The following is a 288,358-nucleotide window of genomic DNA, read 5'->3' as shown; positions in this document are numbered from 1 at the left end:
TATTACGCTCGGTCCTGATCAACAACACACTGCGGCAGGTTCAGTCCGAGGTCCGGGCGCAGGTGGAATCTCTCTCCGCTGTAAAAATTCCCACTAAATCGCACTCCGGGTTGGAGCCCGATTGTCCCAGCGGGTCCCCTTCGACAGAGCATAATGCTCCTCTGTTCTCGCTGAATGATGAAAATATGGAGGAGGATGTCATGGCCTGGACTTCAGAGGAGGATTTCTCTTTATCTTCAGCCATCTCTGTGATTCTCAAAGATCTAGATACGGTCATAGATGCCGGTCAAGGGCCTTGTGCGCCTCCTCGTGCTCCGCTCGGCTCTGTGGAGAATCTAACAGGAGATGGCAGGCTCACACAGTCGAGTTCGAGGACTGAAAGAACGTCCAACGTGGTGCCGTCCATCAAATCAGAGGCGGCGTGTCTAGGTGGTCCTCAGGACGTAGCTTTAGATAAACTTCTCCTGGACATCGACGCGTCTGTGTTTGAACCGGAGGTGAATCTTCTGCAAGGTTTCTCCGTCACGGCCGACGATCTAGTGAAGTATCTACCATCCCTGTCCAAATCTCCATCTGCATCCTCTTCCTCATCTTTAGACTCTCATGGTCAGGCCACGTGGGAAATCCAGGAGATCGAGCATGTTATGGACATCCTAATGCGAACGTACCCGCAAAGCTGATTATGATGTTGAAGTAATAGCTGGTGTTATTTGATAAAAACAGTTTTTAGAAGACATTTCCATTGAAATAGCACAAGGGATTGAATAAGACTGTTCTCTACCGGATTATGATTTGCTACCTCATGTTTGCCAGCTTGTCGTAGTTGATTTCAATGTCAGCTGATAGTTCATAGCAGTCATTAGTCCTCTTGATGAAATATAGATATGCATATCTCTAGTTCTGTTGCGAGAAATGAAAAGATTCATTCCTGAACGAAGTGCAGAAAAAGTCCAGATGACTTTTAAACCGTTGTTTAAAATGTCTCTCTCTAGATATATTTGTTACTTTTAGAAATGATATTGTTCACAAAGAGATGCACTTTTCCATCAAAGTCAAATCCCTGAATTTTAGAACGGATGCTTTGATATGTCGTTCTGTCCTGAAGATTGGATTTAGATGGACTAAGGTCATTAAAATATGAGATTGTGTATATTTTTTACTTTAAAGATATTATAATATGCAGTAATTTTGTCTTACATGAGCATTATGAATATACTGGTGCTGTTTCAGCAGACAAAACATGTAGTTGCCTATGCAAAATATTTACTATTGACAGTATGAAATTATAATGCAAACGTTATCTCTCTTTGTATTCTATTGTTATACGTCAAATAAAGTGGAACTTGGTGACATCAAGTGGCTAAACGAGAAAGTATGTTCATGAACGTGGATCACAAGAGTGAAATGCCCTTTTGAACCAAATGCCATGCATATGACTTAATATTTTAATGAGGATAATGATTTCATGTATGAAAGGCGTTTAGACGAACTTGCTTAAGAAGTTACAAAACAAGACATCCATACCATTTTACAGCCATAAGTCTACAGGAAAAGGATAAGCCTTTAAAGTTTATGAAATATAGTAGTGGTGGAAAAATTACACATTTAAAAAAATCTTGAAAATACATTTTGATAAAAAAAACACATTTTTGCTTTATTTCATATATCACTATTAGAATTGCTATTATAAGTCTTAAGCAAAAACATGAACAAGAACTACATGTGTGAGAGGAAGGAAACTTGTTTATTCTGTTTATAGGAGAGATAAGGGTTTTTTTTTTAGATTGCGCAAACATATCTACTAACTGTCATGTTTATTACAGCTGCTCTCGAACCCTACAGGGGATGGACAATACAACTCAAACTTTCAGACCACATTAGTTTATTAGTATGTAGGGGTGTAACGATACCCTCATGTCACGATTCGATACATATCACGATACTGAACTTACGATACGATATTATAGCGATATTTCAAGACTTATGATAAAAATATACTGTTTATTAAACTGATAAATTTGATATTGTGTGTATAAATGAATATTCTTGGACTTGGTGCTGGAAACCCAAAGCACAGGACAATAGAGACACCAGAATAAAAATATTCATGATTCTGAAGCTGAAAATACAGAGTTATTTTAGACGAATATGTTTCTCTGTCACTGATTAGATACATTTAAAATAATGTAGGCCACTTTTTTTACACAGATATTGCATTATTATACATTATATTCAACATTATATATAATATTTTAATGTAGTACTGACACTAAAACTCTGAAAACGTAATTTTTTTCTCACATAGTAATTTTTATTTTGGGTGAACTATTCACGATACATATTGTTGCATTTTTGTATTGCGATATATTGTTACACCCCTATTAGTGTGGTGTAGGGCCTCCTTTTGCGGCCAATTCAGAATCAATTCGTCTTGGGAATGACAGATAGAAGTCCTTCACAGTGGCTAGAAGGATTTTGAGCCATGCCTCTTCCAGAACAGTGGTACTATATGATGCTTGTGGAGGAAAACACTTCCTGACTCACTCCTCCAAAAATATCCCAAAGTGTCTCGATAATATTCAGATCTGGTGACTGTGAAGGCCATGGGAGATGTGCAACTTCACTTTCATGTTCATCAAATCATTGTCACAAGTCTTGCTGTGTGTATTGGTGCATTATCATGCTGATACACGGCTCCAGCTTCAGGCTGTTCAGTGTTTGAACCATTAGGTGCACATGGTCCTCCAGAATGGTTTGGTAGTCCTTGGCAGTGGCCATTAAGCACAGTAGGGAATGCCATGATATTGCAGCTCAAACCATCACTGATCCAGCCCCGTTCTTCATTCTGGGCACGCAACAGTCTGGGTGTTAAGATTCTTTGGTGTTTCTCCATACTGTAACTCCCATGGATGTGGGAAAGACAGTGAAGGTGGACTCATCAGAGAGCAATTCATAGATTTGCACTGTTGGCAAAAATGAAACCAACTGTTGGCATTGGCACGAGTGACCAGTTGTTGACAGCTGAAAACCCATCTCTTCCATGAGCACTTAACCTCATAAAAAATAAAAAATAAACTTTCCTTTTCCTTTAATCCTCCCTTATCGGGCTTATGCTACTCAGACCAATGCCTGAAATTCGTATTTTGAGCACTTCTTGTGTTGTTTTTGTCTCTTCACGATGACTCGCTTAATTTAGAATAGAATAGAATAGAATAGAATTCAACTTTATTGTCATTGCACGTCACAAGTACAAGCAACGAAATGCAGTTTGCATCCATCCAGAAGTGCTTTAGCAAGAATATAGATATATTACAAAATATAGATATATTTTAGATATGTTACAATGTACACGGTATGAAGGAATGTTATGAGTGCTATAACTATAAGTATATACAGGCTATAACTGTAGTAAGTGTACAAGCTATGTACAGGCTATGAACAGGTTATACGTATGGATATAAATAAAAGACTATAACAGACTATAAATATACAATATGCAAGTATTAATAACAGCTGTAGAACTATAATTATTGTATTGTATTGTACAGCATGGTTGTCTATACAGTATTTACAGTAAGATATATATGAATAATTTATACAGTAGTAATATTAAAGTGCATGTGGCTGTAAGTGGTGGTCCAGCCACTGTGTATGAGTGTGTATGAGGATACTGGGTTTTTTTTGTCTATTGTGTGTATGTTCAGTTATGGGTTGTTGTCAGTGGTTGTGAGAGTGCGTGTATGTTCAGTCTATGAGTTTTAATGTGGGTGAGATGTCAGGAGGCAGAATTCCGGAGTCTGACAGCTGTAGGATAGAAGCTGTTCCGGTACCTGGTGGTCTTAGTCCGGAGGCTCCTGTAGCGCCTCCCAGAGGGCAGGAGGGTGAAGAGTCTGTGTGCTGGGTGACTGGGGTCTTTGATGATTTTCCCGGCCCTTCTCAGACACCGCTTCCTGTAGATGTCCTCTATGGAAGGAAGTGGTGCTCCAGCGATGCGCTGGGCGGCTTTCACCACCCTCTGCAACGCCTTCCGGTCCGAGGCAGAGCAGCTCCCGTACCAGACTGTTATACAGTTGGTCAGGATGCTCTCGATGGTGCAGCGGTGGAAGTTCACCAGGATGTCTGAGGACAGGTTGTTCTTCCTCAGAGTCCTCAAGAAGAAGAGGCGCTGGTGAGCCTTCTTGACCAGCTTGGAGCAGCTGGTCGTCCAGGTGAGATCCTCTGAGATGTGGACTCCCAGGAACTTGAAGCTGTTCACACGCTCCACAGCCGTCCCCTTGATGTGGATGGGTGGATGTGGGTCAGCATTCCTCCTGAAGTCCACAATGAGCTCTTTGGTCTTCTCGGTGTTGAGCAGCAGGTTGTTGGTGTCGCACCACTCAGCCAGACGATCCACCTCCTCCCTGTAGGCGGCCTCATTGCTGTCTTTAATGAGGCCGATCACCGTGGTGTCATCTGCAAACTTAATGATGGTGTTGGAACCATCGACAGGTCTGCAGTCATGGGTGAGGAGGGAGTAGAGGAAGGGACTCATCACACAGCCTTGTGGTACACCGGTGTTCATTGTGATGATGGATGAACAGTGGTTATCCAGCCGGACATGTTGGGGCCGGCAGGTCAGGAAGTCCAGTAACCAGTTGCACATGAGGGAACTGATGCCTAGGTCTGTGAGTTTCCTGATGAGTTGTGAGGGGATGATTGTGTTGAACGCTGAACTGAAGTCTATAAACAGCATTCTGGCGTAGGTGTTTTTATTGTCCAGGTGTGAGAGGACAGTGTGCAGCGCTATGGAGACTGCATCCTCTGTGCTCCTGTTCTGACGGAATGCAAATTGGTGGGGGTCCAGGGTGGGGGGGAGACAGGATTTGAGGTGTGCTAGGACCAGCCACTCTAAGCACTTTGTGATGATTGGGGTGAGGGCTACCGGGCGGTAGTCGTTGAGGCTTGATGGGTTGGAGTTTTTGGGTATCGGAACGATGGAGGTGGATTTGAAGCAGGCCGGTACCACAGCATGGGCCAAGGACAGATTGAATATGTCCGTCAGCACTCCGGCCAGCTCCACTGAACACGCTCTGAGAACACGGCCAGGGATGCCATCAGGACCTGCAGCCTTGTGGACATTAATCCTGCTCAGCACCGCTCCTACATCAGTGGGGGAGAGAGTCAGTGGTTGGTGGTCTGGAGTCACCTCTGCCTTAGTTGCAGTTGTTGTGTTCCCCCGCTCAAAACGAGCATAGAAGTTGTTGAGCTCGTTGAGGAAGGGGACATCAGAGGATGCGGGGGAGGGTTTTTAGTCCTAAATTGTAAGTCGCTTTGGACAAAAGCGTCTGCTAAATGACTAAATGTAAATGTTATTTGGCTATAGCAACCTGACCATGAATATAGACTCTGTGGAGCTCCCGGCGAACAGTTTTGGTGAGTGTGTGTTTTTTGGATACAATCCAGGTTAGTCTCTGGACATCCATTTCAGACAGCTTCCTCTTGCATTGACAGTTACTCCTGTTGGATGTGGTTCGTCCTACATAATGGTATGACAACATTATCCTAGAAACCATAGCTCTCAATACACCACAAAGACTTGCTGTCCTGGGGCCAGTTCTTCGTACGTCGCTAACTCAGTTAGCATGATCTTGGATTGTTTGGTTCTTCGACGCTCATCCTGGACTTGCTGTCATAGCAACAGGTGCGCAAGCTTAAACCTGCTCGGGAGCAGGCTTATTTCATGTTAACAGGATAGTTCACTTTCTGAGATATATATTTTTTTCTCGTGACTCGTGAGACTGTCGTTTACATTATTAATTTTTTGGAAACGCACATTTATTTTCGACTTGTCGGAGTCGGGCTTTAACTACAGCACAAACTGTTTGCATTGCCCTAAGATTATTTGCGAGTGGCTCTTTCCTTTACACTACTGGAGATGCGGAGAACTTCACTGTAAAAAATGTCTAACCTTCCCAACTCAAAATTTTCTAGTGACTGATCACATCTACATTTTTCAATTGGCCCAAGTGAAATTCTGTAAATTTAATTTGATCATTTACAGAATTTCACTTGCGCCAATTGAAAAATTTAGATGTGACCAGTCACTAGAAAATTTTGAGTTGGGGAGGTTAGAAATTTTACAGTGTTGATGGAAAGTGCTGTCTGTCGTGTCATTCGGAGTTTACCTGGTGCTTTTAGGTTTAAAAAACAGTTTTAGGGGTTTTTTTGTGGCATTTCCAAGCCACTTAAGACCCAATGTTGTAAAGCAGTTTTTTTTTAAGCAGTTTTTTTTTAGGCTATCATATTTTTTTATGAAGATCATGCAATCATGACTATGCCGATTACAGTATGTCACTCAGGCTTATAGGCTAGACCATAGACTGCCATCAAGGCCTCAATGAAGGGGATTATGTGAACAGAAAGAGGGTTCACAATGTAAATGTGCAGCCCAGTTACTATTGTGATTCTTAATATTCCAGATTAATAATATTATATCAAATAAAAAAAGGCAGTTGACAAATCTTCCATATCACAAATGTGAAAGCAAAATGGCCAGGATCTGTGCATGACTTAAGAATTCACAGAGAGATTCACATTTATGCACATTATTTGAAAGTGGTAAGGAAAGTTCCACAATTAAATATCAAGCTCCCTGTATTACATACACTTATGCTGATCCTAACAGAACTGCATTTTGATTATGACATGTTCCTGCCTGCAGACAGGTGTTTTATGACCCCATTCCCTGACCCAAACCAGTTACAATGCAGCTCTAGCCAGGACAAGGGCACACAATGAAATGAACTTTGGCTAACTAAAGGGAAGATTTCAGTGTCTGAAAAGTCTGAGGGTTGCACACCTGACAGGGCCTGTGACATTGTTGCATGTGCCATATTACACAACACTGCCAAAAAAGAAAACACTTTTCATTAAATGTTTAATAAAAGACAAATATGCTTAGTTTCTTGAGTTTTATTTCAATTGTTCTTTGTAAAGAAAAGCCAGTGGTCAAGTGCCTGCAACAAGAGATATTAGACACATGCCTCATGCAACAAATAAAAAGGAAAAGTTGGCTATACACTGCCCACCTGTAGGCCTATGTGTCCTCTGTCTGTGCAGACTCTTCTGTAGGCCTTTCTGTAGATGTGGAATCCTGCAACTTATATTGCAGCCATAAAGCATACAAGTATAAATTAAGTAAAGTTATTTATGCACTTGCAGGTAGGCTAGTTCCTCCTGAAGGGAGTGGATTGGAATCCACTGCTGCTTCAATGTATATGTAATGAGTGATTACAATCAAGGTATTAATCAATATGTTTCCTTCTAAATATCAAATGAGTTGAATGACTTCTCTGGAGATTTTACTTTGTTATAGAAGTTACCAGTGTGATTACTGAAATGTTCTTTTCATGTATTCATTAATGTCAGTATTTGATATTTGAATGCAGTAACATTGCTTGCCTATTTATCCCAGCTTCCAGAAATTAAATAGGGACTGGTTTTGTGTTTGAGAAAGGTCTTCAACATGTTAAAACACATAGGGGTCATTTAAGTCTTTAAGGTACCATTTGTCAGTTAAAGCCTATAGTTTCCATTTAGACTAAAGTGTCCTATTCTGAGAGAAAGAACTTATCTTGATGTTTTGAGACGAGACTCCTGTTTATATTTAGAGCCTGGCCAAATCCAACCTTGGAAAAGATGTGTGCCGGGTGTGTGTGTTAGTCTTCTTGCTTACAGGTTAAGGAACCACTGGCATTGTTGGAGATTGACTGAGTTGTTGTTCGAGACATGCTGGCACCCAGCAACCCAAATTTGCGACCTGGAAGGTCATGACGTGCCTAACTTCAGGGTCCGAGTGTCAGCAGCATAATCTATGGAGATATGCTTCTGTCTATCTGTATATGTGTGGAAAATTACTATGTTTATCAATTTCTTGGCCAATAAGAATCATTCAGCCTGTAAGCAATGACGTAGCTTAGACCTTGGAAATGGTATAACTGCTGTGATCTTTGTAACTGTAAGCGGGGCGGCCTACGAACTCCTGTGTGAGTCTTGAAGCTGACTTCTGCTGATGAAACTGCAAACTATCTTCAGTAAAACTTTTCTTCAATTTTTTCTAATTCTGACTCCGGGTCTTCTTTTCAAACATCTGGTCCTTGGGTCCTAAACTGTTAACCCCTAACACTCCATATGACAGTTATCTGACTGAGAGGGTTTATTCACTGTCCAGTGCAATGGAAACAAATGGACATTACAAAGTCTTATACTTTCTTTCTTTTGGAAAGTTAGAAAATGTCCACTTACTGCACATATTTCAGCCACCACTTTCTTGGGAACAGATACAAGTGTTGGTGTACTATGTAAAAGTGCACAAAAGAGGAAAACACAATGTCATTACAATGAACTACACTCTTACATTTACATAAGTTTATCAGTTTTCACTTTCACAAGTCAAAGCAATTCATCATTACTCAAGATTTAACAGTTGAAATGACTATACAGCCTTAATTTAATGCAGCAAAAATTATTTTACAGTGTAGGAGAGTAAGATCTTTTCTATTTTTTTTCTCAGCCTTTTTCTTGGTTGCTTTTATAAACAGACAACCATTTATTTAACAGTGCCTTTTATAAAAGAGACTATAATATAACTAAAAATTACCATTATGTAGAATATTTTTGTACTTCACTTTTATTTGTTCCCATGTTCTAGTGTGGTGACAAAAATACAGGCTAATAAGTGATAAAAACATCTAACATGGCCACTTCTAACGGATTTAAATTGTCTGATACTTTTTGCCAGCCCTCTCTCCTGGCTTTTGCAGACTTTGAGGTGTTCCCTGGCGTTTTGATTAAACATTAAAATTCCGAATAAACTTCGACTATATTTGTTCTTGCTCTGCTGAGGAGAAAAACTGTGCGCGCTCTTTGGCCACGCTGAGCAGCCAATAGCAGCGTTGCTGATCAATGTTTCTACTATCGATACATATCCCCTTTTCAACCAGCGCATGAACGCGCAATTAAATAACTCAATCCAGCGATACTAATCATATCCGGCAAGTGTGTTCGAAGAACCGAGTTAGCCAGATCATGATTAACACGATGATATCATCTTGGATGTGTCATTTGATCTCGGATGTAATAAGCAACGTACGAAGAACGAGATGACAAAAATAATTTGTCCTCTTTTTATTAACTCTGATATGTTTCCCATTATGTTGTGTGGATTGCAATAGTTCATGTACAGTTGTGCGATTGCAACCTCCAACACCATATTGGCCATTGTTTCAGTTTCATTGTCCAACCCCTGTATTTAAAGCGCTTAAGAAATAATACAGGATGTGTGAAGTGTGTGTGAAACTCCACAGCTACACAGACTCATGATACATTTAATCACACAAAGTACCAAAACAGTTTTTATTTTTTTTCTGTGCATGCATTTCTTAAAACACCTTTAGTTCTGACATGAATATCAGGCACCCTTTTTGTTCCCTACCATCCAACATTTACTATACAATGATACAAAGAATAATGAATGTATGTACAGTACTACAATAAAGACAAAGAGACTGCGTACAGCGTAACAGTCATCGGCTGTCAATTATAAAGTGTAAAAAGCCAGTTATAAAGTGCATCTGAAGTTCTCCACACCTCTGGACATCAAAAACCACCATCAACTAGCCCTGAAAACAATGATTCACTTCATTTCAAACTCATCGATGAACAATACAATACTGGACGGCTGGCGGGATTGTCTTCCTGTGTCTATTGTCCAGACTGAGAGGTCTTGGTCCAAGCAACAAAAACAAAACATTTAATAGTCTGGAAATATATCTGAATATGAAAATAGCAATCAGTTACAAATCCTAAACAAAACACCGCTAGAGAAGATTCACACGTAGGACACAATGAGCAAGTTTTCAATTTCCTAAAAGAATGGCAACATTACTAAAGTCTTGAAGATCAAATTTCGACATAATTTGGTTCATGAAAATGTTACAATCCACCCAGATAACATCAGAAGCTGTTCTGCCCAACAGTGAGGTGTGTTGTGTTGCACGTGTTCACACTCGACTGTCTTGACCCCGGAGGTTCTGCAGAGGCAAGCTGCTGCTAAAGACAATTTACAAGTGCAGGACACTGCGACAATAAGTGATCTTATGTGAATGAGGAAAGATCTAGTATTTTATCCATTTATGGAGTTGTAGGACACTTGAGAGCTGGGATCCCGCTGCTTTATTGAGGCCTTCTCAGCCTCGGGCGATTCCTCATCAGGTTTGCGATCTATTATTGGCTCTTTATCCTCATCTTCCTCCTCGCAGCTTGGCAGCTGGAAGAAAGCGGTCCACCCGTACACATCTGCAAGCTTGTGGAATGTGCGAAGGACCAGGAACATGACCATCAAGCCCACAAACAGGTACACTGGAAGAGAAAAGAACGAAAACTCATTTTAGATAACCATTTCAAGTACTTACAAAGGGAAGCTGAAATATTTCAGAGCTTTGTAGAAAGGAAAAATGATTCATATTTATAATATAATATATATTGAACGCCAGCCCACTGGCACTTGGTATGATATGTATACGTTTCCAATGGCAATAATAACATTGACAAGCACATGGATAAAATTTTAGGGGTAAAAGGTCAATTTCACAATTGCATCCAAGTTTCCTTGGATAGATTATATTATATTAGCAAGTGTGTGGATTGTACGAAGGACCAAAAACAGATACTTTTAGAATTTTAGCAATCTATAGGCAAAAACTATATAGTAAATTGTTACAATATCGTTTAAAGGGTTAGTTCACCCAAAAATGAAAATTCTTTCAGTAATTACTCTCCCTCATGTTGTTCCAACCCCGTAAGACCTTAGTTCATCTTCGGAACACAAATTAAGATATTTTTGATGAAATCTGAGCGCTGGCTCACTCCTCCATAGGCTTCTAAGGCACTATAACTTGCTGGCCCAGAAAATGTATTAAAGACATCATTAATATAGTCCAAGTGACTCCAGTGGCTCAATCTTAAGTTTATAAAGCGACCAGAATACTTTTTGTGCGCAAAAACAAACAAAAATAACGACTTTATTCCACTTTTCATTTCCTTCTCTCTGAGCCTCGAGTGAGTTCACGTAGTGTTTAAGCCACAACACTGTCTGTGTTGCACGTCACCATGTATCACACACATGACCAGCATCGCCCAATAGTGAGCCTACGTGGTGACGTGCAACACAGATGCGCTACGCTTAAACACTACGTGAACTCACTCGAGGCCCAGAGAGAAGGAAATGAAAAGTGGAATAAAGTCGTTATTTTTGTTTGTTTTTGCGATGTCTTTAATACATTTTCTGGGCCAGCAAGTTATAGTGTCTTAGAAGCCTATGGAGGAGTGAGACAGCACTCAGAAATAATAAGTGTATAATCAGAAATATCTTAATTTGTGTTCCGAAGATGAACTAAGGTCTTACGGGGTTGGAACAACATGAGGGTGAGTAATTACTGACAGAATTTTCATTTTTGGGTGAACTAACCCTTTAAGACCTTTGCCGAAGAGAGAAACACACACACAGTAAATGCATGAGATCGCAATCTAAATACAGACATTTATATGAAGTTGGTTCCTCTTTGCCGCTATAACAGCTTTCCACAAGATTTTGGAGTGTTTCTGTGGGACTATTTGCCCAGTCATCCAGCAGAGCATTTGTGAGGTCAGGCACTAACCATAAAACCCAAACATTAAATAAGCAAAGCATAAAATTTAATTGTGCAGCTGAATTAGTATGAATGTATCATATTTAATAATCATTCAGAGGAGACTTGCTTGGATACAATGGGGAAATTTACTTTTTACACCTAATATTTTTCCTTCTACCTAGTCATTTTTTATAGCCATGAGCCGCTTATACGAACCATATACTAAAAGCCTGCAGCCCTGGGTGGACATCGGACGTGTATGTGTATATATATATATATATATATAAAAAAAAACATATACAACTTATATATAACTTAAATATAGTACATTTTAGTGTTTATATTTGATGTTTTGTTAAATGAGGGAACTTTTGCCTTGTCTGTTGAAAACTTTAAAAGCCCTATCGTGGTTAAAGCCTTTCACACCCCTCACCTGTCTTTGAGCTCAACCAAAAGGTCTCTGAAAGGAAACTCGAGGAGATTCGAGTCTCTTACCCATGACTGATATCTTGTACAAAGCTCTGAGTCTCTGTCCTGGCTTTTCCGCTGGCACAAAGTCCCCCAGTCCTATAGTGCAGAGGGAGATGAAGCAGAAGTAGAAGGCGTCCAAGAAAGACCACGATTCTTCTATGGCGCTGAACACCAGCGCAGGAATCACGAAGAAGCCGAGCACCACCAGGACCATCAGTACGATGAAGTGCACGACACCGGCTGCGCGGGGGTGCAGGCCGGCCCGCTGCTGGCACATGGAGATCGGCCCGTAGGTCAGGGGGTGCATGAGGCGCTGGACGCAGGCTGTGAGCACCAGCATGGTGAAGGGCACCCCGATCAAAGCGTACACGATGGAGAACGCTTTACCCGCATCAGAGAGCGGCGTAGTGTGGCCGTATCCTGGAAGAGAGGGAAATGCAGGGGAATGTTTCCAACAGGCACGACACTTCAGGTCAAGTCAAATGTATTTGTATAATGCTTTTCACAATACACAGCTTTACAGAAAGTCATAATAGTATATAATGCCATAGCGCTTTACCATATATAGCAAGTTATATGACGATATGATACGAGTGATTTAGATCTAGCTATATTGTATTTATAGGGTTGTCTAGCACACGTTTGAGCGCATTGAAGGCAATTAAGATATTTACATATTGGCCAGTATTTTTGAGGATAAGTGATGTTAATGAAGAATAACGAACATGATCGGATGTTGCAGGTGAAAAGGCTGACGTTATCAGGAGATTTTAGATAATGGTCAGTCAGATTCATTGTCAGAGTAAACAACTCTCAAAAAGCATCAATGAATATACAATCAGTTGTCTGGTTGTCAAAGAGTCTGATATGAGTTTTTTGACAAGAATCTGATAATAACATTTCCCAAATTAAATTAGCAGTCATTTAAGTGATGATGTAGACAAATCTAGGGTTTGGCTTTCATTTTAATTAGTAACATCTCTGATATCTGATATTCCTTATTGTATTTGAAAATTACTTATATCATGGTAAAGATTGTGCATTTTTTAATGAGAGATGCTCTGACTTGAATCTGGGGTAGGCTAGTTCATCCAAAATTTAAGATTCTTACATCATTTACTCACTTTCATGATGTTCCAAACCTGTATGAATTTTTCCTTCAGTGGAACAAAAAAGACGATATACTGAACTGTGTATGTCCATACAAAAACAACTTTGGACCCCACTGACATTGTATGGATAAAAAAAAAAAATCTATTTTCTGTGTTCTACAGAAGAAAAAGTCATACCGGTTTGAAATGACATTAGGGTGAGTAAACGATGACAGAATCTTTATTTTTGGCTGAAATATCCCCTCTATCTTGCTAATTCTGCAACGCATGTGATTTCCTGACTGCATAAAGCTGTTAGTGTAATCTAATACAGAGCCGGGTCAGCTACACAGGTTAACATGCTCGATGAAAGGAAAGCTTTATACAGACAAACAGGTCAAAGGATTGATTTCCCATGATACTATTTGCAGGACATAAACCGAGAAGCCCAGTAAAAGCAAACTGCACTATGCCTAAACTCATGTGGGTTTGACAAAAACAAATATCATGAAATAACCTTAAAATCACTTTTATGGAGAACACGTATACATTAAAAGGTGGAATTATGGTCTGTCAGAGCTGTAATAGATTCTCCTGCACACTACAATTTCATATTTGCTTCCCATGCAAATTTTTTTACTTCCTTTATCAACAGCAGCACTTCTGGGTGCAGGAGACAGCTAAAGTTAAAACGGATGAAAAACATGTGTAAGTTAATGTAATTAAACTCCCCTCACAAGTACATGAAAAAGATTTAAGTTATGTACACACTGCACGCTAAATTCCACACTAGCCTAATTTCCATTACCAGACCAATCACGTGCATTGATCTAAACACAAACCATATGTCATTAAACCAGTAATAGCCTAAAAAAAAAACTGTATATGAAAATACCCTTTTGATGATGTGTCGTGTCATCACATCAGTATCTTTTATTTTTATGAAACACTGACATTTTAAGGCATGGATACAATATATCAATTCCATACACATCCATCACATGTATCTATTTGACAAATGGAAATGAGGTTGTGTACCAAGCAAGACATTTGATTTACAATCTGATTCCAGCTTGTATATATATATATATATATATATATATATATATATATATATGTGTGTGTGTGTGTGTGTGTGTGTGTGTGTGTATATATATATATATATATATATAAAAAATCCATATTTGGGTTTGCATATATTTTCAATACTAAGATGGAAAAACTGCCTATTTATATGAAATATTACTTTAATTAACTGCTTTAAAAAAAGCATGCTCCATTTTCATCCTGTTAGGCTATGAGGTTTTATTCTGCAGTCTAAACAATGGTCAGAAATCATGGGATTAATCCATTTTATTTACTTTTTTTTTTTTAGGTCAAATTAAATAAAAATATATTTCTGCATTTATATTTTTGAAAGAGGATACACAAAACGGGGCCTGAAAACGTTTGCCAACATTTCCATCCTGTTGAACATCCTGTTTATCTTGCCAGTGCGTAAGAAACGTTATGTGTCATAAAGTACCTAAGAAGTCTGCTACACCTTTATATAGGTAATAGGATATTAAGTAACAGATTTCAAAAGCACTACATAATAGGAATGACTCTGAAGAAACCGTCTCTTAATGAAAATGTTACTCCACTCTATTGTTTACACAGTTACAGTAGACTCTAGGATGTTCAGTTCTGGCGAACTTTGGAACGTTGTTTTGCAGAACTTCGAATGTTTGTGGTGTTCTACACAGTATTCTACACTCGAGTCAGATATAAGGGGCTGCTAAACGTATACACATCCAATATGATGTATCAAAGAAGCGCAACATCAATTAATTAAACTTTTAAAATGAAACATTCCTGTGAAACTCACCCACTGTCGTGACCATCGTGTTGGCAAAGAACAGAGAAGACGCCAAATCCCAGTTTGAACGGAGCGAGGCATTTTCGAGGATCGACACGCCGTATTTATTCGCTTTTAAAACTCTTTCTAAGAAACCTTCAAGGGCCGTAGCGTTGATGCAGCTCAGGTTGAGGAACTCAGCTTTCAGAGAGTTCAGGTCTGATTTCAGGGTCTCTTCGACGGGCCGCTCGATGGCAGAGAAAACAAGCGCTCCCAGTATCAAGTAAGTGATGTACGCTAGGATGAAGCCGGTGAGCACAAAGCAGGACCTGAACGCCGTGGACATGGTGGGATTTGAGAGTAACCCGGTGAAAGTGATTCTTAATTTGTTGCAGTGATGTGTTCGACTGATTAAACTCCACCCTATCACAATCCTCCACCCTCTGACAAAAGTTGGCCACGGTGGCCAGGAAATAAGTGTACTCACTCAGTCACATGGGTTCATGCTTTGAATTTTGTGGGTATTGTAAAGTGCAGCACAAACTTCACACGAGCTCTTTCATTTACACCCAGCAGAGAAATCCATTATACACATGGTGTGATTACTATCAAGTGTTCCCAAGTGCCAAGAATCTTAAAGGTGTACTCAGTACTTTAAAAAGTATTACAACCTACTACAAATGAATAGTATTTCTCATTAAAATTGTGAGATGAAATGATGAAGTCTTCAGTCATGTCAGTCTTCTAGGAAAAAGCTGTTTTGTTCTACATGGAGTTGGTCGCCCCTTCTTGGGCTCCACCATGTTTAGATCACTGACTTTTCTCTCTCTTGCAATTGCTAGTTTATTTCTTGCAACTCAAAAATTTTCTCACAATCCTGACTTTATATCTCTCAATTGTACGAAAAAAAGTCAGAATTGTGAGATAAAAAGTTGCAATTACCCTTTCTTTGCTTTATTCAGTGTGGCGGAAACAAGCTTCCAAAATAAAATCCAATTCTGAGGAAAAAAAGAATGACTATTACCTTTTTTATTTATTTTTTCTGTGACGGGAACAAGCTTCCAGAGATTTTGAGAATTTTGGGCTTTTTAGCTTTTCAGAAAGTTTTTTTTTTTTTTTTTTTTTTGACTAGTGGAAAGAAAACATCCAAAATACAATTTTAAGTATGTTTTATAGCACTTTATCTATTTGAGTCTGTGATTTCGATTACACTGCATATCTTTAAAGGCCATTTTCTCAAAATTAGTTTTGTTTTTTAGAAATCTCCACTTCAGCAGCACTTTTACATACACCAACATTTACAGTATTATTCCTACCTATATTCTGAAGGTTTTTACAGAGGGGTTTGTTCATAATTTGCCATATTTTATACAACTTTGTTTTTTTCTGGCTGTTGACAGTATTTTCTGATTTATGAAGTAATAAAAAGAGATATCCAAAACCCTATAAACATCTTGAAAACCTGGCTTTACCCAAAGTTCAGATTTTTGTTCTAGAAATGTATGCAAATTGGTGGATATTTAATTAGATAATGCCTCATTTGCATATTTAAACATTTCAGAAAACTTTTAATACAAAACCCCTTTGCAATTCTTAATGTAATCAATGGGGAAGTAAGGTGTTATCTATTAGTTACCCATTTACCCTGTTCATCTGGGGTGTCTTGCCTTAAGAAGACATTGGTTTTACAGATAGGCTGTAAAAGTTTATTCATAAGTTACTGATGCAGGGGTTTGGATTAATTTGCATAGGGTGTATTACAGCAATATGGGACATGTTTTGCACTGTGATTGCGCCCGTCACAACGACACTTAGTTCAGACCAATAAATGAGACGTCAATGAGACCTTGAAATACAAAATAACACGGAAAGAAAAACAAACCCGTGATGAAGTCTGTTGTGAAGATGAAGTGAGGGAGAGAGTCACATGTCACTGAGGGGACAGAAATAGCTGCAGTCTCAGTCAAAACAGTTTAGTGCATTTCTGTTCATATCCACACTTAAATAAACAGACCTCATATAAACTCATGAGGACAGCAGTGTGAACAGTTGGAGACAGTGAACTATTATCATGGTAAACAACCAGCCAAGTCATTCTGATTAGTCAAAGTTAACCAATTCATTTCCAAAGTTTCCTCTTGTTACATCTCTGTCCAAAGGAGATGTCCTCAAGTGTTTTGATGGCATAACTGGAACTAAATGATATGTGCATATAATCAAAATGACCTGAAGTTATTTTGTGTTCATAGGTCGATGCAGTTCACATCTGCTCAGGCCGCTTATGAAACATTGCATGGTTGAACCCTCAGTTATCCGCTTCATTCAGTCCTCAAAGGTGTTTTAATTACATCAATCAACAAACAAGCTTACAGGTTCAATTTAAAATGTTAACATTCATTTGAAAACACTTCTGAAAATATGGTCTCTATTCTTCAGGAGTTAAAAATGGTACACTACAGTGTCATATTTAGTACTTCAATCACAGGGAGAAAAGACATGGAAACAAGAAAATGGATTTCTCTGTGAGGTGGTGTATGAAAATACATTTTGTGGAAATTTGCTAGCTTTTGACAATTTTCAGGTGAAGGAGAGCCTTTTGGGGGCAGAAAGTACTTGTAATCTTTCTCTCTCCCCCCATCAAAATATATATATTTAAATTTTTTTCATTTTTTTTTTTTGCCGACATGAAAGGCCATATTTTAATCTACATGTTCGCCATGGCTCCAGCAAAATAATCTTATTCTAGCAAATGTAATCCATAGATTGAAAGCAATACAAAAACAGCATACTGTAATATTTGATAAAAATAGGTCCAATAACCAGACTCAATGCTGCACAAGTCTCCTTACACCTGAACTAAACAATTAGACAAAGTTTTTTTTTTTAACTTGACATTTTAGTATATTTGTCCTAATTTAACCCTAATATGCTGACATACTGAAAAACATGTATTTGGTTGAACGCAAGTCTTGTGTTTCTGGATACACAGCTGAATGAGAAACAGAATCTACCAGACACTGAGTGAGAACAGACATTGAAAGAAGAAATACGCTTTAAATAAACCTAGAATAGAATTCAATCCAGGGAAATTCAGTATTTCAACACGTATTATTATTCCTCTCCGCTGAATTTCCTTTATTTCAAGGAAGCATAGGTCAAAGATGTTTCAGCAGATATAGAGACTAAGTCTTGATATTTCTGTTGAAGTCGTATGACAGTCTTCTCTTAGCATTTGCAGCTAACTGCTGGTTGGATGTTGGGAGATTTGGAGAAAACCTGGAACTGGTCTTCAGTCGAACTGCCACACATTCCTGAGGTAGAAAAGGATGATTATGTGGTTAGAATATTGAAAACATACAAATATACAGAGTAAATATACTATACTATACTGCAAATACACCAATACCAAGCCCTGTTTATGGTAAATACACTGTATATAAATATAATATGTTCTACTTTGAATAACATTACAAGGGATTGATGTGGCAGAAGCTCAACAGGGCTCAAAAGTTTTTGCAATATATTATTACAGTGTTTTCATCATTCATTACAGCAAACTCACAGAGCTGGGACGTTCCAAATGCAGTGACTGGAGGAGAAGTTTACAGGACATTGACTCCGCCCTCTTATATTTCACACCAATCATCCGGTCCAGATCCTGGAGGCCATCAAGTAAGCTCTGTTCCCTTTGGGCCAAAGCAAAATGATTAACCCGGAGTTTTAAAGCATGTAACAAGAAAAACAAATACCATTATTATACGTGAAATCATCAAAGAAAGATTTGGTTTTACGTTTTCCGTCATCTCAAGAGGATGAAATGCAGAATTTCATGCAAAACAGTCAGGCCTTTGTTTTTTAACTGATGCAATGCAGTAGTATCTAGTATTACCACAAGGTGGCAATAGATGATTATTATATATGACAGGGGTTTTCAAACTGTTCCCGGCGCCTCCCAAGCACTGCACATTATGCATGTTTTTCTTACCAGCTGATGAGCTGAAAAATCCCTAATAGTAACTATTATAACTTTATAAATAATAATGCCATAATTAGCGCAGCCCAACTACAAATAATGCAACATACTTGTGCTCTCCTATATTGCTGTTTTCAGCTGGTCCTCGCAGAAGCTGCTTTAGTGTAGGAATGTATTCAGGATCTTCACAGCGAGACTCGTCAGAGGGAAAGGCCTCTAGAAAGACATTTGACTACACACACACACACACACACACACACACACACACACACACACACAGTGAGGATCATTGGTCATCAAAGCTCAACAGTGATGAGTTTTGAATGAGTTTTAGCTAACATTTATAGGCTTACAACAACATTCTTGAGTTTAAAGATATATTAGTATGATACTTAAATCTTAAAACAAGCCTTTGATTAATGTTTGTAGAGGATGAGAAATAGTTATTGTATCATGGCTCTTTGGAATATTTCGAACATACTGCATATTTCTGGTAAAATCTTTATGTATAATGACTGCTAAACTGTACAATTTCTTTCATATATCACATGGTATCACATGGTTATAATAATAAGTAATGTTAAGTAGTCTAATAAGTGGGATAATGAACATTCATTAGGTCAGGATGTTTGGGACCCCAACACAAAGGGGTTGGTGCAGTCATGACGTCAAAACTCATAATTCACCAGTGGTTCCCTCGACATTTTACTATAGGGTTCTTCAATTTATGTGTACAATGAGGTCTGTGTGGTAAACATAACTTGACGATACTTGAACGTTTTGCTGTACAATGTAAACTGTGCACCCCCCCAAACGTTCTTATCTAGTTACTTATTAGAAACATGTTTTTTAAAATAAAAATTACAGCTTCAGAAATCGTGTTTTCGATATGGATGTGTGTAATTTAGAGTTGTGGAGTAAAATGTTCAAGTGTCATCAAGTTATGTTTACTACAGACCTTATTTTATCCATAAATTAAAAAAAAAAACATTATAAACCATTGGCGAATCAGTCTTCGTGGTTCTGACATCATCCCTGCACCACTACATACTTATGCTACCTTCACGTGCTATGGGAATTATCGTAAATATGGATTTCCTAGTTAAAAAGTGGACATGAACACCCTCTCAAGTCGTATCTACCACTGGGAACCTCAGGGATCATTTTGATACCCAAGTTCCTGAGTTGGGTGGGGCATAACCTTTAAAGGCCCACTGAAGTGCCTTAAAACACGCAGCATTATTCAATGTGTTGATGTAATTACCACAGAAACAGGAAGACAGGGCGGGACATATCGAACAGCTCCTCCCTTTTTAAAAATAGCCAGTAGCGTTTAATTTATATCACAGCTCGGCCAGAGCCGTTGAGCTTGGTAAAGTTTCCTCCTAATCTCAAACCGTTTATCCTCCTAATCTCCTCTATATCGCTTTAAAATACAGCATTCTGTGCAGAATTCAAATGGGTCCGATACATTTTCTGGTCTGCGTCGACTTGCACATACGATCCGCTCTGTGCTCTCGTGTCTCTGGACCGGAGCAGACTGTGTGCACTGTGGCGGTTCAGTGACACTAACGTGAAACCAGTCTTCATTCACCCCAATGGAAAGCATTTTACTGTATGAAATACACTGTCCCTATCCCCTATATAGTGCACTATGTGCCATTCACCATGTGGAAAATAGTGAACGTGACTGATTTTAGCCGCAGCTTCAGCTTCTGTTTATAATGTAGGGGGCGGAGCTTCAGATTCTAGAGAGCATTTGATTGGACAGAAAATCTGATGAGAAGCTGAAGTGCAGCGTGATGTCATCATCCAAATTGGTGGAAGTGAGAGACTGTAAGTTTTGAACTCAAAATGCGCATTTTGTCTTAACAGTAAGGCTGACGTATTCATATTAAAAGCCAAAATACTTCAATTTTGATTTCATGGGGACTTGAACTGTGGACTTCATGCTGTGACTGGTATTCTTCATTCGTTTTATAATAATTTAAAGCATATTGTATGTTTTATACACAGTGAAATAGCCTGTATTTGACCGAAATTCCAGAATTGTCAGTAAGCTGACGATGTAGATAGTGCGGTGAATTTTTATATGGTTGCCAATGAATGGGACGCTAAATATCATTTTGGCTCTAATAAGATATTCCCAATAAACAGGCAAGAATAAACCTGGTGTCCTCCATGATTCCTGTTCTTTCCGACAACAAATACATTTGAATGCGACGAGCTCATAATCTTCAAAAGTGGGAAGTAGGACGTTTCTGATTACACGTGAGGGCAGCATTAGTCACAATTTTTGTCACAAATGTTTTTATAGTGTCTTAATCTGAAAACAGAATTATTATAACTCTTTACCACATAAATATAAATATAAATCTTTACCACATTATGGAGAGGAGAGAGGGAAAGGTTTGGCTTTTCGGTAGAAGGCCACCACTGGCCACCAGGCACTATCTTCTGCTCCACAGTCTCCTGGCTGAAGGCAATCCATGTGCTCTCTGACTGCTGGAATGACTGGTCTGCCGTCCAATCAGATGCCCAGGATGCGGGTTCATTTGCATCAGTGGAACTTGCGCATCCCTCTGAGAGGAGATGAGGATTCATGTAAGTCTTTACAGTTTCATTTTCTTGGACCTCATGCAAAAACTCCTAACAAGACCAGTAGGTGTAATGTTAATGCAAAGAGCTTCCGCTAACTGCGGTGGAAAGGTTTCACAATCTCTAGCATCATAGACATGTGCAATAACTGACAGGACGTGAAAGTGTTCAACCATTCTTCAGTTCTCTGTTTTTGTACACTCTGTGAACAAAGTGAATAATTAGTTATTTTTAGACCATTGTTGAAAGGTACAACAAAAGCTCATTTGGGAAAATGCGCCTCTAGTACCAACATACACTGAAACACCAACAAATTTTAATTATTATATTTACAGGGGCAGATCATTGATTAATAAAGACATTTCACACGGTTCTAGCATGTTATGAACTCAAAACACTTACCATAGAGAGCATGATTTGTAAACTAATACATTGTGATGTTTGCATCACATAACTGGCTCCATATGTTTGGCTTTTCTGTATAGTAAACTTTCTTGGTTGCTCACATGGCATTGCACTTGAGCGTTCGGGTATAGTCCAGATAAGAGCTCAAAAACTTCTATAAGCAATCTAGATGGCATGGTTGCTTCAGAAACTGTGTTTTTATCTAACGCTTGCTTGTGTTAACACAATAGGTTAGGTTAAAGGTTTAGGGTTTAATTCTGGTGGTTTTTGAAATGGTACTGTAGATGTTATTTTCAAATGCAATTAACCTTAAGCATTAACCTTTTAGCGGCACTCACTGCAGCGAAACGTACTGCAGCGAATGTAAAAAACTTTACCAGATTCATGTTCATCAGTTTCAGTTAAAACTGAACATGCTTTTAGCACCACTCACTGGACATTTAACTTGAAAGTATAGCAAAATGTGCAAGTAGTCACATCATTTTGCTAAAATGTCACGGCAGGCACATTATTCCAATGTAAAGATATGGTAATGCCTTCCACAAATAACTTATTTGTCATATAAAAGATTTCCTTGCATGACCTAAAAAATAAAAAGTAGGTTAAACCTGTTTATGTTACCTGAATCATCTGGTTTTCACCTTTTTAGAGAGCAGGATTAATCCTGCGGATTATGATTACACAGTGGCTGCCAAAAATGAATTTAAGCCTGTAAGATTATTAAGGGGAAAAGTATTTGGTTTTGACCAAAAATTATGGGCAGAAGACATAGTATATGAATAAATAATGCTGTGTTTGTCCTCTATTTTGATCAAGCCATTCCCTCTAGACACACTGCCTTTGGCATTATGGAGGTTGGCCTCTACTCTTGTCCCATTGGCCTTGTGTTTGCATGCCATTTTAATGCTGCCTCCTGCCTTAGGCTGGTACACGGCAACAGGGGTAGTGAAGGGATGAGGGGGTAGGAATTCCAAGCAGTGCTTTAAATAATTAATATCTTCACATGAGGTCGGGGGAAGCGAGGGGGTCTGCAGGAATCCAGGTCAATCCAGACAGACTATTTAGTACTGGAACACTGGAACTGCATGTTTATCTGCTCACACAAACCCAAACTAAGCCGTGTTCCTGCTCTAGAAGAGAACTTACTGTACTTTCCGTCTTAAGTGACTTAATGTAATCATACTTTCAAGACAGTTTACTTACCACAGTTGTAATCCTCTCCCGCAGCCAACTGTTGGACGTCACTGAACCCGTCCATCCCACCTGCCTGCATGAAAGCCCCAAACTCATCCTCATCCTCCTCGCCCACATCAAGAGACCCCTCGTCAGTGGCCACCTTGTCCCTGTCGTCAACTCTTGCCAGCTCTGATAGCGACTCTGAGTTCACCAGAGGCAGCAAGTCTCCACCTCTAGCCCCCACCTCCCCATTGCTTAATGCTGGGATGGCTGTTGCTATGGCTGCAGTGGTGGTAGGGGCAGGATTAGGCTGGGAGTGAATAGTGGTTACAGTTATATTGGTTGTTGGTGTGCTAAAGCCTCGTGAAGAGGATTTGTCAGACTGCTGAACTTCAAGTTCCCCATGCTCTGTGATTAATTCCTCCCAATGCTGAGGTGAGCACATGGGCGGCCTCCACTTCTTCTGCGTAGTGCTACATTCAACACCCACTGGAGTGCGGCCCTCCGGCATGACTGTACTCTTTGTTTCTGGAGGTCCGTCTCTCTGAGTTGTGAGATCGCGATTCTCCACCGAATGTAGATTCTCACGCTCCATTAGGCGCTCATCTGGCCTGGATTCTTGATTCTTCTCAATGCTGACAGGGACTTCAGAGGGAGTTTTAATGGAAGAATGGTCTATGCGTGGCTCATTATTACAGTTTGTTGTGGCTGATTTTATTTCTAGACTTTCGAAGTTAGTATGAGCAGCCTCAGATGCTACAGGTGATCCTAGGTTTGGCACATCAGCAACAAAGTTATGATTGTTCTGGTGATCATTTGATTCAAGGTCACATTTACTAACCTTAGTGTCTCCTTGTGCATCACCATTGGCACAACTGGATCCTTCATCTATTTCAGAACAGTTATCGGATTGATTAATACTCATATCAGCTTCAACCTGCTCACCTGGTTTGGCACATGGTTTGGCAGCAGAGCAGCAGGTTTGTGGGTCCATGCTCTCGGGTGCAACAGTTTTCATCGATACGGGGGAATGAGCCCTTTTGTCTTTGCCCAACTCATTGATATCTTCCTGACTTGGATAGCTAGCACTGGTACCTTTCTGGCATTGTGTTATTGTTGTACCTGGTGCTACGTTAAGTGGCTGCGTGTCTGTAATAACTGAATTTTTTTGGTCACCATGTTCCGGCTCACAGTGCTGATTGGCGATTTCCTTTTTGCCGTGAGCTGTTGTCCTTCTCTCCGCTGAGCCTGTCGTTTTACTGCACTTCCTCCATTTTCTAATGGCCCTGGGCTTGGCCTTGAATAATCCTCCATCGTCTGTCCCATCATGGCTCACCCTCTGCCCCCTAGAGGAACATATAAGCTCTTCTTTTGTCCCCTCCAGAATGACAGTGTGAGTCCGTGGACCTGTGACTCTCGCTCCAGCCCCTCGGTTTCCAACAGCACAGATGTAGCTGCCTCGTCCCTGGGCCTTGAGAAAGAGGCAGCGAGTCTGAGTCTGCCTGCCCCCCTCAGTGCCTTTCAAAGTGGCCACAGTTACAAGAGCGCCAAGACCGCCTTGCCTGACCCCTGGAGTTCTCGCTGCACTATTTGTACTGTCCAATGTGTGCCCATAGCCACTGCTAACCTGACCTGACCAGCTTCTCTGCCCCACCCTGTCTTCAGGAGGCTGTTGGCATGTGCTCTGTGCCCGAGATCCATTAGCAGCCTTTCTCCTGGCTTTAGAGTAGCCACCACTCACAGCCCACGCTCTCAGGCCTTTAATCAGGGGTATGGCTCCAAACTCAAGGGCACTGGTCAATGAGACATTGGTTCTTCGGCATTCATGCAGTAGCTCCCGATGGGCCATTTCCAAGCAGTTATTGTTGTTGTTCTGTTGCAGCATTCTTCTTGGGGCAATAATATCAGATGCTGTGGTGGGTAAGAATGGCATTTAGGATGTCAAAATCTTAAAATGTTTCTGTTACAGCACATCTTTTATTATTTATCCATGGAATACAAATGGCATATATCTTCATTTAAGTTTGATATCTGATAATTAAAGGTAAATAAAAAACAAGTACCGGCTCAAATATTTATTTAGTTCATGGCAAATTGTCTTCATATAAAATGTAACTTTACTATGCCTTTTTAATTTGAAATGAATTTGCCTTTTGTTCACATCAGGCCTCAATGTCCGAGTATGTATGTGTGTATATATATATATATATATATATATATATATATATATATATATATTAAAATCGAAAATAGATCATTTGCTTGCATTCATTATAACTGTAATATGTATTTTAATTATTAATCTGTTATTGTATATACTACAATTTTGTAGTTTATATTTCTATTATAGTTTACTGTTTCATAGTTATATACACACTGTAATTGTAGAATATTGTAATATTCAATAAAATACACATACAATATGTATAATGTTTTTATTTTTATACTTACAACTATTATAAAAGATATTGTCATATCAAACCACGAAAAGATTGTTCTTTCTTCGTTCTATTTGAATTTTATTATATATTAGTGGTCAAATCGATGAATCATGATTAATCGCATCTAACATTATGTGTTTATATAATATATGTGTATATATATTATTATATTTATATATGTGTGTGTATGTGAGTGTGTACACACACATTTACAGTATGTATGCATATATAAATATACACATACATACACACAGATGTCTCATTGTATACATATATATAGGCCTATATAATAATTATGTTGTAATTATAATTGTATTTTATACAGACTGTTTTATCTGATTATGTTTTTTATTAGTACATTTAATACTTTAATCTTATATTTTATACTGTTACTGTCTTGTACATTTTTCTTACATTTTATTTCGCATGTCCCAAACTATGTCACGATGATCGGAGGACGCTGCGTTACGTAGTCTACACACACAATACGTGATCGCATCACTTGCACCAAATCGGGAGTCTGTCATTAACTAATACTTGCCCACACAGATGTAACCTCGGGGAGGGGGGATTATGTGCATCGATTCTTTTTGTGGTTTGATATGCTAATATTTATCTTCTAAAATCATAAACAACCAATCTTTTGTTTCTTTGTATCACCTTACCTTTACAGCGTGCCAGTCATTTCCCTCATGCTGATGCGATGTCACGAATCACACAATTCCAGCTGTCGTAGGTTGAGAAGATGCTGCTGGGCTGAAGGATTTTAGCTTTAACCTTCATGAGGATTTTGGACTGTTTAGAAATTATGATATCCATGTCACCACGTCGTTTACAGACAGCATATCCGAATACAGAGCATCGTAGATTTGCAGCGTAAGCTATTAATCCCATGTATGTTTCATGTGCTCCGTTAAAGTGAGCGTCACGCTACACCTCCGTGTCTCCTCATAGCGCAGGCTGCGTTGTGCGTTCACTGGCAAAGCAACGCAGAGCCTCCGCAATCTAGTGCGTGCCACCAGCTGACCAATAGCCGAGCGTGCATAACGTCAGTGCTTTTATGCTTACGCACGAAGAGGACACGCACACGCGCCAACACATAATTCATTAGAGCTTTCTCAGGTAACACTTTAGAATAATGTTCCGTCATTAGGCTACAAAGTAACTAGTAATGCAGGACTAATGAGTAGTACAACATTAACACTTCAGCTACTACTATTAACTAATATAGAAACAAGCTTAACCAGTAAGTAATATCGAATTTAGGAGATAGTTCCTTATTAGGTAATCAGTAATTACTTTATGAGATTAGCCTCATAACTATTAACTAACTGACACATTATAAAGAACATTATCGTGTGTCTGAGAGGTAATCAGTCATTATTTTTACTCTGAATACAGTCATAAAATGCATAATCACTCAGGTGTTATAGTCACTAGCAGTAGCCTAACTACTAGTGATCTGGACCATTATTTTAAAGTGAAAAAGATGTTTTTCACTTTAAAATAATGGTCCAGATCACTTGCAGTTCCTGCATAGTGCCTAGGTAACACCTGAGTGATTAGTGATGCATTTTATGACCACATTGAGAGTAAAAAAAGACAATTGCTAACATCTCAGACACGCTAATGTTGTGATTAGTCATTAATAAGTAATTCTTTATAATTTGTCATAATTACCTATTAGTTCTTAATGATGCCAATCTCATTAAGTAATTATTGATTACCTAATAAGTAACTATATCTTAGTCCTAAATTTGATATTACTTACTGAGCTTGTTTCCATATTAGTTCATAGTAGCCTAGCTGAAGTGTTAATGTAGAACTACTCATTAGTCCTGCATAGTTACTTATTAATGATGGACCATTATTCTTACCCTTTTTCATTTAAATCTGTCAGTTCTGGTAAGTATTTCTTATGTCGTCAGCTTCTGAAACCCTCTTGCACTCTCTCTTTTGCTTTCTTTTAGTTAAGTAATTGAAATTCAACAGAACTCAAAACATAACAAAGACAAATAACGTGGTCACCTATGTTTATACATTAGGCACTTGAAATATAATTAGAATCATTCAAATGTCCCCTATATTTTAGTGTGATTTGTTGCTACAATACACAACTTTAGTTTTAAAGGGATAGTGCACTCAAAAGTGGAAATTGTCATAATTTACTCATCTTCATGTTGTTCCAAATCTGTATGACTATATTTCCTCGATGGAACATAAATATGGAAATTATCTTCATTTTTCACAAGACTTATAGGGCCTATAACACAGAAGTCGAATGGGCTATTTTTCATGAGACATTTATGGTGTTTAGTTGTATAACTTAAAAACTTTCAAAGTAATTGCATGAACATTTTCAAACAATACATTCTTCAAAATGTCTGCTTTTGCGTTTTCATGGAAGAGAGTAAGTAATAGGCTATGAGTTTTGAACGACACAAGGGTTAGTAAATGACCGTAATTACATTTTTGAGTAAATTGTTCCTTTAATGCTTTCACTATCTGGAATTTCATCATTCATAAAACATTTGTACATGTGTCCTGTGATACGGTATATTGCAATCTTGAGGAAAGCTCAATGTTATGTCTGCTTTTTGTATTGGCTGTAATTTTGCTTGCCATGTCAGTTTCATAATTGGACCACTACTTGTCGCTGCTGTAATTATGTGAAAATTCAAAATGAAAAGATCAGGAAATAATTAGGTAAAACTAATTAAAATGTTAATATTTTATTTGAGTATTCTATTTTTGCATTAGATGGAGATAAGCATCATCTAAATGACTTTCAGAAAATCAACACATTACAAACATGCAGTTCAGTACTGAAACCTGCCTTAAATATAATATGCATATACATATTCCTAGCATGTAGGCTAAATCCATCAACACAAGAGTTAATTTTAAAAAGGAAATGCTTTTTTTTTTTTTTTCACACTCAGTGTTTTCAAACAGAGAAAGGCAATCTGGTACAGCATATCACAATCCTTAGAAATTCTGATGGAAAAAAACTTTATATTGTTTGAATTTATGACAAAAATATGTATCACAAAAATACTCAACATCACAGGCTTCCTTTTTTTAGAGTCCTATCTGTACAGATCATGCATATAAATATGTAAAAATAGTACATATATTTCTAATAGTATCTAAAATAAACAGAATTCCATAACAACAACCAAAAAAAACCACATAGACAAACCAGGCATCAAAAAAGCAAAGCAATTTTTCCCAAAATGCTGAAAAATTCTATAATTTAAATGGCATACTGTGATAAGAGTGCACAATAAAAGCATAAGCAAAAACAAAAATAAAAGTAATATGTCTAAATGTCTGTATCTGTCTGTTTTGCACAGATTTGTGCCTATGTTGTATGTTTCTTATCTACAACAAAATGTGATTAATCAGAGAAAAATCTTTACAGATATATCAATTCAAAGTGTCATACAGAGGGGCAAGTTACAAAACATGAAAAAAAGGTCTACAGTAATTTAATAATACTCTTTTTGTAGCAACATTTTCATTATGCATAAGTTGTGTTTTTCTTCTTATTATTTAAGCAAACTAAGAAAATATATAAAAATAATAAATTATACTGAAGTAATTGCCACATATAAAAATATTTATATGGCCTATATATTATTCCACTTCCAACTGTATGTCTTGTTCTGTAACTGAGATGCTTACTGTTTCGGACTGCTACTTTTTGTTTCTGTATACTTTGTTGTCTTAGTCACTACAGTAAGAGTTCCCTCTGTTTTAGTAATCAGATGCTCTGAGGACATTTCATGGGTCAAATATTCAACGCTAGGCATCTTCACATAGAAACCTCCAGAGGCTTCCTCACTAGAGCAATGAAGAGAGGACTTGCTTCCTTTCGGAGAGCTTTCTGGTGTGATGTGAAGGATGCCAGTAGAATGGGGACTAAGGGTAAACTTGGGTACTTTGAAACATGTTGTTGCCTGTCTTTCTTCACTCTTCTTTACGGAGACAAACGCAGATGATACTGTAGCTGTTGGGGACTCGGATCCCTCCCGTTCTGCTAGCATTTCAGTCCTTGCTTTTGAATATACTAAAGTATCAGTCTCTCTCACTGTGCCTGAAATTGTCTTTGTCTCCTTGCTCTCTTTGCTTTCCCCCGAGGTCTCCTTCCTGAGACGTGTCATGCTTGTTTTCATTTCCTCTTCCTGAACTGTCTCTTTTGAGTAGGGTGAGAAAAACTCCAATTTGGGCAATTTAAGCTTTCCAAACATTGCTTTTTCATCTTTGTCACCATTTAGACTTGTTCCATCATCAGACCCACTTGGTGTTACATCAAATGATCCTCTCTGCCCAGATGAAAATGTGACTTTGGGCAATTTAAGCTTACCAGTTTTTGACTTTCCTTCAGTTTCAACCTCCTGTTCCAAATTTACTGCATTCCCCTTTTCATTTGATCGAGACTTGCCAGAACTCGACTTCATTTTTATCTTTGGCAGCTTGAGCTTCTCATCTCCAATTTCTGCACTTGCTTCACCACCTACACTAGCAGCGCTCTCTGTTTGTGGATTCACCATAACAAATACAGCTTTTGTTACCTTTGGCATACGTGGGCCCTCATACTCTACCTCAGAGTCTACGTTTATAGAGTGACCTTTTACTTGAGATGGTGTGATGTTAACTTCAGGTGAACTTAAAGATGGCAGAGGGATCCCAAACTTTGGAATTTTGACTTTACCCGTCTGCTTTTTATCTTCTTCAGAGTGATTAGTGTCAACTTGGGCAGTCTCAATGTCAAAGTCAAGGTCGGGAATCTTTGGTGCTGGTAAATCAGCTGTCAAGTCTGCATCAGTTCCTCCTTTTATAAATGTAGAGTCCTTTTTCCCAGGCTTGGTTATGTCAGTTTCTAATCCAGATACTTTTACTTTTGGCATTCCAATATTAAATTTTGAACCTTTAACTTTTGTCCCTTTTATTTTTTCTTTTGGTGCAGTGGGGCTAAGATCAATTTCTGGAAGTTCAGTCTTCTTTTTATTCTTTTTATTCTTTTTTCCTTTTTTCGATAAGCCAAGATCCAACTCTAGATCCACATTAAGTCCCTCTACATGTGTAGTTGGCATCCTCATCTTTTTACCCTCTTTATGTGCATCTTTAAGGCCTGCATCAGTAGAAGGAACTGACATGTCTGCATCACTTGACATTACTATATCTACTTTGGGGATTTGAACATTTGACACAGTGAATTTTCCACCCCCTCCTCCAGAATCAAACTCTCCAGTTTTACCTTTTGGTAATGATATGTCTACCTGTGGTATCTTAATATCAGGCATTTTATGTTGTCCACCTTTTACTTCCACAGATCCTGAAGCCTCAGTGTCGCCTGTTTTGCCATAGGGTAATGATATATCCACTTTAGGCACTGTTATTTTTGGTAATTGAAAGTTGCCACCTTGTTTTCTGACCTCTGTTTTTTCTGTATTCTCTTGTTGTCCTTCTAATGATATATCGACCTTTGGAATTTTGATATTAGGCGATTTGAATTTCCCTTCTTTGCCACACGCTCCCAGTTCAAGAGTATCAATGTCTTCTATTCTACCATGAGGTAATGAGATATCAACAGTTGGTAGTTTAATTCCAGGGATCGTGACTTTACCTTTTCCTTCACCAGGCTGAAGTTCTGGAGCAATGTCTTTAGATTTTATTTTAGGAAGGGATATATCAACTGTTGGCATCTTTAATTTTCCACCTTCTAGTTCTGAATCTGGTGCATGACTTTCTCCTTTGCTTCCACGAGGTAGCGATAAATCTATCTTAGGCACTGTGATGTCTGGCATTTTTAATTTACTTCCTTTAGCTCCAAATTCTGAATCAAGATAATCAGTTTCTTTTGTTTTTCCATGAGGCAAAGATATATCAACATTAGGCACTGAAATTGTTTCACCTTTAATTTCAATGTCAGCGTTAGATGTGTCATTTTTCACATGAGGTAATGATATTTCCACTTCTGGCATTCTTAATTTACCCCTCTTTCCAATCTCCACCTCATGGATACCTGTGTCACCTGTTTTTCCATGTGGAAGTGAAAGGTCTACTTTGGGGATTTTAACATGGGGGAAATTTACCATACCTCTATTACTATCGATGTTTAAGTCAGAAGATTTTGAGTCTTCTGGTTTATGTTTTACTCGAGGCAAGGAAACCTCTAAATCAACTTTTGGAACTGAGATGCCAATAGTTGGCATCTTGGGAATTTTTAAATTGCCCTCATAACCTCTGATATCTGCTTCAGATACATCAACCTCAGTTTTTGGAAGCAATACCTCACATTCTGGAATATTTGCTGTTGGCAATGATATCTCAACTGCTGGTATTTTGACCTTTCCTTTGTTATCCATTGCAGGCATATCCATTTCTACATCTTTGAGCTTTGCTTTTGGAGTAGTTGTCTTGAATTTGGGGAATTTGAGCTTGTATCTGACCTTGTCATCAGGACCCTCCACTCTGATGTCTGGTTTTGTAATTTCTCCAGCGTCTGCCTTTATCTTCATTTCAGCTTCAGGGCCAATTATTTCAATATCCTGTTTAGATGTTCCAATGGATGGCATTTTGATTTTGGACTTATTCATTTTGGCTCCAGTTTCCACTGATGGTGATGTTTTTTCTATGTCCAAGCCTATAGATAAGCCAGTACTCTCTAGTTCTAGTTTGTCGCCACTTTTCAATTTTCTGCCAAATTTAGGGAGTGAAATTTTGGGCATTTTTACAGTGACATCTGGAATATCAAAACTTGCCCCGGATGATGGTCTTCCACTCTCCGCCTTGAGAAGTTCAATATTGTCTCTATCACGGCCCTTTGCCTTTGGAAGAGTAAAGTCCAGGTCAACTTTAGGAGCAGATATGTCGACAGTTGGTATTTTCACAGTTGGCAGCTTGATGTTACCACTTAAAGTGGCCTCAGGTACATTTGAGTCACTAATTTTGGCACCAGTAGATGCTTTGGTCTTAGCATTAGAATCTGCGGTTCCTGGAAGAGAGATATCTATAGAGGGCATGTGAAACTTTCCACCTTTGACATCAGGCCCTTCAACATTGATTTCACCTCCTGATGGTTTTAATTTAGGCAAGGAAACATCAACTTTAGGCATTTCAAATTTTATTCCCTTTCCTTTATGTCCTTCAACATCTACATCTCCTCCTGCTCCTCCTCTTGGTAGAGAGATATCTATAGAGGGCATGTGAACCTTTCCACCTTTGATATCAGGACCCTCAATGTCGATTTCACCTCTTGATGGTTTAAATTTAGGCAAAGACACATCAAATTTAGGCATTTCAAATTTTCCTCCTTTTCCTGGACGTCCTTCAACATCTACATCTCCTTCTGCTTCTCCTCCTGGCAGAGAGATATCTATAGAGGGCATGTGAAACTTTCCACCTTTGATATCGGGACCTTCAACTTTGATTTCACCTCCTGATGGTTTTAATTTAGGCAAGGACACATCAAATTTAGGCATTTCAAATGTTCCTCCTTTTCCTGCGTGTCCTTTAACATCTACATCTCCTCCTACTCCTCCTCCTGGCAGAGAGATATCTATAGAGGGCATGTGAACCTTTCCACCTTTGATATCAGGACCCTCAATGTCGATTTCACCTCTTGATGGTTTAAATTTAGGCAAAGACACGTCGAATTTAGGCATTTCAAATGTTCCTCCTTTTGCTGCGTGTCCTTTAACATCTACATCTCCTCCTACTCCTCCTCCTGGCAGAGAGATATCTATAGAGGGCATGTGAACCTTTCCACCTTTGATATCAGGACCCTCAATGTCGATTTCACCTCCTGATGGTTTAAATTTAGGCAAGGACACATCAATTTTAGGCATTTCAAATTTTCCTCCTTTTCCTGCGTGTCCTTTAACATCTACATCTCCTCCTGCTCCTCCTCTTGGTAGAGAGATATCTATAGAGGGCATGTGAACCTTTCCACCTTTGATATCAGGACCCTCAATGTCGATTTCACCTCTTGATGGTTTAAATTTAGGCAAAGACACGTCGAATTTAGGCATTTCAAATTTTCCTCCTTTTCCTGCATGTCCTTTAACATCTACGTCTCCTCCTACTCCTCCTTCTGGCAGAGAGATATCTATAGAGGGCATGTGAACCTTTCCACCTTTGACATCAGGACCTTCAACATTGATTTCACCTCCTGATGGTTTAAATTTAGGCAAGGACACGTCGAATTTAGGCATTTCAAATTGTCCTCCTTTTCCTGCATGTCCTTTAACATCTACATCTCCTCCTGCTCCTCCTCTTGGTAGAGAGATATCTATAGAGGGCATGTGAACCTTTCCACCTTTGATATCAGGACCCTCAATGTCGATTTCACCTCTTGATGGTTTAAATTTAGGCAAAGACACGTCGAATTTAGGCATTTCAAATTTTCCTCCTTTTCCTGCATGTCCTTTAACATCTACGTCTCCTCCTACTCCTCCTTCTGGCAGAGAGATATCTATAGAGGGCATGTGAACCTTTCCACCTTTGACATCAGGACCTTCAACATTGATTTCACCTCCTGATGGTTTAAATTTAGGCAAGGACACGTCGAATTTAGGCATTTCAAATGTTCCTCCTTTTCCTGCATGTCCTTTAACATCTACATCTCCTCCTACTCCTTCTGGCAGAGAGATATCTATAGAGGGCATGTGAACCTTTCCACCTTTGATATCAGGACCTTCAACATTGATTTCACCTCCTGATGGTTTAAATTTAGGCAAGGACACATCAAATTTAGGCATTTCAAATTTTCCTCCTTTTCCTGCACGTCCTTCAACATCTACATCTCCTCCTGCTCCTCCTCCTGGCAGAGAGATATCTATAGAGGGCATGTGAAACTTTCCACCTTTGATATCGGGACCTTCAACTTTGATTTCACCTCCTGATGGTTTTAATTTAGGCAAGGACACATCAAATTTAGGCATTTCAAATTTTCCTCCTTTTCCTGCGTGTCCTTTAACATCTACATCTCCTCCTGCTCCTCCTCTTGGTAGAGAGATATCTATAGAGGGCATGTGAACCTTTCCACCTTTGATATCAGGACCCTCAATGTCGATTTCACCTCCTGATGGTTTAAATTTAGGCAAAGACACGTCAAATTTAGGCATTTCAAATTTTCCTCCTTTTCCTGCGTGTCCTTTAACATCTACATCTCCTCCTGCTCCTCCTCTTGGTAGAGAGATATCTATAGAGGGCATGTGAACCTTTCCACCTTTGATATCAGGACCCTCAATGTCGATTTCACCTCTTGATGGTTTAAATTTAGGCAAAGACACGTCGAATTTAGGCATTTCAAATTTTCCTCCTTTTCCTGCATGTCCTTTAACATCTACATCTCCTCCTACTGGCAGAGAGATATCTATAGAGGGCATGTGAACCTTTCCACCTTTGACATCAGGACCTTCAACATTGATTTCACCTCCTGATGGTTTAAATTTAGGCAAGGAAAAATCAACTTTAGGCATTTCAAATTTTCCTCCTTTTCCTGCATGTCCTTTAACATCTACATCTCCTTTTGCTCCTCCTCCTGGCAGAGAGATATCTATAGAGGGCATGTGAACCTTTCCACCTTTGACATCAGGACCTTCAACATTGATTTCACCTCCTGATGGTTTAAATTTAGGCAAGGACACATCAAATTTAGGCATTTCAAATTTTCCTCCTTTTCCTGCATGTCCTTTAACATCTACATCTCCTTCTGCTCCTCCTCTTGGTAGAGAGATATCTATAGAGGGCATGTGAACCTTTCCACCTTTGACATCAGGACCTTCAACATTGATTTCACCTCCTGATGGTTTAAATTTAGGCAAGGACACGTCGAATTTAGGCATTTCAAATTTTCCTCCTTTTCCTGCATGTCCTTTAACATCTACATCTCCTCCTACTCCTCCTTCTGGCAGAGAGATATCTATAGAGGGCATGTGAACCTTTCCACCTTTGATATCAGGACCTTCAACATTGATTTCACCTCCTGATGGTTTAAATTTAGGCAAGGACACATCAAATTTAGGCATTTCAAATTTTCCTCCTTTTCCTGCACGTCCTTCAACATCTACATCTCCTCCTACTCCTCCTCCTGGCAGAGAGATATCTATAGAGGGCATGTGAAACTTTCCACCTTTGATATCGGGACCTTCAACTTTGATTTCACCTCCTGATGGTTTTAATTTAGGCAAGGACACATCAAATTTAGGCATTTCAAATTTTCCTCCTTTTCCTGCGTGTCCTTTAACATCTACATCTCCTCCTGCTCCTCCTCTTGGTAGAGAGATATCTATAGAGGGCATGTGAACCTTTCCACCTTTGATATCAGGACCCTCAATGTCGATTTCACCTCTTGATGGTTTAAATTTAGGCAAAGACACGTCGAATTTAGGCATTTCAAATTTTCCTCCTTTTCCTGCATGTCCTTTAACATCTACATCTCCTCCTGCTCCTCCTCTTGGTAGAGAGATATCTATAGAGGGCATGTGAACCTTACCACCTTTGATATCAGGACCCTCAATGTCGATTTCACCTCTTGATGGTTTAAATTTAGGCAAAGACACGTCGAATTTAGGCATTTCAAATTTTCCTCCTTTTCCTGCATGTCCTTTAACATCTACATCTCCTCCTACTGGCAGAGAGATATCTATAGAGGGCATGTGAACCTTTCCACCTTTGACATCAGGACCTTCAACATTGATTTCACCTCCTGATGGTTTAAATTTAGGCAAGGAAAAATCAACTTTAGGCATTTCAAATTTTCCTCCTTTTCCTGCATGTCCTTTAACATCTACATCTCCTTTTGCTCCTCCTCCTGGCAGAGAGATATCTATAGAGGGCATGTGAACCTTTCCACCTTTGACATCAGGACCTTCAACATTGATTTCACCTCCTGATGGTTTAAATTTAGGCAAGGACACATCAAATTTAGGCATTTCAAATTTTCCTCCTTTTCCTGCGTGTCCTTTAACATCTACATCTCCTCCTGCTCCTCCTCTTGGTAGAGAGATATCTATAGAGGGCATGTGAACCTTTCCACCTTTGATATCAGGACCCTCAATGTCGATTTCACCTCTTGATGGTTTAAATTTAGGCAAAGACACGTCGAATTTAGGCATTTCAAATTTTCCTCCTTTTCCTGCATGTCCTTTAACATCTACGTCTCCTCCTACTCCTCCTTCTGGCAGAGAGATATCTATAGAGGGCATGTGAACCTTTCCACCTTTGACATCAGGACCTTCAACATTGATTTCACCTCCTGATGGTTTAAATTTAGGCAAGGACACATCAAATTTAGGCATTTCAAATTTTCCTCCTTTTCCTGCGTGTCCTTTAACATCTACATCTCCTCCTGCTCCTCCTCTTGGTAGAGAGATATCTATAGAGGGCATGTGAACCTTTCCACCTTTGATATCAGGACCCTCAATGTCGATTTCACCTCTTGATGGTTTAAATTTAGGCAAAGACACGTCAAATTTAGGCATTTCAAATTTTCCTCCTTTTCCTGCATGTCCTTTAACATCTACATCTCCTCCTACTCCTCCTTCTGGCAGAGAGATATCTATAGAGGGCATGTGAACCTTTCCACCTTTGACATCAGGACCTTCAACATTGATTTCACCTCCTGATGGTTTAAATTTAGGCAAGGAAAAATCAACTTTAGGCATTTCAAATTTTCCTCCTTTTCCTGCATGTCCTTTAACATCTACATCTCCTTTTGCTCCTCCTCCTGGCAGAGAGATATCTATAGAGGGCATGTGAACCTTTCCGCCTTTGATATTGGGACCCTCAATGTCGATTTCACCTCTTGATGGTTTAAATTTAGGCAAAGACACGTCGCATTTAGGCATTTCAAATTTTCCTCCTTTTCCTGCATGTCCTTCAACATCTACATCTCCTCTTGCTCCTCCTCCTGGCAGAGAGATATCTATAGAGGGCATGTGAAACTTTCCACCTTTGACATCAGGACCTTCAACATTGATTTCACCTCCTGATGGTTTAAATTTAGGCAAGGACACATCAAATTTAGGCATTTCAAATGTTCCTCCTTTTCCTGCATGTCCTTCCACATCTACATCTCCTTCTGGTCCTCCTCTTGGTAGAGAGATATCTATTGAGGGCATGTGAAACTTTCCCCCTTTGATATCAGGACCTTCAACATTGATTTCACATCCTGATGGTTTTAATGTAGGCAAGGAAACATCAACTTTAGGCATTTCAAATTTTCTTCCCTTTCCTTTATGTCCTTCAACATCTACATCTCCTCCTGCTCCTCCTCTTGGTAGCGAGATATCTATAGAGGGCATGTGAAACTTTCCACCTTTGATATCAGGACCCTCAATGTCGATTTCACCTCCTGATGGTTTTAATTTAGGCAAGGAAACATCAAGTTTAGGCATTTCAAATGTTCTTCCCTTTCCTTTATGTCCTTCAACATCTACATCTCCTTCTGCTCCTCCTCTTGGTAGAGAGATATCTATAGAGGGCATGTGAACCTTTCCCCCTTTGACATCAGGACCTTCAACATTGATTTCACCTCCTGATGGTTTTAATTTAGGCAAGGAAACATCAATTTTAGGCATTTCAAATTTTCTTCCCTTTCCTTTATGTCTTTCAACATCTACATCTCCTCCTGCTCCTCCTCCTGGCAGAGAGATATCTATAGAGGGCATGTGAACCTTTCCACCTTTAATATCGGGACCTTCAACATTGATTTCACCTCCTGATGGTTTTATTTTAGGCAAGGACACATCAAATTTAGGCATTTCAAATTTTCCTCCTATTCCTGCATGTCCTTCAACATCTACATCTCCTCCTGCTCCTCCTCCTGGTAGAGAGATATCTATAGAGGGCATGTGAAACTTTCCACCTTTGATATCAGGACCCTCAATGTCGATTTCACCTCCTGATGGTTTTAATTTAGGCAAAGAAACGTCAAATTTAGGCATTTCAAATTTTCCTCCTTTTCCTGCATGTCCTTCAACATCTTCATCTCCTCCTGCTCCTCCTCTTGGTAGAGAGATATCTATAGAGGGCATCTGAACCTTTCCACCTTTGATATCAGGACCCTCAATGTCGATTTCACCTCCTGATGGTTTAAATTTAGGCAAAGACACGTCAAATTTAGGCATTTCAAATTTTCTTCCCTTTCCTTTATGTCCTTCAACATCTACATCTCCTTCTGCTCCTCCTCCTGGCAGAGAGATATCTATAGAGGGCATGTGAACCTTTCCACCTTTGATATCAGGACCCTCAATGTCGATTTCACCTCCTGATGGTTTAAATTTAGGCAAGGACACATCAAATTTAGGCATTTCAAATTTTCTTCCCTTTCCTTTATGTCCTTCAACATCTACATCTCCTTCTGCTCCTCCTCTTGGTAGAGATATATCTATAGAGGGCATGTGAACCTTTCCACCTTTGATATCAGGACCCTCAATGTCGATTTCACCTCCTGATGGTTTAAATTTAGGCAAGGACACATCAAATTTAGGCATTTCAAATTTTCTTCCCTTTCCTTTATGTCCTTCAACATCTACATCTCCTTCTGCTCCTCCTCTTGGTAGAGAGATATCTATAGAGGGCATGTGAACCTTTCCACCTTTGATATCAGGACCCTCAATGTCGATTTCACCTCCTGATGGTTTAAATTTAGGCAAAGACACGTCGAATTTAGGCATTTCAAATTTTCTTCCCTTTCCTTTATGTCCTTCAACATCTACATCTCCTTCTGCTCCTCCTCCTGGCAGAGAGATATCTATAGAGGGCATGTGAACCTTTCCACCTTTGATATCAGGACCCTCAATGTCAATTTCACCTCCTGATGGTTTAAATTTAGGCAAAGACACGTCAAATTTAGGCATTTCAAATTTTCTTCCCTTTCCTTTATGTCCTTCAACATCTACATCTCCTTCTGCTCCTCCTCTTGGTAGAGAGATATCTATAGAGGGCATGTGAACCTTTCCACCCTTGATATCAGGACCCTCAATGTCGATTTCACCTCCTGATGGTTTAAATTTAGGCAAAGACACGTCGAATTTAGGCATTTCAAATTTTCTTTCCTTTCCTTTATGTCCTTCAACATCTACATCTCCTTCTGCTCCTCCTCTTGGTAGAGAGATATCTATAGAGGGCATCTGAACCTTTCCACCTTTGATATCAGGACCCTCAATGTCGATTTCACCTCCTGATGGTTTAAATTTAGGCAAAGACACGTCAAATTTAGGCATTTCAAATTTTCTTCCCTTTCCTTTATGTCCTTCAACATCTACATCTCCTTCTGCTCCTCCTCCTGGCGGAGAGATATCTATAGAGGGCATGTGAACCTTTCCACCTTTGATATCAGGACCCTCAATGTCAATTTCACCTCCTGATGGTTTAAATTTAGGCAAAGACACGTCAAATTTAGGCATTTCAAATTTTCTTCCCTTTCCTTTATGTCCTTCAACATCTACATCTCCTTCTGCTCCTCCTCTTGGTAGAGAGATATCTATAGAGGGCATGTGAACCTTTCCACCCTTGATATCAGGACCCTCAATGTCGATTTCACCTCCTGATGGTTTAAATTTAGGCAAAGACACGTCAAATTTAGGCATTTCAAATTTTCTTCCCTTTCCTTTATGTCCTTCAACATCTACATCTCCTTCTGCTCCTCCTCCTGGCAGAGAGATATCTATAGAGGGCATCTGAACCTTTCCACCTTTGATATCAGGACCCTCAATGTCGATTTCACCTCCTGATGGTTTAAATTTAGGCAAGGACACATCAAATTTAGGCATTTCAAATTTTCTTCCCTTTCCTTTATGTCCTTCAACATCTACATCTCCTTCTGCTCCTCCTCCTGGCAGAGAGATATCTATAGAGGGCATCTGAACCTTTCCACCTTTGATATCAGGACCCTCAATGTCGATTTCACCTCCTGATGGTTTAAATTTAGGCAAGGACACATCAAATGTAGGCATTTCAAATTTTCTTCCCTTTCCTTTATGTCCTTCAACATCTACATCTCCTTCTGCTCCTCCTCTTGGCAGAGAGATATCTATAGAGGGCATGTGAACCTTTCCGCCTTTGATATTGGGACCCTCAATGTCGATTTCACCTCCTGATGGTTTTAATTTAGGCAAAGACACATCAAATGTAGGCATTTCAAATTTTCCTCCTTTTCCTGCATGTCCTTCAACATCTACATCTCCTCCTGCTCCTCCTCTTGGTAGAGAGATATCTATAGAGGGCATGTGAAACTTTCCACCTTTGATATCAGGACCTTCAATGTCGATTTCACCTCCTGGTACTTTTAATTTAGGCAAGGAAACATCAACTGTAGCCTTCTCAAATTTTCCTCCTTTTTCTGTTTGTCCTTCAACATCTACATCTCCTCCTACTCCTCCTCCTGGCAGAGAGATATCTATAGAGGGCATATGAACCTTTCCACCTTTACTTGCCCCTGTCGTTTTGCCTTCAAGGTCAGTGTGTCCTTTTACCTTCCCTTTTGGAAAGGACATTTCAATTGATGGGATATTTAACTTTCCTCCTGGGATCTGAGGAGCTTCAGCTCTCATTTTTCCTTCTGGAACTTTTACTTTTGGCAGTGAATTATCAATTTTTGGCATTTCAAATTTGATATCTGTTCCAGAATGACCTTTAATATCAATGTCTGTCTCAGCTTTACCTTTAGGCAAAGAAATGTCAATGGAAGGTGTGTGAACTGTGCTTCCTTTTGACTTAGGTCCTTCAACATTGACTTGTACTGGTTTGGATTTTATCCTCGGAAGTGAAAGATCTATTTTGGGCATGTGAAACTTTCCTCCCTTTTTGATGGTGCCATCTCCCTTTACTTTTCCTTGTGGAAGAGAAATGTCAACATCTGGCAAATCTCCACCTTTCACTTCAGGTGCTTCCATATTGATTTTAGTGTCTGTTGATTTCATTTGTGGTAAGTTAATACGTTTTGGCATATCGAACTTCCCTATTTTCCCAGAATGTCTCTTGACATCAACATCACCAGTGCCAGTTACTTTTGGAAATGATACATCAACGGATGGCATGTTGAATCTTTTGCTGTCAGGCCCTTCAAAACTAATGTCACCCTGGGATGACTTCATTTTTGGCAAGGAAATCTCCCCAGAAGCTTTCACTGCAGGCAGAGAGATATCAACCCTTCCACATTTACCAGAGGGTTCCACATTAATATCACTTTCATCTTTTTTTTGTGGCAATGAAATATCGATTTCTGGCACGTGAAACTTCCCAACTTTGGTATTGGGTCTTTTAACATCAAGGTCACTTTCTCCTGATTTAAGTTTGGGTAGACTTATATCAAATTTAGGAATTTGAAACTTATCTCCATGCTCAACCTCAAGATTAATGTGTTCATGTGTTTTTCCTTTTGGTAATGAAATATCAACTCCAGAAATGCTTACTTCATGACTTTCAGAAATGATTTTACCCTCTAGTAATGGCATTTTCTGATCAATTTTGGGCATTTCCGCTTTACCAGAATGACCCTCGACCTCAACACCAGCCTTTACTTTTCCTTTTGGTAATGATATATCAACGGATGGCATTTGGAATTTCTCACCTTTGACCTCTGGATCCTCAGTATTGATTTTATCTGTGGATAATTTCATTTTTGGAAGTGAAGCATCTAGATGTGGCATTTTGAATTTGCCTCCTTTCCCAGATGGTTCTCCAACCTCAACATTTCCCTCTGTTTTGCCTTTAGGAAGTGAAATTTCAATTGATGGCTCACTCAATTTTCCTGCTTTTATTTCAGGCCCCTCAGTAATGGTGTGCTCGGGTAATTTCACATTAGGTAGGGAGACGCCTGCGCTAGGCATTTTAAACTTTCCCCCTTGTTCAAACTGGCCCTCAATATCAGCACCCCCCTCTAATGTTTCTTTTGGTACAGAAATGTCGACCTTTGCTCCTTTCTTAGTATGACCTTCAACTTTTCCTTCTGTTTTACCTTTTGGTAATGAAATAATGATATTTGGCTTGTGAAATTTTCCAGTTTTTGCTTCAGGTTCTACAACTATCATTTCACCCTCAGGGGATGTTATTTTTGGAAGAGAGATGTCTAATTTTGTCACTTCATATTTTACCCCAGTACTTGCATGCCTCTCAGTATCAATGTTTTTTGCAGCCATCTTTGGTAATGTCACATCTAATGTAGGAAGATCCATGTCCACGTCTGATGTCTCTATCTTGGGCACTGCAATGTCAGGTTTGGGGAGAGAAATCATATGCTTTTTGACCATGGATCCATCAATGTCATCTCCAAGTTTTGCATCAAGGTTAAGCTTTGGTAATGATGTGTCAAGTTTGGCCGTGTTGATTTTTTCAGCATCTTTGAATTCAGCCATGCCCTTAGTTTTTGAGAGATTCAAGTCTAAATCCACATTTGGTGCTTTGATGTCAATCTGGGGCGTTTTCAGTTTACTCTCATATGTATCAATTTGTTTACTTGCCTCTCCATCCATTTCATCAGAATGACAAGAAAGTCTTACCTTTGGCAGTTTAAACTTTGGGATTGTCATCTTTGTATCTGAGACATCTAAATTCATCTTTGGCATTTTTATCTCAGGACCCTGTCCTTTTCCTTTAACACTAACCTCAAGATTAGGAACATTAGTTTCTGCTTTGCCCTGAGGCATGTTCAAATCGCACTCTACTGACGGAGGCTTAATTTTGGCCTCTAGGCCCTTCACCTCAAAGCTGTCATTTGAAGATTGTACATCTAATTTGGTCTTTTTCAGTTTGGGGAAATTCATTCCAAATTTTGGACCTTTCGCCTTGACCTTCATCTTTGTTCCAGAGGCCTCTCCCTCATGTGTTGCAACATCTACATTGACATTCCCTTCACCGACAGCAGCATCCGTGGCTTTTATTTTTGGAAGTATAATCTTCTTCTTCTTCTTGCTACTAGCGATCCCGCCCTCCAGATGTCCTGATACATCTGCAGTGGCCCTCCCACCTTTCCTCATCTTGAACTTTGGGAATACAAACTCAACATCAACTGGACTGAGGTCAGATTTGGCTGGTGAGCCCTCAATGTCCAGCTCTGCCCGTGCTTTTGCTTTTTTGTTCTCTTTCAGTCTTTTCAATCCAAATCTTCCTCCTCTCCTTTTCTTGGCTTTGAACGGTTTCACGCTTTTGACGCTCTGCAAGAGAAAGGTTATCATTCCTTCTAATTTCTACTGGTGTAATTACTTTGGTTTAATAACATGAATTCACTTTGGGCAATACTGTGGATGTATTGTATAGCAATATTTCAGCATGTACCATTCTTTGCATCTTGGCCTTAGGTCCTCTGAGCTCAAGACTTTGTGCACCTGGACGTATGCTGACTTCACTTCCTGGCACAGTCCTCTTCAAAAAGAAGGACACTTTGTAGGGTTCTGCACACTGAAGAATTTTTAATGCGTCCTCATATTTCACGTTATCAAAATACACCCTGGCACTTAGCAGCTGATCTCCTGCAATAACACATCATCAAAAATTATTTATACCTTACATGATTTCTCTTAGTACATCAGGAAACAAAATTAATTCAGTACACCCGTATTCAGCATGGAAATGTTGCACATTAAAGATTGTGAGGTTAAAGTTGGTTCTCCCATGTGTCTCGTCTTTATAGTGTATTTGACATAGCACTTTGTAATGTAAAATACAGTCCCTGGGTACCTTTCTGTAGGCTGAGGTGCTTCGCTGCCGGGGAGTCTCTCAAGACCTCTTGGATAAAGATGCCACGCTCCCCTCCACCCACCACACTGTACCCACTCGCTCCAACTTCAGCCTGTGTTTCAACAACCACTTCCACGAGCTGGTTATCCTTTTCCGCCTGCTCATAACATTTACAAAGTTAAAAATGGTGAAGGGTGAGGGTCAAATGAGTAATTTCATTTCAAAAACAGGTTTCTAAGGGTTTCTAAAAGCTATTAGTCTCACATTACACTAATTATGCTTTGAGTGGTATACTTTCATATTTTCATATGGGCTTAAGATGTTCACATTGTATTCCACAACAGTGTTTTTTTTTCTTACCCCATTCTTATTGTCTGTGTTGGGGGGTTCCTCCATGTCTCTGAGGGTGGATTGAGTGTCTCTAAGCTGGCTTCTCTTCCGACTCAAAACTTGTTTAAGTTCTGCATGAAGTTTTTCCTTCTGAACCTGGGAAATGAATGTGGAATTAAGATCGAGAGAGGTTAGAAATCCACATCTCCACATGGTTGGCTCACATAGAGCTTGGAATTAAATTTGTTGTACTCACAATTCGCTCTGGGCTGTCCTGTTCATCAGCAGAGATGCCCTGGTGTGTACTTAGATGAGGGCCAAAAGGAGGTCTATCTGAGGGGGGAGAGCGTCTTTTGTTCTTTACCTAATTGTAAAGTGGCAAACAAGGCAGAGATAAGATCAATAAAATAAAACAACCACTTCTTTCACTTTAAAGTGGTTATGGTTTGGCAAGTGGCTACCTACGGGAGAATCTCTGGCTTCTGGATTCCCATGACTGTCCTCTCTGTCAGAGTCTGAAATTAGAGCAGGTTTATGTCAGCAGCTGTCAGTCAAAATGACTTGTTTGTAATAACTGTATTATAGTTATTGTAATAATGCATTTCGGCTGATTTACACTAGTGTTAATTTCATTAACGTTATCTATGACTTTTTGTCCATGCCTAAGACGAGACTACAACACCAACGTCATTAAATGATAACTGTGACCATATCAACATGCAATATCATTGACGAAAAAATATGAATTGTAATTAATATTACGGACTGTTTTTAGCAAGCCTCTCTTAGAGGTTTCATGTTTGCAGTTGCCAGATGTCAAGATTTTAAATCCTCCAATTAGAGCTGAACTGTAATAAATCCAAACATCTCTCGACTATAATTGCGATTGTGGTTGCTCAATAAACGCACTTACGCAACTCTGTGTGACAATAGAAAGTCTTTTCGCTGTTGTTTTAATAGAAAAACATTATTGTAATTTGGAATTATTGGAATTAATCTACTATTAGTCTTTTTTACTGTTTTGAGAGAAGTTTGTTAACGTAGAGAGAGTTCAAATAAACAACGCATACGAGTTTACATTCTCTTGATTTGTGCTTATAGGTGAAAGTACAATAATTCTGATAAAATGTAGAAATTAATTTCTCGCATGACAACAATTTGGTGATTTGATTGTAATTTTGAGAAAAATAATTGTGATTGTCAATTGAACCATTATGCAGCATGACGAACATGTGACTACTTTTTCATTGACAAAAACTAGACTAAAATTCCCAGACACTAAGGTCCGGTTTCACATACAGGGCTTAGATTAAGCCAGGATTAGGCCTTAGTTCAATTAGTGGCTTTTATAACCATGCATTAGAAAAAAACATTACTGATGTGCATCTTGAGACAATGACACTGACATATTTTAAGATTGAGACTAGCTTAAAGGTACAATATGTAAGACTTTTTTTAATCAAAATATCCCAAAACCACTTGCACAGTGTTATATATTTCTTTCAATTGTGTGCTTACATTATCCTAAATGTTTCAAAGGATTTGTAAATTCAGAGAAATTCACAATTTTAAATAGTGCCCGTCCCTTATAACTTGTCGCCTGTCAATGACGTAAGATCCGCGTTATCCCTGGTTTCCGCTCGTACTGCCATAGTAACCATGGCGACAGACGTGGACAACTGCATTACGTCTAGCGGCACGCTCACGCTGTTGTTTCGTTCAAACATCATGGACCATGGCAAGCAGACTTTCGGACAAAAGGAGAAATAAAACAAGGATCAATATCGGCGTGGCATTTTCGAGATGCCGAGAGCTAGCGTCCGTGACAAACTTGGACTTGACAGAGCTTCACGACTTGACAGGGGTCAAGTCGCTCTTGCATGTACTTTATTAGACAGGTGAGCAAATGTACATAAAACGAATCAATGTTATATAGCTCAACATAATGAAATGTTAGAATATGATCAGTATGTTATTCTAATGTTGATCTAGCTTGCTGCTAGTCTCATATAGCCAACAAACTAACACATAGAATAACATTATAACTTTCAACACACTCAAATGCAGTTTACTGTGATAGTGTAGACCAAGTGAAACAGCGCTGCGTTACCTCACAAGTTTAATTCGTCAAATAAACTGACCCATATGAGTAGTAATTCAGCACTTGCGCGTAGTTCGGTAGAATGAAATGTCCTCATTCCTTTAGAATAAGGGACTCGCGTGTGGCGCTGATATCTGTCTCTTATTAACAATCGTGCCCTGCTTCACACCACAGTCATGTTAAAAAACATGAATGTATTCACTCATCCATAAACATTATTAGATCCATCGGCATGACGACAAGTTCCATGATTCTGCTTATTCACTGCGTCATCAACCTACACCTTTGTTATTGTAAGAGGTTAGCGACCCCTAGCGGCGAAAAAAATTACATATTGTAGCTTTAAGCCTTGTCTATGAAACCGGGGTTAGTTGACTAAAACTTGACTAAACAACAACAAAACAAGCTGACTAAATGTGATAAAAACTAAAAAGTACATTTGAAACCGGACTAAGACTAAATTTAAAAATAGCTGACAAAATGAACATTAATTTATACCATGCACCATTGTGAAAAACAGGTACTTTATCATACTTTTAAATAGACTATTTATTTAGAATTTATTTATCTGTGATCAGCTTGAACAATTTTCAAACTCTTTCGATGATATTACAAGACCTTAATGCATAATGTCTCCTGCGTTGGCTAGCATAACCCTCACTATATCAACTGTGTTGTTATCTCTGAGACTAAAAAAAGATCATCAGGTTAGTAGGCCTGGTGTCCTCTCTCAATCTGCATGGTTCTCATTCCTCATTCGGCAGCGGTGTCTGGTATCTGTCTCTGTCGTAAGAGTGCATACCTTAAGAGATCTGTACACCAGCGAGTGGGTAATTTCTAATGTGCTCAGACACCCACATTGAATAACCTGTTACACAAGACAGGCACACATAACATGGCGCTAGCAGGTGTTCTTTTATCATGCTGTACCAGCTGTGTGCTTCCCAATGTTTTTTGTCTTATTTAGTCCCACAACCCCATTAATGTAACTCATGTTATACTGCTCATGTTGTTTTTTAAATACATTATTACAGTCATTTTTATAAAATAAAAACAGTAGGTGTCCTTTAAAAGGAACTGCATAAATCAGGCAAATTAATATTTGTTTATGCATGTCTGTGTGACTGCGATGGACTGGCCATCATTCCAGAGTGTTTCCCTGCCAACGTCCTAACACCCCACTACCCTACATAGGACAAGCAGTTTTAAAAATCGATGGATGTGTATGTGTGTGTGTGTGTGTGTGTGTGTGTGTATTTGTGCGTGTTTCTGTTTGTGAGTGAAAATGGCAGCTGTTCCCTAGTGATGCTATGTGTCCAGAGGAGGGGACAGAGGACTGGGATGGTGCTGCACATATCTGATCTTTATATAAACACGCGGGCCTGACCTACATGTGCTTCTTATACAGAGCTGTTAACACTAGAAATCCTACAAATGCTGATGTACAAGTAATAATCAAGCTAGGTATACCTCAGCCAAACATAACGGCACTTATGCACAGCTATCGAATGCTCCCGTTTTATAATTAATACTTAGTACTTGAGAAAGAAGCTGAGAAAGTTAAAAGTTTGTCTGGAAGTAAGAAAAGCTCATTAACACATAGATTAATGGCACCAACTGTTCTCTAGTCTAGGGAACTGATGTGTAACGTTGAGAACAGTGATACAGAGGGAAATTAAAATGTGACTTTCCAGTTCAGAACACACCAAATTTAATTTGTTTATCATGATTTTTTTTTTTTTTTTTTTAAGAAAATGTTTTGTTCTACAGTAGTGGCCAAAAATTATACCCAGTGTAAGACTGGAAAAACTGGAAGAGAGGGCAACTCTCTGAGAGAACAAAGGAAATTAACATTTGAACTCACTCTTGTGCACCATTCGAGACGCAAGTCTCACCTCAGAATCATCCTAATCTACATCTCTTTCCCTCTTCCCCCATTCCTTCTCTCTCATGATCACCAAAATTCACCCAAGAATCTATATGGTTTAATGTGAATAATTATCATACAGTATTGCACATGTTTGGTATCATTTGAATTGCCTCAGGTCTCATTCCCAAAGAAGTAAACCAAAAGGTAATAAGGTATTTAAGAGTTTAGAGATAACTCGCACACAGAGGGAGGGGGTGTCTTCCAGGCAAATGGCATCCTGCCAAAAAGGTGTAAACTATGAATGCAAATTCCCACTGTTATCAAATGTTTCCATGTGAAAGAAGTTTCTGTCTATATAAAGAAATGCAACAAAAGGCTCAGGGCGATTTATAACTGAAATTAGCCCGTGATGCTGAGTGTATGCAAAACACTTCGCATCATGTATTTTAATATGTCAGGTTCGCCTCTTCTCTCTTTATTCCAGAGCATTTGATGTTTTGTATTTATTATCTTTGAACTGATTATGAAATTGGCATGATACATTTACCTGACATAATAAATTGTTACATTTGATTTTATTCCGACTGACTCTGAAATTGTTTCCCCAAGTAGATTAAACGGATTCGTATGTTACCGCAAGTTTTGCGTCAGATTAGTGACGACTAATATTTGGCACTAATTCAAGTGTACGTGTTTTGCAAAGACAAGAAGTGAATTTCCGTTTAGGGCAGCAAAAATACTGCTTGACCAACCTAAATCTGGGTGTGTCTTACCTCTGTTTTAATTTAATATTACTTTAGATAAGTGTACGTGAGAAACCACGGCATGGCCAATACAAAGCTATTATAAGACAAGTAAAGTTGGTTGACTTATATCTGTAGTAGTGGCCATACCTCTACTGAAGTAAACATTACTTTAATTTCAAGTGTATGCAATCACGGGGGCTATACCAAAGTATCTTTGATTGTGTAAGTGTGAATGGGACCGATCTCAGGTATATAGCAATTACCTCTGTTTAGTGACTGAAGCTGGTGAGCTTGTGATCGTGAGACCCGTGTTAAACAAGGCGTGAGGACCTCTGAGCGACATAGCTTCCTAATATGAACGGATAAAATATAGGAGTTAAATAGAACGATCAAATGTATTGCTAAACTATTATATAACTGACCAATAACCAAGTGGCAATCTAACTTAAATTTGAGGTCGTGATAAAATGGAGTCAGATAAAATCTTAAATGGAATTAAATTACTTTGCCACGCGGAAAGACAGTAACACGCAGAGACCTTCACCCGTTCTGGCGGAAACCCCCATTTGGACCGATAAACGGGCTTACACCAGCCTAGGAAATCTTAGCCTTTATTCAAATATTTCGTGAGCGTATTATGTATATTATTTGAGCTTGGAGTCAATTGTTGGTCGCACTTTAGATTAGGGTCCAATTCTCACTATTAACTAACTATTAACTACAACCTCAGTAAACTCCTAATGACTGCGTATTAATAGATAGTAAGGTAGTTGTTACGTTTAGATATTGGGTAGGGTTAGGGATGTAGAATATGGTCATGCAGAATAAGGCATTAATATGTGCTTTACAAGTAGGCTACTAATAAAAAAACAATATCTCAGTAATATGCTAATAAGCAATTTAATAGTGAGAATTGGACACTAAACTAAAGTTTTACCCAACTGTTTTATTTACATGCCAAATGTGGACATAAGTTTTGCCCAGGCTATCAGACAAAGACATTATGAAGAGAGAACTTATGTATGGTTTTTCCCTTGAGCATTTTGTTTTTCCTATACATTTTATTTTTGCATAGTAAAATAAAACTTGTTGCTGTAGTTTGTCAGATAAATACCAATGATGAGTAAACAATAAGAGTGTCCAAACTTTTGACTGATAGTGTATATAATTGTACCCTTTTTTTTATCTACATTAATGAAATTAATACAAATTGAGTTAACTTCTGATTCAAACCAACTGCCTCAACCTCCTCTGTTCTATTATGTCCTATTGAACACACATGCCTGCCACTTACAGGGACAGCAGAGGACAGGGGTGTAATTCTGTCGCTGTTGATTCAATACAGTCACAAGATCATTTGGTATGAGAATAGGCACTTGATAATGGCACAAGAACAACAACTGGACCAATGCCATTAGCCAACAGTTGCCAACATGTGTATTTGTCCATCTCTAATCCAAACAAAGACACAAGGATAAGTATGTGTCCTGAGATACAATGCTCTAAAATAAACAAACACTGTGTGAAACTTTGAGAAGGGTCACAAAGATATCTTAATTTATAGATCTGAATAGCTTTGTGTGTTTCTGAGAAACAAGGTTAGCTACTCGGTTTAAGTCACCGATGGTTGCGGTTGTTTCTGCATTGCTGACATTCTCAGAAAAGATCCGAGACTGAATTTGGATGCTCAGAAAACGAGTTTGGTACTATACGGTTATCCGGACCACACCTGACCACACGTGACCACAACCGCTCTTGGTTTGTCGTAACCCCGGTGACGGGTAGGTTTAGGGGCGGGGTTGGGGTAGGTCATCACATGTGGTCCTGATAACCGTATAGTACCACGAGTTTTGATTATGATTGATAATTTGATACATGAGAAAAAAGGTTCACCTCTAAAAATTGTCTTTTGGTGGTTTAATTTTGCATTTTGCAAAACTGAGAGTCCGTTATAAAAGCAAATGTGAGAAACAAACATTATTCCTAATGCAGACACAAAATTTAAATGAATCAAAATTAGAGTTTTGAAACTTTTAATATGCATTAGCGTGGAGGTCATGTTTGTGTCCACCAAATTCATTGCATATATGCACTCATATAAAAATTAAAATATGGCAACAATATTGGTGACTTGTCCTCTATTTTTGTCCAGTCAGATTCAAGGAAATGAGAAACTGACATTTATAAAATATAAATTTATCTTTCGTTATCTGTGTGGATAAAAGTAGCTTCTAAAAGGGGAAAAATATGAAGCGGAAAATATCCCATTCTCAATTAGTCAGAATTGAGAGTCTTTTCACTCGGCACGTACGTCCAGCCTCAGGGGAGGCACACACATGGACTGGACTCTCCTGAGGGTGTGTAAAGCCAAGGAGGAAATGCCTCCCTTTAAACAGGAAACTATTTCTTGAGATAAAATAACACCCAACACCAAATCTGAGAGAAAAACAAGTTAATTAGTAGTTAGTGCAGGGGTGCGTTTCCTGCACAACGACGTAACTCGCTGCTGAACTACCATAGTACGATGCATCGTTGAGGAAATCAATCACGACTGTTTCCCGAAACCGTATTTTCGCAGATTTGTCGTTCAACCACGCTGGTTAATGATATCTTATGTGGTGCAGTGATAACTTATTTTAATGAATCTATGTGAGATCGAATTAATGCCAGATTTTTTTTTTTACATGGCATCTGAGGACTAATTCTCAAATTATTTTTCTCAGTTATTTTGCTTTATTTCCAGATTCAGTCATAGGCTAGCCTACTAGAGCACTTTCGCACTCTTCAAAAACGGCACTTTAAATCTCTTGACAAACTAAAATACATAATTGACATTTGTATATTCGAAATAAAATATATAGATTGTACTGAATGTCAGCTTGCTTATTAAGTTCACATGTTATAAAAACAAGGAACTCTGCTTCTAACCACAGGTTAAGAGCTGTAGTTCCACACACAACTTGATGCTGTTTGTGAACGAACGATGGTTTCGGGAAACACCGACTCATTGAACTGCTGATAACGACGGAGCTTGCGTTGCGACCATAGTTAGGTAACGATGCTTTCGGGAAACACACCCCAGAGTGACATCAGTACTATTACAGAAATGCATGAATACATTCCCTTTGGGCTTTCATTTCAGAACAAATAATAAAAGAAAAACTAATTTTCTTTATAAAGTATGTAATTAAAAATTTAAATTAAAATCTGAATATTGCTAATATTTTGCTATTTGTAACATTAAGATGGTGCATTATTATTTTACTTTCTAGAAAACACTATACCTACAAAGTCCAATGTTCCCAGGAACTTTTTGATATAGCATTATAGAGTATTTCATCCACTTTCATGCTAATTTTTTGTATTAACTTACAGCATCTCCAAAAAGTATTTGGACACTTGAATATTTAAAATGTCATTGCATTGGAAAATAAAATATCAGTCCAAGTGGTGGGTGGCACATTTTTCAAGCAAAATATTTCTCTCTCTCTCTCTCTCTCTCTCTCTCTCTCTCTCTGAATGCTGATAATGATTTTAAACTGCAGTTAGATGAAGCTGACCTGAGTGTCTTAATGTTCCTCATACTTGCTGAAGGCACTAAAATGTTGAGTTGCATTGAAGTGTGTGTGTGTGTGTGTGTGTGTGTGTGTGTGTGTGTGTCTCTCTCTCTCTCTCTCTCTCTCACACACACACAGACACACACACACACACACACACACACACACACACACACACACACACACACACACACACACACACACACACACACACACACACACACACACACACACACACACACACACACACACACACACACAGTTGTTAGTTTTTAAAAGGTAAAGCTATATATACAAGATTTGAAGAAATAAAAAGTGTGTGGACACTTTCTGCAATGACACCATACCTTTTGGCAGTGCGGTAGCCTATATAATAATGGACAAAATTAGTGAAGGTTACATCATCTCATCCACAACAGCAGCATCAGCCTGAACAACAGCACAGTAGGGGTTCAATCTTCAGCTGGCTGGCAGGAGCCGCCACTGGCATGTCACGTGACCTGTCAGTGTTCGGGTGGCAGTCTGCCTTGGCAAGTTTCAGAAACCATTAATTTTTTTAAAACACAGTTTTTGTGTTTTGTGTTCCTCCCTCTCTAGCTCATTTAAAATGCATCTGTTGATATGATTATGTTCTTTTGTATGGTCACGTGACACGCCAGTGGCGGCTCCTGCCAGCCAGCTGAAGATCGAACCCCCCACTCCAACAGCATGTGGTTGTTCCTCTTCCAAACAGAATCTGACTTGCGTGAAAGAGTCTGCATATTTCAGCGGCATCACAGCCTATCTATAGCGACATCGCCAAACCCCCCCGTACCCCGACTCGCTCCTCAGTGCTCCGGTGTCCCATTAACACATCTGACTCCTGAAACGTGCCAGGAATGGCACTGGTATCACACACACAGACATTATTCCCGTACTTGTGTTGGGAGGAGCTGGATATGTGCTCTCTGTTCCAGTGATGCGCATGAAGCATCAAAACATATCAAACATCGCTGACAGAGTCTGCAAGTCATTCAGCACAGAGATTCCCCTGAAACAGAAGTGTGCTTAATTGTACTGATAAAATCCCGCCTAATATAATATAAATGAAGTAAGACGTCAAGGTAATGAGAGTACACTTTCATGACGTTTCTCAACACTTAGTACACTTTAAAAAAAAAAAATGTATATATGTTTACACTATTTTATGGCGTCCTTGTTAAGTGTCATTGTTCAATTAAGTACTGAGTAATACCAATTGATGCACTTAAAGGTTAGAATTAAGGTTTGGTTTAGAGTTACTGTTATTACTATACATGTATGTAACAAGGACAGTAAAATAAAGTTACTAAATGCACTTTGTAATAATGTCAAATTAAAAGTTTTAAATGTATGAATTTACAATATCATCATAACAAATGTTTAATTACATAGTAATATTTAAAAAAAAAACATGACAGAAATGACATTAAAGTAGGCTATATTTTGGTTTACCACAGATGCTTGTCAGTACGTTCGGAATATTTCAATAGACAATAGAAGTGATTATGAAATTACTGCCTGCATTTTAAAATCTTGGTTCTTGATGAATATGATCCTGTAGGAAGGGTCTTGTCCTTAACTCTCACTGTATTTCATGACATGCTGCAATCTTAACTATGGCATGTATGTTGGGCCGTGAACTCCACACACTACCGTGAGACCGATCTTATGACCAGAGCCACAGCTGTCGCAACCGTGTAAGACTAATACAGGAGGCACACACACACACACACACACACACACACACACACACACACACACACACACACACACACACACACACACACACACACACACACACACACACACACACACACACACACACACACACACACACACACACACACACACACACAACTCAACATTTCAGTGCCTTCAGCAAGTATGAGGAACATTAAGACACTCAAGTTAGCTTCATCTAATCTGCAGTTTAAAATCATTATCAGCATTCAGAGTTTCTTCTATTATGAACGTCTAATAACTTGATTTGCACACATGAAAGAAATGTACAGCAGCCAAAATCAATGAAAGCACCAAAAACAAAAACAAATTTTTCCCCCCCCAGATTTGTGCAAATACTCCAATCACCAAGTCAATCCTACCCATATTCATATTTAGCTGTACTAAAGTTTCCATGTCAATCTGAGAGTCTTGTCCACGCAGCAATGCCACCCAACACAACACAACCCACCACAACCCAACACAACCCAACCCAACACAAGTCATATTACCTTTATTGAGTGTTTCCTTGTGCAGAATCAATTATTCCCTCAGTAACAAACTCTCTCTGTCTCCCCCTTCTCTCAGCCAGCGTATTCTCTGACTGACACGCACTGACCGCGACATTACCAGTATTATTATGGACTCTGACAGGGGAGGCGGTCAGCAAGCCAATTGGATAAAGCCAGTGGGATGCCCCATACACAGAGGGTGAGAGAGTGGGCTTGAGGAGCGTCGCAATACGGACACAAACAGTTTACTATCACAACACGAAAAGAATATGGCCTGAGATTTACAGTGAAACCAATAATTCTCTACTCAAACAAACAATATCTGAACATATGGTAAAGTGAAGTTGTGATGAGGTATTTATTGGACCTCTAAAGCCAAAAGGAAGACGGAATGATATGTTTTTGAGTTTAAGGAAATTGACAGTTCACTCTTTTGGTCTGGCAGCTGTTAACACCCGAGTATACACAAGTACAGCGTTCTGTCCAACAGTGAGGTGTGTCTGCTTGTTTTTTAGGCATCCTTCCCATGTCGAAACCGAGCCGGGGTGATGCCCAAAACAACTCAAACAGGTCACAAGACGCTGCCAAAATTCATTAGCCCCTCAGCGTGACATGCAGGTGAATCGACAGGGTCAAAATAGCACTTGAAACCTCTAGCCGGGGGCCCGGCGGTCCGGGGGTTCACATTGTTGTAATGCTGTTATTGTTTAGTAGGATAAGCGGTATAATGAGTCAGGTTGAGGTGGGGAGGCGTCTCTGGCACAAGGTGAGGTGTTCGGTTTATTAGTCAGTGCTACTCTCAGCAGAATAGCAGCCAAGAATCTCGAGCAGACAGCTGGCCGTCGACGTCATGTGACACTGATGGACTAACAGGCAGGCAGTGTGATCACATGACAAAGCAAGCCAGAGGAAAGAAACATGTATGTTTGTGGATACTGTCACACCATTTCATATGCCAAGGCTTTGGCATTGATTCATCGCTGAAATCACGTTCAAGATATTAGCAAATACAGATCTCACACTTTCTTTTTTTTCTCAGATAAACCATTATAAATATTTGAAAGAAACCGTTGCCATGTCAACAGCGTCCTTCTTGAACTTCACCTCCCTTTTTAAAATAATCTATAGCTGACAAACTGGAGAGCAGATTATTAGATCAGTTATTTAATCACAATTAAGTGAAAATAGAGGTGCATATTAAATCATTTAAATAGCTGAATAATGTCAAAACTCTATGCAGATGTGGCAATTTGTGATGTGCTGACACGAAAAACTGGTAATTAATAAATCATTATTTATTATTTATTATTCATTATGGTTTTCATGTGTCCTCAGTTTCACTTTTCATTCTGTTGGTCAGTTTTTTAATATTCCCTTAGCTAAAAAAAGCTCAGTCCTTAATGACATCATCATACACCAGGAAGTGACATCATTTTCAGCAGGAAAACAACACTAGCATCAGTAACTATTAGCTTGAGGAATTCTGAGGAATTTATGAAAACATCATTCTGTTTAATATAATTACAATACTCTTCATTTAAATTTCTTTATTTAAAATTAAGATGAACTAGTGTGTTCAACAGAAGAAAGAAATTCATACTGGTTTGGAACAACATGAGGGCGACTAAATGATGACAACATTTTTAATTTTTGGGTGAACTATCCCTTTAAGTGTGAACTGAATGTAATGTTTCAGACACTTAATTGCCTGCTTACAATTTAATAAAAATCTAAGTGTAAAGTAAAAGTGTAAATTTATTTTAAATGCAATTAGTTGAATTTAAGAGATGCAAGTACATCTATATATGTAATTTCATAGTTACTTCTATTGTCTTTGAAATATGCCTGACAAGCATTTTCTGTAAACTAAAATATACTTTAATGTCATTTCTATTGAAACGTGTATGCCATGTATTTGCAAATATATGTAATTAAACATTTGTATTGATGAAGTTTCAATTTATAACATTTAAAATATATTAACTTTAAATGTAATAAGAAACTACGCGTAAAATTATATACTTTACATGTATGTTAGTCAACACATCAAAGTAAGTGTACTTCTTTAAAGCATGACAAAAGATTATTAAAACATAATGATTTAAAATGTAACACTTTTACAATGTCCTTGTTGCACATTACATGTATTAATAACTATAATTTATGCATGATTACATGCAACTAACCCTAAACCACACCCTAACCCTATAGTAAGTATATGTAGTTTATTACTCAGTACTTAAATGTATAATAACACTGTAACTAGGACACCTTAAAATAAAGTCTAACCAAAAACCTTTTAAAACTGTACTTAAGCATCTTAAGTGGTCTTTTATTTCATTAATATATTATTTTAAAGTACTTTCATGATTTGAAGTATACACTACGAGTGCACATTCAACACAATTAAGCGCACTTGTTTTTCTCAAGGGTTATTATTTGAGCAAACCCACCTGCATCTGAAGAGGGTGTCCAGGTGATACGGAAGATCCCTCGCAGACACTCACACATGGCTCACACACACTGAACATGCATCACACGCAGCGCTACTACGGGTCAGGCCTCGGGCCGGGTCTCTGTGAGCAGATCTCCTCCAGCGAGCGTGAAGGGGAGACGGGCACTGACTCGGGAAGAGAGGGCAAACACATACAGGAGGAGGTCAGGGATCCAAACAGAGAGTGTGGATTCGGCTTTCTTTGTTGGGGGGGGGCATGTTGGTGTCAAAAGTGAACGAGAAAAAAAAAGAGATTGGATGGACAGAGGCCGACAACAGGGAGACGGGACAGAATGCTGCATTAGCTGGCACTGAGAGTCAGCAGTTTGCGGGCCCTGACTAAAGCTCCTGCCTTTTGTTCATCCGTGCGGCGGCTTTAGTCCCGGCCTTGTTATCGGGCTTAGTGAGAAACAGCTATCAGGGCTTCTGTCAGACAGAGCTCAACTGCTCCCACAATATAATTAAAAGAAAAACACATTCCCTCACACGCAGTCACAAACAGGCCCAAACAGGCCCGAACAGGCACAGGCCTCTGCCAGCACCCCTCAGCACAAGTTGAAAATGACTAAAAACGCTGGCAATTTTCGCATAGTAAATGCTATGGAAGTTAATGGCTTCCGTCAGCTGTCCGGTTACCAACATTCTTTAAAATATCTTAATTTGTGTTCAACAGAAGAAAGAAACTCATACAGGTTTGGAACAACTTGAGGGTGAGTAAATGATGATAAACATTTTTCATTTTTTGGGTGAACCATCGCTTTTTAGTATGTGCAATTTCATGTTTACTTTAAAATATGGTTCAGGTCTACTGCAGAATGTACTGACAAGCATTTATTGTAAACTGGAAAATGTCATTTCTATTGAACTTGTATGTCATATATTTAAATATATTTGTACTTGCCCATTTGGTTGTAAGTTGCAATTTAGTACATTTAAAATATAAAATGTAACATCAAATAACACACTATAATTACAATTCCACAAGTACTTCACAAGTACGTTAGTTAACATATCAAATGTAGGCCTACTTCTTTAACAGCCTACCTGACTAAAGATCATTAAAACACAATGTACTTTATATTAAAACTATTAATGACCTTATTACGAAGTGCACTTTTTAAAAGTCTCAAAAACATGGCTGACATCACAAACTACCTGGTAACCAATCAGGTCAACGTGTGATCGTCAAGGAGTGGATCTCTGAGCTGGAGGGAGTGAGTGAGTGAGTGGAGGCGGGGCTAATTTGCATATACTAAATGAGGCAAGGGTGTAGAGCTACATTCAAGGCATGAATACTTTTTTTTTTTCAAGGAGAAAACGTTTAAATATGTAATTTTGCTGATCAAAGATGAGTTATGAGGGATAAAATTATTGACTACAGAGGGACTTTAAGATTTTAAGTACACTGCAAGTGCACATTCAATACAATTATAATATATATGAATACATAATAATACAAAAATGCACATCTGGCACATTATGAACAAACAGCCTCCCAATAAAACATGTTCTGAACTGAAGCAGCTTGAATCATCTTAATTTTTCACGCATTAGAACCACAGAATCCAGTAAACATATTTATAATTCATGCTCATGCTCTTAAAAATGCATGATTACCTCGTACAACAACTAAAGCTACATTTCTGGAGTACAGGCCTTTCAATAAGACCTTTGTACATCAGCCTTATACAAAATTAAATTGCCACAAAACGTTATCATTATATTATGCTGAACTCATCCTCCTAATTAATCTAAAAATACTTGATGTACACTGCTGTGCGGGCCTTGAAAACAGGATCCCTTCTGAGTTTTGACCAGAATGCATGCTGTGTATTAATCCTTTGACAAGTACGATCACAGCTAACATTCAGATGTGTTTGTGCCGCCGCTGAGCCAGAGAGGGCTGTCATGTACAGGTATGAAACAGCTTCAGTCTTTTCACCAACACAGTGTCATTATTTTTGTCACAGCAATTCATAATATCACAGAAGTTATGGGATATAAGTGTATAGTTTGTATATAAACGCTGATGTCTATGGTAGATATTAAAATAGAGTAAATCATCTTTTGTAAGTAACTTGATGCTTCAAATAAAGATTGCATCGTTGCACCAGTGGCGACAAGTGACTGTTAAAAAATGTATGTCAGTGAATCATTCATTCAAGAGATTGGTTCAAAAACGCTGATTCATCCAGGAATGAAACAAGCAAAGTCTTTATGAGTGAGTCATTGAAAAAAGCATTCATTCAAATGAATTAAACATTTTGCAGCAATAAACATTTTGTCAAAACAGACAAAGCAATAATTTATTTAACAGGACAAGGTATTTACAGTGACAATGGCACAGAGAGATACAAAAAGTGACGTGTTCTTTACAAAACCCTATGCACAACAGCTGTTTTGAATTACAATATGATAAAAGATCATTCTCTCATAGATGAAATGTCATGTTCTTCTTTTATGCACAATCAAATGTTTATCCCTAATACATATTTACTATAAACAACAACTTCCATATCTTCATATCAACGTCCATTCTCACTGGGTGTCCTGAAATGAAAGATTAGAGAGGAGATTGATTAATTATGAATAAGAAATAAATGAAAAATTATGAAGAAATATATCAAAACGCATCTGACAAAAGTGTACATGTCAATTAGACCACCAATTTAGATTAGAATCTCATGTAGCGTCATTTTGAGGGTGTACAACCACATCGCACCTCCACCCATCTTCCCATGGGTGCTACACACACACACACACACACACACACACACACACACACACTCTCTCTCTCTCCACTCAAACACACACTAGTTCTGTCGAAGCGACCCCGGCAGCAGAGGTTACTCTGCGAGGTTTGGGGAGATGCTCGCGTTTGCTGTCTGCACCCTCGTCACCGCACCGGCCCACTGACAGGACCGGGTGGTAATTAAAGTGCAAGAGGTTTCACGTTCACACACACACACACACACACACACACACACACACACACACACACACACACACACACACACACACACACACACAAGAAAATACTGGAGATGTTGAAATACTTGAGAACCCAAAAGCTGTAGATTGATTTGTTAGCATTGAGGCGCTGCGTCATATCACTACGCCTGCTGCACCCATGGTACGGCCGCACAGTTCCTTGATTATTACGCCGGAATGAGAGTAGTTCCTAGCCATATAGGCTTTGAAAATCGCAACTTTTCATTTTCCGTCGATCTTAGTACACGGTTTAACTACAGAAGAGTCAAGTTTTAAATAGGAAAAATATTGAAACTCTTTGGTCATTTTGAAAGAAATGCTACTGGACTCGTCTGAATCAATGATCTATGCTAAGCTATGCTAAAAGTGGTACCGTCAGACCCGGAGTTCGGCTGAATGGATTCTAAAACGGTAAAACTCAACTGTTTAACTCTGGGGGAGTTGTAAAATGAGCATATTTCCGAAAAAAGTGGAGTATCCCTTTAAGGAAGACACATTGGGCCCTATCTTGCACCCAGCGCAATTGACTTTGTACAGCGACGCATGTTTCATTCCTAGTTTGCACCCGACGCACAGCGGACTTTTCCCTCCACAGACGCACGTCGGTAAATTAGGGAATGAACTTGCGCTCCCGGGGGCGGTTCAGCGAAAAGAGGAGGCGTGTTCCGGCGCAAACGTTCCCTGGTGCTATTTTGCAGTTTCAGAAAACAATTCCGCCACAGACCAGGAAAAACCTAGTCTAAAGTCAGTGGCGCATGTTATTCAGATGCTATTTTGAGGGCGCATGCTTGGCCATAATGTAGCGTGTGCACAACGCACATACACTTTGATTCTCTCATCTACACACAGATGCAGCAGTTTTCATTTTTTCAAACCATAGGCTACATTATTACAAGGAAAAATATTAACACACGAGGGAAATCATTGTGGTGTCCATGAAAATGTGAAAAAATAGGCATAAATCTAGCTTACACATTTACCCAAATTATTATACGCCTGTTTAACCGAAGCTAATTTGGGTGTGTTTCTCCATCCCGATACAATGTCACTTCTCTGTGTTTTACGGCCCTGACGAGAACGTCGGTCTCCTCGGCTGTGAACCGTTCCTGGCGTGCGTCTGGCAAATCCGCCATGGAACAAGCGCGCCTGCTCTTAAAGGGAATGTGAGATGTCGCTCTAATTGGTTTATTTCACACACCTATGAGTAATGAAGCTACTACCAACCCATTTTAGATTTGCGTCGAGCGCAAGAGTCATTTATCCCGCCGGTATAATAGCAACAGCGCCCAAGATCCGCCCACAAAGTTACTTGCGTTTCACGTTTGATACTTGCGTTTCAGATCGTTAAAATAGGGCCCTTAAACTGTTTACTCTAAAAGAATGGTTCCTGTAGTCAAATGTACTGTTAGTCACTTAAAAATAATGTGTCAGCTAAATGAATAATGTCAGCATGAAGCACATGCACACATTAAATCATAATCATAAACATGTCCATATTTATACACTACTCGTCAAAAGATATTTTGAAAGAACTCTCTTTGTGGAAACGGTGATATTTCCCCCCCCAGGATTCTTTGATGAATAAAAAAAGGTTTAAAGAACAGCATTTATTTAAAATAAAAAATCTTTTGTAACATTATGTGTCTTTATGCTCACTTTTGACCAATTTAATGCATCGTAAAATTTCTTAAATTAATACTTTTGAGCGGTAGTGTATCACAGTTTCCACAAAAATATGAAGCAGCACAACTGTTTCCAACTTTCATAATAATCAGAAATGTTTCTTAATCAGCAAATCATTATATCAGAACGATTTCTGAAGGATCATGTGACACTGAAGACTGGAGTAATGATGCTGAAAATTCATGTTAATTACTCCAAACTTTTGACTGGTAGTGTATGTGTAAATATATAGATCCACAATGGTCTGGACCTTGAGTGGGAATTTATTTCCCAAATAATCCCATAGAAGTCACTTGTTGTTTTATTGAAGTGGACCATGGGCACAGCAAAATAAAGACCTCATGGAGGTCCAAAAGTGTCTATGATTAAATGTAGACAGACCCAAGATCAAAACAGATTTTAACGAGGATTTAAAGAGGAGGGTGGTGAGTATAAACACAGGACGTCCTTGCAGTGACCCTCAGCGTCCATGATAGTGTCCAGTCAAAGACACACCCTGACAGACCACGTACATCAGCTGGGCTGGCTAGTGATCGGCACAAAAATAAACAGGTTGGGTCCGGTTACTGTCTGGATTTATATATTCTGTAGCTTTAATATGGACAGTTTATAATGATGGCCGATTGAACAATATGCCTTATGCTTACATGTTCAAATAACTTACATTTTAGGTACCCTTGTGAAAAATAATTATACTTTAGCATCAAATTTTACAAAAAGTGTAGTGTTTAAATAGTGGCCTTTTATTTAATTAACATTATTTTATCTGCAAGTAGTTTTTTATTTATTTATTTGAACCCCATACATGCACATTTAATACAATTAAGTGCTCTTTTTCCACAAGGGTACTCTGAAAAGAGTTTGGTCACATTAAATGGGAAGTAGAACATTAAAATAACCTACATTCAACAAAACAGTAAATATGTAAAAAAAAAAAAAAAAAAAAAAAGAGAGAGAAATTAATTTTAATATTTATTGTTTTTGTTAATCGACCTTTTAACCATACAGTTATCAAGTACTAAAATCTCATTTAGAATTCCTTGTATTGTTAATGTAATCTTTAAGCAATCAGAACCCTAGAGAACAGAACCCACTTCAGCATGAAATGGAAGTTGCGATAGCTATTTCTTCTCTATTGTGACGTATATTCCAATAAAATGGATAAAAATTAGGGCGGGACTTGATGTTTATCCGTTAGGAATTGGTTGGATCGTTGTGGTTTCCTATTGGTCGATCTCATGTGAGTGACAGGTTGCCCCGCCCTCGCGCGAGTAAACGCCATCAGAAACGGAGGAGGAGAACATTTTTTTGATTAAAGATTATGAGACATGAATTGTGATGATGTGCATAGATGAATCATCGTCGATAATAAGTACTGCAATATTCAATAAAAAACAAGAATGGTCTATTTTGATTTAACGCCATTTATAACAGGACTGAAGCCGCCAGATTTGCGGATTATACACTGCCCTCTGGTGTAAACTGAAGTTATATGTCAATGCCAGACAAAAGAAGATTTTTAAACTCGAATGAACTGTATTTTTTCAAACATTAGTAAAAGAGGCAGAACTTTCAAGCGTTAATAACATAATTGCCAATATAAATACGCAAAATGAATTATGCATTTTATATTATAGCTTGTGAATAACAATTTTAGAGCGAAAACCAACAAGTGTCTAAAGGCCAAAAAAAGGCATTCACTTCGGCGTCAGCGTGATTAATAATGGTAACAATGGTCAGTGTAATAATCGTTTAATCATCTCACATCACGTATAACTTATGTTAGCTAGAACAAACGCGACTTTACATTCAATTTTCATTGTGAATGGATAAAAAAAAAAAAAACTGAAATAATGAGCAACACCCACCCACTGCTCTCAGATTAAATAAGATGAGCCATAACACTCATATAGTGTGTCATATATTATATAGACGTGTGAACCATTGTGTAATTTACATTATTCCCAATGTTTTAAGTTTGCATTTCTTTAAAATAATTCAAACTTTCCAGTTTCTCGGTGAAATCGACCGGGTTGGACATATGATAGTCAAACATACCAATATATTTGACCTTGGAGACTTTGTTACCCAGTGTAAAAAAAAGCTTATATAAATGATCTCTTATTGTGTATTCATAAGAGAAAACTCACCGCCATCTTCAGCTCCGTCTTGCGCTCCACCTCCACAGACGATCACATCTTTTCCAAAGGGATTCTGACAAGTCCCGCCCTTGATTCATCACTCTTTGCTATGGTTGGTAAGGCTCTGTGAACGACATCTTTACGGTCCAATCGCAAACTACACATAACTCATATTAACCAATCGTAAACAAGGAGGCGTGGTTTGCTAAATACTGGTGGCAGAAAATAACGGACAGAACACTGGCCACGAGAAATGTCCATTTATGGAAATGCAGCCAATTTTAAAAATAGACATAAAAACATGCTTGGAACTAGTTGTGTTGACAAATAAAGTACCTGACTTTCTGTACAAAACTAAAACTAAAAAAGCTGTTGAAATTTAATAGAATGGAGGAGAATGGATCATGCAAGCACATGAATACTTCAACAGATCTTAAATATATGATTATAATTACCTTGTCAAAATATGAAACGGCATCACATTTGTGAGTTATGAAGGCACAAAGTTGCTATCAGAATAATGAACATACCACGCACATTTTACATCGCAAATGGGACCACAATGGTTTTCTTTATTCTAATATGTAGAGAAAAAACAAACAAAAAGATGGTGTACTTATGATTTGACTTATTTCATGGCATTCATGTTAAACCTGTCATAAACCTGTCAACCTGTTATTGTTCATTGCATTATCCCAATCAGTTTCCAGCAGTATCCATACTCATTTTCAGCATCAGACAAAAGAATTGCATACATGTTCTTGCAAAGGCCATATGCTACTACAAGAATGATGCAATATTAATCAAATTCCACATTTGAACAATGTCAAATGACTAGAAAATAGAGTTGCATTGTGTCAAGAGTTATACTTGTTTTTATGTTTATTTAAAAACCAGTTTACAACTCAAAACATTCCTCTCAAAGAAAAAGAAAGATCTTAAATGTAAAATGAACTGAATTTAAAAAATAAAAAACCCAAATGTCTGCAGATTAACAGCCAATAAAGTGTTCAAACAAGCTCACACATCCCTCATTATTGCTCTCTATATAACGATGAACATGTCTGATAATGAATCATCTACATGGGCACTCTGTGGCATTTTCACTTCCAGATTCAAGACCTAATAAAAAAAAAAAAGAAAACATCATCACAATTTCTAACCCAACAAGTCCTGAAGAAAAAAACTCATGTGTGATGTGCAGTGGTGACATAACATGGCATCACATTTTTTTAAATAAAGACAGCAATTATGAAATCACTTTAGAAAGAGAAAGCAGCTATGAACAATATTTTAAATCAATGATAAAACGATTCTACCCGAGACACTACAGGTTGAATACATGTTAAAATGATCGATCAACAGGAAGGCATTTCTGTTAAGAGGTATTGCATGCCATTTAAAAGACATTTTGTGCAAAACATATGCAAAAAGAATTTATAATGCTATTTTTATTATTGAAAAATATGTTCTTTAACTCCCACCTCTTGTTTAGTGCACTTTTATGAGTGCAAAAGTAGCTCATGGCAAGATGATCAGGGGAGGAGGTATTTTAGAGCCCAAAAATGGAGCATAGATCAATGCTGTACATGCCCTGAATACCATACTTCAAATGCCATCAGCAGTGTGTGTGGCACAGCACTCAACAGCGCCACCTGCAGTGTGAAGGCCACAGCACAGACACAGCCTGGACTAGCAGACCACTTTACGGTTGGTCCTGTGGTTAATGTCAGTGCTGTACTGAGAGTCCCAGTCCCTCTCAAACACTTCCTGTAACTGCTCCTGGACAGTAGGAGCTGTGGACTGAGCTGAAGTCTGGTTCACCACTAATGCAGAACCAGCTGTGTTCACAAAGTAGTCACCTGACCAGTTAGAGGTACCTGGAAAGTATGGAGACAGAATATCAGTACAGCAACAAGAAAATATTCGGTCCCAATTTATATTGAATATCTTCAATAAAGGGATATTTCACCGCTGGAAAGATGAATGTGTATTTAAATTGGGTCATTTATGTAGTAGAAATGTGAAATCATTTTAGAAGTTGGTGCCTTCTAGACTCAGAAAAGCCAGAAAATGAATTTTTGGCTCATGTGGATGAAAGACAACAACTCCCAGAATGCACTAGCTTCGCTGCCCTACAAGGCCACGCCTACCGGTTACAGAGGGCAGTATCGGAAGAAATTATAAAACTAGGCTACTAGTTGGCTCGAAACTGAAAAGACGCCGTTTTATCGCGAGATCCCCCTATGGGCGGGTTGAACACATGCAGAACGAGCTCCTCCTACTGTCTGGAGTCTCTCGCCTCTGGACAAAAGAACCTCTGATGAGCTAAATGAAGATTTTTGTGTCATCTGAGGTTTTTTTCCAGACACACAATACAGAAATCTCTCGTCTCCGGGGGACATGAGGGAGGGAAGCACGGTCATTCCAAAATACTACCGGGTTTCTACTGATACAAAGCTTAATGCTTAGTCGGTGAAGTATCCCTTTAACTACTATAGAGACAGAGCGCATTTAGGCCACGCCCACAACCAGGGGGAAAACAAACCAACCGTCCCCATTGACTTTGCATTGCGAGAGGCTGCCTCCTTGTCATTTCTTGCTTCTAACAAAAGACAGAAAAATGCCTAAAAGCTGCTATGTGACAAGGTGTACAGAAAACAAGCTAAAAAACCCAGAAAAAAGTTTTTATAGCTCTCGACCCCAAAAAACGAGTGTTTAGGACATAAAAGTGGATACAGGCAGTTGAGACAGAGCGTCACGTGTCTCATTACTCTGAGAACTAACGTACGCCCGCTGGAGGAGACCGTAATCGGCGACACAGGATAGTTTATCTTACAGAAATATAATATATAAAACTGACATTTGGATATTTGACTCACCAGTGACCAAATGTTTAACTTACTGCAGATGTAGTGTATTTTTAGTGCATACTGAGTGTCAGGATCCCACAATTTACCCATTCGTTCCAGCCTGTATCCACTTTTATGTCCACAAACGCTCGTTTTTTGGGGTCGACAGCTTATGAAAACTTATTTCTGGGTTTCTTAGCTTGTTTTCTGTACACCTTGTCACATAGCAGCTTTTAGGCATTTTTCTGTCTTTTGTTAGAAGCAAGAAATGACAAGGAGGCAGCCTCTCGCAATGCAAAGTCAATGGGGACGGTTGGTTTGTTTTCCCCCTGGGTGGGCGTGGTCTTCAGATTATGACGCGTTGCGCTCTGTCTCTATGTACTAACATTTAAATTCGTCATTTGATACAATGCACTTGTTGTGTACATACATTTATTTTTTTACATTGTATTTCTATTTAAAAATACCTGCATGTAATTACAGCTGTAATTATTTTCTGTAATTACATCTAAAATTAGGGATGCACAATATATCAGCCACCATATCGGTATCATATATCAGCCGATATATGGTCATTATTAATGTTATCAATGTATCGTTATCGGCCTGATAAGAAAATGTGGCCGATATATTAAAGCCGTTAAATAATGGATTATTTCCTTTAGCCGAGTCACTTCAGATGCGCACTGTTCGCCAAGATGGTTTTGAAATGCATGAAATATGATTGGAATCACTTTAAAAAAGGAAAATACAGTTAAGTGCAACATGTGCAGGGCAAGTCTAATGGTGAAAGTCTGAAGTTTAATGGTGAGAATTTTGTTTTTGTAATCAGGCTCTCAAAAATTATACAAAAATTTGGATTTAGATTTAATCGGCCAATATATCGGTTATCGGCTTTTAAAGGGTTAGTTCACCCAAAAAAGAAAATTCTGTCAGTAATTACTCACCCTCATATTGTTCCAACCCCGTAAGACCTTCGTTCATCTTCGGAACACAGATTAAGATATTTTTTATTAAATCTGAGCGCTGGCTCACTCCTCCGTAGGCTTCTAAGGGAATGAAACTTGCTGGCCCAGAAAAGTTATTAAAGAGATCGTTAATATAGTCCAAGTGACTCCAGTGGCTCAATCTTAAGTATATCAAGCGACGAGAATACTTTTTGTGCGCAAAAACAAACAAAAATAACGACTTTATTCCACTATTCATTTCCTTCTATCTGGGCCTCGAGTGAGTTCACGTAGTGTTTTAGCGCAGCGCGTCTGTGTTACACGTCACCACGTAGGCTCACTATTGGCCGACGCTTGTCATGTGTGTGATACGTGACGTGCAACACAGACGCGCAGCGCAAAAACACTACGTGAACTAACTCGAGGCCCAGAGAGAAGGAAATGAATAGTGGAATAAAGTTGTTATTTTTGTTTTTTTTGCGCACAAAAAGTATTCTCGTCGCTTGATAAACTTAAGACTGAGCCACTGGAGTCACTTGGACTATATTAACAATCTCTTTAATAACTTTCCTGGGCCAGCAAGTTTCATTCCCTTAGAAGCCTATGGAGGAGTGAGCCAGCACTCAGATTTCATCAAAAATATCTTAATTTGTGTTCCGAAGATGAACGAAAGTCTTACGGGGTTGGAACAAGATGAGGGTGAGATTTTCATTTTTGGGTGAACTAACCCTTTAAATATAAAAATGATTGTTATCTGCCAAAATATCACTGCCTCCCTATCTAAAATAACCCACCCTTAGACCTAACTATCCCACCAACCCTGCCCTAGCCGTACCCGTTTCTCTCCTCTATAGCAGTAAAAGCGTTTTGCAATACAACGTGAACACAATAAGTACATTGTACCTACAACTTGTAAAAGTTGCAAGTAGGCTACATAGTAGTTGCAAACTAACAGATCATACAGGAAAATGAATTAAGATAATTTTGAATCTAAAAATGTAAAAAGTAAGTAAAAAACAAGTCATACCTATATAAGCAACCTTATCTGTGACCATGTACTTGTTATGGTTGACTCTGGCAAAGGGAATTTTCTTCTGTCGAGGGTCAGAAGGCACGGTAAAGATTTTCTGTGAGGGGGAAAAATAGGTTGTATTAGCTTATTGCAGTCATACACAACTGTACTACTACAAATCAGCATATTAGAATGATTTCTGATGGATCATGTGACACTGAAGACTGGAGTAATGATGCTGAAAATTCAGCTTTGATCACAGGAATAAATTACATTGTAAAATAAAAATATTTTACTGTATTTTTGATCAAATAAATGCAGCTTTGGTGAGATTCAAAATCTTACTGACCCCAAACTTTTGAACAGTAGTGTGTATGCAACACAAGGTATGGCTGTAACATTCAGACCACACAGCCTGTCAAACACTTAAAGAGCAGTCCTGACGGCACTCACCACTTGAACGTCCAGCTTGTTCTTGTCCTGTAATGAAGCGAGCGAGCGGAGGAAAGGGAACATGATTGGGTTGGTGCTTTCCCAACAACTGATCAGCAGACGCACACGAACCCTGCGCTCGTAAGCCACGCGCCGCAGCTCGCCATCAATATCAGTCCAGTACCTGCGGGAAAATCAGCGAGAGCAGGGTTACGTTTGATCTGTTACAGAGGTTTACTTTGAAAGTTAGGAACATTTAACAGTCATACAACTCCATGCAGACTGAGACCATTGCACTGCTGTTCCTTTAAGACTTCTATGTGAATTACTGAGTCCTTAAAGCTTCACTCTGACTGGGAGAACTGAGATGCGAAACATCGAGAAAGCGTTGTTGCAGGAGGGTTATTATCATTCACTAAAACTAAAGCGAAAACCCTAAGAAAACTATTTTCATTACTTGAAATATAATAAACATTAACTGAGATGAAAAAAAACGTAAACGGCTAGTGGTCAAGGCAACATTTCTTATTTTCATTTAGTTGAAGTCAGTGCTATTTTAGTGTCATTTAGATGATTTTTTTGAATTTTGAATGAGATTTTATGTTTATTTTTTCCATTTTCATTTTAATTCCAGTCTAAGCTTTGAAATTTTGTTTACTTTTTGTGTACTTTAATATATATATATATATATATATATATATATATATATATATATATATATGTCTATATAGTTTTTATTAATTTTATTTCTGTTTTAGTTGTATTTTAACATGTTGTTGTACTAAATGACATGAGGTTAATGAAAATGGGAAACTGGCTGAAATAAAATAAGTATGTTTTTTTTATTGCATTTTATTTTAAGTTTTTTTTTTATTTCAAGTAAAGAAAATGTCTCTTTATGGTTTTAGTTTCAGTTATAATAATAACAACCCTAGTTTTAAGTTGAAGTACTAAAATAAATAAACTAGCATATGTAAAAACTATATAAACTATAAATGTATATATGTATATTTAAACAAAAACCAATAAAAATGCGAAACAATAACAACAAAATGACTAAAACTTCACCTAATTAAAATGAAAACTGAAAAAATAAAATTAAAAATATGAACAAAATCTATAATGGTATATCAATGACACTGGAATAACACTGTTGCAGTTTGTGTGTTTTTTAGATGCAAGAAACCATGGAATTTGGACTAGGGAGGAAGATTTGAGTTCCCTCACAACAAGAATTACTGATTCAAAAAGCGTATGATAAGCACATTTCAAAATGAAGATAGGTGCTGGCTGGTTATGAAACACGTGCAAAGAGGAAGTGGAGAATATTTTATAGACCTCTTGTGGCTGGAGAACTCCATAGTGGGAAGATAGTTCATCACAGCGATGTAGACAAACTGCTGGGCATCAGCGATCACACTGAGGATAGACTGCAGGTCTGAAGTCCGGCCGTCAGCGCACAATGAAGGAGGAGAGCTCTGTGTGACAGAGAACAACAGACGGTCCTTTAACTTCCTCTATCTTGACTCAAATAATGCCAAAGCGAACTGCAACCAGCAGAGTAAACAACACCAGAACGAGGAACAATACAAGCCACAAAAATTCCAGTGACAGTGTTACATTCATATTTGACTTTGCTTTATTCCCTTTCATGGCAGAGCTGATTTTTTTTCTGTGTGACGGTTCTCTCTTACTGATAGATAGACACTGGCATCGGTCCCATTGAGTGTGAGCTGCATCGGTGTGTCCTTATTGTACAGGGTGGAGTATTTGCTGGGCCAGTGTGCAGGAACGGTCTTGGTCTGATTCAGGTACCAATAAGCCTCGAAGATCTTCCCAAGGTCCTCAGCAAGACAGCTGCAGTCATACACAACTGCACCCAGCTCCTTCACCTGAACATATACAATATATACAACATATAAGATCACGCAGATGTGAAATATATATATATATAAAGTCTTAACAAAATGTACTAGAACATCTTTCCTCCTGTAGAATTTTGTTATTCATTACCATTCAAAAGTTTAATGTTTTTAAAGACATCTTATTCTCACCAAGGCCACATTTATTTAATCAAAAATACTGTAAAAACAGTAATATTGTGAAATTTTATTACAATTTTAAAATAGCTGTTTTCTATTTTAATATATATTATAAAATGTGATTTATTCCTGTGATGCAAAACTTAATTTTTAGCATCATTTTTCCAGTCTTCAGTGTCACATGATCCTTCAGAAATCAATTTTAATATGCTGATTTGCTGCTCAATAAACACTTCTTTATATAAATAAAAAAAAATTTTTTTTGCTGCTTAACGTTTCTGTGGATTTTTTTTTTTTTTTAGGATTCTTTGATGAATAGAAAGTTCAAAAGAACAATTGTTTGAAATAGAAATATTTTGTAACATTATAAATGTTTTTACTATCACTTTTGATCAATTTAATGCATTCTTGCTGAATAAAAATGTACATTTTACTGATCCCAAAGTTTTGAACAGTAGTGTAACTTTATGTACATGTATCTATTACAATAGATGTGTAATATCTAGTGTACGGGGGGGGCGATATGACCAAAATCTTATACCATGATATGAGTAATTTTATTCCACGATAACGATATACACCGCCCGGCCAAAAAAAAACTTGCTGTTTGGATTTAAATAGACAAATGATTAAGAGTCAATGATTGAATCATTATTGCACTGATTATTATGTTTCGACCATGTTATATGTTTGGCAACAGTTCTTTTAACCATAACTGATGAAGTGTGTAGCTTGTAATTTCTTAAACAACCATGTAGGAAGACACATCATGGCTATATTCCAGGATGACAATCAAGATTCATCAGGCTCAAATTGTGAAAGAACGGTTGGGAGAATGAAGAATCATTTTCACACATGAATTGGTTCCTCTCAGTCCAGATCTTAAATACATTGAAAGTCTTTGGGATGTGCAGGAGAGGTGCATAAATCTTGGGTCAAGATCTAACATAACATGCTAGAAACATAATAATCATTAAGCATTTGCCTATTTAAATGCAAACGGCGACTTTTTTTGGCAGTGTAGCCTATATCACAATATAGTTATTTTTGCTTTAAATAGGTTATATACCTATTGCTTTATAATAAGGTTATGACATAAAAACATTTTTACACCATTCAAATTTCATAATTCTCGTCACCATTTTCAATATGAGTATATTGAACGAGTATATCCTCCACCCCTATTACTGTGTACGGGGCATGTATGAGTAGGCGGGGAAGCAAACATTCCCAAACACTGATCTCAAACCATGTTGCATTTAAAGGTTATATGAAAAACTGACCAAAAATATGACTGACCTGTGTTAGTGACCTCCAGTCCATATTTGCGCTCCCTATGTAAACATGCTTTTTATCCACGATCCAGAATTTAGTATGCAGGACACCTGTCGTCAGCTCTCGCATATTCACCAACCGCACATCAGCTCCTGTGGAAAACAAGACATTTATACAACACAGCATTCTGAGGTTTCTTCTAACGTTTACACCTCTGCGCTGATGTATTTGATGTTATTTTTGCGTGGCTGTTGAATACCTCAATGTTACGCTGACTTACCGGAAGCGATCAGGAAATTAACGTCATCCAGAGGTTTTGTCTCTGACGGTTTATCGACTGCTATTCGGACAGACACTTTCCCCGAGAGCTGCCCCAATTCCTGCAGAATCTGCTCACCCTAAGACCAACAGATCACTTGGGTAAAGACAATGTCACGCCAAGCCAACGTAAAAGAACTAGCGGCGATGAAAGCTGAGTGTTTTATCGCCTCATCTCGGGTAAAAAGCTGCGCTTGAACACACCAAAAGGACTACTGTCAGCTAGCACGTGTGTTCTGCGTGTAAGGAAATAACTGTCTATATCAGCAGGTATCAATAGCCGCGTTTCCATTACCCTACAAATTGCGCAAATTGAAATTGCAAATTGAAAATACGCCCAATGGAAACACGTCAATTTCGCAAAAACTCACATTTATCCCCAAAAAGTTTTTACGCTCGCATGAGGTGGTTTTTCAGGTTTTAGTCGTATAACATCGGTTAATGGAAACGGCGTCATTTCGCAATAGTTTTTTGCCGACATTTAGGCAAAAAAGAGTTTTGCGCAAATCTGTAATGGAAACGCGCCTATTATATATTCATCATTCAAAAAGAGCAACCGAAACTAGGACTGCACATACAAACCTTAAACAAAACTATTTGGAAGTTAGAACAGCCTGCCGTTTATGCCATCTTGACTTTTTTGCACGCTTTTATCACTTTTGCTTTTATTCTCGCTCGCTAAGCTGACCAGCCAATCAGAGTTCTGTCTCTCAACGACAGCGCAGACGCCGATAAAACATCAATCAGCCAAAATACTCAAGACCTTCGGCTTGGTGTATCAGGGCCTTAAGACGTCACTAACAAAGCATATTATTCAGTGAGAGTTCAGTCAACTTTACATCCAAACCTGATTAGCTGTGGCCTCGTGTGTGTGTGTGTCTTTATTGGTGAGAGTCCAGTAGAAGGAGGCGATGTCCAGACTGGTTTGAGCGCCAGATATAAGGTTGAGCCAGGCCTCATATATAGACTGGTGAGTGGTAGAGGAGTTAAACACTAGGCCCTCAGGAATACTCTCCACTAACACAATCCTGTAGATGACACATATCAACTATAGTTGGAAACAAAGCCACAAATGCAGACTTCATTGAAGGTGCAGATGTGAAACCATGTGCTACGGTTTACCACATATACCAATGGACCACTAAAACACTCCATATAAAACACATGTTTGGCACAGAATAATAAACGACCCAAATAAAGGTCATTGGCGGGTGTCTACCTGCAGGGATCAGTACAGGTGTCTCTGATTAGAAGATGCTTCTGCTGTCCAGATGATTTCGAGGAGGAGGAGGATGTCGCCATAGGAACAAGCAGGGATTGGAGTGACAGGAGTATCAACAAGACTGTGGTTAAACAGGTGAGGATGATCAGACACCTGTAATACTAAACACAGAGATGGAATATGTTCAAAACGCCTGGGCAATGATAGAGATATGAGGGATAATGTACAGTTAACTGGCCATTACTAACAAAACAAACAGAACCCCAAAGTGGTTCATTTATGATGACCATTTGTACATTATCCTGCTGATTAAACAGATTTTTACCAAATAAATGGACATGTAATTTAAATTTAAATTATTTTATCAAAACAATGGAGTGAAAACATGAGGTACAATGTAATTAACAGTAGTTATACACAGTATATCAGTACCAAATCTGTTATTGGCTAATATTAGAGATTGGACCAAAAAAACATTCACAAGGGTCAATTTTTTTAAATTGAGATTTATACATATTCTGAAAGATGAATAAATAAACTTTCCATTAATATATAGTTTGTTAGGATAGGACAATATTTGCCTTTAATCGCCTTTAAAGTTGTTCATTTATGTTGGCGGATTGTGCTGCATTCACTCACTAAAATATCTTCATGGAACATGATCTTTACCTAATATCCTAATGATTTTTGGCATTAAAAAACAAAAAACGATCATTTTGACCCATACAATGTATTGTTGGCTATTGCCACAAATATACCCGTGCGACTTGTAACTGGTTTTGTGATCCAGGGTCACATATATCAGCTGACACTGGATATTTAGCCTTCCTAAGTCTTTCGAACAGTGGCTATTTTGCCTGAATTAGTAACAATAAAATTACGCACATATTTTTTCATGTGTAAATTTCTCTCTTTCAACTATCATTTGTATAATATGCTAAATTACTACAGCAAACATCTACATTTCTGTAAGAGAACTGATCATGCATCTGGGCAAGATTGCTGCCATCTGGTGAAAGTTCTAGATTGTAAGCTTAGAAAATACACATTTGGATATTTGTTTAAACATGATCCAACTATTATTTGTCAAACTTTGTTTAAATATTTTAATATAATATTTCACATTTTGCCGTAATGCTTAATCACAGACTCCCGTTCATTTCTCTCTCTGTCTGTGTAAGTGTGTGAATCTTTTTCACTCTAGATACTTTATAGTCTTACTCCTTTATTTCTGTGTGTGTTTGTTCAACATTTTTATATGAATTTTATTCAACACATTTTAGAAAAAACTAAAATGTGTTGTGTTACCACAAACACCCAAACTGTGACTTTTTTTTTGATCATTCAGATTGTACATCTAAACAAAGCCACCAAATATAACTATAATGATAATTATATTAGAGTCCATACCAACGGACAGTATCGTTCTGTTTATTATAAGCGTGTGCTGCAGTTTATGTCGTCTGTTGCTTTAAATGCTCGAGCTCTTAAAAGCAGGATGGGTTCTGATTACACGTTCGAGCTTCAGCAAGAACCATTGAGGTTCATTCTCATTCTCAGCGTCAAGCGACCCATTAGGATAGGTTTGTTACCTTTTGTGAGCCATGATGTCCTTCTCCTCTGCATAGCTCCACATCAACCATCTGGAGCAAAACGTGAAAACAAAGGAATTGTAGTTAAGTTTGTACATTAATTTGTGAATTACAACCAATAGATAATGCATAAACAATAAGTGAATTTAAGGAGTGTGGAAGAATCACAATCGATTTGAAAGCATTTAAATGCAGACATAAATAATCATGGAATGTATAATCTACCTTTTCGTACGGTATATCCGACTTCATTGCGTCTAGGAGGTTCACCGGCACTTTAGGAGGAAATACAAATCCTAAAAAATACGAGATGAGTCAGTCTTGCTCTGGGGAATCTGTGTTCATGTGAGCATGTAGACTGGGTTGTGTACGTGTTTGTGCACGTCTTTGTATGTCGCCATTCACTCCTGTTCCGAGCATTTCTATAGACACAGGCCTTTTACCAATTCATTATACAGAAAGAGCCAGAAGTCAGCATTAGTGGCTACACCGAACAGCCAGATGACTGACCCATGAGCAGTCTTGATGAGCTTGGCAAATCCTTCACACGAAACTGGCATTCTGGGATATCATCTGACTTAAAAGTGGAAGTGTTTTTGAAGATGTAGAGAAAATGAAGAAATGTAGATGCTGTGCAGGTTATGAGAGTCATGAGCACAGGGTCATGTGACTGAGGTTCCTGATAGTAACGTGATCTAGATGTGGGGTTTTCTGCTGTAGTTTGAGTGTTTACAGGAGGAAATGTAAGAAAAAATGTCTGCCGTTTCATATAGTGCACACATTACTTTTGAACTGCTTCATCAAGTCTAATTAATTTTCACTTAACCCTATAAAACCTACTGAACACAATCATTTTGAAGGCCCCAACATAATCAAAACTTTGCTGAAAAAACTGTTTTACACCATTTTCTACATGCCTTCAGTCTTCTGATTGATACATGTGTTTTTTTTAGCAAGTAAAAGGACTTTTAGAATAACTGTAAAACTGTCCTCCAGGTCATGGTTCACGTGTCTTTTTGCTGTGAAAACTTTAATGGTAACATGTTAACTAGTTAACTAATGAAACCTTATTGTAAAGTGTTATCACTTGATTTTTATAAAACAAATTGTTATAATTTTAGTATTGTTACTAAAATTGTACAAAACATTTACTAGACTGCAGCAACCTAGGGTTAGTTGATTATCAATACATCATTTTTTAGAAAAATGTTAAAATGTAATTAGGAAATAGGCCTATGATACAGCGTTTTTGATGAAGAATGTTTATGTTTCTCTCAATCATCATTACATTACACTGCATTATATGTTTTCCTCCCACAACTACAGAGCTTTGACCATAAAACTAACTAAGTTAGTTATTTAAATTTTTTTAATTTAATTTAAATATCATCTTACTGAGACATATTTTTGGGAGATGTAGTGTAAACTAATATCCATAATGCAGTTTATGCAAGTAGTCTGCAATACTGATTTACATTATAAGCTATCAGAATTGCATCTTACTTTTTGAACATTATAATTAAACATCATCTGCACTAAATTGCAAATTGTTTTCCTCGTCTAGAAAATGCCGCCTAGATAGGAACCTCATAGGGTTTGAGCCACAGCCATGCACTATTATGTAGTGTTCTGTATCCACAAGTGTATTATTCTACATCTAGTAAAGAACACATTAACGTTAGTATGTGTTGCATGTATAACATCTGTCAACACAGCATAGTTGTAAAGACAAGGGAAAGGAAATGAAGGACATACCTGTGATCTAACAGCTCACAAAGCAAACCATTCCGTCTGAGGCGCAGCGGTATCTCAGCTATCAATGAGCACGATTTACAGAGGAAAACAAGTGCTCTCTGTTCAAAACAACGAGGAGTAATCGCCGTAAACAATGAGTATACTTCACTGTTTGCAGAGTACACTAGTCAGCAGCCCTACTCGAGCTCCTGGCGAGTTCACTGTCAATGTCACGTGATCACATTTTAAGTAACCTATGGGGGAACGCCATGAGAGTGACGTAGGAGAATAAATTAACCTCAGTGTTATCTGTTGATGAAAACGGCATTCTTATTGTTATTTCGCGTATTATTATATAATTATTTGCTCTCTGGGCATTGTTTTAATTTAATTTGTAATATGAACCACATGATTTTATGTAGATAAAAGCTAAACTGAGCTATGTTGCGACTGTAGCATACTATATTACTTTTTTTTGCGTATAATCCCAATATATTTTTGACATTTAAGAAGGATATCATTAGTTTGTACGTTTCCTGAAAAAAACAAACACCTGTTTAATTTGTTTATTATTCGTTATTCTACGCAGTTCAACAGCGTTTAATAATTGGCGAGTAGTTCAAGTTCATGTTTGACGACTGTGAACAAAATTGTAGCCTATGCCAGAAAATGAACGACACTATATTTTATCGTTAAAGCTAATGTTTTTAAATTACATGTATTTGTTTTAGGAACTCCTTTCGACTTCAGGAGCAAGAAAACAACCGAAAAACAAACAGGTGAAGTCTGTTTATTATGTTATGTGGGTTTTTTTCTCCAGCAGAGGGAGATGTAGGACTGTATTTCAATGCAAGACTAACGCAGTGTCAGGCTGATAATTAATTGAATTTAGTTTATGATGCCAAAAAAATAAATAAATATTGTGGTGAGGTGAGAGAAGCAGACACGAGAGCAAATGTTTAATTCTGTATTCATGCTAATCTCCGAAGGCAGCTACTTTAAATAATACTTCATCATTACAAAAGTGGCAGACAAAACCATTTACATGGTGGTTTATAAAATGACACCCCCGGAAACCTAATTTATAGAGATTAATAAAATATATATATATTTTTTTTGATAATGCTCAGTTTGAAAGATTCAGGACTGAATTAAATGTCAATCAAGGCTAGACTTCGTAAATGTATATTTCTCAATATTTTTAAGGCACAAAGCTTGAATCATATAGTTGGAAAATGTCAACATAAAAGTCTCAATTCATAAAATGAACAAACACGTGTGTATGAAAAGTTTCGCTATGAGTAGAGTGTTTTAAAGTGGCTCAGACCGGTATATCTGCCCTTGGGCTGTACGGCAGTTATGGGAGAGTCAGGAACCTGTCGCCAGTCCAGGATGCAGTCAGGTGTCTATCCTTAAAATAGAAAAAAGAAAGGGGACCTTACCGTTACTACACTAACATTTTTTTTTGTCTGACATTAACGGATGAGTTTAGCATTTAGACTGCCCCTCTTCTTTTTCTGTCAGAACTTATTTTAGTAATAACTTATGAGCAGAGTAACCCTTATAAAGATACAATGAATTAACATATCTGTTCAGTCGTTTAACAAAAGACAATATTGTGTTTTGTCAAAATAATTCATCTAAATTCATGTTTCTTAAAAAAAAAAAAAAAAAATCATAATTATGACCAACCATCAACAACAAGAACATATTGCTACATTTTTATGACCCACCACATCCTCCTGCAATTATAGCATACATGTCATGGACATATATATAATCCTGTGCAAATTTTCCAGGAACTCTAAATAACTTCTTTTTTTTTTTTTTTTTTACTGACGTCATTTTCGAAATATTGTAATATTACAATATACGGATTACATTATAAATAGTGTCAGTTTTAAATTAAATTTCTTTTTAAATAATGAAAGAAAGCAATCTTTATAAATGATTTTCCTGTAGGAATGTAATATGTTGTTGCACTGCTAGTACAGTTAACCACCTGTGACATGCCGTGTCAGTAGTGTGTGTGTATTAAAACAGGTTACTTCATTAGTATATTCACCTGTAAGAAGACACTTTAACAAGACCTGAGGTCGTAGTCAAGTCACAAATGATACAAACACCCATGTTCAATTGTCTGCATTTTGAGCGCAAAAGTAGACATTTGATTGGTTTCTATGAAAATGTGAGCTGAACGAGATCGATGACTGTTTATCCCGTGCTTTTATGAAAGAATACACGTCATCATGCCTGTGTTCTCCTCTATTCTCAGGTTTTGCTCCCCTGTACACATCATAAACCCAGGTTAGTTATTTCCCACCTGCCCATTTGTTTTTACCTGTTCTGAAACGAAACCTGTGTTGTAAACCTGCCTCTTATAATCCCACAAAACTTATGCAATTTCCTGCCAGATGAAAGGACACTTTAAAAACACACTTTATTGGCAAATATAGTCCCCCTCCACCCTGCCATTGGAAATCTCCTTCAAACAGCCTGTGCGCGTGTGGGGAGAGAATGAAAACAGGACAGTATTTGCTCTCTGGGTCTGTATCTCTGATAAATGTCACCTGTATTTTCTCGACAGGGATTCATCCACAATAGAGACTTGAATGTGTGTGGCAGGGTGAAATGAGCGCGAACACACACACACACACACACACACACACACACACACACACACACACACACACACACACACACACACACACACACACACACACACACACACACACAGTGGTGTAAATGTTGACTGAGAGTGATTGTAGGATGTTTTGTCACATGTGTGAGCTTCGGAAAACTCTTTAACTTTTTGCCTGTTTGTCTTCAGGCTTTTTTGAACTTTTCTGCCAGGATCAAGAAAAAGAGAGAAACCTTCATGACCACCCAAACACGGAAGTAACCAGGACACACCTGGAGTCATAAACTGTGGCAGAGGGCCAAGCCTTTGGATCATATGCAGATAGAGAGCCAATACCTGAAGCACAATTCCTGGTAAATGAACAATAGTACAAAAAAGAAAGGAGTGATAGATGCAATAGTGGTAGAAAGACTGATGTGGATGTGTGTAATACGGTTTACTCCCCCATCTGAAATAGTTTACCATAGAATATAAATTGTTTGGACGGTGATTAAGGCTTTTATGCTCTCTTATGTGACCGTTTCTGATACGGTGCCAATACATGGTGCGCGGTTATCATACTTTCTCACAATAATAGTTTATGAATATATGATTTTACATCATATATACATCATCTTGTGATATGTGTAGTGAAAACCAACCCCACATTTGTTCTGAAATACTCTAAACGTGGCTGTGAAATAACCTGCACATCAGGTTGTCGCGTTGGCCACCTGCATCATCCCTGACCAGGATGCGGTTTGTAATCCTGAGGCTCGGAGCCGACCATTGTCAAAGTCACAGAGCGTGGAAAGATCGCAGACACAAGCTTGTACACACCCGCTGCATTTATATTACACAGCCTCTGGCAGACCTCGCCCTTTCCAATACAGATTCATCCCGGCTTATCTTTACAGCGCGGTTCTCACGGTCCGCTTCAACCAGATCTTGATTAGGAGAATTAATAATTCTGATACTGAATGATCTGATGCTTGAGGTGAATTACAACACTATATTTTTTATTCTTTGATAACCTATTATAGGTTGTGTCCCTTGTAGTTTTTCCTCAATAAACTATTACTGCTTATTGATTATACGTAAGGCAGTTGTTGTAGGGATGTAGAATATGGTCATGCAGAATAAGGCATTAATATGTGCTTTATAAGTACTATTAAACAGCCAATAAGCAACTTTAATAGGGAAGATGTGTTCCCTAATCTAAAGTATAACACAAGATTTTATCTTAATATTTCAATAATTTAACAAACACATTTGCACAGTTGTCTTATGCCGTTCGGCTCACAACTTCAAAGTCTTAAGTCAACTGAAAAGCTTTACAAATAAACCTATATTATTATTATGGAACTTAATTATTATTTATTGAATTAAACTGACACTCGCAACTTTAAAACCTAAGTCAACTATAACCAGGTAACATTTAACATTAGTCAATGCATTAACTAGCAATGAGGAATACATTTGTTACAGTATTTATACATTTTTGTTAGTAATGTTGTTACAAATACATCTGTTCATTGTAAGTTCATGTTAGCGGAGGTCCAATAAATAAATTAACATGAACTAAGATTTATAAATGCTTTAGAAGATTTTTTCATTATTAGTTCATGTTAACAAATGAAACCTTTTTGTAAAGTGTTACCAATTGAAAGCGAACAACTGAAGTATGATAATTGATCACTATCTTATATTTCTGCTAATGAACTATACACAAACGTAAATGATATTTAAAGGGGCAGTAAGCGATTTCTGAGAAATGCTGCTGAAAGGGGATTAGACCGAGCACCAAAACACATTTGAATCAGCATTAGGGGGAAGGCTCTCCTAACTGTTTTTGCTTTGTATTTGCAGTATGAGTGGGTGAAACAAACCAAGGGAGCAAGACAGCAAGAGAGAGAAACGTTTGTTCACCTGGGTGAAGGCTGGAAGATCAAGGTGGGTCATAGTGTGGAGGAGGGTATGCCGGGGTGTAGGAGGATTGGTTAATGGTGGTTTGAAGGTGCAGAGTGGCATAAGTAACTCATTACCCCGCCTGGTCGAACAATGTGCGGGAAGGGGTGGACCGGTAGGGACCAGGTTATTGATCCAATCTTCAGTGTGTGGCCCACTCACACTCCATGACAGAGTGATAAGCCATGATTGAGCAACAGAGCTGACTTAGAAACCCTGCAGAGTCAAATTAAAATTAAGGTTGAACGCTAAATACACACTTTTTAAAGTCAGATTTTGAAAGGTGAAATGTGCCATCACATGCATTATCAAACACATCTAGAGGTCTAGTTGTGCTAAATAAATGCTGTAGCAACAACTTTGTGTGGATTTAGGATTAATGCTAGCTATGAAATTAACCTTAGCAAGACATTTTATTTAAAAAATGTAGCCTTGATCTGAGCTCGAGTCTGGCTCATGGTCCTTTCCTGATCCCATTCTCTCCAGTCAATCCCTGCCATTCATTGAACTATCTTTGATTTTGCTGTGATAAATTTAAATACACTTTTGGACAGTGCTGGTAGACAAATATAAAATATATATAAATACATTTTTAGACAAATGTTTATTTATTTAAAAGACCAAAATGACATGATTTTGCTGTGATGCAGGTATATTCACTGTTGGACAAAGTTGGGAGACAAAAAAAAAAAAAGAAGTGCCTATTTATTTATTTAAATAACAAAAATGACAAGTGATTTTGCTGTGATGCATTCATTGTTGGACAATGTTAGTAGACAAGTAAAAATTGACATTCATTCATAAACATTTATTTAAAATGCAAGTGAAAGTGTGTTTTAAGAGAGTTTATTTCTTTGTTTAAGTCCACAGGGCCAAAAGTGCCTTTAGTTGAGACGCCCTTTAATGAATGTTTTATGTTCTTAATTATTTTGTTATGCAGTAACCATTTCGTAAAAGGTGCTCGAGGTACAGTAACTATAGACTATATATAATGGCTCAGTGTTTTGCAGGCGCTCCGCTGCACATCGGGCCTAATGTTTTTCCGCTCGGCCCTCTTATCTACCTGATTGCTAAAAGGTGATGCAAAATTTTTTCATTGTTAAAATACTTCTCTAATCTCATATCCAACGGTTCTGTAGTGTAAAAGGCACGTAGGAGTGGGCTGGATACCGTTATATGCTGATGAATCAAGGCTGGTCTCTTAGTAACGCCAGGTCGTTGATATCTGTTCTCCAATTCTCCCTCTGTTGTGCGGTTGTTCTCTCTTCCCCCTCTCCCCGGTCATGTCTAGTCTTATCAGCTGCTGTCCTTGGCCCCCACACCTGTAACGGAGGGCCACAGCTCAGCACAGGCTACTCATTAACCAGTATTTCCTCCTGCACAACAGACACAGCTGAGTTTGGACGACGCACACTCACACCAGGCCATCGGTCTGGGCCGCAGCCATGCCCAGGTCATGGGTTTTGGCTCATGGTCCACCAAAACAACACAATCTCATGACAACATTTGTACATTTCGGTGAATTTGGGGATAAATCATATTTGTATGATCTCATTTGTACGTTTTCTGCTTACGCTCCATTGACGGACATGTTTGGGGTGGACCTTCATGCTTACTTTTCCCCCTAAAAATAGTATAGCTTAGAATACACACAATTCACACATAAAAGCTTAGAATATTGCAGTATATTTACAAGAAAATACTATTTCAGTCATTTTACTTCAAAATTTGTAATTGCCGATTCTTGTAATTATTAGTGAAAATTGTTTTAAAGTGAATCCGACTAATTTTGTTTTGTTTTTGTATGCATCACATCATCTGAATTTATACGAAATCGAATGTATACGAAATTTTCACTTTGTAAAATAATTACGTTTTCTCATGAGATCAGGTTGCCAAAACCAAACCCAAAGGTCTGATATTGTTCGTGATTGCAAAAATGCATCAACTTAAAACTGGTTGCATGTAATAATAAATTACGCTGAGCATATTGTGTATACCTTATGCATTAATTAATGTTTAACTAATGCTAGCTCATAGTTAGAGTGTTTCATTTAGTTGATTAAGCTCACAATCTCACTCCTGCTTCAAAATGATTTACACTTTTATTTGCCAATGACATGCACCAGCTTTACAGGTGATCCCGACCAGGATGAAAGCATGGGAATACTTCAGTGAATTTACATTTTTGAATCGCACTTTATTTTACAGTACGTGCACTCATGTATACTTACAGTGTATTTACCTAAGAAAGTACTGGGTAATATAAGGTAACTGCATGGGTTAAGGTTAGGTTTAGGGTTCAGGGTTAGTAGTACCTAGTTATTACCCGGTTATTGCAATCACTATAATAAGTACATAGTATGTACATGGGGAACAGGACTGTAAAATAAAGTGCTACCCATTTTTCTTTGGCCACTGTAAATGGAGTCTGCCATTCACTACTGTACCTGAAGCTGTGCTGTGCTTTTTACAAGGCGTTTTCATTTCGGTGAACGAGGCGAATGATGTGATCTGTTAACATGAGTGAATGTGAATCTGACATGTTGAGGGCAGTGATTGACAAGTAGTTTGACCAATAGTGTGCAGGCATAATCAATCAATACAGTGCTGCAGTGTACCAACAAAAATGCGTCGGTAAAAATACACCAACCCTGCAGTTAGCATCATCCTGTTTCCCTCAAAAGAAACCCATGGGATTTTTTTCATTGGCTTTTGGATTATTGCAAAATTAAGCTCTGTGACTAACACATTTTTTTTGTGCCTAACACATTTTGTTGATCATGAAAATCTTCACAAATGAACGCAACTCTGAATTTTGAAGCCAAATACAACTGGCAGAATTAAAAAGCTAAACGTAAATGAAGTACACCATGGTTGTATGACTTCAGCGTCATCACCATTAAGCTTCAGTCAACTCTTTCAGTCTTTATTTAACAACATTTTCACTGAAAGTTTGAGTTAGAATAGTTTGCAAGAGCGCGATTATAAACACAATGAGGCTGTGAAAGTTTACCTGTTGGCGTGATGATGTTAAAACATGAAAATATCTTGAGCTTGCATTTACCACTGACCTTATTCAACGCATTCAACCAGGTTTCCAGGTTTTGGCCTTCAAAATAATCCCAAAAGTAATGTATTTTGGCATATGAGAGGGCGGGATTTACAGAGAACGTTCAAAGCAATGCATACGCATACATAGATTGTATAAGAACTGTAGAGAGCACGTCAATACCTAAACAAACCCAAATCCCAGACATTTTAGGCAATTTAGAAATCCAAGTCGGAGACTTTTTAAGGTCTGGTAAAGACCTAGACCTACATGAATGTCATATTTTCCACATGATTTGTGTTTTATAGTTAACATGCAGCATGTTAACTAATTAACCAATGTTATCAAGATGTTAGCGTGCCTTTCATGCCATGTCTAATACCCTGGAAGACGTAAGCTTCCTTATAGAGCCTTTAGTTCCTGAAGGAATGTTGCCATAGCAGTGTAAGAATGGGTTGCTTTTGTTTGGGTGGAGCTCAGACTTGGTCATTACGGAAAGATCCTTCATCTTACCTGCCGGGGGGTTTGCGCTCCGTCCCGAGACTTGACCAATCATTAATAAAGATGGTATGTGACCGTGTTATCAGTTGGCTTTGGGCCAGGCCTGTGAGTGGGGACTGAAAGAGTGTTATCTGTCCACAGTGGACGACACAAGCACCTCTTAACCTCTCCAACTTTCACAATAAATGCTCAAGAGAACACTTACCTGAACCAGGGGTCGCTCAATAAAATTTAGTTCACAAACCCTTATTTGCATGCTTTGCACATTGCACTTCTGAAAATATATCGAAAACGTGTCATTTGCATTAGTTCCAGCTCTGCCTGTGGTGAGTCACATTTAAATGGACCAAACAATCAATAGATTATCAAGAAGAACATTCAGAGAAGAACAGCCTCTGCTGTTCTCAATCTGGAAACAGACAATTCAAAGGTTGGACTTCTAACCCTCATGTCGTTCCAAACCTGTAGGACTTTCTTTCTTCTGTGGGAATACAACCAAAGTATTTGGAGGAATGTTTCAAAAGGTTTTTTTGTTTTGTTTTTTTGACTGCACAATGAAAGTCAATGACTGACTGAGTTTTGGCATCCCAGACGGTTAATTCTTGTGAACAAGCGAAGGTGTTCAACTTTTGACTTTCAATATTGTGCTCCACAGAAGAAAGGTTTGGAATGACATGAGGGTGACTGAGGCTGTGTCCAACAAAGCATTTTTGAGTCAGCTGAAAACGGCAGTAGCTCTTATGAAAACGCCTAGCTGTGCTTGAAAGCGCTTCGGCTTTTTACGCTTTGGATGCTATGATACGGAATATCCGCAGAAGTGTTATAATATCTGACTTCGCAGATAGTTTAATTCTGAATATAACATTTTTTACACAATTTGACAATTTTGTTTTGGCCCTTGTTTTGGATGATGAAATGGCTGAACCATGTAGAAAGAGAAGACCAACCGTTTGTCCCGCCCCTCCTCCACTGTGATTGGACGGCTGGGTAAAAAGTGATAGTGATAAATCAACTCTCGCCGACCAGAATATATGCGGCGCTCCTATTGAAAACAATTGAAATATGCAGGGCATATATAAAAAAAAAAAAAAAAAAAAAACACTTTCGTGTAAATTAATTTACATTTTTGGGTGAACTATCCCTTTTAAGTGGAGAGCAATTAAAAATCTCTTGTTTGATTTGAAACTTCCCTGGATAACAAAGCAGGTTACAATAGGCCTAGTCACACACATGTAAAAAAGAAGACAAGTACAAATATTTCAGCTCTTCAATGGCATCAGCAATTCGGTGGAATTCCTTTAACCCACTGTATGTCATAACCGTGTGCTGATCCTCAGCCAAACTCTCTGTGTTAGCTCAGAGCTTCTCTCTTTGGGTTCACCATACAGAAACCTGCCCTGCCTCTCATCAAACACAGATCCATCACTAGGTCATACATCCCAACTCTTCATTCGTGTACCACTGAGAGAAGAGGAGAACATGGGCATGGCATAGACTATGAAAGAGTTGAACACCTTTGCTTGGTCACAAGAATTAACCGTCTGGGATGCCAAAACTCAGTCAGTCTTCATTTTGGGGAATTTGTGTAATTCGAATGAAATTATCTCATTCATACATTTTTGTACCATCTGCTTATGTGACGAGTATTTAGCAGTAGGGTTGGGGGGGTTGGGGGGGGGGGGGCCTTCATGCTTACTTTTTTCAATTACTTGTATGTTTTAATACGATTCACATCATAATAATTAATGTGAAATCGCCACCTCATAACAGTTATGTTTTCTTGTGAGATCAGTTTGGTTGTATGATGTGTATCAGTCTTGTGTATCAGACCTTCAGTCAGACGTAGAAGCGCTGGACTCTATCGCAGCTTTCATTGGCCAAGGACCGCCCAGAGGCCATCTGACTGACATGCAAAGCAACCAATCACAGTTCGTTCTGAGCAGCATCATGATTAGAGGCGTGGAAATGTAATATTAATGTCCCTACAATAACAGACCGGCATGTGAAACTCCCGGACGGATTTTAAGCCGCAAACTTCACATCATTTTGATAATCCAGCATTTAGTTGATCCATAAGCACTCATTGTCACAGTTGTAAACACGACGGCTTTCTTCTTCCATGAAAATAAGCTATGAGTCACAGCGACTTTCTTCCCAGGTGAACCATTAAAGAAACCGACACACACGTCTCCCGGAAATCCTGGAGAATTCAACCAATCAAATGATGACTTTGAAACTCCTAAAGTGTTTCCAATTTTGCGTGCCTTATGCATCAGACATTGTGACGCCTGAGGCTGAGACTAGATGTGAATAAGCTTCATCTGAAATTTCAGATAATTTCGAATGAATTTCTTCAACTAAGGGCAGTTTTAGTCCTGTGAACTTTGAGAGAAGAACTCTGTTAATACAAAATTCCCACATTTACTAGTTTATTTAATTTGCCCCAAACAATGTACATCACAGTGTATCTCACAGAAGAACTTAGTGTCATTTCCATCACATCTCAAATTATGTATTTTGTTTAATATCATTTTGCAATGCAAATGACTGATGGAAATGACATTTTTAGAATAAGATGTCCACTAATTTCAAGGTTTTTTTTTTTTTTTTTTTTTACATAATTTGTCACTATTACAGCTTGATTAGAAATGATGCACACTAAAAATATTGTACACAAGGAATTTTTACCTTTAATTTATCTGTATTTTCACTGAAAAGTAAACGTAAATTAACTTTCGAAAAACTTTATTGGGCCAAAATAGTGAAAATGATCCCACAACTGAAGAAAAGTCGTAATAATAATAATAATAATAATAATAAAATATATATATTAAGATCATATATTTAAATCGAAATATATGTTTAGAGGACATTTGAAAAGAAGTAAATTTAAGCAGAAAAAAATCTGTCCAAGACAGTTTTGTTTTAGTATCATTACTTTTTTTTATATATATATAGATAGTTTTACTTTTTAGAATAAGTTTTTTTTTTTTTTTTTTTTTTTGAATTTTAGTTTTTTTGCTGTTGTTGTTTTGTATTTCTTTGATAAAAATATGCCTGTATAGTTTTTTATTATTTTCATTGTATTATTATAATTTTTATTTCAGTTTTATTTTTAGTTATAGTACATCAATTAAACTTCAATGGCAACCAACTGAAATAAAATAATCGTTCAAGTCATTTTTTTAATGGTTTTAGTTAAATATAATAACCCTGATGAGACCTTCATGTAACAAAACCAAAAAGTTGAAATCTGTAGGCTTTGCCATATAAGGGCATTAGAAGTTTTAGTCAGCGAGTCCTTCAGCTGTTACGCTCTCAACCGTCCCATCACAAAGGTGTCTGTGCTGCTGAGACTGTATGTGTGTTTGCATTTACGTGTGCTGGATTACACGGCCTCTTTCAAGACCAGTAATGAGAAGTGAGCTTACACTTACCCGACATCCCGGTATTGGCCAGGGCAGGGCTGATTCTCACAGAGGCCTCTAGTTGATCCCATTAAAAGCAATCAGCCTACTGTTTGCACAGTGGTAAAAGCTTTAAAGCTGCCCTCCTCTCTCGCCCGCCTTCCCCCTGCTCTCTCTCCGACCAGGTGCGGGTCCTTCAGTTCTCTAAAGCATACAGCACACAGTATATACTGTTGTTTTGCTTTACATGAGGAGCCTGGTAAATTAATGCATGTGCATTTACATTTAGATATTTGAAAGAAATGAGACTTTAATTCAAATCCTATCCGAGAATTAGAAAACAAACCCCATGTTTGGAAGATAAGTCACAAATGAGATCTCTTTAACGTCTCAATTGTTATTCTACACACCAATGCATTTAAACAGATACATCTCCTCCTGCTTCTAAGAGTTTTCTCCTATAGAAAAACACCATTGGAATCTCGAATACGTCTTCTCAATGATTCTCAAAATGTCTGCATAAAATATCCTGGTTACACGTTACAATAAAGCTCCATTGGTTCACATTAGTTAACTATATTATGAATTACGGTCAAATGAAAAGAGATCAGTCTTTAAATGAGATTTAAACGCATCAAAGGTGGCACAAGATCTAACATGGAGGGGTAAACTGATCCATAAACAAGGAGCTGCAACAGAGAAGGCCCTGTCTCCTTTTGATTACAGTCGAGACTTAGGTCGCTGAAACCTTTGTACAGATCTTAAAGGCCTAGAGGATGTATGTTGCTGAAGACGTTCACTAATGTAACTTGGTGCCATCCCATTTAAGCCCCTTAAAAACAAATAATAACATCTTATACTTAATCTTAAATTTGACTGGAAGCCAATGAAGGGATGCTAGCACAGGTGTTATACTCGCATATTTCCTAGTCCCGGTTAAAAGCCTAGCAGCAGCATTGTAAACCAACTGCAGACGTGAAAGTGATGCATGAGAAATACCGTAGTACAATGAATTACAATTGTCCAATCTGGACGTAATAAAAGCATGCATAACAACTTCCAAATCATTAAAAGACAAAAAAAGGTTTCAATTTCGCTATATTCCTTAATTGGAAAAAAACACCTCTAACCACTTAAAATAATATGCTTATCAAACTTTAACTCAGCATCTAAAAGAACTCCAAGATTCCTTGCTTGATTGATTAATTATATGTTTGGAAGAACTCGGACGGCCAAACACTATCGCTTCAGTCTTTTACTTTACAGTGTCCTTGTTACACGTTCCATGTAGTTAGTAATATACCTACAAATTATGCATAATAACATGCAACTAACCCTAAACCAAACCCCCATCCTAACCCTATAGTAAGTACATGTAGTTAATCATTATTATTACACAGAACTTGAATGCATGATTACACTGTAACACGGACACCTTTAAATAAAGTGTAACTCTAATATTATAAGGTGACGTTGTTACCGTGTAATTACACAAATTAAGTACTGAGTAATATTAGGGTATGTTTACATGACAACGATGTACTAAAAATGGAAACGTTTTTCAAAGTTGTCAAAACGATCCCCGTTCACAAGGATCCGCGAAAAAGAAAAAAGAAGAAGCTGTATTCTGCTGCCAGGCCAGTAGGTGGCGACTTAAAGAAACACGAGCGCATAGACTGAACACATAATACATGACGCCACCGTTTTCACAAACACGCGTTTTTGTAGTTTACATGGAGGCGATAACGGAATATTGTTTTCAAAAAACGGGAAAATAATTTTTCCCGTTTTTAGTTGGAAAAACTGTTGTGTTAACAGACACTTAATTAACCACATGCTCTTATTATAGGGTTAGGGTTTAATTAGGGTTAGTTGCTCATAATTTACTTTTATTAGTTAGTGCATATAACTTCTGTAACTGTTATATGGTAAGGGGGCGCTATTAAGCATCTTCTGAAAGGCTGGCAACTTCTTAAAAAATATCATGGAAAGAGTTAATGGGTAAAATGTTACCAATATCTCAGTATGAACTCAGACATTTCTCATTAAATTCTTCCTGGAGCACACAGTCTATCTTAAAGATACTTAAGATACTTTACTGGACGTTAAGAGAAACATCTGAGACTAAGTTGATATTTAAATGACGCATTAAATCAATGAAGTATCCACAGTTTAGGATCTAAGGATACTGAGCAATACAATTTCCTTTGAGATGTCCTGATTGGTTCATTGTCACAATAGAGTACCTGTTTTTTCATACAATCACATTCTACACACAGACATTTTTTACAAAAGCTGTGCACTGGTGCGGTATCCTTTCAAAAGGTACGTCTTTGTACTTTATTTACCCCTAAACGGTTCATATTAGTATCTTAAAGGAACATATTAGTATCTTTTGAAAGGTTACCGCCAAAGTGACGGCTTTTGTACCTTTTTTTCAGAGTGTATCTCCACCCTCATCTTCATGGTATGCATTCATATTCATACTCTTGGTTATGAAAAGCCAGCCTTTTTTTCCACCTGCACATGTTCTGCACCCAGTATTGTCTCTGTCCGCTACATCTAATCAACTGCTCAGGTGTCAGCGAACAGAGCAAATATAGGTACAATACCTACAGCCTGACCAACCATTCCCGTTTCTCTTCTCTCTCCCTCTGCTCTCAATCCCCTCTGTTTCTTTGGAGTGGTCAGGCATTGTATTTACCTGAGTGATCTCCCTCCTCATCCCTTCTTCATTCCACTCTGGTGGCTTTAGTCCATGACCCCACCCTTCTGCTGATAAGACTGTAGGAAGACTTCAAGACTTCACTGTTTACTCCAGTTAAGAACTCTAAAATCAACACGAAGAAAAGAAACCTGATGCTAAAACCTTTGGCTCTCCATGAACATCCTGATCATTATTAGAGCAATCTTGAGTATTTGGGGGAAACTCTGGTCAAGAATGTCCAGATCATATTTCACTCATTTTCACAAGATCAAACGAGGGAAATAAGAAATAAAATTGGAATTGGAAAATTGTAAATGAAAAATTGGAATCTTTCCCCGCCAGCGTTTTCTAAAAAAGTTGCTAGCCAGCGCATAATTTTCACAAAACTTTTATGGCCCACAGAATATTTTGTTGTTTGAATATCTGAACATACAATTTATCAAAAGAAAGAACGGAACCTCTGCTTAAAAAACAACAACAATTAAACAAACAAACAAACAAACAAACAAAAAAACATTTTATTCTAGCTTCATGCATTCTTTTTTTTTTTCACTTGAATGAGGATAAATTTCATGAAAAAAGCAACATTTTGAACAAAAAGCTTAAAAAATGTATGCGGATCAGATTCAGACCGATGATCAAAACATAAATGGAGTAGATCGAGTCCATCAACACCCCCAAAGCTTCACAGTCATATACCTCAATCAATGGCGGGGAAAGAGTTAACATTTGCATAAAGAAACAACGCCTGTTTAAAACTATTATTTTTTGCAACATTTTTGTGATATTATTTTCATGAAAAGTAAGCACATTTCTACCTAATTCCATAATCAATTCTCATATTTTTGTAATGCAAAAATCTCAATCTCAATCGTATTACTATAATGTGTGAAATAAAACAACAACAACAACAACGATATATCATTTAACCCTCTGGTGCTGTTTGCATGAAGGTCAAAACTTACAAACTTTATAAGTTTTATTTCAATCTCAGAAAATGAGCTTTCAGCAAAGATTTTGTTTGTGTGCAGAACCCAAAGTTTCCACTTGATGAAATTCGTTTCCCATTCGTTTCCAATGCGTTCATTTGACCGCGAGGAGCACAAATGTGACTATTTTTACAGCTAGTTAAATGAGACTTGGACCCTAAAATAAAGTGTTACCGAAATATGATTGAATGTTATCATGAGATTTACTAAATTACCGTAACACCCAAATTATACGTTGTGACATTAGACGGACCTGAATTTATTTGTAATGATCATAATAATGTCTGTTTACATGCATATTACATGCATAGCTCACCAAGGGTCTTGGATAGTGCCCTAACTAACACGGTGCAGGTCACGCTGGTCCCTAAGACCCTCCACCCACATGCCATATTGAGCAAACACAGGGAACAAACAGTGGGGTGTGCCTCAGATACCCCTCTCTCTGTCTCTCTCTCTCTCTCTCACCCTCCTCCTCCCGTCTCTCCATCTCCAGAGCACTCCGCCCAGCGCCCAGGCCATTAGCAAACACTCAGAACAAAGGGGCGGATGAATAATCGGAGGGAAATGTCAACGTTTCATCATGGCCGCCCGGCTGCGGCAGTTATCCATTAACCACACAGAGAAGTGCTGTATCGGCCAACCACCTAAACCACAGCACTACAGTCACAGAGACAGGTGGGGAGAATTGTATTTCCCCATTAGGAAGGTATAAATAGAAAACCAATGAGAAAAAGAATAGAATACATATTGTTCTTACAGCGTTCATACATAATGAAATCTGTACTGTCATTTTTTTGATAAGCAAAGTCAGGAAAGACTTTGTGTTATCAAAATGATACAGAACTGATAAATGAAATCTATAAAGAGCAACTTCTCAACAATAAAATTGTAATTTTGTGTTAATTATAGCTAGCTATTTGCAAAAAGAATCTCTCTTTTTTCTAACCAACTCTCATTAATGTAAATGAGGCTCCAATCTATTTATTTGCTTTCATTACATAGGTGCACTGTACAAAAGACAGTGTGTTGAAAGCAAAAGGTTTGGGGGAGGGAAAGGCAGCAGCACACCGTTTTTTTTTTTTTTATTCCAAATGAAGCCGAGCGAAGGACCTGGAAAGCCAGAGGCCTGCAGCCCAGGGCTGGGGAGGTAAATAAGATGTCTAATTCATGGAGCGGATGTTTTGAAGGAAACTGTCTGAGGATGTCGCTGTGCAGACCGATTCTGCCCTTCCAACCTCCGTCTCTGTGCTGCCATGCCCGCCCCGCTGGCGTCGCAGCATGCGTGTGAGCTTAAATGTGTGTTTGTGTGAATGAAAATGTGTGTGTATGGCCCCCAAAATAATTTTGACTCCTAAGGCATGCATAAAAAAAATGCATTTATCATTGTATTCCCTTGTGAAAAAGAAATGTGCTTAATTGTACAACAGTAAATATGCACCTGTACTTGCAGATAATATAATATTAATGAAATAAAAGACCACTTAAAGGGATAGTTCACTATGTGGGTAACCGAACAGTTGCGTATCCAAAAAAACAGTCTTTAATCACAAACCAGCGAACTGAAACGACACTTAACAATGAACTGAGGAAACTAAGGGCATAAACACACAGATAGTAATGAGGTAACTAAATGAACAACAGGTGAACGTAATCAGTAACTAAGGGAACTAAGTAGCAAACAGAATTCTGTCAAAGCAGAACAGGAAAAAGAAGAATGCAAAAATGAAACGCAAAGAAACCTAGGAAGGAAGGGTTGGGAACCCGGGAAGGTGTGTCCTCGAGCCATAATGAGAGTCCAGCTGAGGAGGAAGGGAGGGGGCTTTGGAGGCGGACTAGGGGCTGGCGAAGGGTAGGACTCAGGTGGTGATGACGGCGGGAGAGACCATTGCAGCGATGATGGTGGGAGGAGCCAGGGAGGAGATGAGAGCAGAAGCCAGGCTGGGATCCAGAACACAGCCAGGACAAAGGCCCATGGTGGAGTTGAAGGAGGGAGGAGCCATGTTGGAGAATTGGCTGATGGACCCAGGGGGACGACAGACTGAGATGGAGCCTAGAGACCTGCTCGGGACGGCTTCCGCCCGCTCCCGCAAGATTTTGTCCCGCTCCCGCAAAAATATTTGTTACTTTCTCCCGCTCCCGAAACAATCAAGTTTCGTCCCGCTCCTGCCCGCAAACGTATAAGTATTTTTTTTTTTTATACATTGCATATTCTACATCTTTTAGTGCACTTAACACTTTTGACTGACTTGCTGTAAACGTCAGGGAAGTTTGGCCTTTCAAAACGGTGCACACATGACGCTTCAGACCTGAAGTTCCAGACTTGTGACCGCTGTATGTGAGTATTTTGCTGCATTTGTCACAGCTCGCAAAAGGAAGGTGCTTTCCATCGCTGTCGCATACTAGGCTACTGAAAACATTTCCAAATATCATATTTTCCTTTGTTTGGTTTTGTAGTTTTGCATGTTCCTTTCTTTAATAACGAACTAATATCTGTAGCACTAAACGATCCACCTGAGTAATGCGGTGCAGAGCAGACATTTTGCCTCTGTGTGGTAGGGCTGTTCCGCGCCTATGAACCACGCGAGAGTTAGCTTCCGACCTTGCGCCTGTAAATTGTTTTTATTTTAGTTATCCTTGTTGCTTGTGCATTAGATAAATAACGGTTTATTTGTTTCTAGTTATTTTATTTTGTTTGATATATCCCGCAAATAATTTTATTTTCCCGCAACCCGCACACAATAATATCTTGCCGCCCGCACCCACATTCACCCATCAAATATTGTCCCGCGCCGCACTCGGTTGCGCTGGGTCCCGCGGTAGTGCAGGTCTCTAATGGAGCTGATGGAAGTGGAGACCCAGGTGGAGCCGAAAAGCCAATTAGACCATGAATCACAGATGGATTCCGAGACTGAGGCAGAGCCACAGCGACGAGTGTCAGAAGTGAAGCCAGGGTGCCAGAGGACTGAGGACCAAGGCAAAGTAGGAGGAAAGGCGGAGTCAAACAGGTGGAGGCCCTGATGTCCGTGGCGCAGGCAGAGAGACGACTGACCAAGGCATACCCAGAGGGACAAGGGATCCTGGAGGAGCCGTAAGGTCAATAGTCCCAGGTTGATCCGAGGGATGGAGGAGCCAAGGTGGAGCCGACCGGTTGATGAGCTGAAGTGGAGTGACGGGCTCAGTGGCTGGAGGCAGAGCCAGGGAATCATCTTGCCAAGGCGGAGCTGGAGACCAGAAGACTCGAGGCAGATCCACGCAACAGAGTGGAGTCAGAAGAGAAGCCGAGGGACTGAAGGAAACCAACAGAGGCAGGGCCGAAGTACTGGCTGTCTTTGGTAGAGGAGGTGGTAGAGGAGGTGGGAGAGGGAGGCTGGGTGGGATTACCTGAGGAACAGGATACCTTGAGTTGGGTGGAACCAGCGGAGAGGCAGGAGACTTGGAGCTGGGTGGAACCAGCGAAGATGGAAGACTATGGGGATAATCCTCTTGTTTCTCTTGTCCTCGTGTTTCGGGGCAATGGTTAGCTCAGTGAGTCTTTCTGGCACTGATATCGCGACAGGCTCGGGCTCTGTGTCTGCGGTGGGCTCTGGCATAGTCTCCGTGCAGGGTGTGGAAGGCGACTGGCTGGGCTGTGGGGTCCAGAGTGAGGCTAATCAGGGTGGAAGATGGTGAACCGATATCCGTTATTCACCAGTACCCACTCCACAACCGCGGCAAAATTCCCCCGAGGACCATCACAGGGTAGGAATGTCTCAGCAGTCGTTCAGGCTGGTCCTGAAAAACATGCACTGGAAGCAGTCTGGAAAGTTCATAAGGCACACCAGGTCTTAAAAGTTTGAAGTGTGGTCCTCAAGTTTTCGTTGCCCCTGCTCCATACAGAGCATGCAGACAGCTAAGTAAAAAAACGCAGCAACAAAAAAAATCCTTGGTTCCGTGTTCTGTAATGTGTGGTGGTTGTAGTAAGAGTATCAAGAATAGGGATATCCAAAAGAACAGTATTTATTCACAAATCTCAAGAGACAGAAAATATATAGACAACCAGCAAACTGAAACAACACAGAACAATGAACTGAGGAAACTAAGGGCATAAATACACAGGGAGTAATGAGGTAACTAAATGAACAACAGGTGAAGGTAATCAGTAACCAATGGAATTACGTAGCAAACAGACCTCAGGCAAAGCAGAGCAGGAAACAGAATGAAAACGAAACACAAAGAAAACTCATGTTTTTGGCTTTTAGTATGAATATGTTAGACACTGTTATCTATAAGCTTAGTGCGCCAAAAACCATGACAAAAAAAAGAAGATATAAGCGTCCAAAATTTACAGTCTCTCACTTCCGCCATTATGGATCAATAATTTTGATGACATCACTCACTCTGCAGTTAAGCTTCTCATAAGATTTATGGATTGAACCTTGTCCAATCAAATGCTCTCTAGAATCTGAAGCGCCCCGCCCCCTGCATTATAAATAGACGCTAAAGCTGTGGCTAAAATCGGTCACTCTTCACACATTTACTATTCTCTACATGGTGAAAGGCACATACTGCACTATATAGGGGATAGAGAACGAATCAGACAGTGTAAATATCCTTTCCTTTGAGGCAAATGAAGTCTGGTTTCACGTCAGTGTCACTGAACCTTCGCAGCGCACACAGTCTGCTCCGGTCCAGAGACACGAGAGCACAGAGCGGATCATATGTGCGAGTAGGCGCAGACCAGAAAACGGAGGAGATTAGGAGGAGAAATGGTTTGAGATTAGGAGGAAACTGCAGCTTTACTGATCTCAACGGCTCTGGCTGAGCTGTGATATAAATGAAACGCCACTGGCTATATAACACAAAGGGGAGGAGCTGTTTGATATGCCCAGCCTGTCTTCCTGTTTCTCTGGAAATTACATCAACAAATTGAATAATGCTGCGCATTTCAAGGTACTTCAGTGGGCCTTTAAAGAAGCACACTTACAGCTCTATATTTCTTTGTGCCCCGACGAAATTTATATATAAAAATAACGGAATGCATAGCTGATATAAAAAATTGGATGACTAGTAATTTCCTACTACTTAATTCTGAAAAAACAGAGTTTCTAATTGTTGGGCAAAAAAACCCTGCACCTAGTAACCTAGAATACGGTCTACCACTCGATGGCTGCTCTGTCAAGTCTTCGTCGCTGGTTAGGAACCTGGGTGTGCTCTTTGACTGGTCCAAAGCGCAGCCGCTAGAGTTCTTAGAACCAGGAAGCATGACCATATTAGCCCGGTTCTGTCAACACTGCATTGGCTCCCTATTAAACATCGCATACATTTTTAAATATTGCTGATTATTAATGCACATTTTGTCACCAAAACTCCATCAGGTGACAAAATGAAAAAAAAAAAAAAAAAAAAAACTTGGGAGAACCCAGGCTCAGTCGGGGGCCAGAGGAGAACTCTTTCTCCAAAAGAGGAAATTCTTTCTCCATTTTGTCACCTGATGGAGTTTTGGTTCCTTGCCACTGTTGCCTTTGGCTATTGGCTTGCTTAGTTGGGGACATTTAATATTCAATAATATTATTGATCTGCCTGCATTGACACCATTATATGAGAACTGAACTGAGCTGGACGATGACATCACTGTTTTCTCCAGAGCGGCTATATATATAAATGAACAAAATTGATAACTTTCTTACAACTAAAATGAACCATCACTGAACTTACTTAAGCTGGACTATGATGCTATTTTCTTCTAGATCTGCTGTACAGCAGAAACAAAATTTATAGCATAATTTTCCTGTTATCACTGTAAAGCTGTTTTGAAACAATCTGTATTTTAAAAAGCGCTATATAAATAAAGGTGACTTGACTTATTTAACTGATGTGTTGACTAATTTACTAAAGTACTTGATTATAATTTTAACCTTTGTTTTCTGTTCCTACAGATTTTTTTTAAAATGAAAGTTAATATATTTTAAATGTACTAAGTTACAACATCATTATGACACGTTTTATTTCATACATTTTTAAATACATTACATAAAAGTTTCAATAGAAATGAAAATAAAGTAATATACCATATTTCAAAGACAATAGAATGAAACATATAAAGATAAGTAAGTCCTACTTTAAGTGGGACAAAAAAAAACTGTAATACATTTTCCTTTAATTGTAAATCACATGCAATTAAGTTTCTGAAAACATTACATTCAGTTCGCACTTAACTATATACACTCACCTAAAGGATTATTAGGAACACCTGTTCAATTTCTCATTAATGCAATTATCTAATCAACCAATCACATGGCAGTTGCTTCAATGCATTTAGGGGTGTGGTCCTGGTCAAGACAATCTCCTGAACTCCAAACTGAATGTCAGAATGGGAAAGAAAGGTGATTTAAGCAATTTTGAGCGTGGCATGGTTGTTGGTGCCAGACGGGCCGGTCTGAGTATTTCACAATCTGCTCAGTTACTGGGATTTTCACGCACAACCATTTCTAGGGTTTACAAAGAATGGTGTGAAAATGGAAAAACATCCAGTATGCGGCAGTCCTGTGGGCGAAAATGCCTTGTTGATGCTAGAGGTCAGAGGAGAATGGGCCGACTGATTCAAGCTGATAGAAGAGCAACTTTGACTGAAATAACCACTCGTTACAACCGAGGTATGCAGCAAAGCATTTGTGAAGCCACAACACGCACAACCTTGAGGCGGATGGGCTACAACAGCAGAATACCCCACCGGGTACCACTCATCTCCACTACAAATAGGAAAAAGAGGCTACAATTTGCACGAGCTCACCAAAATTGGACAGTTGAAGACTGGAAAAATGTTGCCTGGCCTGATGAGTCTCGATTTCTGTTGAGACATTCAGATGGTAGAGTCAGAATTTGGCGTAAACAGAATGAGAACATGGATCCATCATGCCTTGTTACCACTGTGCAGGCTGGTGGTGGTGGTGTAATGGTGTGGGGGATGTTTTCTTGGCACACTTTAGGCCCCTTAGTGCCAGTTGGGCATCGTTTAAATGCCACGGCCTACCTGAGCATTGTTTCTGACCATGTCCATCCCTTTATGACCACCATGTACCCATCCTCTGATGGCTACTTCCAGCAGGATAATGCACCATGTCACAAAGCTCGAATCATTTCAAATTGGTTTCTTGAACATGACAATGAGTTCACTGTACTAAAATGGCCCCCACAGTCACCAGATCTCAACCCAATAGAGCATCTTTGGGATGTGGTGGAACGGGAGCTTCGTGCCCTGGATGTGCATCCCACAAATCTCCATCAACTGCAAGATGCTATCCTTTCAATATGGGCCAACATTTCTAAAGAATGCTTTCAGCACCTTGTTGAATCAATGCCACGTAGAATTAAGGCAGTTCTGAAGGCGAAAGGGGGTCAAACACAGTATTAGTATGGTGCTCCTAATAATCCTTTAGGTGAGTGTATATAAAGTATATTATTTGAATAATATTGCAAGTACATGCTAAATGTACCTTTTCACAAGGGTTAGATCACCAAAAAAAATTGAATTATTTATTTATTTATTTATTCTAAAAAGACACCTTTTGTCCCAAAATGAAGTTTGTTAGTATTTGGTGACTTTTTGGATGGTGTTCAGAGTTAATGTGATGAACTACACCTGTGCAGATGCTGACAATCAGACATTTTAACTGTGGCTTATGTGTTCAAATACTTCTTGTGGACACAGTATACGTGGAGACGCCAGCTTGGGCGAAATATATTTCTGTCCTATTCATCATCTGTTCAAATGAATGGCAAGAATGCAGCTTGGCATAGGTGGCTGTTCTTTTTCCGGTCATTAGTGTTCCAGGCAGGTAAGAATACTTCCTCTAGGTGAGATGCTGGAAAGTTAGCGTCAGGACGGCTGAAGTATGGAGGCCCTGAGCAGAGCCTGCTAAACTTAACTGACCCACACAGGTTCAACCGACACATTAAAACGCTATTTATCCTTTCCTATTTGTTCACCTATTTATGTTGCCGAATGGGAAGGATTTTTTTTTTCAGCGTGGAATGTCTGTATGACAGAGATAGAAAGAGAGAGAGAGAGAGCGACAGAGAGTGTGGAGAGAGAACAGTGAATGAGTCGGTGTTATTTATTTAGTTTGGAGCAGTGAAAAATCACCCGCCGTATCACTAATTCCGTCTCCCCCCGGCCACCGGACGAATGAAAGCACTTTGAGGGCCAAACAGACCAGAGCTGTGTGTGCCACACTACAGTGGACATACACCATCCAGCCGCTCTCACACACACTCTCACACACTCCCTCTCTGTCTCTCGCACAAATACTCACACGCAAACTCACACTCGGGCAGAGGTGTCAACCTCACCGCACCCATTCAATGGAAGGAAAACTGTTATTTGTACTTTGTTTTATGATTTAAAAGAACTGATTCTCTCATTTTTATATATTTTTCCTCTTTTTTGGCCATATTTCATTATAATCACTTTCAAGAAACGTGTGTGTGTGTTTTGAACAAATAATATATAACTTATACATTAATTATTATTATTATTACTATTATATCTGTTCATATTTAATTATTATTATATTTCCAAAAACACATTTACTATATATACTGTATTATATAATTAGTATATAAATATTCCCAGATTCATATATATATATAGTAATAATAATAATGAATTCAGGATGGCCCAGGATGTATCATTTCAAGCTATTATTCCAAAGTTAAAACCTATTTAGTAAATTATTTGTTGAAAATTGTTTTATTTTTTTGTAAAAATATGTATTTAAATGCACAAAAATGTACATAAATATATGAATATAAATATTTAAATTATTGATGCATTATATACAGTATATATATATATATATAAAATGCATCAATAATTTAAATATTTATATTCATATATTTATGTACATTTAAAAAAAATATAAAATTAATAAAATATATATATATTTTTTAATTATAAAATGCATTGTTTTTAAAACAATATAGTAAAAAAAACAACAAAAAAAACTCTTTTTACCTCTAATTGTAATAAAAGAGTGAGTATAGATAGATAGAGAGAGAGAGAGCGACAGAAGAAGGCTAAAAGGTTGAGTGAAGTTTAAGCAGCCATGAGTCATGAATGAGCACACATTGTTAGCTCAGTGAAAATCCTCGCAAGTTCTTGGAAAAAAAAAAAGTCCTGCGTGACACCAGGATGCAAGACGGAGCAGAAAAAAAGAGCAGAGAAGAACACAGCTGTGCTTCTGCTAACACTGCAGCTCCGGTGTCAGTCCACAGCGAGCAGAAGACATCTGCATCTTCTGAACACGGGCTATTTTCTCATCTCATAACCTTCTCTGTTTATCATCTTTTTTTGGCCTTCAGCTTTCCTTCATTTGAATAAAGTACACAGCTCGTTTACGGGAACTACCGTGGAAAACCATCACTCCTGGCTCCTGTTTTCCGCTCTCATATACTCTCCGCTTTTTTCCCAAATGTTTTTTTGCGAACCCCGCCATTTAGAAGCCCTTTTTAATTTTACTCCACACAACTACCCGCACCTAAGAAACGGACAGCGGTGAAGAAGGAGGCTAAATATAAACCTGTAAAAGGTAGCTTTGTGAAGGCGGGCGCTGGAGAGAGTGAGAGCTAGAGAAAGTCTCCCTGCGGCCTAACTGCTAGGAAGGAGCCAGGGGCCGAATTTTTTGCCCTCAATGAAAGAAGCGATTGTCCGGGGCCCTGCAGAGCCAGGAAAGTTACCCCAGTGGTCTGGTCCTATCTGGCAGGAACGCAAAAGAGAGAAAGAGAGGGGGACAGACAGACTCGCATTCGTTCGGTCAGATATACCTGCAACCCTTCAGGAAAAAAGCAGCTTTTGAGGTGTTTATAAATATCACCTGTGAAGCGTGCAGAACGCCGACTCAAAACGAGCATGTTGGGAATGTTCAAAAAAGACTCTCGACTTGTTTGTTTAGACAGTGGCCAGAAGGAGGGAAGACAGGGGAAGAGCGGAGGGGAGAGAACAGGTATTTTCGGAGCAGACTTCATTGAGAAGAAGGCCCCATTGATGATGATGGTGAGGAGGGGATGCTCTTAGGAGAACATGGTGAATTCACAGGGAGCCACGTTGAGCTCAACACTACTCTGCTGTTCGAGCGGCCGCGGAAATCCACAAATCTCTGCGCCATTTCAAAACCCTTGTGCGCTTAATTGCATTGAATATGCACTATATGCTTCTTACACAGAGGACTTTGTAATAATGCCAAATCACATTTTAAATCATGCTTTAATAATATTTTGTCGTGCTTTAAAGAGGCAAACCTAAAGTACTTATATTATATTTTTTAACTGTTATTTGGTTTTACATTTATATTCAGTTTATTTACTAAATTGCAGCTTCAACATTATACAAAAGTGTAATTACAAATATATTTTAATACATGACATACAAGTTTCAATAGAAATGACAATAAAGTATATTTTAGTTGACCAAAAAAATGCTTGTCAGTATACACTTTATCCATACTTCAATTATGAAATTACATATAAAGATGTCACTTAAGCAAGTCAAAAAAGGTTAAACTAACATCATTTAATAATATACTTTTAAACTATAATCCACATATTTTATATTGGTTTACCGCATCAAAATAAGTTTTTTAAGCAATTTTCAACTTTTTTATACAAGTTATACAAGATTCAACTAATATTTTTAAGTCAGTTTACTGTAATTTAAGTACAAATGACTTTTTTTTACAGTGCATTTTCATTTAATTGTAATTAACATACAATTTCGTGTCCGAAAACATTACATTCAGTTTGTACTTAAGCATATTCTTTTAAAATATATTAGTGTAATAAGATTTTTTTTTTTAAGTTTGCTTAAGTGTACTTCTTTTTCACAAGCGAAGGTGTCGTCCTATTATAACACAAGGATTGACCTGAGAACAGTGAGAATCTGTGCGCATAATGAACATAACTAGGGAAAATCTCATTTTAAATTTAAATTACACTTTAAATTGTTTTCTCACCTTGTAGATGCAGACTAATTTTTCAAATCTTTCACTAAAACTTTGGCACGTAACTTGTCCTCAAGGCTAATCTAAAAGCACTGAAACTATACTTCATTTTCATTGTGTGGTATATTAAAAACAATAAGCTGTACTGCATGTTTATACAATGTGAACGGATTTTTTGAAAAAAAAAATAAGCTTGAAGGTCCAACAAAACCGACATTGGGGCATATTTTTTTATATTTCCTTGTTTGAGATGTTGTCTGAGGTGAGCCAAAGAAAAATTTCCACCCTGGTGGACAATAAAGATTTATTCTATTCTATTCTATTCTATTCTATTCTATTCTATTCTAAGCCGATTGTAAGAAAACATACGAATTAGCCAACAATTTGCCAAACGGTAAAATAGTTACAACTTGCATGAGGTTATGTTGGTTGAACCCTTAAAATCTCAAATAGGGTGTGTGATTGATTCAGCCCATGCCATCAAAATCTCATTCCAGCCAGAGGAGGGGACCAAAAGATATCTCTTTTGACCCAAGATAACCTAGCAACCGCCCAGAGGACCCTAGCAACCACAAAACAACATGCTAACAACCACTCAGAACATCTCAGCAATGCTCTGGCAATCCGCCACAACATGATAGTTATGGTAAGTTTTGCACGGGCAAACACTATTCAGATACAAAATCTTGTTGAAAGTGTTTTCCTGACACATCTGTGTGTGACGCTCACAGCTCCAGTGGCAACGAGCGCCGCAGGACATTACCTCTATTCATCCCGCACTCGCTCTCCCTTTCCCCCTCCACTCCAGCCACGGCTGTTTATGGACCCCAGCAGCCTAAAAACAGATACATGGAAAAAGGAAGGGAGGAGAGGAAAAAAGGTAAAACTCTGTTCTGCTCTGGATGAGCAGCTTCAATAGAGGTTTTGGCGGGAAACCTCCACCCATTAAAACCGCTGTTTCTCAATCCAAGAAAGCAAAGAACGGACTTGCGTTCTTGTTGAGAATGGTCTTGCCAGGCGACCTTGAAATAACGAACTCAGAACGACGCGAGGACACAGAACTCATCCTCATGTGCTGCCATCTTGTTCTCAACTGACCGTCCCAATAAAAAATACTGCAGGCATTCTTCAGGTCTCTATCACTTTATTAAAATTAAGCAAAAGAAGCGGACAAATGTTTACTTTCATGAGCCGTCATGTATTTGTGAGCCTGCCACGGGAATCTCTTAAGCGATAACAAGAAGTTTAAAGCTCACAGGATCGTCCGGCGTCCATCGTTCGCAACGGTTTGATTCTCTCAAGTCTGTATTCAGTGCATCCTCGATATCAAGAACACATCCGGGAACTTGAGTATTGGAATTGAACTTCAATGGTTGATGATGACGTAGAACGAGAACACGAGGACGCAAGATCGCTTAAGAACACATATTGAGAAACGGCCGTTGACAGATATAGACCTTAGTCAGGTTAGACGCCATTTTGAATTTAACACGGATGATAGACACGATAGACTTAAGTTGTGTCCCAAATGATGCACGATACACTATGTACTTGTACGCTATGTACTTAAGCACTATGTACTCAGCCGTGTAGTGTATGAACTTTATATGGTGATTTTGTTATTCAACATCGGAGTCCGATGCCCCTCCCCCTCCAATACGTCATTAAAGCTGTGACAGTTTCAGTGTGAACGCACTACTCGCACTGTTTATACAGCATAGAATAGTGCATAAGTATGCAAATTGGGACGCACCTTTAAAGTCTTCACAATGGCGTGCACTGAATAAAGGTCCTAGATCACATTTTTTTTCATAACTCACAAAATTCAAACGGCCATTGTCAGATATAGACCTTAGTCAGGTTAGACGCCATTTTGAATTTAACACGGATGAAAACAAGACTTAAGTTGTGTCCCAAATGACGCACGATACACTATGTACTTAAGCACTATGTACTCAACAGTGTAGTGTATGAACTTTATATGGTGATTTTGTTATTCAACTCACAAAATTCTAAACATTTTATGGATAATTTTTTGTCTATTTAACCTTTTTCCACGACCCTACAGAGGACACACGATTTGGAGAATGAATAGATGGATGGATAGACAGATCTCCTTTTCATTAACATTTGCTTTACCTGTGCTGAACTGTCACATTTATTTTTCTATTGTATTTTTATAATTATTGCCCTTTTTTGTATTAGTGTTCTTATATGGCTCTCAGAGTTGATGTTGCTGTTTGGTAACACTTTACAATAAAGTTTCATTAGTTAATGCATTATCTTACATTTTTTAAAGTATTTATTAATCTTTGTTATTACTAGTTAATAAAAATACAACTGTTCATTGCTAGTTCATGTTAGCTCAGGACCAAAAAAAGATGCAACTTTTGATTTGAATATTTATTTACATTTAATACTTACATGTGCTTACAGTGTACTTGCGTAAGAAAGCACTGAGTAATAAACAGTACTTACATGGGTTAAGGTTAGGTTTAGGAGTAGGTTCAGAGTTAGTACCTAGTTATTACCCAGTTATTGTATAACTAAAATGAGTACAGGACTGTAAAATAAAGTGCTACCAAAGTATTAGTAAATGCTGAAATTACTAAGATTAATAAATGCTTTAGAAGTATATTGCTAGTTCATGCTAACTAGTTAACTAATGTTAACAAATGAAAACTTATTGCAAAGTGTTATCGGCTGTTCTTTGTTGTCCAGTTTTATTTTCATTTAAAACATAAGAAGATATATTGAGAGAAATATCAGTTTTGTTTAGTTTTTTTGTGCATATACAATGAAAGTCATTGGGATTGGATGTGGTTTGAACTCCAACGTTCTTCAAAATAACTTTTGTTCTGCAGAAGAAGAAATTCATACAGGTTTAGAATGACAATAATCTTTATTTTGTGGTTGAATATCTCTTTAAATAAGATCGATTTACTGTTCTTTAAATATTACATTGTAAAGGTTGTGACGCAGAAGTCATAAGATACTTTACAGTTTCTGGTGAGCATTAAGAAAATGTGCGTTGTTAGCTAAATATACCTGGCAATGCACACGTAAAGATATATATATATATATAGGAGTGGCAGATGTGTATGTATGAGAGCAGACATGAGAGAATGTGTAAGTGCATGAGGAAGGGAAGTATTTGACGCATTCCAGTGCTACGGCTAGTGAATGATGTGATTCTCTCTTTCTCACACGCGGGTGTTGTTTTTAGACCCTCGCGCTGCTATAAGGAGAGGAGGGTGCTGGTGGACCATTAATTTAGCCCAGCTGGATTCCTGTCATTGCTAATTGGTGCAAACGAGGGGAACCTGGGATTGGCAGGGCACGAAAACAAACCCCCCAGTAACAGGAGCGTGGCAGGGGCTGGGAAGCTGGAGGGGGGCTGAGAACTTGGCGACACCTAAGATAGTTTCACCGATATTCACCACGCAGAGATGTTTATCTGACCATCTTCAGTGAGGTGTCACGCATTGTTTCAAATATAATTGTTAAGAGCTACAGTTGTGGCCACAGGCAAAACCCTTTCGATTGAACGCATCACTCAATTAGGTGAGACAAGCTGGTACACTTCAAATATTGCAGTGTTTCTTTACAGTTCCTCCGGGCTATACATGCAAATGAGAAGCCGCTTTCATAGAAGTTTACTTAAAGGGTTAGTTCACCCAAAAATAATCCCATAATTTACTCTTCCTCAAGCCATCCTAGGTGTATATGACTTTCTTCTCTCCGCCAAACACAATGGGAGTTATATTTAAAAAAAATATCCTGGCTCTTCCAAGCTTTATAATGGGAGTGAATGGTAGCTGAGTTTTTGAAGCACAAAAAAAAGCGCATCCATCCGTAATCCATACGACGGGTTAATAAAGGCCTTCTGAGGTGAAGTGATGCATTTTTGTAAGAAAAATATCCATATTTATAACTTTCTAAACTATAATCACTGGCTTCCGGTAAAGGCCGTATACGCGAGTCTAGTTCCGGTTCCTAAAACTCAGTTACCATTCACTCCCATTATGAAGGGCCAGGATATTTTTTTATATATATATTTTAATATATGACTTCAAGAAAAAAAAAGTCAAACTATTTTATACTTTACTATTGAAGTGAGCTAATAAAATATATTGAGATTAAGATATTATTCAATTTGACAAGGAAGGATATCAAAGACTTGAATTTTGTGTCAACCTGTCTGTGGCCAAATACTGTATATAATAATAACAATAACTAAATGATTTAATTGTGTGTGATCCCATAACTTATTTCTTACACAACCTTTATTTCATTTTTAAATTGATTTGGTCAAAATAATTGAGAAATCAAGAATTTGGTGAGAAATAAAAAGTTGTTCACACACCCAGTTAACACATAACCAGAAGTTTATCTCCATGAAATGGTAGTTCTGCCTTTAAAAGCATGTAGATTACGGATTTACAATTTAGCACTTAAACAAACATACTAAAAAGAAAATGACAAAATATATGAAACAAATTTATATGGGCTATTTTTAAATATAGCCTTTTATTTTATAGTTTGCTAAGTGAAAAGTAAAGGTATTGTTACTGGTTATTCAACAGGCTTCTACAGTTCTCTATAGAAATGCAAAGGACTGTTAAAGTATAGCAGTTAACATGATAAATAATTGATTGAATCATTGGCATAAGAGTATTGAGTATTCATGGTGTGGATGAGGTCATCCATGAGGGGGCGGAGCCTGTGACTGACTCTGACCAATGATTCTAATGTTTGTGTGGAGGGAGAGGGGGCGTGTTTTGCTTCAGTAGATAATTCAACACAATAAATCTGCACCTGCTTGTTATCAGTCTGCCATATTTTTATGCCTGTGTTATGACCGACAGTCATTCGGCTGTAGTCTTCTCAAACTCCACTCTAACACTTTCAGGCTAGACCCAGTAACCTCAGCATAATCTAGACACTATCAGTCAGACGAGCAAGTTTTTATTACTTACGGAGGTGTGTAAGATGTTAAAACCTGGCTATTGGCTACCACGTTTTGAAAAAATATTTTGTAAAATTCAGTCATTTGACGAACACGAGTAGCAATCCTAATATAGGGATTCAATATGTGAAGCATTTAGAACTAGTCAAAGGTTTTTGGAAGGGCCTTTATCAATTCAGTCAGTTATTTGATCTCAAAAGTGTCTTCAGAGGTCAAAGGTGACGTTTGAGGGTTTGTATGTGTGTTTGAAGACACTATGGGAATGAACTCAACAGGAATGTGTGTGCACATCTGGGGTCCATGTGGACATAAGGGGACAGATCAGGAAGAAAGTGTCAGTCTTGACTAGACCAAAAGACAACACAGCCTGACTTGACAACCACTATCCATGGCCTCGTAAATCACCAAAGCACCAACACACACTCACACATATACACACCAACACAGCCTTCTCTATGGGACTTTTAGACCATAACCTCTTTTCTTCGACACAAAAGAGTAATTTCAACATAGTTTGGTCAGTTTTACCACCAGAAAGTCAGGCACGCACACATACACAAATGTATTCACTCAGTCTGACCTGATAAAAACCAGGAGTGCAAAGTAGCCTACTTGTACTTCATATACATTATTTTGGGGATTTTTACTTTACTAAAGTACTGTTGAATACTTGTTAAATGTATACAATTTCATTTAGACCATCTAAGTACACTTTGCAGGTCATTAAAGCTGCAATATGGAAGATTGTTTAGTTAATAATTAACGAAATTCTATTTTGAGCCAGTGGCCAACATAAAAAACCCCCCTCAGTGTTCAAATTTCTTTTCTTGCCATATGCTGATATGTTATGGTAGGCTTATCAAATTAATTTCGATTTTGAGCTGTCTGGTCGTATTTTGAGGGAAACCTAATGCATATTAGCTTTTGCGTGTTTACATCATGGCCTTAAACAAAAGTCCGTCTGTGTTGCTAGTTGTTTGAACTAGTTAGCTAGCATTTGACATAGAAACAGTAACCCTCTAAACAGCTACTCTTATCCTGGAAGTCAAAATGTAACGTTACGTTAGAAACCTTGAACTGAAGAGTCGCGATCAAACAAGGAAAGTATACAAAAAAAAAAAAAACATCGACAACTGTAGATGTGATATTATGAATTGCATGACATTTTCCCCCGAAATTAATTTAAGTGAACATTTTCTTACTGTCCAGATCCGCTTTGATAGATATTTAAATGCATCAGATTCATCCTGCAGGATCGAAGGGACGAAACACAGCTGGCGTTAATATCTACTCTAAAATTACAGGTCATTTTTATGTGTCAGCCATAGATGGCGATAGAGAGTTTCTTAGTGCAGCTAAGTTTACATCTCTGTTTTTATCCTAACAAGCAAATCAAATAATTGTACTTTACTTTTATTTAAAACAACAGGATTCATTAGAAGAGAGTAAAATGTGATAGGAAACAATACACCTTTATAAACAATTTTGACCCAAAGCATTTTTTTATTAATGCATTAGGCTAAATTATTTTATTTATACACATCGTTAGTAATAAACTGTGAACGATAAAAAAAAATTTTAACAAATTTTTTAAATCAATTTCAGAACAGGTTTCAGGATGGTTTCAGTAATGCTGCGAATAAACAGGTTTCTTTACAAAGTTTGTGCATCAAAATACTTGAATGAGAAAATCTCCCCGTCTCTGATTAATTTCATGAAGAAATACTGAAAGTACATTTAAATGGCGATACTTTTGACTTTCAATCATTGTTTTTATATAGCTACAATTTTTTTATATATTTTTTTTATTAACTTACATTTCTATGTACTTTTTTACACCTGTGATTACAAAGGAAATTGACATTGGAAGAGAATATTCAAATAAAGCTATGTTAAGGATTAAGAGCATGTAAGTATAGATTGGTGTAGCTCTGATGTGTGTGTTGAAGGTAGAATGAACTGACTCCATTGACAGACTGCATTTGACTGCGGCTATGAGGCCTATACAGTGACGAGAACACCAGGTCTCTGTTTTGTTGACACAGTGATCAAGCCAAGATCAATCTGCCTCTGAAAGGAAAATTTAATCATGCTGTTCGGCTGTCGTTGTCTCTGTCTGGCCTAATCAGCAGCCATTTTACCTTCACCCACAGCATGCCATAGAGCAAAGTCCAGCTCTTTATCTGCCTCTAACCTGCACACTATGAATGCTCCCTGTGACACACTCTCTCTCTCTCTCTCTCTCTCTCTCTCTTTCCCGCTCTTGTTTATGTTCTTTTGCTGGCTCAGTTTCTTCACCGAAACCTGTTGCAGACCGCCAGCCAGCCAATGGAGAGACAGTAACTTGTGCTCAAAATAGTTTATGGATTGTTTGAAGTTAAAATACACTGAAAATATTGTAGTAGTTTGGAGTGAATTAATAGACACTGAGGGTGCATGCAATACAAAGACTGACTAAAAGTTTTACATTTGGTCCCACTCACCTTGATTATTTGGTTTCATTGCTGATTAGATGTCCTGTAGATACACATAACAACAGTTCACTCAAAACCACATCATTTTCTAGACATTCATACCAAACAAGTCACTTTCCATTTCAGAGAAGAAATAAAAACCATTTCACTGATATGCAAAGGCTTCAAATGAATGTCACTCTGACAGACTTCTAATGACTAATATGCAAATGGCTCATTTATCATCCTAAATGACTCAAACTTCAGCACTCATAAAGAGAGAGAGAGAGAAGAAAAGAAAGTCTAAATCCATCCGCCTCAAGGCACACCTTGAAAAAACCTGACACCTAAGCAATGGCCTGTGGCATGAACAGGGTGGTGTTCGCTGAGCACGTCTTTAAAGAAAGTCAACAAAGGCTCACCCCTCCTACAGGATACAGTTAAGGATGCTGTGCTTGTCATTTGCATAGCACATCTTCTGGGACAGCCGAGTGTGTATTTTAGATCACCCTTTCCTTATGTTCTTCCCTCCGTGTCAGTTTTCTCTCCCTCTTAACCGTTTTGCACAGGCTAAAAAGTGGCAAACAGGATAGAGATAATCAGAAACGTGGCAAGACTGAGGAAGCAATAGAGATGAAAGTGATTTTATACATGAATGTCTCTTATCAGCGTCTGGTGTCCTATCAGCAGAATATGGCTCATAACAGCCAGGATTAATACAGCAAGAACGGAAGTTATTACTCACCTTCACGCTGTCCGGTAAAAGGCCAACGTCACAAGTGTGATGTTTTTCCATCCACTGTGTAGCACCTGTCGCACTTTAGGAACACGGGTGCTTAGGACACTATTAGGCCATTAAAGTCAGTTTAATGTCATTTACGTTACAATGACTTAAACATCCAAGTTGATTGTACTTAAAAATTTAGGGCAGCAACTTATTTTTTTACAGCGTAGGCTACTTACTCAAATAAGTACAGAGTCATATAAATTAAGTATGTTCTTACAGTTAGGGTTTGGTTTAGGGTTCGTATACTTGTAATTATGCATAATTTACTTTGTTACTATAGAAAGTACATGTAGTAATGTGTAACTATGTCACCTTAAACAAAACAAATGTTACCAAAGTAATTATGAAATTACATATTAAGAAGTCCTAAGTCTCAATGTCCCAGTGTTGTTTAGGACCCTACTGACTTAAACTGCATGGACAAAAACAGTTCTTTTGTGTTCTGGAGAAGAGAGAAAGGCACACAGGTTTGGAACAACATTATTTTGCAGTGAACTATTCCATTAAGACTGAAATAATCAAAGTTCTTAATTAGGTCACAAAGGAAAAGGTACATTCCAGTTTAGTCATGATGGGAAGGGCCCTCTGTTACTTGTCCCTAATTTGCCATTGTGTCGCTGTGGAAACCATATCAGTGGCGTATTGGCGTATCTTATCAGGCTGGTGGCCCAGCAGCAAGGTCCCTTTGTGTTTCACATGAAGAAATAGCTACTATAGATTCCCACCAGGAGACCCAGGGCAGAGTCTACTTTACATTTTCTCTTTTTCTCCAGCCCTGTCTATCTTTCATCCTTCCATCGCTTTTGCATGTGATCCGCTCTGCCTTTGAAAAAGCTCTTCAGAGTGACGCGACGAGAGAGAATGGTTTCACAGCTCTCTGTGATAAAGCGAAAAAAACACCGAGCTGAACCGCGTGGCTTGAGTTCTGCTCGCCATCAGACTCAGAGGACGAAAGCAGACAGGGTGGGATATTTCACACCAAAATAAGAAAGAACACGATATGATTATGAAAACTTTTTTGGTTCTTGAGGTATAGATGATTTATTATTACCGGATGTTCTTGGGACAATAAAACATGATAGGGCTATTATCCTGGCAGATGGGATATGTCTGCTACATGGTTTTTATATTGCTTGTGCTCATTTTACAGTAAGGGTCTTCAAAATGTCACTCTTCAGATTGTGATTGTTTTATTTAGACATACAGTGAGATCCAAAGCGCTTCTGTTTTTCACGGTTTTCAAACTTTTTTGCATTACAACTAATATTATCAGCAACAGTTTGATAATCAGCACTGAAGCTGAAGCAGTGAGGTTTATGTCAAACCTGATGGTCATGCTACTTGATCTCAAAATGTTAAAATGGGGCAATTGCAATTCTGTATTATTCTCCAGTTCTGCAATGATCAGGGCACTTATTGCTTATTTCTTCACTCATTTGCAGAAACATATACCACCGGTTTCACAGACAAGGATTAAGCCTATAGCCTTGGAGTAAAATGCTTGTTTGAGCTGGTTTTACTGAAAGCAACTTGCACTGACATATCTTAAAATATGTCTCAAGATGCACATCAGTAATGTTTGTTTCTAAAGCATAAAAGCTACTTAAAGTCCTAATTAAACTAATGCCTAATCCTGGCTTAATCTAAGCCCTGTCTGTGAAACCGGGCCAAAAAGGTACAACTACCTTACCTTCCCCTAAAAGGTGCATATCAGTACCTTAGTGTAGTACAGGTGAAACTTTAGTATCGTGCAAAAGTTCCTTTATTTCAGTAATTCACAAGGTGAAAGTAATATATTATATAGACTCATTACATGCAAATTGAGATATTTCAAGCCTTTATTTGTTATAATTTTGATGATTATGGCTTACAGCTTATGAAAACCCCAAAATCTCAGAAAATTACAATATTACATGAAATCAATAAAAAAAAAAAAGGATTTTAAATACAGAAATGTCGGCCCTCTGAAAAGTATAATCGTGCATATGTACTCAGTACTTGGTTTGAACCCTAACCTTTTAAGTTGAATTACTGAAATAAATGAACTTTTGCACGATATTCTAATTTTTCATGTTTCACCTGTAATACGTACCTTGAGGAACTACTATGAACCTTTTAGGGGTAAATAAGAATCTTTTTTCTGGCAGTATTCTGCTCATCCTTGACTAGGAGCATTTTAAGACATCATAAAAATGCCAAAAACTTATAAAACAGTCAGTGTACAAGCTGTTCTAAAATACTACCCAGGGCAATTTAGATTCATCAATGCATAATATTTTTTATATTTTACTTTAATAAATATCAAAACATTTTCAATAGTGTCACATTTATATTTTAGGAATATGTATATTTAAAATAACGCCAAAGCATGTATGTGAGAAGTTTGTTTTTAATAAGAAGAGAACATAACAAACAATAAGAACATACCATGAAACGATCAACCAAATAAAGCAATATATATATATATATTAAGACACTTATCTTTTAAGCCCAATGGCCAAAAAGCTGGGTTTAAATAAAACTAAACAGTACAAGAACATCAATTCTGACCTGCTTTCTTACAAAATGCAAGAATTTTGTTTATGATATGATGGCTTGAGACAACGTTTTTATTATTAAAACGGCTTTCAAATCTCTGAAGGAGATTTTCAAATGACGAGATCTTACAAAAATACATCATGGCAATATCACTAGGGTCTGTATAATTTGCTGATAAAAAGGTAGTTACAAAAGCATTTTTGTAACAAAACAGTCCCACCCCTCCCCAACAGGGAAGAACAGAGAGGTCACTAGTGCAAAGTATTGTATGGAAATGGCCCTTAGTGCATTGTCTGCTGATCTGAGTAAGAGCCGAAGCATGAGCTGAGCTGAGCAGAACATGTGGCAACCTGGAATAACAGTGAAAGGTCTCTGACATCTTTTTCGTGAACGTCATTGCCAGTATTTCTAAAAAAAAAAGGGAAGTCTGGAAAACAAACAGCTGGATTTACCACAGTTTAATCCATCTTTGTCAAACTTTTATCTCTTTATATATATATATATAGCCAACTTAACACAAAATTCTTCAGAATATACAAAATGACTTCATGGCCAAGAGTAAAAAAAAAGTAATTCTTCAGTTTCTCTAAGGGACAAGCATAACGATACACACTCTCCTTACAAGCGCACTGTGTGTTAGTGCGCGTCGAATGAACATGCGTTATGCTGTAACACAAAACAGGAGAGTTTCCCTGTAACACAGTAACACCTGCTCACAGCAGTAACCTGAACTCAAACGCTTCCGCAATCATGCTCACGTCCTCTTATTGTCACATTGTTTACGTAACTTCACAACACAAAATCATACAAGATATATTAAATTCTTCCCTTCATAAATAAATGCCTGACTCCTGCTTCCCCAAAAACAGTATATACATATGGCATCATTTTTATACATCTTCTGTGTTACATCCGAAACCAAAATGTTTAGTTCCTGAATATATGTTAGTTAAATTAGTTTCTGTAAAGTAGCACTGGAACTCGTCCCTTGGTTCTGGTGAAAGCATTTCACTCTTAAAAATAAAGGTTCTTTATTGGCATCTATGGTTCCATTAAGAACCTTCAACATCCATGGAACCCTTTCATTGCACAAAAGGTTCTTTCTTCACACTAAGGGGGGAAAAAAAAGGTACTTTTTAAGAAACGTTCACTGAAAGGTTCTTCGGGGAGCCGAAAATGTTTCTTATATGGAATCACTGCGAAACCCCCCTTGTGGAACCTTTATTTTTAAGAGTGCAGGAAACGTAGTTATTGATGGCAAAGCAAGCTCTTGAAGTTGAAGATGTCCTGCCATTAAGAGTCTGTGGAGTTCAAACGGCTGGTCAGCACATTAGGATGCATTAAGGACAGACCTGCTGTAGAGGGTCTGGTAATACGCACCAGAGTCAATGGCGGACGGACCAGCGCTGTCATAGATCTGTTTGGCGGCCATGGGAGAAGATGTGGTGTAGCTGTTGTAAGCCATCACCTGGTCCTGGTACGACTTGAGGTCCATCTTCTGCTCGTTGGACATGAGATTGGTGATGGAGAACGGATGGTTGAAATTGTAGTGTGGGTCCATGGACTTGAGGGGGTCGTTCTGCAGGTCCAGGTGTTGCATCGGGCTGGCCAACAGGTGAGGGCTGCCGCCCATGCCCTGAGAGTGCAGGTGTGAGCCGGACGGGGGCATTGAGGAGGACACCGAAGACGGGATCGGCACTGGCGAGGTGTGTGAAAGGCTGGGAGCCTGAGACGGGCAGTCCATCTGCACCAGGCTCCTCTGCTGCTCCTCCGAGGCTGATCCGGCATGGGAGCTGTCGGAGTGGGCAGAGTCGGCACCTTCGGAGCCGGTGGCGGGACTGTGCTCCTCCTGCATGCCCTCACCGCTGTGCCCGCCCTTGCCACCGCCATCCTGGGATTTCGTCGAGCTCTTCTTCCCAGACTTTTCCTCGATCTTGAAGCGCTTCTGCCGACGCAGGTAGCAGCCGTTCTCGAACATGTTCCCGGAGTTGGGGTGCAGCGCCCAGTAGGAGCCCTTTCCGGGCTTGTCGGGCGAACGCGCCACTTTGACGAAGCAGTCGTTGAAGGACAGAGAGTGGCGGATGGAGTTCTGCCAGCGCTGCTGGTTCTCGCGGTAGTACGGGAACAGATCCATGATCCACTGGTAGATTTCGTTGAGGGTTAGCATCTTGCTGTTGGACTGCTGGATCGCCATCGTGATGAGGGATATGTAGGAGTACGGTGGCTTGGCGTGGGTTAGAGAGCGACGGTAGGGCTTTGGCATCTCCTTAGTCCGGTTAAGAGAGGTAGGGGAGGGGTAGCTGATCTGGGACATAGGCTGGCCCATGCTTTGGTAATGCGAGAGGGGGCCCAGCGAGGAGGCAGAAGAGCCCAGCTGGGTCAGAGAACCGGGGTTCAGAGAGGAGCCTACAGGGGACAGGCTCATGTGGTTGGGGCCTCCACCCATGCTGGCCAATGGGCTGCTGTTGAGACCTGAGCTGGGATAGCCCATATTCATGCTGGATGCGGAACAGGCCGAGTTCAGATTGATGTAGCTGTTCAAGCTGCTCACTGAGTTCATGGCGCTCGGAGAGGAATACATCTAAAAGAAAATAACACATGACATTAATATTTCGCCTTCAATTCGCCATCAACAATAAAATAACTATAAAACAAAATCTAACAGTTTATAAACACACACACAAAATTAGAATATAACAGTGTTTCACCTATAGGCTTCTATATCATATAAAGTTATTGCCATACTACAATATAGCCTAACTTTGTTATATTCTATGTTTCTGTTATTACAAAATAATTTGTATAGAATTATTTAAGTATAGTGTAATTTAATTGTTTTATAATATATATATATATATATATATATATCCTTAGTCCGGTTAAGAGAGGTAGCTATATATTTTATTTCATTTTACAATATGAAACGAATTTTCAGTTAAAAACGCACTATTGTGCGATTTTAACCGTCGGTGTATTTAAAACTCTTCAGCAATCTTAGAACGAGTCTCAAAAATAGAATTAAATACAAAGAAATACTACATAAAAAAACTATTATAATTACATTTGTGGCGCAGGGTTCGTGGTCACAAAATAGTTTTGGCCAGCAATAACACAACAACACAAGTTTGAATGTAAATGTTATTTAAAAAAAATAACATTTTAAAAGAATGCTGAATGTTATGAATGCTGCTTTATGAATAAACAATTATCTATTTTACCTTCTAGCCTATTGGTTCCACTGGCATGTAAAACGAGTGCACGAGAATGTAACGTACAATTAAAATCGAAATCTAATCGAAAACTAAATGACGACTCTTAAAAATAGCCTAATATATTCAATCAATAAAATAATAGTAACATGCGAACATCTATAACATCGTTATAGATAATTTTATTGTCCTATTTAAAAGTAACATGTTATTTCGAATTCTATCTATCTATCTATCTATCTATCTATCTATCTATCTATCTATCTATCTATCTATCTATCTATCTATCTATCTAATTCTTGTATGAAAAAATATATTGAAGAGTTTTGAAGAAAACTGAAGACTATCTATCTAATTCTTGTATGAAAAAATATATTGAAGAGTTTTGAAGAAAACTGAAGACTTTCCAGAACTTACTTCGCTTGCCTCGCTGTAGAAAGAATTCCATTCCGGAATTTCATGCGATTCCATCTTCACGGAGCTCAACATCCCCAAATAAAGTTGTAACTCGAAAGAAAGTGATCGGACACTAACCGTGTATTAAATTGTCCCTCAGTTTTGTTTTTCTCAGCGGTTTTGTTAAAAAAAAAAAGAAAAGAAAAGAAAAGAAAAAGAAAAACGTCCCACAAGACGACACGCTTTGTAATTCCACGTAATATTACGGCATGAACTGTAATAAAAAGTTTAATAAAGTTATGCTCGTCTGTTGTCTTCAGTCCCGTAGATCAATCAGATGGTTTCTCATGATTGGGTAACTTAGTTGACTCAGTTTTTTTGTGTGGCAGGACCCGTAAACATTTTCAAGTAATCCTGAGAAGTCCAAACGAGAAGCTGTCGTGGAGTCTGTGTCAGGTCTCTGTGGTGAGTCCCGTAGAAAAGCCTCACCTCGGGCTTTAAACGCGCGCAGGTGAGGGAGGGGCCGCGCCACGGGCCCCGGGACTCAGGAAGACTCCCTAAAGGTCTCTCTTGCCCCCTGCTGTTCTGTATATTGGCCTGCCGACACATCCATCTCAATTGTCATCCCAGACAACTTCAGGCCTAGAAAGAAAATGAATAGAAAGAAATGTAGAAGTTTTTGGGCCTCTGCTGTAACTTAAAGAAGGATGGGCTTAATATAGAATTTTAGATAGATAGATAGATAGATAGATAGGTCGTTTTTCTTTCATGACTGATGACATGCGAATCGTCTTGTTTTTGATTTGTCGCTCATTTGATTCCGTCATCAGTGATGTGTTCAGGGTAAGCTCATCAGGGTTTAAACTCATCACGCCGGGGTTCCACATCAGTAATCTGAGGTGCCAATTTTAGAAGTTGTTAAATCCCCTCGGCTATCACTTTCACGTCGGTCACAGTATAAGCGAAGGACGATGATTAATTCTCCAGATTTAAAAAGATGATCTCATGCCGTCTTTTCTCAAACCCGAGGACATGCACGTTCGTTGAGTGTGGAACTAAAAAGCAAAATACAAGAGAATCAAAATACACTGATTTGATTGTAAAGGCGCTACAGAATGAAAGTCGAAAATACACTCTTAAAAACAGAAATGCATTTTTGGTTCAAAGACACTTACAGTGAACAGTTCTTAAAACAACCGTTGTATTAGTGTGAAGAACATTTTAGTAATCTAGACAATCAAATGAACAAAGATAGGGCCTACATTTAAATAAACGAAGATAAAGATAAACGAAAATATTCAGAAAATGCAGTATTTGTAGCATAATGCTGCATTTTCTGAAAATGTTCGTTTTAATTACAAATATATCTGTGTTCATTTGATCTTATTGGCATTATATTCTTTTTAATTAGCCTCTATTTTTACATATAGCCAATATGCTAATTATTTTGTTTCAAGCAAATCGCTTTTGTTTGCGAGTTTAGCCTTCATTTTCCTGGACAAAAGCAGATTGGAATTTTGAAGTCTTTCCATAAATTTTCAATGTGAACATCTGTGAACTTTTCCTGGCTTGAAATGACCCGTGAAGATGCGACTGTATATGTGAATACACATCTGTTGTTAGGCGCAGACAGGAACATCACAATGTCAATGCATTTCCTAATGGCTAATGAATGGAGATGTAATTGATCAATTGGCGGGGGGTCGACGGGATTAGGAGAGACCTGACCCCCAAAATGCAATTTATGAGATGTTCCCACAACAGTCCATCTAAAAGAGTTATTAGCTATAACTAGAATTAATCACAGCATCTCTTTCTTGATTGGCCAGTTGCTCTTAATTTCATGATCGCTTGCATTAAATCAGATGGGACTTTCGACAGAGAAATTTCAGCAAATGTTTAGCCTACCTGTGGATGCACATGATCCAGAATAATAAACACCTTGTAAAGAACTTGCAGGCTGGTCTGTCCAGTGTTTGGCACGCTTGAGATGGTGTATTGGCGAACACACATCTGAACATCCTCCTGCTGTCTCTGCGCTTCTCATGCAATGCAGCGGCGCATCGTTCATTAACACCTCTATAATTGGATAACAATAGCCTTAATGGGTGACGCTAATGGAGGAAGCAGAATATTAGAAACGTGTCTTAAGGCTTTTGAGTCATTAATGATAGTCTAACTGGTTGAAAATACGAAGACATTCACATGGAAGCCTTCAGATGACAAGCAGACTTCAGACAAGGAAGCTTTCACCCTAAAATATATTAGAAAAAAATACAAAGAACAATATTTATCGTAAATTACTATAGTTAGGCCTATATGTAGGCTGTTTGGATAAGTGTACACTGATAAAAATGATTTTGTGGTGAAGTAAATACTACAGAAAAAAAAAATAATTTAGCCTACATGAAAAAGTTAGTTCAGGAAAAAGTAAAAACAAGTAAATTCTGTATTATTACTCAGTTGAAGCGTGAAGAAATGAAAGCAACTTTTCTGACTTTGGTGTTCCCATCATGCACTGGGCCTTGAATAATTAATGAGGTTAATTTTTCAGTTTTCCAGCTGTATTTACACTGTTTTATCATTGCTTTTGTTGTTGGGATTAGTAACTTGCCATTTTGTGACATTTAGAGTCCATTTTCTACGTTCCATTTTTTTATGTACAGAAGACTGAACATTCGGGTTTTTTTTCTGAAATCAAAGAATCCACTGACCACCCTTACAAAAAGTTGATTCAAGTGTGCTATTACTTCTTTTAAACTATTCTACTCCGAAATATAGCCTACTTAAAAATACAGTATTGACTTATACTGACAGAAACAAAGTATATTTGGCCTACTACACATTCTTTTGATCGAGATGTAGGCCTACTTAAAAGTAAGTGGATGTGTGGTTGTTTACTCTTTTGATGTACATACTGTCTAATAAACTTAGCTAATTCCTAATTCTGAGTATGTGAAATTTATGTGAAAGTAGTGTACATAGGAATTTACTTCAAATCTACTTAAAGTACAGTTAAAGGTATATTTATTAATAGGCCCTTCCTAAATACGAACAAAGTACTTAAAGTGCATATATATATATATATATATATATATATATATATATGTGCGTGTGTGTGTGTTTAGTAAGCTATAATGATGTTAGGTTCACTTAAATAAAACCTACAAGTATACATGCAGTATAAAACTACTAAACTGAGAGTATACTTCAAAGTGTAGGCTACTTTCATAAACTAAAAAAATGTGCTACAAGTATTTGAGTATACATACGTACCTATGCGTTCTATAATAAAACTGATGCGTCATAATAAAATTATCCTATAGTATAGGCTATTTTTTTTTTTTTTTGTAAGGACAATGGTTTGCCAATCATTTTGCTGATGCTGCATATTCTATTCGATTCTGTTCTATAGAAAAGTATATCTGTAGAATTATACAGAACGTTTTTTTAGGTTTTACACGTTGCAAAATGCATTAAAAAGTTAGAAATGTTATTGTTTTAAAACTTAAACCAATGTCCCTATTGTGTTTTTTTATTTATTTATTTTTTATATAGATTCTAGTTTATACAGACTTTATAAACAGTGTCCAGTCCCATGACTTGCTGGACACTAAATTGGCTACTTTTTGTTTCACATTTCATTCCACCGCTTATCAACTGAATCAAGTGTTTACTAAACAACCCGATCGTTCTCGTTCTGTCGCAGTGTGTTGGGAGAACACTTCCATCTGCTGGACAGAGGTCAACATTACAGCAAAGAGCGACCATGACAAAACCTCCAGACTTTCAGTGTTCATTTAGAATCATTGAGATCCTATTATAGTTTTATTTTTATATTTTACGGTTTAATTAGCCATTATTTAACGCTTTATTTTTATTATTTAACATTTTATTTATTTATTACATGTCTATAGTTTATACTCAGTTTTATTTTAGTTAGGCTAGTACATCAAGATAAACTAAATGAAAATGAGATTTTCCTTTTTTTTAAAAAATATTTAATATTGTCAAACATAAGCATTTATTTCAAGTAAGAAAAATGTTGTTCACACTTTAGGTAACCCTGCCTTCAAGCAAATTGACAATTACCTGTATATTGCAGTGGGTCAGAGGTTTGATAACATTCAAAGTGACCTGGTTTAACAGCCAACTAAAACATCATGTATGTCCGAAAATACTGTAATGTTCTTTCCCCACACAAACACCGCAGATAAGCTGACTGTAAGAAAGCACACATGTTCCAACCTTGAACAGTTTCTGAATCTCCACTATAATAAACAACCCACACAATCACACTTTCATAGTGATCGATTCAAAGTCCACCTTTTACTGGGTCACACCGTTTCCACACCGCGCTGGGCAGTTTCCCAAGTTTACTATGCTGTAAAAAATGATTTGCCAGTTAACCTAAAACTGTAATTCAAGTAAAAAAAAAAAAAAAAGGAAATAATGAATTACCGAAAAACCTGACAACTTTGGGTTACATCAGTGGAAGTCATCTGAAGGGTTAAATCAGCTCACTTTCAGTCTAGAATACAGAAACTCAAGATGAACAAGCTATAATCTCACTGCAGGACATATTCAGATGTTTAAAAACAATTATGAACTATATTGAAGTGCTGCATACCACCTATTAAAAAAAATTGGGAATGTTGAATAGCATAAACACTGTAATCTCCAACCAAATTTCAGGGTCAATGCTTAGCATTATCTGCAGACTTCTGCCAGAACTTGCATCACACAAAAACAACAGTCTGAGAGTTTGTGAAAAGTCAATCTTTTAATTTAAATACAATTTAAGCTGTAACATAAAAGCCGATTAAACAGAGGTCTTACAGAACAGTACTTTGTGCATTTATATATTTCGTCATATATTTTTCAAATGTCAAAAAACAAGACTGAAGATTTGTCAAAACAATATGTAGAACCGAACCAACAATCTGGTCCAAAATATGTTTGGGTTTGTCACCGTTTATTGGACTACCTGTCTAATATACGCCGGCTCTTCCAAATCTTTCATCACTTATGTGAACACAATTGTCATAAAGTATGTCTTGTAAAAACTAAAAGAAAAAACACGTACTTATATATAAAAAAAAAAACAGAGTGGCTCTGTTGTCGTAATATTAAACTAGTCATCGCCTCCAAGGGTTTAAAAGCCAATGGGTTACAATAGAAAATATAGCGATCTGCTTACTCGTAATAAAAATCTATCGTGTGTGTCTACCCATAAAGGGTTCAATAGAAGTTCCCAATGTAAAACGTTCCCCCATATCCGTCCGTGTAATCTGACGAAAGCCACAAAAATATGTTATAGCATCATATGATACGACAATATTCAGCATGTCTATCTTTGGTTTTCTATTCATTCAAAGACTTAGTGGTACATAAAGCAACATAGTATCAAATCTAGAGATTGCACATCTATAACCATTGAAAGGGATAATTCTGGTAACAATCTACACGGAGTAAAAAACATAAAGATATCTATTATACATATCAAGAAGCGATTTGAAGGAAGGGCTTTTAGCACTTAGTAATATTCCTGGACTATCGAACAGTTTTATGCAGCATATACAACAGCAAACGCAAGAGCGGGCCTGAAGTCGGTGCAGTTCTGTGATTGTGAAGGAAGTCGCCTTTTGCGAAACATGCTTCCCGCTGTACAATCTGCATCTGTCAGGTGGTTTTGTAGCACATTCTGGGAAAATCACTGTTCACCCCCCACTGGATCTGTGAAATGTGTTTCTATCTCGTAGTAAATACCACACGGTATACGTGGACCTGGTTTCGCTTTGCAGGACTGGAAGTTCTTGAATTGACGGGGGGCCGACGAATCTAAGAGTCTGAAATAAGTGCTGGAGGGTTTAAAACATGGGCAACGGCTGCGTTCTCCTCGGTCGTGGCCGAGAGAGAGAGAGAGACGGTGAAGGGAAGGAAACGGAGGAGGGCGAGAGGGGTGGATGGAGGAAGAGGATCTGCCCACCAGCAGTCGTCGTCTCTCCAGAGCTGTGGGCCACTCGATCACAGCCGCCATCTTCAGGGCTCAGGATCGCAGCTCCCTCAGGGTGAGCTTTGCTTCTGTTGGGGAGGCAATCATATAAACACGTTAGCATATAGATGTCACATTGTTTATGTTATGGATGATATACACGTGCACTCAAAAGTTTGGGGATGGTGAAACGCAACGTTTTTAAAATCAAAAATACAGGAAAAAATCTAATATTATTGTTTTCTATCGTCAAATATAGTGTAAAATGTAATTTATTCCTGTGCTCAAGAAACATTTATTATTATTATTATCAAAACAACGTAATATTTTTGTGGAAACCTTTTTTTCAGTTCACTTTTACATGGAAATCTTTTGCAACATTAGAAATGTTTTAACTGTCACTTTTGATCAATTTAATGTGTCTTTTCGGGAAATGATCTGACCTGCTTCTGGCCGTTATGGGTCTCTTTCCTTCTTCACCTTCACATCTCCTGCCAGGATGGTGGAGATCTCGCCTTGCATGAAGGCCCAGGGCACGTTGGAGCCCACGAGGGGGCACTTCTCCCCGCTGGGGCAGTACACCTCGCTCCCTGAGCCCTGTCCGCGGATGAAGTTTCGGGTGCAAGGGAAGCAGAACTTGTGCCCGGGCACCGATGGACACTGGACGAAGTGTGTGTCCTCCAGGCGCTCGTGGCAGATGGTACAGCAGAGAGGGGCTCCTCCTCCTCCGGCTCCTCCTGAGCCTTCGGCTCCCATAACGGCGCTCTGGTCCACGAGGGGGACGGTGACGGTGGTGGTCGGCCCTCCTGAGCTACTGCCGGCCGACGGTTCCCCGTTGCGTGACGCTAGCCGCCGCTGACCGCCAGCGGGCGAAGGACTGGTGCTGTTCTGCCGGCCCGCGTTCGCGGAGTGGCTTCCGCTGCTGCCCGGAGCATCTTTCGGGATGGCGGTGCCAACGTTGTCGGCCACACTCATGAGAGCAGTGATGGGCGAAGGGTCGCTACTGTGGGTCTCTGGAGGCTGTCCTGCGCTGGCCAGCGATGTAGCGGGCATGTGGCCGGGGATGCCAGGGTACACGAGGGACCAGTGCTGGCGGATTTCCTCTGAGGTCATCCTCTCGGCGGCTTCCGGCTCGGGCGAGGCTTTGCGCCGGCGTACTCTCGGCTGCGTGGGACGGCTGATGTGGCAGAGCGCGGTGGGCAACATGGAGCAGCTGGCGTCCAGGTACGACTGCGGGAGGGCGTCCGGGGCCGGCGCGTCTTTGAACGCTCGCACCGCGTCGCTGAAAAGCTCTGACAGGAGACGCCAGTCGCCGGTGCCGTGCCTTTTCTCATACTCCACGTACTTGTAGCCCGAGTTAATGACCTTGCCAGTGTCTTTCTGAGAGTCGTGGAACATCTGCTTGACCAGCGCCAACACGCTGGAGAACACGTTACCGGACCCGCACGGGTACTCGACGAAAACCTTCAGCTCAAACTCGACCATCAGCTTGGCGTCGAACGCGAACACCCTCCCCACCAGGCCGTGGTCCTTCTTAAAGCGGACGTTGAACGGGGTGCAGCTAGAGAGGGTGTGCAGGGCGTCGCGCATGTGTTTGGGGCGTCCCGGCCATTCGTCCGTGCGGTTCCTCACGCTTTCGGAGAGCTCGGCGAGGGCTTCGGCGTTCCTCTGCTTCTCCTTGATCTCCCTTTCAAACTCAGGGCTCATGAAAGACGCCACACCCACATTCATCCCCATGCCCATTGCCTGTCTTTTACTGATCTCGTTCAACATGGGAGCAGAAATGGTCAAGGGGGCGCCACCGGCTCGGGCGTTCAGACCAGGCATGGCGGTCAGCAGACCATGAGGGGCTCCGACAAGCCCCTGCGCCATTAAACTGGGTGGCACAGCCCCCACCAAAGTCCTCCTGGCAGTAGGACTCTGCCTACTAACCTCAGGCGGACCACCATCCTCCAGTCTAGGCAGCCCGTTGGGCAGCCTGCCGGACCCATACTCTCCCCTTCCCCGCTCATATCGCTCGGAGGGCGGTCTACCGGCCTCCATAGGACCCTCCTTACCAGCGGGACCGTGTTTACCGGCGGGCTGCGGACCCGGAGATCTGCCGTCCTGCATCACGTGTGTTCGCTTGAGCTGCCGCGCCGTGTCGATGAGCAACTCGATTCTGTCCGCGCCCTCGTAGTTCACACAGCCTCTGCACACGGCCTCGCTGAAGTCCCAAATCATGGCCCAAGGCATCTTTGGCAGGTCGCAAAGGTAGCACCATTGCCGCCTGGAAGATGCCTGCGAGGAAGAGGACATATTTGATAGGCCCTCGCGATCTTGCGTTCTCAAATCCACCCTGAATCTCTTTCACAGTCAACCTCCGAGCGTCTGCGGTCGACGGTTACCTCGTTACGGACGACTATATACAACTGCGTCGGATTTTGTGTCATTCAGAATCGAGGTGTTTGATGTTTCTGCCAAGTCGCCTGGGCCGCAGAGTTTCTCCTGGAAGACGTTCCGAAAGTTACGCAACTCTGAGCCGTTGAATTCTGGGAAGTGTAGTTTTGTACAGCTGGACGCGCGCTTCACTCGGTAGTGCTTTTGCCTGAAGGAACCCCTTTTATTTTTTTAAATAAAGCCCCCAGATAGTTGTGGAATAGAGGCATCAGTCATCACATCATCTTTTTATTGTTAGGCTCACTTTATATGTAAAATAATTTATTTAATTATATTTATTGCGGAAAAATAATTTGTATGTAATTATTGTATCATTATTTTCTCGCCTTTTTTATTTATTTAAAATATATTTTATATAATTTATTTTATTAGATTTATCTCGAACTATACATATTGTATAGTTCGTTTTTTGGGGGGGGGAGTATGAAAACATAATTGTAATGAGCATTGCTTAGTCAAATAAAACTTAACCACGCTAGCAATATGGATTGCAATATGTTCTTGCAAAAAAAGGTTATTCGACTGCAATTCCCAGTTTACAAATGGTTAACGTCACGTCCGCTATTCCCAACGACGTGTTTCAAAAACTTCCGGTGTTATATTACAGAAATGACGTTCCACGTTACTGTTGTGAGCGCTGATCTTCTGTTGTTTACTGGTTTAACTATTTGATTCTGTTTATAAGATGATATATAAACTTTTGATTTCTAAAGCATAACGTTAATAATGTTTGAAACGCCTTTTTTATTTTTAGCATGAAAGTCGTCTAAAGAACCTTATTTTACTTGAGTTTTAGAGTTTAGTTTATATTTGCTGTGCGCAAACTGTAATCACTTTTTTGTTTTGTTTTTTCAAATTATAAACAGGAAATGACAGAACAGTCTATGCAAATATACTGGTTGAATAAATAATTATACAATACACAATATCCTCTCCAGGATAATAACAACATTAAAAGAAAGACAAAAAAAAAAAAACAGTGTTTTTGTGATTTATTTTTTTTGCCTTCTTTTTGTGTGTGAAGTTATAGTGCTGAATGTTCATTTTGTGCTGTCTGTGGATCAAGATCCTTAGATTTCTCCTCCAGAATGGCAGAAGGCGGCCGGCTTGCGTTTGTTGATTTACAGTAATGCTTACAAACTGTGTACAAGCCTTGCGTGAGGAAGAGCACAGAGATGGTGCTGTAGTAACCTCCATATACAAGAAACTGTAAAAGAAGGGCCAAAATGCAGGTTTATACAAACATTCATTTCAAACCATGCATGGTTATTCTTTTACTCTCATGAAAATCTTTTAACCCTATAAATCCTACTGTTTTCATATTTTATACATTAATTTCTAAGGCCTCTGAATGATCAGCTTTGCTGGAAAACCTGTTGCACAAAATCCACTACATGCCGTCTGTCGTCTGATTGATAGTTTATACCTTTCTAGCAAGTAAAAGGTCATGGTTCACGTGTCTTTTTGCTGTGAAATAAAAGGTCTACTGATTTTTATAAAGTAAATGTAAGAATAACTTGTATATTAGTTATATTTCAAGATGATTACTGGACTGAAGAAACTTAGGTATACTTGATCAGGCATACAGCATTTTCTTTTTTTTCTTTTTTTTTTAAATCATGTTAAAATGTGAGTATCAAATAGGAAACATCAGGCTTTTATTTTTTTATAATATGTCTACAGGTTCAATAAACTGTTTGTTTTCAAGGGGAAACAAATCTGACTATTATTTCTTATGTTAGCCTTTACAGGGTTGAATTTCACTACAAGTTCACTATGTAGTGAGAGCTTACCTGTGTTGTAATGTCCAGTCCCAGGGCTGAATTGTCCACCACAACAGCAGTAAGTATAGTTTGAAGTGTAAGAGCAACAAAAGTGTTAATGCCAAAAGTTAAAGCATAACATTCCATAGAGAGGTTAAGTGCGATCTGAAACCTTCCAGCAAAAAGGGGGAAAAGAGAAGGACGTACAAGTTAGTCAAGGAGAAAACAAACCTACTTTAGTTCAGTTGCTGCCTTACATTTTTATTTTTTATTGTAATCATCTTGGCTGTATAAGCAAGTTTCAACTTATAACAAATTATATTAAACTGACTTATAGTATAGTAACTGGCTTAACTTATTTTTATGAGTTAAAAGATAATGTAAAAACGTTGTCAAGATGTGTTTTAATCATATATATTGTTTTTAATTAGTTTAATTTTATATATATATATATTAAACTAATTAAAAATATATAATATAATTAAGACATACATAATATATATATGTATATATACACTTATTATGTAATGACTAACTTACATTGTGATTGTGATGAGGAACATGTATGACGCTTTGAAGACAGCGTAGCCTGCGTAACACAGCCAGATATTGTTAGTGAAGCCCATGAGAAAGACACAGCCTGCCCCGATGGCAGAGAAACCCCCCAGAGAGAGCTCGCCCCACACACCCCACTGGACTCTGATATAACCCACAGAGAACGCTGCGGCTGCACCTGAAAGCAACAGTCACAACATCACTCACAATAACGCCAAATCTGGGAACAAAGAAGAGGCACAACAACGGAAGACGACAATTAAATCGGAGAAATGCATTTAGACTCATTTTTATTCTGTATGGTGCTCAGTACAAATTTCTGTTGCCTTTGTTTGAATGTTCTTGTCGAGACTTCAAAACTGGGAGACATTCTTTTCTTCTGCAATTAAAGTGACTAAACCCCTACTGTTGTAATTGCTTAAATTATCTTCCCCACACAAACTGGCCGTGCTGAATTCCTATGCAATCTGCATAACAATTACGCGTTAGAAGGCTTCTGCTCAACGCACGATGATTCGACGTATGGTTTGCGGATAAAGCAGGATTGGTTTGCCCATGGTTTCCCAATAGAGGCTTCACACATATGAGGGAACTGCAGGGGGTTCATGAGTTGATGAAAAGCTAATATTTCTATCGAATGTAAAAATGTATATATATAAATATAACTGCAGAATAAATTGAAATAAAACTAATGTTTTAATAGCACGCACAATTATCAAATCAAAGGCTGTGATTTAAAGCTAGGGTGTTAAGTAGGTTTCTGGACTGTATTGACTGGTTCTGACTTAATGCATCGGTAAGAATGCCCAAAAGTCCAATCACTGTTTTAATAGTAGGATCAAGCCATCAACATACTCAGTGCGGTGCATGAACAGATGGCGTAGGCAATGTTTTTAATAAACACTTTTTGTTATACTGGTTGAAACTCTATTCACATCCTGATAGCAATCAGTAGTCTAAATATTAAACAATCCACATATATCTTCTGTGGAAGTCTCAGGACCAAAAAATGTTTGTCCAGTTAATGCGTTTGGTCCGAATGCAATGATAGGATGCACCGTAATTCCGAGATGACAACCCGTGACGTTCTACCCGGAGCCGTTCACGTCCTCAGACTCGGATTTATGCATTTCTATGGCAGCACTATCAACGCTGAAATGAATCTGCAGCAGTTAGGTGGTGCAAGTCAAAGCTCTGTAAGTTGTTTATGTTCATTATAATTGTAATGTTATGTGTTTTGAGACATGAGGTAATTTAACGGCGTCTCTCATTACGCTTTGCAGACTCTGCTTCGAGAGATCATGTGGTTTGGAGGAGGAGTGGCTTTGGAGACGCTCTGAAGGGAGGGTGGGATCTCATGCTTTCAAAGCTAGCTTGCTATTGCTAGCCTCCCTGAAATTGCCTATACCCTACCTTTAATTAAATAAGCATATATCTCTGTTGTGCTGCGTGTTTCAGAGTGAAGAGCAGCAATATGTTACACGTGTGCACTTTACAGTGTTTCTAGAGTTGTGCACTAGGTTCACTTTATTTAGACATTTGCACAGTTTCCAATTTTTTTGTGGATCGAAGTTTACAGCATTTCACCAGTATTCTGCCAAAATAAAAATGTGAAGATCTGAATGTTTGAAAGCAGATATTTTAATAGCCTACATAAATAGGCTATTAGTATTGTAATTTGCAGTGTAAAGTAAAATAATTATTAGGTAGATAATTATCAAATATTCAGGAGCACGGTAATACACAGTTGTAATCGAAATTATGATTCCCCCATTGCAACGCAGGTTTATTGGCAAAATATACAAACTTTTAGCTGTTTGCAATGAACAAATCAAACAAAAGCAATGTTATAATGTTTATATGAATAATTGTCAGACTGCAGGAGTCACTAAAAGTTGCATTTTCAGTTGAATTTTTGGAAACCACTTTGTTGTGTTGAGCTATTTCAATTACTTTTGTTTGATTTGTTCATTGCAAACAGCTAAAAGTCTGTAAAGTTGCCAATAAACCTGATTTGCAATGGGGGAATAATAATTTCTATTACAACTGTATTTATAACATAATCTTAAAATTAGAGTTAACACAATATAATAATAATAATAATCTGTGCAGCCCTATAAATAAATACGTAGCCTACTACAAAAGTGGTAAGATATTTTATATCTTATTTGATTGATCAACATCAGAGAACCATGACCATGCAAATGTGTCACTACATTATTGAAATATTAACTTTGTTAAAGGGATAGTTCACTTTGAAATTAAATTTTGGTATGTTTTAGCTTACCTCAAGGGCATCCAAGATGTAGGTGTCTTTTTTTCCGCAGTAGTTTCAATTTTTATATTTTTAGGTCAAACCGTTCTTGTCTGACAGTCATATCATGCAGGTCTATGGTCACCACCTCAAAGAGCAAGCACAGAGTCCAAATTAAAACAATTCCCCATCGTCCAAATTAAACAATTCCCCATCGTAAGTACACATTGATGGCCTAAGACACGAAACAAGCGGTTTGTGTGAGAAAACAAACAGTATTTATATAGTTTTTACCTCTTGTAACACAGCCACGTCCAAGTGATCTGAGGGCGCAGGCGCTTCCTGCTGTGTGACGTGTGCGCAGACTTGTACATAGATATATATACACTAGATGCCGCCTTAAAGACATTCGTTCCAATGAACTGCCGTAGCCAAGGCGACATATAGTGTATATATCTATGCACCCTCAGATCACTTGGACGTGGCTGTGTTACAAGAGGTAAAAACTATATAAATACTGTTTGTTTTCTCACACAAACCGCTTGTTTCGTGTCTTAGGCCATCAATGTGTACTTACGATGGGGAATTGTTTAATTTGGACGATGGGGAATTGTTTTAATTTGGACTCTGTGCATGCTCTTTGAGGTGGTGACCATAGACCTGCATGATATGACTGACAGACAAGAACGGATTGACCTAAAAATATCAAAATTGAAACTACTGCGGAAAAAAAGACACCTACATCTTGGATGCCCTTGAGGTAAGCTAAAACATACCAAAATTTAATTTCAAAGTGAACTATCCCTTTAAGTTTGGGAACCTCTGGGCTAGGCATATTCTGATATTATTCCCTTTAAAGATAATGGCTTTATAACATTTGATAGTGTTTAATGGTAAATACAATCTTTGAGTTCAGAGTCTGATTCCACAACATGCCTCACCTACAAGTGTGCAGACGGCCTCCACTCCCCCATTATACACAGAGGCGGTGCTGGAGGGCTCAATGTGGTCCCACATCAGCTGGACGTAGTTGAAGACCTGTCCATATCCAGCTGTGGCCAGAGCCCACCAGAGGGACCACTGTACCAGACTTCTGGAGGAGTAGGTTTCTCTCAGACTCTCCCACATTTGTTTTCCGGAAGTTTTAATAATGTTTCCCCAAGCACAGCATCTTCCGGTAGCCTCCTTTTCTATATCCGTTCCTCCAACCTCGTTCAGCGTCTCCGTAGACACGTCCACCTTCTTCTTAAAAAACATTCCATTTTGAGGCATTGGCAGGAACAAAGAAACACAGAAAGCCACTGCCATTAGACCCAGCGTAATAGTGTTTATATGGAAGTAGCTTGTGCCAGCTAATGATATTAACAGCTGGCCTAACGTGGCTCCGAAGGTATAGCCAGTCAGCATGGCGCTGCGAACGAACCCCGTGGCTCGTTGGTAGCGTTCAGGAGGTATGACGCTGTAGATATATGAAAAATAGGCCACTTCGGTGGAGGTGACCATTGCAAAGTTGAACTGTAGGTAGGTCAGAGCGGGCAAGCTGTTAGCAAAACACAGAATTATATAATTTACGACAAGAAAAAGTCCTTGAACTACAATTAAAGGTTTGTATCTAAGCAAATCTGTCAGTAGGAAGACCGGGCAGAGCACTGCCAGATATGAGTACGTCCAGATAGGAAACAGGTAGTTTGTTACCTAGATGAGAGGAAAGAAGACATTTGAGTAAATTGCGTAACATACATTATTAAGATAAAACTGATAAGGCATGCACGTGCATGATTAAGGCATAGTCATAAATGGAGAATGTTAAAGCAGTCTATCATCTTATGAACAGTTTTAGCTTAATTTTGAGCTGCTGATATTTTAAACAGATGATTATTATTGCGATTATTACACCATATGTTATCTGAAAATGGTTTGTGCAAGGAAATCTGTTTTTAAGAGCTCCTATACATCAACCTTACAAAATCCAATCAATACGAGACAGTCATCCTTTATCATTTCTATTGTACTGGGAGTGTTTGCAATCCTAAATGCTCAGAAAAATTGTGTGTTTGTTTCTCACTGTTCACTGTAAAACAATCCATGAGAATGTCCTGGCAGAAAATGACCAGTACCTTTTCCGTTAAGTTTGCTGACCCTCAACCCTATAGCACAATGCAATGCATTTCAATGTAAGTTGAAATGTGAGTGAAACGACTGTGATAAATCAATGCGGAGAAATCCTTCATATTAACACAACATTGGCCCCTACTTTACAGTCGATTGTTGCTATATGTCTGAGCCCTTAAACAATCTCTAAGCCAATCTAAAAATGTAAACAAATCAATCCTCACCACTTCCTCTGAGATGTTTTTGGGTCCCACTAAGTAAGGTGTAAGGAAAGGCTCTGCCGGTCTGCAGTTGGCAAAGAAACCATAAAGAGAGAGTAAAGCAGTGGGGAAGACCCAGTCTGACCTCTTCATTTTCCTCCAGAAATTCATTCTTATATCTTCCTGTCTATGTGTTCACTGCCACAAGATTATGTCTCTCCTTTTAGGTCTAACTGTTGGTTTGTGTTTTTGCTGTGCAGTGTAAAGTAAGCCAAGTCCAGACCCTGAATCCCACGAAAATATCCTGTGCAATGCTGGTAACTGAACATATTTATGATGGAGACTTTGATCTGAGCTTCTACGCCCTAATTGTTGGTGTGTGAACATATGTGTGTGTTTTGACAAAACAAAGCGTCGATGACTTAACATTGTAATCATTTAACCAATATTAATGATTAATCATTGTTATCATTTAACCATAATATCCAATTTAATTCAATATTTTCATTTGTATAGCACATCGCAGAAAAAAACATGTTTCAAATAAATAATAATAAAATGAACAACAGGTAGGCTAGGCTATATTATGACCAGGTTTTAGTAGCTTGGTAAGATTCAGGAAAATTCATAGATTAGGCAATTGAGTCATCTGCAGTGTGACAATAATTATGTAGGCTAATATTTTTAGTAGCCTATGTCATAATGAGTTGGAAAACGTAAAATTATAAGATTTCTTTTCAACACGATCTCATGAGTAAATGTAATTATTTTATGTAGTGTTTATATCATATGAATTCGTACAATGCGATATGTACGGAAACGTATGTATTTTTATTTTTATTAATGCTCGGATAACACAGATACAGACACGAATAATTACCAGACCTTGCGCATGCGCAGTACGCAGCACATGTGTCTCATCACCAACGTAACGGTTTGTTGACAGTCTTCAGTGTCGCGATGAGACTGAAACGGCTACACATACGATACTACCCACCAGGTAATATACACTGTTAAAGTTTTATATTGCATACCATTCCCGTTATGCAGTTTTGTTGAGTACCTGGTTACTTGAAAAGCTCGCATTTAAAAAAGAAATCTTGTTTTGTTGCTGTGTGCAGGAATATTCCTGGACTACGAGAAAGGGGGGAAGCTAAGGACGAAATCCATCGATCTGTTAAACTTGACTCCAGAGTAAGTATGATAATCAAACTAGCTGTGATAAAACAATACAATACAAAAAAAAATACAACTGGTCATTGTTATTTTATGTTAGCTCAGGTCAATTAAATAATATTAATAGATAAGCCTACAAGTTTTTTTTTTTTTTTTTTATAAATTAACGTAACATTATCTACGATTAATAAATGCGTTAGAATTACTAATGTACAGAGCCGCCTTAACCTAATGTTAGGCCCCGGGGCTGAGAGGTTTTGTAGGCCTCCCATCCCCTCGATTTATAGAGTCTCATTTTTAAAAAGTGTAATATCTAACTTAGGTAATCTACATCACAGTTGAGAAATTTCCACTTTATGCAAATGAGAAGCGATTTTCACGAGCGACAACCAATAGGAAAGGACCCTTTCAGTGGACCTCAGCTCCCGTCACCGTCTCGAGTGCAGTGCAGGCAAGACAGAAGAGTTCGAGGGCGATTTGACTGTAACTACAGTCCACAAACATGGATATAATAAAATGATGCATGGAAAATAAACTGTCGACAGTCTCAGTGATTCATACATTTATAGTTCGAGTGTTGTAGTTTTATGATGCAAGTTTAGCACTGCTGCAGTTCATTCGGATGACGTTTTAGTAATTTATGACAGTATGAGTGAGTTTAATTTGTAGATTGATCGATCGTTAATCTAGTAAATTATTTAACCCTTAAACAGGCAAGAGTAGAAAATGATAAGCAACATAATTTCGTGTCATTTTTTATATCATCTGGACTTAAGTAAATCTTATCCAAAAGAATTTTTGAAAAATGTGATTTATTTTGGATTTTATGAGCTGTGACTCCCAGACCACATTGCCTGTTTAGGGTATAAAAAAAGGACTGTAACTGTAACTGCCATTGCACGTTTGAAACAATTATATCCTATACTTCAACTCATATAATGCTCATATAATGCTGACATATTATATATCATTGGAAAGCTTACAAACTCAAGATTCAGCCTGTGAAAACCGCTTTGAAATCGGACCTTGCGTTACCATAAAAAAAAAAAAAAAAAAAAAAAAGGTAAAAAAATGTTGGATTTAGGTCAGGCTGACTAATTGATCACAGATAACTTGAAGCAAATCATGTGACCAGCGTACTCAAGACAGACAGGCTGTATCAGTTTAACCAGAGCCCGTCTACGGAGAGCCTGTCCACTCCTTATTAAGCCCTATTGTACCGAATTCTGGTTGTAGTACCACCAGAGTTCCATTGGGGGCGCTCGCCATGAGTGCAAAATGAATGGGAGTCAATGGGGCTAGACGGCTAAATTTGTCTCTTTCACCCGATTGCCGTTGAGAAATCTCAGATGTGATTGTAGATTTTGCAAGTTCAACATGGGTTTTAGGTCGAAAGTTGAATGAACGAGTACTTATGTCGTTTTGATTTCTTACAGGTTGAGTTGTTGTTGCCCATAACACGCTAGCATTCTGCTTATGACGTCAGCATTCTGACGTCATTGACATTTTGAAAGACTTTTTTAAAGCAAATAAGTGACTCTAAAAAATCTAACACCCAGCAATGTGTAATTTCTTTGCATCTCCTTTCGAATACAACATTCAAATTACTAGACAAAAAAATATATCCTGAGAAAAGTGGATTTTGAGGGGTATACCGCCATTGACCTCCATTCATTCTGCACTCGTCCTGTGAGCGCCCTCATATGGAATCAGAGTGGAACTGCAACCAGTTCAGAAGCCGGAAGTGTAGTGAGAGTGAAACTTCTCCCCATATTAGACATTCTCTGGTTTAACCCTTTTTACAGTCTATGGTTTAACCTGTACATTTTATACTTTGTACAAAAAAAAAAACAACAACCTCAGATTACAAAGATTGTTACAAAATTGAATACAAAGTTAATCCCTTTTTTATACCCAAAAGTGGCAATGTGACTCAGGTGTAACATAATATATTTCAAAACGTGCTAAATAACACCATGAACAACATTTTTATAAATTTTCAGCACCTTAAGACAATGTTCATAATTAATGTTAGCAGTGTTAGTATTATTTTTTCAAAAGAAAAGTAAGTTTAATATATATTTACTTATCTCAAAATCTGAATGTCCTGCACCACTGGCAGCCATGTTGGATTTAGGTCAGGCTGACTAATTAATCACATTTTTTTTTAAACAAATCATGTGACCAGCATACTCAAGACAGACCAGGCTGTGATAAATGATAAAAGGATTTGATGAAAAAATCATTCTTACGCCCTGAAAAAGACTATGTTACACCCAGATCACATTGCCAGTTTTAGGGTTAATCCACTGAACACTGATGTGTGGTAATATAAAAACACTCTCCCAACAGCATACTGTTTCTTTTGAGCCTAATTCCTAGTCAAATTAAAATAATATAGTTGTATCACTTGTGATGGTGTTTTGTATAGATGTGGCCAAACGAGCAGTCTACCAATAACATTAGAGCGACAGCACTACCAACGCCCACAAGCGACTTCACAGTATAGAGACTAGTGACATACAGCGACAAAATCGTTGGCTGTGTGAACGGGGCCTATGGGGCCATGTGGGTCACTCAGTCAGCAGACATGTAACGTGCAGATTAGAGTGATTGACAGAAAACCTGACAAGTTACAAAACAATATGACCTTTTCAGCTCATCATGAACCTGAACATGGGAGGCCCCTGGGCTTCAGCCCAGGTAAGCCTGTGTAGGGCTGCACAATTAATCGCAATTTACATGTAATCGCACTTAAATCGAGATGGCTTATAAAATCGCAAAGGCTGCGATTATTTGTTATGCGCAGTTTGTCATTGATGTACGGCTCTGTAAACGCTGCTCCATCTGAAAGCACTGTGAGTTTGAGTCACTTATAACGTGCATTTGAAAAAACAACACCTGTCAAACATCTTTCCAAACACGAGAATCATTTATGAACCTCTTTTTAATAACATGCAACATTTAAAGGAGTCATAACCTGCCATTTTCACTTTTCCACGAGAATCAATGTATGTTATGATCGACTAACGATTATACACTGGCCGGGAAGCCGATATTTAAAAGTGAAGCGTTTGTTTACCTCAGGGTAAATAAACCAGCGCGCGTGCACGCGCACTCAAATACGAGATTTTGATTTCAGCTCCCTCTTGACGTCATGAGGTAGTAGGATATACCATATATGGACACCGCAGCAGGAAGCCCCCCTTCCCCTCTCCCCCTCATATTCAGTTCAGTCGAAAAAGATGGAGAAACCGAGTGCACACCGGACTTGCTCTGTGGTTGATTGCCATAAAAAACATGTAAGTGTGTTTTATCTCCCAAAATCGGACGAAACTATCAGGGACCAGTGGATGAAATTCATTTTTAATGACGCTGTCCCAACAACCCTTTCAACTGGCGTGCAGACGACAGCCAAAACATCGCATTGATCTCGCGAGACAATAATGCCTTCAGAAATAAGGGTAAAAGTAGGTCTGTGTTTATTTTTTTTTCCACTTTTCTTTTTTAGAAGGGCCTGAAAGACTATAATACAGCAGTAGGTATCCAATGTAATACTAGGTTATGACTCCTTTAATAACATGCATTTACTCCAAACTCACTTCATAACGACAGTTGAGCTCCTCCTTCTGTGAGATGATGTGCCTTCTTACACAGAATAAGGCAGTCGTGTATTTATAAGTCATGTTTAATCAAAGCGTTTCAATCTTCTGTTTATTCAGCTACAGCGATAGGGATTTCCTGGAATGATGCGCTGTTATTGTACTTCTGCGGCGGGGCATATTTAGCGTGTTTGCATGAGAGCGCCCCCTGGTGTTCAGATGGAGCAGTATTTACTACCAATCGGCCGCACTCCACTGACAAGCTGCGCATAAAATAATCGCAGCCTTTGCCAAATCGCGTGCGGTTTTATCGCGATTAATCGTGCAGCCCTAAGCCTGTGCATTAATGCGGCCTTGCTAATGTACTAATGTAATTACAAATTGAAACCTACCACTGTTTATTATTGTTTATGTTTACTAATGTTAACAAAGATTTTTAAATACTCTAACAAACTAACATTAACATGACCTTATTGTAAGTGTTACCAGTATAACGTACTCGGTTACTAATGTAACTTCGGTTCCCTGAGAGATAAGGGAATGAGTATTGCGTAGCTATACACTATGGGAAAACTCCTTTTCTCGAGAATATTGAAGCCTTTATTTTAAAACGCAGTGCAGCTGCACAGCGAGCACAGTGCAGGCTGTCTAAGCGCGCTGATTGGCTGGGCTGCGGCAACTGCACGAACCTATGGCGAAGCTGCGAGGACGCGCAAACCTATCAGGCGCTACCCACCTCGCGCGTGCTGAAGCGCGCCAAAATGGGCGTGACTGCTGACTATATAAGCGGCCCATTTCGCCATAGGAATCAGGTTAAATTGACTGAAGCCGTGCTATTAGCTGATAACTTCGCTCTGACTACCTCCTGGAGCTAAAAAGCCTGAGGCTTATAGTAAAGGTAAGGTCAGAATCCAACGGGGACCGGATGAATCGGGGCCTTCGAAGGAATATATAGGCTTGGGCCAAACAGGGGCCAAGACCTCCTATATAGAAAGGACTCGTGCCTGCACGATTTTGTAAAATCGTTTGTAAAAAAATCGTTTGTTGAAAATTTTGTAAAATTTTACACATGTGGACGGCGAAGACCAGCCGGCCGCCGCACCAATGTCATCAATTGGTACATCACTGGACCATGCCCATGAAGAGGCCATGCTTGTTTGATTTATATATGACGCCACTGCCATGTTGTCCGTCCGGACCAAGAGATGATGTCCTGCCAGGTGTGGGAGGAAGGTTTTTAGGGCTAGAAAGACCGCTCTCATTTCGAGGCAGTTGATATGTAGGCACTTCTCCAAGCTCGACCAGAGGCCGGAGGCAGAGCCCCCTAACCTAATTTGGAGGCGTCCGTTGAAATCACCTTCCTCCTTGAAACCAGACCCATGCTTACACCAGACTGGTACCAGCTGTTGTCTTTCCGAGGGGCCGGGGCTTTGATACAGCCTGGTTTACCCTGATAAGTAGGCAGCCGAGCCGCCATGCATTCAGCCAGTGCTAAAGGGGCGCATACGCAGTAGGCCTAGTTGGAGTACTGATGACGCAGAGGCCATAAGGCCCAGTGCCCTTTGAAACGTTCTGAGGGGCTTGAGGGAGCCCGCTTTGAACGAAGCAGCTAGCTGTTGAATAGAGAGAGCGTGGTCTGGCGTGAGCCAAGCTCTCATCTGAACAGAGTCGATAACTGTTCCCAGGTACGTTACGTGCTGGCTGGGGGACAGTACACTCTTGTAAAAGTTTATCCTGAGCCCAAGGCGTTCTAGATGGCTGAGGAGCCAGGTTTTGTGAGTCTGTGACTCTGCCTCTGACTGGGCCAGAATGAGCCAGTCGTCGAGGTAGTTCAGAATGCGCATTCCTCACTGTCTCAGGGGGGAGTAAACGTACGGGGTGCCAGCGACAGTCCGAATGGCAGGACTGTGTATTGATAGGCCCGCCCCTCGAAGGCGAATCTCAAGAATGGCCTGTGATGGGGGGCCATTTGGATGTTAAGTAAGTATCTTTCAGATCCACTGAGAAAAACCAATCCCTTGGGCGAATTTGCACGAGGATTTGTTTGGTCGTCAGCATCATGAACGTTCCATGAGGGCCTTGTTCAGGTGTGTGAGATCTAAAATAGGTCTGAGGCCGCCATTCTTTTTCAAGCAAAGTGTCTCAACTGAAAAAAATGCTGCGCTCGTACGCTGCCAAAACGCTCTCAAGCGCCCATAGCTAGGCGTTTTCAGCAGAGCGCCTAGCGTCTTCAGCTGGCTAAAAACGCTTTGGTGGACACACGGCCTTAGACAGCCTGCACTGTGCTCACTGTGCAGCTGCACTGCTTTTTAAAGTAAAGGCTTCAATATTCTCGAGAAAAGGAGTTTTCCCATAGTGTATAGCTACGCAATACGAGTGAAGCGTTCTCGAAAGGGAACTGACTTCATGTGCTAAAGGAGTGTGTATTTTCCTCCTGTAGGACTGATGTGAATGAGCTGCTGTCAGACATTCGAGCAGCAGAGCCTCTCATCACCTCATCCTGTGTTGAGCAGGTGAAAGTCCTGATCTGCAAACTACAGGAGAAAGTCGGCCAAAAGGATGAACGCAAGTTCTACCTTTTCAGGGTACTGATAAATACTGACCAGTCATGCTCAAACATATTTAGGCCATGCATATTCGATCTACTTTAGATATTGTGATTCCAGGCCCCAGCTTTGAGATGCGGGGTGGGCCGAGGGATATTCCTGGTGGGCCGGAGGTGTTCCGTTAACTAGATGCATTACTGTTTGAACATTGTTTTGCTAGATTTTACTATTTTATTTCTATGACAAAAGGGGCAGGTTTTGAAAGGGACTATTAATAACACTGCTATTACTTTGTTGGTTAGACTTTATTTTAGTGTAATTATAAATGTAAGTACTGAGTAGAATTAATTAACTACATGTACTTACTATAGGGTTAGGGAAGGATGAGGGTTTGGTTTAGTGTTAGTTGCATGTAATCATGCCTCATTTATAGTTATTATTACCAAGGACAGGCTTCTATTTTTTAGAAGCACAAATTATTAATTTTATGCTTCTGTGTAGCTTCCTGCTCGTTTTAGAAAATGTGGTGATTCATTTTTCTTTAATTAATTACTCACCCTCATGTCGTTCCAAACCCGTAAGACTTCCGTTCATCTTCAGAACACAAATGAAGATCTTTTTGATGAAATCTAAATCTGAATTTGGGCTTTTATTTACATATAAATATTCAAAATAAACATATAAACTTCTGTTTTTGTTCACTGATCAATGTTTATGTGAATAAAAGTCTAAATTAAATCTGTTCATCATAGTGATCGTGTCTCTTCAGAGAATTTGGTCTAAACCGCTCAATTCATATGGATTAGTTCTATGATCTCTTTATGAACTTTTTGAAGCGTCAGAAAGATTTTGAAGGAACAGAAAGCTCTAAGATTTCATCAAAATGATCTTCATTTGTGTTCCGAAGATGAACGAAAGTCTTACGGGTTTGGAACGACATGAGGGTAAGAAATTAATGACAGGATTTTCATTTTTGGGTGAACTAACCCTTTAATCTTCCAAATGAATCTCACATGTCAACTATTACTATTATCAATTTATGGAATATTAAGTTCTTTCATATCATTTGGGGAATAAAACTGTTAAAGAACATAATTTTGTGTGTGCAAAATGTAATGAAAGAATCGGAACAAACTCTGTATTGTAATTTTAGATGATTTTTCATAAAATTTCATTCCAGTAATTTAACCGGTTATTTACCGTTATCCAGCTTGTTATCTGATAGCATGAAAACAGTTATCAGGATGAAATGATCAGGTTGTTAACAGGTTTCCACCTTGTTTATCTGATTTCATGAATTGAACATCGCACCAAATTTTGTAATAGTATTTGGTGTTGGGCCTTTGGTGCTTTTATTCCATACCACCATGCTTATATATACATTTGAATGATTATCTGAAGACATTTGCTCTGATCAAGACCTCTTATATCGCTATTACCCACAAGATGGCAGCAGAGGGAAAACTGCTGTTTTTGTAGATCAAAGGCATAGTAATTATGTTTGGAAATTACACAGTCAAGCTTATATATCTGAAATGAATTAATGTGGTAAAGTGCTTCCCCCCCAAGCATTCGTCTTCTCTGTTTTCGTCTACAGGCACTTCAGGCTCACATTTTGCCCCTGACGAATGTAGCCTTCAATAAATCAGGATCGAGGTGAGTTTATCAGCTGTGCTCACATGCCTGCTCCCCCTCTCTCCCTCTAATTCTGCCTCTCTCCCTCACTTTCCGTCTGTTTGCAGTTTTATAACCGGAAGCTATGACAGGACTTGTAAAATATGGGACACCGCATCCGGAGAGGAGCTGCACACTTTGGAGGGTCACAGGAACGTTGTGTATGCCATCGCCTTCAACAACCCTTATGGGTAACAGCACCGCTGCGTCACATTTGATCATGGCTTACTCTTAATCTCTTTTTTTTTTTCTCTGTGAAGTAGAGAATAGCCCTCTCTGTCTCTTTCTGCAGGGTTAGGGCACTGCAGGCTAACTGGTGTTGTTTTTACAATGGGACCATTTGTCACTTTGAGTCATAAAAGGAGCCTTTTTCCTTTTTTCTCTCTTGCTCTCTATCCCCTTTCTCACTCGCTCTCTCTTTCTCTCTCTCTCAGAGACAGGGTTGCCACAGGCTCCTTTGACAAGACCTGCAAATTGTGGAGTGCTGAAACGGGGAAGTGTTTCCACACGTTTAGAGGGCACACAGCAGAAATCGTACGTCTGCATTCTCACTTCCCTCTCCCTAAAACCCAACATAGCTGTTTTCCTGCATTCACACTAGTCTCAGCAGTTTGAAGAGCAGTTCACCCAAAAATGATCATTCTGTCATCGTTTACTCACCCTCGTGTTGTTCCAAACCTGTATGACTTTCTTTCCTCCAGAGATATTTTAACATCAAACCTGGCATGACGTTTCTTGATATATTTCAATGAATGTGAACTTAAAGAAGATTTAAACCATTTAATTATCTGTTTCTCCAACAAAGGCTTTGGAGGAATATAGGAATATAGAGTACAAGTTATATCAGGTATTTTTATGATGCTTTTATGTTGTTTTTGCTGAATGTTAGCAACCAAGCATGTTCCCTTTGACTTCCATTGTATTTTTTGTCCATAAAGTGGAAGTCAGTGGGAACCAAAACTGTTTGAGAAAAAACTCCACAGAAGAAAGAAAGTGGAATGACATAAGAGTGAGTAAATGATGAGTGAGTAGGACAGGACACCTAACACAACAACTTTAGGGGGCCTAAAGACAACAGTGTAAATGAAAAGTTATGAGACTAAAGGCCCTTTCACACTGGATGCGTAACGAAAAAGCGAAACGAAAAAGCGAATAGTTCGTGTGCGAATAGTTCGCATCAAAACCATTCACATCAGCCGCGACGCGAATTTGCGACGTCTGTGACGTTCAGAGCTTCAACATTCCAAAACTTTCGCGCCGACAACTGAGAAAACATAGACACTTCATCATCATCATCCAGTGAAGACGAGCTTTTCATTTTCTTTAAAAGACAGAAAATAAGGTTTTGGGTGCAACCAATCTTAAGAACAGAGTCTGAAGGGGAGTATGCTTATGTGCAGTTTTTTGCGTCTTCACACAGTGCGTTTTGTAATGTCACTACACATTACATGTAACACACGAAGCGAGCGAGTGTGTGTGTGCGCGAGTGAGTGAGCGAGTGTGTGCGCGCGAGTGAGTGTATGTGTGTGTGTAACAAGTTAAAATCATTCGACTAGAAACTGTAGATATCACACAAAGAATGTATAGTATACTAAAAGCAGCATAGTCTCACTACATTTTGTTACATGTTCAAAGTAAACACGGTCTCTGTCTCTATCTTTGACGTAATAGTGTTAGCTTTCTATCCCAAATGTAGTTTAGCCTGCTAGCCTACACAGCACAGGACTATACAACGACTAAAACTATCACACAACACACTCACAGTCGTGATAACCGTGTTGGTTGGCAATGCTACGCCACACGTTGCCTTTCAAATCGTTGTCCTTGTAGTATATGATTGGCTGAAGCCTATTCTGTCGCCGCAAAAGTAAAAAAAAATCGACATCGAAGCGAATAAAATAAAAGTCGTTTTTTCGCCGCAGCACATTCGCGTTCGGTGTGGAAGCACTCATTACACAAACAGCTGATCGAAAAATAAAACCATCGCGCGAATTATTCGTGCGTCAAAATCGCGTCCAGTGTGAAAGGGCCTTAAAGTGGACCAAAATAAGATCCAATCCACTTTCAAGGTCAAATGCAAAGAGCATGTTTATTTTATATATTTTAACTGAACAAATTACAATTGTTGGTGAAATTGATCGAGGCCTTTTTGAACCCATTAGACAACATATCTGACTATCTAGGGTGATCACCAATTTAAGTATGCTGAACAAACTGTGTCGAGGGGTTTGACGTGCCAGACGTGGCAGAACCCTGTGTATGTATATTAAGTTTTCGGAATCGATCAAACACCATTTGTCATTCTCTAATTTTCTGTGTGTGTCAACTATTAGGTCTGCCTGGCCTTTAACCCTCAGAGTACCCTGGTTGCTACGGGCAGCATGGACACCACGGCTAAATTATGGGATGTTGAGAGCGGGCAAGAGGTGTCCACATTGGCTGTACGTATTATCCTCTTGTTTTTCTGTATTGTTCATCTTAAGCTGCCGCCTATCCGCCTTCATCATTTCCCCCTCATCTGCTTTTCCCCTAAGGGATTTTTAATAATAATAATCAGTGAAAACTCACCCATGCGTATGTTTATTAATTAATTAGTCATCAAATCTTACATTACGAGCATTATGGGATTCTTCAAGCATTCCACATTGTTTAGTCGCACAGCAGCGTAACGTGCACACGGAGTGCAAACAGATGCGTCACGCGACGCGGTCTGAACCGAAGCTGTGTAGAAACGTCTGGATGGAGGGATGAGACGGAGCGTTTGGAGGTCTTTTCCTCTCCGCAGCACATGGCAGAGCAGTGTGTGTGCGTGTGTGTGTGCTGCGTAATTACCCCTCTTAACTCTCCAATTATTTCTCTATGAATCTAAATTATGAATAGCTCCGTGAGTTCTTACCGATGAATTGGGGAAATTAATATGATATTTCTTTGCTGAAGTGAAAAAGGGGTGCTTTTCTATTCCTCTCTCCACTCACAGCATTTCTCTATTCAACACTTTCTCAGGGTCACTTCGCCGAGATCATCTCTCTCTCCTTCAACACAACGGGCGATCGGTTGGTCACAGGGTCGTTTGACCACACTGCCATTCTGTGGGACGTTCCGTCTGGCAGGTCAGTGTGTACCCCACAGTTAGTGTTTAATGCTTTAACTTCTTTTCAGACAGCATAATGGCCTTTTTTATTTTGACTGTCTCTCCCAGGAAAGTCCATGTTCTCACAGGTCACCGTGGAGAGATCAGTTGTGTTCAGTTCAACTGGGACTGTTCCCTCATCGCCACGGCCTCTCTGGATAAAACATGCAAGGTTTCTGTTTCTCTTCACTCTAAGTCTCGTAAAAGAGCCTCTTAAATTAAGTTGTCATTTTTAATTCTTTAACCATATTTAGTTTTTCCCTTTCCAATGTTTGACGGTTGCCTCATAAACAGCTTGATACCAAGATGCTGAATCAAATTAATTTGGTTGTTATTACCTGGTTTTTATATATTTATGTAGCAAGGTTTCTGACATTGAAAACACAACAATTCTGGAACAAGACGTGGGCCTGTTTGAGTTTTATTTAACTTTTATTTCAAAAGATAAAGGAAAATTAGATTTTTCATGATGTGACCCCTTTTTCTTGCATGTTGCATTCACTTTCATCTGTCTGTGTAACTCTCTCCCTCTGATTGTCTGTCCTAGAAGTGTGAGGGCTTTTAATTATTCAGCACAGTCTGATTTTTCTGAAAAACAGTGAGACAAATTCCTCCTCATTTATACACAGTTTTACAGGTTTTTAGAGTGTCAGTTAAATTGGTGTGTCTGTAGTCTATGGGAACCTATTATGCCTCTTTTCAAAGTCTTGCCCCATAACTCTCAGTTATGGTAAGGAGTATGATTTTTCCAAAACACACTCAAAGCGGTTGACCAATCACAACACACTGGTCCAGCCGACCAATCAGAGCACATTGCGCTTTTCAGGAGGAGCTTCATAGAGACAGGGACTAAACAGAGCGTTACTGACAGACTGGGAAGAGAGGAGCTGCAATAATGTAAAATATGTGAAAATAATGAAGCATGTAAGTAGAGCCCAAAAACCTTGATTTGTTTTTGGGCTCTACTAGAATAGGTTTTCATGCTTGAATGTTCAAAAAACACATTATTTTCACATATTTTACATTATTGCAGCTCCTCTCTTCCCAGTCTATGAAGCCCCTCCTGAAAAGCGCAATGTGCTCTGATTGGTCGGCTGGACCAGTGTGTTGTGATTGGTCAACCGCTTCGAGTGTGTTTCGGAAGAATCGTACTCATTACCATAACTGCACGTTTCAGCACACTTCTATCTAACTCAACCAGGCCTAGCCCCTTTATTTAGAGTATGCCTTGGGCGGGAATTATTTAAATGAACAATATTGTGATGTGTTCGTTCCCGAAAGAAAACTTAAAACTACAATGGAGGTGTTTCAGGGAGTTCAGAAACAGTGCACACTGATATAGAGAATAACTCTCTTTGGAGTGACTTTGTGCTTTGTACATTTTCAGACCTTTTTCATGCTTACACAGCAACTTAACACACTTAAGAAAGATGAATATGTAACAAAGCATAATAGGACCCTTTAAATAATAGCATTGAGATGTCTGCATGTACATGTCGGTGTTAAATTAATGAGAATGTGCAAATTCCATTGACGGGAACTATGGGTGGGACACACACTGCACCCTTCACAGTACTCACACTTGATGAGTGAGCAGGGCAAAGCGATGCCCACTTTCTTATGGAATTCACCCAAACGAATGTACAGTGTGTTTGTGAGGCTGTTTTGGTCATCATGTGGTTTTAGTGTGTTATATAACAGGTTCTGTGTGTGTTTGTGTGTGTAGGTGTGGGACGCAAACAACGGTCAGTGTTTGGCTACTCTCTTAGGTCATAATGATGAGGTGTTGGATGTGTGTTTTAACTACACTGGTCAACTGATCGCTACGGCCTCTGCTGATGGTGAGACATCTCCATCTTCACACATCACAACCTTTCAGTCACATTCACATTCAGTGAATGAACAAAACCTGCCTAGAATATGTGAAAAATATATATATGTTACTCTAAAATGAAAAGTAATCAAGTAATGAGAACTACCTTTTCTGGGAATGTGTGTACAAAACATCTTAATGGGCCCTTAACAAGTCTTTATTTTCTTTAGACAAAATATATGGGGATTGTGGGGTAAGATGTGTCAGCGAGTAATCTGTGGCACCCTTAATCTAGCAGACCCCATAATTTGTGATGTGACCATAATTATATAAAAAAAATACGGGTTAATACAAATTAATGCAGAAATACTATTACCAAAACTGTTAATATGATTAATTTTTATAGTTTCATTATTAAAGTAATCCGATTGTGTGAGCTGGGCATGTTTTCGTGACATTCACCCATAACAGCTGTGGTGTATGCGTGCAGGTACATCAAGACTGTTCAGCGCTGAAACGTTCCAGAGTTTATGTCAATTAGAGGGTCATAATGGAGAGATATCAAAGGCAAGAAATCACATTCTCTCCATCCTCACCCTGTCACTCATCTTCGGACTCAATAATCCTCTCTGCTTTTCTCATATCTCTTCACTCAGTCTCTTTCTTCATCCGCTAAGGCACTCATTTCCTTCCATTCCTGTTATTTCCTGTCTAGGTCTCTTCCTGTTTATATCCACCTGTTCTGCCCTCTTGCCTTCATCCCAGCATCCTGCCTGTCGTTCGTCATCTTCTCAGCATATTCATACGGCCGCTTTCTTTCTTATTGCTCTCTCTTGATCTGTCCGCTCTCCTTTTCTTTGGCGTATCCCTAAACGATCTTGCCGTAATATCCGCGCTCCTTTCTTTTCCATCCCCCTCCCGACCGTCATCATCATCACCAGAAGATTTCCATTTCCTGTATAAAGGTGATAACTCAAGTACGCACATACACACTTGGTTCTTCAGCGCTATAATAAAACGCCTGTCATTTCACCACAGGTCAAGTTAAGTTCAGCTGTCTTTCTTTCCGACTGACACTTTCTTCCTTCTCACGTTTTTCTCCTGCACGTTGAAATAGGATGTTCTCACATGCAAAACAAAAAGTAATTGTTCCATGATGGAATACGATAACGAGCCGTCCTGATGCATTATCATAACACAAGGCAGAAATATAATTTGCTTCTTATTTTCTCCCTCTCCGTAGGTGTGTTTTAATCCGCAGGGGAGCCGTGTTTTGACGGCGAGCGTGGATAAGACGGCTCGCGTGTGGTGCGTGAGCACAGGAGTGTGTTTGCAGGTGCTTGAGGGACATTCTGATGAGATCTTCTCCTGCGCTTTCAACTATGAGGGAGACACCATCATTACAGGCAATTACACGCACCTGCGTAACACTCGTACATGCACAAAAGTAATCATACGTCAGTAATTTCAAGCCTTGTTGTCAATCTTTCCACAGGCAGCAAAGACAACACCTGCAGGATCTGGCACTGAGACGGCGGCTGAACGCTGATGTTACAGTATTCTTTTCTTACACCTCTTTGGATTAAGATATTGTGTCATCTTGTCACATTACCATAGTATTTCTATTCACGGAAAACATGTAGTATGTGTTGAGGATATTTTTGCTGTTTGCTTAAAGAATATTCTGGGTTAAAAACAAGTTAAACTCATTTGTGGTATGCTATTAATTAACATTTTTTGGATGGGATTTTTTGGATTGGTTGTGAGCTCGGACAAACACTTCCTGTTTAATGTCCCGCTGGTAGTGTTTCAGACAGCTCCGTACGTTAACAATGGAGCGTTTCATAGTGTTTGAACTTGGACTCAAATATAAAGAAATGCGGTCAGAGTTCAGTAAAGTTGGCAATATATTCACAGATTCGAACTTCACCTATTTCCAATCATAGTAACGTAGACAACAAGCTACCAATTTTCCTCAAAACAAGCTTTATAATATAAACTGGTCTCTATGAGCAGGCGGCTGAGAGACAGTCCGAAGGGACCGTCTGCAAAGTGCAAAACCCACATTTTATATTAGGAAAAATATTCAATAACTTCACTGTAACACCCTGTACTGTCACCAAATTCACTTCACACATCACTGCTTTCCTGCTGGTTATACCACAACATAAAAATGCATTTCTATGATTGTTTATTATGAAACCAAATCAATAACTTTACACTGTTATTAAAAAATATATATTAAATAACTTCACACTGTTATACAGTGTAATGCCATCAAATTCAGTAAGTAATTATCATGCAAAAGCTATGGTTGTAACAAGTATGTCAACACCATTTGTGTAAAGAATAGACCTACTTATTTTGTATGTGCTATTACTTGCCAAACTAAGTGTTGAAGTATGACCAGAAGGAGACCATTGATGTGTAAACTGAATTTGGTGAGGTGACACTAGTGTGTAACATTGAAGTTAATGACTATTTTGGGGTTTTGCACTATACGGTCCCTTCGGACTTGTCTCTCAGCCGCCTGCTCATAGAGATCCACTTATATTATAAAGCTGGGTTGTAACTCCTTGTCTACGTTACTATGATTGGAAATAGGTGTCATTTGTGTTTTAACAACGTTTAGCTCATGAGTTATTGATCTGGGAAGTTCGAATCTGTGAATATATTGCCAACGTCACTGAACTCTGTTAAGCACTGATCGCATTTCTTTATATATGAGTCCAAGTTCAAACACTATGAAACGCTCCATTGTTAACGTACGGAGCTGTCTGAAACACTACCAGCGGGAGGTTAAACAGGAAGTGTTTGTCCGAGCTCACAACAGGTTTTGCGAGAGAACGCAAATATCTTTGCGAGGGAATGCAAAGTTTCTCTGGGGAACACAAAAGTTTTGCGAGAGAACTCAAAAGATGTAAAAGAAAATATTTTTTTTTCCACCAGCATGTCCCTTTAGGGGCTCCGTATGCTATGCAACTCCATGTGTGGATATATTGTGGCCATAATTCATTCCCTAGTTTTATTAATTAGTTTCCCTGTTTTATTTAAATTGGGGCCACAAATTAAGAATTTGTTCCCTCGTTTTACTATATCATGGCCACTTTGTAGTAATGCGTTCTCTTGTTGTATAGTTAAATCAAATTCTTAATTCGTGGCCATAATCCATAGGCCTATATGTTTGTCTGCATGCTGTCATTCTTTTTTAACTCATGCCTTTTTGTTAAAAAAAAATGCTCACAGAAATGCTCTATGGAGAATCTTTTGCTCTATAGACTTCCATATTTTTTAATATTAGGTCAGTTATACAATTTTAAGGCTTACTATATTAAATTGAAATTATTTTCTGGTGTATTTAACCTGGAATATCTTCTCTTTAGCATGCAAGTCTATTTGTGAGTTTGTGTATGTATGGACTTTATGACTCTTTTCAAATAAAGACTGTTGACGTCAAACTCACCCAACGCAAATTTTATTTTGAAAAGATAAATACATTCAGGTATACCGTGACAGACTGGATACAGTTGTGTGCCTTCAACGCTGATATTAAAACACATTACTATTATGTTACTATGCGGAGAAAACCATAATGCCACCAGATTTCACATTTACACGTCAACTTTTACGTGACAAAACTGTACTTACACTTTAAATATACTCTTTTATGTTTATACTTTCATATTCAAATGTTTACAGTAGTCCGCGGAGACTTTTGGTGCTGTAATCCTGTCTGTCTGCCTGTCTTTGCAATCGTAAAACCGAAAACTTAAATTTCCATTTGCAGCCCGAAGGTACAATAGCTCACAATCTAAACTATTTACATCTAGCCAAAATAAAATCTCTTAAATGACAGTAGTCACACAAAACTAAACATAGAATTCAGTCTCAGAGGTCTGAACGTGTTCGCCAATGAAAACTTAAAACAACAAAGTATGTTTGGAATGGGATCTCACTATAGTTCACTTTAAATACAAACATTTAAATATTTTCAAATCCCTTTGCCAGAGCTCGCATGTCTATTTTTCTTGATAAAAAGTCACGTTGTGCATTTGAAACGGGTTTGTCGTACAGTAAAAATCTGCAAGCTACAAAACGTCAAGGCTGATTGGTTGGTTTAAACTGTGTTCCTCTAACCAGCGCTGGCCGGTAACTGGTGGATCTAACTTTGCGTGCGCGTAAAGACAGGAACATGCTTAATTTAAAGGGAAAAATCCTCAAATCACAATCTATGCGATGTGCGAATGAGCATCTCTAGCACATATTTATGGACAAGGCATTTTCTTCTTACAGAATATCCCAGAATTCCTGTTATCTAGCAAGGACATATACAAGTGTGACAGTGATGGAGGTATCGGAATAAAAGTTTGTGTCGGCTGTAAGATGTGAATCTTAATGAGGATATCAAATGTGGGATGTGCTGGTGATTAGAGATGGCAAGTTCGGTACTTAGGAAGCCTCATGCTAAGAATTGTGGGATTGAGAGCCATGAATGTGTGTGGGCATCTTGTAAACCTTGCTAACTTTCACAGCTGAGCTCTAGAAAAATGTTCTGATGTACAGTCATGACGGTGGTTTTGGATTGGTCTGTTGAATCTAAGAGGTATTTTTTTTTTGTCGAAAGAATTTGGTGGTTGTGAGGGTGTGTTGGCGGCTCAAATGGGATGTTTGTTGGTGTTTTCACACTGGCTCCAGACTATAAACGTGTGCTAGACGGATATGTGGCGTCTCCAGCTTCTGGTCTGTAGATGGGTGGCGCTCTAGCGCTTGGTCTTCAGTATCCAGTCAAACAGGCTGGGCACTGGCCGTCCTCTCTGCTCCAGGTCCTGGTGGAGGTGACAGAACTGAGCCACAGCGCTGAACAAGTCACCAACACGCCAAGCCTTCTGACCTGCCAACTGCACCACTCTGTGGAACTGAGAAACAAACACACGCTGTTCAGTTCTTCATGCAGACGACTGCCGAGACATCTTCTTATCAACAGTCGGTGCAGTTAGGGGCTATTCACATTGAACACATTTGTGCATTCCAATGCACTACTTTTCCATTGTTTTTCCATGTAAACAGGCTTGTGTTTGACTGTTGCGCCTGTGACTTGCATCTTTTGCAGCGTCTCGTGCACGAACCAGCATTCTAAAAACATGGCACTCAAGTTAAAAGAAGTTAAATTTTTTAAAACACGTGTCTACACCTTGCATTCTTTTTCCCCTCTGGCGTTTTAACAGCAAGAAACGCGTTCTGTGTGAACTGGCCCTCTTTTGTAATCAACTTTTTATTCAGTTTTAAAGTATACATATGTTTTGTTATTCAACATACATTTGACAATAACATACAGTACATAATTGCCAAAGCCTAGCAAAAAAAAAAAAAAAAAAAATATCTTAGGGAATCCTAAGGAATACATGGGAATCTTATGTATCTTCTGAGGGGAAAATTGTGAAAGAATAGTTGGGAGAATGAAGAATCATTTTGTCAGAATGAGAGTCGTAGATCCAAATGCAAGCAAACAGTTTATTGAAGGCAGGTTGAGCAGATGAAACACTCAAAACACCACGTGTAGCAGGCGGGCGACCAGGATATAAATTCAGGAGAGGATGAGTGATATGAATAATTCTGGGTGGATGCCAACCGGGAACTGGAATGAGGAGAACTCCACACGATCTCCAGAAGTCTGGGAACACAGACGAGATCGAGGAAATAACTCCGTAAGGAACTCAGGCACCGGAACTGGGTAAGAGAGCATAAACAAGAGTGAACGAACCAACACCATGCAATAATCACTCCCGCTAGATATAGGCAGCTAACAAACTGAATTAACTAGCTGCAGCTGCGGGCTGATTAAGTGATCAGCTGGTTTCTAAGCAACACACACACAGATCCCACACCCACAAACATATCAACAGATACACAAAACCAGACACTGTGACATTACCCCCCCTCTAAAAAATAAATAAACCAGTCCCGGAGGGTGGTGGACGTGGAAGGTCAGGGGGAGGGATGGGGGGCCAGGTCCATTGAGGGGAATAGGAAACGGGATGGATGGCTTAACAGGTGGCCCGGGTGGAGCAGGTCGTGCAGGCGGCCAGGGTGGAGTAGGTCGTCTATCAGGTGGCCAGGGCGGATCAGACGGTCCATCGGGCGGCCAGGGTGGATCAGACGGTCCATCGGGCGACCAGGACGGATCAGGCAGTCCATCGGGCGGCCACGGCGGAGACGACCCCTCAGGCGGCCACGGTGGGGACCACCCTGCAGGTGGCCATGGTGGAGACGACCAGGGCGGCGCAGGCTGTGCAGGCGACCAGGACGGGGCAGGCCCTTCGGGCGACCATGGCACAGGAACAGACACCGGCGCAGGAACAGGAACAGACTCCGGCTCAGGAACAGACATCGGTTCAGGAACAGGAACAGACACCGGCTCAGGAACAAGAACAGACACTGGCTCGGCGGCGGCCATCCTGTCCGGAGACACTGGCTCGGCGGCGGCCATCTTGTCCGGAAACACTGGCTCGGCGGCGACCATCTTGTCTGGAGACACTGGCTCGGCGGCGACCATCTTGTCCGGAGACACTGGCTCGGCGGCGGCCATCTTGTCCGGAAACACTGGCTCGGTGGATATGTATACATCCTGTCCGGAGACACTAGGTGTTTCTCAATGTCAAGGATACTTCCTTGGCAGGACTGGTCCTTCCAAGTCACTTCCTTCTGAGGCTAGGCGAGGCTCCTCTTTAGCATTTGGAAAACACGTAAATGGAACAGGCTAGCAAGTGCACGTCAGTGCGTCATTACGTCAGTGAAAATGAAAAACAGAGCGTTGCTATGGACGCAGTTCTGTTCACTCAGGCAATATAATCGTTTTTAAATCAATAAACTCCTTTTTAATCATATTGATTATTTGACTGGTAAGTGTGTTTAAACAGTGCGGGTCAATTTGACACATAACATAATGGATGTAATTATTTTTTAAAACAAATGTTTGGTAACGTAAATATATTTACATTTTTGAAAGCATATTGATCCGTTAACGCTCCGACTCCATTAACGTCCAACATTTTGAATTTTTTGAACAAGATAGCAAAGCTGCGCGCATAGGATTGTGGGTGATTTGAGAGCGCGAAGAGCGCGAAGGCTACACATATGCATCCTTTCCTGTATATGGGATATTTTTCGAACGAAGGACTCAGTCCTTGGTGGAAATTCCGAGGATCCTCGACATTGGAACAGTCCTTCGTCGGATGTCGATGACGTAGCATCCTCGAAATTCTGGCTTCCGAGGATCCTTCCTTGACATTGAGAAACGCCTACTGGCTCGGCGGTGGCCATCTTGTCCGGAGACACTGGCTCGGCAAACGTGACGTGAACAGTCTCTGGATCAACAGACGTGACGTGAACAGTCTCTGGATCGGCAGACGTGACGTGAACAGTCTCTGGATCGGCAGACGTGACGTGAACAGTCTCTGGATCGGCAGACGTGACGTGAACCGTCTCTGGATCGACAGGTCTCTGGATCGGCAGACGTGACGTGAACCGTCTCTGTATTGGCAGACGTGACGTGAACAGTCTCTGGATCGACAGACGTGACGTGAACCGTCTCTGGATCGGCAGACGTGACGTGAACCGTCTCTGGATCGACAGACGTGACGTGAACCGTCTCTGGATCGGCAGACGTGACGTGAACCGTCTCTGGATCGACAGGTCTCTGGATCGGCAGACGTGACGTGAACGTCTCTGGATCGACAGACGTGACGTGAACCGTCTCTGGATCGACAGACGTGGCGTGAACCGTCTCTGGATCGGCAGACGTGACGTGAACCGTCTCTGGATCGACAGACGTGACGTGAACCGTCTCTGGATCGACAGACGTGGTGTGAACCGTCTCTGGATCGGCAGACGTGACGTGAACCGTCTCTGGATCGGCAGACGTGGCGTGAACCGTCTCTGGATCGACAGACGTGGCGTGAACCGTCTCTGGATCGGTAGACGTGACGTGAACCGTCTCTGGATCGGCAGACGTGACGTGAACCGTCTCTGGATCGACAGACGTGACGTGAACCGTCTCTGGATCGGCAGACGTGACGTGAACCGTCTCTGGATCGACAGACGTGACGTGAACCGTCTCTGGATCGGCAGACGTGACGTGAACCGTCTCTGGATCGGCAGACGTGACGTGAACCGTCTCTGGATCGGCACCTCCATGTCTTGAGGGACGGTGGACGCCTGCTTCCTCCTCCTCCGCCTACGATGGCAAGATGGTGGCATCGAGCCCACCGCCTCTGGAGGCGGTACAATCTCCGGCAAGGGCATGGCGGCCATCTTGTCATGAGACACAGGTGCAAGATCAGCCATCCTGTCAGGAGACGCCGGCGTAGACTCAGCCATCCTGTTAGGAGACACAGGCGTGACTGGTGTATTCCACTGGCTCCGATGATGAAGGTATCTGGTGAACCCCCAAAAGTCCAGGATCTCCAGCCCCTTCATTTCCCACCCAGGCAATGGGTCATCCAGGCAGACATTAAAAAAAATCTTTCAATGCTGCATCATTGTAGTCCATACCTCTAGAGAGAGTCCAAAAAGTCTGAGCCAGACAACCCACCGTCTGGCCCTGCTGGCGTAGGACCATCAAATTTTGGACCCGTCCCCTCCTCTCCTTCTCCGTGTTAGGAGGAAGGATACGAAACCCCATAATGCTGGATCTTTATATTGATGGAGTCCTTCTGCAATTCCACCGTGCTTGCTGGATCCAATGATGGTCGGTTCGTTCTGTCAGAATGAGAGTCGTAGATCCAAATGCAAGCAAACAGTTTATTGAAGGCAGGTTGAACAGATGAAACACTCAAAACACCACGTGTAGCAGGCGGGCGACCAGGATATAAATTCAGCGGAGAGGATGAGTGATATGAATAATTCTGGGTGGATGCCAACCGGGAACTGGAATGAAGAGAACTCCACACGATCTCCAGAAGTCTGGGAACACAGACGAGATCGAGGAAATAACTCCGTAAGGAACTCAGGCACCGGAACTGGGTAAGAGAGCATAAACAAGAGTGAACGAACCGACACCATGCAATAATCACTCCCGCTAGATATAGGCAGCTAACAAACTGAATTAACTAGCTGCAGCTGCGGGCTGATTAAGTGATCAGCTGGTTTCTAAGCAACACACACACAGATCCCACACCCACAAACATATCAACAGATACACAAAACCAGACACTGTGACACATTTTCACACATGAATTGGCTCCTCTCAGTCCAGATCTTAAATTCACTGAGAGTCTTTGGGATGTGCTGGAGGACACTTTACTGAGTGCTGGACTCTTGTATCCTGAATACAAGATCTTGACCAAAAATGTATGCACCTCTTGATGGAAATAAATGTTGTGATGTTGTTTCCATTAAGAGGTGCATACATTTTTGGTCAGTATCTTTGTTATCCTGGAATATAGCCATGATGTGTCTTCTTACATGGTTGTTTAAGAAATGAAAAGCTTCACACTCATCATTTAGGGTTAGAAGAACTGTTGCCAAACATATAACATGCTAGAAACATAATAATCACTGCAATAATGATCCATTCATAGACTCTTAAGTGTTTGCCTATTTAAATCCAAACAGCAATTTTTTGGGGGGGGGCCAGGCAACATGTATATACATATACAACATTCTACATTCAATACCTTCAAAACTCACTTAAAACAGTGGCTCCTAGAAAACCAGACATGTACTCACTTTTAACTGTTATATATTTATTATCCATACACTTTCACTGTTAAAGGGTTAGTTCACGCAAAAATGAAAATTCTGTCAGTAATTACTCACCCTCATGTTGTTCCAACCCCGTAAGACCTTCGTTCATCTTCGGAACACAAATTAAGACATTTTTTTATTAAATCTGAGTGCTGGCTCACTCCTCCATAGACTTCTAAGACACTATAACTTGCTGGCCCAGAAAATGTATTAAAGACATCGTTAATATAGTCCAAGTGACTGCAGTGGCTCAATCTTAAGTTTATAAAGCGACGAGAATACTTTTTGTGCGCAAAAACAAACAAAAATAACGACTTTATTCCACTTTTCATTTCCTTCTCTCTGGACCTCGAGTCTTTTCACGTAGTGTTTAAACGTAGCGCGTCTGTGTTGCACGTCACATGTAGACTCACTATTGGGCGACGCTGGTCATGTGTGTGATGCATGTGACGTGCAACACAGACGCGCTGCGCTATTACACTACGTGAACTCACTCGAGGCCCAGAGAGAAGGAAATGAAAAGTGGAATAAAGTCGTTATTTTTGTTTGTTTTTGCGCACAAAGTATTCTCGTCGCTTTATAAACTTAAGATTGAGCCACTGTAGTCACTTGGACTATATTAACGATGTCTTTAATACATTTTCTGGGCCAGCAAGTTATAGTGTCTTAGAAGCCTATGGAGGAGTGAGCCAGCTCTCAGATTTAATCAAAAATATCTTAATTTGTGTTCCGAAGATGAACGAAGGTCTTACGGGGTTGGAACAACATGAGGGTGAGTAATTACTGACAGAATTTTCATTTTTGGGTGAACTAACCCTTTAAATTAAATGCAATATAGAGGTGGATGAACAATGTCTTTGTTATCATGTATTTTTATTCTGTTTGTTTGTTTTGTCAATGTATATTGTTGTCCATGTATATTGTTTTGTTATAGTGAATGAATGCTGTATGATTGTTGCCTGTCTTTATGTCAGTTTTTTATGTTTCCGGCCAAGGGACTGCAGATGAAAAGTAGTTATTTTTACTAATTCCGGCATATTTACATGGTGTATTTTCATACAACAATGTTCATGAATATGCATGATCCCTGTCAAATAAACCAATAAAAACAAAACAAAAAAAACAAGTCTAAATCTATGCAAAACCAATTTGTTTCAAAAGTGCAACACACTTCTTGTACATGGGCTAGTATGAAGGGTAAAAAAAATCCACTTGCTTCTACCCTTTACATTTGAGGTATAATTATGTAACTTGTGTTGTCGAACAAAATGTGCAAGTCTCCTCAGGAGATGTTAACCACAGACCTTATTTTACTCAAATCGAAAACTGCTATTCTAAAAACCCATTCGAAATTCCAGAGGGAATCCATGCTAATTCTTCCTCAGGTTTGAGGAGTACAGTCTGAACAGCTCTACGCCCCTGGAGTCTTGCTGAAGGCACACTTACGATGGTGTGTGGCTCGTTCCTTCGCACTACACTGCCTCCATACACACTTCTCCTGTATTCTCCCAAAATAGTATGTGAAACAGCATGTAATGTGCAATGTTAAAAAGCTTTGTAGTAGTAGTGGTAGTATTTGAGTTTATTGCTATCAGCACCGTTAAAATGCTTTGAAATTGTAATATGCAACATCGTAGTCACATAAACTGATTGCATTCGAGTTGTTACAGAGAATAACAACTCCTGAGTGATCGTCAGCACTACTTAAGCTGGCAGGATCTGAGAAAGTGATTTATTTATTTATTTTATAGTCCATACTGTGGTGTATGTTTATTTTCTATGTATTGTTGTCATGTTGGTAACATTAAATGTTGAATTATTGCCAGGAACTGTAGAGAAACACACTCTCCCATGTCTGGGTTGAATATCAATAAAGTGAACTTGAACTCAGGTTTTTTTTAAATAATTTTCTGTCCTGATTCTGCAGGATGGATTTAAACATTGAACTTTGTACACATTTGTTGCTTACATTTTACAAAGTATTGACTCTTATTGAACCTCACCTTAGCGAGGTTGTGCTCCTGAGTCTTTCTGAAGTAAAGTGCCGGCACGCCGAGCTCAGACGCAGCGATCCACTGAAGCACTGCTCTTAGCTCTCCATCCACGCACTCTGGTTCCAGGTCAAAGTTCAGCACCAGAAGCTCCCTTTGACAGCTGCTGCCGGCTGTGGACAAACCCGATGTCACTTCTGCCAGACAAAAATGAGACCAGTTACTCTCTCGTGCACGTGAGATTTCTATAGATCTAATATGTTGCGAGCAGAATCTAAAGGAAAGGAAAGAAAGAGCATTTGAAGATGTAGAACTGAGTAGCTCTAACTAACATGCATCTACTACAGGTATTCAGTGCAAACCTCTGCTTTACAATGCTACCGTATTATGGGTCATTGCCATTTTGCAGCGAGATCTCTTTTCTGATGACGTGTTTACAGGCGCGAGGGCGGGGCAACCTGTCACTCACATGAGATCCACCAATAGCAAACCACAACCGTCCAATGATGATCCAATCAGTTCCCCATGGACATAATCAAGCCCCGCCCAACACTTTTTCTTGTTCCAGAAGATGTTTCACTTGAAAAGACTATCGCAAGTTGCTTTTTTTCAAACGTTTATTATTATTATTATTTTTTTGTATATAATTGGCTAATATGAGTTCTTATACTGGCATTAACAGCTCCAAAATTCATGTTTGGGTATGACTGTGTGTAATTTATGTTGTAAGTACGCAATACCTTTTTCCCCCCTGTTTTATTATCTGTTATTAGCCTAGTTTGTTCATTTACCAGGTGAGAGGTCTTTTGTAAGACATGCGTTGATAATCGTACATCTTGTTCATGATATGATGCGTTATGCACTGCTGCAGCTGATATACAAACGCTTCCCCCCCCCTGCAACATGTTCATTTATAGCAGCAAGATTCCACGTTAAAACTGTATTACATATTTTTTATTAGTAATTCATCTCACTTGTTTCAAAATAGTTCACGAGTTTTAAAAGCTCGACTGAACGAATGAATGCAACACCAAACAAAGACGCCATTTAAACGACCCATAAAGGACAGATTGCTCAAGTATACCTGGTCCTTTATGTCATTATGTTGCCCATTACAGTTCAGTACAAGCGTCAGAAATGTCTCCTCGCAGCAGATCTTCGTTTGTGTGCCGGGGTCGAGACACTTACTTTAAGAGCCACTGTTCTACAGGAATGTGGATAAGTGTGAATGATAAAGAGCTCATGGGAAATAAAGAGAGCGAGGGGGCTTAAATATTCTGATAAACCCTACTGTTCTACAGGAAGGATGAGCTAATATCTTCTCCCTACCACTTTTTTTTTAAGTTATATTCAAATGTATTTTTTTATTATTTATTTTTTTAGCTTATTTCTTAAAAAGCAATTCAAGCTGTTCTTTCCTTTCCTCAGTAATATTCATTTCAGCATGACATCTCTATCCTCCTCCTCAGTGCTCCAGAAACGTAAAGATCTGTTCCAAAATGAATCTATCCTCTGTTTTCTTGCTCTATCACACATCTTCCCGTTTTAACACCCTCTCCTCATCCCTCCTTCTCTCTCTCAGCAGGATGATGCTTTGCCTGTCAGCTCTTGTGTCTGTGTGCCTGAACGTCTCTTTTGTTCTCCTGCATGTGAGTGAGTCATTTGTGAGGCGTGAGTTTGTGCTGGCAATACAAAAGTCTCTAACTTTCTCTCTCTCACTCACTCATTCAAGAACGTCTGTCCATCTGCCAAAGACTAGAAGCTCACTGAGCGCCGAGGGACAGAGGTCAAGCAATGCTCCTGAAGTAAGACTGACTGTATATGCTAATTCAGGACATGTAGGGTAGATGTTACTCGGATAGAAGAAGTCAAAGATTAAAGGCCAGCACAGAGAAAAATACTTAAGGTCATGAGTAGAATCATAGTAACCACAATAGGGCTGTATGCAGTGGCAAATCTTTTGTTGCTTGCAGTTTTAAGACTATTTTAAGACATTTGTATGTGTGTGGGAGGTTTGATAAATGCGCTTGGAAAATTAATCTAACAACATGTACGATGAGTCCAATGCTTTGCTATTGCCAAATTCTAAGCATTTAAATATATAGGAATAATAACTAAATAAATAATAGGAAAATAAATAAAGGAATAAGAAATATAATTCATTCTTAATAAAATGTAATCCTGAATTATTACTTTTTTTCCTTTTCTGTATTTTTTTAATGTATTTTTATTCTTTTGAACTTTATTTATTCTTTTTTTTTTTTTTAATTCTGTATTAATTCCCACAATGTATTTATTTCCAGATTTATGCATTTATTTATTTTTTACTTATTTAAATTATGGAGGCGGTCCTTGCGTAGCTCCCAGTGCGTGATTGGTCGAGACGAGCTCAGGTAGAAGCGTCAGATCTAACTAAGCGATAGAGATTGGAGTTTGATACGAGATGTGAAAGATCAACTGAAGAGTTGTAAGTTATTTTCACTTTTTTGCATTATGTCGAGTTATTTTGTAGCGACCACGGTTTTCCAGAAACAGAATCCAGCTACTTACTGTATGTGATCGTTCCTCACGGCACGTCTGCAAGTCCGCAACCATCAACGTCATCAGATTCTGGGTTGATGACACCCAGTGGACGGTAGGTTTGTCGACTAATGCCTGTGTTTTTGTAATCACAGAGAGAAAATCCTGGCTGCATCTGAAATCGCATACTTCCCTACTATAAAGTAGGCGAAGAACAGTATGTGACAAAATAAGTATGTCTGAATTCACAGTACTCTTAAAAGAGTAGGCAAAAAGTACCTGGATGAACTACTTCTTCCGGTGAGATTCTGAAGTGTGCATATGATGGACACTTTACTATCCCATGAGGCCACAGGAGAGGATTTGTGAATGGCAGTGAAGAGACACAACGGACGCTGGTAGGTCACATGGTATGTCCAGATTACATTCATTCTACACACATTCATACTATATATACCATACTTTTTTAGCGGTTCTTAAGTAATTACTTACTCAAAATAATTGCCTACTCAAGAGAGTATGTGATTTCAGACGCAGACTCTGCAGTAACTGATATGAACTGGGTTGCGTTTCCCAACCAACCAATGGCTTCTATGAAGAATGGAACAATCCAGGGCCGCGTTTCCCAACCAACCAAATGGAACAATCCAAGGCCTAAGTAGATCGTAGAGACCTTTAGTGCAGTTGGTTTATGATGCTTTTGGAAGCCAAGATTACTATATAAACACAGGCATTAGAGTAGAAACCTACTGTCCACTGGGTGTCATCAATAGAATCTGACAACGACTAGACAATCGAACCAAGCCATATCGTAATGCCGGTTGTATTTCGATTAATCACGCAGCCCTATTGCAATGTTTGTTTGTTTCAGTGGTCCAACATGTTAACTTTTGACTCGACATGCCCACTCACACCGCCTCCTCAGTTTTTTGAGTCTAATAATCACATTCAATAACTCCCAAAAGCAAGTAATAAGAGACCATTCTGTCTTTCATTTGCATGAAGAACAAATGAAGTTGAAAAAGTATCTCATCTAGGGTACCAAGTGAGCCTCTGGTGCCCCCTCAAAAATGTCCAATTTCCTCATTCACAGAGAAATAACACGAAGTTCACTCCCGAGAAGAATATGTAACATTTATATAAACGATCAGACTGCCAGACAACGGCTTATTTCAGACCGAATACATTAGCGCAGAAGTGTGAAGAGCAGCGAAAGCATGATTTCTTTTTAATTCCAAACACCGCTGTGAAGTTCCAGTGATGTATCTTTAATTCAGAAATGTGAGTGTGTGTGTTCGTAGAGGACGTATCGCTCACCATCCGCCTGATCCTGACAGTGCGATGCCTTCCTCTCTCTCTCCTCACTGAAACACAGAGACACTGTCATTATCATGCTGTATGGAGCAATGCTGGCCATGTTCCAGTCACCTCATGGAGCCCTTCAGGGGCCAGGACTATATTGCACTCATTTAATAAGAGCTCGAAATAGCACACGACTGCAAGTTTTTGTCGGCAAAGCCCATTAGAACTGCCAACGTTCGAGACAGACACAGCAAACAACAGCACTTAGTGAGCACATTCACAAACTTGTAGAAGACACCATCGGCTCTAATATGACAGAATGTGATCCAAATTTGAGCCAAATTTCTTGTCCTCTAACTGTGTCCGTATCCTCACGAGGATAAGGATTTGGCCGGCGCTCTGGGTTATGGATGAGCGCTTAACATCCATTAGCTCCGGCGTTCTGAGCAAGTCTCTCTAAGTGTGCCGCAGTTAGCGGGTTGCCGTTGGATACCTGATTAGGTTGCTGGAGATGGAGAAGTCTAGAAAGCCCTCCAGGTCTGCAAATCCCAGACTAGAGGCGCTGCTGTTTCCATTTCTGAAACACAGACATGCACATATAAAGATAAACGTGTACAGGCACTACACGTGATACACTACAGCTCAAAAGTTTGGATTTACACTTTTTTATGTTTTGAAAGAAGTCTCTTATGCTCACCAATGCTGCATTTATTTGACTAAAAATACAGTAATAACAGTAATACTGTGAAATATTATTACAATTTCAAAGCACTGTTGTTTTTGTGTGATCAAAGCTGAATTTTCAGCATCATTATTACAGTCTTCAGTCACGTGATCCATCAGAAATCATTCTTATATGCTGATTTGCTGCTCAAGAAACATTATTTTTATTATTATTCATGATTGTGCTGCTTAATATTGTTTAGTGTTTTTCAGGATTCTTTGAAGAATAGAAAATTCAAAAAAACATCTTTTGTAACATTATAAATGGCTTTACTGTCACTTTGATCAGTTTAATGTGTCCTTGCTGAATAAAAGTATTAATTGATGTACTTTTTCCCCAATGTTTTTGAAAATTTTCAACGGTACTGTATCACTGTATTTCCACCAAAGTATATAAAGCAGCACAACTGTTTTCAACATTGATAATAATCATAAATGTTTCTTGAGCATCAAATCAGCATATTAGAATGATTTCTGAAGAATCATGTGACACTGGAGTAATGATGCTGAAAATTCAACTTTGATCACAGGAATAAATTACATTTTAAAATACATTATAAACAGTCATTTTAAATAGTAATTTCACAACGTTAATGTTTTGAGTGTATTTTTTTAATGAAATAAATGCAGCCAAAAGAAATGTCTTTCAGCAACATTAAAAAAATCTGATTTATTCCAAACTTTTGATTGGTAGTGTAAGCTATGTGAACTTTTCAACCCTTTTTCTTGTTGGATCTGTAAGAATGCGGACGATGCAGAAGCTACTAATCTTCTCAGCAATGATCACTAAGGCGTGGACAGCAGCGGGGCTTGCAGAAGACGGAGTGGGCATGAACACTGGCATGAGATTCATTAGCATGGGCATCACTGGCAACTCCCCTACCAGCTGATGACTATGAACGCTTGCCAGCTGTGCCCGTACCGACAACAGCTGGGTGGACAAGCAGAGAGGAACCTTTCCCCCTGCCAGGGCAGAAAGAAAACTGGGAATGGAGTGGGGGTTAAAGCCAGATGGAGGCGAATGGCCGGATACCCAGAGTCGGGTAAGTGAGGATGAGTTGAGTTGAGTTGGCGCAGGTAAGGCAGAGTCAGTGAGCGTGGCAGGCTGGGCATGATTCAATCAGCAAGCAGGACTCGCACACCCATTACATCCTTGTCATTCTAGAGTCAACAGGATGTGACATATGGCACCTGCCTGCCAGTGTGAGGCACTTCCTGTCAGGGACTCCAGTCATGCTGTCAGAGCCGTTTACTCAGACAGCTGTGCTGGACTACACTCGCAAATGGAAACTCTCTCACTTCAGAGAGTTACACTGCCTCAGGCACTTGCTAAGAGTTTGTTTATACGCGAGCATATGGAAGAAAATATTCATATGTGAAAACATATGGGTCATTCAAGAGATTTGATGTTTTGTGGTAAATATTCTGTTAAAACCACTACATAATACAATCAGGGTTTTGAAAGATGGTTAAGAAAAATATACAAATTTACTTAATTGACAGCCTTGTGTGAGCTAACTCTCAATTCCTCACAGAGCAAGCGCTAACTGTGGCTCTTTATTTCCACTCTTCTTTTCTGTTGGGAATCATTACATAATTTTCTTGCCATTGTGTAAATAATTATGTTAAAATTAATTAAGGTTTTAAGTGCCTAAGCGTGGGCAGAGCATACCGAAGGTATTACTATTGGCATAAACTATTAATTACATCTCAGGCATATACATTTTTTTTGTTTTTTTGTTTAAATGTACAGAGCTCAAAGTACTGGATAATAGGAATGGCATGAATGTCTATTAGGCAATTTTCTTATATACAATTTTCTTATGTTTATACATAATGTCTCTTGAAGACATGTCTCATTCTGCATCACTATGTCTGTGCATTTGTGTGCTAGATGTTGAATCATTTTTTTTTAATTCTGTCATTAATTACTCACCCTCATGTCGTTCCAAACATGTCAGATTTTCATTCATCTTCGGAACACAAATGAAGATGAACGAAATTCTTACAGGTTTGGAACGACATGAGGGTGAGTAATTAATGACCGAATTTTCATTTTTGGGTGAACTATCCCTTTAAGAGCAACGGCTACAGACTAAAGACAACACTGTTATGTGAGGGACAGGCTGACGACTAATCACACAAGCCACACAAAATCAATATCAATTAAGATATGTAAAACCTGTGATATTAGTCAGAGTGAGGGCAAAGTAAGTGCTTTAACTCTTAACTCTCGCCTGAGCTCTGATTAATGAACCAATTACTGCTGCAAAGATGAGGAAAGCAGGCTCACATATGGGTGCTACACTACACTCTAGATGTGCTCAGCACTGTCAAAAACTGCATCTAGCACATGTAGCTTAATGAAAAGCCAAATGGAGAAGCCACACTGTCCAGCAAGGCATGATGGTCTACTGGCAGACTGACCCCTCGCTTAGCTGGATAAAGCTACTGGTGGTCTCCTCCTGGGGGTCGTCTTCAGGGGCAATCTGGGCCCAGCTGCCTGAGACACTTTCCTCACTGCTAGCGCTGAGAGAGCGTCGCTCCACCTCCACACCTGTAGAGGCCACTGAGGAGGCTCTGTCTTTGTCACTGTTGAGGGGGGAAAGAGGACACACGGCAAAACTGCAGTGTCACAATGACCCAGTAATTCTACCTGATGACTGATCCTCAAGAAACAGCTGCTGTTCTTTTCAATGCAAAATTGCTCTCTTTTATTTATTACAATGGATAATTTTGCCCCAAAATATCTTTCGCTGTCCAGAGCCTGGGTCAAGAAAGTACAATATGGCCTTGTGATGGAAAAATCTTACAAGCATTAAAAGTGCACCTCAGGGTATAGGATTATAAAAAATGCACTTCATGACCCCTTAAATATTTGTGCTGTTCTTTATCTTTCCCGGTCGTTTTCTTTACCAACTTACCTCTCACACTCATGTCAAATTCATATGGTTGATTTGAGATATTTTAACACACAGTGTTTCAACACACATTAACACGCATTGCTGTGAGCAGTTACAACAATTAAGGCTTAACTTCTGATAGCAAGAATGTATATGCAATTATATATAGACTGTACCTGTTTTTGGTTGCTGTCTCACTCTCTCTACCACTTTGTTGCTGGATCTGATGGAATGCTTCCCAGTGGTGGGGCCCAACCCTCCCCTTGTCTTCTGAGGCCTCTTCTCTTTGATCTGGTTCAATGTGAATCAAGGGTACCTCCCTTTGTCCCCGCCACGCTTTCCGCACACAGGAGGAACTGTGGGAGCTACAGCTATTTTCCTGACGCTCCAAGCTTGGCCGGTTTCCACCATTTTCACGACGAGAGTGTTTAAAGCCATGTCTTCTTTCTCCAACTGGAATTTGTGGCTGACAAGCAGCCACAATTATGTCCTGTTGGCCTCCAAGTAAGGATTTGCCACTCTCTACAATGTCTGCCGCTAGACGATTAGCAAAGAGCTGTACATGTGGCTGTGAGTCGGCAGAATCGAGTTCCAAACTGTCCTCTGAGGGCTCCGCAATTATCTTATTCTTGCGCATTAGAGACTCAATAGAGCTGGCCCAGGTTTCGTGAATCAGCATGTCTGTGATTTGGTCTGTTTGGCCACGCTTATACAAGCAAGAATCAGACTTGCAGAGTCCTGTTGATGACACAGAGTTGGTTGGATAGATGTTGAGTGAGTCTCCATGTACATTTCGAGCAAAACCATCGAATGAATTAGCCTTGATGGGTGAGTTTACAGTTAGTCTGGAGTCTGAGGATCGCCTGTCAGGGACAGAAGACTGACGGAAACAAAAAGGGGTTCTGGGGGACGGGGGTAATAGGCTATTACTCCACTCTTTGGTCTTGGTCAGACTGTAGTCCTTGTTCTCCTTGTCCATGTCTTTCAGCATGAAGCGATAAAACTCCTCTGTGATACTCTCAGTGCTGGACTGTTTAGAGAGACAAGATGATGTTCGCACATTGAGGTGTCCGTTTTTTTTACTGGCAGCTTGCTGAACAGCTGCTGCAAGGATGCTGCTGGCATTTTTCCCAGCATAGTAGTCCAGCAGAAGGTCAAACCCTCGACCCTCTGTCTCCATCTGGTTCACCATGAAACGAGAGAACTCATCCGTAATGCTCTCACAGCTGGACTGCTTGGAGATAGAGCTACCTCTGCTCAAATTATGCCCAAGCCTGTTTCCTGGTCCCAAAGTGTTTAGCATTCCGGAGGGATCTCCATCCTCCTCTGGAATGCTCTCATAGCTTGATGCTTTCCCCCTGCTGCTCCATTTCTCACACTGCAGAGAAATGCTGCGACTGCGAGATGACTGGCCAGATTTGGAAGTGTCCACCACACTTAATTCTGGGCAGTTCAATATCCTGGCTGTGACCTCTGACGCAAAGAGTGCAAATGGATCAGAAGTTGTGGGTTCATCTAGATTGACAGTTTCATCCACAACACGGTTGACCAGACGCTCCATAAGTTCAGGCTGTTCTTCGGTTTTACGTTTGATTTCACTGAGACGTGGAGGTCTGTGTTTCTTGGTGACTGCGGTGCCATTTTGTATCTCCTTTCGTCGCAGTGCTGCAGCTGTGCGGCAGGGCAGAAGCAGCCCCTCTGGACCTTCTAAGCCACCCTTTAAAGCGCAGAACCATGGCTGCTTTCCGCTTGAGTTCTCCAGGCATATCGCTGCCAGCTCTGTAGCCATGGATACTACTGTGGTAGCCAAGTCTTCCGCAAAGCATGTGACGGGAGTTTTGAACTCACCCGAATCCATTTTAAGTGCCACAAGTGTTCCTGAAGAGGATGATACAGACTGCTGTCTGGTCTCGCTCTCTCCTCCTGCCCTCCCTCGTGCCATGTGAAGTGGTGAGCTCTCAGCTGAAGGGAGCGCAGAGTCTGTGCTCTTGTCACTTCTGCCCAGCTGCCCTTGCAGGTCAGATTGTTCTTTGACCATAGTGGCAGTCACTCTGTTCAGAGTAAGTCTGTAGGGTTCTTTCAGTTTGGGCTCCTTTTCTCTCTCCTCCTGTATGTGCTTTTGCTCTCTCTCTCTTTTCCCTATGAGAGCAGACAACTTCTCCACACTGCCTCGCCTCTCGTCCTGATTATAAGCCTGGCTTGGCTCAATCAAACGCTGTAATTGGCTCAATGCTTCCCTGCCAGACTTGGTGTCAGCCTCATACTCCCTAAAGCTGACACTGCCTTCTTGCCTGTCACATTTCGAAATTTCACTGATTTTCCTTGATGTTGCACACAGGACATCAAACAGCAAATTATTCACACAATCCAACAGGAAACCCTCAATGTTTGGGGCATCTTTTCCAGGACCCTCAAGCTCTTTTCTCTTCTCAGCCTTCTCAAGGGCATTCTGAAATATATTGTCTGATATTTCCTGGGTAAAGTTATCCACGTCCTGTTGATAGGGCCTTCTTGGACTTGTGATGCCATCCACTATTTTGTTATGTGTGGTCTCAAGGAAATTTGCAATGCTTGAATAACTCTGTCTGTGGGTGAGTACAGCTGAAGCTTCCCTGAGGAGAACTTCAGCCACATTGGCTCTGAAAGCCTCAACGCTGGTGCCCTCTGCAATGCTACAGTGGAGAGGAATTGCAGTTGAAGCTTGGGCAACTGACAGAAGTCCCATAGAGGCAGAATACATGTCTGTCAAGTCTTCATTATCCCCAGAGTCATCTGCTAGATCTACCGCGGCTACGGCTCCAGCGACCTGAGACATTCCACAAACTGCAGAGGAAAATGAATACTCCCCTTGTTCGGTTTCACTCCCTTCCTCTTCATCATCATCATCCTCACACTCATCTTCTTCTCCTGACTCCAGTGTGAGTTGTTCTGCGACCTGAGGGGCGGTGATGGTACCGATGACACTTGCAGCACATACCAAAGCTATTTCCACCGGCTTAGTGGAGGGTCCAATTGGCGAGTTGTGCTGGGGGTGATGACCATGTTTCGTTATGGCCCTATTTACACTATCATGCTCTGATGTCCCACGTGACTGTTCATCCGGCCACTCTGTTACCTCCTCACTGTTGTCAGGACTCTGGACAATCACAATTTTAGGAAGTTCAAAAGAGCAGGCTCGAGCCCTCTGTGGCTGTTCAGTGGAATGACTTACATCACTCGAGTTTTGCGAGGTTGTGGACACACTCACAGCTGCCTCCGCTACAAAAGAAGGCTCATCTTGTGACAAACGAATAAAAGCATCTTGCAGAACTGATTCAGCCAGATTGGTGGCATAGTGGCCAGCAGACTCATTGGTGTGACGATTGACTTGTTTTAGGGTGGCGGTTGGGCCTCTTGAATGGGAGCAATATGTTCTTGAAAGCTTTTGGGAGTTGGAAGAGGTACAGAGGGTCTCGGAGTCCTCACTATCCTCTCTCTCCATTTCATTCCTTCTTTGAGCGTGGGCTGCTCTTAACACCTTAAGCGACTTAACCGGCATGATAGAAATCTCAGGATCTGCAGAAAGAAAGGCATGTGACAGGGTTGGTGAGGAATGGGGTGGTGGGGCAGAGAGAGAGGAAATAGATTAAAGATAGACCTCTGAAACTGTTTCATAATCCCACACAAAAAGTCAAATTTAATGCACATGTAAATGAAGCACATTCACAGCCCAAGAAAGAAATTAGAGACAGAAAGACAGACCAAATGAGATATGTGAAAATGAAAGACGAAACTGGAAAGGAGGTACAAAGTCTAAATCGTTGCCTGTTATGTCCAGTGGATATAGTATAAGGGTCGGAGTGAGAGCTCTGAGCAAGATATCCATAACACACAGTTATATTTGTATCAGTTTTCCCTTTTCCATAACCAAGCCCATACAAATGCAGAATACTATCTGGGCCGATCTGTTTATGAATATTACATTGGCTTTGAGGAGAGCATAACCTTCACACAGTATTACTTCTAATTTCATATGAGAGATTAATTATAGATTAGCCCAGTGTATCTTGTCTCTTTAATATTAGACTTGGGACGAGTATCACCACATGTAGACATTCAGGGGTCTGGCTTACTGTTAGAGGCCAAAGCAGTGGCACAGAATAATGCAAGACAAACAAGCTTTCAGACATGCACAATAAAAATGCACAAGACATTTTGGGGCCAGCACGTCTTGTATATCATATCTGCAAATACAACCTTTGTTTGTTTATTTTTCTCTGTCACACACGTACTCATTAACATAGATTGAAGATAATTAATTGTTTCACTGCTGTTTTTTCTGTTGCATCCATCCTGTTGCTTGGTTACTTTGTATCTACATAAGCACAGCAGATTGCAGTTTTGATAAAGTCTATTATAACCAGTGCAACCTAGACAAAAGTTAAGCTGAGATCCAAATAATTCCCAAAGGCAAAATTAAGGACTTTGTTTTCCTGTGCTTTTTATGGTTGCAAATGTATGTGACATGCCCAAATTGTTTTGAAAACCTTAATCTCATTGGTAGTGACTGAGGCTACATTGTGTTACTAAATTAAGAAATAGCCTTGGGGTGGAAACACTCCCAAACAGTCCTCCAAATAGGGCCACTCTTATCGAAGCAGGCTCACAGATAGCAAGAAAACGTAAATGGCTCTTTCAATGCTCTTTCAACCATAATTCAAGTAATTTTCTGTCTATTCTAAAGGCGGACAGGAGGAAGATGCAGCAAAAGTGCCAGAGCTGCACTAAAGTTGCATTTTCTTATTACATACCAGGACATAGAAAGTACCACACAGTGGATAAAATATGGATTTAGACTGAGGTTTCTGAGTGATTTTTTGGATGGATGGATGGATGGATGAATGGTTGGATGGAGAGATGGATGGATGGATGGATAGGCGGTTTACCATTTCTGAATGGGTCACTGTCCTCACTGTCTTCTCCAAGCTGCTCGGAGGCAGTGAGAAAGTCTTCTTCTATGGATGAAACAGAGCGGTTGGTGTCATCTTCAGCAGCCCGCTGACCAGCCAATCGGCCATGTCTCTGCCTCTCTTGCCCTGACTGTAGTCCAATCAGGAATTTGTTGATCTCAAAAACGACACTGTTCGTTTGGTTAGGGCGGCGCCCACAGGAACAATGCACCAGACAGACATCCGCTGTTCTCTGGCTCTGAAATACACATACATAAACATACACACAGTTTAACAAGGTAGACTGTAAGCTGTAAAATTATGTCAGTTGTTCCAGTCTATATTAATATCTTACCTGTGGGTGGCTTGGGTCATGCTGGCAGGAGTCCGGTGACTCCAGGCTGCTGAGAAGCAGAATCTCATTTTCTTTGGGTTGCCGCACTCCGAGAGACTCAATTAACCGTGGCAGCTCTGGGCACACTGAGGCCAGTTTCTGTGGGAAAATTTATGCTAATATTCAAGTCACATAATTGAGGGTCCTTGCTTGCATTATCTTGGTAATTTGTATTGTTTCTAATTTCCCTTTTAATTAGATGAAACATTGTTTATGTTGTATGCTTAGGAAATGATGAAAGACATTCATATATCTGTTATTAACTAGAATAATTGAATGAATTAGAAACGAGAGGGTGGAGGGGATGGGATATTTATTTGGATATTAATAAAAAAACAGTCAACTGGGAATGATAAAACACTAGACTATTTATTAGTGATAGTTTAAAATGTAAATATTTTCAATGGTAGATGCTTTTTATCCAAAGCAGTACCAGTATATGCAGTTTCTGGGACTCAAACCCATGACTCTGGCATTGCTAGCATCATGCACAGCTCAAAATAAAGGACAGGTAATCTCCACCCACCTTGGTGTAGCTGTCGTCATGTCGATCAGGGGTATGTCTGTCCAGGTTTACAAAGCAGATCTGAGAAGAGAGAGGCTGATCTTAGAGAAATAGCACCTGGTAAAGTAAGGTAAACTATCTGTATACATACGTTTTCGTATACAAACACAGCGTACCCAAAGTTATACATGTTACAGCTAGTGAGAGCTATGCAGGGTAACTGCACTCCCCTGATCTTAAGAGGTGCGCTAGAGACTGATGCTAGAAACTGCGGTCTTTAGCCTCCTTGTAATCATGCCTGCCTCCCGTGCCGGAGACACCGGTTCGAGTCCCGCTCGGAGCAGGCCGAGCAGGACCGGAGGGGTTACACACAGGACACAGAAGATTAGCTCTGAATACCTTACCATTTTTCATTCCAAATATTCTTTAATTTACAACATGTCAAATCTTCTGGAGCATTGCCTAAAAGTCTCATATTTGCATTGAATGTAGAAAATAATGACTTAAAGGATACATTCACAGTTCTTCAAGCAGCTTAGTATTGTTAGGATATGTAAAAAAAAAGATCTACCTGCTTATTTGTGAGCAAAAGTCTGCCAGATGACACAAAACACACCATTTTATGTCATACTGGAGACTTTTGAAATCTCCAGGGATATTGTTAAAACTACAGATCGTACATTATCGTGGATTATGGGTGTTGAAGTTTCCCGAACTTTTAGGTAAAAGGGAATGCCACAACCCTTTTTTCTCTCTTGTCATGTAGCACTGATGTAATAATAAATAAATAAAAACTGCAGCACAGACAGAGCAACCGTTAGGCTTCGAAAGACTTAGAATTCAGTACATGAGTTACACGGACCTCTTTTATGATAATTGACAGCTTGACAGCTGTGTCACTATGAACCAACAAAATAAAAGCATACAGGTTTGGAATAAAACAAGGATGAGTAACTTTAAGCAACTGCATAGAAAAACCTTCATCTCCTTCTCCCTCATGTTTACATAGCTTGAACAACACTTAGTTTTACTTATTTATCACTCTTAAGTGCTTTCTTACAAAGCTTTCTTACTCTCTTTTTTCATCTCGTTCATCGTACATCACTCTACGCACACACACACACACACACACACACACTGCACCTAATTGATTCTGATGACTCATCAGTCTCTTAAAAGCATATTGTATTGCTAGTCGCATGCTTAACTCAAATATGTCCTTGTGGATGTGTGTGTGTGTGTGTGTGTGTGTGTGTGTGAGAGCTCTTCTTTCCCTCTTCACTTAAGACACTGAAGATCACATTAGTGACAATGTTTTTGGAATCTAGGTTTTTCTCAGCGAGGATGGATTTCACTCTCAGGTATCACAGATGTAGCACTTAATCTCTCTTATTCCAGCTGCTTACTTAATGCAACAGTAAATGATCTAGTACTCATCCATAAGTGTTAAGTATATATGTATATACTGTACAGATATACTGTTTAGTATAAAGTGTGTTAATAGTTCTGGCGATTGAGAGAGAGAGATTGAGAGAGAGAGAGAGAGAGAGAGAGAGAGAGAGAGAGAGTAACCTGCCATAATTGTCCTGAACTGTCATATTCACATAAGAACTGATCTTGCGCTGGTGGTTTGGAGTGTCTCAGCTGTCAGGTGGCACTATTAATGTACTGTGGTGCTGATGGGTGACTCAGTCACTTTCTTTTTCTGCCACACACACACACACACACACACACACACACACACACACACACACACACACACACACACACACACACACACACACACACACACACACACACACACACACACACACACACGCACACACACACGCACCTAGTAAACAACTAAATATATAAACAAATAATGTGCATAGTTAAAATAATTAGTTGGTCTAATTAGGTTTTTCGCAATGAAGAAAATATGCATTGTGCTTGCCCATACAAAAGATGTTGCCATGATATTAAGATGCTGGTTTGCAGCCGTTCTAAATGGTTGCCAGTGTTTTGCTAGGTGATTGCTGCTAGGTGCCTTTCACACAGATAAGGAAATTTGCTCGTATTTAATTTCACAATGTCCTGCGCTGTTTATCACTAATATTCCAGGAAAAAGCAGCCAAATAACCCTTTTTTATAAGGACTAACATTTTAAATAAATAAAGTTTACATTTTGGGAAATAAGTACGCCTGTTTATGTTACCAATTCAAAGCAATAAGGTCATTTTGGATACTGATTTGAAAATACATACTGCTTTCATGTAGGGACCACCACTAATGTTAACTGAAAAAAATAAATAAATCTAATATTTCTCATTTTGTACTAAAAATTCTCATTCTGGAAATGACTACAACACAATTCATCGCATCACACTGCTGAGAGAACAAAACTGATTCAATGCGACACACACTTACAGCATGACCGGTAGGAGAACCTGCTGAAGGTTTAAGGTTAAGAGAGGTGAGTCAGAGGAGTATAGTGATGCTATGGTGATGACTTTACTCATTAAATGAGGATATTAAATGAAACTGGAAAAGGAAACAGGGTGAAGGTGACAAAAAGGGAGTTAGCAACTGAGCCTGAATTAGACTCTTTTTATTCAGAGTGAAATTTTAGTCACTCGCACATTACTGAACACATTCCTCTCGCTCGCTCATTCTAGTACTCCTGCACATCTCTGCCCGTCCGACTGCCCATCTGTCCGTCTGGATTTCTACCACACTATAACATTCATCTACCTCAGTGTACTTACGCTCAACATTCTGGATGCTCTCTCTCTCATTCTCTCTCACACACACATCACACATTTGTTTGAGTATCATAGTGAGAACTTTCCATTGACCACTTCTGTTATTATACTGAGCTAATTCTATTTTCAACCAAAGCTCAGTAGAAAATGTGCCGCTACAAAACTCTAAAAATGTACCGGTTGCACTTTATTTTACAGTACGTGCACTTACTAGGAAAGTAGTGGGCAATACAAGGTAACTACATGGGTTAAGGTTAGGATTAGGGGTAAGGGTTAGTACCTAGTTATTACCCAGTTATTATAATGACTATAAGTATGTACATGCGGAACGGGACTGTAAAAAAAGTGCAACAGAAAAACAGTAACAGAAAAGAATACTCTTAAGACAGAATGATCACTTGCAGCTTTAGCATTAGGGGTCAAGGTACGTGATAAGGACTCTTTTGACCCTCTTTCCACCTCCATCATTACAGTCTGTCAGATAGTTATTGCTCTGTGTGGGTTTTGGGCTCGAGCTCTATACTGCCAACACACATGGTGCGTCCCAATTCGCATGTATACTATCCGTCCTAAATAGCATTCGGAAATAGAATTAGTACATCCCAAATCGTAGTATGTTGAAATGAGTGTTCCAAAGATACCCGGATGGTCTACTAAGTCCGGTCAGAATCCGAAGTGCAGATCGATAATGGCTAATACTGCCCACAACCCATCGCGCGTTGGACGAGGATTCGGTTAGAACTACAAACACGAGTGAAAAGTGTTAAAAAACTACAGACATGGAGGACGCGCGAGTCCGGCGGTTATGTAGAGAGGTTTAGATAAAGGGGTTTGAGTGATTAATTATCAGTATCTAACCAGACGAAAAAGTATTTATTCAATGTTGTCTACATTATATTGCATCTGCAGATGCATTGTGAACTTTTGTAAAGATACGTTTAGCCATTAACTTTAATATATTCAAATTGCAAACACATGAAGGAGAGTCTCCGCATGAAAGACCCACGACTGGCAGATGAACGTGCAACTACATTTCTCTCTGAAGCGGTGGGAAATTAAATTAGATTGAAAGGAGGATTTTAACAAGATGATTGACAGGGCAGTTTACGGTGACAGGATGCACACGACAGATCTGTCCGTTAAGATGACGAAGTAGTATGTCCCAAAGCTTGCCTACTCTTTTAGTACACACTCAAAAGTATGTGCTTTTTCTTCACAAAAAGAGTACATACTTTTAGGGCGTAGTATAAGTAGGGCGAATTGGGACGCAGCAACAGTGTCACCCATAATCTCATTCCTGGTCTCACAGAATTTATAGACAGCAAAGTCCAAAATATTGTTCATGAGGAGCAGAGCCAGCATTTGCATATTATTTCATCAGGAAAGGCAGTAGCAGGTAGGCTGGATCTCCCAAAAGATAAATGGGTATCACCTCCTTGTCACCCACAATCTTCTTCTCCAGTGCAGGGATATTTCCGGTCTTAAAATATCTATTTAGCTTGGAATTGGCGAAGACACGCGTGTTATGAGCAATCCCTGGCCATTTTATGACGACATCCATAAATCTGTACTTGTAGTCACATACAGCTTGCCCATTCAGGGAATATCTACCCTTACGGTTCAGGTAATCCATTGAGTTGACAGATGGCTGCTTTATTTCGATGTGGACCTCATCTACGGCTCCTGAACACTGAGGCATACCATGAGCACATTCAAATCCGGACACTAGCTCGTGGGCTTCGGGAACAGGTTAGTAATGTATTTCGGACCTAGGTGGACAGAGACGGCACTGAACGTTTGCCTGACAGTAACAGACACAGTCAGACTCGGCCGTGACAATCCGGTTTTTCAAAGTCTCCCCTCATCACTTAATTAAGTAATACAGCGTGCTAGGACTCCAACTGGTGATCTCATATTGGTCTGTTGGCCCTCGATGCAAGGATTTTTGAAAGAAATGATTTATGCCTCGATTTCTAATAAAAATGTGTAAGACATTACGACTTATTTTATTAATATATCTTTACGTTTTTTCATTTAGTGTAGCTTTGATTAATTTAATTTATATTGCTGCAAACTAATGTGTTTGAATTGGACTCTAATATTAACATATTAGAATTTACAGTGTCATTTGCATTATTTCTAAATGTCCTGCTATACAGAATGTGCTTCTAATAGCCTACACTACTGCATTCTCCAAACAAAGATGGTGTCTGTCTGTCTGTCATCTTATAACCAGGCCCAGATGAAATCTTTTTTATTGTGCTTTTTCTGTGCTGACTTTGGGAGAAAATCTGTGTATTTCTATGGAATGGATTTGTATATTGTAATATGTGTTCACTGAATACTTTAAAGTCTGTGGAAATCAGTGGAGCTTTCTGCGGAGTTCTGTCTCTGCAATATGCTTATTACTTCCTAGTCATTTGCTGTAATACGACATCGGCATCACAGGGCGCCAGGCTGTGTAAATGGTCGCAATCTGAATGATCTGGTACAAACCACAACAGGAACACAAAATGACTTACTAGCTAGCTGAAACATTAAACAGCCAAGACATTGCAGACAGTATTGATGAGGAAGGCAAAAGAAAACAGACACCAACGTGGATTAAAAAGTGTTTCAAAACCGTACAAATATTTACCATGAATATAATGTAATATAACTATACGGATTCGAAATGTCATTCTAAAAATTCTATATACATTTACATCTTTTTTACTGTATCTAACTACTGTACATTAATGAGGATCCATGCGTGGTGTAACCCGCGGCTTATTATAAATACCATGGTTAAACCATGGATATATGCAAAAACTAAAGTCATTTTAATAAGGGTAAGAACAAAGTAGAATCCTGAACTTTTAAGCCTCTTTTCTCCTGTGTAATACGTTCTAATGAACTGATGAAATCTCTGTTTGCCTTCAGAAATTCCAAGCTGCGACTGAACTTCAATAATTAAGATACTGATGAAGGAAAAACAGTATTTGTAAAGGAGTCCCAACTCGGTGTACCTGCCGTGAAAATCGTTTATTTTTCAGCCCTATATAAATTGTGTGTTAATTAACATCCCAACTCAAAACCAATGCATATTAATGTGTCTACAGGACAAAATATGCAAATACCATAGCAATTTCATTATTAGAGTATACATTCATTTTAATGATCCGTTCCTACAATCAGTGCAACTGCTCTCAGTCTGGATAGTCTGGATCACTGCCATCATGTGGCACGTCAACTTTTCATTTATTATTTAGAAAGGACAGACGGCCATGGAAGCGTGTAGGTCACCACAGTGTATGTTTAAATAACTAAATATACAGGGTTACTTGCTTGCTATTGGCCAAAGTGTATCCATCTATACATTACTCTTTGCACATAACATTTTATACAGTGACAAGCAGGGCTTGACATTAACTTTTTTCGCTCATCAGCCACTGTGGCTAGTGGCTTTCCAAAGCTACTAGCCACTCAGCATTTTCACTGGCCACGATACCATGGGGAAAAACTGCCATATAGATATTTTTTATATTATCTCATAATTTGGCTGCAGGTATATTAGGCTGCTGTCACTTTAAGACCTGACGCACAGATCCATTATACTATTACACGCATGTTTTCTTTCTCAACTGATTACGTTCACTTAAAACATGAGTTTGGGGATGAGTAAAATTATGCAGAATACGCGCAATCCCACGCCGAAATTCAAGCCCTGTAACACCAAGAATATTCATCCAGAGCAAATGAAACGAGTGAGTGAGAGGAGGCGGGTTTGTGTGTAACTCGCTGTCAGAGAGATGAGAGAGAGAGAAAGAGCAGCTGGTGTCGTGTATCTATTCTGTGGAAATGAGTATTGGAAGCGTTGGCAACGCTTTAGATTACAGCCCGGAAAGTGCTGCGTAATTAAGACGAATTTACAAACACCTATCATTTCACTTCAGAAGACATTGATCCATCCATTGGGGTCGCATGGATCTGTAATCGTAATCTGAAGAAGGAAAGTCGTATACATCTTGGATGGCATGAGGGTAAAAGATGAGTAAATGTGAGGAAGTATTTCTGGGTGCACTGCATTTTCTTTTAATACAGAATACAGAATAGCAAGAGACATGATTTCTTCTTCAGATTCATCAATGGAAAGAAAGAAAAAGAAGAAGAGGAACAAAAGAAGCCAAGCGAGAGAAAAAAGGGAGGACAAAACGTGCTACTTTCTGTCACGACTTAAGCATTTGAAATGAATTGTTGATTAAAAAAAGCAAAAGAAGTGTTGTAAATCTGTTTTGAATTAAGTTGTTTTTCAAATAAAGGTTTCCGAGTCAGTGATATAAGATTGTGTAAGTATTTTTTATTGTACTTACCCTGTAGATACATGGAACAAGAGGGTAACAAGTAGCATGAAACAATATCTTTCCCCAATATTTAAGCAAAAGTTGCAATAGTTTTAGTTTTCAGTGCACTTTTGTTAAAAAGATTACTGTATAAATGCATAGATATGTATTTTTCAAGCCTATATAGTATGTATTCATACACCATTATTACAAAAAGGTATGCAGTGTTCTCGCTAAATTGCTCCCAAATGTAAGATTGTTGTATCATAATAGTAGAATAAGTACCCATTAGTTCTATAATACTTACAGTATAAATATGTTTTGTTGTTACCCCTATATAACCAAAACTTTACATATTGTTCCCTTATACTTACATGCAAGTACTTTATAGATACACTATAATTACAGAAAGTTACGCTGTACAATCGCTTTAATTACGCAGCACTTTCCGGGCTGTGATCTAAAGCGTAACCAAAGCGTTTCAGATACATATCGATATCACTTCATTGCACTTGGTATATTATTTCAGATGCCTTTTTAAAAGAGTACAATTGAAAAATATATATTTAAAATTTAACCCATCAAAGTGGCTAGTAGGAGAGACTGTGTTACACACCACTGCTGAAATGTCAAGCCCTGGTGACGTGTGAAGGGAAAATATGGTAACCCATACTCAGAATTTGTCCTCTACATTTAACCCATTCAAGTTAGTGCGCACACATCAGGAGCAGTGAACACACACATACTGCAAACCATGAACACACACACACCCAGAGCAATGGGCAGCCATTCACTGTGGTGCCCGGGGAGCGATTGGGGGGTTAAGTGCCTTGTTCAAGGACACCTCAGTCATTGAGAATCGAACCTGCAACCTTCAGGTTACCAGTCTGACTCTAATAAATAATAAACTGCCTACAAATATTTGTGCAAATGGCCTTCCTCACATATCAGCACTCATGGAAGGATGATCATTGTACATCTCTGACATCAACATTTTTTGCTAAAACTTTTCCTTTCCAACTTTGTCTTCCATGAGCATGAGGGCAATTTGCACATATTCAGTATATCAAAAAATAATTTGCAATGGCCTGTCTATTGTGCATCAACATTAATCAAACAACAATAGAAAAAAAGAGAACCAGGGAAAATATTAAGAAAGATACTTTTAATCTGCAAGGAGGCATTAAGTGTATCAAAGGTTACAGTAAAGAAACAAATAATCTCACAAAAATTTCTCTTTCAAATAAATGCTGTTCTTTTTAACTCGTTTTACACCGTTTACAGAAAAACGAAGCAGCACAACTATTTTTAACATTAATAATCATAAATGTTTCTTGAGCAGTAAATCATCATATTAGAATGATTTCTGAAGGATCCTGTGACAGTAATGGAGTAATGATGCTGAAAATTCAGATTTGATCACAGTTTAAAATATATTGCAATAGAAAACAGTTATTTTCACAATAATATTTCACAATATAATGTTTTTACCATATTTTTGATTAAATAAATGCAGCCTTGGTGAGCATAAGAGACTTCTTTCAAAATATCTCCTCTATAATTAGAATGTTAGAATCTTTCTATCGAATAATAAACAGTAAAAAAAACTACACCAGTAATTTATGTAGTGTTGTTAAACATTTGATTACCTGAATACTTCTTACTGCTATTAGATACCTAAAGCACTGTTTGATTGATGTGTATCTTGGTTCTACTGTTGTTATTTGTTCTATTCCTTGTAATTCCTGTTCCTGTACTTAACTGTATCACTGTTATCAACAACTGATATTTTGATGTAACAACTCTAGTTGAGATGATCCGTCACTGTCTCACGAGTCCTCAAAATTGCTGGGTTAGAGAGGTCAGTTCACAACTCAGAGCATTTCACTCTTCACTGAAGAGGGAGACGGAAATACAGATGGGAGAGAGAGAAATACAAGCTTGGGAAAAAGGAGGGAGGCCGAGAATGAGGGGGAGGAATTTGTGGGAATGAAATATTGAGACATGGATGGAAGGACTTGCCAAGGACAAACTCATTTCACCCATTATCATCAGCGGGGAGACGGCAGACACTCGCCATCGTGGCTAAAAATTACCTTCGCCACCTCGCCGCTCGCAACACCACAGCGAGAGAGAGAGAGAGAGAGAGAGAGAGAGAGAGACAAATGAAAATAATAGAAAGGGATGGAGAGGAATGGATAAAATAACAAAGCATGGGGATCATGGGAGTGGAAAGAGGCTGTTTTGAGATGTTGCCATATTGCACTACTGGAACAGAGCAGACATGCTCTTTATCATTTCCGACTGAGTGGGTTCACACACACTGATCTGTGCTTTCACATCCGCTGAGCATCTAAATGAGGCATGGAAGGAGTGAAAAAGGGGACGCTCGAGCACTCTTCCATCGAATGGTTAATCTTTGATGTGTCCTGTCATTTGACGTTGAGAGTGCACCAATGTACACTTGACAGACCGTTATGTCGCAGAGAGCTCAGGTTCTCGTGGTTTTGACACACACACACACACACACACACACACACACGGGAGCGTCGCCTGAGGCCTCTTCCTTGGTTCACTAGGTGCTCAGTGAGGAAGCAAATTCACAAATTCACATCTGTGCCCGTGGTTATGACCACGTAAGCCTGTCGCATCCTGAAGGCAAGATCTGCCTGCAACCATTAACCAGTTAAAGCCCCGTCTTAAAATCCATGGAAATCACATGCCGTCACATTTTGTTGACATCCAGGCTCAACGATCATTGCGAGAAACTGCCCGTTCTTTTCCACACATCTCATTTCGCGAGTATTTTCATTTTGTACGTTTATTTTATTGTTGCTTGGGGCAAATAAGAATAAGCACAGGAAGGGAGGCTATTGCTGTCGCTTCTCTCCAAAGTTGCACAGTATTACCGTTGAAGCTTCTAGCTGAACGAGATTGGTTTTTCATTCGAATAAGTGTTGTTGAAGGACATTTTCAGAATGAGACCTCCACTTTACAATTTAATAAGGAAAACAGGATGGTTTTGCACAGAAACCACTACACTTACATGCAAAATGTTGGTACAATAACAGCTATGCATATATCAAAATGCAAGGCATATATCAAAAAGGGGCAGCAAGCCCCTTTCACACAGCGCGATGATCCCGGGAAATTGCCAGAACGCCTTCTGTGTGAACGCAAACACGACCCGGGATTGATGCCGGCATCGATGCCGGGTTGGGGACCTAGTAACATTGCCGTGTTTAGTCCCGGAACGCGCGCTGTGTGAACAAAAGCCGTAACAATGCCGTGTCGTAGTGATGACGCTGAAGCCGGGATCGCTCGCCAGCTGTGAAACGGTACGTAATGTGCAAGTTTATGATCGAATCAGAGAAAAAAATGCACAAGCATGGTTTCTCGAGAGTGAAATCGCAGCTCATAAGCAAACTGAAGACGCTGCTGAGACATTACAAGTCACATTGATGTCACGTGTCTTTTTAAGGGATTTTTACGGGTTGTGTGTGAACGCACTCTCTGATTCCGGAAAATCACTGGCAGTGTGAATGAACCAAAATCAAACGAACCCGGGTCAAATCCCGGGTCACTTTATCCATGTATTTTCTGGAATCTCTGTGTGAAAGGGGCTTATGTTTAAAGGAATATTTATCGACACGGTATTATATCGTCACCTTCTTATATAAGTCACACTCTTGACATAGGCCATTTTACTACAGGGGTAGAATTGCATGATCTGTTCAATTGACAAGTCCAGTTCTGATCTGTCTTATAGGGTTAACATAAGCATTAAATGGATCATAGTTCACTGTACATTTCCGGACACTTTCTCCTCAGACCTTTTGTTGGAACTAAACTACAAAAACAGCTCATAGCAAAGTTTCACTTACATCAGTGGAGAAATATGCTTTATGAGTGTAGATTGTGTCATTACAGCATCTACTAGCAGTATAATTAACCTGGTTAATTATATACGGACAGAGAGAAGATAGAATATGGCAATATAAACCTAAATTATGACGGTTTTAGAAATAAAATACCCTTGACTGACATTGTAATTGGACCTCAAGGGAAAAATTTAATTATTTGAGGCCATTAATTTGTGTAATGTATTGTGATCGTGAACCTCTAACATGGGAAGAGCTCAGCTTGTCTGTTCCTCTCTGTATCTCTGTTTCCTGCGTCATCTTTGACTGACTTACATAATGATAGGTGTTATTTCAACCCAACGTTAAGGGTCAGATAAGAGTTTCAAATAAGTCCTGTCATATCGCTGACCTTAAAGGGGTGGTATAATGTCCTTTTCACAAGATGTAAAATAAGTCTTTGATGTCCCCAGAGTGTGTATGTGAAGTTTTAGCTCAAAATACCCCACAGATATTTTTATATAGCATGTTAAAGTTGTCCATTTTTGAGTGTGAGCAAAAACGCACCGTTTTTGTGTCTGTTCCTTTAAATGCAAATGAGCTGCTGCTCCCGGCACAGGGGGGTGGAGCTTCAACAGCTTGTGTCCTTTTACCTCACACAGACGTGCACTGAAAATTTCTAAACCTTTAGCCTTTTTATGTTCAAACCGGAGTCAGACAAAGATGGAGAGACTCAACAAGAAGAGACAACATGTAGACAAACTTTCTGAATGGTTAGTTGGTGAATTTATGTAGATTATGTGTAGTTATCTTCTAGTCATTGATTAGCATATTCTGTCTTGATAATCTATAAATCACGTTCCCGGGGGCGGGGTTTATGTAAATTTTAGAGTTAGTGATGTCACTAACCCGGGAGGAAGCTCCTGTAGTTCCTACCAGCCGTTTGTTGTAGTCCTTAAAAAGCAATTTCTTTAAAATAAAATATCTCCCTTTGCTTTGAACTTTGAGGTTTGTAACTTTGCAGATGTTGTTTATGCTCAAACAGCAACATTACACACTAACTAAAGTTAAAAAAGTGAAATCATATTCAACCACCCCTTTAAGGCGAGACCCGGCAGGCAAAAACATCAGGGTTTTTTTACTGGTCAATTTTGAGATTTTTGGATATTTGTCTTCAATAACGTCTTCTTTCAGACTTGTGGTGAAGCTCTCTCTCTCCTGTGCAGTGCTGTCGGATCCAAATACGGTCATTTCCTTTTTATCAGCAACCAATCGTGAAAGTAAAAGGGCTGAATGCGCAATCTCATTGGCTGATGATAAATCTTTAAAGCCCGTTTTCTCAAAATGACTTTTCTCTCGTACTCCAAGTCCGAAATCTCCACTTCAGTAGCACCTATATACACCAAACTTTCCAGTCTTGTACCTAGTTATATTACGAAGACATTTACAGAGGGATTTGTAAATACATTATTCCTAGCCTGATTTATATAACATTTTATTCCAAAAAAACATGGCGAAAATCATTTTTTTAAGGCTATTGACAGTATATTCTGATTTACAGGATGACAAAAGTAGATAGCCATAAATCCCTCTGTAATTTAAAAAAAAAAAATTAACCTGGCTTTATCCAATTCTCAGATTTGGATCTGAGTCCAAATCTTAAAATATATGCAAATTAGCGCATATTTAATTAGATATTGCCTAATTTGCATATTTAAACATTAAATTACAGAAAACTTGTAATACATTTTTTTTCTCATCTTAATGTAGGTAATCAACTGGGAAAGTTTCATGGTGATATCTGCTAGTTAAATTTTTTTACCCGATTCACCTGTAGTGTCTCGTCTTAATAAAGGAGTTAATATGGGGTTCGTGGTGAGATGAGATAGAACTGACCTACAGTATATGAAGTGGCGGGAAGAGAAGAGAAGGAGGAGACAAGATGAGATGAAAAGAAGCAAGAAGAGAGACAAGAAGACACAGGAAGAGAAGAAACAAAGGCCATGTTTACACCTGGTATTAAGATTATTAAGTGTTTTGGTCGATCGGATCACAAGTAGACGAGGGAGACACATACCCGTTTACACCTGATGTTTTAATCCGTCTCTTTTGTCCACTTTCGACTGCCTCTGTCCTGAATTCTTTGAGGGGAGGGTCTATGGGTGGGTAACTGTATGGACTTTTTCAGATCTTTCGATTTACACATGACTGGAGAAAACTGAAAAACCACAACCAGAAGACCAGCTGAACGCGTGTGTTAGAAATCAGGAATGGTGAGAGAACATTGTGCTTGGTATATTTTTCGTCTTCAAACCAAACTTGGGTCTCCAGCCGACAAAGTTTAAATCCCGTCTGGCTAGTGCGCTTCCCATAATGTTAACGCATTAGTTCAGTAGACGGAGAGTAGGCTTTTTTTTGGCTGTTCGATCACATGAGCGTCTTCTACACTACGAAAGCAATGCGGTCGAATGCGTTTTCCACTACCTCTGGAAGTAGTCGAAAGTGGACAAGCTAAAAACACTTTAGACCCCGTTTACACCTGTCTCTCACCCAAACCCACATCATCAACTACAACACAATACACACACAACATTATCAAACCGAATTTAATAAGAGAAGAACATTTCTGGCAGTGTTTAATCCTAGTGGATTATTTTCTGATCTACTAATGAAACAGATGTACATTTAATCCCAGGTATGAAGCTGAGGGTTTCTTGTTAACCTAGTCCTGCTCTGTGACACACACACACACACACGCCGGTTCTTGATCACAGTGACACACACACACACACACCGAACTACAGGCTGCTCCAGAGGGACTGGCTATGCAATTAGCATTCTGTCCCTTTCCTTTACAAGAAACTGTCTGCTAAATGACAAATGATAATCTAAATTTGAATGAATAAAGAATTTCTCACAGACTGTTTTAATGGAGGCAATATTCCTCTGAGCTCGTCCAGCAGAGACCAATGCACAAGAGTTAATTGCTGTATATGCCAATGGAACCCAGTGTGAAGGTGAGAGAAAAACAATAGAAGAACACACTTCACTAATTCAAAGATCTCACAGCAGGGTTCAACTAAAGTCTGCAAGGTTTGAGGAATGAAATGTTTATTAAATATTCAAAGATTTGAGCAATTAAAAGCAAATGCTATAATACTTTATCGTATACCATTTACTTTCTTTGTTTAACAGTTCAATCAATAACATATAAGACAGAACTGTTAAACGGAGACGGAGAATGGGAGCGCTGTTTGGTCAGGCGCTGGCGTTCTCAGCATTGTCAAAATAAAAGTCCCGGCCAAACACAAAAAACAGTATTTAAAAATGGCCAAATATCAGTCGATATGTCAGCCTTAGCAATATATCGGTCAAAGTACGTTACTTTAAATATTACCAGGTCTTTCCCTTTACTAAAAAAAATACATAAATATAACACCATTTCAATTCTATGCAAAGCATGCTGGGAAATCCACTGCCCAATTTTCAAATTAAAGTCAATTTCATTGTTATCACATTTTTTTTTTTAAATCAATTAACAGACATTTCAAGTTATTGTAATGATCAACATTATTATGTCAACATACCTCAACAGACCAAAATAATATTTGCAACATAAAATGTTTAATTAAATCAATAAATTATCATTTTTCGAAATGCAACCATGCACTTAAGTTGGGGTAATAATCCCCCGAATTACTTTTACAGTGTGTCTTTCTCACTTTCTCTCTCTACTTCACCGTAGCCTTGGCACTCAGCGCTGGCATTACGATCTCGGCGCCAGCTGGTGTGTGTGGGTTTTGATTCCCTGTGTGGAGCTTTTGTGTTAAAGGAACATCATGTGTGACATCAGCGCAGTAAAAGCACAGCCCTGATGAAACCTGTTCTGACTGCACCTGAGCCTGGGGCTGGAGAAGTCCCAGTCTGACCAGACCAGCGCACTCATACGGAACATGTTAAGAGATTTTCTGCCATCACAAATTACGGGCTGTTATTTTCTGGCTACAGAACCAGCGGACATCAGACCCACTTTGCACAATTAAAACCATGATTGTATTGATTTTTATTTCAAGGTGCACCAATGGCTTTTCTGTCTGTTCCACTGTAAAAACCCATGCACAACAAATGTAAAAAAAAAAAAAAAAGTTATCAGAGTTATCAGTTTATTAAATTGAGTGCACTGAACAAGAATACTCTAAACATGTTGCTAACAAAAGTTGTTTCATTGCACTTATACTCAAGTATGTTTCCAAATTGAGTCATCCGAACACACAATTTTACGTTGAACAATGTTTTGCAAGTTCCCAGCATGCATTGGAGCTTGAAATAATTATGTGGTGACTATTATTAAAACGTTTTTTACAGGCTTAATTTATGCTGCCGTTACTGTTGACGTCAGATTTCATATTTTTTACTGAATTAACATTTTTGAGATTGAAACTTTGGGATTTCGTATATTTTGTCATGTCATGAAGTGGGCTTTGAAAATCAAACAAGATGAAAGAATGAGGTTTGTAGCTCCTTGCATTGCTAAATACTAAACCATCTTAAGTTGCCTTAAGAATTTACAAAAGATTCCAAGTTTTCAGGTGTTAGTTGAGTTAACTTACCAAGTTGACTGTAATATGTTGCCTTATTTTTTTTAAGTTAGGTCAACTTTCTAAAGTACCGATATGAGACTGATATTGGACTTCATACTGACGCTTATCAGCAATGCGTTTTTGTTCAGTAGCTTTGTCAAAATGCAATAACACACACGCTCTAACTAACCAATCAAAACTGACATTTTTTTAAAGGAGTCCGCCGCATTTCCCAACTATTCATAATTTTTTACTGTTGAATTTTAGTAAAATGCTTCAGAGTTCACAAAATTAAGCAAAGACCTACATCACTGAACAATCCTGCCATAAATGTTCCATCAAATTAGCATTCCGCAGATAATCGGACAGGTAGTGTTTCATCACCAAGGTGCAAAAATGCTAGCGTGATCGTGGCATCATTTTACGCATTGTAAGATGGTTGCAAAGCCGTCATTTACACGAGACAAGAAACTTGTCATTAAAGTAAAGTGAGGTATATAATCTGTCATTAGACTATAATTATCTCGTCCTGCAGTTTGTGCAGCTGTCATCCGTGTGCAGCTAAATGTATTCTCTCAGTTCAGAGAATTACTGCATTTATTATTCAGCCACAGCCAACATCATACCGCATTATCACCCCAATCAAGACCACATTTATCAGTGGGAGGCTGAACACAATATAAATGCCACCGCACTTCCACGCGGTCACATATGCACACACACACACACACACACACACACACACACACACACACACACACAACGTTAAGCACATGTATGGATATATGCGTGCCGATGGTTTCGGCTCTTCTGAGAGCGTGTGATACGTGAGAGAGACTCACTGTCGGGCAGCCGCCATCATGCTGGTCCTCCAGGAATCCAATTCTGCAGAGCGCCTTATCGTTCTTCAGCCAGTACTCCGACGAATCCAGAACACTGTTACTGCACAAAACCTGACACAAACACATACTTTTATCAGACTGAGGCACAACACTTCAAAACTTACAGCCACATCCATTTTTACATTCACCTTTTTGAAAATGCCATGCATACATTTTGTGATGTATGTGTGATTGGATTTTATCAAGAAAGATCACTGATGTCACGATCACACACTTCATGTCAGCGTATCGTGTTTTGCCACTGTCACCTCTGGTTGCTTAGTTGGGTACACTTAATATTCAACAATATTATTGATCTGACTGCATTGACACCAGTGTATGAGAACTGAACTGAGCTGGATGATGACTTTTTTTTTGGCAGAACTGCTTTAGATGAAATAAACGAACTGAATAATTGATGATCTTTACAACGGAACTGAATCAACACTGAACTGACTTCAATGGGTAATTTTCCTGTTATCTCTGTAAAGCTGCTTTGAAACTATCTGTTTGGTATAAAACGCTATATAAATAAAGGTGACTTGATCTGGAAATGTCTTTTGCATGTATTAGGTTTTGCATGTATTAGTTTTATGTTGAGGTTTTGCACATTTTTGGATTCTGTTTTCTTTTAAATTCATACCTAACTGGACTAGAAGTGGCATAAAAATAAATAAAAAAAGTCAGTCAATTAAATCAATTAAAACATATTAATAAAAAAAATGGGTCAAATTGACAAATAAACATTAAAAACAGTTTATTTAATTTTTCAAGCTGACATGTAGTTGTAAGCATGTTTAAAATGTTAGTTAAATGTAATAATAAAACACTTTAATAACTCATTTTAAATTGCATAAAAAAAAAAAAAAGCAGTGGTCAATTGATTTTCTTAATCCATTTGCCAAATGCATTTCTTTATCTTTGTGTCACATGCTTTTGTTGATCCATGTGTCAATTGTGTTAAGAAATGCCATTGGACAGTTCACACACATCAAATGAACTGAATTTAAAGACGTGCCTTCTTGATGGGCACCAGCTAAGACAAATGGTGATATTATTTATCGAAATATTTTACTAAAATTTTAAACATGTTTTAAATATTAAAATAAATAATAAAGAAATGCATTCGTTCATTTGAAAAAGTGGGATTTTTCATTTAAAAATGACTGAACTATTGATTTCTTGATTTTATTTTTAAGTGGCACAACCAGTCCTCGTTTTTCCTGCATTTTGTGTATTTAGTCCTATTCACTGATCGGATCACTGATAAAACATTAAGCACAATGGTGCCATACTGTCCAAATTCCCCATATATTGTACAATGCCGAATGTCACATGAATAAAACATCGCATCTGCTTATCAGAGAAAGTGTTAACAGCATTATGTTAACAGCAGATCACTCAGATCATTAGGATCATATCAGCTAGAAATACCAAGGGTTCACTCTAAGCATGGCGAGTCCGCTTTTAGCTATTATGCCAGCCGCAGCTGGAACCAGCTTCCAGAGGAGATCAGATGTGCTCCTACTGTAGTCACATTCAAATCCAGACTCAAAACACATCTGTTTAGCTATGCATTTACTGAATGAGCACTGTGCCAATGTTCGTCCGACTGTTTGTACTGTATTTTATTTTGTATTCTTCTAAACTATGTAAAGCACTTTGAATTGCCATTGTGTATGAAATGTGCTATATAAATAAACTTGCCTTGCCTTGCCTAAACTGTTTTAACTATTCTTATTTCTTTTTATTATTTTAATTTCTTCTATGTAAAGCACTTTGAATTGCCATTGTGTATGAAATGTGCTATATAAATAAACTTGCCTTGCCTTGCCATTATGAACTGATGGAGATATATATTTACTTTTAAAGTAAGCAGCTAACCTAGCCAGTTATTTTTATTGTCGACGCTTTATTTCATTTTAATATCTGAATGTTAGTGAGAAGGAGGAAAACAAAAACTTTTAGATATCAATCTGCATATGCGATGGACATCAGTTATGCTCATCTTTTTTGTTGCTCCTTTGAAGCCATCCTGAATAAAACAGCTAAATATTTAAAGGCAGGGTAGGTAGGATTTATTAAAAATTAAAGATCCAAATTTGTTAAAACTTTCTATATATATCAATACATAATTAAAATGGAAGAACTCTGAAAAAAAGAGTATAAAAATCAAGTGACTCTAGACCGTTTAATCTGTATTAAACACAGCTCATTATTTCGATTCGGGACGAATCAAAGGATTGGCTTAGGCGACTGTCACTCTCTCGCAACCATGGCAACCACCCTTTTGCCACACAGCACCTACCCACTTGCGCGCGACCGTTTGATTTGAGGAGTGCGAGAGGCACGGAACCTGATCACACCTCCGTCCAGTAGATGGCGGTAATGCACTATGTTTGCAAGCTGCCAATAAAATCTATCGAAGAAGAAGAAGAAGGCACTGAACCTAGGAATACCAAAACAATGGCAGAGAAAGAGCAATCTAAATTTACAGTACCGGCATATGCAGTTAGTGAAGGCAAACCAGGCAAAAAAATGCCCCTTCCCCTCCGCTTGTCTCAGGTAAATAATGCGTCCTCTAGCTCAGCGGTCGGAGTCGCGCGTTCATGTGTTTTGGGGGCGTGGCTTTGGAAGAAGCACAGAAATGAGGGGGTGGAGTGAATGGAAATAATGAGATGTCTTTAAAACAGTCGTGAGAGGTCTACAGACACTCGATTTTGATACTTTCTTTTTCAGAGTACTTACATTTTAATTATGTATTGATATGTACATAAAGTTTAAACAAATTTGAAAAATAAAATTTTTAGACCATTTCTACCTACCCTGCCTTTAACAAAGCATATACACAAAACTTGGGATGCGCATAATCTCCATACAGCGCATATTACTTTAATACGAGCTGAATTGTTGCAATACACATAAGCACAAATTTAATATCTTTTCAGTTTCTCAGACTTAAATCATTTTTCCTCAATCAAATATTCAGCACACAAGCATCTCGTTCTAACCAATCCGGCCCACGGCAAGCAAGCACCCGCTGACTTCACCACGTCTGTGGCGATTGGTCATTTTTTTAAATTATAATTTACATATGAATATTTAATATGGCCTTCATGCTGTCACTGGTGTGTAACATACCAGCTTTACAGACAAGTAACCACGTCATTAATTAACTATTATGGATTATTAATGAAAGGTTAAGTGTGTGTCACTTCAGTGAACCGTGCTGCTTAATACCGCCTAACGCCAATGTATATGTGCAGGTCATGTGTTCAACTTATACTTCATTAAAGCACAAACAGTAGTAAGGTAAATGTTTGCTATTACATAAATAAATATAGACCTGTAATTGAATTACCACTACTACTGGTATGTTAAACAAACACAAACCCTCTCTGTTAGTGTGTGACCTTCAGTTTGAGTCATTATCAGTGTGGCTAAGTAAGCATTGATTATCTCAGTGTGTATTTAAGGAGTAAACACATATCCCTGTGTGTGTGTGTGACAGTGCATGTGTTTACTTTGTTTAATTCGAGTTTGTGGGTGTTTGTATCTGTGTTTTTATGTGTGTGCTCATGTGTGTGTTTTCTCTGCCCTTGCTGTGTGTGCCATCTGTACCCACTGTTTTCCTGGCAGAGATGACCATATGACAGAGTCGCTGGGACAGTTGCGTCATGGTTCACCGTGGTTAAACTACCGCCAGAGCTAATATGCCGTTACATGAAAGATAACCTTCGGCAGATGGGTCATCATTAGCACACATGGGATAAGTGCGCAAGAGATTAATGTGCATTTATTTCATTTAGAAATGGAGAAGTTATTCGATCTGCTGGCCAAATTAAATGACCTCTCACAGCAATCCTTCCTCGTAGTTACGCAGTCTGTTTCGTACAGAAAGCCAAACACTCACAAAAGTGTGATAAAGCTGAATGTTTTTTTCAGTATTGTTTTCTTCTTCAGTAAGTTGATTCAAGTAACAAGCGCAATCAAGGCGAAGCCCAAAAGAAATCTTTACTGTGACCAAACAACTTTGTTTCATTATGATTTCATTAAGTATAATTTATTATTATATTATTAGTATTATGTATATGTACTAATAACAATAATACCATAATAATAAAATAATTAATAATAACGAATAACAATTACACTACAATAATAAAATCAAAATATGCATTTAACTAACATACTGTCAATACTACTGTTAATACCATTAATTATTATTATATTAATACCAATAATAACATAATAATGCTCATTACTTCTACTATACTACTACTACTAAAAATAATAATATATATTTAGCACACTACACGAATAAAACAAAATATTCATTATTTAATTATAATAGTTATAATTATTATTATTTAATAATGCATATTATCTATCTATCTATCTATCTATCTATCTATCTATCTATCTATCTATCTATCTATCTATCTATCTATCTATCTATCTATCTATCTATCTATCTATCTATCTACTGTATCTATCTATCTATCTATCTATCTATCTATCTATCTATCTATCTATCTATCTATCTATCTATCTACTGTATCTATCTATCTATCTATCTATCTATCTATCTATCTATCTATCTATCTATCTATCTATCTATCTATCTATCTATCTATCTATCTACTGTATCTATCTATCTATCTATCTATCTATCTATCTATCTACTGTATCTATCTATCTATCTATCTATCTATCTATCTATCTATCTATCTATCTATCTATCTATCTATCTATCTATCTATCTATCTATCTATCTATCTATCTATCTATCTATCTACTGTATCTATCTATCTATCTATCTATCTATCTATCTATCTATCTATCTATCTATCTATCTATGTCAAAAAAAAAACTTTTGCAATCAATACATACACCTTTTTGAAAATGCATTTTATGCAAATGCAAATAATAAAATGATAGTGGAGATTGGAACACTTAAAAGTAAAAATAAGCTGTATCAGTATCAGTCATAAAGAATAATAATATATTAACAATATAAACAGGGTGCCGACCCCTGTGCTCATCAATAATAGGGCTGAAACGATTAGTCGACATTGTCGACAACGTCGACAATAAAAAATTGTCGACAAATATCTTTGTTGTCGAGTAGTCGTCTGATCCCACGTGACCTGATGTAAGGGCCTGCAATATCGCGATTTGACCGCTACGGCGCTGTAGCGCTAGAGTGTAATGCAGCCGTTACAAATGCTATTGTGGTAGAAGAAAACACAGCGCGAATTATGACGGAGTGCAAACAAATACGAACTAGTAAGGTGTGTAAAGTTTCACAAAACTGCAAACCAAGAATGCTGTCGTATGCAATACATGCAAGGCGGAACTTGCTTTTCACGGGAGCACAACATGCATGTTAAAACACTTAAAGAGGAAAAACCCGGCACGAGACGAGCCGGTGAGAGGTGAATATTCTCCAGCTGAAGCTAAATAACTAGCAGTAAATCTCTTTTTAGAGAATGCAATACTACTAATAATAGCAATAATATTAACACTAGTAATATAATAATGTGATGATTCATTTTTGCATAGAATAAAGCTTGATCGAGCTTAGGAGTCAGGGCTGTTTTTATTATTGTAGCTCTATTAGGTAACGTTATTACAGTCTTATCCCTTGCCTGTATTTTGTTACATATTCATGAAGACTTACAAAAGGAGATGTTATGAAGAATATCATGTCAGTTAATTTTTTATACTGTAAATTAAAAGGTGAATGAGAATGTCTCTGTCAGCTCAGCTCAATTGTCATATCAATTTAAATAAAATAAAAAGATTCTTATAATAATTGTTTGCAGTTTAAGTGTGTCTGTAATGCAGCTGATATTTTTTATTTTTTATTTTTTTCTATTGAGAACAGAATATTTAAACAATGCTTAGAGAGCATTTGTGTGTGATTTGAGTTGGACAGAAATCTGAAAACTTAAAGAGAATGACCTGTTTAGTTGCTCAAAGTTCATTAAAACAACCATTTCAAAAGCTGAAGTGATTTTCTTTTTTTATATTATAGTTAGAATATGTATAACTCCGTGTTTTAACTAATTGAAAAGGCTGAATAATCGTTCCAAACGTACTGATTAGTCGGCGAAATAATCGATGAATAGTCGATTAATCGTTCTAATAATCGTTAGATTAATCGATTATCAAAATAATCGTTTGTTGCAGCCCTAATCAATAATGACCAGTCCCACTTAATCTCATAACAGCTCCCACGACAGCTACAAAAATGATTAGTGCATTGTCACGCTGTTGTAACTTCCTCTTCTCCTGATCCTGGATCTGCTCCCACAGGGAACACTTTCCTTTAGCACCAACCCACTAATAAAGCGCCTGGCTGAATGAGACAAAGTTAAAAGAGCTAGAAGACAAGGGAGATATTGGGCTAATCACGCAGCTTGTTCTGTCACACTCTCAGTCTCTCTCGCACTGGCAGAACATCAGCTAATGTAACCTGACTTGTAGTGCAGCTGCCTACAGAGTAAAAAGCGCTGATGGCAAAAAGCCAAAGTCCCTGTTCCCTGGACAAGTGGAAGCAGTCAGCCAATGAGCACGGCTTCGTGTTAATCACACTGTGATTGGAGCATGCGATTCTTGCAAGTGTTCAAGAACAAGAGCTCACCTGGTGAGTATGGTGTGGTGCCTTGGGCCAAAACCTTCTGCACGCCAACTAAACAGCTTTCACACTGATGGAAGTGTTTGCGCTCATGTACTTGCATTAGTGTATGTTTCAGGTTTTAACACTGGCATGATGTGACACACACACACACACACACACACACACACCTTCTTGCAGGCGGAGACAGAGGACCCAAGGGTGCTGTCAGGTTTGACTTCCCGTGTGTCCGCGGACTCCGACCCCTCAAACATGGCAGATGATTGGAAATTACTGTGGAAAAAGAGAGAGACAACAACTGAATCCACAATCACTTCAATATAGTGCAACAGTGTCCATCCACTTTCTCTGTGGTGTTGCTTCTGGAAGAATTTTTCCAATAGGGATTTAATAATATGAAGGTGAATCACAACATTACAAACTTTGATTTGAAGCAAAAAAGTATTTGAAAATCAGACAAACAGACAAAAAGTACAAGACAAGTTTTAGGGAGAGAAAGAACTACAATCCCATGAAGCATTGCAAATGACATGATTGAATTAAAACCGATGGAGGAATAAAACTAATTGTTTAAAGTTGTGAATTTATAGAAACAATATATTTGTTAGGCTTATTGCAAAAGATGCATAAATAAACAAATATTTATGTATTTTGACAGCACCGACTCTAAGTCATTTGCAGTGCTTCATGGGAGTGGGCGGAGCTTTAGAGCTCTGTTGGCTCTCTGATTTGTGGAATTTTCTGTACTGCATCATGGGTAATGTAGTCTTTCAACAGGAATTCAGCTGTTAAATACAATTATTTTAAAAATAAGTTGACGGGTTGCTTCAACAAAAGCATAAACTACAGATTAACAGCCTGATAACTCACAGTAGGTCTGTCTTTAAAGGTGCAGTGTGTACATTTTAGCGGCATCTAGTGGTGAGGTTGCGAAATGCAACCAACAGAGGTTACGATGGCGGACAGGAAAAGATGTCAGTTAAGCAATGAGGTTTCTTTACAAAGATAAATTTAGAAATTTTGTTTACTATCAGTAAAATGATACGTTATTGCGAATATTATTGTTACTTGTTCATCATTGTGTCAGTGTTTTATTCGCTGACTTTAGCTAGCTTCTTTGCATGAAGAACAACATAGAGACGAAACGCGTTTGTCCGCTTAGGGCCACTGTAGAAACATGGTGGCGCAAAATGGCTATTTCAGTGTAAAGGGGCCCCCTCGGTCTATGTAGATAGAAATTGCTCATTAAGGTAATAAAAACATAACAGTTCATTATGTAAGGTCCTTATACACCACTGAAAACATAGTTATGTATATGATATTGCATTTCTGTCAACAGATCCTCCTAAATATTACACAATGCACCTTTAAAGGTTTATAAGTTATTGCTAAAAATCTATTTCTGTATGGAGAACCTGACTCTTGCACTAACCAACTGTCTTATTTGCTTCTTACATTAAGTCTGAAGAAGTGCTAGAATGGGTTAGCAACTTTTAGAAATTGGAAGTTTAGATGTCAGAAATAAAATGAAGCATTTGTAGATAATGGCACAGTGAAAAGAGACAGTGAGAGTGCGAATGGAAAAGAAAATAACATGGACTATTTAATTAAATTTGTTCAGATTAATTGGCTCTGGGGGCACACTGAGTGAGGATGAAACAGTCAATCCTCTGAGGTGACAGAAGTACAGCATTACCCAGATCATAGACTCTTCAGCTCCAGAACATTTCAATCTCAGCTCCTCCATATTCTCCCTCAACACAGCCAAATTAGCCTCTTTTGTTTATATTAGAAATAATATTATAAATATTCATACATTTTCCCTGCAGAACGATCATTAATCGATCTGATCACTACATGAATTAATCATCTCATGTGATCAAAGCCAAGTTGAAAAACACAAATTACATTTGGGAGCCACAGAATTTAAGACCTGTGGCCGGTTGCATAAACATAGCCATTATGTTAAGACAGTGTCTTAAGTTCAAGTATGACCCACTAGCAGTTAATCAGGGGCAAACAGTCTTAGTTTTTGGTATCAAATTAGGCTAACATTTTTATGTAACTGATTTAAAAAAGATATGAACAGTCTTGAAGAAAATAAATTGATGTCTAAGTTGTAAGACTGTCTCAGAGGTTTATGCAACCGGCCCCTGGAATACAGTTTTACTGCATAAAGGTATCTAATAGCTTTAGTGGGGACTTTTACTGTGTTTTTCTGTCCAGTGTATATCAACATACACTTCCATAAGGTTGTGTTTTGTGTCTCCCAGTCGAAATAAAATAATAGGGGGTGAAAATGACACTAAATGAGCCTTGTGCATCAATTTAAAAAAGATACTCTGAAGGTCTTATAGAGGACAAAAATGTCCACGTCAAAAAACTGTCACAAAACTTTGAAGCTTTCGAACACAGATTTAAGTTTGGTCTCATTTTATAGACCCGTGGCTGATTTTTGTTGAAGTAAAAAACAAAAGTTAAAAAAGTAAAACAAAAAAATGTATTACACACATACAAACCACACTCTGACATCCATATGAACACCCCCACACAATTATAGCTGCATTATTTATCCAACTGGCTCTTTAATATGCAGAAGCAGAAAAAAGCAATAAAGTGAGTATTTTCTTAATAGGCCAAACCTGAGAAAATGGCACCATCTGGTAAAAACATTTTTGCTTTGATGGTTTTAATGTGGCCGTGCCAACAGACTGAAATCCTGTTAACAAAGATTGCATCATTGTATAGTTAAATGACCATGGGATTACTTTTTTTTTTAATTGGGACATTTTTTGTCCTTAAGGTATGGAAGGAGTGAAACTATTTTGTGTACCTAGTGTCAAAATAGATTTATTAAAGGAAATGGGGGTGAAATGATAAAATTCCAATAAAAATACACACTCGTGCCAGAATTTATGCAGTTGGCATTAACACAGGCAAAACGGTCAAAAAAACTAAACTGAAAAAAGACAAAAATGTCCATAAGGTCGCACAAGGGTTACATGACGAGCTGTTGGCAATGGCCCGGTTTCACAGACAGGACTTAGATTACTTAATTAGGACATTTAAGTAGCTTTTATAAATATGCATTAGAAAAGAAACCATTACTGATGTGCATCTTGAGACAAACCAATGGCACTGACATAATTTAAGATATATCAGTGCAAGTTGCTTTCAGGTAAAACAGCTCAAACATGCATTTCAGTCTGAGACTAGGTTAAGCCTTGTCTGTGAAACTGGGGGAAAATGAACTAATTGTGAAATGTGAACTAAATGTGAGTCAAAACATGTGAGCTAACTTTATTTTCTATAATAAAATCTTTCAACACTCCATCTAGTGCCTTCTGGAATAGACCGTAAAACATATTAGCGATGTTCAAAAGGACTTTTTACAAAATCAATTACCTCAATGACTAGTCGCCTAATCGGCCTTGAGGAAGCCCTGTGTGTAAGCCGGTTTCAGGGAGCGTTCTTGCGTTCAAAAACAGCTAGACAGAGTGCAACGGACTGGAGGAGAGCACAGACGAGAAGTGTTTTTCAGTGTGTCTGGACTGCATTTAACGTGACATGGTGTGTGACTTAAAACTCAACACTCGTGGAAGGATGCTCAAAAGAACAGCTTGAGATGTGACGTGTGTGACATGACGTCTTTCACATTTCAGAGACTGTATATACCGTGAAAACTGTCTAACGGCTCAAACACAACATGCTGTGAGCATGCTAAAAATGTCAAAATAAGAAAATAAATATAAAACAGTAACTAGGATACCATTGTGACTTATCACTTGTGTGTGTGTTTTTGTTCCTCTTTATTTCATTCCCTTGTTTCTCACCCATGAGAAAAGACTCGTTCGACCCGGGCTTTCGTCAAGGTCATAAAGGTTAGTTAACAAATGACATAAGCTCATTTTTCTTTGTTTAATTCGTTTCTGTCTTGGGATGTCAGCCTATATTCACCTAAAATGTCTATGAATATCTTATGGCCTGAATCGAGGATTACCTGTGAGCCTTGAGGGACTCGTCGTGAGGGATCTTTTAGCATTAAACACTCAAAGAAGCCCTCAAAATAGCTGAAACCACAAGCAGTTGTCTTGATGCAATGTGTGGTTCAGGTGATGGATTTGATAATGTGAGAAACGCACAGTACTTCAAATCTCTTTCATCAACACTTCGGGATGCCAATGCTGCCATGTTAATGATAAAACAGAGCTCTTCTTTTAGTTCAGTTAATTTTTAGATTAGCTCAGTTATCTCGTCACTATGGTCAATAATTGTTTGCTTCTGGCTATGTGACTAACAGTGCGTGCGACAAGCAATTTGTCTGTCCACAGCAGACAGACACAAACAAATCAATCACAAATCACAGCCAATCAGAAGAGCACGTGGGCGGAGTCTCTCTACAAGTGTACTGCTGCTGTCTCTCACTCGTGATGAAATGGATAAGTGTGTACAAGTATGTACTCAAATAAATAAATATTAAATGATTTTAACATTACTCAAAATCTTAACACAGTGATCGACACAATCTTTGTCATGGACTAATTATTTGTTCACATTTTGAACAGGTCTGAGGTCAATTATCCATTGTCGCTTTCACTATGGTGTCACCCAAAATTATATTCAAACTCATTAATTAAACATACAAGTACCTAAGCTAATCACTGAGCTGTCAGTCATGATGAACCCGAAATAGAAACCATTGCAAAAATAAAATCCCCTGTCGCTTGTCGTGTATCACAGATGGTTGGGACAAAAACTCATGGAAGAGATACCTTGCATAACATTTGGTTAGGACACTGTGTAAAGCATAAGAGTCATCTACAATTTTTGCCATTGCTGATTTTCTCCCCATCACTATATGAAATATCCTGCAGGCTTCAGCAGGAATATATCAAACGCAAATGAAGCATCACAAGAGTTATATATAAATGAATTCAGAGTATATTCAGATAGTGAATTCGCCTGGTGAAGTTCTGCATCAAGGGTCGGCTGGAGTTCTGGAGCCAGTTGGTCACAGTTCATTTAGCCTAATGGTAAGTCTGCATTTTCTCATTTATGGGCTGTTGTTTTTTTATGTAAACACATGCTAGATGGATGTCATGACATTTGCATTCACGTCTCACGTCTTTTGCAGAATCTTGCGCTGCTTAAGTTCAAATAAGTTGAGCGTTTAAAAATTGCATCTCGAGACCTTGCCATTCTACTGTCCTGCGTCACTTTCTGTGTGAACCGGCCCTTAGTGTGTGTTAAGTTTGCCTCACTACTGATGTGTTGAATTAAACTGCAGGGTCTTCGCACACATTATGTGTCTGGGTGCACATACATATTTGTAATTATGACAAAGTAAATCAGCTAAATATGAAGAAACGGTCGTCTCAAGTGACATCCTCGCAGCTCAACCAAAAGTCATGATTTTAGCTATATTTACTGTAAAACCTTTACTAATGTTGTAACATTTGCAAGACAGCACACTCGTTTGTGTAGCTCGTGTCAGGTTGAACTCTCTTTCTCCTTGTAATGCAATGGTTTATGACACGAAACCATAAATGCAATTTGACAGCCATCAAATGCACTCTTGTGATTGCTTTGCAGCTCAATGAAAACAGAAGTTAAAAATCATCAAATTATCCCCGGAGGACATGAGCGCAGCTGCCTGATGTGTCGTGGGCCTGAGCACACTGAATCTCCAGTCTTTATGGAAATCATGTCAATGGTTATGAGAAGGGTTGTTATTGTTTATCAGCAAAACAAATGGAAACATTTTATAGCCGGAGGACATTAATGGTGCTGAAACATGATTAAACCCTCACATGTGCACTTTGCACATGATGACCTGTCAAAAGCACATTCAATTTTCTCAGTCTGTCAATCAAAGATTCAGCAAATGTTGTTGTAAGCCCTGTTTACGCCACCAGCGAACTGAACTGAATTTTCAATGAGTGTTGCCCAGCTAACAGGGAACATCCTCAGAACTTTAGTTATAACCTCAAAGTTATGAACAAGCGTAACGTGAATAGAATGTTTGTTCAAAGTTAACTTTTACTCGTTTCAGAATGTTCAGAGAACGTTCAGAATGCACATTCCCATAATGTTTGCAAAATGATCAAATGAAATTGTTCCTTTGACGTTCATATAACCAAGAAAAGTCATTTTAAAACATGTAAATAACTGGACGTTTTAAACGTACAGAGAACATTCAGAAATAATGTTTTTAACTTAATGAGAATGTTAATAAAACGTTTTTAGAACATATTTTTCGTTAGCTAGTGACTTCCAGTGGCATGACAAATAGTGACCTTTTGCGGATGTGGGCACATGACAAGGCTTTATGCAAATTCAGAGTGACTTGATACAAACTTACACTTTCAGATCTCACCTGGCAAAGCGAGTTTACAGGCAGTTTGCATTTTTTACACCATATCGAATCAAAATTAGGAAAAAACATGTTTAGGCTATAACTAAAATATCAGTGCAACTGCAAGTATAGTCACTCATTAGCTAACTTCGGCTATAAAACAATATCTTGATTTTGATAAGCATCTGCAAAATGAACAATAGCCGAAATAAATGTAATTCCCCACATTTCTGTAACCATGCTCCCTCTGTCCAAAACCCAATAGCCTACTTAAAAGATATGCCAAGGAACCTGAACATCTAAAATGATTACCTGGCAGTAAACCTTTCTGATTGGCTAATAATACACAAGGGCAGGCTGCTCACCTGACCCTTTTTCTGTTTACAAATCTGTTTATTTAATGCAGTTTTAAGTCCAATAATTCGGCCATTGTACTACTGTAACAGTTTAAATATATAAAAAAATGAATCGACGATACGTACCTGTCCAGAAAAGCTATACAGACACGTTGTTAATTAACATTTCCGAGATGTGTTTTGGCGCATTTGAGCTCTCCGCGCGCGCGCAGCGTGACAGTAGTTTATTTCTCCCTGACAGACTGTTCCCTCCAACAAACCGGGGAACGTTTAATCTTTCATTTGATGTGGTTAATGAACTTTAAGATTGTAATGGCACTTCGTATTAAATTCATTTCGCAGTCATGGTTTTAAAATGATCCTGTTGACCGTTTAGGTCAGAGATTGAGGTGAAAGGAGAACCGCGCTTTTCACGCTTCTCGCTTATCACAATGGTTTAAGATTGACAACCGAGCCCAGATATTCGTCACAGTAGTCTCAGCTGGCAATCCTTGTAGTTCATCATATATTTGGGAAAGCGGTGGGTCTGCAAGAGGGAAGGATGATAAAAATGACCGAGTTTCCCCTCAGCCAGCGCGCGCGAACAGATGCGCAATAAATGCTGCGCGACGTCAGGAGCCACCTGAGATAAATAGGTTGTTTTACAAAGACACATTATCTTGAGCTATTTTCTGTGCTTAATCATTCAGAGACACGAGCATTCATTCTAGGCTACTACAATGCCGTTCACGTTTATTCTGGAGGAGTGAGCAAACAGCTAGCTGAATAAGCAGAATGGCGCTCAATCTATTTGAATCTAAACAAACTCGAATCTTTAAGTAAACATTCGAATGTATTTAAAAAGCAAACAAATTCAAATACATATTCACACCGCGTATTGGAGCTTGTACACTTTTTTTCACGTATTGTACATGCCCCATGGAGCGAGTGCATGCACAATTATTGATTATGAATTTAAGTCTTTTATGTGTCGTTTAAGTACAAGTGAATCTGGTTTAACACCCAAACATGTCAGACTATGTTGCTAAGAAGCATATTAAAGGAGAGAATCGGACATAATGATTTATGTCATGTTAAGAACCGTGTGTCGTGCTCCACGATTTAAGATGAAAAGGTAAAAATGCGCACACTTACCCCAATGTTTTCAGAAGGCACTGAGCTTCTGCCACTCATCCAACAAAAAGAAAAAGAAAAAAAAGAAAAAGAAAAAAAAAGCCGAGCACTAAGTAGCCTTATGTTCCTATATCCTGAGTGCCAAGAAGCCAAAGCACTGTAGCGCGTGGCGGTCCCCCTGTCCCGAGCGCGAGCACATCACAATCTGAATCTGTCAGTGCAGCGGAGGAATTTCCAGCGCTCGCGCAGCGCTCTGCTGTTGGTTAATATAGTGGACGCCAGTGAATGCCAGAGACGACTATGGACCGGGCAAGCTTAATCAAAACTCTACGTCACTGCGGGTTCAGTTGATAAACAGAAAGCTGTAACGCGTCTCACAACGCGTCGGTGCTCATAATAAGACCAACTGTAAAAGGAAAATGAGGACAGATAGGCATAATTTGAAACGATAGTTCACGAAATGCAGTTACACTGAATAGCCTATGGAACGCGCAGACTGATATCAGCAAATAGAAATTGGCAGTATATATAGGCTATTAGACATCCACGATAGATAGATGGATGGATGGATAGACAGATAGATAGATAGATGAATAGATAGATAGATAGATAGATAGATAGATAGATAGATAGATAGATAGATAGATAGATAGATAGATAGATAGATAGATAGATAGATAGATAGATAGATAGATAGATAGATAGATAATCACTAATTACAAAAAAACTAAAAACAAATATATGTAGTCACTAAATTAATATGAGGTCATAAAAGATGTACACAGAAGAATCTGAAAAGTTTTGTTTCAAAACACTTTACATGAATTGTAATGTCACACCGCAGGACAGTGATGGAACTGCTTGAATTTTCATGTCTTCAGACAAAGTTTTTATACATTTCATTTATAAAACCTTACTTTGTGTTATATTACTGTATCTTGGTATTATAGATTTCAGAAAATTGAGGGTAAATTGGTTGAGGGAGTGACTTCTCTCTTTCTCTATCCTGATCATCGTAATCAAGCTCTAAATAAGTCTATCTATCATGGCTTATATATTTTGCTATTGGATTAAATGGAAACACAAAAATGATATTTGATGTCGTTTTAGTTCACCATTAAAGTTTTACCCATCTACGATGACTTCCGCTTCTGAAACCGTGCAAATAGAAGTTCAAAAGTGGTTCAATAGAAGTGCAGCTCATCTCTAAAGAAGAGTTTTTTTTTTTTTACACCCTATAATATATATTTCATTGATTTACAGGGAGAAAGTGGGAGAAAAGAGAAACTGCTGTCTGTATCTTTTAGTGGATTAGATGGCAAGACTAACAAAACCCAGCAGTGATTCTGTGTTTCCATTACAGATTCAGTATCTTCAGTAAGTACAACTAGTATAATTCAACCCCAATAACCATCAGCACCCACAAGTTTCTATAGCACATTCTCACACACTACACTGCAAAATATCCTCTTTTAACTTTCAGTCCCAAGTCAACACTAAGACATTAAAAGTTGCCTGAAAATGTGTCTCTTTAGGGACGTGCTTTTACGACATTATTTGTTTCAGTTTTATTGTGTAATATAAATGATGCAGAAGGCAGCATACAAGCAGCAGATGTTTAATCACAGCCTCTACTGACACTATTCTGAACACACATTTAATTTACTACCTTTTTAATGACTGATAAGAGTGTTATTGTCCAAACACTGATACGCGTGCGACGTGTCTATCATCCGTCTCTCCGGGCAGAGGTTGGCTGTTTAAGGTGCGTTATTCTGAACTGGTATAGAGGTATCCCTATGAAGGTGGAAGACTAGAGATTTGCTGTGATGATGGAGTGAGGAGCAAAATAACACAGACAGCAAAAGAATACTAAACAGCTTCGGCTTGAAAACCTCCGAAATTCAGTCAAGTCAAAGATGAGGAGCACTTGAGCTTTTTCCCAAAACTAGAGACACGACTCCCTGCGAGGAAGCCTGCTTTGATAAAATAATAAAAGTGAAAATGAGAGCACCATGGAAATCAGCCGTGAGTATCCACTGTACACACAGACAGATGAAAGAAACGCGTGTAGGGGGGTGCAGGATGAAGGAGGTGGACATGAGGAGACGTGACACAGACGGGATACGGACGGCATGACCCGCAGGCCCAGCGGCTCTTGGGAAAGGGCAGGCCGCATGATGAGACTCAGATGCGTTTCCGAGCGCTCTTTTATGACGAGTGCGGACGCCAGGGGCCGCATTAGAGTTATGCAAATCAAATGCAAATTTCATGTGTCACTTTAATGATATGCTAATGCCCGGTGTTATCTAAATGCCGTAAAGACAGGAGTCTGTCATCTAATTGGGAGGGACTGGTAAGAGTCAGGGCAAGGTGTTTTTACAGATGCATAAGATGCTATCGTAATTGACAGACCAGTCTGTGTGTGTGTGTGTGTGTGTGTGTGTGTGTGTGTGTGTGTGTGTGTGTGTGTGTGTGTGTGTGTGTGTGTGTGGATTACGATACAGCTGTGCTGGGGAACGAAATTAAATTGACAATCATTTCCACCTAATCCCACTGTCAGATAAGCAGGCTTTTTATCTCATCATCAAAGACACAGAGTGGCCTTTGTCAAGAGTACACACTCCAATCGGGTAAACTCTCCTGTGCAGAGTGATTGGAGGAGGCGCACAGGGTTCGACCCACGTGGGTGTAATTAGCGTTAATGGGATAGTTGATCAGTATAATTACTGAGGCTGCTGTTATTCTAATCGTGGGGATTTATAAGGGTGTCTGTGTCCTCTGCACATCAGCTACCTCTCATACTTCAGATGGTTAGGACCTGCATCGCTGATTATGATAATCACACGCCGCAATCAGGGCGCAGGCTTCTTTTCGACGCGAGTGCATTTGTGGCCGCTGTTCTCGTGAGATTGCACTGTAAAAGTTGTAAATAAAACAAAGATTATTTGAAATGTTTTATAGAAAATACTAGTGTAAAAATTCTTTTCAAAGTTGTAAATGAAAATTATACACTTTAAAATCCATTTTTTTAAGTTGTAAATAAAACAGATTATTGGGTTATGTTATACAAGAAAATACTACCCTGTAAAAATTATATTTCAAAGTTGTAAATGAAATAAAGATTACTGTAGTATGATTTACAAGAAAATTATACACTTTAAAATCTATTTTTTTGAAGTTGTGAATAAAACAGACTATTGGGTTATGTTATACAAGAAAACACTACTGGGTAAAAATATTTTTCAAAGTTGTAAATAAAACAATGATTATAGGAGAATGTTTTACTATAAAATAATACACTCTTGTAAATAAAACAGTTTCTTAAAGTATGCCTTACAAGAAAATACTATGCTGTAAAAAAATATTTGTTAATCAAAAGTTAATCAAAGATTATTGGTAAATCAAAGATTATTGGATTAGGATTTACTAGAAAATACAACACTTTAAAAAATATTTTTTCGAAGTTGTAAATAAAAACTTTTTACAAAAAAATACAATTTTACTGTCACGGGTGGTTGCAGGAAGGCAGACGGAGACGAGGATATAATTCCAAAACGAAGGTTTATTGGTAATTAAACACAGGACGGCAGAACAGGTAGCAACACACACTAAATTTAACTGAACTGATAATGACAGTAACCATGGAGACGAAGGAGTGGCAGGGGAAAAGAACAAAGGAAAACAGGAACAAATCAAAACACAAACTGAAAGTCCAAACATACTCTGACACGTGACAGTTTATACTTTAAATTTTCATATTTAATTAATTGTGTTATTGCTGTTTCTTTGTAATTATATTTTAGATTTATTGCGATTTATGACGAGAAGGAAATCACATAGATAACCTTGTGTATGCGTTTATGAGTTTATGAGTTTCCGGTGGTGGAAAGATTGTGTTTCCAGACCACTGCTGAGAGAGCATCACCATTCAGACCAGTAATCTACAGTGAGTCTACTGTGCCAAGACCTTCTCTCTCTGAGCATCGGTCGCCCATCATGTCTGTCTGGCATAGCGAGTCTATATGTCATCTGAATGATCTTTATTCACTGTCCATTTTATCTGTGATTATGATCTCCTCTCCACCTATTCCTAACAGTCATTTTCACTTGACATTTCTCTCACAATTCCCAACATCCTTCACTGTCACTATCCCTATGTCTCTCAATTCTAATGAAAGCCCATTTTCTTAAATATCACACAAAATTTTAAATTTCTTGTTTCCTCAAACCCTTCCTGGACCACAAAAGGAGATATTATACAGAATGTTCGTGCTGCTAATAAGTGAAAGTGACGGTTAAGTATGGTAACCCATACTCAGAATTTGTCCTCTACATTTAACCCATCTAAGTTAGTGCACACGCATTAGGAGCAGTGAGTAGTGAACACACACACACACACACACACACTGCAAACCGTGGATACACACACCTGGAGCAGTGGCCAGACATTTTTTTCAGTGGCACCCGGGGAGCGATTGGGGGTTAGATGACTTGTTCAAGGACACCTCAGTCATTTCCTGCCAGTATTGAGAATCGAACCCACTACCTTCAGGTTACCAGTCAAACTCTAACCAATAAGCCATGACTGCCCCCAAATAATAAGCAAATGGTAACAGCTGCTATCAAACTCCAAAACACTCTCCAAAAACAGGGTATATTTAAGTCTTTTAAAGATCTGCACAGATAAAGTTAACACTGCATGTCCATACAGAGCAAACCCATACAATATCCACATAAATCTCAGAATGTGTCTCAGATTCTTTTACTTAATTCTACTACAAGATGGACAGAAAGACAGACAGATAGATAGATAGATAGATAGATAGATAGATAGATAGATAGATAGATAGATAGATAGATAGATAGATAGATAGATAGATAGATAGATAGATAGATAGATAGATTTGTGTGAAGATAAGACCAAAATGTAAAATCTTCGCTTGAAATCTTACCCTTCACGGAAGCTATCAAATATTGTTTATTTACATTTAAATATGACATGCCAAGATGTGCTGTGCCAGGTTTGACGATACACTTTTGATCTCAATGAATTTCAAATGTGACATGTCTAGATGGGTTAATAGCAAGGGTTAGATAATGCATAAGGGTGAGAATGCAATGACAATTTTACCTTTAAATCTGCAGAGGCTGAAAATGAACACATTAAATTATTTGTCTAAGGACAATTTCCTTTTCAGACCATTGCATTCATGAAATAGAACCTCATTATTGTTAAGAAACAAACACCTTTTGTGTCCTTTATATATTTGTATTATTTATATATCTCAATTCCTCCATGTTTGTGTATACATTTGTTTGTTAGCATGTGTGTTTTGTGTGTGTGTAGTCATCCAAACCAGAGGGATTACTCAGATTTGTAATTAGTCCAACGGATGCTTCAGACAACTTAATTATGCTCCTTAATTAACATGCAGACCAAATGGAATACCAGGTGTTTGGTCTCCACAATTCAATTAACGCTCCTTAACGCCAGTCGACCTGCATGGCAGGGCAATACATGCAACAATTATGGATCAGGATTAGAACTGAGACATAGCTGAGTGACATATCAGAGGACATTATCATATACAAAAGAGGCATAATTTACTGCTACTAATGGCACACAGAAGGCCAGAATCATTCCTGGAATATGGAAGCTGTTCTAATGATCTGTGGAAATGGGACTGAAATGCACATCATTAGAACGAGACTAAAAACAAAGCCATGAGGCTGACTCAACAGCGGGAACAACGTTTGTGACATATGTCTTGTGTTTTCAAATGAAATCGTAACATTATCCTTTATTATACACACCAAATCTTGTGTTAATTTGTGTTAATTTTATATTCTAATAAATCTGGTTCTTATTACTATTGCATCCAGCATCAAGACGAGAATATTCATACTTTTGAGGCCAACAATTGTTTGCTTTTTTCATTTTTCACGTCTGTACTAATAAAGTCAAATATACCGTACTTCCTCATCTAAATGCTTTACTAGCTGGCATGAAAACGGCGATGAGATGCCAGGCCCTGTGGTCCTGCTGGCCAGTGTGAGAATGCACGAGATTACTCTGGCACAGACTGCACACCCACACCTATATCAGTGTTGTACAGAAAGACACCGCATAAGACCAATGAGAAAACATTAAAGCGCCACTATCGTGTTTTTTTTGTGTGGATATTACCTTTCATGTAGTGTGTAATATAGCTGTTCATGAATGTAAAAGGTCTGAAAGTGCATGATAAATCTCAGTTTGGCTTAAAATTCTTGGTCCATTCTCGTCAAAGTTAGAAGTGTGTTTATTCCCTGTGTATTCTACTAGTGACTCTCTCCTAGTGATTTAAAGTATTTATATTTGTTAATCTGTGTCATGCATCTCCTCAACACCAGCATTAACCCGACAGCAGAGAGTTCCTGCACAAACCTATGTAGGTTTGTAACAAATCTCTTCATTGGCTGTCCGTGAACAGCGTCTACTTTGACCCTCAAACACTGTAGTTGTAACTGAGGCCTGGAAGAGTTTGGTTTATGTTGTCGACATGTCGAAAAGACACTCTTTTCTGCACAGCGAAAGCAAATCCACTTTGCATGCACTTCCAAAGGATGAGGAATCGCAACGCTATCTCACGACCAATTCGTAAGAATTCATACGTTTTCATTACCAAATTCAGATATGGTAATGGATGTTTCGTTTCTGACATGACTGGGCTATCTGACCAATCAGAGCAGAGTAGGAAAGGAGGGGTCTAGAGAAACCAGAATCCTTTATCGAGCCGTTTTTAGACATTGTGAGAAAAGAGGTGATGCTGCAATGTATATTATGTATATATAATAATATATATAATGCTAATCGTAAATTCTCTAAGATTATTATTCACGTTGGCACTAATGATGTTCGACTCCGCCAGTCGGAGATCACCAAAATTAACATTAAAGAGGTGTGTGAACTCGCAAGTACGATGTCAAGCACTGTAATTTGCTCTAGCCCCCTTCCTGTTTGCAGGAGTGCTGAGATACTTTGTAGATTGTCCTCACTCAATGGCTGGCTGTCTAAGTGGTGTCCGCAAAATAATATAGAATTCATAGACAACTGGAAAAGTTTTTGGGGCAGACCTGACCTGTTGAAAACAGATGGTATTCATCCCTCCTGGGATGGTGCTGCTCTTCTCTCTAGCAATATGGCACATAGTCTTAGAGCTCAAACATGACAATCTGGGGCTCAGGTCAGGAAGCAGACAGACTGGCTAAACCGACCGTCTGCTAGCTGTCTCACGTCACTGAGGTCAGATAAATCCCATCACATAGAGACTCTTTCACCGAGATATCATCAAATAGAGACTGTGTCTTTTCCCCGAATAAGGACATACTAAAAACTTCCAAACCCATCTAAGGGTACATTTTTTATTGATGTTCAACAAATATAATAGAAATGAGCAAATGATAAAGCTTGGGTTGCTGAATATTCGATCCATTACTTCAAAAGCACTTATTGTTAATGATATGATTACAGACTATAACCTAGATGTGCTGTGTTTGACAGAAACCTTGCTAAAACCAAACGATTACATCACTTTAAATGAGTCACCCCCAAGATTACGGTTATAAACATGAACCTCATCTGAAAGGCAAAGGAGGAGGTGTTGCTGTAATTCATAGTAATATTTTCAAAATTACTAAGAAGTCTAGTTTCAAATATAATTCTTTTGAAGTGTTGGTGCTTAATGGAACAATATATAGTGTAAATGATAAACCACGTATTAGATTTGTACTGGCTACTGTACAGGCCACCAGGGCACACTCTGTCAGTTCAAATCTAGACTAAAAACACATGTCTTTGGCCTAGCAGACACATAACACATTATAGACTTCTATAATTCAATGTTAGGCTGCATAGTTTAGGTCAGCCGGAACCGGGAACATTCCCCATAAATCCTGATGTACTTGTTACATCATAAGAAGGATGGCGTCTACGCTAATATTAGTCTCTCTGTTTATCCGAAGTTTACCGCAGTCCACCGGATCCAGGCCGTATCCAGATCTGATGCACCTGGACATGATGACAATGCAGTCCTGAAGTGTCAACCAGTCCCTCCCGTTTACTGAAGTCAGCTGGATCCCGGTCGTATCCAGATCAGATGGTGGACCTGCACCTGGACTCATCCATGACGCATCCCTGAAGTGCCAGCATCATCAGCCCTGTGAAGGCCTCATCGACACGACAGCCATCGGCACTGATCCTCAACAAACTTGTCTCCATACCGGCGTGACTCCGACCTCCAACCAGATGGAACTGGATAAATATTCTGAATGTTCTAATCCAATCTGACTTCTGACCTGTAATGCTGCCTGGATCATAATCATACACTGTTCGCTCATTGGCCAAAGGAGAACTGAACAACTGAGCCTGGTTTCTCCCAAGGTTTTTTTCTCCATTCTGTGACCTGATGGAGTTTTGGTTCCTTGCCACTGTTGCCTTGGCTTTTGGCTTGCTTAGTTGGGGACATTTAATATTCAACAATATTATTGATCTGCCTAACTTATGTTGGACGATGACGCAATTTTCTTCTAGAAACAAACTTTGTTGTATTATTTTCATGTTATCACTGTGAAGCTGCTTTGATACAATCTGTATTGTAAAAAGCACTATATAAATAAAGGTGACTATTATGTGTTGCATGTAAACTTATTGTAGGAGACTCCAAAACAAAATAAGTAACCTTTAAAATAAAAATAAACTTCGGCATGAATTAAAAATTGACTCTATTTTCTAAATACGTACTATTATAAATAATTCATCCATGCATATATTTTTGAGCTTGTCATGTTTAATAAAAAGTCATAACTTGATCTCCCAGTGAAACAACAGACTTGACTTTTCTCTGGTGATGTACACTGTAAAAAATGTTTTTTTTTTTTTTTTTACTTGTAAATACAATTATTTTAGTGCATTGTAAGCCTTTCTTCTCCAAAATGCACATTTCGTTCAATTTGTTATTGCTGTTTCATTTGTAATTATTTGTGAAATGTACTAGCAATATCTGAGTGAAAATTGTTTCAAAGTAAACACTCTCAGAAAAAAAGGTACAAAAGCTGTCACTGTGGTGGTACCCTTTCCTATTATGTACACTTTAGGTGCTAATATGCACCCTTAAGGGGTAAATACGGTACAGAGTTGTACTGTCCCTTTTGAAAGGGTATACCGCCCCATTGATTGTACTTTTTTTCCCTGAGAATGTAGACCAATTTTTTTCAGTATATGTCAGATTTTTCCAATCATTTTGTACAAATTGTACATTGCCGTTCTCACACAGCGGGTTTGCCATTGGACCAAATGTAGTTTGCACTGCCCCATGCCAATAGTCTCTCTCTGACGTAAGGTAATACGGGAAATCAATGGAGTGTCCTCTACGGACGTCGCAGTGCTGAAGCAACTACATATATCCTTTATTGTGTCACATGTAGTGTACTGATGACTCATGCAATGGCAGTAACGGCTCTCACAAGAGCCATTCCAATGCAAAGCTTGCATTATATTGGGTTCACAAATTAATCTGTGCAGAAATGTGCTGCACAAACTGTTAAGGTCAGGCCGAAATGATTGGGGACCTTGTTAAAAATAAACTTCAGGCACTCTTCCCTAATGTTGGGATGCTCTGGAAGGATATGCAGTGTAGCTTGTGCAAAACACAATCAGGAACAGCATGCTTTGGCATTTTAGTTGCTCTAGTGTTTAGGAGTAACAGTATCTTCAGCCCTTATTCCCTCGCAGTACAGTATGTTTTTATAGTAGATCTGTCACATTTGTGTTCTGTCTGAGTCTTGTTTTCAGTAGTCAACCTTTGATGTCTTCCTTTGTTCTGTTTTCCCACCACTCCTTTGTATCTATGGTTACTGTCATTATCAGTTTGTATCGGAGCCTGAGTCTGTTCCCAAGCCGGAATCTGTTCCAGAACCTGAGCCTGAGCCGGTTCCTGAATTGCCACCCAACCTCCCTCTCCCACCTCCACCGTGGCCCATCAGTCCACCAGCTCCGCCGGGCTCCCTCGTCCCCCCGGCTTCACCTTGGTCGTTCGTCGGCCTGCCCTCGCCTCGGGACTATACTCCTCTGGCTTCGCCTGGTCCCTTCGTCCCTCTGGCTCTGTTTGGCTCCTCACTCCCTCCAGCTCAACCTTGGTCCTCTGTCGCTCTGGCTCCACCGCTGCCTTCCGGATCCCCGCCTGTGCCTCGGTCGCCAGAGCCGTCGGCATTGCCATGTCCCTCAGGATCCTCAGCATCGCCCTGGCTCGTCGGCTCTCCGGCTCCATCCGGGTCTCCACTTCCACCTGCTACGCCTCCGTCAGTCGGCCCCCTGGAGTCGCCAGCCCTGCCTCCGCCATGGCTCCTCCCTCTGTCGTCTCCGCCCTGGCCGCCTGCACCGTCTGCTCTGCCCTGGTCCCTCCTGCCTTCTGTCTGCCCTTCACCTACTCTTTGTCAACTTCCCGCCCTCCGCAGTTGATCCATCAATGGTGCGAGGACACGTCTTGCGGGTAGGGGAGTCACAGTTGTGTTCTGTCTGAGTCTTGTTTTTAGTAGTCACATGTCTTCCTTTGTTCTATTTTCCCGCCACTCCTTTGTATCTATGGTTACTGTCATTATCAGTTCAGTTTTGTCACCTGTTTAGTCATCGTAATTTGTATCACCTGTGTTCTGTTAATCAGTGTTCATCTGTGTTTGTATTTAGTTCCATTCTGTTTCAGTCAGTCTTTGTCCGATCTACGTCGTTAAGTGTGTGTGAACCCTCTGCCCGTCTTCTATGTACCAGTTTGATTTATATTGTGAATAAAAGTTTGCATTGGAACTTTTGACTCTTCTTCGTCTTCTTCTGCCTGCACCACACCGTGACAAGATCAACATTGAATTCTCATTTTAATAGGTAAAGCAAAATTTGATTTCTCACGACCTCTGTAAGGATCAATTCATCAAATGTACCTGATCTATAACATTCACCCAGATATTGTGCAACTAAGCAGATATAGTAAATAAAATCAGAGCTAAAGACAGTTTAAGGTTAAAGTCATGTTTGACCACAGTAATGCAACACTCTGTAGCCATCGCTCAGACTTGTCTGTGGATGTCTCTATCAAAGTTAATCAATCCTTATCAATAATAAAACAGAGTCCAGACCGGAGCCGAAATTCATTGGGAGTGTCAATTAACTCTGTGCATGTAGAAAACTAATACTCAACTGGATCTGTCAATGTCTTTTAGGCCTCATTAGCAAACAGAAATTAATTATGTATGATCGCCTTTTAAATCAATTATAAATTAAACCCTGCAATGGAAACAGCAGGTAGCAGGAATCAAAGGAGCAGAAGGAGAGAGGAGAAAGTGTGAGTTTCAGCTTCTGTCATGGCACAAATGGCCTCCATAGGAATTGCAATAAAAAAAGAAAGAAATTCTTCCACCATCATACTTTTATGGTTGCTTTTTAGCTACTGATATAACTGGAGTCTTCATCTCATGAGGGGACATAATATTACATTCTTTTGTGTAAAATGTTTCTTAATGAGGAAAAAATGGCAGTGCACCTTTAAGACCAGCAAAATGTCGCAGCTGATGGCTCATCGCACCGATGCTAACAGACAACGATCTGCAGATGTCACAGGGCAGAGCAGGAGTGAGTCTAAAAATAGCCATGCATTACTGTACCCACGTTTCCTTTACTTCCTCGCTGCCCTCCCTCCGAGAGCCACGTGCATGTCTCTTGTTGGCCCGCTCATGGGCTTTAGGGCCCACTATCATTTATTAAAATCGGCTGCAGGTTGCTGTGCCATTAGGAGAAACACTTTTCCTGGTGCTCTGGCAGCATGAAATTATCAGACTGCAACTCAACATGACACTGAAAAATAACACTAGGCCAATAAACCAATGATAAAGAAGAAAGAGAAGTAAAAAAGCAAGAGATTTAATCTTTGGGAAACCTCTTTATAAGCTATTTTTTGTGTTGAAATTTACTATTGTGTATTTTTAAGGGCATGATGTGTGATAATGCTAATATAATGCCTATTGTGTTCATTATGCATGGTTGACAGTTAAGGCCCAGTTCCGTGTCTCTCTCTTTCTTTACTTGCCAGAGCCCGACTGCAATGAGAAGAAAAACATGTGAGTATTACGGTTGCGGATTAAAATTCAAATTGTGTTGCATGAGTTTATCTCGCCGACCAGAGAGAGAGCAAGAAACAGAGAGCGAGAGAATGTGAGGGAGGAGAGGAAGAAAAGCACTGTGCTCTGGAACAACAAACATGGGATATATTTGAGACAAAAACACAGAGGATGCCTTCAGGTTTAATGTGTATATGTGTCAGAAGTTGCAAAGGTAACTCTACTTGGAGACACTTTGCCCTCCATTGACACCTTTCACTCTCTCACTTTCTATTTCTAGAAGTCACTATCCATCCATCCATCCATCCATCCATCCATCCATCCATCCATCCATCCACCATCCCATTAGATTATGCAACTCATCCATCCATCTCATTAGATTATGCAACTCATCCATCCATCTCATTAGATTATGCAACTCAGGCTCATTGGAAATATGTGCAAAATTTCTGCAAAATTACATTGCTTCTTGTATGTTTTGTAACACTTTCAAGGTGAAATGTCTTGTGACTCAGTGGTGACTGACAGGTTAATGCTCTATCGTTTTTGAAAATAATGTACCACCACCAACCCTAAACCTGACCACATAAGCAAATGTGAGATAAAAATGTATTTGCTCTATTGCAAAGTTGCTCTATTTCCCATGCTCTATTAGCTTACTTCTACAGTACATGTGTTTGAGGGATTTTTTATTGAGTGTTGCGACTCGAGCGACTGCATCACAAGTGCAATGCTGTGCAGAAAAGCAGTACATATGGAGCTGATTATATGATGCAAATATCATAACATATTAGTTTACAGATAATGCATATGGTAAAAGAGTTTTGAGTTCATAACATAGTATTGTGCGAGAAAACGTGTGAAAAAAGTCTTTATTAATCAATAATATGCCCCTGTGATCATAATTTGTTTGAAAAGGAGTAAAATTTTTGGTGTTTTAATGCCACTAGTGTTTATTTTAGCTGGATGCTGCACTGAATTGTATGTATAGGTAGATTTTTCTAAATGAATTGTAGGGTGCATTATCTACACCAGCTGCATAAAACAACCCCAAGAAACTTTTTGGAAACTGATTAACATTATACTTGGAAAAGGAAAGTTGGCGGAGTAAGTTATTACATTTTGATGAAAGATAACGAAGATCAGCATTCTTTTCTTTTGCACAACATTCTTTTGCATACTAATCTCTCAGAACATCTTTATCCCAGACTCTCCAGACTCTGTCTGTTGTTCACAAACGCAGGAAGCAGGCCAGCAGACCACTCAAAGTATTAATTGACAGTCATTGTAGACCAACATAACCGATCTCTGCAAGACCTGCCAGACATCAGACCACCTCGTGCCAAACCACGTTGGGGCATCATGAGCAAGAGTCAACGTTTCTTTGTGTTTGCTTGTGTGCGTGTGTTTGTATGTGTGGGAGTGTTCGCCAACCTAAACCCCAGCTAATATCATTACCAGTCATGCTGCTCCAATATAACCCCACTATGGAGACATAAAAGACCTCAATCAATTCAGGTCTAGACACTACTGGCCAATCAATAAACACATAACATCACAAATAAAATGGAAAGCACAAAGAATAGCTTCAGGTCTATATGGTGAAGGCTAAAAGAAAAAAGGAGGGAGAGAAGAGGAAAAGCAAGAGGGGGAATTGGCAAGTCCTGAGGGATCCATTTGTTTGTTGTAATCGGTTATGATGATCTCAGATATGCACCTGCTGGAGTCTCAAACATGGATAGAGCAAACTAACAGCATCCCATAATCAAACATGCACTTATGCTGTGTATTAACAGCGGGGGCAACCTGCTGGATTTATGGCATAATCCATGGTACGCAGAAACAAATCGTAAGCAAAGGTCGCTGGGTCACAGCACCTATTCGTTTACATTTATCCGTCCTCATTGCAATGGCGAGATCATTGCATTCATGCGCTCAATAGACATGACTGTGATCGGTTACAATATTCAGCGCTGCAACCTTTGATGTAAATAGATCTAAATATAATGCTACAAAAACACTGTTCATAGTTAATCTCGGCAGCTATAATAGTGTAAATGTAATAAACGTTTTCAAAAGAGTTCCACTTGTAATACTTATTTCATATGAAATGGTGATAGCCAATCATAGCAATGAGCATTTACACTGAAGTCTTAAGGAGACACATCCCTTTAAATGAAGTTTAAATAAGAGTAGATTTGGACTTTAATTTCTAAATTACTTTACATTTGCTAAATTAGGACAACTATAACAATCCTACAAACATTCTACTGGCAAAGGAATTCAGAACACAACAAATCACAAATGGTTGACATGAAGTGCACTGTATAGAGTCTAGGAAGCAATTTCGGACACAGTTTTCGACTTCAATAAATACGCACACGTGGACTCTTGACACAGACTCTGAAACTTTAGCTCAAGTACAACAGAGTGTCGTCTAATTATCTGTTCATTCAGTGGGGCTTTATTTGCCACATTATGCATATTTACTTCCTGACCCCCTCCACACATGAACATGTGGCTGAGGTAACACACCAGACAGAAGGCTGATGACACACATGCACAAGTCCTCCAAACACTCATATCCACGAACACACTAATGAAAGCATCTCTTCATTACCTTTATGACCTCAATCAGGGTGAAGATCCCCCCAACCCACCCTCATTAATTATCTATACACACACACACACACTGAAACACACATCCTCCATGTGTCCTTCCTGTCCCATTCACAAATTATTGCAACCTCGAGGACCACTTCACTATGTTAAAGAAATAGTAGAGGCTTCATATAAATTCTTATCATCTATGTCATTTATAACTCTCATGTCGTTTCAAAACTATTACTTTTTTCCTCTGTGGTACACAAAGAAGAAGCCTTTTGGAACAGCAGCAACTCAGCCACGAAGTGGAAGAAGTCAATGTAAAGTCAATGTCACTGAATGCTGAGGCACATGGTGCTTAAAGTCATCAACACTCTGATGATTCCATAGAGTTCCAAACTTCCACTGGCATTAATACCAGCAAAAAAACTGTGCGGCAGGATCTTCATGGAATGGGTTTCCATGGCCGAGCAGCTGCATGCAAGCCTCACATCACCAAGTACTGTACAACACGTGTGTAAAACAGTGTGTAAAACACGCAGTCTAAACCTGTTCTGGGGAGTGACGAATCACAGAACACACTTCTTTGGTTGGCGATCTGATGGGCGAGTCTGGGTTTGGTGGATAGCAGGAGAACATTACCTGAGTGACTGTATTGCGCCAACTGTAAAGTTTGGTGGAGGAGGGATACTGGCGTGGGGCTGTTTTTTCAGGGGTTGCGCTAGGCCCTTACTACCAGTGAAGGGAAATCTTAATGCTTCAACATTCCAATACATTTTGGACAATGCTATGCTCTCATCTTTGTGGGAACAGTTTAGGGAAGGCCCTTTTCTATTCCAGCATACCTGTGCCCCAGTGCACAAAGCAACGTCCATAAACACACGATTGGATGAGTCTGGTGACTGACCCGCACAGAGCCCTGACATCAACTCCATCCAACACCTTTGGGATGAACTGGAACGGAAATTGCGAGCCAAGCTTTCTCGTCCAACATCAGTGCCTGACCTCACAAATACTCTACTGGATGAAAGGGCAAACATTCCCACAGAAACACTTCAAAATCTTGTGGAAAGCCTTCCTACAAGAGTGGAGACTATTACGGAAACTAAAATGTTTTTCCTCTATGGAATACAAAGAATAGATTTTAAAGACTGTATGGAAAAGAGTGGTGCGAACGATTAAAGCATACAGTATCATTCTCAAGCTGCATATGAGGAATTATCATTTCCATGCAATAAACAAATCTACAATAATTAAGCTAATCAGATGGCTTCAGATATCATCATTCCCAGGCAGAATAACAGAAATTACTTTGTGATATGGCATTTAAAGAAATAACACATGACCTTTTCCTGTTGCTTGATTACAGGAACAATTTTTACTTACAAAACATCCTGCCACCCACCCAACACCCAACACACAGACACCACAACATCTATTTAATCACAGCCATCTCTCAAAGTTAAGGCTGCAGTTAAGTCCACCTATACACAAACGCATCGGTGTGTGCGATGAAAAACAACTTGTACTCTTACACCTGCACACTCAGCACCCAGTCAGCCACTACTGTTTTTACGACCCCCCCACCCCGCTCATTGGCGTATCCCTGCGGCATACAGAAGTGCTGGCCTTTCCATTCTCATATCTCTCTCTCTGCAAGCACTCAGCTATTAAGCCTCTACCATGATGGGTGGTGGCAGTTTAATGTATTTATGTCTAGGGGAGAAAAAAAACACAGATTTTGCTGCCCCCTAAAGGTGTGGAGGGGAAGTAAGCAGAATGTTATAATTACTGTAACATGGTATGTGACAATGAATACAAATCAAATAAATAAATGTATGCATTTAAAATTAAATAACTTAAAAGGTTACACTTTATTTTGATAGTCCAGTTTAGACATTCTGCTAACTATAAGTAACTTTTCAACTACATGTCAACTAACTGTCATTAGAGTATTAGTAGACTGCAGTAGATTGTTAGGTTATGGTTAGGTGTTAGGGTTTGGGTTAGTAGAATAAGTTGACTTGTAGTTGCCATGTTACTTATAGTCAGTAGAATGTCTGTTAGGGGACCAACAAAATAAAGTGTTAGCAGATATTACAGTTTTTCTCAATTGTTTACACACAAATACTGGTACTTGAGACACAATGACCACAACATGTAACTCATTCACCAACCCCCTGAACCAATTCTGCTAAACTACAAGCACAATTCCTGCTTTACACTCAAATTGCTGTTCTAAAACACACTTTTTTCAAAACACTACACCCAATTCTCTGCTTTTGGCACAATTTTCATGCAGAAAATCTCTTGTTTTCACAAGGAACACACTGCCATTCAGATATGCACACTGACTCATCACATGGGCAAACACCCGTCACACAGTTTTACAATTAGCAATCAGAGCTTTAGCATAAAAGGGCCACAGGTGAGCTCTTCAATGGAGCAATTATGGATGCCAACATTGGAATTCTTTTTTTTTTTTTTTTACTGTAACTGTATACAATCAATTCTTCTGTTGTTTTGTATGTAGACCACTGTGTGTGCAACTTTGTGTTGGTTGGGATGTACACTGTGTACATTGTTTTTGTGGGAAAAATTAAATATATTTGTTACCGTGTATTTGTGTGTTCTGAGTATAAAAACAATATTCTCAAATATTTTACAGCACACTTATGTATGTACTGTCTGTAGAAAGTGTAACACTGAACAAAAAAAAGGCCTAAGTCATTATGATGAATGGAGAAGAAGTGTTTTCCATTCATCATAGTGTTTTACATTGAGCACATCAGTGTTCAACTGGTTCTTATAAATGTCTATTCATATGATGGTTTGTGTGTGTCATTTGAAAACAAAATACCATTTTGAGAAGAAATAACATTGTTTTGAATGTAAAGTTTCATTTTGCAGGAGAATTGAGGGGTTTTGCCCATTGTGTGTGTTTTTTTGGATTTGTGTGTAGAGTTCTGAGAATATGAGGCATGCTTTCAGAAAATGTGTGTAAACAATCGAGAAAAACTGTAAGAAGAAAGTCTACTAATACTCTAGTGACAGTTAGTTGACATGTAGTTGCAAAGTTACTTATAGTTAGTAGAATGTCTAAAGTGGACTATCGAAATAAAGTGTTACCAATTAGAATATTTCTAAACAACATAACCCAGTTTTTTTTTTTTTTCTAGATCAGAGGAATTTATGACAAAAAGATAAACAAATAAATAATATATACATACAGGGCTTGTATACATTAACACCCGCCGCCTGCCAAATGTGGGTGGATTTCAGCAGTGGCGTGTGACGCAGTCACTCCTACTAGCCACTTCGGCGGATTGAATTTTGTATATAAAATCCATACATTTTTCAATTGTAGTCTTTTAAAATGCATTTGAAATAATAAACTAGTGTTGTTAAAAAATCTACAAAAATGTTGTTTTTCGATAGGCCAACATATCCATGCTGAAATATCTGAAACTCTTAAGTTCAAGTTCACTGTATGTATTCCTGCAATCAAAAAATTAAACACTTAAGTTCCAATACTCCAATTATTTTCCGCAGAATAGATACACGAGACCAGCTACGCTTTCTGGCTCTCTCATCTCTCCGATCTACACACAAACCCACCTCCTCTCATTTTCCTTTGCGTTTTATGAATATTGCTGGTGTTACAGGGTTTGAATTTCGCCGTGGTATTGCGCATACTTTCCTGCAGATTTTGTGCTCACACCCAAAATGCGCGCACATAAAGCCGCCTCTCACTACTAAATTGAGTTCTTTTTCACTGCTTATTGTGTTTAAACAGTCAAATACACACAAAATAACGTCAAAATGCTGGTCTTGGCGAGTATTCACGTAAACACAATCAGTTATGATTTAAGTGAATGTAAACAGTTGAGAAAGAAAATGCATGTGTAACAGTAGGCTATAATGGATCCGTGCGCCATGCCTTAAAGTGACAGTAGCCTAATACAACTGCTGCCAAATTATGAGATAATATTAAAAATAATTATATGGCATTTGGTATCAATGTCAAAACTGTAGCCAGTGAAAATGCTGAGTGGCTAGTAACTTTGGAAAGCCACAGTGGCTGGTGAGCAAAAAGTTAATGTCAAGCCCTGTAAACATACTAGATAAAACCCAACAGGCAAAATATTACTGAATATTAAATCCACTGTGATATCACAAATAAATGTGACTAATATACAGTATTAATAACATTTTTAAAGTTTTATAAAACTGACTGAAGGATTACAAATTTAAGAATCTATTTCAGATATGCTTCCTTACATAACATCATGGTGAATAATATTGTATTTAGCTTTAAAGGTTAAGATGATGATATCACACGAATGATTCTGCTCAGCAAAGTTGCAATTCCTGGCAATGACTGCAGCAACGCTCAGCGAAGTCCTCAATAAAGAATAACTTCTGCTTGAACGATATCCCAACATCTCCTGGTCTTGCTTCGATGAAGGAATAAAGTTTCCAACACTGACCTCACCAAAAACATACAATTTAATAAATCCAAACAGAAAATTTGCAGTGGTGTATGTCTACAGTAATCAGAAAATCATGTGAAAACTAATTGCATTAATTCATGTTTAATATCTGGGGTCTCCAAACTCCAAACAGAAGTAATGGAACTTTTTGATGTTTCATGGATGTAATTAAGATTTTCTGTTTACATAATAAGTTCCTTTAAGTTTTGGAAAAGTCACAAAGCCATTAATTTTCAAAAAATTCACACAATACTAAATGTATTTTGTTACTTCAGTGGTTTCAGCAGACAGATCCGATGAGGATTGTATGTGATTAAATTTGACAATTGAAATCAGCGTGAACGCACTCATTCAAACATTCAAAAGCTGGATAAAGTAATAAACATCACAGAACCCAGAAACAGATAGCCAAGATTAATCAAGTGCAAAAATGGTTATTTACAGCCAAAGCCATTTTGCAGGCATTAAATTGCACTAATATCTATATTTGGTGAATGAGAGCATGGGAATACTAGGGAGAGGGAGCACTTAAAAAGAAGATTATTCGCTCGATTATAACAGCAACCCAAAGAGACTAATCCTCTGTAGATTTCTCGCCTGGCTGCCACCTTCATTTCCTAATGGCACAAAGAGGAATATAATCCAACTTTCTCACACGTTTTTAAAGAGCAGGCGTCTTATTGTGGCCTAATAAACATGAATGAAAAGATTTACAGAGAGAAAAATGGAGAGATGATAGATAGAAAGAAATAAGCATGTTTATAAGGATCATTCCAGTAGGAGAATGCACCTCCAGTAGCTTTTTATATACAATAACATAATCTTGGGGGGGGGGGGGGGATTATTTATCATGAACGCACCTCTCCGTGAAGTTTCGGAGGACGGTGAGCAGGTTAGACAGCATGTTTGCCTTGCTTCTCGTCTTTTCCGGTGCTTAGGGTGTGGGTTGCTCTGCCTGGAAAAGAATGAATAAAATGAAGATAATACACAATAAACAGAAAGAATGCAACAATTAATTGTTTACTGTAAGAGTTTTATTAACACACATACTACAACATCATATCCAAAAGGACCAATTATGAAACGTATATATCATGGGTTTATGTATGACTGCTCTATGCTCTATGTACATTGAAAAATATTTTGTGCGGGATTTACTTTTTCCCTCAGAAAATTCTAGTAAATTTCACAAATAATTCATAAGAAAGGTAAGAAACACATTGAATTAACTGGTACATTTTGAAGTAGAAAGACTGAAATAGTAGTTTCTTTGAAACAGCATTTTTGAAAGTTTAGTAAACATATATAGAAATATATAAAGTCAGAGGTATAAAGAAAGACATTAACATGTTCTTCTCTTTATGAGATGTTTTGCTTGAAAAGTGTGCTTACACTATATTTCTTTCAAATAAATGCCACTTGTTTTGATATTTTGTTATGTAATCTATTTATTTTGACATTCAAGCGTACAAATACTTTTTTACGGGCCACTATAGGTAAAAAGGAAAGAGTGCAAGAATGGAAGTAGATCCATTTTTCAAGGAGATTCTTCTAATCCACTAATCACAATCCTCAAAATTGTCCAGTGTAATAGAGTGCTGCAGCCGGAGGACTAATTTGCCACTGGTTCCCTTTTGATTTTTTATAATGTTTTTTACATTTTTATTTATGAGTAAAATATTCTGTGGTAAACATAACTTGACGACACTTGAAACGTTTTGCTCTACAACATAACCCATATCGGAAACACAAATTTGAGAAAAAAACGTACATATTTCTAATAAGCAACAATAAGAATGTTTGGGGTGTGAGTGTGAATTTACATTACGTCCAGTATTATCAACTTATGTTTACCACAGACCCTATTGAAAAACCCCATCATAAAAACCACTGGCGAGGGGAACCACTGGCAAATTAGTTTTCCGGGTTTTGAAGTCACGACTGCAGCACTATAAGGGGTCATCTGTCATGAAGCGAAGTCTCTGGTATGCGTTCTGTATGTGTGAAATGGTGGGTTTGGATGTGAGAGTGTGTTTGTGCGTGTGAAACAGATGGCAGCCTGTCTCTTCGGCTCCCGCTAAGCGCTGTGCTTTCCCTGAGCGTCATGTGACAGGTGCTGGACTGCTGCTTTACAGCATAGTGAGAATGGATTCATCTCAAAATCAGCACAAAACACATACCTTCACAAACGCCCCCAATTTGTGCGTGTGGTAAAATTTATGTGTATTTTACTGCCACATAAAACAAGCAATTACATTCTCTCCAGCCCTCAACCTAAAAGCACATCACTGGTCCTGTATCACACTGTGCCTGTAGGCTGTAAACCAGGATGATTTAATAATAGTGCTTTCCGTTATGTTGTAGTTCACTCGCTACTCTTTGGCCGTGTCTCGATCCACTCCCTGTTTCCCTACTTCATCCATCAGTATATCGTGAACACAGATTCAGACACTAGCAATGGCCTTGATCCACTAAACAGTGAGACACTGATGACTCAATATCCTGACATGATTATGAGGATATACATCATCAGGTCATAAAAATTAACTGGTATAAACAAAATTGATGTATGGCACATAATATATGTTGGCATTGTGAAATACGGATTTGTCCTGCATTTTATTACTTATTAAAACAGTTCATGTACTTAAAATAAATAACAAATCTTCTGACTCTTCCATGCTTTTCAAAACTTCTCCTCTCTTCTTAACCCTCCTCCTCCTCCTCCTTCATCAACCCTAACAGCTGACGATTTTGCCACATTCTTCATAAATAAAACAACCACCATCAGCGGCCAATTTCCCACATCACAAACTGACACACACATCTTACAGTTTTTCTCAATTGCTAAAACACAATTTCTGAAACCCTGCTCCTTTTTCTGAAAACGTTAAACACAACACCTCATCTTCAAGCACTATTCACAAAACCTCTGACTCCTCTTGCAAAATGAAACTTTCGCCTCAAAACTGTTTTACCTGTGTTCAAAATCAAACACTGCTCTCAAATCATAACCAAAGTGATCAAAATGATATACACTATCAAGCAGTCAGTAAACAATACACCAAAAAACAGAAAACACATTGTTCAAAACATATAGTTCTCGAAAGATATCTGTGGACTGCTATTCTGTTTGTAGACTTACCCGTGACACCTTACTGTACCATCAAAAAGTTCAGGGAGAAGTACATTTTTAATCTCAAAACAAATTTCATATGTTTCCGTCATTGTCTTTTGATGAACGAAAACATGTTCTATCATAGTAGCTCAAAATGTATCAGAAATTACTACTCTGCTTTGCTCTTTGCAATTTTTTTTTGTTCTTCCTCCTCCTTGTACCCCTATTTTTACAGTACTGTACCCTGCATCTCACAAACTTGTCCTTTGTCTCTGTGATACTGTAATTCTTGTTCTTTGTTGATATGAACCTGCAACCAGTCAAAATCTATTGAGCAGTCAGTACTGTTACAGTAACAAATGGAAAGCACAATGTTCAGGGCCATACAATTTGTTCATTGTACAGTATACAGCCTACAATGCACTGTACTACAGTATACACTACTAAAAGGGACAAAAATCAAAGGAGTAAACATGTGATCAGTGTGCTTCTTCTTGTCTTTGGGCATAATTTGAAACAGGTTACAGTAAATCAGTTTTGAGTGGTTGTGTTCAATCAATGACATGTGTTCTCTATATTTGTATTTGATTGTTGCCACTTGTGTTAACCAGTAAGGATGACATGTGCATTACAGTGCAGAATGTGTTTTGAGAATGAGAATGTGTTTAGAGTTTTGCTGAAAAGTCTAAGTGAGATCTGCAAATTGTGTTTTACCATATGAAATGGTTAAGGTATTGCCAACAGACTGCACAATTAGCTAAATGAGTTCAGGCAACTGAGAACTTTGTTCAGCCAATGGGTTTTAGTGTTTTAGCAATTGAGAAAAACTGTAACAGCTAACACACACATTCTTCCCTCCTTCTCTTCGCTCTCAGAGGCAGAAGTCTCCAAACTCATCCTTTCCAATCACCCTACTACCTGTCCGCTTGATCCTATTCCCACTCATCTACTTCAAGCCATTTCTTCCTCAGTTGTACCCGCACTCATTCACTTCATCAACACCTCTCTTCACACTGGTACCTTTCCCACAGCATTTAAGCTGGCTCGGGTAACCCCACTGCTTAAGAAACCCAGTCTAAATCCAGCACATCCGGAAAATTACAGACCAATATCCGTTCTTCCATTTGTTGCGAAAACACTTGAACGAGTTATTTTCAACCAGATCTCTGCCTTTCTTACACAGAACAACCTCCTGGACAACAACCAGTCTGGTTTCAAAAGCGGCATCTCAGGAACCGCACTCCAATGGTGCAGTCTTACCTCAAGTCTTACCTCTGAGGTACTGTAGGTCCTTTAGGGTGTCATGGAGGGGTTAAGTGAGGTGTCTAAGCCACTGGAGTGCCTCAGGGCTCAGTGCTTGGACCACTTCTCTTCTCCATCATCACTAGGATCTGTCATTCAGAGTAATGATTTTTCCTATCACTCTACCTCTCATTCCATCCAGAGGATCCGACAGTAGATACTCGCATCTCAGGCTGCCTGACAGACATTTCTTGCTGGATGAAGGACCACCGCCTTCAACTAAACCTTGCGAAGACAGAGCTGCTTGTGGTCCCGACCAACCTAACACTGCACCACAACTTCTCCATTCAGCTAGCTTCGTCAACCATAACTCCATCAAGGTCAGCCGGGAACCTTGGAGTTGTGATTGATGATCTTCCTTCCTAAGGGCCTTCCTTTGGCCCTTATCAGAGCATGCTACACAACTCCTTGTCCAAGTACTTGTTCTTTTTTTTTTTGTATATTGTTTTTATGGTGATTTTTGTGACAGGACAGTATAGAGTGGACAGGAAGCGAGGTGGGATAGAGACGGGGGACGGGATCGGGAAAGGTCCACGAGCCGGGACTCGAACTCGGGCCGCCCGAGTGCAACGGCGCTTCATGTCGCCACGCTGACCACGAGGCCATTGGTGCCGACCCAAGCTCTTGTTCTATCCAGACTGGGCAATAGTAATGCTCTCTTGGCAGCCCTTCCAGCATCAACTGTCAAACCTCTGTAACTGATCCAGATGCTGCAGCAAGAGTGGTCTTTAACGAGCTGAAAAAGCGCACATCACACCTCTCCTCAAAAAATTCCACTGGTTGCCAGTTTTACCTTGACTTTACCAAGCTGGTGGAATGACCTGCCTAACTCAACCCGAGCTGCCGAGTCCATAGCCATTTTCAAGAAACGGTTTAAGACGGAACTATTTCGGTAACACTTGATCCATTAATACTAACACTTTCTTTTCTCTTCTACTCTATATCTATTTTAAAAACTAATAATACATATACTGCGTTAGACTAAACTGAGATGGGAGGAAAAATAATAAGTCAAAGCTTTTGCGTTCTCTCGCAAATGTCATGTGTTCCTCCAAGAAACTTTGCGTTCACTCACGAAGAACACAAAAGTTTTGCGAGGGAACGCAAACTTTCTCATGGAACGCAAAACATTTCTCAAACATTTGTGGTCACGCCCCCCCTTTAAACCTGGCTGACACACTGATTATGGAATTTCTAGGGAGTCAATCTCTCAGTGCATTGTGATGATTTTGACAATGAGGCAGGTCTAAAATGTATGACTCACCAGAAAGTGAACTACTACTGAATCAGTGAGCTGATTGAAACACCCTTATCTTCAAACTGTCTCATCCTGCACAGCACTCTGGGTAATTACGAAATGATTCAGGCAGTATGACAGACAGATCTAGCACAGTTTTGATTTAGTATGTTGCTCTCCTCTGAACACCTGAGTCAACAGAGACAGTGTTTAACTGAAGGGAAGACAAACAGAAAGTATGATGGAGAGAAATGGAGAGCGATAATATCCATCATTCATTAAAGTCCAGTTATAGAGGCACAGTGTGTAATCCATTAGCCAGCTACACTTGAAACGCTGGCTTCTCGGCGAGCTGTGTGTGCGCGTGTGTGTGTGTGCTACTATGAGTTCACTTGAAGCCCAAAGTGCCTCTATCCATCTTAAGCTGACGGAAAGACGAGTGAAATATTGATTTTACTCTTCACACTCTAGTGAAGGGCAGATAACCAGCCTAATCTGCTAAATGTGGCGTAAAGCGTAACACAACTTACAACTTACAGGTGCACAATGTCACACAACTAAAGACATACAACATGCTCAGCTCTCACAAGAGCATCTTTTCACGCTGTCCAGTTTCTTCAGTGTTAATTCAATTCAGTGCAGTCATATTCTCCACAGGGGCCGTTGCAATATATGAGCTAAAACAATTTGCAATGAAATGGTAATGATAATACTTTTTCACATTCTTTTCCTGACTGCCCGAGGCATGGATCTGAATGGCATCACGCAGCATTACCAACACAATTTATCTCACCTCCTCAGGTCTTGCACTCAACACACACACGTTGGTTTTCATGTTTTATGGGGACATTCCAGACTTAATGGTTTTAATACTGTACAAACTGTATTTTCTCATCCCTTACACTAACCCTACCCCTAAACTTACCCATAAAAGAAAACTTTTTGCATTTTTACATTTTCAAAAAACATCACTTCGTATGATTTATAAGCTGTTTTCCTCAAGGGGACCAAAACAATTTAGGATATTTCCATCTTTGTGGGGAAATTTAGTCCAAAAAGTACTGACAAATCATGTTCCCAGTTAATGGGATGAACTAAATATGGTTGCTTTGATAGAACTGACTTCATAGATCCGATAAAAATCCCCAAAGCACCAGCGGATTAGAAGTGATTCCAAAAATGGTTCAAAAAAATGAAGTTGGCTCTGAGAAAAGCTCTAGCAGCATTGTTTGAAGATGCCACTTGCTTTTGATAGTTTGTTGCTAATAGTTCAGTGTTGCAGAAACAATGCATGTCTACTAATGAACATGAAAATGTGTAATTATACCACGGGACTGTTGAATGCTTGATTCTGACTGGGTGACGAATGTTCTAAGGTGTGCAATTATTTTCCAGGAAATGCACAGCATTGAAGTTCTAGGTCTGTATTGCACTCTGTCTCCCCACACACATACTGTACACTCGCACACACAGCGAGAAACTCGTTGTCGGGGCTGCCCACGACTTATCATAGGTGTTACTCATCAAGGTGTTTCTAAGAATGCTTATGATGTTGTGGGTCGTTGCCAGGGTGTTGCTATGCAGTTGCTGAGGATGCTACGGTGATGTGGGTGGTTTCCAGGGCATTGCTATGCAGTTGCTAAAGATGTTATGCTTTTATGCGTGGTTGCCAGGTCATTGTTATGCAGCGGTCATTGTTGCTAGTATGCAGTGGGTGGTTGCCAGGGTGTTGCTATGCAAGGTCTTCAGAGTATTTTATAACGCATTGTTAAGCAGATGCTAGGGCATTTTGAATGGTTGCCCACCCGCAAGTTTCTGATCTCCAGATTTACAGTATTTTTTCCGCCCGTTTTATCATCTGCCAAGCTAACACCACTTGTCTCCTCAACAAGCTCAGTACTTAGGGTTAGAGGTTTAGAAAAGAGCCTTGCCAAGCACCTCTAATTATAACCAAGCACGCACAACAGTATCAGAAGTACAGATAGAAAGAGAGGAGATTTGAGGAAAGAGCCAGTCATGAACATAGATAAGAAAAATCTGCTGGGAGAAGAGCTGCAGCTCTAAGCCGATGTGTATGTGTGTGTGTATGTGTGTGTCATTAAAAGAGCAGGCTTGTTTTGTTAGATCATTCACTACAGCAAAAAGACAATGTGGTCTGCAGAAGTGACCCCATGTAATGAACTGATTGATGATTACAATTATTCTCAGTCTGAATAACAGCGATGCCACAGGGATTATTAGAGCTGACAGCTTAGCAACACGCAAAGAGCAATTACACATTTACACATGCATACTTATGTTCACGGACATATTACATGATGGAACATATTCAAGGAGTGAAATATAGCACACACACACACACACACACACACACACACACACACACACACACACACACACACACACACACACGTTGAGTGTTATTCTTTCATCCTATCGATTGCTCATTTTTGGTTTTTCAAAGAAACACTTTAGCACAGCAGCGTCTGAAGATACATAGGCTTTTTATATAGTGCCACTTTTCTGAAATCTAAGGTGAACGAAAATCTCGACATGAGAAAGCACTTCTTCCTGCAAAAATCAATCGGACACTTTAACAGCTGACACACGATACCTCAAGCTGATATCCTCAATCCTAAGAAAAAAAACATGAGGCTGAAGATACATTTTGAAAGAAAGAAGCTGTCAAGGAAAAAGAGCCGCATTTCTCTGGCGAGTGTGGATATCAGTTTCGTTATCCCCTGAAAATCCACAGCCACATATTAAATAATTTATGTTGTGTATGCAAGTGTGTGTGCTTTGTTTGCTTGGATACGACACAACAAAAGGAATATGTGTCAGCTGGACTGCATGCAACCAATGTGTCCGTGTGTTGAATTCAGTCCTAAAGTGATCAGCTATATGCGTCTGTGTATGTGTTGTTTGTCAGTTTCAGAGATGTGAAAGATCTGAAGATTGAATTATTGATCTTAACTCTTCAGAGATGGTCAGACTGACTGTTCTAGAAAATGTATGGTGCTGTGTTTATATCTCCTTAAATGGGAATTATGCTCCTTTTCAAAGTCTTCATTTTGTTTTCGGGCTCTGCTAGAATAGGTTTTCATGCTTGAATGTTCAAAAAACACTTTTTTTCTCACCTATTTGACATTGTTGCAGCACTTCTCTTACCAGTCTGTCAGTAACGCTCTGTTTAGTTCCTGTCTCTATGAAGCCCCTCCTGAAAAGCGCAATGTGCTCTGATTGGTCAGTTGGACCAGTGTGTTGTGATTGGTCAACTGCTTCGAGTGTGTTTGGGAAACGTGCCACCCCTTCCCATAACCACTAGTTTGCACAAGTGCTGAAAAGTGAAGCCAAAGCGCCTCGATCGCCCCCCCGGTGGCTGGTCCCAGTATAGGTTATAAAGATGGAAAGGTCGTCCATCTTTTTTTACAATCTATGGTTTCAACACACTACTAACGCAACTCAACCCTGCCCCTTTATTTGCATATGCCTTGGGCGGATATGAGGGATATTGTGATGTGTTTGTCCATGGAAGAAAATGCAAGTTTTGGCCACGTGTGATCCATATACAGCACCTGCTGCAGTGTTTCAATCACTAAAAACAGCGGGACATTCTAAAAAGCCAATATATACCTTAAAAGGTAACTAAACCCTAAAACTGTCACGGTTCACGAATTCATTGTTTCCTTTTTGTCTCGTGTCATTGTTGCTATGTGTGTCTGTGTGTCTGTGTGTGGGGGGGCGTGGGCGTGACCACAGCTGATCTCGTTAGCGGTGCCAGCTGCAGTTCATCACAGCTCATCAACATACCTTCAAATACTCACCGTTTTCTCCTCTCATTGTCAGATCGTTTGTTGATGTCTCCACGTGCTGTCTCTTGTTTCCCGTTCCTGTTCGGCGTTCCTGTTCATTGCTGCTGTCTGGTGTTCGTGAGTCGGAGTCTCCGTTTGGTGTTGCTGTGTTCCTCGTTCTGTGTCTGGATATTCTCACTCATTCACCAGCGGACTTCATCACCATCACCTTCATCCATCTGTGTGGTTCATCGAGGTCCCTGCGTCACTCATCGCCTCTGTGTTGCTGCTCATATCTTCACTCATTGTTTATACTAATAAAGAGACTGTTCACTCGCAATATTTGCTTCCTCATATTTCATCATGACAGAACGATCTGACCATCTGATGGAAGCAGCGAGTGCGCCACCTATTTCCCTGGAGGAATTCATCACCAGAAGCATCAACCGGATGGATTCCCAGGAAGAGAGTTTGAATAACACGGGCCGTGCTATTCAGGCTCTAGTGACGCAGGTGTCCAAGCTCACCCAGCAATTCCAACTTCTGCGAGCTCCCACTGCGCCACCCACGCCGTCGGTTCCCCCCACACCACCTGAGACCCTCTTCCAGTCGGAACCCTGCCTACCTGTTCCTGAGTCCTACTCCGGGGAGCTCGGCTATTGCAGAGCCTTCCTCACACGGTGTTCCATGCACTTTTCTCTGCAACCAAGAACCTTCAATACTGAACAAGCCAAGGTCGCTTTTGTTCTGACTCTGCTGACTGGAAGAGCGGCGTTATGGGGGACGGCGGTGTGGGAGAACCAGGATCCATGCTGCGCCTCATCCAGGCACTCTCCACTGAGATGAGGCGAGTACTCGACCGTGCCGTCGCCGGGAGGGAAGCGGCTAGAATACTCGCCGACCTTCGTCAGGGTGAGAGAACTGTATCGGATTATTCCATCGATTTCAGGACCTTAGCGGCAGAGTGTCACTGGAACGAGGAGGCGCAGTAGGACATGTTCCTGCATGGGCTGGCTGACCGCGTCCGGAAGGAGATCTATGCCCTGGACCTACCGAAGACACTCAATGCACTTATTGATCTGGCTTTAAAAGTAGATGCACGGCTGTCCAGAGTCGAGCGACGCGTCCTTCCCAGCCAAGTACCTGGAGGAGCTGAGAGTCAGCGGTTCAGCGGCGGGGACGCGGTCAGCCCTATCTATGATCACGAGCCCATGCAGGTAGGGCGACCTCGGCTTTCCCGGGAGGAGAAGGAGAGGCGGAGATCCCAGGGCCTCTGCCTCTACTGTGGAGGGGCAGGGCACTATCTGAACAACTACCCAGTAAAAGGGCCAAACCCGATAGTAACTGTGAGGCTACTATTGGGTGGGATCGCTGCCGAGAAGACCTCATCATCATCTACGCTCCTCCCGGTAAGACTGAGATGGACAACACACTCACACGACTGTCAAGCACTACGGGACTCCGGGGCTGAAGGGAATTTCATGGACTGCACTTTCGCACACAGACTTCAGGTTCCCATCAGACCACTCACACACAAGATTTCCATCCACACCCTCAACGGTCAAGAACTCCCCACCATTTCATTTACCACTGGACCAGTCACTCTCATCACATCAGGCAACCATACAGAAACCCTCTCATTTTTGATCATGGACTCTCCCCTTGCACCTATCGTTCTCGGTCACCCCTGGCTCATCCGTCACAATCCCAAAGTGGACTGGCACCAGAAGTCTATTGTGGCGTGGAGCAATAAGTGTCATGAGTCCTGTCTAGTGTCTGCCTGTCCGTCTGTTTCTGTTTCTGTGTTTCAGGAGGAGGCAGTGGATTTGTCTAACGTGCCCGCAGAGGACCGCGACCTGAAGGAAGTGTTCAGTAAGTCTCGTGTTGCTTCTCTTCCTCCGCATCGTCCTTACGACTGTGTCATAGATTTACTGCCAGGTAAGTCTCCGCCTAAAGGCAAGTTATATTCGCTTTCTGTTCCAGAAAGGGAGGCTATGGAGAAATATATTTCTGATTCTCTAGCAACGAAGTTCATCCGCCCTTCCTCTTCTCTAGCAGGGGCTGGGTTCTTTTTTGTGGGGAAGAAGGACGGTTCTCTGCGACCTTGTATCGATTACCGGGGGCTGAACAGCATCACGGTAAAGAATACTTATCCTTTGCCGTTGATGTCTTCAGCCTTCGAGAGGTTGCAGGGAGCGTCAATCTTCACAAAACTGGGTTTACGTAATGCTTATCATTTGGTCCACATAAGGAAGGGGGATGAATGGAAGACTGCTTTTAACACCCCCAGGGGGCATTTTGAATATGTGGTCATGTCTTTCGGTTTGTCCAACTCCCCAGTGGTCTTCCAGACTCTCGTCAATGACGTGCTGCGAGATATGGTAGATCAGTTCATATATGTCTACCTGGATGACATATTGATTTTTTCTTCTTCTCTCCAGGAACATGTGCAGCACGTCCGGCGAGTGCTTCAGAGGTTGCTAGAGAATGGGCTTTTTGTCAAGGCGGAGAAATGCGCTTTTCATGCACAGTCTGTTCCTTTCCTAGGGTACATCATTTCGTCTGAGGGAGTGCGTATGGATCCTGAGAAGGTTAAGGCTGTGGTAGAGTGGCTAAGTCCAGATTCCCGTAAGGCCCTACAGAGGTTTCTGGGGTTCGCCAACTTCTACCGGCGTTTTATTCGCAACTTCAGCCAACTAGCCGCACCTCTGACTGCCTTGACCTCCCCCAGAACTACGTTCAGGTGGTCAGACACAGCCGAGGCTGTGTTTACCAAACTGAAAGGCCGCTTTGTTTCAGCCCCCATCCTAATAGCCCCTGATCCTTCACGTCAGTTTGTGGTGGAGGTCGACGCGTCAGAGGTGGGAGTAGGCGCAGTGCTATCCCAACGTTCTTCCGCAGACGACAAGATGCATCCCTGCGCGTTTTTGTCCCACCGTTTATCCCCCGCCGAAAGTAATTACGACATTGGTAACAGGGAGTTGTTGGCAGTCAAGTTAGCGTTGGAGGAATGGCGTCACTGGTTTGAAGGGTCGGGGGTACCTTTTATCGTCTGGACCGATCACAAGAACCTGGAATATATCAGAACCACCAAAAGATTGAACTCCACGCAGGCTCGGTGGGCACTTTTTTTCGGTCGTTTTGATTTTTCTCTCTCGTACCGTCCGGGTTCCAAAAACATCAAACCCGACTCTTTATCGCGCATTTTTGACCGTTCCGAAGGCCCGTCTACTCCCGAGTGCATTTTACCCGAGACCCTATTTGTCTCCACACTCACATGGGAGGTCGAATCGAAGGTCAAGACAGCCTTAGAAGGGGTAACGCCTCCGCCCGGTTGCCCACCGAACCGTTTATTTGTGCCGGAGGGATTCCGGTCTGACGTCATTCAGTGGGGGCATTGTTCCAACGTGGCTTGCCATCCAGGAGTCAATCGCACTAGTTTTTTGGTCAAGCAACGATTCTGGTGGCCACTTATGGCTCGCGATATTCACAGTTTTGTTTTGGCTTGCTCGGTTTGTGCCACTGGTAAGACTTCCAATCGACCCCCAGATGGATTACTTCAACCGCTGCCTGTCCCTTCGAGACCCTGGTCCCATATTGCGCTAGATTTTATTACTGCCCTCCCGCCCTCCCAGGGCAACACGGTCATTTTGACCGTGGTGGACCGGTTCTCAAAGGCGGCCCATTTCATTCCCTTGCCCAAATTACCCTCAGCCAAGGAGACAGCGTTGACAGTCGTAGACCACGTCTTTCGCTTACATGGCCTCCCGGTGGACGTGGTCTCCGACAGGGGACCCCAGTTTGTGACCAAATTTTGGCGAGAATTTTGTAAGTTGCTGGGAGCGACTGTCAGTCTGTCCTCAGGGTTTCATCACCAGAGCAATGGCCAAACCAAGAGAGCCAACCAAGATTTGGAAAGGGTGTTGCGATGTTTGGTCTCCAAGAATCCTTCCTCATGGAGCCAACAACTGTCAATGGTGGAGTACGCCCACAACGCGTTACCAGTGTCGCCCACGGGCCTATCTCCGTTTGAGTGTAGTTTAGTTTACCAGCCACCAATTTTTCCCAGTCTGGAATCCGAGGTCGTGGTTCCCTCCGCTCACGCCTTCGTCCAGAGGTGTCACCGCACTTGGACTAGAGCCCGTGAGACTCTACTCCAAGCAGGCACGTGCAGAGGGGGGGGCGTTGGGTGCTCGAGCACCTGCCCCTTTGCCCCTTGGTGCCCAAAGTGCCCTTTTGTCAAGGCAAAATTTCCTCTCCTTTTTTTGTAATTAAAGGCCCTTTTGTGGATGCCTGCCCAACCAAACTATTAGTAAAATTAATAAATAATAATTTAGCCGTAAATGAAATGATCCACATGATGACCTTTCACCTGACGAACTCATCCAGAACGATTCCTCACGCTGCACGCACATTCTTTAATTTCGCGCGGCTACGCGCACTACCAGAAGATATCTTAAAATCTGCGGCTGCTGGTAAGTGGCGTTTCATTTTCAGCGAAGTGATTTTGATGTTTGTTTACTTATTATTATTATTTTACAAGGACGACGTGAAGAGAGCATGCAGAGATGTTATTTATATTGCAGTGTGTAGGAGGTAGAAGTAACTGTTTTCCTGAATGCCATCAAGATTAAAACCGAGACTGATTTCATAACAGGTCAATAAACAAATAGTTAAAATTAAGTCACTTACATTTTAGACGCAATGACTGTTTTTGTTCTGTTTCAGCAGCGAAAATAGTTCCAAACAAATATCACCGCACAACCATCGCGCATCTCACAGCAACACTTGTTGCATTACTGAATGATTCAGCATTTTGAACGAATCGGTTGAGTCAAAGATTCAATTACCCATTCACAAACTGCCTCATTCTGAATAAATCAGCCGATTGAACGAATCGTTTGAATGAATGACTCAATGACTCGCTCATTAAAACGGTCGCCTGCCGCCTCCTACTGGCGGTTTAGTTTCATAAAGTATCATCTTTTCAACATTCCTTATTTTTGTATATTCAAAAATATTTAAAATAATCTAATTTAATAGTTATAATTTTTCAATGTAAATTATTTAATGTGATTGGTAACTATAATATAATAACTATAATATATTGATCAAATTTAAGAATTTGAAATGAAAGTTGGAGCATACATTTAATAAAATTAGGGGAAAGATGCCCTTTATAAAAGATACAAAAAATTAGAGATTTCAAACAGTGATGTAATGAAACATTGACAATTTAAGTTTGAAGGGAGAAAAGCCTCTGTTTAGGCTATTAAGGAAATGTAATTTTGCCAAAAGAAGAACTTTTATTTTATATAAATGTTAATTTTAAATCAGCCTACTTCAGTGTGATATGTTACCATACTATCATGCTTAACACTAAGAATTTGAATAATTGTAATGTGATGATCAGATGCAGATATCTAAATCAAAGAATATGGGCGGTTTGCGGGTGGATTATTTATTTTTAACAGTGGATTCGGGCAGATTCGGGTGACTCAAAGTGCACCAGATTAATGAATTTATCTTTAAAATGTACAAAATTTTCTTACGGGGGGGGCATGCCCCCGGACCCCCCTAGAGGTACCAAGCTCCACCCACAAAAATGATGTGGGAAACACATTAGGCTATATGATGATCTACAAAGAAATACACATTTTATTATCTTATTATTAAAATACATTATTAGGATTTTGCCACCTCCGCCTCATTTTAAGCCAGGAAAAACACAGCCCCATTTAAAGCCTTGTTCCATGTGCCCCCCTTTTATACTTTGAGCACCTGCCCCTCCAGAGGTCTCTGCACGGCCCTGACTCCAAGTGGGGGCGCGCACCAAGGCTAAAGCCGATCGCCACCGGTCTAAGCCTCCCGTATGCGTCATTGGTCAAAAAGTGTGGCTTTCAACCAAGAACATTCCTCTCCGCTCTGTTTCTAATAAACTTGCTCCCAAATTCATTGGCCCGTTCACTGTCACCAAGATCATTAGTCCGGTGGCAGTCCGCCTCAACCTTCCTCCTGCGTACAGGAGGATTCATCCCGTCTTTCATGTGTCTAAAGTAAAACCCGTGTTTCGTTCTCTTATTAATCCGCCAGAACCTTAGTAGTTCCCCCCCGCCACGACTCGTAGACGGGGAACCCACATATTCGGTTAATCGTAGTCTGGACTCAAGACGGAGGGGACGCGGATTCCAGTACTTGGTGGACTGGGAGGGTTACGGTCCGGAGGAGAGAAGTTGGGTGCCTGCTAGAGACATCCTGGATCACTGTCTTATCGATGATTACAATCGACAGGTAAGGGAGTCTGGGAACACCAGGAGGCGTTCCTAGGAGGGGGGGGGTACTGTCACAGTTCACAAATTCATTGTTTCCTTTTTGTCTCATGTCATTGTTGTTATGTGTGTTTGTGTGTGTGTGGGCGTGACTGGGCCATTACATCTGATCAGCGACACAGCTGATCTCGTTAGCGGCGCCAGCTGCAGTTCATCACAGCTCATCAACACACCTTCAAATACTCACAGTTTTCTCCTCTCATTGTCAGATCGTTTGTTGATGCCTCCACGTGCTGTCTCTTGTTTCCCGTTCCTGTTCGGCGTTCCTGTTCATTGCTGCTGTCTGATGTTCGTGAGTCGGAGTCTCCGTTTGGTGTTGCTGTGTTCCTCGTTCTCACTCATTCACCAGCGGACTTCATCACCATCACCTTCATCCATCTGTGTGGTTCATCAAGGTCCCTGCGTCACTCATCGCCTCTGTGTTGCTGCTCATATCTTCACTCATTGTTTATACTAATAAAGAGACTGTTCACTCGCAATATTTGCTTACTCATATTTCATCATGACAAAAACAACTTTTTTTAGTTAATGATCTATAAGACTGGGGCTTTATTAGTGCTGTTCATTGATTTGAGAAAATGTTTTGACATTTGGGTATAAAGTGTTTTAATTCTACAATATATGGTGTAAAAACGTCTGAGTGCTGCCCTCTTCGAGTTGAATGGTGGCTACTGCAGTTGAACTTTCCTATTTGAAGTTGTTTCCCCGCGTGACATATGCAGGATCTGCCAACGGCTCACTACCCACGCCCCTGGCACGAGCCTAAATTAGCCACAATGCTAATGTTTTACAACGCAGATACTGGCCCCATTCTCTCTTGCGCAGCTGCTTCGCTAGCATCGTCGGCATCTGTCCGAATATGACCAGGGGTTGAGTTACACTTTAAAGTGCTTTAATGTGCTTAAACAGTGATATTAAAAGATCAAATTCAGTACACACCTAAGCATAGAATATGAACGCAACAAGCTAAATGGTTGTTTTTTATTTGTAATGGTTTTCTATGGAACAACGTTAACCGAGAAATTGCGAGTTGTGTTTATTTTCTGGGTTCATCTGCTTGCAGATCTATAGTATGCATAATTAATAAGGTGTATATTGAATTTTGTCTCTATATATCATTGTCTTACTACATTGCTTCTTAATACAAACCTGGTAAAATGACTGGTGAGCAATGGAGGAAAGCCTTGTTTGGCCCTCCAGGTGGGCGTTTGTTTAAGGATGTGATGTAAAAACTATGAATAGAGAATAACTCCCTTTGGAGTGACTGTGCTTTGTAACTTCTTCTTAAAGGGATAGTTCACCCAAAAATATGATAATTCTGTCATTATTTACTCACCCATAAAAGACATACAAAGGACAAAAAGACATACAAACATATTCCATTTCAGTTGAAAGGTTTAATCCAAGTCTTCTGAAGAGACGCTATCGGTAAACATTGATCTTTTATTATTTAATTAATGTAACATTGGTGTAATTTCTCATATTGCTATTGCTGCCGATTTATGAAACCAATAAGCAACTTGAGGTTGTGCGTTACACTGATTTTACTACATTAATGGAAGTCCATTTACCATGGTAAAATTACAGATTGGCATTGCCTCACATGGCCTATTGCATTAGTATATACTGTAAACTATACTGTATATTTTTTATAGCATGTAACCGAACACATTATGCAATGATTAACATTACAAACAGTGCACTCATATTGCTCAATGTAAAAATGCCATCGCAAAAATGGCACTGTGCTTACAGTACTGCAAAACTAACCACGGTAAGCGCAGCAACAATATAATTAGCGTGACATGGTACGAGTAGTATGGTCACAAGCTATTCTGAACACAGGAGGAGGGAGAGGGACAGTAAGTAGAGGTGTTAAAACAATTTTGATCCGCACAGCAGTCTTCCAGAGAGGCAGATGGGACAGGGGAGACTTGCTCCATAAATTCCTGTTCCTGTGTGACTCACTGGCCAAACAGCAGGTGAATTGTGTCAGGGGAAGTGACATGCGTGTGTGTGTGTGTGTGTGTGTGTGTGTGTGTGTGTGTGTGTGTGTGTGTGTGTGTGTGTGTGTGTGTGTACACATCATACTCTCTAATCTCAAGCATTTGCTCTCTGGCGAATGTGTTTGGTCTCAAGAGCAGCAGACAGTTATTAAGTGAAGATGTTATGATAGATGAAGGCTGTTTATTCAGTTTGTGATGAGGAAAAAACACACACACAAATTATTTTATTTTTTTTAAATACACATTTTGCAAAGAAGGCTTTCTCCTGTATTATAATGATATGTGTGTGTGTGTGTGTGTGTGTGTGTGTGTGTGTGTGTGTGTGTGTGTGTGTGTGTGTGTGTGTGTGTGTGTATGTCTTAGGTTAGCATGACCTTTCTTAGCTCAAGACATATATTTCGAAAACCCATGACCTTTTGAACAGCCAAGCAAGAATACAAACACTAAAACAATCCCAAATACACTCTTAGTTTTGAATGTGGGTACGTAAAAAGCGGTCAATAAAACTTGTGTGCTACATTTCATCTTCTGAAGCTTCTGTAGAAAAAACTAAATCTGCTCTGACCAATTTTTCTTGTTTTAAAAAAAAAAATTGGTTATGAACCTCTTTAGTCATTCTCGATTTGAATTATTTTCAGCTATTGACTTTCATTAACCCCAACCATGGAATATGAGGATTCTCTATCAGAAAAACAACCCATCATCTGAGCATCAGCCCTCTCGCTCTTCTCATTTCATCAGGATTACTTGATGTTGACTGCTTTGACTTTGATCCTCCTCCATTTCTTTTTGATTTTCTTTTTTGCCACAAGTAAATGTGAGTGTCATTGTGCTTTCTTAGCCTCCTACAACCTTTTAACCAGCTCCTGCTTCTTATGTTGCTTCCCTTTCATATTATACAGCTCTTCTTATACAACTTCTTGATTAATTTATATCCATGGCACTTTTGGCTTTGAAGAACCAAGTTGTTCAAGTTGTTATATATATATATATATATGTGTGTGTGTGTGTGTGTGTGTATGTATACAGTATATATACTGTATATTATTAGTACCGACATTAGCCGATGAGTTTTGGCCGATGGGACTTTTATTTTCAGAGTGAAAACCAGCAGATGCACAGTCTCCATCTTCATTGGTTTACTGTCTTTGTTTAACAGTTCTAACTAATAAATTAAGGCATTGATAGTTAAATATAGGAATTATAATTTTAAAAGTTTCTGCATGATGTTTCAGCGGTCAGGTGGTGCATATCGGAGCTCTCAGAAAATTCAAGTAGTAATTACGAGTTATACAAGGACAAGAACACTTTTAAGCGATTTTGTCAGATAACAGTGTGAATCGCATAAATACGGTAATTCCAGCATGGCATGAATACACCTTAACATATTATATTCTAATAAGCATAAAAACATGCATAAAAGCCTACACAAATACTTAAATACTTAATTCATTTCAAATAGCCTTAATTACGCTTTATCAGTATTTTTCAGAATTGAAGAAATTCTTTGTACAATAAAAAAGTAAAATAAACCTTTCTCTCGTCCGCCATCTTGGATTTTTTCTGCCTCTTGTTTCGTTCTGTACGGTCTCTTCAGTGTGTATGTTGTAGTTTTTGTTGGATTGATTAACTGATTATTGTGTTTGCTCATTAGCTGACTGCTTGACTGCCACTTAGGCCTGTTTTACTCTGCAGCAGGAGCCCAAACACTGGCCTTCGTTAAGCCTCGTTAGACTCCTTAACACTCATTAAAGTGCTTTTAATCGCTCCACCGCAGTGCCAGTCCACACCGGGCAGCCGCGTGCGCACGGATCCCTCTAAAGGCAGACAAAGGTCCTCTTTTAAAGAGAACACACACACACCAAATCCTGCATGCTATTTTAAGCTAATCTTTCTGCACTGCTTTTATCTCCTGCTATCCTCTTCATCCTCAGAATCATCTTTGATCTACTTAGGAATATCTTCAAGTTGAAAACTGATGGAAGCCAGTGATGTTAGAGCCAAAAGTGTGTGAGTGTGTGTTTGAAAGTCCACAAGCACAGAATTAAACAGGAAAATATCCAGGCATACTCATCCAGTTTGATTTCATAAGTTTATTAAGTGTTTTTAAGATCATTCTCTTTTATGCCTCCATCACATTGCCTGCATGGCTTCTGCAGATGTTGTGCAAACCAATGTTATATTAGTATCATTGAGATACTATTATGGTTCATATTAACATTTTGAATTCGTTTTTTTTATACTATATCTCTGTGTAATTTTAGTAAAAGTTTTAGTAATTTAGTTGTTTTTGAGATTTTATTTAAATATGTCTATATGGTTTTTAAAAATATTTTTATTTCAGTTTTAGTTCTTTTAGTACATTAAACTTGAAAATGAGAAATGTTGCATTGGCATTTAGCAGAAATAAAATAAGTTTAAGTTTTCTATATTTTACTTTATTTCAGTTAATATTTTATTTAAAGCAACAAAAATGTTTTTTAATGTTTTTTTATTTTAAATTTAGTTAACTATAATAACCCTACACACACACACACACACACACACACACACACATCCACTTCACAAGGAGCTTTCGTGAATCAATAATTTCCCGCCAGACCAAGATCAATTTCCTACATCTGTTAGACACACACACACACACTTACTCTGTCCACACAGGACACTAATGTCATGTTTACATGTCAGGGTTGACTTACTTTCACTTGTGCGAGAGTGTGTGTTTGGCAAGCACACGCAAGTTGTTTATTTAAAATGCATTTTCATAGTTCTCTCTGATAACCTCCTTTAGTCGATGTTATGACAGTCACTATATTGGTTTCCCATCACTGTCAATCACAATAAGAAATCAGTAGTTTTTAGACTCCAAACACAGTAAACTCTGCTGGAAAACCAGAGCAAAGGTGGTGTTTGGTATATTTTAGATGGTTTACAGCTGGTAGAAGCTGGTTAAGGTGGTTGACCAAGGCACTTGAGCATCTTGAACCAGCTTGACCACCTTAAGATCTCCCATCTCAACATGACAGCACTAACTCCGTCCAGAAACTTCTCCATCCTTGCCTTAAACTGACCTAGTAAGCATATCCTGCAGTCTGACATGGCTCAATAATTACATGTTTCTGCTGCTAAAGACGGTTCTTTTGAAAGCATATCTTGATTAAACTCAAATATAAAAAAAAGACACTCAAACACAGCGCCATATAAAAAAAGCCTATACTAAGTTTGGAGTCAGTAATATTGTTTTTGTGAAAAACATTAATAGACTTATTTTAAAAACATAAAACATTATCTGCTGGTGCTGTCTGGAACGGTAGTGTATATTTTGCCAAACTTTACAATGACACCACCAAGAACGATTTTTAAAATAATTCAATATAAACACTTTGGCTTTGTACTTTATTAGTATGTTTTGGTCCATGACTATTTGCTTACTGTCAGACCTTTGCCACAAAGTCTGGTAGTGTCAAATTCCTGCTTATACTGACAAATAACTGCTCACTTAAGACAGGGAGAGACTGTATGACTGACATGTTAAGTGACCAACCACAGTTCAACATTTATATGTCACAAAAAAACAACAGTACAAATGAACAAACTGGAATATACAGTCCTGCTCAAAGAAATCTAAGGGTGTGCTCAGTTGGCAGATTTGGTTTGATTAACACAATCTTTGGTGTGATTGCTCTGTTAGTAGGGGTAGGGGTAGGGGTAGGGGTAGGGGGAAGGGCCAGATAGCCCTTGAAACAAAGATTTTTCAGAACCACACTTCAAACTAAGGGGTATGAGAAATGTACCTGCATACACCGGCTACAGAGGCAACATAGCTGCCAATAATCATTTTCTTTATGTCACATTCAATCTTGTGTTCATATTTACGGTCATGTTCTTCAAAGAAACGGTTGCAAAAAAAAAATCACTAAATTTCGTTAACAATATGACGCGTGTAAAAAGCAAAAGTTTGAAGCCAAGTGGACGGATAAACGCCTCATTCGCGCCGCAAGACCGTAAACGCGTCTTTACATTGAAATCACTCGCGCAAGACGCTCTATTCACGTTTGGTGTGAACGCAGCATTAGGCGTCGGAGATATCGTCATCTCCGTTGTTTTCTGCGAACTTCAGAAGAAAAATGCTAAAACAAAATAGCTGTAAGATGCGTAAGACTCCAGCATGACTACAGCTGATGACGGTTTCTTGGAAGTTTGTGATAAACATTAGCGCATCTCCTGTGACGTAGGCGCTAGCGACGACGTATAATGACTTGTAACGGTGTAGTGGTGTCCCATTTCTTAGGGGAATATTTTCACCCCTACGCCTTGCCACTCTGTTTCAAGGGGCAAGGGTTAGGGGTAGGCGAAGGGTTAGGGGTAGGCGAAGGGGTATAAAATAGAATTGGGATTGGGCCTAAAAGACAGAATGCTCAAGCATACCTGGTTCTTCTCATCATAGGAGCTCGTAAAAACCATACCTACTAACTATCCTAACTGGTAAAAATGCCATCCTATGTACGCACATGCAACGAGCGCATTTAGCCCAGAATACAGCATTGTTTTGTATGTTCGGTAAGGTCTGTCGCTAAACATGCATCATAAAAGCTGTTTTTTGTATGTGTGTGTACCTTTAGGTTCAGTCTTAAAAATGACAGAGAGAACGCTAAGTGAACCAGGACTAAATTTATCATTTTCTTTTTTGGTCTGGACCAAAATAACTAAGAGAACCAAAGTACAAGAGTGAACACACCCTCAGTTTACTCGATAAGTGCCTCAAACAACACTAGAAAAATAGAAAAATATCTTTTAAAGATTTGACGCCACAAACCTGACAAATTCTGTCAGATCCAACAACGATTAGTTCTTCCTCAAAGCTGCATAAAACCATTCAATCAGATTTAATCTAGACATTTCAGCCACCTCTTGCTATTTTCGTGTGCTATATGCATCAGGTGATCAGCAAACAGACTGAAACGTAATTGAAAAATAATGAAAAAATGACAGTTCTGAAAAGATGGCGTCTAACCGAGCAGGTTACCCGACTCTTTGATACGATGTCAACATGAGCTGAAATGGAGACTCTCGTTAACTCTTGGAGAACAGCAACCGGTTGTCTGTTAAAAGCTGTTTAAACTCACTTTTAATAGCTGAGAAAATACTGAAAAGGCAAACCTGAGAGGTTTCACTCTGCCAGAGCTGATGATCAAACGCTCTATTTAACCCTGCTAAACACCCGCCTGACTGTGCATTCACCATATTCACACCAACACATAATAATAATAACCCAGGTGAGCTCCATTTCCATGTAAGCACCAGGCAGTTTAGCTCCAGTCCACTGCCTGAAATAGCTTCAGCCTCCCAGAGGAGACCTGACTCACCCTAACATCTGTGAGAGGAGAGACTGTTGAATCTGCTGAGCTCTTCGCCGTATACTGAATATTTACCAGTGAGAGAACCAGGATCAGTAATTTCACACGAGACACTTTGAATTTTTCTAAGTAATCTAAAGGCAGTCAACATTATTACACATAAAACGACGGACAAACCGAAGCGTGTGCATCCCGCCTGTTAATGCACACCGCCAATCATCATGCCAGCAACACTAACGCCTGGCCTGAGTTTATTACAGTCATGCAAATATTGTGCAATCCGCTGGAGAAAACAAAAATAATATAAGAAATATCACGCCAATACACTGGAGACAACAAGACGGTATAAATAAACAAAGACTTCTTATTATATTTAATGCATCGTTGGAGCTTCAGCTGGTGGGTTTTGGTTACACAAATAGTCCAGCCAAGACATTTCTTGCAATTATATCTGCACTATTACATAAGAGAGAGCTGTTTGTTTACTTTTTGGACTGTATGTGTGTCATTTTGTCTGTTTGGCTTATCTTTTGTCTCTGCTTATGAATAAAACTCTAAAAATAGTTTTGTGCTAATTTTTGCACACATTTTGTTTTGGTTTTTCTTCAAAAATATTATGATTAAAATGAATAAATAATTATATTTATATTTATTTTGAGTTGGACCATGTATGAAATGTCTAAATGATGCATGTTTAGGTCAATCGATACCATATTTCTATTTCTATTATTAATTACACTCATATACAGTATATGAAAGATTCACACATCATTTACATTAGAATGTACTTCACATATATTTTGTATAAAATATTTATCAATAAAAATACAAAAAAGGAGATTTTGAAGATTGTGGCGGACAATTTTCTATACACTATGATGCTATACACTATATATATATATATAAAAAAAAGTATAAATAAAAAAAGTATTTTAAAAAATAAAGAAAGTATTTTTTTTGCTTAAAACAAAAAAAAAGTTCCAAAATTCCATTCCAAAATTCCATCTTGTTTCCATTTAAATTATTTTTTCTTACCCCATTGGCAGACATGACTTAATTTTGATCACCCCCAACCCCCATTTTACTTGTAATGCATCTTGATTTAAAAACATTTAAATATTTGAAAAAGAAAAAGAAGAGCATTTTTGTTGTTGTTGCAGTGTTCTATTTCAAAATAATAATTGCCTAATAAAGATTCACTCATCTATTTTGTTCAAATACACCAACTAGTTAATAATGCGTTCAGTGTGACTTTTCCACACAAATCATCAGGGATTATTTTCCAGCCAGACTGCCTTTCATCAGCTACTGTTATATTGATGTACAGATCAGGAATTAGTCGAAGAACTGTTTCCTTTGAAGCAGCTTTTGGTGCTATTTTTGAGTGTCAGAGTCAAGATATGTTTTAAAGAAGAATAATTACTGGACGAAATGTTCCCTGCATGTATCTGGTCTCTCAGAACAGAATGGTTTCAGACAGATTCTGACTGAGAAAGGCTCAAGTGCACTTATGACTTCACATCTACAGTTCTTAAGCGCATATACGTGTGCTTCTTTACCTCACAGAGCTTTTGGTCAAGCAGAGTCAATTAGAGGAGATTGCGCAGTTGTGATCATGAAAGGAAACTTCATTTCAGCCCAAAGCCGAAGCCAGTTTAATTGGCTGTGCTGGCGTGCGTGAGTGTTTTTGCATTTGAGGACGGATGGATGGAGGTAGCCTAAAAATGGTAGAGTGTGAAGGGAAAATGGCTTGACATCATGCAGCTATTCAAAAATCTATATTTCATAAAAAAAAATAATTAGGGGCACAATGCAAAATCAAAGCATTTTAGAAAGAATTTTCCTCTTACTCATGCTCTCTGTCTAAACAGTATGTTGATAATAGAAGGGAGAATGTGACTTTAAGAAAAATCTAAATCCAGCCTTCACCTACACACACACACACGCACACATGCAAACAAGATTAGCATATGGTGACAGCTGTAGCTTCTTGATTGATGGCCAGTCTGACAGACCAGTAAATTCTGCTGTCAGATGACAATCTTCAAACCTGTGCTGAATATACGCCAATGATTGATATCTACAGAGATATATCTGTGTGTACACGTGAGATTTATGTGTCTGTGCATTAAGTGTATGGTTCTGACAGCTCAATCCATCATGCAGACCGACATCCATCTATTACACTATAATAAGACATAAATAAACACATTATAACTGCACTATTGAGGTGTCTGTAAACATGATATGATAATGTATGCTGGTAACATGAATAAATGGCTCTCAGGGGCGACGAGCATCTGTAGATGTTAAACCTTTCACACTTTGTTTCGATCGCTTGTTCTGCTCTTGGACCGAGATCAATTCCATCCCTCTCCGTCTGCCGTTTCTCTTTTCTCGTTGTACTTTTGGATCGGTACATTTATGAATATCAGTTCACTTCTGCGATTGAGCTCGTAACTGTGAACTTTTGGAGTTTACATAAACTGCACCCAAGACTACTTTTTCCAAGCATCCAATCCACTCAGATGCACATCAGAGAGTTTACACTTTAACATCAAACGAATGAAACTCAAATGGACTTGAGTCCTCTAATGTGAAAGCAGCATTGAACTGTATTGTTCACTCCTGATCAAAAGTTTGGGGACAGTAAGACAGCACTGACATAAATGCTGTTCTTTGAACTTTCTATTCATCAAAGAATCCAGATTTTATTTTATTTTTTTTATCATGGTTTCCACATAAAAATGAAGCAGCAACATTGATAACATTGATAATAATAATGTTTATTGAGCAGCAAATCAGCATATCCGAATGATTTCTGAAGGATCATGTGACACTGAAGACTGGAGTGATGATGCTGAAAATTCAGCTTTGACCAAATTACATTTGAAATTACAATAGAAAACTTATTTAAATCTGTAATAACATTTCATAATATTACTGTTTTTAATGTATTTTTGATCAAATAATCGCAGCCTTGGTGAGCAGAAGATAAGATGGCTGTTTTGCAATATTGAGGTGTGCAATAGTATGCCCTTTTTATTTTAATAAAGGAAAACATCTTGTGATCTAGTTATTCACGAGGCAGGATTGTGGGCAAAAATAGAGGAAGGTGTAACATCCGAGTCTGAGCTATTTTGGGACGACTGAGTCACAGTCGGCGTCCAAACTACAAGGTGACAACGTGTTTAGTGGTTCCGAAGTGTTGGGTACATTGTGTGTGTGTATGTGTGTGTGTGTGTGTGGATATGAACGCTTTCGGGATTGAAAATGTGTGCGTGTACTATGCTTGGCTGGCAGGAGTAAGCTTGTTTTATTTAGGAGCAAGCTGATTCTTAACTGGCAGCCCTTAGAAGTGTGTGTGTGTGTGTGTGTGTGTGTGTGTGAGAGAGTCTATAAATATTAGCAGCCCTTGCACAGAGATGCTGTAGGGTTTGCAGCTCTGTCTTTGATGTGCAGCTCTTCTCTGATGCATGTGTATCCAAATGCGTAAAGCACGTGTCTGATATTTAATGAGAAAACTCTGATATAGACATGCATACCCAGGCATGATGGATAGGCTGAAAGCGTGTAACAGATGGAGACACCTAGAGAGAGAGAATAAGGGGTCTAAAATCCAATCTCTTGGTTTATACATAAACTTGCTGAGAGATTCACTGTTTGAATGATTCGAGGAGATTTTTCATATGAACCACAAAGACCTGAAAGATCAATATGCACTCATACTAATTACATAACGACTGAGTCCATGTGAGATTTAAAAACGTCACACACACACACACACACACACACACACACACACACATACACACCCCCCTCCCCTCAGCTGTGACTGCACACTTTCATTAGCAAGATGCAGAAGTCAAATATGCATTTTCACTTCACCGTTCCCTGCATGCTAAACAGATTGTTTATTAACAAGTTTACTGGTACAAATGAGGTTGTGTCTGTACGTTTTAGGCAAGAATGTGTCAGAATAGCTCAACTGTGAGTGTCCTTCTGTCAAACCTAAAATATTACACAGCATTCTGTAACAAATTCCAAGAAATGAAGGAGTAGGCCTTAGTCAGGAGCACAAGTGCAAATGAGAACGGTTCTATTGGTTTGATCTCTATCAGCCTGACACAGCATCACTGGATTAACCAATAGCGTGAGTTTGGGGGCGGGATTATTTTCATGTACAACCAGCAGCAGAAAGGTGGAGCATTTGAGAAACCCATTTGAAAACAATCATTACTCTTGCAATTTTGTTTGGTCACTTTAGCTTTAAGATAAAAAAAAATGTTCCCTTCCCTTTTTAAGGGAATAACATTTAAGAAAAAAATAAAATAAAGGGTCATATTTATTCATTAAATATTGAGCTTTTTTATACCATATTGATATGCCAACTGTATGAATTATGGCTGGGAAACAGAAATACTTAAACATATATTTTAAAAATATTAATAAATTATATTTTAAAATAATAAATTATATTTGAAAGCCTTTTGACATTGACCTGTGATTTATTTTTTCCAGTGGACCACAATTTGGATTCAAGGTATATTATAAATTATAAAAAATAGTTGAGGCATATTTTCTATTCAGTCATGGAAAAATAATATTTAATCACAATTATTAGTAAATTAAGTAAATAAATGTATGCAATAATTGTACATGAAAAATTACAATTAAATATATATATATATATATATATATATATAAATTAGTGAAGTTAAAGGTAGTTTACATGATGTGACACTGTGTCTTTACCTTTAACTCAGCAGAGTGAAGTTGTCTTCAAAAGTGTCTTTGTAACAATTCAATTTGACGTTTATCTTTCTTTAGTGTGTTATTTTTTAACGAACGCGTCAAAATATTCCCGCCCAAGGCATACGCTAAATAAAGGGGCGGGGCCTGGTTGAGTTACTGTATTGAAACTTATGGTTATGGAAAGGGGCGGGATTTTTCCCAAACACACACAAAGCAGTTGACCAATCACAACACTCTTGGTCCAGCCGACCAATCAGAGCACATTGCTCTTTTCGGAAGGAAGGGCTTCATAAAGACAGGAACTAAACAGGTGTATGTTTCCCGTACAATGATGTAACTCACTGCTTCACTACCATAGTACGGTCAACTAGCTAGTCACGACTGTTTCCCGAAACCGTATTGTCGCAAAGTGGTAGTTCAACCACTTTTAATGAATCTGTTTGAGATCGAATTAATGCTAGATGTTTTGCTATAAATTACAGACATGACATCTGAGGACTATTTCAAATTTTTCTCAGTTCTTTTGGTTCATTTCCAGATTCAATCATAGGCTCTTTCTTACGTAGTAGAGCACGTTCGCACATGCGCACTCTTCAAACACGGTGCTTTAAATCTCTTGACAAACTAAAAGATGTAAATGACATTTGTACTTATTCTAAATAAAAAATATAGATTGTACTGAATGTCAGCTTGCTTATTTTGCTCAAGATAAGGATTTATTGAGTCCACATGTCATGCAAAGAAGAAACTGCTTCTAACCACAGCTCGAGAGCTCTCGTTCCAGCCACACAACTTTGCGATACTGTTTGCAAATGTTCGTTGGAACGATGGTTTCGGGAAACACAGACTCTTTTAACTGTTGATAACAATGGAACTTGCGACCATAGTTGGCTAACGATGCTTTTGGGAAACACACCCCAGAGAGTCACTGACAGACTGGGAAGAGAAGAGCTGCAACAATTGAGAATATGTGAAAAATACTGTTTTTTGAACATTCATGCATGAAAATCTATTTTGAGTTTTTAAGACTTATTTAATATTACAACATCTTTCAACACCACATCGATATGATTCCATGAGCCACCATAATGACAGCTTCTCAACACACTGCCAGAAAATAAAGCATCATTAAAGGCAACACAGATTTGGTTTTGCTGCTAATGAGAGTGAGAACGACTGTTGATTTCTGCATGAGGCTTTTCTACACATGATGGAGATGGTGTCAGGGGAGATTGATTTTTTATACACAGTCTCTCACACACATAAAAAAAGAACACAACATCACTACTGCTGTTTACTGAGCCAAGATGTTTATAATAGCTGAGGTAAAAGCTGGAAAATACAAACAGGAAGACTCAAATGCCATGGCAATAAAATAGCTTTTTAGAAGCTGAGAAACATTTAGCAACAGTAACTTAGCGAAAATAGCCTTAAATGTCGTCCAAACGAGGCAGGAAGTTGAGGGACCCGAAACAGCAGGAGGCAGAAAAACAAAACCAGTGCAGAAAATGGGTGGACCATAACACAATTTTAACAGCTCTGTGGCAAACGGCGTGAGGCCGAGAGCTGTGGGAACGGAGCGAGGCCGTTGGTACGAGTGTTAATGAGCGTGATCTGAACGCCACACCGGTCTCGAGTCTCACGGAGGAGCTAAAGAAGGATAAAAGGAGGAGTGACGACAGTGAAGGACAAGCGAAGACCAGGGGTGCGTTTCCCGAACAACGACGTAATCTGCTGCTTAACTACCATAGTACGATGCATCGTTGAAGAAATCAACTAGCTAGTCACGACTGTTTCCCGAAACCGTATTGTCGCAAAGCGGTAGTTCAACCACTCTGGTTTATGACGTCGTGCACGTGGTGGAGTAATAACTTCTTTTAATGAATCTGTTTGAGATCGAATTAACGCTAGATGTTTTGCTATAAATTACAGCATGGCATCTGAGGACTATTTCTCTTTATTATTTTGCTTTATTTCCAGATTCAATCATAGGCTGGTTCTTACATAGTAGAGCACGTTCGCACATGCGCACGTCTAAAAGACGTAAATGACATTTGTGTGTATTCTAAATAAAAGACACAGGTTGTACTGAATGTCAGCTTGCTTATTTTGCTCAAGATAAGGATTTATTAAGTCCACATGTCATGCAAACTAGAAACTCTGCTTCTAACCACAGCTCGAGAGCTCTCGTTACAGCCACACAACTTTGCGATGCTGTTTGCGAATGTTCGTTAGAACGATGGTTTCAGGAAACACAGACTCGTTGAACTGCTGATAACGACGGAAATTGCGAACATAGTTGGCTAACGATGCTTTTGGGAAACAAACCCCAGGCCTGGACTTTTTATGTTGTCCATGAGAGGCTGCCGCTTTACTTTCGTTTTGTTGTTTGTTTACATTATGATTAAAACTTTACGTTGAATGTCCGCCGGTTCCCGCCTCCTTCTTCCCTCCTTTAACTTTGCTCTTTTTCAAGATCTCGACCAGACTGATTAAAGATTCACGGAGTGAGTTAACAGGCAATCCAGAAAGCAAACAAAGGTATCCAGTTACGAAAACGATGTTCAAACCCAGACAATAATTCAACTACTAGCTACAGGAGACCGCCAAATCAGTGTATAAGTTAAAGAAGACTCTTCATTAGCATCAACTACACATACAATAGCAAATATAAATATATATGTATGCATAATTACATGCGACTAACCCTAAACCAAACACTATTCCTAACCCTTATTACTCAGTACTTAAATTTATATTTACACTTTAACAAGGACACCTTAAAATTAAAGTGTAACCCAAACTGTGCAGAAATCCAGATCAAAACCAACACAGGAATTGATGTGCGTGTTATTTTTAAATCTAACACCATCTGTCACTTTTTTAATTTAGTGCTCCACTCAAAATGAAGTGTTCATGCTTAAAACACGAAAAGAAAATCTCCCAATAGGGTAAGAAAAATAAACTTGTTTTCCCTTTGAATTAAGTTTCTTTTTCCTACCCCATTGGCAGATAATTTTTCATAAACTCACTTAATTTTGATAACTACTACAACACTTGATACCTTATGTCATTTTGTTTTTCAAGTAAATCTCGATTAAAGAATGTTTAGATTTTTTTTTTACTGAAAATAAAAAATAAAATACTAAGAACATCTTTTATTTATTTTTTACAGTGTCCATAATTAGATTTAATGTTTTTATTTATTTATTTATTATTAAGATAATTATTTTCAGTAATGTATTATTAAATCAAATATTTAATACTTTTCCCACTTTTTCTGTGAAGGACCCTTGTGATGCTCCCTTAGAATTTGCCTTAGAAGATTTTTGGAACAGAGCCAGTGTGTCCACACTTCTATGAAGGAAAATAAATGCCATCCGACCATATTTCCATGATCACATGCAAAGGATACACACGCATTTTCATCTTTCTTACACACACAGAGCAGCTGACAGAAGGAATCAAGTTTTTACTTTCAGAAATCTGACTAATCATCATGCAAATTAAACCTCACAGTCTGTGAATTAGACACACTGTGCAATTACAGCCAATTATTACTGAAGCAGTCACAAGCGTTTAATTATCATCAGAACAGAGAGCGAGAGAGGATCAACTGATGCACTGGATGCTGGCATTTCAGTTTGAAGAAGAGGGAAAAACATCATGGAGAAAGAAAAGGATGGAGAGGAAGAGAAGGAAAACAGGTTCTCATTTGGCGGGGCGAGTGGCTTCACATCAGAAATACAGCAATCACTCATGAGGATGAGAAGAGTGAGAAAAGGAAACTGTGAGATAGACGAGGGACCGGGAGGGGGAAAGACATCTGCTCCCAAGGGGAGATTGGGAAAAATCAGGTAGTCTTCACTCCCATCTGCTGATGTTTTTCTGTCCTATTTCTTCTCTTTTTGTTATCCCTCTCTCTCCTTCCGCCTTTCTTCCAACTCACATATTATACGTTTATCTTATTCTAAGCCTTTTTAACCAGAGGCTAAATAGAAATTTTCAGAGACCTGCCTGAGGTTTCCGTTTAATTACTGCAACCTAAAAAAATTATGTAAATTGTATTAGACACATTAGTGAAATCAAATTGAGGTCAAACACGGTTTCTTAGGGGTTTGCAGAAAAAAGTACATTATATCAATACATTCAGTTGAACTTTATGAATGATAATAAGGCCTGGGTGATATATATATATATTTTTTTTACATATTGTCTTTATAATAATCACCTACTGGGTCACATCTCAAGTGGTACAAAAAAAATTGATGGATGGATGGATGGATGGATGGATGGATATTGTAAGATCATGGATGGATGGATGGATGGATGGATATTGTAAGATCATGGATGGATGGATGGATGGATAGATATTGTAAGATCATGGATGGATGGATGGATGGATATTGTAAGATCATGGATGGATGGATAGATGGATGGATATTGTAAGATCATGGATGGATGGATGGATGGATGAATGGATGGATGGATATTGTAAGATCATGGATGGATGGATGGATGGATGGATATTGTAAGATCATGGATGGATGGATGGATGGATGGATGGATGGATGGATATTGTAAGATCATGGATGGATGGATGGATGGATATTGTAAGATCATGGATGGATGGATGGATGGATAGATAGATGGATGGATATTGTAAGATCATGGATGGATGGATGGATGGATGGATGATATTGTAAGATCATGGATGGATGGATGGATAGATGGATGGATATTGTAAGATCATGGATGGATGGATGGATGGATGGATGGATGGATGGATATTGTAAGATCATGGATGGATGGATAGATAGATGGATGATATTGTAAGATCATGGATGGATGGATGGATGGATAGATAGATGGATGGATATTGTAAGATCATGGATGGATGGATGGATGGATGGATGGATGGATATTGTAAGATCAAGGATGGATGGATGGATATTGTAAGATCAAGGATGGATGAATGGATATTGTAAGATTACGGATGGATGGATATGATAAGATAGGTCTTATATTTTTTTACATTTATTTTGTTCTGACTCTACTATATTTCCCAAGCTATAGAATTGCAAAATAGCTAAATGAGTTGATTATGGTAAAGAGGGGGTCAATTGACTGTTTTTACAGTTAATAAAATGCCCAATGTAAAATCCGGGTCGAGAAGCAAAACCAGTCGAGAACCACTGAAATGGAGGACACACGGTAGAGTTAAAGCCCTGCAGAATGGGTCCAAAACAGGTTTTGTATTATTCACACACACCAACATACAACCTGTACTCCCGAGAGTGCTTATGAGGGCGAAATGACCGGCGTCACAAACTCTCCTCCATCTCCCAGTCCTCATATATAACCTTTCCTTGCTTTTCTCTAGCCTTTTCCACAGGTGCATTTTTGGCCATGTTTTCTGAGGCACTTTACTCTGTGTGTGTGTGTGAGCATGAGAGTGAGGAAAGAATATTTGCTGCTGTTCTGAATCAGGAGATGGATGTAAGGGCTTGAAAACATAAAGAGCCAAGGCTTTCATCGCTGATGGCAAAGGCACAGACATTTCCAGAAACTTCATTTACTTCCGATCTGCTTAGCAGTGAGGGAAATATTGGCTGTGCATTGAACAGTGTGTGCCGAGAATGTTCTGCTGTGATCATCAATCTTGCCCTTCAAGAACAGGTGTGAGCTGTGCCCTTTTTTGTGTGTGTGTTTGCTCTAATAATGCCTGTGGTCAGGATTTGTGTTCGGACAGCTGGCCAAGATGGGCTTAAAAACCTTGCTCTCGGCTCTGCAGCAACTCTCTAATACAATAATGCATTTCTATACCTGAGGTGCATTTTGTCCCCTGAACACCTCATTTATCTCCTTAAAGGGATAGTGGGATAGTATGAAAATTCTGTCATCATTTACGAAACTGTCATACAGTTCTAGAACTTTCTTTCTTCTCTGGAACAAGGAATATTGAATATATTTTGAGAAATGTTGTTCAGTGGTCACCAAGACATGTCAGTAATGACCAAAACAACCTTAAATTCTTTTAAAAGATATTTTGAGAATGATATCAGGAATAAAATGACAAATGGACAGTACGGAGGAATAAGCCTACACTAATATTAACTATATTAATATTAACTCTACACATTTTAGGGGGTAAATGTATTTCTTAATGTTAAATTTGAAACATTTTTGAACAATCCAAAAAAAACCATTACTTACTCGAGCCAATACTTGCACATTGATTATAATTAATTATACATATTTGCCTTTTGGGCTAGGTTGCTACATAAACAGGCAAAATAATTCATTTGAACTATTTTATTGATAATGTATTTTAATTTTACTGCACTTAAGGCAACAAAATGCACACTGTAAAACAAGTATATGATCAAAAAGTTATGACAACATATGTTTTACATTGCTTTAACTCATCAAAATAAGCATTTAAAAAAAAAATAAGATTCAACTAATTTTTTTAAGTCAGTGTAATGTAATTTAAGTTTAAATGACTTAAACATCCACGTTGATTGTACTTATAAATTTAAGGCAGCAACTTTTTTTTAGCTTTTTTTTACTTTCATTTACCTTTCTATAATTTAAGGTTCCCAATGCTAAGTCAAAGTGAGAAGAAGTCAAAAGTGTCTGCGTGTAGAGCCATATGACTGAGCGGGAAGAGAAATCAATTTCATCGACAAGAAAGGGAGACACGTTAATCAGTATGGTTTCGATTAACACCAAGTATTCCTCAAAGAAACAACACTGATCATCTTGTAAACAACCCTGGAAAAGGTCATTGTGTAATTGATAACAAGAGCACAGGAGACTCTATAGATACAGAGTTAATATTTCAGATGTGGAGGCAATGCAGAAGACTAATGTTACACACTTCTGTCATCAAGCTCTAACAAAGATAACAGACACACCCCAGCTTCAAGTTTCTGGACATTTCTAAAGGTCAACTTTTTAAACTTATTAAACTGAACAGACTGTTGATTTCATTTCCAACACCAAATGGAATAAATCAAACTCTGAGAAATTCAAAGGGAACATGAAAAGCCCTTCATAACAGAAAAGATCAACTAATTTTCGATGCGACTTATCATGCCAATTCAGTCAAAACCTGATTATGAAATTTCTGTAACTGTCAACAGTGTAGCGGAGATCAAATAACACTCGAAATGTTATCAAGTAGGAACTGGCTGGGAGCCATGTGTCACTGTTATTATGTTCAGTTCATTTCAATTTTCATTGACTTCTAGTTTGTTTTCATTTGTCACGGTTTCTATGGTTACTGTTATTAGTTAGTTTGGTTCAGCTGTGTTCACCCCGTTATCTTTAGTATATTAGCTCCTATGTGTTTGGATTTGTACCTATTTGGATACTTGTATTAAACCTTGTATTGGAACTTTATTCGTCTTCATCTTCATCGGTCTGCCGACGCGCACGCGTTACACTGTCACACTTTTTACTCCAAGTCAGTTTCTGACGTTTTGTGACAACACCAGAGCACGAGGTAAGCTGTCACAATGGAACCTGTCAATAAACCATCAATGTCAATAAATCGCTGAATTTGAATTGTGAAGCAATAGCGTTAAATACTTGGTTTAGGTACTTTAGAGGTATTTGAATTAGATGTTTGAAACCAACCCACAAAAACACTTCTAGAAAAAAAAAAAAAACTTTAAATATACTGAAATATACCTTTTGTCAACTTAATTTGTTTATACTGTATATATATATATATATATATATATATATATATATATATATATATACAGTGCAATGCATAAGTGAATACACCCATGCTAAAGTTGACTAAAAAGAGGAATAAAAAATCATCTTTTGGAAATTGAACTTAATGCCTTAATTAAAAAAATAAGGAAAAATCCAACCTTTAAGGACACCAATTTTCTTTGTGAATGAATAATGTATCGTAAATAAATAAATGTTCTTCCTTAAAATACAGGGTGCATAAGTGAGTACACCCCTATGTTAAATTCCCATAGAGGCAGGCAGATTTTTATTTTTAAAGGCCAGTTACTTCATGGATCCAGGATACTATGCATCCTGATAAACGTTCCCTTGGCCTTTGGAATTAAAATAGCCCCACATCATCACATAGCCTTCACCATACCTAGAGATTGGCATGGAGTACTTTCCATAAGATCATCTCTCAATGCAAATCAAACCAGCTATTAGGCTAACTGAAATAAAACCATGCCAATCTCTAGGTATGGTGAATGCTATGTGATGATGTGGGGCTATTTTAATTCCAAAGGCCAAGGGAACTTTTATCAGGATGCATAGTATCCTGGATCCATGAAGTAACTGGCCTTTAAAAATAAAAATCTGCCTGCCTCTATGGGAATTTAACATAGGGGTGTCCAGACTTATGCACCCTGTATTTTAAGGAAGAACATTTATTTATTTACGATACATTATTCATTCACAAAGAAAATTGGTGTCCTTAAAGGTTGGATTTTTCCTCATTTTTTTAATTAAGGCATTAAGTTCAATTTCCAAAAGATGATTTTTTTTATTCCTCTTTTTAGTCAACTTTAGCATGGGTGTCTAAACTTATGCATAGCACTGTATATATAGTTTTTATATTTCTAAATTTTAGTTTGTTATTTTAGTACATTAAGGTTAAACTAAATGAAAATGAGAAATGTTGCTTTAGCAAATACATAAATAAAATAAAGCAAAATAAAATAATAAAACTAACTTATTTTACATCAGTTATCGTTTTTATTTCAAGTATACATTTTTTTTATGGTTTTAGTTTTAGTTAAAATAACCCTGTGACCACTTTCTCAAATGAAAATAGTCCAGACATGCCACATGCAATACAATTTGCATTCACAATGAAAACATTTAAGATATAAAAGACATAGATAGATATTAAACATCTATCATATCCATATCCTGAAGCGATCTATCCCTGTCCTAACTTGACGCAAAACTGAAATCAAGAGAAAGTTTATCTGAAAGTCGATCTGGACAAGACCTGTAATGTTGTATTCCATGATAACCAGATTTCAGAGATAATAGTTGGGAAAGTAGGATGCAAGTACGGAGAAGACCACTCCTAAAACACAAACTATAATTGTCTTGGCAATGAAATAAGTGCTTTTGGGAGTTTCAACCAATTATGAAGGCATTATATAATCATGACACAAGAAGATAAACGTGGCAATAAAAGGATAAAATTGTTTCTACATTAGAGCAATAATAAAGTGAACATCCCTGAGGGGGCGAGTCGTGACTCCACGCTGACATTCATAAAGGCCTGTTCAGTTTTACTGCACCTCAGCCATTGTAATTGATTTAATTCTGTTATAAATGTTCCTGTCAGTCAAATGTCAAGAGAGTCACATCCCTAATGTGCATGTGCGCTTCCACTAATTGACAAAATTGAGTCTATAATTACAGCTTTAATACAACACCAAAATTACAATTATAGACTAATTAGTGAAATTTTCAACAACGAAGAAACAAAACAAATTCATCAGACCTTCAAAAACAATTTAAAATGTTTTAAATGTGTAAATGTGTTCAGTGCTCGGATTCTGTTGCAATGGTGAATTAATGAAACAATTGAAAGACCATTATTTGAAGAAATAAATAAATAATAATAATAAAAAAAGAACATTTTCCACAATATAGAAACTATAAAATATACAAACATTTTCTGTTCTGCTTCCCAAAATGCCTATCAATCACATAGATGATGAAAAGTATGAATATGAAAATAACAAAATGAAAATATATATATCTATATATTTCAGAATGCACACTTTTCTATTTACACTTGTACATTTTGCAGAAATTACATCTTCTATTTCATGTAAAAAATAATATACTCTGTTTGCGTAAACGTATATTTGATATGGTCTTTTTACATTTGTATTATTTCTGGATTTTAAAATTCTTTGGCAGTATTGTGTTTTGACAGCTATGCCACTGAAGACTCACTAAACTGGAGGGAAAGTTTATGGGGTTAAAGGTCAGCTGATGTATTTGGTCTGCATATTTGAAAGCAGACACCAAGATGAAAGAGTGTGTGCACATGCATAAGTGTTTTAAAGGTGTGTGTCCTTCTATAGGAATACAAAATAATGAATAACACTCAATGGCAGGAGTGTCATTTAAAACTTTCTGCTTCAAACACACACCAGGGGCTTTTTCCTACGAACGAACGATATCACACACACACACACACACACACACACACACACACACACACACACACACACACACACACACACACACACACACACACACACACACACACACACACACACAGAGAAAGAGCTTGAGTCTCTGTAGGTAAGAGCTAATCCTGGGGTAATAGGGAAATAAAAGACCAATTTTCTCTTCATTCAGCCTGTTGTGACAAGCAGTAATTTCTCTCCTGCTTTCTGTTTCCACAATTACAAAGATGGAAATATCTGAAATTCTTCTCCCTAGGACATTTGTTTGGTCCCCATGAAGAAAACAGCTTATAAATCATAGTACATTGTTTTTTGAAAGTCTAAAAATGCAAAAAGTTTTCTGTGATGGGTAAGTTTAGGTTATAAATATAAAAATCATTATGTTTATGGAATGAAACCATAAAATATGGAAACCCAACATTAATCGAGTAAATAGACTTTTTTTTTTTTTTTTTTTTTTGTGGTAATAATAATAGATCTAACTAAGTGAACAAGGTTTTGTTGCCTTTAAAATGACGTAAAATACATATATATTAACAATGAAGCAATAATAACTATTTCCAAAAATGATCAAAATCAAGTAATAATATTTATTAATAAAAATTAGGTTTAAAAAAAAGGGGTGGACAGGATATCTAGTTGTGGAAGTGGAATCAATAATGAGTTTGTAGAAAAGAAAGGGAAGAAGAAAAAAAATAGTAGGATAGTAGGAAAATAGTCCATAGTAGTCCATAGTAGTCCATAGTAGGAAAAAAATATACTATGGAAGTCAATGAGACCAGAAACTGTCTGGTTACTGATATTCTTCTAAATACCTTCTTTTCTGTTCAGCAGAAGAAAGAAATTCATACAGGTTTGAAACAACATGAGGGTGAGTGTATGATGACAGAATTTTGTGTATCCCTTATACAGATGACAGTCTCCCTTTAAATTGAATTATTTTGTGTTTGAGAATGGCCGTCTGTTTTTCTTTGATAATATGGTCCATTAATAGCTGTTGCCATTGTGTTATACTGATTTTATTTTGGTTTTTCCAATTGATCAAAATTATTTTCTTGGCGATATAGCTAGAGACAGAAGTAAGGGTGTTGTATGTTCCAGTGGAGGGTTTATTTGTAATGTGTCTCCTAGAATACATAATGTCGGGTTTGCCGGGATAGTCCGTTTATGGTAAATGGATAATGTTCCTGTAATTTCTTTCCAAAAATTGGCAACAAGGGGACAGGACCAGATGGCACGAAAGTAATCATCTTGTGTGAGACTGCAGTGTTTGCATTTATTTGATTCTGATAATCCCATTTTAAACAGTTTATGTTGGGTTAAATGTATTCTGTGTATTACTTTAAATTGGATTAGTTGAACATTAGTATTTCTGCTTAGACTAAATGTATTTAAGCAGACTTGTTTCCAAAAATTAACATCTGGTTTTATGTTAAGGTCATTTTCCCATTGTTTAATAGGTATTGAACATGTTGTATCTGCATTTGTTAATATAGTGTATAATTTGGATAGTCATTGTTTTGTGTTGCTGATTTTTTTTTACATTTTTTCAATAAGAGTGCAGTTTTAGGAAGAAGGTTGCCAATCTTAGTTTTAATAGCATAGTTAATTTGTATGTAATAAAAATACTGATCTTTGCCTAAATTATATTTTTCTATCAATTCTGTAAAATGAATGAAATTATCCAAGAACAGATGATGTAACTGTGTGATGCCAGCAATTTTCCATTTTTCATTAATAAGTGAAGATTTATTAATGGTAAAATCTGGTTTATGCCATATAGGAGAGAAAGATTGTGGCGTTATTGGATTATGAGTTATAGTATTACTTTTCCACCATGCTAATAATGTTGTACAAATTGTCGTATATTGTTGTATAAGTTATGAGCCTTAATCACATCAGTAATGTATGGGAGGTCTGATAATGAAATTGTTTTACAGTCTGCCTGTTCTAAGTCTAACCATGGGCTATGGATATGATTGCCGTTTATCCATTTGTAGAGATATTGTAATTGTGCTGCTAGATAATAATACTGGAAGTTGGGTGCCCATAATCCTCCCTTTGTTTTTCTGTAATGTGGTAATGCTTATTCTTGTTTAGTTTTTTTTCCAGTAGAATTTATTTATCTTGCTATTTATCTAACCACTTCTTAGAAGGTTGGATTGGTATCATTGCAAATAGGTAGTTATTGTTGAGATTCTTCCTATAAGCGATAAAGGCAGATTCATCCAAAGTTTTAAGTCATCTTCTATGCATTTAAGTAATGGAATGAAATTAAGATTAAATAAGTCTGATAGGTTGGGAGAGATGTCTCAGATATGTGATATTGCCTATATTAAATGGAATATTCTGATTTTATTTATTGGTAGAATTGTAGATTTTGACCAGTTTATTGTATAATCTGATATTTCAGAAAAATTATTGATGATATTGATAGTTTCTATGAGTGACATTTCTGGTTTTTGTAGGTACAGTAAAATATCATCTGCAAATAGTGAGATTTTATGAGTGCTTTTATTTGTTGAAAAACCAGTGATATTATCATTTTGTCTAATTGCGGCTGCTAAGGGTTCTATGAATATTGCAAGAGAGTGGACATCCTCGTCTGGTCCCTCGTTGCAATTGAAATGATGGTGATATGATGTCGTTAGTGATAACTGAGGCCTTGGGTGTACTGTACAATGTTCTAATCCAATGAATGAATGATTCTCCAAAACCAAGTTTTCCTAATGTTGCAAAAAGAAAATTCCAATTGACTTTATCGAATGCTTTTTCCGCGTCTAGTGATACAATAATTGTATTATTTTGTGGTTTGCTAATATTCATGATGTTAAATAAGCGACGCATGTTGTCTGATGAGTGACGTCCTTTAATGAAACCCGTTTGATCTGGGTGAATAAGACTTGAAATGACTGTTTCTAACCGTGAGGACTAGTTTTGCAACAGACAGACTTTGAAGTAATATATTTGTACCATAGTTGACCAAAAATGTTTGTAGAATTCTGGTGGGAAGCCGTCTAAACCTGGTGATTTATTGTTTGGTAACGCAAAGAGAGCTTTCTTATATTCGTCATCCGTTATTGGTTTTTCTAATTCCTCTTTCTGGGTTAGGTTTAGCTGGGAGAGTGTTATGTTATGCAAAACATGACCAATCTCTTTATCATTGTGTTTTTTATCGTTACTGTACGGGTTTTTGTAAAATGTGTGAAAAGTTGTTTATATCTTGCGGGTTATGGTATAAAGTATATATATTAAGTATAGGTATATGGGCTTTTTCCTTATTACGTTTAAGCAGGTTGACTAGATATTTTCCTGATTTGTAGGCGTTGTTTTTGAAATTCAAATTTTTTATTTATAATTTCTTCCAGTTGATTCTTTACTTGATTTATCTCATTTAATATTTGTTCATTGGGGTTTTGTGAGTAAGTTTGGTGTAATATTTTTATTTTGTCTTCAAGGCCTTTTTCCAATTTTTGTTCTTTTTTATGTTTAAATGTAGAGTATGATATAATTTTTCCTCTCATTATTACTACTTTGGCTGTCTCCCATAGTATTGTAGTGGATATGTCAGGGGTGTTGTTTATGTTATTGAAGGATGCCCACTCTTTTTTTAATTTTATTTTTGGTCTTGGAGTACTGTGTGAGGTTTTTACGTTTCTATTGTTGTAAAGAGTGAGGGTAATAGGTGCATGATCTGAAATGATAATGGGTTCAATTGTTGTGTTTGAAATATCTGACATAATGGAATTACTTGTTAAGAAAAAATCTATGTGGGAAAAAGATTTATGAACTGGAGAGAAGTATGTATATTCTCTTATTGTAGGGTTTTTCTGTCTCCAGTTATCGCCAATACCAAAATCTATCATATATTGTTTTATAATTTCTGTAGAGTGCAAGGTTTTCATCTGATTTGAAGGATTAGATTTGTCTAATATTGGATTAATAACTGTGTTGAAGTCACCCCCTATGATTACCGCTGATTGTGAAAAATCTGATAATATTGAGAAGAAAGTTTTCATCATCAATGTTTGGTCCATAAATGTTGGCAATAGTGATACTGTTATTATTAACGGTAGAATTTATGATGATATATCTGCCCTCTGTGTCAGTTATTGTTTTATTGATGGTAAATATTAGGTTCTTTCGTATTAAAATGGCTACTCCTCTCTTCTTTGAGTTATAAGATGAAAAGAAGATATGTGAAAACTGAGAGGTTTGAAGTTTCTTATGTTCAGATTCTATTAGATGGGTTTCTTGCAATAGACATGTCTGCGTTTCATTTTTTTAAATGATTTAATATTTTGGATCTTTTAATCGGTGAGTTAATGCCTCGCACATTCCAACTAACAAATTTCATACCCTTTTTTACAATAGAAATACTACAGCCACTGTCATTTTCTTGAACAAGTACATGTGGACATCAAAACATGCAAACGCAGAGCGAGGGGTTTAAACTTTTATTTTGAAATAAAATGGTATATTTAGAAACATATTGATGTATTCTCCTATATTGCCTAGGTTTATAAATGATTTGCATTACAAATCTGATGAAATGACACGCATTGCGCTCCCAAATGAACACTATAAGCAACCCAAACTCACAGAATATGAAGAGATGGAGTTTGTTAACCGAGCTGCTCCACGCATGTAAATGATAACTGTGCAACACTTCGCTATGAAACACACAAAGTGCGTCAGACTTTGTAGGTATTCCCAAATGCATGTTTTTGGAAACCCAAAAGGGCTCAAAGTCGAGAGATAAGAAGGCAGATGATCTGAAATTGAAAAAAGAATAATCAATATACTTTCACAGAATTCCAATTCTGAAATTGAATTCTGCCATTTGTGAGGGCTGTTCTAGTGTCTCATTCTTCCTGGATGTAGTTTGTTGTAGAATTAAGAGAATATTGGGAAAAGAAAAGAGTAAATATAGCCAGGTGAGAGAGAGAGACAGAGAGAGACTGAGACAGAGATGGTAATTGTGATGGAGAAGGCCATGGTCTCAGTCAGTCAGTGAGACTCAATTACTTCATGATGTCTCATTATTGAGCCCTGATTAACCCTCATCCATCTCCTGACATCGCGGCAATGATACGTAGAGGACGAGAGGCTTTCATTCTCTCCTCCTGCTTTAAAGCCACCAGTTTTGTCCCTGCAATTCCTTCATATCACTTTCTGGTTTTAGTCATCTTATTCCATCCATCAATCTTTCCCTGCATTCATTCATCTCATTTGTCAGCATGTCATTTTTAGATCTAAGAAGGTCTACCTGTAGGAAAGTGAGCAAACGAGATCTTGCTAACCATGGCTGGGAGCATCAGACCAACTGCAAAAATGAGCAATTAAAGGCATAGAAAACTTTTCAATTGACTTGAGTCAAGGAATCAGAGGAAAAAAAGAATGATCTTTCTAGCCCTTACTGTTCACAAGGTGCAAATTTGGACAGCTGGTGGCGCTAGAGCGATTGAGTTAGAGACTCGAAACATTTTAAGACGAAGAGGAGCTCTTTGTTTTTTAAATGTGATAACTAATGCGCTCGCTCACAGAATCAGACACGGCTGCTTTTTATAACACACATTTCCCATTATGAATTATGATACCACTTGGTTTGGTTGGGTCGGATTGCTTTCTCACCTCACCCGCCCCAGAGTTAGTTTTCAACACCATCTCGTTCAGGTGATCTCAGAGCGATTGTTTTGGTGCGGATCCGAGCACGATTGCTGTGTTCAAATCAGCCTGAGAAAACACACCAGGTTCTGAAACAAACACTCCAAATGAGCCAGGAGTGAAAACGGCATTTTCAAAGGATTTTCAGCACAGACCAAGAGCTAAAGGTGTTGTGCTGAATAAAGGAGTAACATTGGGTGTCATTTTGTGACCTTGTTTTCTTTCGAGTGTGAAAGTGCATGAACTGGCTTGTTTGTGTTTGGATCAATGCAAACCAAGCATGAAAGTCAGCACTTGACCACAATGACTCTGTCGGCTTATCGCCGTGCTACCGTGGCAACGTTGGTATCCATAGTGACACTGATATCTGCATCGCCAGTAGACGTTTGATCTATAACGTCACTCTCGACAGATCCCTTTCTAATTAAATGCCATTGATTGAATCTCACCTCTCCACCTGTCTCGCTTTACTTCCCCATCTCTCACTCACACAAACATACATATACACAAAGTAAAAAAAAAGTGCAAATAATGAACGTTTCCACATGAATGGAAAAATCCTATCCTATCGTAATGAAGATCTGAAAGGGTACGGCACTCAATTACTTCTACACTGTATATCAAAAAATCTTCCAAAGGATCTGATTGGTCTTCTTTGGACCAAAAGTACAGCGTAATTACATTAAAGACAGCAGGAGACGCACCGATAAGACCGAACTGAACAACCACCTGCTGTACTGACTCTGAACTACAAGAAAGGGCTGCTTCAGCTTAAATAATGAATCACTTTCTTTGATGTACAGAGCCAAAACCTTCTCTGACAGGTAAAAACAGAGAGAAACTGGCTGTCAGTCATTCAACCAGTGACATTCTAGATGCCCTTACGTTTCTTCCAAAACTGTGAAATGCCCTCGGTACATGCGTTCACAGAGTGGTCTGAGGCCATTCACGCTGAGCTGAAGCTGAAATCGCTGTGGCCTGTGTCACTTAGTCGGCTTCTTCGGCTAAATATTAATGAGCATATGCTAACTACCATTCTTTCACATAATAACACAAACACTTAAATGGCCCTGCTAGGAACAAGTAAGAAATGGTAGAGAGCATTTCAATTCAAGATATTATACAAATAACAAGATGGTACACTTCTGCTCTTTTTCTGTCTCACTCGTTTTCATTTCCTTTCAGTGGCTGTCGTTATCAGATAAACATATTGTATGAACAGAGCAATAGGATGATGAACATATGCTGTGCATTGGATTGCCATCTTCTCTTAAACTTTAGTTTCTGCTCCATAAATTCCCAATCTAAAGCTTTTAATGTCTTTCACACCAACTGATTCCACTTGATTGCATTGTTTTCTCTCTCGCTCTCTTTTCCGCATATTTGTTATCTCATTCCCGTTAATATCAGCTGTCCTTTTCTATCAATGAATACATTAATGTGTAATTATTTTTACATAAAAATGGCCCTTAAAAAACTTTTGTTTTAAAGTGCCCATATTATGCTCATTTAAACATTCATCATTTTATTTTGGGGGTTTGTTGGAATACATTTACATGATGTAATGTAAACTAATAATAATTTCATACTGTACATTGCTGCAGCACATTTTTCGACCTTCTGCCTTTTTTTTAATTTTGAAACAATTTTTTGCTATTGCCACAAATATACCCGTGCGGCATGTGACTGGTTTTGTGGTCCCGGGTCACATATAGTGTTCACAAATCCGGACACTGGTAGGGACAGTAAAGGACGCTGGCTCGCCACACATTGGGACACTGACTATTTCAACAACATCCTCATTGTAAGATATCAGTATAAGTTAGCTATATTATGTTCATCACCCGTCTAGCGATGTATGTTTATGCTGAAATATAATAAAATAATGGTTTGTATTTCTAAAGACATCTACCACATGTTGTTATGTGTAGTGAGCTGGCTCATGTGATGTCAGTTTTGTGTGCCTGAACTTCCGTTAAAGAGATAGTTCACTTTGAAATTCAATTTTGGTATGTTTTAGCTTACCTCAAGGGCATCAAGATGTAGGTGTCTTTTTTTCCGCAGTAGTTTCAATTTTGATATTTTTAGGTCCAACCGTTCTTGTCTGTCACTCATATAATGCAGGTCTATGGTCACTATCTCAAAGAGCATGCACAGAGAAGTCCAAATGAAACAATTCCCCATCGTAAGTACACATTGATGGCCTAAGACACGAAACGAGCGGTTTGTGTGAGAAAACGAACAGTATTTATATCGTTTTTACCTCTTATACACAGCCACGTCCAAGTGATCTGAGGGCGCGGGCGCTTCAGTCTGCGCAAGCGCAAGCGCCGGAAAGCGCCGGAAATGATCTCACGCAATGGAAGACGATTTCTATATATCAAAAGACAACGTTGAATTTTTTGCTTCCTCCGTCGCTCTGAGTTCTTGATCTGTGTATTCTGGTTCAAATAAATATGGTTGTGAAAAAAATTCAACGTTGTCTGTTGATATATCGAGATTGTCTTCCATTGCGATTTCCTGTACGTCTAAATATGTTTAGATCTTCACAGTGAAAGGTAACACTTCCGAAATCTCTGTGTAAACAATGAGTGACGTACACGCGCGAGAGATCATTTCCGACGCTTGCGCAGACCGAAGCGCCCGCGCCCTCAGATGTCTTGGACGTGGCTGTGTACAAGAGGTAAAAACGATATAAATACTGTTCGTTTTCTCACACAAACCGCTCGTTTCGTGTCTTAGGCCATCAATGTGTACTTACGATGGGGAATTGTTTAATTTGGACTTCTCTGTGCATGCTCTTTGAGATAGTGACCATTATGAGATAGTGCATTATATGAGTGACAGACAAGAACGGTTTGACCTAAAAATATCAAAATTGAAACTACTGCGGAAAAAAAGACACCTACATCTTGGATGCCCTTGAGGTAAGCTAAAACATACCAAAATTTAATTTCAAAGTGAACTATCCCTTTAAGGGAACATAGTTTTTCACAGTGCATTGTGGGATTTTTTTTTTTAAGAAGCGAACGTTTCAGTACCCTGGAATGATTCTCAGATTGAGACAGCCCTTAAAATGGCCGACTCTCTGATCAGTGCCTTGACTACTGAACTAGGGAGCTGATTGAGATGCACCCTCAGTCTGCTCTGACTGGTCAGTTGGCCCAGTCTGTTGTGATTGGTTAAACGCTTAGAGTGTGTGTCAGAAAGGCACCTTACCATTGTCGGGTTTCAGCTCCTGAGGCATCATGGGTAGCTGTAAACATTATTACATCTTCAGTATGGTGTATAACTATATAGCGTCTGGATTGGAATTTTTTATTTTTTTTTTTGCAAAAAAAAAACCAGTGTCTCCTCGACATAGCAAAATCCCTCAACTGCTCTTTAAGGGTGGGCCAAAGCTGCCAGTAGGCGGGCATTATGCAAATGTATAACATGGCAGGACTACAAATGAGGCATTTCAGACAATTGTTTTCTGTTGAAGAGATTCACTACTTTTGTAGCAGACTTTGAGCTTTTTAACTTTTTAAAGACTGCTACATGCACAAACATCTACACACTAAATAAAATCCTTTTCTTTAAGGATTTTTATTTAATTTACTTATATTGTATTATTAATTATAATAAAAATAAAAACTGATTCTGCTAATCATTAAATAATTTATTTGGGTGATTGTCAAATCATGCTGGAAAACATGATCATCACTTCATCATTCATTGTGATCACTTGCGATGCAGCTCGAGTGCAAAAGCAAGATGTCCCCCATCAGCAACATGCATGAAGACAGAATTTCCTTTTTCAAACTATTTCTTTAAACAACTTTTATTGGTGCAACCTAATGTAGTCAGATTGAGGCAGTCCAATTAAATACTATTTTTGACTTGAGTAAAATCATTCGAATATAGATGTTAATATGTTTTATGACAAAAAAAAAAAAAATGTTTATCTTGTACTTTTCTGTAAACGCATAAGTGGAGCTGTGTTCACACCCCAGTAATTACACCAAATGCACGAGAAAGAGAGTGTTACAGATTATCACAGACCAATGCATATGAGTGTTTAATTCCTGCTTGTCTCTCTCTATCTTTCCTGCTGTGAATTGCTCTACATGAATCAGTGAGGCTAAACAGCAGCCATTCTTGTTCTCTAAACCCATGAAATTGAGCTGTGAGTATATGTGTGTGTGTGTGTTTCGATATTGAATGAAGGATTAAACCCAAGATGATTTTTTTTCTGACTCTGTGTGCAACTGCAGCCAGACTCAGAATACAAAATGCTGTTTGTGCGTTACGAACCCTGCCACTGGAAAAACTGGGGTTTATACCCCAAAATATATCATGTATCATAACCACTGCTCACAAATATTATTAATCGGCGCGTAGGCGAAATGAGCAATGCACGGCTATAAAATGAAAGGGCAATATTTGGTGTCTCTCTTCCAGGTGTTTGCCAACTAAGTAGTTGAAAACGATATAGTGAACATTGTGAGGCATTCACTTTAACTGACTCTGGCTTATGGGATGAACATACAAATCTATTTTCTCATACGTTGCGGTAGGCTTACATGCTCAATCCTATTATAACTGGAAAGAGTGAATTAACTGTTCTGACATGCTGACATCACCACATCCGTTCGCAATGCACCTTGTCACATAGTCTAGAGTAGCCAGACTTTACCATCAGCATAAACCCTGGTCAGTGTGCAGATAAATGTGTGCAGGAGAATTTTGAAATACAGAAACCATCCAGGGTGGATTTATCTGAAGTATAGTAGTATAAAAATAAAATAAAATAAAAACAATATAATATAGTATAATAAGAAAATATAAGAAGCATATGATTTCTAAACGATCATGTGACACCAGGACTGGAGTAATGGCTGCTGGAAAGTCAATTTAAAACAGTAATTTTAAATTGTAATAATATTGAACAATGCTACTGTTTTTTTACTGTATTTTCGATCAAATAAATGCAGCTTTGGCAAGCCTTCCCAGACAGCAACAAAGTGTCGGCCCAGATCCGGCACCACATCTAGTAGGTGTTGAATCCACATGTACCAGATGTGGCCCGGATCTGGGCCGACACTATGTAGGGGTTTGAGTCTTCATTGATTCAAAAACTTAAAAAATCCCATACCAACCCAAAATTCTGTGCATAAAAAAAAAAAAAAAGCATAGTACAGTATATACTGTAGTATAATACAATTACAATTGCAATACAATCATAAGCACAGTACAATTATAAGCACAGTGCAGCAGCAGTCAGATTTCACTTATCACGTGACAAGAGTAAGGAGAGATGACTGACAGGATGATGGCAGAGGATTTGGTGTGGATCCTGAGCATCATTGACAAAAAATGTATCTTGTGTGGTCAGTAAAGCCATTCCCTGTACACGTATCATTTCCCTCTGATTTTAGGGATAAGTATTGGGAAGGGTTAGGTTTTATGGTGATAGCATGACAATGTTTTTGAAAAAAAGGAATGTTGATCCAGGAGCATGTATAACTTGGCAAAATCACGGCAACACTAGTTTGACAGTGAAAATAAAAGCGATTTCAATATCCCGCATATTGATAGCGGCTCCCTGATGCCCACAAATTACATGTTCCTCAAAAGTGCTCATTACATCAGTTTGGTGGTTTCTAAACACCTTTGTCAGACGTTTCCTGGCAAACTAATAAAAAAACCTGTGCGCTCTGAAAATTGCATAAAGCTAGCCAATCAGATTTGTGCTTGCCGAAATGAGAAAGTGCTTTCCATTTCAGTGAGCAATGTTCAGTGAAGGGACAGCGTGTGGTCCACTGCTGTCGGAGGCCGAGACCGCTTGCCCCTATGTAGTTCACCGCTGACCTGGAATCAGGTGGGTCTTTTGCTATTACGGGGCACAGAAAAGCCAACTGGCCAGAGTACAGAAGCAAAGACCTCACAGAGGGGTCAGGAACCCTGTTTTGTGATTGGACGCAGTGGAGCATGAAGACATGCTCCGAGCAGGAGGAGATTAGAGAGAGGAGCACAAACCTATGCTACTAGTATCACTATATCAAATGAAAAACAGATCTCCTTATATCTTTAGTCTGAATAAGTTGACAGCTGTTACTCATTCTCCTGCTCTCTCTCTTTCCCCATCTTAAAGGGATAGTTACATTTTTTTTTAGAAGGAGCATTTTAAGGTACTCACCCTCATGTTGTTTCAAAGCCATTCAAATTACTTTCTTCAAAGGAACATAAAAGGTAAACTGCGAAAGAATGTTCTGTGCAATCTTTTTCATATAATGAAAGGGCATGAGTACAGCTACAAAATGACACACACACACACAAAAAAACGATAAATGTATCATTAAACTAGTCCATATAATGTGTGAACTATATCCAATACCTCGAGAAGCCATTTGATATGAGCAAAAGACTGAAAATTTACTGTAGCTCATTCGCTTTTGCTTTCAAACCTCATTTGCTTATGCATCCATTCAAACATGGTGCATTTAGATGCCTCGCGTCTGGTTTGAAGTTACTGACAAACATTAAAAGACAACAATATATAAATGGATAGGGTCACTAAAAATGGGCAAAAGTGGATGCAAGATTCTCAAAGAATAAAGTCTATACTGTACATTTCAGTCTGTTCCCGACTGAACAGACTTGAAATATAGTGCAAACCACATTTGTGAAACTTTTTTCAGTTTACTCATAAAGTTTGGCTAGGATATTTGGAACAACTTGAGGTTGAGTACAACTTTCTTTTTTTGGGTGTATTTTTTCCCAAAGCTACACTGGGTTATTTTTTACGGAAGCGTATTGCATTCACTTGAGGAAAAAAAATCTACTCTGTTTTTCTGAATTAACGAGTTAATTATCTCAGAATTATGAGATAATTTTTCATGAATAAAAATGTTTTGCTCTGTTTTTCTGAATTAATGACTTAATTATCTCAGAATTATGAGATAATTTTTTTCTTGAAATAAAAATATTTGCTCTGTTTTTCTGAATTAATGACTTAATTATCTCAGAATTATGAGATAATTTTTTCTTGAAATAAAAATATTTGCTCTGTTTTTCTGAATTAATGACTTAATTTTCTCAGAATTATGAGATAATTTTTCATAAAAAAATATTTTGTTCTGTTTTTCTGAATTAACGACTTAATTATCTCAGAATTATGAGATAATTTTTCATTTAAAAAAAATTTGCTCTGTTTTTCTGAATTAATGACTTAATTATCTCAGAATTCTGAGATAATTAAGTCGTTAATTCAGAAAAACAGAACAAAATATTTTTTTTTATGAAAAATGATCTCATAATTCTGAGATAATTAAGTCATTAATTCAGAAAAACAGAGCAAATATTTTTATTTCAAGAAAACATTATCTCATAATTTTGAGATAATTAAGTCATTAATTCAGAAAAACAGAGCAAAAACCTTTTTTTTCATGAAAAATTATCTCGTAATTCTGAGATAATTAACTCATTAATTCAGAAAAACAGAGTAGATTTTTTTTTTTCTCAAGTGAATGCAATACGCTTCCGTAATTTTTTAACCCAAACACTTGGTTGAAACAGTTGGGCAAGGAAGCTGGGTTGATTTGACCCAATTTGGGTTGATAATTATTTATAATCAGTAATCAAACGATGCTGGGTTGACAAATTCAGATGTGTAAGAGAGCATGCACAACATGAACGTTAAAACACACACATCCGTGTTCGTGGCGCTTTAGACAGAAATATGAGTGGAAAATAGAAGAAAACTAATCAAATCTAAGAAGAGAGAGAACTACCTGCAGTGAGGAGCATGTTCTTTTAAACCGGACGGGGTTTTGTCAGAGAATGAGATAACAGAGTGTTTTCAGAGTGAGTGGGAACTGAACAAGCCGGACTGATTAAAAACGCTTTAAACGGAGAGGTTGAACTCCTGTCGATTCACTAAAATCCAGTTTATTCCTGACTTTCATTTTTTTTTACTTATCGGTACTCAAAGCCTGATGCTTTAGCAGAAGTGGGAATGTTTCCATTGGCGGATGAAAAACGGAATATTTGGTCTTAAACGCAAGTCATTCTATACTTATTTAACAATGTTCACTGAACTTTTAAAAAGCACATTTATTTATCAAGAATTGCCATTCTTGTCTTCTCATGTACACATTGTCTTTACTATTGACTATATTTTTGTCCATTTCTAGGTGTTCTTGCTTAACCAGTTTTCACCTTTTGATTACAGTAGCCTGTGTTATTACTGTAGTCATTCTGTGCGTTGAATTGAATATTTCGAACCCATTTGGGGTTCATATTAGCCCAGCCGTAAAGTAAATTTAAACAAAAGTTGATTCAAAGAAATGGCTCAGCATGTTGGGTCAATACAACCCAAACCAAGTTTGTCCCTTTTTGAGCCAGCACTGGGTTGCCAAAAAGACCCACATTTGGTTGTTACTAACCTAGCTTTTTTTTTTTATAGTGTTACTAGGGTTGTTTTTATGTGCAGAGGACATTATGAAGAAGAGGAGAGAAGAAGAGGTGGTAACTGATGAAATGGGAAGAGACAGAATATAGTCGGACTGGACCGGCCATCTGTCTACAGATGATAAGGCGCCTCTACGGGTTTGCCACCACAAGCCATTAAACTGAACACAGCCCTATCGAACACACGCACACTAATCCACTAGCTCATGACTTCCACCCCGCTCTACTCAGTGGATATTCTCACCCATATCTCTTCTTACAATCCATAATTACATCATTGTTCTATTTTTATTCATGCCTCATATTGTATACAATACTTGCACACTCACACACAACTTAGTTGATTGGTTATTCAAAATTGGAAAAAGTGGATGTATACACAGCTGGTGAAAGTTTGGAATAACAATGATTTTTATGCTCAACAAGGCTGCATTTATTTGATCAAAAACTGGGATCAAAGTATAACAGTCACATTGTGAAATATAATTACCATTTAAAATAACGGTTGATTTTATTATCAATGTTGAAAACAGAAAGGATGCATTAATTTGATCAAAAGTGCCAAAAAAAAGTAACATTTATTAAAAGATTGCTATTTCAAATAAAAAAAATTGGTTTGTATTTTGTATTTCATGCATTCATTGGTTTCATGTTCGATCTGATGGTAGCCAAAAGTTTTATTTTCCTCATGTCATATGTCTAAAATAATAAGTAATTATTTGTGTGATATGTGCGCCATGGGACCGCTGAACAGTGTCGTTATATTGCAGTTGGCTTCGGCCTCTTGCCTTTTAAAGTCCCCCTGTAGTCAATCATATCATCCCTTCAAACTCATCTTTGATCACCAAAATTACATACTTAAACCTTTTTTCCTTGAAATTTCTTCATGATTTAAAATAGCTTGAATGTAACTCTACACCCTTGTCTCATTTGGTATATGCGGTTCTATGAATATGCACATTAGCCCCGCCTCCACTCACTCACACCAGCTCAGAGATCCACTCGTTGACGATCATATCTTGATCTGATTGGTTACAAGGTAGTTTGTGACGTCGCAAACATAGATATCATATATAAACGCTAGATGTCTCGTGCGCACTGCTGGCCAATGGAGGCCGACGTCCGCACGTGGCGGCCATCTTGCATGTACTTTTAAATAACCATAACTTGCTCATTTTTCTACCGATTTTCAAACGGTTTGGTTTGTTATAAACGTCAGAGATGTAGTTATGACACTGCATGCATACACTGCATACATATGAAAAATGATAACATACATGTTCAAGCATTCGGAATTATAGCCACGTTAATAACGTTTGTAAGAAACCAAACCGTTTGTAAATCCGTCAAGATTTCAGCGAGATAAGAGGATTTGTGTGCGTGCTGATCATTCACCTTAATGCACAGAGCACTGTGACAAGATGGCCGAACGATGATGCCGGAAGTGACTGCGCCATAAGACATCTAGCGTTTATATATGATATCTATGGTCGCAAACACCAGCGATTTCAAACCGTGTTTTTGAAACTGTCTTTGGTTCACTGCAGTTTTAAGAGGAAAATACTCAGTAATGGTGTCGACTTTGCACATGGTTTGTCTTAAAGCGTATTAAAAACACCACACAGACATATAAACAACATTAAAACTCGATTTCCACCACAGGGGGACTTTAATATCAAACACATTAAGCTCATGATTTTCTTATTCATCCATTCATTTTATATCGCTCGTGTCAGTAACTTTTAGCAGTCCTGAAAGCTGGATATATTTACAAACCACAAAATAAGCCATAAAGCAAAATCTACATCGACTGACAAGTCTAATCCTCACAAAAAAACAAAAAACAAAAAAAAAGTCTCATCCTCATTATATAATTAAGTAACATCAGTTCTGTCACTTGCCAGATGTGATACAGAGCAACTTTGTCATTAAGGTTAGTTTTTATTTTTATTTGCAGGTTCATGCAGTGATACTTTTGAATGTTTTCTTCACCACATCAAGACATGCTCTTATGCAGAAGACTTTTTGAATGTATTCACTGTTTTTCCTAGATATAAAATTATAAAATAATGTATTTTCACCAAATATCCTGCGTTGGGGAATTGATTTGTTAATAAAGTGATGCGAACAAATGTTAACCCTGTTGTGTGTGTTCTATATTTTGCTTGTTTTTCATACATTTTGGGACGGTGAGAAATAAACAACTGCTACTACAATTTTAAATATTTGGACCAATGACATGGTTTAGTAAACTACGTTTGGCTCAACATATTACATAATTGATAAAATTCAATTCACAGATATTCAATTAGGCCAATTGAAAAATTTGGATGTGACCAGTCACTAGAAAATTGAGTTGGAAAGGTCTGAAATTTGTGTGACTTTCTTTATTTCCATGGTTAATGCAAATAAAACAGGAAAATGCAGACCCATTGACCCATTTTACAAGACAATACCACGCACACACACAAACACACAACAATCCAACTTGAAAAAGAGTGGGAGGGGAAAAACACTTTTTTTTTGTTAGAGAAAATTGTTGGCATGGGGGATCTTTTGGGCCTCCATTGTTTCAACCCTCTGAGCGTGCTCGGTAATTATCTTCTCTAACTGACTCACAGTACCATGGTGACCCCAAACCCCACAATGCCACATCGCCATCACGACACCCAGCATGAAAAGCACCTCCTATTGGCACAAGCATGCGAAATGACTTGCTTGGCATGCCAGGCTTTTGCCCTTTAAATCTGCCCACGTATATTATAGCACATTTTGCGTTTAGCAGTGCAATATTAATGAAGGCTATTTCTGAACCTTACTTTCATGAAATGGCCGTTCGGAAATGCGAATGCACACGCAAACTTAATGTAAAAGAAAAGCAAGCCGTTGAAGAAAGAGATTCCATTAGAGTAAACCAATAGAGGATCTCGAGATGTGTAGTTAAAAGCTCTCGAAAAGCACAACAGAAATCATAGCATGCTCCCCTGTCTAGATAACCGGATTACCCTCTCTGTGCTCTCACAAACGCTGTCTGTCTCCACACTCCCAGAGACTGGCACACACACACATATACACATTTGATCTAACAAAAATACACAAGGGTTTTGGAGCAAGTGGATTTTTTCCCTTTCTGAGTGGTGACCCTCGATCGGGGCTCTGTTATCTGTCTCTAATAAGTGCCAAATGGCAGAAACAACTATACTTTCATAATTTTGGGAGCGGTGTTTACCTGACATTATGATGCTGATGATGTGGATGGTTGCCAGAGTGTGGTAATACGATTGCTAAGATGTTCCAACCCATTCTCACTCTCATTCTCTCCCAAGGCGTCAAAAACTGAAGCATGGCCAAGTGCCTTCACAATTAAGACGCAAAAGGAGCCCCTAGGCGCCACTGTATCGACGAACAGGGTATTCCATTGATTTAATTTGTTTGCCTTATGCGTCAGATCAAGACGCATTTAATTCCCTGCATTTGCATATTATAAATATTTATACTTTTATATTTTCGAGCAACTAACCCCACCCACTTCTCAACAAAATGTAACATGCAAATAAAACGGGTATTTATTGCAAAAACTGACCAAAAATAGTACAAAAGTATTACAAATAAATCATGTTGCATTCCAAGTCTTCTGAAACCACATGATATTTTTATGTGAAGAACAGAGTGGGTCAAAATAATCCCGCTCCGTGAACGCATTCAGTCATATCTCAGTCAAAAGATACACCTGACTCTTAAGCATGACGCAATCGGCCACGAGACACACGACTGCCAATGCTATTTCACAATCAAAGCTGACTTAAAGACGCAATCGTAGCGAGACATAAGATAGCCAATGCCATTTTACAATCAAAGCTGATGTAACTCTTCTTCGGGTGGCAATTTTTGAATGTTCCCTGTTCGTTGATACGGTGACGCCTAGGGGTACCTTTAGCATCTTAGGCTCTGTCCCAAATGGCACCCTAAACACTCGCGGTCTTCCTACGAATTCGCACTTTCGTGATGAAACGCCACCTTGACTGTCAGGAAGAAGTTTGCTGTGGAGCTTGCTTCAGTGCGGGCTCAGCAATAGTGTACATCGAAACCTAAAATGACAAATGGGACACCCTACGCTACGGTCTCATGGACTTAACGGACACGTGCTTTAAAAGGATGGTTCGGAGTAATTTCAACCTAGGGTCCTTTGACCATGACCTCGAGCCAAACACCCCCCCAGAAGCTTTTTTCCCCTTGGTCGAACATTATTAAAGTTAGAGCTTATTTAGAGATATCAGCCGAATGGCTTAGTGCAGGCGCTAATGGATCCAAGGTTGTAACTCGTAAATTACCCCACTAATAATGCCCAGAATGGTACCAAACTTCTACAGTAGTACAAATAGGTTCTGTACTCGTAAAACAAGGCATTGGAAAGTTTGTAAGTACATCAGGAGTTTATTTAAATAACACTGATGGCTTATGCTACCGCTAACCCGGACATTGAGGTTTGGGAAAAGCCTGTAAAAGTCCTCTGCAAAACTCACAAGTGTAAGGGAAAATCTAGTGAATTTAACACTGCATAGAAATATATCCCAAAAAAATAATAATTTTTTCCAAAGTGTTGACAACTTAGTGTTAACTTATAATTATTGCAAACTGATACTACCAACAAAATATTAGTGCATTCCTGGAACTGGGCGTCGTTACACTACATCTTTATGCATCGCTTTCTGCCAGGACTCTTACAGGCTTTTCCCAAATGGCACATTTTGACTGTGTCAGTGTCTATTTCAAGCACAAGACATGGAAAAACTACAGCAGGTACACGTCAGATGTGTGGATGCTAGGGCTGGGTTGACCATAGCGATTTCACATTTTTGATGAACAGATATGGATTCTTAAATATCAAGAATCTATCTTTTTAGTCTTGTTTTCAGTTGATGCATGAACAAAACTTCATTATAAACATTATTTGTAGCACACCTACCATCCAATAATTGCAATAAGCTTTGTGCATTGTTACTTTTGAAATGAAACAAAGTCTCAGCTTTCCAATTTAGTCAATTTTATATTGAAATTCAAATAATACATACAGTTTTGGCCTGACAGATCTCTGTAGCGCCTCAGTTCAAGCAGCACGTGAACTGATCTCATCCTCTTTACTATGAGCAACAATGAGCATTTGTTACAATCTTTATCTTTTTTTTATTATTAGGCCTATTCATAAAATACAACTGATCATTGTTAGTTCATGTTAGCTAAGGTCCATTAAAGGAACACAGCAACCTTTTGGGACTTTAGCTTATTCACCGTATCCCCCAGAGTTAGATAAGTCCATACATACCTTTTTCATATCCGTGCGTGCCGTAACTCTGTCTGACGCACCCACCGCTAGCCTAGCTTAGCACAAAGACTGGAGGTAAACGGCTCCAGCTAGCATACTGCTCCCAATAAGTGACAAAAAGTAAAGCCAACATTTCATTTTCCTATTTACATGTTGTGATTTGTATAGTCACAGTGTGTACAAATAACAAGGTCACATGAGACACAACCATCTTCTAACCGTACACATACTGGGAACTATATTCTCAGAAGACAAAGCACTGCTACTTCTGCAGAGTGATTTACTCCAATTCTGAGCGAACACTCTGCTCCTCACCACGGGGCTTCTCAGGCGCTGCGAGCAAATCACTCCGCCCAAGTAGCAGTGCTTCGTCTTCTGAGAATATAGTTCCCAGTTTGTATACGGTTCTATGTCTGTGTCTCATGTGACCTTGTTATTTGTACACGCTGTGACTATACAAATCACAACATGTAAATAGGAAAATGTTGGCGTTATTTTGTCACTTATTGGGAGCAGGCGGGGTTTTTTTTTTTTTTTTTTTTTTTTTTTTTACAGATTGGGCTTTGGTCAGACTCGGGCTCATTTAGCTTTTCTCCTTTCATCGTGCCCATAATATACGTGCAGAGCGCAGGCTACTGTATGAAATATTGTTATTGTGATCATATTATAAATATGAAACGCAATATGCGATCACGCGAGCAACGCGACGCGCGTGCAACGCATTTTAGGTGACACGGTACGTTCACACGGGGCGTGAGCGTCAACGCTTCCCATTGACTTGAATGGGTGACGTCAAGCGTTGCCGAAAAGAATTGTGGATCCGTCGGCGGCGCTTCACTGGCGTTGCTCGCGGCAGAAGTTGAGAATTTTTCAACTTCTGCCGCGAGCAACGCCAGTGAAGCGCCGCAGATGGAAGCGTCAGCCAATAGGATCGCTCTATGCAAATACAGTAGCCAGGCGGCAGCCAATCACGTTCATCCTGTTCAAGAGCAGCAAACTGAGGATACATTTTAAATTTCATTGGCTGACGCTGCTATGACCATGGCGTCAGTGCCAAACTTCAGCCACGCCTTCCGTCAAGCGTTGACGCTGACGCCCCGTGTGAACGTACCGACAGTTGACCATGCAGAGCATCAGGGAGAAGTTGAGCGTGGGGAATTACTAAAAGTTCCCAATACCTCAGGAAAAGCTGCATTTTGAAAGAGTTTTTATTTGATTACCACAACAAACAATGAGCCTGAAGCCTTCAACAGTGGATGCTATTCTTTTTCTTCACAACACTCGCGAATAAACAGTGAATGAGAAACTCTGCAGAAGTAGTGATTCAACTGATTTTTTTTTATATATTTTTTTTATATTTTTATTTAACGTTATTATTTAGCGTTAGGCAGTTGGCGAAGAGTTCTTTGAAACGTTGTTCTTCAGTAAAGTTACTTGACATCAAAAAAAGGTAGGCCGTAAATCTTTATTTACTGCTGGATCACATTTGGCTATATAATATTCTCTACTGCATGATATGCTTCTCTGTAATGGACAGTCTGTATTAATATTTGTGGGCATAATTGTCGGTGGTGGTAGTTATGTTTGAGGCCTATAATAACATTTTACCTAGTTGCATGTGTGTATGTGTGTGCATCTAGCAGAGACAGCGCGCATCAGAGAGAGCTCAAAGTGATATTGATGTTTGGTCTCGGGTCGGGTTCGGGCTGAAAAATTGCAGACGTTTTCGGGCTGGGGCCGTATTAGGGCTTGAATACCACGGGCCAGGTCTCGGTTGGGGCTGGATGTTTTGCCCCATGCAGGGCTCTAGGCAGTATGCTAGCTGGAGCCGTTTACCTCCAGTCTTTGTGCTAAGCTAGGCTAGCGGTGGGTGCGTCAGACAGAGTTACGGCACGCACGGAGATGAAAAAGGTATGTATGGACTTATCTAACTTTGGGGGATACGGTGAGTAAGCTAAAGTCCCAAAAAGTCGGCGTGTTCCTTTAAATAATATTAACATATGCAAATTTTGTATTTGTAAATAATGTATTAGTAAATGCTGAAATTAATAACTGAAATTAATAAATGCTTTAGAAGCATATTTCAATGTTAGTTCATGTAGTTAACTAATATTAAGAAATGGAACCTCATTATAAAGTGTTACTGTTATTAGTGGTGCAACACTATTGTTATTTCACATACTTATTTTTATTCTTCTGGACAAAACTTTGGTGCAAAGTGGATGAAAAAGTGGGCAAAAATCCCATAGACTAACATTGACTGAATGTCCATGAATTTGAATCTCAACTGTCACATTCTTTCTCTCTCACACACACACACACACACACACACACACACACACACACACACACACACACACACACACACACGCACAGGGCCTTGGAACCCATTTGACTTATCTTATCAAGCAGCCAATAAGTAATGACGTAAAAGCTTCATAGTCACAACCTAGCAACCACTTACAGCACCCTAGCAACCACCCCATAGTCTTCCATTGAAAATAGATGAGAGGGATACAAATTAATCAGGATATCATAGAGACACATGAGTTTGGCTCTTTTGATTTGGGCAGACATGCAGTCTTTTGGTTTAAACCTGCTGTCTAGCCACACCCTAGAAACCGTTTAGAGCACCCTAGCAACCACATCTCAGCACCAGAACATTATACAGACTTATGGTTTGGCTCTACTGCAGTCACTTGCATCACGGTAGCGACTTCCTAGTGCAGAGTTTTGCCATGGCATGCACCACTCACATTTTCTTCAGAAAATGTACGTCTAGTTCTATATCTACTACTCCCTCCTCCCCGTTTTACTGGACCGGCACAATAGCGAGACAATTCAGTCCTGTTGAGATACTGCAAAATGTCCAGCAGGCGTTTCTGCGTTTGTGAATAGTCTAGGCAGAGAAAAGCACATGTTCTCCTTGAATACAGTTATCTGTCTGCCAATACTTCCAACACAAAGAAACGTAATAATCTTTATCTTTATAGAACTGACAGTTACAATTGGACCCCAAAATTTGATTTTCTCCTTTTCCAACTTCTCTTTCTTATTTTCCCATTTCTGTTTGACCTTTATTTTGCTCTCAATTATATCCAGATTTTTCGCTGTGTTGCACTTCCCTTCGTTCAATCTCTCATTGATTCACTGAGCATCATCTGAACTCAACACTCTCATCTCTCACACACACACCCCAATAGAAAAATGTCTGAAGCCAGAGGGGGGAAATGCATTGCTGAGAGGTCCATAGCTCAGGAGACTGCAATAACTGAGTTTTGAATTAAATTACATTACATTACGGTACATTTAAGCAACGTTCTATTAGATGTTTGTCCTAAAATTGCGAATGAGATGTTTGACACACAATAACAATACAGAGCATTTATGTATAGCATAACGTGACTCATCTATTTCTCCTTTAGCAAGTAAACCGACATTAACTCATTGCTGTCTAGGAGAAACATGCAACATGAGTCCTAAAAAAGTCTTATAAGTAACAAAAACCACAAATATAAAATACTGGTTTTTGATACTTATGAGACTTAAAAACTCAAGTTTATCTCACTGCAACATGAATGAAAGACATTAATACAATAGGTTGGAATAGAACAAAATGGAACATGAATGCAATATTATTTCCACCTGATAAGCCTAAACGCATGATTTAAGAAAAAGCAAAAATGAAGAATGAGTATTAGTGTCATTGCCAGTTGAGTCAGTTAGGTCAGTGTAAGGCTAATCCTGTTAGCACTGGAGTTAGCATTAGCGCTGAGACCTGTTCATGAGGATTACAACAGCAAGGGCACATCAACAAAAAGAAAACAAATCCATGACGAGTGTGCTGATCTTTATTGATACTGATGCCAGTACGTCAGCTCATGTTGCTAAAGTAAGTCTGAATAAGTGCAGTGGTGGCCACTAGAGCACTAACGTACTTTGCCCTACTTTGTGTGCAGAAAATAGATGGATTTCTGTTGGTTCTGAGGTGAACTAAATTAGCCCAGAAAACAAGGGGAATAAAATAAGAAATAATGATTTTTCCTTCCATTCTTCTTTATGGATATCAGTAGCCTGTGCCAGATTATTAAAAGTGCTCTAAATAAATCATTAGACAGAAAAAAAAAAATGCATCTTGAAGAACAACGTATCAGTTTTCAACTGCGTTTCAACCTTTTGTGAGATGCCATTTCAACCATTTACTCACTCTCTCATTCTCCCTGTGATAGATGGCAATATTGTTCAGTATATGTTGATGTTTTTAATATTTCATATGATTACATTCTTGTCATATTTTCAATGCTTTTGTCCCAGAAAAATATTATAAACTTTTTAAATATCTTTTCTGAGCCTTTTTCTGCACTTTACTCAACTTGTGTTTTGGAGGTTTTGAGTGAATGTTAAGGCTGTAATACAGTAAAAACAGTAATATTGTGAAATATTTTTTCAATTTAAAATAACTATTTGAATATATTTTACAATGTAATTTATTCATGTGATGGCAAAGCTGAATTTTGTGTCACATGATCCTTCAGAAATCATTCTAATCTGCTGATTTGCTGCTCAAGAAACATTTCTTATTATCAGTGTTAAAAACAGATATGTTTGTGGAAACAGTGATAATAATTTTTCATGATTCTTTAATAAATAGAAAGATAGTGTAACATTATAAATTGTAAGAAATTACATTTAATGTTAAATTGTATTAATTAACTTACTGAACCCTCCAAATACTTGCTGGGACCAAAGTAAATGCGGACAATGGCCATTTTACGAACAATTCATGCGAGTGTATGAAGAAAAACAGCACATGGCTGGTCGAAGAGCTGCAATGCTTCTGAAAACAATGCACAGCTTTTGTTCTGAAAGCCATCATGTACCGCAAACAAACACTAACACACATGATTGTATCATCATTGAACATGAAAACGCATCTTACAAATCTGTCAAAAACTTCCGGTTGAGGGATTCCAATATTCCACAGCAATGCCAACACACCACTTCAAATACACTACATACATGCAGACCTACTCAGAAAACACACATACTTTTGCTTTTACATTCTCACTGCTCCATAAAATCCCACAATGAAACACAGAGACCATAAATAAACTCAAACAACACACAAATGCACACACATACACAACACACAGCACCAGGCAATGAGCAGAACTAGACTGTCACTTACGTCAAGCCAAACTCTCTCTCTCTCTCTCTCTCTCTCTCTTCAGTTCACTGGGACGAACGGGTATATTTTTTGCCAAATCCTCCAGGATCATTTGCTTTCGTCTTCTACTCCCTTTTCAGTCTCTCCATCAGTTTTTAGACTGAAGCGCCGGTTGTGCTCTTACTGCAGCATGTTTGTGTGCAGCATATTATGTATTAACTATGTCTCACGACAGTACTGTTCACAAAATGAAAGTGTTTTTTTATTTGTTATGGATGCAGATCAACTGTTCTTCTTGTCATTGCGGCATGTGTTGTGCTTTGGTTACGATACGTCTATGTGTGTGTGTTTGTGTGTGTGTGTGTGTGTGTGTAATGCAGCTCTAATCCCTTTGAGGAGGTGAGAGAGCGGGTGCTTGGCAGCCGGGACTCCAAAGGGAATAAAAGACACATTTTTCAGTTCAACACACACAGTGCAAATGATGCTGACACATACTTCATCTTAACCCCAGCCTATTATGTAATAAACATCAACTACATATTTAACCTCATCCTAAACACTCACCTTACACACTGAAAAGAGCACTCACACACATATACTTGTATAAGTGGATTAAAGTGTCAAACTAGGACAACGTTCAAAGCTCTGAGCTACAAACGTCCTTGACACTGCCATCATAATGAGCAAGCAAATCAGGCCCAAGACCTGATGCTCCATCAATATGCTGGACAGCTGACACACAGCTCGTACAAGCACATCTTGACCCACTTAAACTGGCTCAGCAATGATTTCTGATTCGTAAACAGTTGTAGGTTTCCTGATTGTGATTCTCAGAGGGTGGTAAGAACCAAAATGAAATCACCAGCGACCAAAGTCAAAGATTAGAGAGTGAGGACATGTGATCACTGCATGACTGCGTTCATTTGTGATGGACTTGTTCTGTTTGACTTGACATGTTCTGTTTGTCATCCCGAGTACATGTCCACAAAAAAGGGTATGTAAGAAAGCCCTCGGCCCGGGATCTGATCAATAGCTTCCTCTCTGTTTGAATGAATTGTCAAATATACAACGAGACAAACAAACCACCTGATGTTCTCCTTTTTCTTCCACTCCCTCAGCCTCTCTGTGACTTGGGAGCTCCCTCAGCCATCCATTTTATTTCACCTCAGTAGTCTGAATGCCAAGCAGTAACAATTCTCACTTTAAAGTTCAGATACAAACAACAAAAACCCTATTTACTTTCTTAAAGGGCCAGATTCACCCAAAAATAAAGTTTTTGTCATCATTTACTCAGTTTATGTTGTTGCGTTATTTTCTTCCATGGAAACCAAAAGTTACGGAGCACCGCACATGACATGCAAGAAAAAAAAAAGTACAAATCATGCGCACGATTGACTAATTCGTTACTTTGATTTATAAATTGTGCGCACAATTAGCAAATCGAGGGAACGAATTAGTAAATCTTGCGCACGACTTAGCCTACTATTTTTTTCCTGCATGTCATGCAGGCTCCATAGAAAAAGAGATAATTCGATGAATATCCGGCTGGCTGAATTCAATGCAATGGCAGTACATTGTGCATCTTAACACTTAAAGGTATAGCGGAGGATTTTTTACTTCCGGGTGGATCACCTATACTATTGGTCCTCCTAATTGTCAATCATTCTGGTGAATCAATCAAACTTATTCAAAAAGTGGAGAGGGCGGGTCTTATCTAAAATTCGGAAAGATCCTCCGCTATACCTTTAATAAAAAAACAATAGACGTGGCTCACTGATCATTTTCTAAGTCTAAATAATCCAAAATTAAATGAGTAAAATCGTAATGAATACTTCACGCTCCAGTCCAGGTGGTAGACTGCTACTGTCATTTGAATGCTAGTTAGAAAGTCAACATAAAAAAAACTAAAGTTTGATTCAGTTGAATTCTGTGAACCGGCTAGATTGGTAACCGGCTTAAAAGAACGAGAATGGCCTACCATTACAAAAATGGATATACTTGTACACGGTGTAAAACTAAAAATATGTACCAAATTTTGTGAAAATTGGCCTTAACTTGACACTATAATAAGCAACTTTATACTTTAGCTAATAGCCATTGGTGCTTCGTAGGGGTGTAACGATACACAAAACTGACGGTTCGGTACGCCCCACGGTTTTGACGTCTCGGTTCGGTTCGGTTCGGTTCATTTAAGGAGTGGGGGGTTTAGAAAGCTAAAATTGCTTCTTTTTTTTTTAAACAGTGCTCTAATTAACAAATTGTGTCCTTGTCTTTAAATTAATTCAATTACAAGTAAACGTTTCGCAAGGATACATTTTTTTATTAAATTATCTGCTAATGCTTTAAACTATATAGGAGCCCTTGCTTGCACATTACTATAACATTAAAGCTTAACAACAGAGCCTAGACTTTTAGCCTAAATTCAGTTGCTATTTATTTTTAGATATAATAATAATAATCAACACTCAAGTAACAAATTGTATGAAAACATGTAAACTGCACATAAGGCAGTTTTTACATTAACATTTTTACTAATTTATTATTGAAATATAATCATTTACACAGTTGCTGTCATTTTCATGACAGATATTTTAAACATACATTAAATAATCAAGATGTCATTAACAGGTTAAGTAAAATATAATATATAGGCTAATATAGTGCATTTATTTAGAGAAAGAGTTCATTTCCTTAGCAAACCAACAAGCTGTGGGCACTGAATGACTTGCCTGAGGTAAATAAAGCTATGTGAAAAAC

At 38.9% G+C, this 288,358-nt stretch overlaps 10 protein-coding genes and 2 long non-coding RNA genes across 28 annotated transcripts in view; 3 read left to right on the top strand and 9 right to left on the bottom strand.

Annotated features, from left to right (window-relative positions):
- sertad3 (SERTA domain containing 3) overlaps nt 1-1,356 on the top strand; it is a 3,292-nt gene extending 1,936 nt beyond the window's left edge. Inside the window, exon 2 of the mRNA XM_084409464.1 lies at nt 1-1,356. This exon is cut by the window's left edge and continues 150 nt beyond it. Within this exon, the coding sequence (XP_084265590.1) occupies nt 1-680 (680 nt within the window). The 3' untranslated portion in view covers nt 681-1,356.
- An 8,023-nt stretch (nt 1,357-9,379) lies between these two features.
- kcnk6 (potassium channel, subfamily K, member 6) lies at nt 9,380-15,698 on the bottom strand. Its single transcript, XM_084409200.1, has 3 exons — nt 15,099-15,698; nt 12,165-12,560; nt 9,380-10,398 (listed from the first exon to the last, which is right to left on the bottom strand). The coding sequence occupies exons 1-3, from the start codon at nt 15,412-15,414 to the stop codon at nt 10,163-10,165; spliced, it is 948 nt and encodes a 315-aa protein (XP_084265326.1). The 5' UTR covers nt 15,415-15,698; the 3' UTR covers nt 9,380-10,162.
- Nucleotides 15,699-17,746: 2,048 nt separating this feature from the next.
- Nucleotides 17,747-26,660, bottom strand: LOC311290326 (uncharacterized protein). Its single transcript, XM_084408744.1, has 6 exons — nt 26,327-26,660; nt 23,248-25,131; nt 21,424-21,623; nt 19,152-19,273; nt 18,631-18,754; nt 17,747-18,379 (listed from the first exon to the last, which is right to left on the bottom strand). The coding sequence occupies exons 2-6, from the start codon at nt 25,103-25,105 to the stop codon at nt 18,251-18,253; spliced, it is 2,433 nt and encodes an 810-aa protein (XP_084264870.1). The 5' UTR covers nt 25,106-25,131; nt 26,327-26,660; the 3' UTR covers nt 17,747-18,250.
- Nucleotides 26,661-28,172: 1,512 nt separating this feature from the next.
- Nucleotides 28,173-55,329, bottom strand: prx (periaxin). 12 transcript variants are annotated; one of them, XM_084409076.1, is made up of 9 exons: nt 55,211-55,329; nt 45,150-45,199; nt 44,941-45,048; nt 44,715-44,840; nt 44,355-44,511; nt 43,953-44,146; nt 38,026-43,831; nt 33,472-37,110; nt 28,173-32,922 (listed from the first exon to the last, which is right to left on the bottom strand). In XM_084409076.1, exons 4-9 carry the CDS (start codon nt 44,748-44,750, stop codon nt 29,345-29,347), a joined length of 13,410 nt encoding a protein of 4,469 aa, XP_084265202.1. In that variant the 5' UTR covers nt 44,751-44,840; nt 44,941-45,048; nt 45,150-45,199; nt 55,211-55,329; the 3' UTR covers nt 28,173-29,344. The 12 variants fall into 12 exon arrangements, with proteins under 12 accessions (XP_084265202.1, XP_084265209.1, XP_084265208.1 ...); XM_084409083.1 differs by having other exon boundaries at nt 28,173-33,654; nt 33,838-37,110; XM_084409082.1 differs by having other exon boundaries at nt 28,173-34,020; nt 34,204-37,110.
- A 4,650-nt stretch (nt 55,330-59,979) lies between these two features.
- On the bottom strand, nt 59,980-64,566 carry LOC311290544. Its single transcript, XR_014627406.1, has 2 exons — nt 64,529-64,566; nt 59,980-62,904 (listed from the first exon to the last, which is right to left on the bottom strand). It is a non-coding gene; the product is annotated as an uncharacterized lncRNA (long non-coding RNA).
- A 505-nt stretch (nt 64,567-65,071) lies between these two features.
- Nucleotides 65,072-78,196, bottom strand: pld3 (phospholipase D family member 3). 2 transcript variants are annotated; one of them, XR_014627452.1, is made up of 13 exons: nt 77,967-78,196; nt 76,437-76,507; nt 76,212-76,262; nt 74,617-74,780; nt 74,245-74,425; nt 73,360-73,477; nt 73,104-73,231; nt 71,457-71,654; nt 71,101-71,240; nt 69,784-69,946; nt 69,346-69,445; nt 66,004-66,399; nt 65,072-65,641 (listed from the first exon to the last, which is right to left on the bottom strand). XR_014627452.1 is itself a non-coding variant. In XM_084409460.1 (12 exons), the coding sequence occupies exons 2-12, from the start codon at nt 76,461-76,463 to the stop codon at nt 66,212-66,214; spliced, it is 1,458 nt and encodes a 485-aa protein (XP_084265586.1). In that variant the 5' UTR covers nt 76,464-76,507; nt 77,967-78,181; the 3' UTR covers nt 65,072-66,211. The 2 variants fall into 2 exon arrangements, 1 of the variants encoding a protein (XP_084265586.1); XM_084409460.1 differs by having other exon boundaries at nt 65,072-66,399; nt 77,967-78,181.
- Nucleotides 78,197-80,367: 2,171 nt separating this feature from the next.
- On the top strand, nt 80,368-83,098 carry LOC311290174. Its single transcript, XR_014627341.1, has 3 exons — nt 80,368-80,491; nt 80,776-80,939; nt 82,435-83,098. It is a non-coding gene; the product is annotated as an uncharacterized lncRNA (long non-coding RNA).
- A 31,650-nt stretch (nt 83,099-114,748) lies between these two features.
- Nucleotides 114,749-118,989, bottom strand: foxa3 (forkhead box A3). The gene is made up of 2 exons (XM_084408563.1): nt 118,539-118,989; nt 114,749-117,493 (listed from the first exon to the last, which is right to left on the bottom strand). Exons 1-2 carry the CDS (start codon nt 118,608-118,610, stop codon nt 116,243-116,245), a joined length of 1,323 nt encoding a protein of 440 aa, XP_084264689.1. The 5' UTR covers nt 118,611-118,989; the 3' UTR covers nt 114,749-116,242.
- A 4,552-nt stretch (nt 118,990-123,541) lies between these two features.
- irf2bp1 (interferon regulatory factor 2 binding protein 1) lies at nt 123,542-127,290 on the bottom strand. The gene is made up of 2 exons (XM_084410120.1): nt 124,956-127,290; nt 123,542-124,601 (listed from the first exon to the last, which is right to left on the bottom strand). Exon 1 carries the CDS (start codon nt 126,808-126,810, stop codon nt 124,969-124,971), a length of 1,842 nt encoding a protein of 613 aa, XP_084266246.1. The 5' UTR covers nt 126,811-127,290; the 3' UTR covers nt 123,542-124,601; nt 124,956-124,968.
- A 685-nt stretch (nt 127,291-127,975) lies between these two features.
- Nucleotides 127,976-134,123, bottom strand: slc19a3b (solute carrier family 19 member 3b; the record flags this gene model as incomplete). Its single annotated transcript, XM_084409545.1, has 5 exons — nt 133,860-134,123; nt 132,465-133,218; nt 129,255-129,447; nt 128,745-128,886; nt 127,976-128,158 (listed from the first exon to the last, which is right to left on the bottom strand). The coding sequence occupies exons 1-5, from the start codon at nt 134,004-134,006 to the stop codon at nt 127,976-127,978; spliced, it is 1,419 nt and encodes a 472-aa protein (XP_084265671.1). The 5' UTR covers nt 134,007-134,123.
- Nucleotides 134,124-134,788: 665 nt separating this feature from the next.
- On the top strand, nt 134,789-149,535 carry daw1 (dynein assembly factor with WDR repeat domains 1). Its single transcript, XM_084409484.1, has 13 exons — nt 134,789-134,835; nt 134,957-135,029; nt 141,054-141,198; nt 142,757-142,815; nt 142,902-143,024; nt 143,268-143,367; nt 145,167-145,274; nt 145,837-145,943; nt 146,033-146,135; nt 147,690-147,804; nt 148,267-148,343; nt 149,020-149,182; nt 149,272-149,535. The coding sequence occupies exons 1-13, from the start codon at nt 134,796-134,798 to the stop codon at nt 149,304-149,306; spliced, it is 1,248 nt and encodes a 415-aa protein (XP_084265610.1). The 5' UTR covers nt 134,789-134,795; the 3' UTR covers nt 149,307-149,535.
- A 1,700-nt stretch (nt 149,536-151,235) lies between these two features.
- sphkap (SPHK1 interactor, AKAP domain containing) lies at nt 151,236-285,948 on the bottom strand. 5 transcript variants are annotated; one of them, XM_084409061.1, is made up of 13 exons: nt 285,623-285,948; nt 223,745-223,839; nt 195,987-196,089; nt 189,135-189,245; nt 172,808-172,867; nt 172,243-172,380; nt 171,885-172,146; nt 167,136-170,514; nt 166,484-166,648; nt 163,827-163,910; nt 163,349-163,395; nt 159,524-159,708; nt 151,236-152,692 (listed from the first exon to the last, which is right to left on the bottom strand). In XM_084409061.1, the coding sequence occupies exons 2-13, from the start codon at nt 223,786-223,788 to the stop codon at nt 152,537-152,539; spliced, it is 4,734 nt and encodes a 1,577-aa protein (XP_084265187.1). In that variant the 5' UTR covers nt 223,789-223,839; nt 285,623-285,948; the 3' UTR covers nt 151,236-152,536. The 5 variants fall into 5 exon arrangements, with proteins under 5 accessions (XP_084265187.1, XP_084265190.1, XP_084265188.1 ...); XM_084409064.1 differs by lacking the exon at nt 166,484-166,648; XM_084409062.1 differs by lacking the exons at nt 223,745-223,839; nt 285,623-285,948 and adding an exon at nt 203,662-204,016.
- Between the last annotated feature and the right edge of the window lie 2,410 nt (nt 285,949-288,358).

This window comes from Rutilus rutilus (assembly GCF_951802725.1).
Source record: "Rutilus rutilus genome assembly, chromosome: 5".
Lineage (NCBI taxonomy): Eukaryota > Metazoa > Chordata > Actinopteri > Cypriniformes > Leuciscidae > Rutilus > Rutilus rutilus.
This window is presented reverse-complemented; position numbering and strand designations above follow the sequence as displayed.

What these genes read in the sequence shown, in the direction of transcription:
- kcnk6 (XM_084409200.1), bottom strand. Translation starts at nt 15,414, where the DNA reads ATGTCCACGGCGTTCAGGTCCTGCTTTGTGCTCACCGGCTTCATCCTA. An exon ending in CACGATGGTCACGACAGTGG is followed by an intron (nt 12,561 to 15,098) that starts GTGAGTTTCACA and finishes CCTCTCTTCCAG; the next exon opens with GATACGGCCACACTACGCCG. An exon ending in GTACAAGATATCAGTCATGG is followed by an intron (nt 10,399 to 12,164) that starts GTAAGAGACTCG and finishes TTTCTCTTCCAG; the next exon opens with TGTACCTGTTTGTGGGCTTG.
- LOC311290326 (XM_084408744.1), bottom strand. Translation starts at nt 25,105, where the DNA reads ATGCTGCAACAGAACAACAACAATAACTGCTTGGAAATGGCCCATCGG. An exon ending in GGGAGAGGATTACAACTGTG is followed by an intron (nt 21,624 to 23,247) that starts GTAAGTAAACTG and finishes ATCTCCTCTCAG; the next exon opens with AGGGATGCGCAAGTTCCACT. An exon ending in ATTTGGAACGTCCCAGCTCT is followed by an intron (nt 18,380 to 18,630) that starts GTGAGTTTGCTG and finishes TTTCTACCTCAG; the next exon opens with GAATGTGTGGCAGTTCGACT.
- prx (XM_084409073.1), bottom strand. Translation starts at nt 44,750, where the DNA reads ATGGAGGAACCCCCCAACACAGACAATAAGAATGGG. An exon ending in GCACCTCAGCCTACAGAAAG is followed by an intron (nt 44,147 to 44,354) that starts GTACCCAGGGAC and finishes GTGTTATTGCAG; the next exon opens with GAGATCAGCTGCTAAGTGCC. An exon ending in AGGCCAAGATGCAAAGAATG is followed by an intron (nt 43,832 to 43,952) that starts GTACATGCTGAA and finishes TTTCTCTTGCAG; the next exon opens with AGCGTCAAAAGCGTGAAACC.
- pld3 (XM_084409460.1), bottom strand. Translation starts at nt 76,463, where the DNA reads ATGAAGTCGGATATACCGTACGAAAAG. An exon ending in ACCTGTACTGATCCCTGCAG is followed by an intron (nt 74,426 to 74,616) that starts GTAGACACCCGC and finishes TGTCATCTACAG; the next exon opens with GATTGTGTTAGTGGAGAGTA. An exon ending in AGATAAGGTTGCTTATATAG is followed by an intron (nt 66,400 to 69,345) that starts GTATGACTTGTT and finishes CATACTTTCCAG; the next exon opens with GTACCTCTAACTGGTCAGGT.
- foxa3 (XM_084408563.1), bottom strand. Translation starts at nt 118,610, where the DNA reads ATGTTGAGCTCCGTGAAGATGGAATCGCATGAAATTCCGGAATGGAAT. An exon ending in TCTACAGCGAGGCAAGCGAA is followed by an intron (nt 117,494 to 118,538) that starts GTAAGTTCTGGA and finishes ATTTTCTTTTAG; the next exon opens with ATGTATTCCTCTCCGAGCGC.
- irf2bp1 (XM_084410120.1), bottom strand. Translation starts at nt 126,810, where the DNA reads ATGTCCTCTTCCTCGCAGGCATCTTCCAGGCGGCAATGGTGCTACCTT.
- daw1 (XM_084409484.1), top strand. Translation starts at nt 134,796, where the DNA reads ATGAGACTGAAACGGCTACACATACGATACTACCCACCAG. An exon ending in CTGTTAAACTTGACTCCAGA is followed by an intron (nt 135,030 to 141,053) that starts GTAAGTATGATA and finishes TTCCTCCTGTAG; the next exon opens with GACTGATGTGAATGAGCTGC. An exon ending in CTCTGGATAAAACATGCAAG is followed by an intron (nt 146,136 to 147,689) that starts GTTTCTGTTTCT and finishes TTGTGTGTGTAG; the next exon opens with GTGTGGGACGCAAACAACGG.
- sphkap (XM_084409061.1), bottom strand. Translation starts at nt 223,788, where the DNA reads ATGCTGTCTAACCTGCTCACCGTCCTCCGAAACTTCACGGAGAG. An exon ending in CAGTGACCCATTCAGAAATG is followed by an intron (nt 170,515 to 171,884) that starts GTAAACCGCCTA and finishes TTCTTTCTGCAG; the next exon opens with ATCCTGAGATTTCTATCATG. An exon ending in AGGAGCACAACCTCGCTAAG is followed by an intron (nt 152,693 to 159,523) that starts GTGAGGTTCAAT and finishes TTTGTTTCTCAG; the next exon opens with TTCCACAGAGTGGTGCAGTT.